The sequence below is a fragment of the Euleptes europaea genome, chromosome 8 (assembly GCF_029931775.1).
Source record: "Euleptes europaea isolate rEulEur1 chromosome 8, rEulEur1.hap1, whole genome shotgun sequence".
Lineage (NCBI taxonomy): Eukaryota > Metazoa > Chordata > Lepidosauria > Squamata > Sphaerodactylidae > Euleptes > Euleptes europaea.
In genome coordinates, this window is record NC_079319.1 from 25,568,142 (window position 1) to 25,812,386 (window position 244,245).

Genomic DNA, 244,245 nt, shown 5'->3' on the forward strand with positions numbered 1-244,245 from the left:
CAGCTTCTCCTTCTCCATTATCAACCAATAGCATGATAGGGAGGGCGGTCCCTGCACGGTAGCAGGTTAGTTCTTGTGTCTTAGCGTGGAAGTCCGGGAGAAGACAGAGGGGAAGTCATTCCCTGTTAAAGGGCCAGCAGAAGTGGAAGAAAGTTGTTCCGAGTTTCTTGCGGCGGGGGGTGGGGTGGGGTTTTTTGGCTAGGTCCTGTCAGGGTGATAAAACACACCTTGGCCTGCTGGGGGGCAAAATATCTCGGCAGTCGCCGGCCGCAGGATGGAGCAGGCAGCGCCTAAAAGGTAATGACTGAGCGCCTCGCGAGAGTGGGAGACGGGGGGGGGGCGAGGTTTATTTGGGGCATGGGGGGGGGAGGCTGGCCTAGGCCGCACCTCGCCGCCTCCTTCGAGGGTCCTGCTGCGTCCTCCTGGGGTCTGGGGAGGTTCCTTGGTACCAGCTGTCGCCCCTTTCTGTCCCTCTCGCTGACTTGGGGAAGGGGGGGAGCAGCCCTTCTTGTAACCCAGTTTCTTCCTCCCTCGCCTCATAGTGAAGTGAGATTGGTTTGTGTGTGTAAATATAGCCTTGTAACAGATTTCTGTCTGTCTGTCTGTCTATCTTTGTAAATATCTATCTATCTAGATTTGTAAATATCTATCTATATCTATATATATTTACAAATCTGTTATATATATAACAGATTTGTAAATATCTATCTATCTATATCTATATATATTTACAAATCTGTTAGATATTTACAAATCTGTTATATATCTATCTATCTATCTATATCTATATAACAGATTTGTTTGTATGTGTGTGTGTGTACACACACACACACACACACACACACACACACATTTGTAAATATAGCCTCAAAAGCACTTGAGAGAGAGACTTTATTTATTTAGGTCAGGGGTGGGGAACCTTTTTTCTGCCAAGGGGCATTTGGATATTTATGACATCATTCGCGGGCCACACAAAATTATCAACTTAAAAATTAGCCTGCTATATTTGGTCAAACATTTAGCCAAGAGGCACCACCGGAGATGGCTTGAAGTGTCTGCCGCGTAGAGCGACTTGCTTTTGAGCTCTGCCGGGCCCAAGAGATTCAGGCAGGGCAGCATCCTTCTGAGCTGGAGATAAGCCAGGACCCACGAAGGGCCAGACCAAATGATTTCGCGGGCCTTATACGGCCCCCGGGCCTGACGTTCCCCACCCCTGATTTAGGTATTCCTACTCCACTTTCCTTCCCAATGGGGCCCCAGAGTGGCATGCAACATTCTTGCTTCCTCTACTCACAGCCACCCTGAGAGGTAGGTTAGGCCGAGAGAGCGTCACTGTTCAAAGGTCCCTTACAACGCTTAAGGGCAAAATGGGGATTTGGACCTGCGTCTCCCAGATGCTAGTCTGACATTCTCACCTCCACGCCCTAATGGCAACTATCACCCCTCGTGTCAAGCGCGTTGCAAGGTGCACCTCCCATCTGTCAAATGGTGCATGCCTGAGACCATAGGGCCAATGCGATGCAGCCCTCTGGGAAGTCCTTGAGTTCCAGTCCATTCTCTGCTTGTCTATGAAGCTCCTTGTGTGAACTCTTCCTCGGCCTAATCTACCGCATAGGGTTGTTGTGAGAATAAAATGAAGCGGGGGAGATTTTGTACACTGCCTGAGCTTCTTGCAGAGATGGACTGGGAGGCCAAAATCGCCTTGGGAAAGGACACACTCTCACTATCACACTTCCTTCCCCTGAAGGACCGATACAGAACCAGCTGAAGAGAAAGGAGGTGCCGCCATGTTCCGCCTTGCTGGCTGCACGGCAACTGGGCTCAGAGTCTGAAGTCTGGGGATGTTGTGCCCATGTTTCTACTTGCAGGGCGAAGCAGGGAATTTGATACAGAGGCTGCAAAATCCTAGTCTGCCATTCTGACCACTGCCATGCCTGTGTTCCTCCTTGCTGGCGAGCCAGAACACCTCCATGCCTGTGGTCCTCTTTATGGGCCAAACCTGGCCCCTGGCGATGCTAGGTACTGCTGTGCTCATCTGTGGGGATGAGTGGGACTCAGGGCAGCAACCCACTGGAATTTTTCCTGGTAAAGTAAATGGTCGGTCTTCCTTGGCTCCTTGGATGAAGGAAGATTTAACAGGAAACTAGAGGTATCTTGTAGACTTCTATTCTACCATAAGCTTCCAGGAGTGAGGACTCCTTCAAGTGTTGCTAGAGTTTTGATGTAACATGGCTGTGCCTCTGGAATTATCTTGGAGGGGAGTGCGATGCATTGTAACAGCGATGAAAAATGATGTCCTTGTTCTCTGGGATCCATCCCCTGTTACTTGCATATATGTAGAGCAGAGGCTAAAATCCACCCACAATACTGTTTAACTGCGGTCACACATGTGGATGTTAAGAGAGAACAGATTTGTAGTGTAGGAACAGTAGCCTCCCCCCCCCATATTTGGTGATTTTGAGTACGTGTCCGTGGTGTATTTCTCCCCTTGTAATGCCCCACACATAGTCCCATCTGTGGTTCAATGATAGGGGTGAAGAAGAAACTCTCTCATGCATATCTATGCAGCCACCCACTTCAGACCTCCCTGCTGGTCCCTTCTGTGCGGCAGAGGGAATGTTTCATTTTCCTGACTCCCCTTCACCCCTGTTGATGCTCTTGAGGGAGATCGCCTGAAACATCTGACCTCTGCTTCCTTGAACTGGTGTGGGAATGGGGCTTGGGTAATTTGCCGTTGCTTGGCTTCCCTGAATTACCAAGTATGTAGATAAAAACGATCTGTGTCAGGGGATGATGCTGGAGTTTACTTAAGTAAGCACTGGATATACGAGAAGGGAGTTCACTTGTAGGATACTAATAATGCTATCCTAAGAATACTTTTGTTGGAGTAAGCCCCATTGAATAGACCTCGGTAGGGTTTGGAGTAGACCAGTTTAGGATTGCTCGCTGAAAGGGAATTTAGCAAAAATGAGAGAGAGAGAGAGTAAAGTTTACAACACATGGACAGCTGTCTACACATGTCCAAAAGATTGTAGGAAAGAGAGAGAAAACCAACTCTAATCATTAACTGTGTTACTATGAGAAGAACAGAATGTACATAAATATTCTGTCCCCTCGTCTTTGTGTTTATTCCTTAGGTTGAGTAGATAATGTGGCATATCTTGGGCTTCCGTATTCAGCAAGCATATTGGAAGCATGATTGAAACTTGTGCTGTTGCTGAACTTCCTTACCCTGTACTGCAAGAGTGTCTTGAACACTTTGATCAGGATAGTTACCCACTTTTGCTGTTCGTGGGTGACAGACTTTTGGTTTATATTTTAAGGGGCCACATAGCTGATTTAAAACTTGCTGGTTTTTAAGTCTTGAATGCTATTAGCCCTGGTTGTGTATGTTCCAGGGATCTGGCCTTGAAACTGATCTGTATTCAGACACATCATGTTCTTTTCACATTTTGTGATAGTGCCTAAAACTTGCTGGGAAATTAAGCCACCAAGTTCTTCAGAGTGGAGTTTGTTTTCTACAGATAGTGATCAGTCTTCCCCTCCCCCTAAAATTTTCTCATCTTGAGATGCTTTTAGGGGCCTGGTGTTGATTTCCCCCTTAAATATCCTACTTTTTTCTTCTCAGAATATTTGGGTGGGTTTAAAAAAATCCCGTTAGGTTGTAATGTAAGCTCCAGAACCGCTATTGCAGTTACTCTGTTTTTTTAAAATGCATGATACGTTAACTGTGTGTGTACATTATTTACTGCCCTGCACCCTTCATTCCATTGAAACAAGTAGAACTACGAGAATATTTGAGGTTTTATGACTGCAGTGGGATTACTTGAGGGAGTGAATAGAAGCTACATCATGCTATGAGATGGTCCCCCTCATCTGCATTGCAAAATGGGAGAATAGTAAGTACATATACAGAGGTAGCAAACCTCTGAATATTAGTGCTAGGAGGCAGCATCAGGGGAAGGCCTTGGCCTCTTTGCCATGTTCGTTGGGCCTCCAGCCCAACTGGTTGTCTGCTGTATGAAACAGTATCTTGGTTTAGATGGACCATTGGTTCTGCAGGACCCTTCTTATGTGAACTTTGAGGCTTCTTGGATGTCTCATACCTAACTTTTAAAGGTGCTGATGTGCAGAGCAAGAATTTGGAAGCTCTCATACAGGATGCCTGTAGCCTCTTGCCTTTAAAATTGACTTCATGGGAGCACAGCAGCAGTGTCTTGCCCAGGCATTGAAAACAGATTCTGAATGAAACACTAAGAATTCTTAGCTCAGATTAAATTCCACCTTCCTTCAACAGAGTGCTCAACTAACTCAGTTGTTTCTGCCCTTTCTTTTAATTTGATTGGCTTTGTGAAGGGTTGGATTGCATTTGATACCATCTTAAGGGATACATTATTGTAAAGGAAAGTACAGTTGAGGTTACATTACGACTTTTATTTTTTGATTTTAGGTTCAGTTTGCATTGCATAGAAACATAGTGAAACAGAAAACAAGTGACGACAAAACCCCCCATGTTGTAGTAATCAACCTGAAGATGCTGGATATGAGCCAGTTTAGTTTCAGTTTGAGCACATAACTTAGAGGGTCCAAATCAGTGTAAGTGAAGTGAGTCTGTACATGCTGTTTAATGTTTGCTTGCTTGTATCTGGTAACATTTGGAACTCCAATACAGAAATTTATCTAAGTGGAATTACACAATTCTAAGCTTGTTAACCTCAGTGGATTTTGAAGGGTGTAATTCTGCTGTAGAGAGCCCCATTGCGCAGAGTGGTAGGCTGCAGTACTGCAGTCAAAAGCTCTGCTCACGATCAGAGTTCGAAGTCGGTTTCAGGTAGCCGGCTCAAATTTGACTCAACCTTCCATCCTTCCGAGGTCGGTAAAATGAGTACCCAGTTTGCTGGGGATAAAGTGTAGATGTCTGGGGAAGGTACTGGCAAACCACCCCGTAAACATAGTCTGCCTAGTAAACATCAGGATGTGATGTCACCTCATAGGTCAGTAATGACCCGGTGCTTGCACAGGGGACTACCTTTAATTCCGCTGAAGATGGTGCCATAAGAATCATTGGGCAAGTTTATATTACCAAATTACAGAGAAATAGGCTTAGTTAACTGAGGCCTTGTGGGTGAACTCTGCAAATGGAAATTCACACAATAGAATACTAAGTACAAACAAAAAATCCTTCTATGTTAAAAAAAAAAGTACATGTTGAAGAATAGGATTTCAGCTTTTTCCTGTTCTCGTCATGCTGGTTTCTACCTATAGGATTTTTTAAACTGAGGAGGCGTTTCATCATGTGTGCAATCCAGATATAAATGTATTGTCTCAGCGCAAACTAGTAGGCCATCGCTTAAGTAAGAACACATGTCTGTGATCTCTGTACATTTTGCTCCTGAAGTGAAAGCCGGTGGGCTGGGATTGCCATATAGTTTTGGGATTGGATCCAGACTAAACTTCCCACGAAGAGAAATTTCCACTGATTTCCCCTTCATTCTGAAGACCTTCCTGAGAATTTTCTATCTTCCAGGAGTGGCATTTCATGGAGATCAGTGGGCGGGGGGTGGGGGTGGGGGTGGGAGGCAGCAAAGTTCCATTGCATTGATGGAAAATGTAGTCTGGATCCAGCCCTCTTACCTGCACTGAAGTAGCAGACCTGTGTCAGGCCTACAGTTGGTGTCTCACATGGTTGAGAGAACAATTCTCAGCAAGTATACGTGGAACTAAGCCAGCGTGGTGTAATGGTTAAGAGGGGTGGTTTGGAGCGGTGGGCTCTAATTTGGAGAACCGGGTTTGATTCCCCACTCCTCCATGTGAGCGGCAGAGGCTAATCTGGTGAACTGGGTTGGTTTCCCCACTCCTACACATGAAGCCAGCTGGGTGACCTTGGGCTAGTCACAGCTCTCTTAGAGCTCTCTCAGCCCCACCTACCTCACAGGATCTGTTGTGGGGAAGGGAAAGTGATTGTAAGCCAGTTTGATTCTTCCTTAAGTAGTAGAGAAAGTCGACATATAAAAACCAACTCTTCTTCTTCGTTCCATTGTATTCAGTGGGACTTACTCCCAAGAAAGTATTGTCAGGGTTGCAGCCTGACTATTCCCTCATTCTGCCCGCCCTAGTTCTAGTGTAGAAAACCAGATGCCAGGAAGGAGGCTTTGGGGGATCTCTGGTTGCAATAGAAAAAAAATTATGTGATTTGCAGGGAGGTAGAGTAACAGCTGCATGCTTAAAAGTAAGCCTTCCTGGTACGATGTACTGTGATGGCTGGTGCTGCTGTGGTTGTTCAGGCATCTCTCCGACATCTCCTTGGCTGTCTAATGTCAAGTTGGGCCTGCCATCGTTGGCACCAGTGTTGCAGGAGGGAAGAACCAGGGCAATAGGGTGAATCTCAGGTCATCTTCCAGAAGCAGAGGGGCTCCCTGGAAGCTGCATTTTGAGGAGCAGTGCAGGCTTCTTCAGGAAGGGGGAGGCGGGGACGATCCCTTCTGGGAGTGGGTTTCCTCTGGTGATCCTTGGGATCCAAACCTGTTTTTTTTTTAATGTAATTAGGGTAAGTATGCTAGCTTTTTTCAAAAGTACAGTTGTATATTCTGCTTATTTTATATAAGTTTATTCTTTAGATTTCTATACTCTCTTTCGAGGTGCAGGATTTCAACATTTCAGGATGGTGAGGTGCTCTAGGATTGGGGTGACAAAGTAATGGGGAGAGAGGAGGTTATGGAGGTGACTGTCAGGATAGGTGAATGTTGTTAATGCAGGAAGGACATGGAGAAGAGAGACCTTTACAATCCAATACATATTCTAGGCAATGAAGTCTTACTGTCCGTGTTACAGAAGAAAGTGCAAATGCTGCTTCAAAAGAACAGTATCCAGTGAAAATAGCCTTAGGAGAAAGAATTTGTTGTGCAGGCTTTTAAAGTCTTGTGGTCTGGTAGTGCAGTCTGGTGGTTTCAGTTTACTGTTCAGCAGTTGTTTATATGGATGGAAGCTTTTCTTTGTCCCTTTGAGGGCTGAAAACTTTATTTTTTCAAAAAAGAAAACGAAAGCAGAAATTCCTAATATGCCTTCACTCTGTACTAGAGATGAAGTTTATACTTGTTCAACAGCCTTGGGTAGAAGAATACAAATATGGAGTATGCGTTCTGAAATTTTTTGTTGTGCTGGTATTGCAGGAGAAGGCCCTGGTGCAGATGTTCCATATACAATTAAATAAAAGAAAAATAAATATATAAAAATAAAAAACCCTGATAATTTAAAATTAGATACTGGTTCTACTGTTACACTTTCTTTGTCCTCTAAATAAAGTTTTTAATAATGTCTTTTAATGGGAATTAAACTGTCAGTCCCTATGAAAAGCAATGCAATAGGGAGGGAAAGTGAATTTGGGAACTTTGTAAATGTTCCTCTTGCAGTACAGTGTTCATAAGAACAGTTGTGAACAAGAGGTGTTTTTTTTTTTTTTGTAATTCATATGTCCCCCTGCCCCAGCTGCCACAAACTTGGATTTTTTTTTGGGGTGGGGGAGGGAAGCTATAATTCCCCACTTCTGTAGACATGAGAACTGCCTACGATTTCCATATATAATCTTTCCCTATGTTTTTAAATTAAGGAAGCTGTTTGTTTTTACATGTGGCTATAAATATTCAAGTGTTCATAAGCAATTTGTTCTCTTACAGGCTAGTTTTCTTAACTCTGTTTTTAGGGTCAGATGCCACTTCTAATTTAGAATGAACTAGGCCTGATAAATCTCTGCAACAAATCATTGTAACAGGCAAAGAGACAACATGGCAATTAATGGAAATTCCCTGGCTTTGTTTAAAAACTAAATACAGTTGTATTCAATACTGACTTTGGCACATGGGACATGCTAAGAACTTGCGTCCCAGTTTACATACTTTCTGGCTAGTTATAATGCATAAGTGTGGCCAAAGCACATTCAAAGGATCAGATGTGCAAAAGGGGAAAAGAACACTGTGAATGGCGTGGGATCGAGTTGTAAGAAGTGGTATAACATGAAACTGATTTCTTGGCCGCCAGCCTTTGGGCAAGTCATACATTTTTGTACGATTGACAGAAAAATGGTGTTTCAGTACTGCAGTAGGCCCTTTCATACAACCCATGTCTGTACACTCTGTACCACAGACATGGCTATATAACAATCATAATATGGTGTTCAGCCAGCCAGCATGGTGTAGTGGTTAAGAACAGTGGTTTGGAGCGGTGGAGTCTGATCTGGAGAACCGGGTTTGATTCCCCACTCCTCCACATGAGCGGCGTAGGCTAATCTGGTGTACTGGGTTTGTTTCCCCACTCCTCCACATGACGCCAGCTGGGTGACCTTGGGCTAGTCACACTCTCTCAGCCCCACCCACCTCACAGGGTGGGGAGGGGGAGGGAAGGTGTTTGTAAGCTGGTTTGATTCCCCCTTAAGTGGCAGAGAAAGTCGGCATATATATATATATATATATATATATATATATATATATATATATATATATATATAAAAACCAACTCTTCTTCTTCTTCTGTTCTGAAGCTTTATTGCTGGTTTCCAGGAGTAATGAGCTTCAGAATTTCTGCTGCTATCCACACACTCGTGTAGGCATATAAACTGGCTATACATTTTTGTTGACTGTTACCCTTCTAGGCACGTGGTGACTCGGGTAACTATTTGCCATAAAACATGGAGACCTGTCAAGGACTTGCCCAGGTCAGCGAAATGAGTCTGTGGCAGATACAAGATTTCAGCCCAGGTGTCCTACATTGTTTGGGGGTGCTTTATATGTAACATTAAAAAAACCTTGTGAAATCTTTTATGTATTTATGTAGACTTCCTCAATCTGAAGGAACATTATACTTGGCTACTTTCAGGTATTCAGAAGAGTAGGGGTCCCCAACATAGTACCCATGGGTGCCATAGTCCTGACTGCTACCTTTCTTAGTACTCACCAAGTATTTTTAGAAAGTGGGTGGAACCACTTGGGGCTTTTCCTTATCAAGGCTTCTGATTGGCCAATGGAGATCTGATTGATTTTTGCAGATTAAAATGAAGTTGTTTTCAGTAGCAGCTACTGCCCACAGTATTGGTTTTATTTTCTCCCTTTGGTTTTTAAATTATTGTTCTTTCCCCTGCAGTTGGGCTCCCTCTGTGTGGTTGGCTCCTCCTCCTGTGGCAGCTGCTTTGTGGTTGTTCCCACCATCTTGTGCCAGAATTCCAAAGTTGCCACCAGGCTCAAAAAGGTTAGGGGCCCCTGTAGTAGAGCAATCCTAAACAGAGTTACATACTTGCTTGCAAACAAGAATTTATACAGGCTCCTTGGGATCCACTGCTGCAGCTCCCACGACAAATGTAAACTTGGTGGCAACCATGCTTTCCTGCTGTGATGTGGCCATCAGTATCTGTCCACTGGAACACAGTGTCAGAGTTTTCCATTTCCTTATAAAGCTTGGTGTACTGGTTAAGAGTGGTGGACTCTGATCTGGAGAACTGGGTTTGATTCCCCCCTCCTCCACATGAGCGGCGGAGTCTAATCTGGTGAACTGGATTTGTTTCCCCACTCCTACACATGAAACCAGCTGGATGACCTTGGGCTAGTCACACTCTCTCAGCCTCACCTACCTCACAGGGTCTCTGTTGTGGGGAGGGGAAGGGAAGGAGATTGTAAGCCGGTTTGATTCTTCCTTAAGTGGTAGAGAAAGTTGACTTATAAAAACCAACTCTTCTTCTTCTTGTTTATTGCACATGTAAGATGTGTTGAAATACAATAGTCATTTAAGAAAGCACAAATTAAACAAAAAGTACTAGTCTTTCTGTACCACTTCAACATTCTTGTGGAGGAGGAATGCCAGAGGGTAGAAGCACTTTCTCTGTTTTCTCCATCTGTTGTTGGGATTTTGCTAAGAGGACATGGAAGGAAAACCACACCCTGCATCTTATCTTACCCTTGGACAATATCAGTGTAGAGAAAAGGCTTGCCACACCTAAGGAAATGGTCCTGCATTTTTTGTGGCGGTGGTTTGCTTATGTTATTGGGGTGGGGGTTGGGGAGAAGCTGCTGTTTCCTCCCTCCCTTCAGCAAAATGCAATTTGCAGCTGCAGTTCAAATCTAAAAGAAAAAGCTTCTACTTGTAGAAGCAAGATAACATGGTTACTTACATTAAGCTATTCAGCAGAGCAATCCTAAACTGTTAGTTTTTCTAACTCCATTGAACTCTGCGGAACTCCTGCTTTGAATAGCTGCACTCATGGGGCAGAAGCTTAGGGTTGGATCCAGTGCGAAATTTCCTCCTGTGCTGGAGCACTTGAGAAAGCGGAAATGCAAGAAAACGGTAGCCACTAGGACTAAACATTCCATCCCCACTGGCGTTTTCACTTCTGCAAACTAGGCACTGTGAGAAAGATATATGGAGAAGAGAGCTAGATGGTGCACAAGATTTTCTGTAAGCGGAACTGCACTAAATCAATTTCTGTTCTTGCTTGTGCCTTTTTGGACCCAAGCCATAGTCCCCTCTCCCCAAGCAGTAAGAAATGGGGCAGAGTTGCCCATATTACTTACACCTTTATTGATTGTGCAAGGATGCAGTACAACATTTTAGCCTCATAACAACTCTGTGAAGGAGATTAGATTGAATGTTATTCATGGGGTAGATGTTAGTATCACAACTGTGTGAGAGTGCAACCTGGGTTTCCCGCATTCCAGTCTGATTCTGTAGCTATTGCAGAATCCACAATAAGCTGTTATTAAGAGGAGAATTGAAGTACAGCTTAAATTCAAAATGGAAGCAGGTGTAGACCTATATTTAGCCAACAAACACTTTTACTTTAGGGAGAGCTGCATATTTCAAGCAATTATTGAGAGGAGTAGTGCGCTTCTTCCAGCTTGTTGATTGCAGCCATGGGAAGCAAACAATACCGTGTAGTGTATGAGGAGAAATACTCGTACTGCAAGGGAAAATTGTAGCTTGCTTAGCCAGCAGTGACTTGGAGAGCTCTTCAGCTTGAAGTGATACCATGGTGGGCATAGCCTGCCTTCTCTCTCTTTTTGCCATATCTTCTACCACAACATGCTGTGATAATAGCACGTTCTTCTGTGGAAAGGTCTTCTTGTCAAAATTGGGTTCTGCTGCGTCAAACTCAGTCTTAGACCTGTGTAGTCCCTCCTCCCCCCAAATGTGCACAGTGTGTATGCCTTGCAAGGAGACCTCAGGACAGTTTTCCGGTGGTTGATTCTGAGAAACATTTCACTTCCTGATTCCATGAGAGAGCCTCCCACATAGCAAGCAAATATTTGGCCAGAGCCTTAGTGGTGTACATATATGGAAGGGAAGTGATATCAGTGGGACAGCTTGTTGTGCTCTGTTGGCTTCTACTTTGACAGACATTTCTCCTCATTTACTGAAATTTCTTTTAATGTGTGGGCAGTACTACTCTGCTTGAACATGCCAGTTTGTAAGGTTGACTGTGGATGCTCTATCAATAAAACACAAAGGCCCTGTTTTGTGTTTGTACTTTTAAAACCATCGTACAGTATGTATACACATGTATATTGACATTGAAACACCAGCTTGCAAGTTTCTGGAGACGAGTCCTTGTTTGAAAAAGTATGTGATGTACCGGAGCCTGGGCTGGCTTACTACACTGTTGAATGAATGGCATCTAACGGGGGCATTTGGCCCATTGGTCTGTTATACCAACAATGAACAGGTCAGGATTTAAACTTTCAGGCTTGGATCCTGTGAGTCCCTTCTGCTAAGTTCAATCATATGATGCTCCTCTGCTAAGTCTTCCTTCAATGGGGGACGATTTAGAGCGGTTCCTCAGTGGAACAGGCTTCCTTGGGAGGTGGTAAGCTCTCCTTCCCTGGAGGTTTTTAAGAGGAGGTTAGATGGCCATCTATCAGCAGTGCTGATTCCATGACCTTAAGTGGGTGATGAGAGGGAGGGCATCTTGGCCATCTTCTGAGCATGGAGTAGGGGTCACTGGGGGTGTGTGGGGGGGAGGTATGAATTTCCTGCATTGTGCAGGGGGTTGGACTGGATGACCCTGGTAGTCCCTTCCAACTCTATGATTCTATTATTCTATTTTATGATTCTATGATTATTCTGGATGGGTAAGTCATAGGGACCCTTTCTGTCTTGAAGGATGCCTTTTTCTGCTGGAGGGGAGTCATAGGGTTGGATCTAGCCTGCTTTTTCACTCAACCTAACCTCATTCTCCTCTTTATTCCACTCCCTGGTGCCTTTTGTCCTTGCGTAGGCTTTTGGGCGGGTCAGAGGGGGACCCGCTTCCCCCTTTAAGCACCAGCAGAAAATCTGGTAGAATCCAGCACTCTATGGGTGAAAACGCACGGTCACTTTATCCTCCTTTAATCCCTGTTTCAGCCAGGATTCAACCAGGATCGAACGCATGCGTTTCGCCGAACGGGCGTTCGATCCTGGCTAAAACAGGGATTAAAGGAGGATAAAGTGACCATGCGTTTTCGCCCAAATAGATTTAATCCCCTAATGGCAATTAAGCTCCACCTTCTAACATTCTGACCTGTTGGCCAGTCATTTTACACAATTGGTTGTGTTCTCTGTTTGATTGGAAGTAAGATGGCAAGGTACTCTTAGAGCAAGATCAGTCTTCCTTCCAGCCTTGAAAATTTTATAAGGTTTTAATGAGAATGTTAGAACCTTCAGGTATCGGGTTACTAAGCAGAGACCTCCAAATCAATAGAGGGCATTGTGGTTCTTCATATTAGTCTCTCTCTTTCTTAAAAAAAAAACACACACACACACACACACACACCTTCTTTGCCAAGACTAAGTCATAACTGTCCAGTTTGTCAGCAGGAGCACATGTTGTGCAAGAAGGCATCATACGATTGGCATGCACTGGCTTGCTGATGGGAATGCAGCATGAAGCCACAGGAATATAACTGCAAGCAAATCCAAAAATTTTATTGTTCATAGTGTTTTCAAGTCTGATGACTGTTTTGATTGGATCTTGTTTTAAAACTGGCCCCTCTCTGTACCATTTGTGTCCCCCTCCTCTTCCGGTTTGCAGCCCTTAATATAAATGTATCAGCCTGATGAATGTACCCTTCAAGCATCTGATGAAGGGGGGCCCTGCTTGGCAAAAGCTTATGGCAGAATAAATTTTATTAGTCTCTAAGGTGCTGCTGGACTCCTGTTTTATTTCACAAAAGCTACTAAGCCAGAAAATTGTTTATTACCCTACCTGTTTTTGTATACTGACTTTAGTCATTCATGGCACATGAATGCACACGGGGCACAACCCCCCCCCCCATTGTCCCAGTTTTCATACCATTCCATGCTTGATTGCTTGAGTGGCTATTTTCTTGGCAACTAGGCAACTTCTTCGTTAATAGGTCTGTTAAGGATTAGAAATGGAAATAGATTACAACAGTGTATGTGGGGGGCATTCATTTTTGTGCAACACTTTTGTTTACCTACCTGATGCCACCAGCACTTTGTGCCTTCCTCTGTTAACTTTTTCCTTAATCAAAGCATAGTTCTGTTTGTACCATTGGTGGTGGTGGTTTTTTTAAACTGTCTTGCAAGTTAGATAATCTCAGTTCTGTTCTTTCACCGCTTAAAATTCTGTAGTCTTACTGATGTCAGTGGAACTAAATGATCATCAGATGTTGCTCTGATGGTCCTTCCTACTTTATTTTACCCCTTATTGCCCAATAAAATCAAAGAGTGTACAGAAAAGTTAATTACAGTTTTTAACCTTGTTAACTCAAATTACTAATTGTCAAATGTTTCTATTAGCAAGCTGAAAAAGCTGAGTGAAGACAGCTTGACTAAACAGCCTGAAGAAGTCTTTGATGTCTTGGAGAAGCTTGGCGAAGGGTATGTCCAATCTGTGTATGGCAGGGCGGGTGGGGCAACTGGGAAGACTCCAAACAAATATCAGACCAATGCAGACTGATCTTGAACATAGGTAGAGTTCTTATTTGAGCAAGTGCCCACAGCCAAGTAAGGCAGAGAGATCTTGGGCTGAGAGATAAACTGGAAGTTAAACACAACTGTTGCAGAAGGCCTAACAATCTTTTAAAAAATACAGAAACAACTTTGGGAAGGTGCCCTTTTGGATGATGGTGACAGGAAAGCTTAATTCTTTCCCTGTCAGCTATTTTTTAAAACTCCAGGTTGCATTCCCCTGCTTTGTTCTGGATACATGTTTTCCCTCTGCGGTCATCTCTGCTGCATTCAGGGCCAAAGGTGTCCCACTGGCCCCGTCTCTCTTTCCTTTGGAGCTCCAGCAGTATAGGTTAACTAACATTTTCACAGCAAGTGATGCTGCCCCCTATGTGCTGCTGAGGCCCACTGAGCTGGCAACAATTTCCTGCGCGGCTGTTGCTTCCACACAAGAAAAACCACAGGTAGTACTTGATGTGTGGTGAGTGCATCTTTGCCTGTTGATCACCAGTGTTCATTGGAGGGAAGGCAAAACCATAAGTATTTTCTTCTTTAAGCATGTACTACTTGAATTGTTCTTGTAAATATGCTAGTGTGCCAGCATGGTGCAGTGATTAAGAGTGGTGGACTCTAATCTGGTGAACCGGGTTTGATTCCCCGCTCCTACACATGAAGCAAGCTGGGTGGCCTTGGTCTAGTCTACAGTTCTCTCTGAACTTTCTCAGCCCCACCTACCTCACAAGGTGTCTGTTGTGAGGAAGGGAAGGGAGGGTGGCTATAAGCAGCTTTGAGACCCCTTAAAGTTAGAGAAAAAGCAGGATATAAAAAGCAACTCATCTTACAAAGCAAAGTTGGAGCCTGATTTTGCTAGGTGTTATACAGTAAAAAAAAAAACCTTACGATTCAATTTGATTAATTTCTTAAGCATAGGAAATATTATTGAAAATCAGTGTGCTGCATGTAGATACATAAAGTCTTGGTTAACTGCTTCAATTAAGAGGTAAGAATGTGCAGAAATGGCACTTCAGCTGTGTAATAGGTGACTAGATTCCTGTTGCTATATTTTTAGGCATAAGCAAGATGAGCATAAGAGGTGGGCCTGCCCTTTGTCCCCGACTGCACAGTTAATCTTAAAATTGCCTGCTTCAGACGTCTCAGTCCTTCTTGATAAAGTGGGCTGCTTTGCTAAACCTAGTGACTGGTAGCAGTTTTCTTCGAACAAATAAGTCTGCATTGTATTACCCAGCCAGATGTCACATATGGCGGTGTAAGAAAAGAGTAGTAGTAGCTTTTGTGATATTTAGCAATTCAAGTGAAAGTCTTCAGAAGTCATGAAGTAAAAAACGAAGACATTTCTGAACAGCAAAGGAGAACATGATTCCTCCTGTTCTGGTAACTTGATTATTTTTGATTCATTTAAATAGTTATAACCCATTTACTCATTTGAAAGTAGTTCAGTCATTTGGAAGGAAATTACATTGAATGATGGCATGTACTTCTAAGTATCTTTAGGAAGGAGGTGTGGCATGACTTAAGTTGGGGAGAAAAGGCCCCAAAGCTGCAGCCTAACAGGAAGCAGAACAGTAAGTGCTGTATTCCTGTTCCATTCATTTACTCATGTGTCCTATGAGAAATCAAAGGAATTTTGCAAAACAAGAAACTGGTAAATATAGAATTACTAGGCAAATCCTGCAAAGTTAGAATTACTAGGCAAATCCTGCAAAGTTATAAAATATTATGCCGTGGGAGGTGTATGTAAATTAGACGTGTTCAACAAGAGAACTCAGGTTAGCCCCACGAAAATGGAAATCCAAATCCACGTCTGTAAATTAAATTGTACATGTGAGTAGACTCTCTGGTGACACCTATTGGTGTGTGGTCAGAAGTGTAATTATTAGGTCGTAAGAAAGTTTACACAAGTTAGGAATGAAAAAAATCTGCTTGTTTTGTTCCCACGCTGAAGATAGAGTGGTCTCTTGGTGAGATTTTTTTAGAATGGTATTTAAGCCCCTCTCATGGCAACAATTAGTCTTGGAAAAACCAAAGGTACAATAGGTTTGAGAAACAGATTTTCCTAATCTTGGGAGCTGTAGAGCAATGTCCCTTAAATAATTTCTTGGAGGAATATGGGTCTCCAAAGAAGTTTTCCATAAGGATGTATCTCCTGGGGAAAATCTTTCAAGAAGATATTTCTTATGATGTTGGTAAACGCACGGATGGAAGAACTACAATGAAATCAATACACTGAGAGCTAAATAGGTACTTATAATTCATAAAGCACATGAGGAAACTTTCTCTTAAATTATTGTTCCCAAACATTATAAACAATAACCAACTCTCAATAGTTTTATCTGAATGTTGAAAATTATTCTTCTGGGCCTTTCAATAATATGTTAATTTAATTAATACAGTGTATTCCACACAGGGTGTAACCCTCTGAGGGATACTTTTACTATGTTGGTTGCAGTAAGTGTAGCTGCTGCTTAGATATGAATTAACCTTTAGTGATACTGGTTTTAATGGACATGATACTGTTGTTATTCTTCTTCTTGCTGGCAGGAGCCTCAGACTGTATTCTCTTTCCTCCCCCTTCCCTAGGTCTTATGGCAGCGTTTTCAAAGCAATACACAAGGAATCTGGGCAGGTTGTGGCAATTAAGCAAGTCCCTGTTGAATCAGACCTGCAGGAAATAATTAAAGAAATTTCTATAATGCAACAATGTGACAGGTATGCACCACATTTATTTGGAGTATTGTGTCACTTTTTTGGAAATCTCTACAAGCCTTTCTTCAATAGTATACATATTTTTAATTATTGCAAGCTGAAATTGAAAGCGACTTTTCAAAGTCTTTGCAGTTTAAAGTGTGAAAATGTACATGTTGTTGAGTTACAGCCTCGCTCTTCTTTTATCCTCCCATACCCCCCTGCCTACTAGCTATGTCATCTATATATTGTGGTCTGCTGTGCCTTGTTTGTAGTATTTGTGATGTAAGGACTGGCATGGGGTTGCCATCCTGATTCTGAAGCTAGCCTATGTGAGATTGTCATGCATACAGAGAGGGGCGGGGTGGCTGTCAGTGCCTCGGGGCTGGAGACCGAATGTTCATTGCAGATGAATTTCTCTTTCCTGAGAAACTGGGAATATGGCTGTAGTAATTCTGAGCTGTGTGGAAACAGTGCTTCACATAAATGTTCTTTGTGTTTCTAATCCAATCTGTCTAATGGTTCTGGGCAAATAGCATATACTGGTGAAGCTTCCAGGGCCTCTCTCTTTTCATCCTTTTCTCCTTCTCCCAGATTTCTGTTAGTTAACGAGGGAGGGGAGGGGCTTGTTACATGTCAGCTGGGCAAACGATGGTTTCTACACAGCACAAGTTTACATGTGAACCAGGCAGTGTCAAATTCTGGTTTTCCTTACAGACAGGAAGGGCAGGAGGGGATTTGAGAACATGAGGGGAAGGGGAGGAGGGGTGCAATACGTGTTTCTGAGGTTTGTTCACATATCACCAAACTGTAGTTTAGCATTTACTTCAAAACTTAGCATGTGTAGGAGCCTTCTGTGTGGTTCTTTGTGGGTCTATTGATTGCCCACAGTATCCCCAATTGCAAGTGAAGTGCAAGTGCTTAAGAGGGGCTTCCTTCCATGGCCAAGATGGGCAGTGACAGATAGGTGCTGAAAAAAGACGAGGGTGTTCCCTTTGTAAAATGTTTGTGTGTGGGGTTTCCCCCCCACTTTTTAAGGTTTCTTCCGTATCAGTGAAGATCTTTATGGACACATTACAGATGTCTAGAAACACACACACAGTAGTAAAAGTAGGACTAACAGAAACTAAATTAGGTTTTGCAAGAATGTTGCTCGGCTCTAAAGGTGGGAATAGCACATAATGCTTTGGCAGGCATTTAATCATTCCTTTTTATGGTAGCTTGTTAATCTTTACCGTAAGTTCTTCAGGAGTTGTTGTGGCGATTGTCCCAAAATATTGTTTCCTTGGAATAGAAAGGTTTAAAGTTCATCATATATCTCGGATAAGGATGAAACAGAATTTATGATAGCCATCCCTTCAAGAAATTGGTATATGTACAGTGGGAGTTTAATGCTTGTTGAACAGTACTTGAGATGTGCTGTTGATTGATGCTAATAATCAATATAATATTGATGCTAAGATTTGTTCTTAACTCATTAGTGGAGGACAAAGTTAGCACTGAAACTTGGAAAAGGAGATAGTTGAAGTAGAGAGAAAGGAAGCCTTAAATTCTTGTGTGTGTGTTTTAAGACCCTGCTTATATATGTGGTGGTGGCACCAGGGGCTAAACATATCCCATCCTTGGAGATAAAGTTTACCATGAATGCTGCCTTGAGTAGTTAAATACCGCTCTTGTGAGGGCGTTTTGGACACTGCTGCCATGATTCATTGTGAGAGTAAACATAGTGAGGAAGCAGCTTTTTGGGGTGGATCCCCTCCTGATTAGGACCGTTGCATGTAAAAATGGGCTTGTCCACGAGTTTCCCCTGGGATTGCATGCTCCATGTTAAATAAATGGTTGACACTGTCAGTTTCGTCTTGTCCAAAAATGAGAATGTAATACCATTCACTGGAACCAACCATGTGTACACCAAAAATTGTGCAAGCTTGCGAGCTCACCAGAGCTTTTCTGGATGTTACAAAATGTAAAAATGACAGGAAGCACAATTTTTTAGGCTGTGCTCTTTAGGTCTGATCTTACAGGCATCTTCAGTGAGATGCAAGTGGGCAGTTGGCTTCACTTAATTGCTCAGGCACAGAGTTACATCACGGGCTCTGGGAAGCCACATTCAGTTGTGTAATTCTCTGTATTGGGGAGAAAAGAGGAGCAAGTTCTCAAAGCAAGCGGTACAGAACAAACCAAAACAGAGGACCATGAGGAACTAATTGTGTTGCCAGTGTCAAAACAAACAATGCAGCATGCATGACTGATACTAACGACACTCTGGCTAACTTCTCATTTTATCATCAGGTTCATGGGAAATTTTCAGGTGAGAAACACTCCAACATGTAATAAAAACAGGACAGGAAGCAGTTATATCTTAATATAAATCCATTGTCTAAAATGCTTACTACTGCTGCTTGGACACATGAAGCTGTCTTACACTAAATTAGCCTGCATAGTCAATCAAAGTCAGTATTGTCTACTCAGACTGGCAGTGGCTCTCCAGGGTCTCAGGTGGAGGTCTTCCATGTCAACTCCTAACTGATCTTTTAACTGGAGATGCCAGGGATTGAACCTGGGGCCTTCTGCATGCCAGGCAGATGTTCTACTATTGAGCCATGGCTTGTTCTTACCTCATTCCTAATGTCCTTACAAAGAAAAAATTGATCCCGGACTCTCATGAATCTGAACATACCAAAGGAGAATTTACTCAGAGTCTCGCTATTTGGCAATTGTAATTTTCCATTCATGCTGCACTGTTAATTCCTTGGGGGGGGTCCACTGTTCTATACCTTTCATTGGACCAACATAAACAATACAAAGCAGAGATCAAGCCAAAGTCCTTTTATTCAGGCTTGATATTCAGCGGGGGGGACGGGGGGAGGGAGGAAGAGTGATGAAAAAGAGCAGGATTTACCGGCTGTTCGTCAGATAAGTACAGGTTCTCGAGTGGAGCCAGTGATACTTTGACTTTTGAAATGCTTGTCCAACTCTTAAATGCTTGCTCTTCAGAGTCTTGTGCTATACCATTTCTAACTTGAAATGTACTGCAGATCAATGGTGCTGGGACAGATTTTGGGAACTTCTCTTGTTTGTCTTCATTCATTTGATTATGTAGTGTGAAAGGGAGGTTTTTAAAAATGAGTATACAGGATAGGGTGAATACCGGTAAGTGGATGAGGGCTTTTTATAATTGGATTATAGGTGAAGGTAAAGGTCCCCTGTGCAAGCACCAGGTCATTCCTGACCCATGGGGCGGCATCACAGCCCGACGTTTCCTAGGCAGACTTTGTTTACGGGGTGGTTTGCCAGTGCCTTCCCTGGTTGTCTTCCCTTTACCCCCAGCAAGCTTCACTGTTGAAGATACAGGGCAGATTCCTTCTCCTGAACAGAGATTTTGGAGAGGGGAAAATGAGGAACAGAGGCAAATAGTGGTAACAAGGCAGAAAGTCCTAGAACGTCTAGACAAACTGCAAACTAACAAGTCACAGGGACCAGACGGTATTCATCCTAGAGTTCTTCAAGAACTCAAATGGGAAATTGCTGAATGTCTAACAAAGATATGTAATCTGTCCCTTTGATCAGCCTCTGTACCAGAGGACTGGAGAATGGCCAATGTAACACCCATTTATAAAAAAGGTTCCAGGGGGGACCCAGGAAATTACAGGCCAGTTAGCTTAATGTCTGTTCCGAGTAAATTAGTGGAAAGCATTATTAAAGATAGAATTGTCAAGCATATAGAAGGGCAAGGTCTGCTGGGCAAAACCCAACATGGCTTCTGTAAGGGTAGGTCCTGTCTCACTAACCTATTTTTTGAAAGCGCCAATAAGCATGTGGACAGGAATGAGCCTGTGGATATTGTGTATTTGGATTTCCAAAAAGCTTTTGACAAAGTCTCCCACCAAAGACTGCTAAGCAAACTTCATAGTCACGGGATAAGAGGACAAGTCCTCTTATGGATTGAGAGCTGGCTGAAAAATAGGAAGCAGAGAGTAGGATTCAATGGTCAGTTCTCCCAATGGTGGGATGTGAGCAGTGGGGTGCCTCAGGGATCTGTGTTGGGACCGGTGCTTTACAACCTGTTCATCAGTGACCTGGAGTTGGGGTTAAACAGTAAAGTAGCCAAGTATGCAGATGACACCAAATTATTTAGGGTGGTTAAAACAAAATCGGATTTTGAAGAGCTCCAGAAGGATCTCTGCATACTGGAAGAATGGGCATTAAAATGGCAAATGAGATTCAATGTGAGTAAGTGTAAAGTGATGCATATTGGGACAAAAAATCCCAACTTCACATATACACATGGGATCTGTGCTGGCAGCAACAGACCAAGAAAGAGATCTTGGGGTGGTAGTGGATAGCTCAATGAAGATACCAACCCAGTGTGCAGCTTCTGTAAAAAAGGCAAATTCCATGCTGGCCATAATTAGATGAGGAATAGAGAATAAAACTGCTGATATCATACTGCCCTTGTACAAATCTATGGTGAGACCATACTTGGAATACTGTGTACAGTTCTGGTCACCACACCTCAGAAAGGATATTACAGAGCTTGAGAAGGTGCAGAAAAGAGCAACCAAAATGATTAGGGGACTAGAGCAACTGTCCTATGGGGAGCAGTTAAGACTCTTAGGGCTGTTTAGCTTGGAAAGACGGCGGCTGAGGGGAGACATGATAGAGGTCTATAAAATTATGCATGGTTTGGAGAGAGTGGACAGGGAGATGTTTTTCTCCCTCTCCCATAATACTAGAACGCGGGGTCATCTGCTGAAGCTGGAGGATGACAGATTCAAAACAGATAAAAGGAAGTATTTTTTTCACACAATGCATAGTTAAATTGTGGAACTCCCTGCCCCCGGATGTGGTGATGGCTGCCAGCTTGGAGGACTTTAAGAGGGGAGTGGACATATTCATGGAGGAGAGGGGTATTCATGGCTATTAGTTGGAATGGATACTAGTCATGCTGCATGCCTATTCTCTCTAGTATCAGAGGAGCATGCCTATTATTTTGGGTGCGGGGGAACACAGGCAGGATGGTGCTGCTGCACTCGTCTTGTTTGTGGCTTCCTAGAGGCACCTGGTTGGCCACTGTGTGAACAGACTGCTGGACTTGATGGGCCTTGGTCTGATCCAGCAGGGCCTTTCTTATGTTCTGATGACTCATTTTACCAACCTTGGAAGGATGGAAGGCTGAGTCAACCTTGAGCCAGCTACCTGAAACCAACTTCCGTTGGGGTCAAACTCAGGTTGTGAGCAGAGCTTGGACTGCAGTACTGCAGTTTACCACTCTGCGCCACGGATTATACCACAACTTTTTTTACTCTCCCCCCCCACCCCCATTCCAAGGTTCTGATTGGAACTGAGCATTTATCCAGCTGCTTGGAAAAACAGCTTCCTGCCTCTGGTTCTTGTAGAACGGCCTCTGGAGTCTTCTTCCTAATATTCTTGGTATTTTGTGTCTGGATGCTGACAGTCATCTTTCTTTGTTTTTAGCCCATATGTTGTCAAGTACTATGGCAGCTATTTTAAGAACACAGACCTGTGGATTGTTATGGAGTACTGTGGAGCTGGTTCTGTCTCGGACATAATTAGGTTGCGGAATAAAACGGTAAGTTGGCTACTTTTACACAGTGCTACTTTTTTACACATTGATAAACATGATGTTGGAATTTATCATGACATTTGAAATTGTTCTTATCAAGATGTGATATTTCAGTGGAAGACTTCTCTGCAAAGGCGTCACTTTTAAGTACTAAACACTCATAAAAAGCTGGAACGTGTCCAGAGGAGGGCAACAAAGATGGTGAGGGGTCTGGAGACCAAGTCCTATGAGGAAAGGTTGAAGGAACTGGGTATGTTTATCCTGAAGAGGAGAAGACTGAGAGGTGATATGGTAACCACCTTCAAATACTTGAAGGGCTGTCATATAGAGGAGGGTGCCGAGTTGTTTTCTGTTGCTTCAGAAGGTCGGACCAGAACCAGCGGGTTGAAATTAAATCAAAAGAGTTTCTGTCTAGACATTAGGAAGAATTTTCTAATAGTTAGAGCGGTTCCTCAGTGGAACAGGCTTCCTCAGGAGGTGGTGAGTTCTCCTTCCCTGGAAGTTTTTATGCAGAGGCTAGATGGCCATCTGTCAACACTGCTGATTCTGTGACCTTAGGCAGATCATGAGAGGGAGGGCACCTTGGCCATCTTCTGGGCATGGAGTAGGGGTCACTGTGTGTGTGTGTGTGGGAGGTAGTTTGGAATGTCCTGCATTGTGCAGGGGGTTGGACTAGATAACCCGTGGTCCCTTCCAACTCTATGATTCTATGCAATGAGATTCGTTGATATAAGTGTATTGTCTTGGATAATGGGTATTATCTTAATTAGCGCAAATGAGACTTAAATGTTTCCTTGTGCTCTAGTCTCTCATTGATATCAATGGGATTGGGCATCTCTTTGGATTTAATCCAAAAGGTTTGCTTGTAGTTTAAAATGAAGACCCTGTTCAGATGCATTGTAAGTTTGAGTATTTTGTCTTTTGTTGTATGCCCATTTTAAATAAAGGATTAAAGTTTCCTTCACAGCTACGGACACTTCTTTCTGGATTAAAAGGTTGACAGGAGAATCTTCCCTTATCTGATCTTGCACATACAGGTTAAGCCACTAAAAAAATATTTACCTGGAAGTGGTGGAATTAATCTTCTGTCCTAACCCCTCCAATGTCTCTCGCTGTATAAAATGAGGGGTTTTTGTGGTGGAATCTAATCTCTTCAGACCATGGATTGGCCAAGATGTAAAACCAGATCCAGATTTGATGTTGCATGAATGAACCTGGAAGGAACTTTGAGCTTATTCACGGCTTCTCCACAAGCGAATAAATTACTACCTAATTTTCAGTAAGCCTTACTTTGCTGTAACAAGTGACCTGGCAAACTATCGTTTGCTATCCAGGACTGCGAACTACAGTTTGTTCTGGGCTCACAGTCCTGGTTTGCAGCCGAGCACAAGCTGTACTTCTCTGGTTCTGATGTAACAGCAAGCCAAAACCTAGGAAGTAATAAATTAGTTTGGTGTCTGTGAGAAGAGGGGGGATCAAAGGTCAGAGATCACATGAATCAGCCCAAGGCTTTGATGACTGCAAAAGGGTAGCCATGCTAGTCTTCTACAGCAAAAGAAAACAAAAGTCCAGTGGGACCTTTAACAACATATATTTCACTGTGAGCTTTTGTGAGTCTCCGTTCACATATCTCACAAAAGCTCCTACTGAAATAAATGTTGTTAGTCTTTAAGGTGCCACTGGACTTTGTTTTTTCCCCCCCTAGTCTTTGGCTAGCCTTTTCCAAGCTACGTCTTCACCAAGCTGAAGTCTAAATATAAAAGCTTAAGAAATAGGGTTTGTCCACTGTTGTCTTTGAGAAGAATAATTGACCCTGATAAAATTTATTATTGGTATTTCTGACAAATTGCATTGGTAGATAATGATAATGCCACAGCCTCTTAGACTGGTTGAGTGCAAAACAAGGCCTCATAGAGTGCTTTTTTTGGGTATTCTTTGTTCAAGCTCTAAAGAGTTTTAAAGAAGACAGCCTTTTGTGAGTTAGATTAAGAACATAAGAAAGGCCCTGCTGGATCAGACCAAGGCCCATCAAGTCCCAGCAGTCTGTTCACACAGTGGCCAACCAGGTGCCTCTAGGAAGCCCCCAAACAAGACGACTGCAGCAGCACCACCCTGCCTGTGTCACACAGCACCCAAGATAGTAAGCATTCTCCTCTGATCCTGGAGAGAATAGGTACGCATCATGACCAGTATCCATTTTAACTAGTAGCCATGAATACCCCTTTCCTCCATGAACATGTCCACTCCCCTCTTAAAGCCTTCCAAGTTGGCAGCCATCACCACATCCTGGGGCAAGGAGTTCCACAATTTAACTATGCATTGTGTGAAAAAGTACTTCCTTTTATCTGTTTTGAATCTGTCACCCTCCAGCTTCAACAGATGACCTCGCGTTCTAGTATTGTGGGGGAGGGAGATTCTGGAGCAAGCTGGCAGGGAATGGATGTTTGTGTGTCCATTATATCTCCTGAGCAGTTTCCCTCGATTTAGAGCCAAGTAGCTACAGCATCATCAAGAGTAGCATGTTGCAGTAACTGGCTTGCGAAGTGGCAAAAGCATGAATGATGGCTGCTAGATGCTTACTCACAGCTGGAATATCAGTTATAGTGGATAAAATTCATTCCTGGCTACCGTCTCCCCCTATTTAATGGAAAGTGGGGCATGGTTTAGATTCCAAGGTTCTGTCCCTGATCTTTTAGAGTGAAAGAACTTCCAAGTTAGAGGCACCCATACAAGCCGGGAACATGAAGTAGAAGCTGGTAGGCTGTTTGTTAGGCCAAGGCCTGGGCCTGTCCCAGAGGGTCCCAGGGGACAATGCACACTTTTCCGATAAACACCTACATGATGTTGTCACTCAGTTGAGTAAGCAGGTTGATACAAGATGGAGGGTTCAGGGTCAGGCCCCTTGCCCTTCTCCATGCCGCTGAGTGTTGAACTATATTCTGTTACACTGGAAAGAAATGATCCTCGGAGATTACTGTGGTTAAATGAGTGCGCTTAAGGACTGAAAGCAGCAACAACTAAACATTGATCCTTTTTTTATGACTATGTGTGGAAATAGTTCTGAAGGAAATGAGCACGGCTTTTATATTCTGTTTAGGAGAATAAAATGTATATAAAATAGAACAGTCAAATATTTTAATACCTTAATGTTCTTAACTAGCATCAGTACACGTTTAAAGCTGTTTTCATTATTAATGCTTCCTGTTTGGTTGATGGGCATTAAAGCTCTTTTCTTTTTGTTGAACAGCTGTCACGGTGTATTTATAAACTAACTAGACCTTTAGGTTTTTGTTTTAAACCTGAAGAAACTTGGAAGAAAATTTGCATGCTTTCCATTAAGCTCTTATACCCAGTGATACCAAGTAAGCCTTTAAGGCATAGGAAGAGATTTGCATTAATACTGTGAACAAAAAAGTTGTTAATCATGGTGAATCAAAAATTATGTTAAATGTCACTGAATGGTTCTCTGCCAAGGACCAGTCAGATACAGACTGCTGTGGAGTTAGCAGCTTCATAGTTATATTATGTTGCTGTGGCCAGTCACACACTCTCAGCCCTGACCCGGGCTAGTATGTAGATGGGAGACCTCCAAGGAACACCGGGGTTGTGACATGGAGGCAGGCACTGGCAAATCACCGTTGAACATCTCTTACCTTGAAAACTCTACAGGATCACCATAAGTCAGCTGTGACTTGAGGGTAAAACATTAAAAAATAAAATTGGAATCATACAAACTGCATTTCACATACAAAACTGCATTCAGAGAGGAACAGATTCCTGATTCCCCCCCCCCCCCACATTTGGGTTCTGTAGGAAGTAAAGACAGCCTGGGGAGAAACAAGTCTTTATGATTTTTATTGCTGGGTTTTCAGTTAATATGCTCCGTGACAGTCAGTGTGATGTAGTGGTTAAAGTCTCGGACTAGGATCTGGGAGACCCAGGGACAGATCTGGGCGACCTTGGGCCAGTCGTTCTCTCAGCCTAACCTACCTCACAGGGTTGTTGCGAGGATAAAATGGAGGGCAGGAAAATGACGTGAGCCACTTTGGGTCCCTATAAGGTAGAAAGGTGAGGTAGAAATGAAATATATGATTTATAGTGATAAGGACGAGAGAGAGTAATTGTTTGAAACAAAACTCTAAATGTAAGCATTTCTCCTCTTATCTAGAGACTGAAACAGCAGTTTCTCTTTCAGGGCTAAGACTGTCATGTGTCTGGGATGATAACAATGTTCAGTACATTGGTGAAGTGCTTGGAATGTCTGTTGAGTAGGAAGAACTGTTCTAATATCACTTCTCTGGCATCATTGCTTGTTCAGGGCACTTATGAGCACGACATATATTCTTCCACCCAGCAGGCTTACACAGAAAATGTTTCTTATTGTTATGGTTTGTGTGGGAAGGCTGCCTCTTGGCACACATTTTCCCCATTCCAGTATACCAGAAGCTGTTCATTTCTTTGGCCCCACGACTGCTTAAAAAATTCTTTTTTTGTTTGTGTGTGCAAGGCATGGAATGTATTTTCTCCTGGATCCTACTGGATCTACTGTAAATTAGTGAACAACACAGTTGAAGGGGCCCACCTCTAGCGCCCCCTGCTGCCCTCTTGCCTCTTAGTGCCCCCCAGGTAATCCCACTGCCCCCCAAGGGGTGGTACTGCCCACTTTGGGAACCACTGGTCTGAAGAGTTCATCATCTGACCTTTTTGTGTGTGTCGGGGGGCGGGGTTAGGCATTCAGAAAAAGGTGGGATGTTAATATTTTAATAAATACAATTTTCTGTCTTAACTAATTAGTTTAGTTTATATTTATAACAAATTAATGCAAAATAAAAGGGAGCCAGCGTGGTGTAGTGGTTAAGAGCAGCGGTTTGGAGCGGTGGATTCTGACCTGGAGAACCGGGTTTGATTCCCCACTACTCCACATGAGCGGCAGAGGGCTAATCTGGTGAATTGGATTTGTTTCCCTGCTCCTACACACAAAGCCAGCTGGATGACCTTGGGCTAGTCACAGCTCTCTCAGCCCCAACTACCTCACAGGGTGTCTGCTATGGGGAGGGGAAGGAAAGATGATTGTAAGCTGGTTTGATTTTGCCTTAAGTGGTAGAGAAAATCGGCATATAAAAACCAACTCTTCTTCTTTTAAGCCTTTACTCTTCATATTGGTTTGTTTGGGCTCTTGGTGTAGTAGTTAAAGTGGTGGACCAGGATCTGGGAGACCCCTGTTTGAATTCCCGCTCATGCCATGGAAGCTTGCTGGGTGACCTCGGACCAGTCACACACTCTAAGCCTAACCGACCTCACAGTGTTATTGTGAGGATAAAATGGAAGATAAAATGGAGGAGAGGAGAATGATGAAAGCTGCTTTGGGTTCCCGTTGGGGAGTCAGGCGGGATATAAATAAATACATATTTTCTCTATTGGTGTGGCTTCCTTGTGCCTGTTTAGTGCTTTTTGACTTTTGTGGGATCTGTGTTGAGCTCCAGGAGGTCACGCCATATGGATTGGATTGCGGGATTGGATTGCCTTGATGGGGTTTCCTTTCTGTACTTACAAAGCATTTTGTATAACCTGTGCGTGCTGTATAAATAATAATTCTAAGGCAGTTCGCTTAATTTTGTGTTATACATTTTTAGGCTTTCAAATTGTTTATGCAAGTGTGCAATCAGTGTGTGTGTGTGTGTGCATACATAAGGGGGAAAATAGCTGGTTATTTATGTTTCCTTGTAGCTCACAGAAGATGAAATTGCAACCATTCTTAAATCCACGCTTAAAGGACTTGAATATTTGCACTTCATGAGAAAAATACACAGAGATATAAAGGCTGGAAACATCCTCTTAAACACAGAAGGGCATGCCAAGTTAGCTGACTTTGGAGTGGCTGGACAATTAACTGTAAGTGTAAAGTCTGTGGGTGAAGTTCTTATATTCTATAAGCAGTTAAAAGCGTTAACAATGTACTTGCCATAAAGCAGATTCCATACCACGTAATACTTATGAGATGGGATGAGAATCTGCTGTAATGAGAGAGAAAAGGAATTTATCTTTTTCAGCAATGAGATGCTTGCATACTGAAATACTCCCTAAACCTCACCATCTCCAGTGGATTTGTATGTCAATCAATCAATCAATCAATCTACCTTTATTGGCATATACTCAGAAATATGACATAAGCAGTACACAAAATTCACTGACCATACATTTTTGATTTAAATATGGATTAGACTTGAGTCCTAATATTGACAACTTCCAGATTTGTATGTGTGTTAGGCTTCTCAGTTGCAATGAGGTGGGTTTTCTGCCAAGCCTTTGAATTGGGAGGATTGAATTAAAACATGTCATGATCTGAATGTGTGTTTGCCACATACGCAAGTCTTCGGAAGTTAACTTGTGTACAACTTGTAAGTAATAAGGTGATGACTTTCACTTCAGAGCTAGAGCCTCTAAGTTTTGGGTGATTCACTTGAATAAAAGAACATGAAAGATACTGCAGACTGGGCCAACCTGAGAAATCAGCAGTGGCTGAACATGGACTGACCCAAACAGGACACAGGGTCTTATTCCAAGACACTGAAATACTGGGCAATTCTACCAACTATTTTGTCAGATTGCACAGAGAAGCCATTAAAATTCATAAATATCAGCACAACTTTAACAGAAAAGAAGAGAGTTTAAGAATGAATAAGGCTTCCTGTCCTGAAAAACTCCAGACTAACAAAGACTACAGTCCACAATAGTCATGCAGATTAGTTTTGGATTCCACATGTTAACAAGATCACTTCAGGATACAATGGTTTCACATTAACATACCACACCCTAATTAGCACATTATCTTGATACTTACAGGACAATGATTAGCACATTACCGTTGATACTTTTGCGGGACAATGACTCAGCTCAAACCCAGCCCCCTTCTGACTATATAAATTACTCTTCCAACACACTTTGAAAATGAGAGACACTGTCCTTCAGTGTTACTCCTCTGAAGATGCCTGCCACAGCTGCTGGCGAAACGTCAGGAAAGAAAATACCAAGACCACGGTCACACAGCCCGGATAACCTACAAGAATCTATGAACTCTGACCGTGAAAGCCTTCGACAATATTTCACTTGTATTCTGTTCATAAATGGACTGTGTGCTGAAAAAAAAACATGTATTGTCTGTTCACAGATGCAGCTGAATGCGGGAAGATGAACTCTGAGGTTTACTGCTGTTAGGATTGTTTTGCACTTTATATTACGATGCATTCTGTTCACTTGTGCATGTATGCCGGTTAGGGAGCTGTGGCCAACCCCAATTCTCTTGTACATGCTCTCACAAACATGCTCATCCCTAATGCTTACCCCCCCCCCCCCATTCCATGGACATGGGAAATCCTTCTTTTGGAGCCTGGTTCCTTGAACTGAAGGAACGCTTTACTATTAATGGAATAGAAACTTTGGATCCAACCCAATGTGCATACCTATAAGATTGTAATTTGTGGTGTGTTTTATGTAGGCAATGTTACAGCAGCTATTTCAGGGTTGTTTTTTCTCATTTTAAAGCAGTTTATTGCTGAGCTTTGTCAACACCTACTGCAGGGGTGACCAAACTTTTTTCAAAGAGAGCCAGATTTGATGAAGTGAACATGCGTGAGGGCCGACCATTTTGCCAGACATTTTTAATTAAATTAATTAAAGCAAATTAACTATTTTATGCAGTTTATTGCAAACGGCATACTTATTATGCCCATAACCACAGACTGCACCACAAAAACCATGGCAGCATTCCTTCCTTCCTTTCCCCAAAGCCCCTTTCAGCTCACCCCCCAGCTTCTAAATCTCCAATCTTTCTTCTGTAGGGAGGGAGCAGGAACTCTTCCTCCCCCCTCCCCCCACCACTCATGTGCTTCTCTGGGACTGTCGACTCTCTTCCTTCAACCATGCCGGGGGTATTCTGTCCTCCCCTCATCTGAGCCAGGAAATAAACTGGTTTTCATTCTCATGGAGTCCAAGATTCAAACACTCTGACATCTCCTGTGCAGGGAGGAATGTGGAGTTTTTCTCCCCATGAGAGCCAGCGTGGTGTAGTGGTTAAGAGCGGTGGGGTCTGATCTGGAGAACCGGGTCTGATTCCCCCACTCCTCCACATGAGCTGTGGAGGCTAATCTGGTGAGCTGGATTTGTTTCTCCCGCTTCTGCACACGAAGCCAGCTGGGTGACCTTGGGCTAGTCACAGCTCTCTTAGCCTTACCTACCTCACCGGGTATCTGTTGGGGGGAGGGGAAGGCGATTGTAAGCCACCCTTAAGTGGTAGAGAAAGTGGGCATATAAAAACCAACTCTTCTCTTCTTCTTTCCTTCTGACCTCTTTGCTCTCTGCTCGGGGCTTTGACCTCCAGAATGAACACGGGTGTCCTCTGCAGACTCTGCCCCGTCTGAACGCGCCTCATTTCCAAACACGATACATGCCAGGAGTCATTTATTTTCCCCATCCCTTCTTTTGAAGCAGCCACTTGCCTTGGAGAGAACCTGCTGGGGGGTCTGACTCCAAACACCCCCCGCCCCCAAATCCAGCCCCCTTTCCCCCCTGCCTTTCCTTGACTCACAATCCCCCCACTCAAGACCCATCCAGTGTCTCCTCTCCTCCCACCCACCCTCGCGAAGCCTCCGCAATGCAGGGAAGGGGCTGCATCTCCCCCCCCACCCCATACTTCTGCAGGGAGGAAAGAGGAGAGCCAGACGGAGCAGCCCCCCCACTCCCAGACTTTTCCGTCTTTGTGTGTGTGTGCTGGGGGGTGTCTTTCCTCTCCCGAATTGGGGCCAGCCTTTGACCTCCCTTGCATTTCCCTTCCCCGCCCCCCCGCCACCTTTCCCACCCTCGAGTCCCCCCCAACCCATCCTCAGGATCCCCCTTGACCCACTCGGGAGGAGCTACTGCTGCTTTTCCATGCATCAGAACAACAAAGGCCGCGTCCCCACACACGGGCTCTGGGTAAGAAGGAAGTGGCCTCTATAGGGTTTCAGACTCGCTGGCCTTCATTTCGGGGGGTGGGGCTGAGACAGCCAATCGAGGCGACCCTCTGCCCAAGCGCAGCCCCCTTGGTCGGGGATGCAAAGCACAGGTGCAGCCCCCACGCGCCCCCTTTTCTCTCTCTGCAAAACAGGCTGGGGGGCCATATTAAACCAGCCCAGGGGCCGCAATTGGCCCCTGGGCCGGACTTTGGACACGACTGACCTACTGGGTTAAATGGGGTTTGCATAATAGTACTAATTCAGCTGTAGAAACCAAAGGAAAGTCTCCTTGTGTGTTAAACTTGTTAATCATATAATTACAGGATACAATGGCAAAACGTAATACCGTCATAGGTACTCCTTTTTGGATGGCTCCAGAAGTAATACAAGAGATTGGCTATAATTGTGTGGCAGACATTTGGTCCCTGGGTATTACTTCAATAGAAATGGCTGAAGGAAAACCACCATACGCAGATATCCATCCAATGCGGGTAAGAATCCTGTATTTATAACTTCAGACTTGCTCTCTAACACTTGCTGTCTAACCTCTTTGCAGCTGATTTCTTTGGGAGAATGAAAGTAGATAGATCTTCATCCTAAGATGACTGTTGCTGGGTGTACAGCAGCTAATTAAATGTGCGACAACCCTAATGCACTATAGTGAAGCATGACATAGGGGACACTGCCATCATCTGGTTCAGCAAAAATAAAACTGTTTTAATCTGATGCATAGTATTTCATCCCGCATAAGATGATTTTTTCCCCTGGGCAATGAAAGAATTAAGGCATTCTAAGCTGTTATTTGAAGGCGGCAGTTAAAATGTTGCATCTAATGAAATGGTAGCCATTTTTCAAAATGATACTTAATGTCGCCAGAGATATTTTGATACTTGCTTATCTAATTGGCTTACTGTGTTTTTGGTCTTTAAGCAGTCCTCACTTCAGTAGAAGTACTGTATAGCAATCCACTTCTAGAGGGATAAAGGGGTTTATGTGTTCACATCAAGGTAATATTTGGGTCCGCTTTAGTGGATGTCTATTTTTAATAACAGAGCCGTTGTATGCCATCAGCTAGAACTTCTCTTAGAAGGACAGGCAATCTAATTCCTTAGTTAGTAATTAGAATAGGGACAGCTGAGTCTTTCTAGTGATTCTAACTTGCTGCCATCCTTTTCCAGCCAGGGATTTGGTGTATTTGGTTCTCTCCCAATGCCCTTTTGGACTCCTGCTATATTTCACTGTGGATTGTTGAAAGAAAGGTTAATGCATCAGGAGATGTGGCACCTGTCTAAAACCAGAGAGCTGATCCTTTCTGAACAAGATCACTGCAACATTGCATAGTTCAGACTTGTGTTCTGTAGAAAAATAACAACATTCGACCCAGACGGAGCCTCATTGGATGCCTTATTTCTTCTTCCCTGGGCTGCATGGAGAGATGAGCTTCCTTCAGGCTTTTAGAATGAAACATCTCCCTGATTTAGAGAGTGGACTTGGGCTGCTGGGTGTGTGTGTGCCTTAAGTTGTTTTGTGTTTCTGTGCCCCAATGGTAAGAGTGCCTGTGAGACCTCTCTTCTGTGTGTTGTCTTTGGTGGCCGTTGCTGCTGACTTGCTCTCTTCCAGTCTGTGGGCGTTGGCTCTGGTTCCTTGTGGGCCTTGGTGACTTTGCCACCTCTGCATGGCTTGGATATCGTTAAAATACATTGTCTGGCTTGCCTTCCTGGCAATTTGGTGATGTCTTCAAATTGTGCTGAATTGTTCAGAAACATGCAATGATTGCTGGTCATAACAGTTAGAGCACAACAATGGGGCACTCTCCATGGCTCATGTTAAATGGGTCTCTTTAATGCGTGGCATGGAGAAGGCACTGGCAAACCACCCCGTAAACGTCTGCCTAGTAAACATCGGGATGTGATGTCACCCCATGGGTCAGGAATGACCCAGTGCTTGCACAGGCATTACTTTTATCTTTTTTTAATGTGGCAATTAGTGCTAGCTTACTAAACTGATGTTTTAAAGTACTATTATATGTATGTGTACTGATAATATGCAAATATGTAAACTTTGTTTTTGATCTTCAGGTTAAAAAACAGATTATTGATTATTAAAAATTAGGTCTCGTTTGCGTATACGGCCATTCTTGGGAACTGTAATGATTAGAGATTACTCGTATTTAATGATGATGGCGTTGGCTTTTTAATTTGATGATATCATTCGCATTACATCTGGGATAACTTTGACATAATTGCCTGTAGTTGCACTAGGTAATGAAAGGTAAGAGCTAAATTAGCAGTGAAGGTTTTATAAGCATATAAACTGAGGGTCATTGTTTTAAGTTGAGGGGTTGTGAACTTTTTTAATTCCTGTAATCAAATGTATGATATCAAAGGGCAAAATCATTTATAAAATAACAATTCTGGCTTAAATGGAACATATGTCCTTGTTAATAATTTGTGTTCTGGTTTTCAGGGTTTGTATGCAGTTAATATTCTTTTGTATACTTGATACCCTGCTGTTCTTCTTAATTTTTATTAGTGAGTTGTTACAGTGGTTAAGAAGAAATACACAGATTTTGGTTGTGATAGTTTTCTCAGTGTTACATGATCTGACTTCACAAGACTCCTGGACATATGTAGATGCTTTTCTTTTTTGTTTTGGTTAAGACATTCAATTGGTATAGGCAAGCATGAAAGCTTGGGCAAATTTTCATTGCTTTTTCTGGATCTTGCTTAGATTCTGTGGTATTTACGTAAAACACTGTTTTGTTACTTGGGAATGCATGCTGAAGTTATTCTGTGTGCTATTTTGCTGCAGGCTGGTTGGCACTGCCACAAAGGTAATGCATCGCCAGTAGGCCATTTCCTTGTCAATTGCATTTACAGTCTAATAGAGATATTACATGACTTTTTAAACAAGTGTTTTGGCAGGGAGGAAATGGCAGATTCCATGCAAACAAGCATAGCTTCCTCTCTCTAACCACACACTAGCTACTCGGGGAGTTTTATTAAGGTTTGTGATGGTGAGGAGGTACGGAAAGGATTTCAGGTTGAAAGACTGCAATGAAAGTACTTTAGGGCTAAGTATTTGGGAATATATAATGTCTATCAGATTTTTGTCAAAAACCAACCCGTTCTTGTTGTGGTTGGAAAGGTGGTGACAATCAGTCAATGTAGCAGGCTCGTTTAGTGTATATTAAATCTGTGTAAGGTGCCTTGGGGGGTTCTTTCTGCACTCCTTCCAAATGCCACCTGCTGTGCTGGTGTACCTCAAACAAATGCTTTTTAGACATTAAAGCTTAACTTGACTGCCGATCTTTTGTGGCAGGAAGTTTCTAAGGGAAAAGGTTTGGTTGGCATTGTTGATGGATTGCCATCCCTTCAGGAATTGCCACAAAGTTCCTAGCTGCGTACCAGGGCTGCTCTAAAACCTGGTGAAGGAGTCTCTGGAAATAATAATAATAATAAGGTTTGTGGTGGGCTTAGTAGAACATACGTGATACCATCTCTAGGTGGGCTTGCATTTGTGAAACATTTCAAAGTTCTGCAGTTATCCATTTTTCACAGAATCCAGATTGCCTTGGATAAGAGCAAGCAAGGTTGTGTGTGTGTTAAGTGCCGTCAAGTCGCTTCCGACCCTATGAATGAAAGTCCTCCAAAATGTCCTATCTTTGACAGCCCTGCTCAGATCCTGCAAATTGAAGGCCGTGGCTTTTTCTATTGAGTCAATCCATCTCTTGTTGGGTCTTATGCGTCGAACAGCTTCGGACTTTCCTTTTGCATCTACTCATGTCAACCACTGAACGTCCTTTCGGCTTTAGTCCAATCACATCATTAAGAACAGCGCTACTTGTACTTGTCCTCTGCTCTACCCCAGTAGCAGATTGAGTGCCATCTGACCTGGGGTCCCATCTTCCAGCACTATATCTTTTTTCATTTTGGATTGTCTCATCATAGGGTTTTCAAGGTAAAGGTTGGTCAGAAGTGGTTTACCAGTGCCTTCCTCTGTGCAGTACTAACCAGGGTTAGCCGTAGTGGCACTGCCATTGTCTACAAAAGATCTTCTGCCAGTGTCACCTTCCACTACTGCTGCTGCCCAGTAGCTAACCTTCAGGGATTCCTCTGCCCCCATCCCCATTGGAACTGCCTGTTCTCTTCTGCGGATGTGGCCATTGATCCCTTAAGGGGGTGGATGCATTCCTGTGACCATTCCTTCTTTAGTGACTCTGCTAGGAGTTTAGTCTCTTGATAGAGTCTAGACCCCTTACGGTATTGCTCTCAGCTTCCCTGACACACACATAACCCCCCTCACCATGTTAAGGTGTGCATCCAGAAGGGGGAAGCAAGGTTAGTGAGACTTTTTGTTGTTGTTGAAAAAAAGAAGCTGCTAAGTACTGTATTTTTCGCTCCATAGGACGCACCGCTCCATAAGACGCACCTAGTTTTTAGAGGAGGAAAACAAGAAAAAATCTTGTTTTCCTCCTCTAAAACTTGTCTTATGGAGCGAATGCCGGCTGGGCGCGTGCGCGTGCCCCCCAGCTGGCTGTCGGGGCGGGGAAAGCCGGCTCGCGCTGGAACGACGCGAGCTGGCTCTGTGCGCCTTGCCCGCCTCCCAGCTGGGAGGCAGGCGGGGCTCACAGAGCCGGCTGGGTGCGCTGGAACTACGCGAGCTGGCTTTCCCCACCCCGACGGCCAGCTGGAAGGCAGGCGGGGTGCACAGAGCCGGCTGGGCGCGCTGGAACGGGGCACACAGAGCCGGCTCGCGTCATTCCAGCATGCCCAGCCGGCTCTGTGTGCACATTCACTCCATAAGACGCACAGACATTTCCCCTCACTTTTGAGGAGGAAAAAAGTTTGTCTTATGGAGCGAAAAATACGGTAAAAGGGGAGAAAAATTAATGGAGAAATGTCAGTAGAAATGTGTGGCTTCCCCCAAAAGAGTAGTCCCATGTCTGCTCCTTTCTCTTGTAGTAATATCTACTACTGTACTATGGAAATTTTGAAGGGCCCAGAAAACTTGCAGCAGGATGATACCATTTTTTAAGTACTAGACATTATTATATGTTATAAGACTACATGATACTACAGTGGGGCAGGGGAGGTAGTTTGGAATTTCCTGCATTGTGCAGGGAGTTGGACTAGATGACCCTGGTGGTCCCTTCCAACTCTATGATACAGCGCCATGATGTACATTGGCCTGCTACAACCAGTGACAATAAAACTTGCAGCAGAGCAGTGTAGCTGATTTGGGCAGCAATTGCATAGTATCCGTCACACCAAGCACCACACTCTGTACAGGGGGAGGGAAAGTTATTAAAATTTAAAAAGGCAATTTCACTGCCACCCTTAGACTGTTCTGCCAATTTAAAGACAGAATTGCTGCAGTCCTACAGAAAAAGGGGAAACGGGAGAGAGTTTTAGCAACCAAATAACAGAATGCGTGAGGATTGAACTCGGGACCTTCCGTATGTCATTCTGATGTGCTGGCACTAAGCCATGCCCCCCTCCCCCACTCTATGCCCTGTTTATTGGCCTTCCAGGGCAACTAGTAGGCCACTGTGTGAATCAGAATGCTGGTCTAGATGGACAATTGGTCTGATCCAGGAGGGATCTTTTCGTGTTCTCACGTTCTGTTTAGGTTTGGTTGTCCTGCACAGATAGATGGTCGCAAGGTAGTAACTCGTGGCTATCTCGAATGTTGTTTACATTTTGTCTGGGTAGGGAATCTTTACTTAAAGTTATCCAACAAGCCTTAAGAACAACGAATGCCTCTGAAGCCCAGCTGAACCCAACTGTGGACTAACTTCCCTTTTCCTTCCTTTATCCTTTAGATTACACCCATGTGTGCTTTCCAAGAAGGCTTCAGCCCTGGTGGCACTCCAAGAAAACATTGCCAACATTTTGAATAAGCAAGCTAGCTTTACATATACTTTATCCTCTTTCCCCACACCCCCTCTCTAATTTATGCTATTTTGTCTTGGGAGAGGCTAGTAATGCAAGATCTTGAAAACATATACAGCATTTGCCTTTATTGTTTTCTGCGCTCAAGTTGTTGGTAATGGACATGTGGACATCATATGTTCCACAAAATACCGTAGGAAGCCAATTTGAACTGTTTCCATTTGCCTTAAGTCCAATCATGATATTTATTTTTCCATGGCACTTACCCAGATTATCCATACCTCCTGCTTAGCTTGTGTCACTGCCACCATGGACTAATCTGCTTGTGATCACCAGTTTCTTTCCAGTGTTCTTGTAACCAGCTGCCTTTCTCCACAGAACTATTGATACTGTTTATGTTGTCATATAACCTTGGTCAAGATCTGGGTGTACTGCTGGGAATAAGTGTCCACGTGCGCTCAAGAGAGAGAGAGAACTTGGCTTTGAGCATTATTAGCTGTTGAATGTTGCCTTTTCCTTTCCTTTTCTCAACGGCCGAGGGGGCCGCAGTTGGCAGTTGTATATTCTCCAACGTTCTCAAGATAATAGACAATATAACTACCAACTGTGGCCCCCTCGGCCGTTGAGAAAAGGAAAGGAAAAGGCAACATTCAACAACTAATAATGCTCAAAGCCAAGAGAAAGATGAAAGATCCTACACAATCTTCCTTTTTCCTCAAGAGCATTGTAGATGAAATGTAGGCATCTGCAAAGTCCCCTTCATGTTACTTCTTTAATATCTGCACTGATTCTTCCGTCAGAATCTTGTTTCTTGGAGCGGGATGAATTGGGACTCATGGGAGAATGTATTTTAAATATTTGTTTACATTTCTGTGTTTAGCCTGTTTTTCTGCAAACAAACATCCTGAAAGGAGTTTGTTGTAACTGAACTCTCAGAGTTTTCTATTTGTGACTAACTTGTTCACAATATAAAAAATAGATACTAGGGGAGAAAAGTGCTTAAAATGATCTCTTTTTTTTGCCATCAAATCACAGCTGACTTATGGTGACCCCTTTAGAGATTTCAAGGCAAGAGATGTTCAGAGGTGATTTGCCATTGCCTGCCCCAGTATTCCTTGGAGGTCTCCCGTCCAAATACTTGCCTGGGTCAAGGCTGAGAGTATGTGACTGGCCCAAGGTCACCCGGCAAGTTTCCATGGCAGAGTGGGAATTCAACCTGGGTTTCCCAGATCCAAGTCTGACACCTTAACCACTACTCCACGCTGGCTCCCTCTAAAATAATCTATACACATGCAAATTTCCTCTAAACTCCAAGTGGCTGCCTATTTTTATACTCTGCATTTAGTGGTTACACTGCATGGACAGAAAACCCCACAGAGTTTTTTCCCTCTTTAATAAGCATTCTGTGTGGCGTTTGGGAATACTGCACTTCTGGAACGAGGCTGAAGCAGGGCACATAATCTTGTATCTAGTACTTTTGTTTCAAGATTTTCCCCCAGCAATAGGCTAAAAAGAAATGGGATTTAAGTATTAATGGGCTGCTGCTGTGAATGAGCAAACAACTGATTCAGTTGAGAGATCTTATCAAAACTTGAATAAATATCCGTCCCAATGTGTATTTTTTCCCATCTAGCAAATAATAAGTGAGGTATAAATACCTTCTCCTAGCAATATGTTATTTTGGAAAACAAAATACAGTGAATGCTTTCTCATTGAAAATGTATTTGCTCGCCAGCATACATAAACAGAAATTTCTTAACCTTGAATAGCAATAGGTATATTATATTGTGCACTTAACAGGCCACTCTGTGTAAACTGAGGACTGTTTAGTTACTGCTGACAGCTATATTACTTTGTATTAGGATACGTGATACAGGCGTGTATTAAACTTAACAGCTGTCAAACTAATTACATCACTGCTTTCCTGAAATCTGCCAAGTATTGAGACTAGAGTGAAGCGATTAGGGCAAAGGCTTTCCATGACAAGATGCACAGATATATACGTTACAATATATCATCTTTCCTTGCATGCCTAACTTTTTATAGTTTAATGCAGCTGACCACGTGACAGAGCCCTTGCTAGATGTATAGCTAAATTACTGGAACAAGCTCACAAACCTTTATGTTTGTCTCTGCAAATAGATTATTAATTCATTTGACGTGCTAGAAACTACCCTAGAATTGTCAAACCAATTCCTTTGCTGAATCCTGGCTCTTATTGAACCTTGCTTTTATTTATTATTCCTTTTTTTTTTTTTACATGTGTGTATGGTTAAAACCAAAGGTTGTTTTACACCAGTAGTAGAAGACGTTTTGCTGATTTTGGCTGATTCCTCCCTTCCATCCTGTTGTAGCCCCCCCCCCCCCCGCCCGCCCATCAGGCAGAAACTGAGGCTTCCCTGTGAGGGCACCATTTCTGGAAACTCAAGTGGGCTGCAGTGGGAGGTGAGAGAGTTCTCTTCTGCTGACAAGAGGCACCCTCTGTCAGCAGAAAGCTGCCCTTGGATCCAACCCATAATCCCTTCAGTGCATACGCCGCTTTATAGGAGAACATAAGCAAGAGATGGGTCCAAGCAGTGAAGAGTTCCTGCTCTCTAAACTTAACCGGGGCCTTGGAAAAATGGAGAAGTGACAAGAGAACATGATAAAAGCCATGCTGGATCAGACCAAGGCCCATCAAGTCCAGCAGTCTGTTCACACAGTGACCAGCTAGGAAGCCCACAAACAAGATAACTGCAGCAGCATCCTGCCTGTGTTCCACAACACCTAATATAATAGGCATGCTCCTCTGATCCTGGAGAGAATAGGTATACATAATGGCTAGTATTAATTTTGACTAGTAGCCATGGCAAGCCCTATCTTCCATGAACATGTCCACTCCTGTCTTCAAGCCTTCCAAGTTGGCAACCATTACCACACCCCGGGGCAGAGAAGGGAAAGTGAGGCAAGAATGCCCGTGAGTAAATGTAGTTATGTATTCTTAGGCTTCATTTAAATTTGGGATGATGTCTTGTCCTTTTCCATTGTAAATGACCGAGCAAGGCACCGTTCTGTGTTCAGTACAGCAGACAGAGTGAGAAGCTAAACTGTTAGCATTATGATTAGTGAACACAACCAGTCTGTTGTGTTCAGCAACAGTATACGCTCCTAAACCATGGTCTCCCATGCTGAAGGGATGGTATTAGAATGCTGGGAACATAAATATGTAAGGTCTGAATTTTCGTTTTTGGAGTACAAATGAGTGTAATGCCTCTTCCCCCGGTTCCTTGCAGGCTTCCAGCTTGTATGGTTTGGACGTTCTCCATCTCCTCCTCCAGAACGGAGTAAACGCTTAGGGGCTTGATCAGGCTGACTTTTCTCTCTCTCACCCCACTCCCCCTTTCCCCTCTTCAACTGACACTCAGCAATGCTCAACAATCTGTCCCTTTTGGGGGATTTTTAGTCTTCATCAGGATGCTTTTTGGGGGTTGCGTGCCTTAATTTACAAAGCCGCATTTTTTTCTGCATACCTGGGGGAGTCCCCTGAGGAGGCAGAGGCCCTGCCTTGTCTGTGGGTGGCCTGGTTTTGTGTCTTTTCATATCTTTGTGCTGGGGGGTGGGTGGGACTTACACAGATACAGCAATTCTGGGCTAGTTTTTGAAAAGAAACTTTTCTTTTTGCTCTTAATTTGTAGGAAATTAAATAAGACACCACTATTGCATGCTCATAGTGGCATTATTAGCATTTTGCCTCCCTGTGTGTTCCATTTGTACTTCTGGTGTAACATCTCCACTGAAGATTGTGTGTATTTGCATAGATTATAGTTAGTGTGCATTCTCATGACTTGGACATATTTTTTTACCCATAGCTGTTTCTCCAAACTTCAGGCAGAAGGGATTCTATTTTGGCTTCCTCCACAGATGTCATTGGTACATGAGGGAAAGGATCTCTCTATGGCTAATATGTGAAAGAAACTTTGAGTCTTGTCTCATGGGTCTTACTTACATTTTGTGCTGATCAGACAATGATCTTTTGCTTACAGCATTATACACTAGGTGGAAAGGAAAGGGAAGAAGAACGTATCGCTTTTCTTTTGTTGATGTTGGTTCTTCTGCTTGAGGTCCTGTTTGCCTGGAGCACAGGAAGAGGATTGTTCTGAACTAAACCAGGCGGTCTAATCCCAGATATGCCTACAGAAGTAATTTTTGTCCCCCTTGAGATAGTGTGGGGACTCTTTTCCTCCCCACCCTCTTTCCTGTCCTGGTGGGAAGGTGAAGATGGGTGCTCAAGACACTGACTAGGGATCCCCCTTTGAATTTCGGGGAAAACTCCTTATGGGGTTTACACAGGCTTCCAAAAATAGTGGGGGGAGTTGGTAAGACTCTGACATTGCAAACTGTATATATTGTTATGAAGTCAAGGGAAATATTTTAAAATCTGTTATGTAGTTGAGTATGTAGGGAACATTAATTGGGAGTGTGTAATAAAGTAGCAGAAGAAAGGAATATATGAAATTTGGACAACTCAAGAGTAATTGAAATTTAAATAGAAAACATTTATTTCAGACTTCTAAATGAGGATTTAATTAAAGTAAAATTAGCTCATCTTTTTAGTCTTATCCTTGAGTAGGAAATTTGAAACATACTTGACTTGATGGTTGGCTTTCTCTGACTTTGATTAATCACTTTCAAAGTAAGCAGAGGATCAGAACAATAATTTCATAATTACACGCCAGTGAGTTAACTTGAAACCTTAACTAAAATAACTGTAAAGGAAGTATGATGATGGTTAGTTTTATGTGATGCTGTATATTTTTGTTATAGAATTCAAATACTTACAAGTGCTAATCTGAAAAAAGAGCAGTTCTATGGTTCCATTCATTTATTTTCAGGATGTTTTAATAAGAAAATGTTTGAGCTGGGAATATTAGTTTCAAAGCAATCCTAGCAATAGTTAGGGGCCTTATACAACCTCCATTGATGTTGTTACAAGTCTCTCCTTAGTGTTTTGCACACATTGGATCAAGACCTACTACTTTTAAGCTTTGTTGAAGATAGATTTGATGGAACAGTCATTATGGTTAAATTATTCAACAAATGGAACTTGGCATGAATTATTATTGCGTGGTAATGTGCTGGCTTGATTTTCCCTGGAGAAAGGTTAAAAATAAAACTCTGAACTAGCCGAAAGAATTTTAAACTGCTACAGAACATGATTGCTTGTGATGTGAGAGTGTAAAATATCTCTGTGCGAGGTGAAGCTATCCGGCAACATAAAGAGCTGTAAAAGGCCCCAAACTGGTCAGAGCATTTGCTGATCAACATTTATTTCTACAGATGTGTACTCGGCTGTTTCTGAAGCATAGCTTGTGGCTGCTTTGCAGCTTGGCAAGGGTAGAACAGATGTTCTTCCTGCTCACTTGTACCTCCAAGCAGATACTGTGAAATCCTTGAGGGTGAAGATGTTGAAGAAAATCTGGCTGCACTAGAGTTGGGAGCCAGAGTGGTAAAGGAAGAAATGAAGCCATTCGCCCTACCTGTGGTCCTGATACAAAGATGTTCTGCCTGCATTTCAGTTTTCTCTTTCTCTTTGGTTCTGTATCAGCAGAAGACATTGAACAGATTTTGTTCATTGATCCTTGGAATGTAGAAGTACATTTCTCTTCCTCCCCTGCTCCCAAATGATGACTTGCATGTGTGAAATAACCTTCACAAATCAATCACCACCGCCAGAGTTCTCATATTGGCCCATGTTGGCTGAAGCCTGATATTTTTCAGTGGGGACTCCTTCATCTGTGAGTCATTAAATAATGATATACATGCATGTGTGAATCAGTCGCTCTTTCTGCCGTCACAGCTGTGGGCTCTGCTGGCTTCTCTCCTGGGGAAGGGTGCAGGGCCAGAATCTAAGCTAGTGCTTAAGTATATTTGGTATATGTAACCTTTTATCTGTGACCTCTTAATTAACTTTCATTAATTCCAAATTGCCCAGGTGCCGTTGCTGTAGGAGCTCTACTAAATGCTATCGTATTTGATGGTTAGCAGATACATGATAGTGATATATGTAATTAGCATCTTAAATGCACACAAAAAAGCTGAAAATTGAGGGAACTCTTCAGTGTTTAATCAGACGTTCCTGTCAATTATAAGCATATTTTCTCTAGCATATTTTCTGTCAGCACAACTGATTTACTTGGGAAAACGGTGAGGAGCGACTTGTCCGGCAAGCATCTATGTTTGTAATGCATCGTGCTGTAAAAACGCAGTAGTACATTGTCTTCTATTTTTCTTAGAAGACGATTATCAAATCCTCAGTCACAGGGGACAGAACTGCAGTCAGGAGGATATTAAGCTTCCATCCTGCTATATTCCCTTTACAGATCCAATATAATGATTGTGTGTGTATATGTATAATGATTGACTGTGCAGAAACCTAAGATTATTTAGACTAGAAGTTAGGTAAAATATGAGGTTGGCATAAAGTCTCTTAACAATCTGTACACAAGTACTCTGTATGTTTAGTGCTTGCTTAAAGGCAGCCTGATACCAAGATATGTTTCAATGGATAGGATACATCTTTAATGTAAGGGTTTGTCTTAAAAAAAAAGAAAAAAAAAGAAGAGGTGCCAATCAATCTAAATTTGTTTGCAGCTAAAATTTGATGGTCTAAGGATAACTTATAATTCCTTTCTTGTTATTAAAAAAAAGTCAGATTTTGTAGTAGTATCAGTTAAGGAGTTTATGGAAACTTGGTTGAGGATTGTTTAAAAGAGCACAAAATCTTTAATTTGAATTTGATGGCACCTGGTTTCATTTTTGTTCCCACAGCAACACCACTGGTACCAAACGTTACCAGTAGACCACCCTGGTTCAAGCAAAGAATGAAATCACTCTGGCCTTTTCTTTTTTGCCCTTTAGTTTGCTGACTAAATATTTAAACAGAGCTATAACACATCTGTTATAGTTTGTGACATAGCTGTAGAGCAAGACTTTGTGGTCCATAATTTGCAATTGTATTTTAAATTTAATCTAGATTTCCCCCCCAAAAAAGTCTGTTTGGTATTCTGGAAAAAAAAGTTGATATGTGATTTACATTTTACAAGGCAAGAAATAAAAATGTGTATTTTAAAGCAATAAGCTGCTCTCTTCCTGAGAAGTGGGCCTAAAAGTTCATATTTTTAGCTTGCATGGTCTATTTTTAACATTCTATGAATCCAAGGTTGTTTCCAGATGTGAGCTAGTTTTCATTATTGAGGTTCCCATGGGAAAGAAAGAGAGCCAACACAAATGTTACCTCCAGATTTTTGCTCTTGTGCCTTTTTGACAGTGTCAGTAAGTTTACATTGACTGTGAGCATTGGTTAAAATGTTTAAAGATGTGTATGGAATTTTAAGCATTAAGAGTCCTTAGTTTTGTTTTTTGGGTGGTATGTTTTCTAAGCCGGAAAGGACAATAAGACCTGGAAAGTATTGGATGCCATTCTGTGAACCAGAAAACTTATCCTTTAAAAAAATCCTTTTTTTGCCACTGTGATAATAGAGTTAGTGAAATTGTGAACACTCTGCTGTCTTGGAGGCTACAGAGATTTTATATCACAAACGCTTCTCCTCCTTATTGTCTGAGTAGACAATACTGACATTGATGGACCAAGAGTATGATTCAGTATAAGGCAGCTTCATGTGTTCATGAGACCCTCTGCCTGTGTTTCTCCTTCAGAGTCCCCACAAAACCTCCTGCATGTCTGCCCCCTTGCATTACTGCTAGCTCTCTTTCTTTCAAGGGAACCCCTCTCCTACCTATCAACCCTCAAAACCACTCCCACAGTATCTTCACCAGGAAGGGAAGAAAAGAGACTCCAACCATCTGGCCTCTTTGAGTCTGGAAGGTCCTTGTTGTATGCATGCACAAAGCCCATTTGTCCCGATTCTTGGGTTTCCTTCATTATCCCATTAATGGCTCCCCCCCCAAAAAACTTGACAGCTTGAAATTTAGAAAGAATTAACCAGACTACCTGAAAAGACATCTTGACATTAACCTCTGAGCATAAACAGAGTGTAAATCCAACCTTCACCGAGCAAAGTGGAAAAGTCTTACACGGATATTTGGGTGAAGTGCCATGACCCCTGTCCTCTTCTGTGGAGTGCATTCTGCTGGTTCTAGGTATTTTCTACCCATGGAAGGTGTAGAGACTGATGAAGGACTGCAATTCCTGCTGGCTATTCTACTACTTAGGAGCCCCATGGCGCAGAGTGGTAAGCTGCAGTACTGCAGTCCAAGCTCTGCTCACGACCTGAGTTCGATCCTGATGGAAGTCAGTTTCAGGTAGCCGGCTCAAGGTTGACTCAGCCTTCCAAGGTCGGTAAAATGAGTACCCAGCTTGCTGGGGGTAAAGGGAAGATGACTGGGGAAGGCACTGACAAACCATCCTGCAAACAGTCTGCCTCGGAAACATCGGGATGTGACATCACCCCATGGGTCAGGAATGACTCGGTGCTTGCACAGGGGACCTTTACCTTACCTTTTACTAGAGAACACATACATCTGTGTTCCCCACCAACAGTGACCCATTACTTTGGGTATCCCTGCCATTTGAAACAAGACGGGTGATGGGAAGGGACTTCTCAGTCTTGGCACCAAAACTTTGGAACTCCCTCCCCAGGGAGATTAATCTGTCTCCACCGATCATTGTCAGCCAGCAGATGGAGAGTTTGCTTTGTTTGGTGTTTCTTCTAATTCTTATTAGCCCTCATACCTTTGTATGTGTTTATCTGTTTTAATTGATTTAAATAATTTATATATATTTGTATTTTTAATTTTTTGAAATGCTTTTAATGTTCTGATTTTCACTGCCTTGGGGACCCTGTATTGGGTGGAAAGGTGGCATAGAAATGTTTGAAATAAAAAAAGACAGGAAAACAGAAAGGGGCTGTGAAGGCAAAATGGGGAGAGCAAAATCATACTAGCCTGTCTTGATCATGGGATGAGATGCAGCACTGAAGCAAATGGTTGCATAGCAGCCATTTACAAAATTCAGAGGGCTTGGGGAACCACTCGTACTGATCTTAGTTCCTCTTGGGGTACACGGGGAAGAATAAGATTTTTGGACCTATAAAATGGATGCTGATCTATAATACCAGGAGTACTAGAATATGCATGAAAAGTGCACCTGGGTAGGTGTTAGGTTGGGTATGGATATGTTGATAGTATCCGAGGAAGCGCTCAGTGGAGCTTTCTGAGTTAATTATAGTGTTTCCAGGGCGTACATCCCCTCTCTACTGGCTTTTGATATTGCAAAACCAGAGTCAGTTATTGCAGCCCAAAGATGTGAAGGGATGCTTAAGCTTCAAGGGAGCTTTTGATCCTGGCTGTATTGGCTATTGACAAGGTGAAGTGGATGTCCATCAGCCTTCCTGATGGTGGAAATGGAGGTGGTGTGCATTTCTCCTCACTCTGACTTCTTGGGGTCGAGAGTTCTCGGTGTGTGTTGTGCCATACTCTTGGTATCAAAATCTGAAGGCTGTACACAGACCGTTGCCCCATATCCCCAGTTCTAGTAAGGTAAAATATTCTAATTGGGATGCACCCATAACTAGTATAAGTGGGGGGGGGGGCTGGGTCCCATAACAGACTGAATCATGAAATGTGGGCAGAAAGGTACCTCTCAGTGTCCAGGGTCACCTTATCTAAACAATGAATAAGTTCACTTCTCTGTCTCCCCATATAGTTAGTATACAGGAGAGGTTTGTTTCTGAGCACAGGCTTAGGCAGGGGTTTCAAATATAATGGATGAGCCTAGAGTCCTTTCCCTCCACACAAAAAAAAGCTTTCACTCATTCCAGCAGCAAATATTCCTCCCCACACCCCCAGCCTGTAGAATCTGTCAGATGCTGCTGAGAACGTCACTATGCCAATAATTTTAATGGGTAGTATAAATAGTTTATAATAAGTGTTCAAATAACTACTTTACAATTTGTATAAACCTGAAGGTAGAGTGTTGCTAAAGGTTTCATTGGTGAATTGTGAAGAGCTGTGCTGGTCTACGACTGTTTTAATAAAGATTGATTGATTGAAACCACAACACCTAATACTGGCATCTTCACGGTTTCTTGTGATTGTATTAAAGGTATGACCAAAAAAGGAAGGTTGAATCAGAAGGCTGAAAGAAAGTGTGCTCTCCATGCTTTCTGCTTAAAGCCTCTTGCTGCTCCCCACCTGCTGATGGGGGGCACCGGGACAGGCTTTCCTCTACACCTCCCCCTAGTCAGCAAGCAGACGGTGGTAATGGGGGCAAGAGGCTTTAAGCAGGAAGTGTGGAGGACTACTTTCTGCTTCAACCTGCCCTCTTCTCCGAGGCCCAGGTGATTGGAGGCTTGACAGTTGCTGCTGCCTGTTCCTCTCCCCCCTCCTGTTTCCTCATCAGCCCCCTTTTCCCTCAGGGTGTTGTCTGAAAAACCCTTAGCAAGATTGTGGTGAGTGTTAGGTCTCTGTCACCATTTCTTCATTAGATTTATGAGGTCTGTCTTGCACGGATCTCACTTCTTTGAGTTATTGGGGGTGGGGAAGTATGCTAAGAAAAACTTTAAAAATTTTTTTCAGAGTTTTCTGCAAACCTTGGGGTTTTCCAGAATGCTGATGTTTTTAAATCCACATTCTGGGGCCATTGTTCAGGATTAGATGTATGATATAGGGGTAACACTGGTTGTCATTATCACAACAAAAGCTAACCTCTAACCCTGACCCAGATCTTTCACAATTTCTCATAATTCTGTTATTGTTTTTAAAAGCTCCATTTAATTAAATAGTGGCACTAGTACAGAAAGCAAATGGCTAAAACCATTGCTGGAAAAACTAGGTGGCACAATGACATTTTTAGGCCCCACAGTGACCTGGTGACTTGGATTTGCTGAGCTCTGACAGGTGTCAAATGACTTGGATTTCTTTGGTTTATTTGTAACCATTTTTGTATTGTAAAGCTCGTGGGATGTCTGTTAACGTAATAGGTAGATAGCCCCTGCCTTTGTTTATGAATCTTACTGAATCTTGCATTAGGTTTTCAGGATACTTTTAAGCTTTTAATGTTCAAATGACAGTCTATCGTTTACCACTGGGATTAACAAATAACGATGGTCAGCAATAAAAAGTAATTTGGTGCATGAAATAATACATTTGCTTCCTTTGCCTTTGAATTTTAGCCAGTGATGGTTTAGATTATGACACCCAGTGCTTTGCCTTAAGGCTTGTGATTCTGTAACTTTTTTCAGATGCATCAACTGTGCATTGCCTAATTTGTTATGAAAGTGAAAGAAAAGTTGTTCAATAATTCTACCTACATTGTGCTGCTAACATGTGTTTCTGATGAAATTTTGGTAATATGATAAGAATTTGAAAGAACTCTGTGATTGCTTAAGGTTTAAATAACCATTCCAATGACAGTCAACCAAAGATGGCTTTTCCTTCCTCTTTGAGGATCATTTATGAGATGTTATTAACTCCAAATGGTGGAGATCTGATTCTGTGAGACATATGGAAATTTAACCTGCAGGATTGTAAAATGAGTGCTTCTTGAATTTAGCATTAAAAATATAATTGTACTTCAATTTATAATTCTATCAATACAGTCCATTTAATCAGGAAGCCAGATCTTGGAAAGCATATTTCAAAATGTGCTTATTTTTAAAATGGTAGTTGTAGAGCAGTGGTTCCCAACCTTTTTTTGACCAGGGGCCACTAGGACTTTTTTGTTCGGTGCAGGGACCCCAAGGTTCAAAATAAAAATTCCGAGAATTTGAAAATAAACTTTAATTATAACTGTTAGTTAAACATTAAACTTAGAATAATATTTCAATATATTTTTTATAATAGAGAACTTTTAATTGTAAATCAATGTGATTTTTGAGCTTGCATCCTTTTTACAAGCTGGGCAATTCTGGGGCTAATACTGTTGCTCAGAGCTACACGAATATCATCACTTGCTTCCAAACGATTTCTGGTCTTGTTCTTAATTATAAGCAAAGCAGAAAACCCTTGTTCGCATAAATAAGTTGTGGAGAAGAGCATAAGGTATCGCAAGGCGAATCCCCGAACTGTAGGATATGAAATTGCTTTTTTACACCAGAACTCTTCAAGAGAAACTGATTCAAATGCATCCTTACAGTGCCTATCATTTTGGAATTCAATGAGCTCTTCCTGGATTTCTTCTGCAACCTCTTCAACAGCAATACCAAAAGGATTGCGAATCAACTTTTGGGTATTTTTTGATTCTGTCTGGTTATATTCCGGGAAGTAACGGTGGAATTCATCTACCAGCATTTGCAGATGACTTCTGATGTTGTCTTGTACATTTGCAGTGATCATGTCATCTTTACTATCATCGACCAGTGCTTTTAATGTCACAAACACAGAATAATTGTTTTCGCCTACCCATAATTGAAGTTTGCAAATAAAGGCACGCAGTTTGTCTTCAGTCATAAAAATGTTTCCCACACCTGCTAAATTTATGTTTCCAGAACCTTGCAACTGTAAGTTTAGTTTATTCAAATGTGAGAAAATATCCACAAGATAAGCCAAATGCATCTGACTTTTCGAATCAGAAAACAGCTCTAGTAAATCTTTAATTTTCTTCTCGGCTAGAAACAGCTCAACCTCTTTTCTTAGTTCAAATAACCTTCCCAGCATATTGCCTTTCGATAGCCAACGAACTTTGGTGTGGAAAAGAAGAGTCTCATGATCGGAGTCCATTTCAGTGCACAGTTTTTTTAAAAGGCGTGTATTTAAGGCGCTGCTTTTAATAACATTGACCACTTTTATGGCCATTTCCATGGTATTAACAAGGCTTTTAGGAAGAGTCTTGGAAGCTAACGCCTGACGATGTATGATACAATGAGTTGTTATTGCTGAAGGATTCTTCTGTTTTATTAATGTTGCTAGACTGGAGCGTGATCCTAACATAGCTGGAGCACCATCCGTACAGAAGCCGGCGAGCTTTTCTCACATAATGCTGTTTCTCAAAATACTCCGCTATTATATTCATGACGTCGATACCTTTTGACGTCGTTTCCAGTTTCCGCGAAATCAATAATTCCTCTTTAATAGTGTTGTCGTCGTCTAAAAAGCGGACAAATACGAGCAACTGACTGCAATTAGAAACGTCTGTCGATTCATCACACTGCAAAGCGAAACATGGCGAATTTTTTATTTTCGAAACAAGCTGCTCCTCAATGTCATTTGAAATAATTTCAATTCGAGCTTTTACTGTGTTGTTCGATAGAGGTATTTCTTGTATTTTCTTTTTGGCTTCCATCCCTAAAACCTCTTCGACAGCTATCATCAAACAAGGTTTGATGAATGTTTCTCCTATTGTGTGTGGTTGTGTGAGGCTCGCTTGCACCCTCCCCCGGCCTCCCCGCCCCAGATGTTCCTTACTTGTCACGCTCTGCTCCCGTGAGTCACCACCGCACGCCGCCGCGCTCTGCACCCGCGAGCCGCCGCCATGCCGCCCACGTAAATATTAATTTATTATGGGTTTATAACTTTGTTTCGAGGACCCCTGGTTTAGTTCTCGTGGACCCCTGGGGGTCCACGGACCCCTGGTTGGGAACCAGTGTTGTAGAGTATGGATTTGTGGCATATATTCTTTTTGTCATATATTATATTAAAAGGTCTGTCAACTCCTAGTTTGGATGGTCTCATTTTGACTCAAAAGTTGGTGCAAACTTAATCGGGCTACAAGATACTGAAACTTTTAGTGTTTTAATCATGCATATAAGACTCCTTTATATAATCAAAGTTTACTTGAGGTATGGATATTGTTTGCCAAAGAGTGATAATTTTAGATGTTCTTGCAGCAGCTATTGTTGGGGGGAAATAGAGACCAGTGTGGTGTAATGATATGAAGTTTTCTGGGTATCCTTGGGCCAGTCACATTCCCCTCAGCCCAACTGTCCTCACGTGGTTGTTGAGAGGATAAAGTGCAACAATTAAAGGAACACCTCTATACTAAACATACAACCAACAAAGTCAGTATAGGACGCCAAAAAAGGAACTGTGAATGTCTTATATTCAGACAATATTTTCATATATGACACTGTAACAATAGTACAGTAATAGCCAAGTAATCCTAAGTATACAACTAGCAGAGAGTGTCCAAAAATGATAATACAAACACAATCAACTACATCTGTCCCAAATTCTTTCTTGGGTGGAGCTTGTTGCTATGCGAGGCGGTGTCCAGCTTCAAGGCATACTGAAGAAGTTTGATTACAAAATGGTACATATTTCTGGAAAGACCGTCTGTGCTGAGAATTGTGCTAAGAATATTGTCTGAATATAAGACATTCACAGTTCCTTTTTTGGCGTCCTGTACTGACTTAGTTGGGAGAGGATAAAGTGGGCAGAGGAAGAGCTGTGTACATGGCTCTGAGCTCCGTGGAGGAAGGTCAAGATATAAAATACACTAGATAAGATAAAGCTAAAAGCTTTCCTTAGGCCACACATTGATCATGGATATATTTTGGGATAAACAGAGTGAAAATGGGTTATTCTTCCCCTAATAGCTTTCCACTAAAAGTTGAGGACTTCTCCCATACCCTTGATTTAATATGTAAAGGTGCTAGCCAGCATCAAATGCTGTTCAGATTTGTTGATCAAGAAAACACTTTGTATTTGTAGTTCATAATTTATTGTTTTTTCAATGGATTGTTTCTTGCAAGCTCATATATGTCATGTTATTATGCAGTTTAAAAGCTGAGTGACATTTCCACGCCCAGTTGTAAATTCATACCAAAACTATGGAAACTGTTGACTGCCTTCCTCCACATTCAAATGCTTAGGATAATGTTAGCCAATCTTCATTTCAATGGCATCACCTTTATTGCGTGTTTCTGTGTCTCCCTTTCCATAAGGAGGGGACCCTTTTGTTTTGACCTGGAGGGAACTCTGTGCCATGTGATTTGAATAGCTTGACTACTCTAGACTGTAAGAATCTCCCCACATCTTCCTTTCTGATATCTGTGAGGTCCATGTATCAAAGAGGCATAAAATTGAAACCAGAATAAAATCTTGTAAGTTAACCATAATGAGATTCGTGTACCAATTACTATGAACACAGTATTCAGTTTGAACTCTGGGAACTAATTTGGGATTACTTAAAAGCCTTTAATGAGTTTGTTCTTTACTTTATGACAGACCCCTCCTTTTTGGAAATTCAAGAAATTTTAAAGACAGTTGCTGGCTGTTAGCTATAAACATGATGCCGTTTCTGACAGCGGGTGGCTAGCAATTTCATGTGTTGACTTCTGATCATGAAGTTTCATAAAGAATTCACAATTTGGCAGTTTTTAAGATGAGATATGCTGAGGAAGATCATAATAACAATTACTCATGCCCCTTCCATCACTTCTAAATGCTGGTGGAAGCGAATGTATTTCTCTTTCTTTGGGACTCCAAAGCCAAAGGATAGATCCCATCCATACATTTCATCACTGTGTTACCTGAATGTTGATGGCTTTGACTGGGGAAATGGAAATGATTAGAACTCTTCCATATTTTAACTCTTGGGCTTAATACCTGAAGGCACAGGGTGTAACAGGAACTATACGAAATCTTGACTTTGCACTTCTGTTTCATTTATTGTCAAAGCAATGAACTACTTGAATTGTGTATTCCAGTTGTATGCTGCTACCTGTCTATTTTTAAAATCTGACTTTAATTTCAGAGATTATTATAATAATCAACTGTGGTGGTTACAAATTCATGGAGCACAAACAATGAATCCAAAACTACAGAAGAGAACCTAATTTTTGCTCTAGTCTAAACCATACATTACAGGAAAATTGGCGTTGATCTGTGTATGTAATGAGAAGGCATTATTTGGTCAATAGAGATACACTAATAAGTGTTGAAGTTTTTATTATAGCCATCACTTTTATCTGCTGAAGGAGCCCTGTGGCACAGAGTGGTAAGCTGCAGTACTGCAGTCCAAGCTGTATTCACAACCTGAATTCGATCCAAATGGAAGTCGGTTTCAGGTAGCCGGCTCAAGGTTGACTCAGCAAGGTCAGAAAAATGAGTACCCAGCTTGCTGGGGATAAAGGGAAGACGACTGGGGAAGGCACTGGCAAACCACCCCGTAAACAGTCTGCCTAGTAAACGTCGGGATGTGATGTCACCCCATGGGTTAGGAATGATCTGGTGCTTGCACAGGGGACTACCCTTACCTTTACCTTATCTGCTGAAGTGAACTACTGTAAGGTTTCTTGTACTGATTAATCTCTGTACATTCATAATATTCATAGTATGGGTCAATTTCAGTTGGTCAGCCTCTACAATGAGACTTAAATATACGTGGTAGAATATATGTGGTAGAATTGTGGTAGAATATATGTGGTAGAATTGAATCAGCCAGGTTGCTGTTGTATGAGTTCTGGACTGCTGGAATCCTGTTGCAGATTGAAGAGCAAATCCAGCTTCTGAGCATACCTGAACTTCTGCCTTATTTTTACAGAGGTTAAAGATACTTAGCAATTTCTTGGAAGTTTAAAGTTCTTTATTCATTTCTCTTTCTCATGTAAACTATAGCAAAATGGTTTTCTGGATAGAAGTCATGCCTCGGGCCCCCCAGCGCCATGACGGCCTCCTCCTCGCGTAGCCAGCCCTCCTCCACGTCCCAGGAAAGCCCCCTGCCTTGCCCGGCCACGAGGGTCCCGGCGCTTCTCGGCCTGGCCCTGAGCTCTGCCAACCCAGGCCCCGTGCTGGTGCTGCAGGGGAGGGGGAGGGCGCCCTCCCGGTGAGGGCGGGCAGGGGGGAGCAAATAGGACTGTGGCTCTCAAAAGAAATCTCAATCGTTCTACTCTTGATATTTCGCTCTTTTGACTAATGGGTTTGCCGACCACTGCTCTAACAGCTCATGTTGACTCCCTTCCCATAGTTGTAACTGGTGCAGCCTCAGGTGCAGGGCAGAACTTTCCAAAGCTAGTCGAGTACTTTTTCTTACAGCTTGGGAGGGGGAGTAAACAACAGTTGTTGCGTTTGTTGACATACTAGGTGCCATAATAAAACATCTAGGCACATGGCGATCTCATGCCTGGGATTTGTCAAGTCCTGGTATATGTTGCAAGGAAAGTAAACTGTTTTGCCTGATGATTACTGCAGTGCTCTCTACATGGGGCTGCCCTTGAAGAGTGTCCTGGAATTACAATCGGTACAGAGTGCTGTAGCTGGAATGCTGGCTGGGGTGGGTCAAGGGACCTCATCGCTCTAGTCTTGTTCCATTTGTGCTGGTTTCCAATTTACTTCTGGGCCCAATTCCGGGTGTTGGTATTGACATTTAAAGCCCTATGTGGCTTGGGAACCAGCCGGCTTTAAGGATAGCCTACTTCCTTATGAATCCTACCAGCCATTACAGTCATTTTCGGGGGTCCTTTTCTGGGTTTTGCAATCATCTGAGGCTAGATGGCCGGCAACCAGAGAATGAGCTTTCTCATTTGTGGTACCAAAATTGTGAAATTGCTTCCCCAGCGAGATTTGTCTGTTCCCTTCTGTGATTGTCTTGACCTTCCGGAGACTAGATGGCCATCTGTCAGCAATGCTGATTCTATGATTTTGGGCAGTTCATGGGAGGGAGGGCATCTTGGCCATCTTCTGGGCATGGAGTAGGGGTCACTGGGTGTGTGTGGGGGAGGTAGTTGTAAGTTTCCTGCATTGTGCAGGGGGCTGGACTAGATGACCCTGGTGGTCCCTTCCAACTCTATGATTCTATGATTCTATTCTATGATTCTGTGAAGACCTCTCTGTTCCGTTTGGTGTTCCTTTAGTGACTCTCCTTTCTGTTTGTGTTTAATTTGCTGTTCTACACATGTTTTAAAAGTAGATTTTACTGTCTTTTTAAACCACTGCATTGAGGGCTCAATCTGGATAGAAAAGCGGGAAGCAAATGTTCTAACTTAAATGTATATCCAGTATGTTGAAGATCAGTATCAAAGAGCTCAACTGCACGTTGTTAACTACAACACATGTGAATGTTTTCTAGTTTAGTAAGATAAAATATTAGATGTGATGAAAAATGACTGTAATATACTGGAATAGTGGCTCTGTTTCATTGGGGGTTCAAAACTTGAACCTCCCTTTATGCTTTGGAGTAAATTGGTCTAATTGCATTTCCAACTAATATAGTGGTTGAATGTTGTTACAGAAGCAGGACAGATTTAGATCATTCCTGTTTTAAATGGTCACTGAATCACCACTTCTGTGTGTTTTCCTTGTATTACAGTAGCTTCAAATCAACAGGCCAGTAAGTTGGGTAGAGTCACTTGACATTTAAAATAGAAGTGCAAATTGTATTGTTATTGTCCCAGAGGGACCAACAGTGCATTTTTAAAGCCAAGCTGTAGGAAAGAAAATATTTTATAAAGCTGCTGTTCTTGCCTGTTAGCTGACATCGAAACGTAAAAAACGAAACAAAACCCTCTGAGTGCAGAAATATTAGTTACTTTCAACTGTTTGGTTTGGTGTTAACGAAGACAATAGTATTATATAGCCTCTGTATGACCTACCCAACAGCAGTCAGAATCCTTACTTTTTCAAATTGTTTCATGTATAGTTTAGTAAATGTCATCTGGACTCAGTAAAAATGCAAACGACCTGCACTGAATTAGCGTAATTGTAACACAAACAAAATATCACATCTTTTGTATCTTGTACAGGAAAGGAGAAAGTTGTAATTTTTCTCCGTTTGATAAATCTGAAGGTACGAAACATGTTTAGGCATCTATTTTACCTGTTGGGTACCCTGTGAAACTATTTTTGAATGTGTATTGTTTCATCTTCTTCACCATCATAAAATAGCTCTTCTTCTCTCCTTAACTGTAAGATTAAGTTTGCCTTGAGGTATAAAACTCTGATGGCCGCTGGTTATCATAAGAACAGTTAATTTTGTGCGTCACATCAAGTCTTCTATGTTTGCATATTTGATGTATGATGAGAAGTGTATATTGGTGGACAGTAGTGGCTAAAATACTAAGTTATGAATTGGGCCTGGTTTGCTTTCACTTTTGCAAAGGGCTTCAGTAACCCAGCTCTCAGCTTCAATAACCCATCTTCACTGTCAGGGTACTTACCCTAGCCCACAGGGTTATTGAAAGGATTAGTGTATATGTAGCTCTCTGAACACTCTAAAGGCTATATAAATTTTAAGTAGTGGTTATATTAAGTACTTAGAGGCAGCTTTCCATCTTCAAGATTCCTTTTTCCACCAAAGTTTCCAACGTCTTGCAAAACAGATGCTTTGAGTATTTGGCCGCTGTAGATAATTTTAGGGCTTTATTTAATGATGCCTTTTAATTTTAGCAGGCTTACAATGCAGTTCTAAGTAGAGTTAAAAGTCTGTTGACTTCACTGGATTTAGAAGGGTGTATCTCTGCTTAGGATAGCATTGTTAATATTTCCTCTTTTTAAAAAAAAATTGTTCTTGTTATATTGTCGAAGGCTTTCACGGTCAGAGTTCATTGGTTCTTGTTGGTTATCCGGGCTGTGTGACCGTGGTCTTGGTATTTTCTTTCCTGACGTTTCGCCAGCAGCTGTGGCAGGCATCTTCAGAGGAGTAACACTGAAGGACAGTGTCAACAGTGTCGAGAGACACTGTCCTTCAGTGTTACTCCTCTGAAGATGCCTGCCACAGCTGCTGGCGAAACGTCAGGAAAGAAAATACCAAGACCACGGTCACACAGCCCGGATAACCTAAAGAACCAATGTTCTTGTTATGTTTGGTAGCCACAGTTCGTGGGAGTATTGAATAAATAGCGGATTCAACCCTAGACACAAATTATAAAGGAATAATGAGCATGTATTGGACCAATAGTCTGAGAAGAAAGCAGATTATCAAAGCCATGTAGGCAGGGTAGGTAAACCACAATCTTGGTAGAGAGATTTCACTGGTGTCTGAGAGTTGGGGGTGGGTGTAGGGGTGGGCTTTGCCAACATCCAGGTGGTGGCTGGAGATCTCTCGCTATTACAACTGATCTCCAGGTGACGGAGATCAGTTCACCTGGATAAATGGCTGCTTTGGAAGGTAGACTCTATGGCATTATACCCTCCCCAAACACCCTCCCCAGGCTCCACCCCCACCCCTCCCCATCTATCCAGATATTTCCCAACCCAGAGCTTGTAGCCCTAATGTAGGAAGAGATTCTGGAGTTTGGCAGTGGCTCCAGGTCAAGTAACCATAACTAGGTGCTTGAACTGGAGAGCTCAAGATATCCAGCATTGGCTATTTGAGCTGACTTGGAACAGAAGAGGCTGCTGAAGAAAAAATACCTGTCTGTTTCTGGATTCTGCTTCTATGAAGCCTTGCCTCTGCTGGTTTTAGTCAATCTATGTCTTGATTTGTAGCTGATCATCTGCTTGGTACAAGTTTAAGGAAATCCTGTGTAGTGTAAAATAAGACACCCTAAGAAAAGGAATCCACTTTAATTCACTTACCTAAAGTTAACAGTGTATCTGGTATAGTGGCATAACAGGAGGGTGTGGTTGGTGACATGGGTCATAACTCTCCAGCCTGAGGGAGTTTTTATTGGCAAAATGCTATAAAATAAGATAACAAGAGAAAGGCCTAGATCAGAAGTTGTGATAGCCCCATTTAAAGACACAGTTCTAACACCATCGTGTGAAAGCTTGACTCTAGAGAACCTGAGTGATGTGTAGGATAATCTTCATCAATTTGTGGTTCTTGATGATCCTGTTCTGAAAGCCGTGTTTGCTCATGGGACCTCTTGAATAATAAAAGCATGTACTGAACTTACTAGGAGTAATATCGTAGGTGAAGATAAAATGCTTATTGTGCGCTAACCTATCTTTGCTCTTAATCATGTGATTGTTGTCCTCTTATCTTTTCCATCTTCTGTGTCATTGCTATACTGTCTTAAGTACACCAGTGTTAAATAATATCCAAAGGTCATTATGTAAACGAATAAATATTACAGTTTGAGTATAAATTATGGAAAGCTATACTACTGGTGCACACTGTAACACTGTTCTTTAAAAAAGCTAGTTAGAATTTAATGAGAATCTTTTTTAAATTTGAGAACTGGTTTGAAGCATTACAAAGAAACATTGGGGCTTTTACTTCCATTCTTAAACTACCTCCCTTCAAAGATTAAATCTTAAGTAAGAATCTGTACCTAATTACATTGATAGAACTAGTTTTCAGATTTGAGGTATGAGCAGGTATTCACAGAAGTCACTGCAAAATTTTCATTTGTTTCAATGGTCTCTTGATCCACTCCCAAGCTAGCGTAGGTAATAGTTCTATTTATTAAGTGATAATTAAAAAACTAAGTGGCCTGAAAGGTTTATGATGCACTTTTGAGAGATTACAGCTCCCCAGTTCGGTTCTCAATACATAATTTAATTGTTAACATTAATGTATTAATTTAACAGTTGTATTATTTGTATTTAATTTTTCATGGTTATGTATCAATCCGCTGAAATTTAGCATGACTTCTTGTCAGTGATTTAATTAATTTCAAGAATGCTTTCTTCATTAATCCGTTAAACAGCTACAGTTCAATAAAAATATATAATTTAAATGCAGAAAATGTTTTGAAATGTTAAGTTTTTCAGATGACATCTTTAGTTTGGCTCCCAGTACGATTTGTTTTCTTCACCTCATTAGTTGAAATTGTTCAGGCAAACACTGCAGATGGTTAGACTAATCAAGACATTGAGCACATTCTTTCCTTAACCTTTTTCTTGACCAAGGTTTTCTAACTTGCGTGAGCGAGGACTGGACTTTAAATTTTGACTCTATTATTATTATAGGAAAAGTTGAGTTCAGCAGGAAAAGAGGAAGACCCAACAAGAGATGGACTGACTTAATAAAGGAAGCCACAGCCCTCAATTTGCAAGATCTGAGCAAGGCTGTCAAAGATAGGACATTTTGGAGGACTTTCATTCATAGGGTCGCCATGAGTCGGAAGCGACTTGACGGCACTTAACACACACACACACATACACACACACACACACATTATTATAAGAAAACCGTTAAGAGTGTTATGTTGATTTTCTAGCATAATACGTAGGGGTAGTAAGTAGATACACTGAGGTTTTGTAAATATATTTTTGATATTTTTGTTAAGTTTTCGGTTGGTCATTAGTGCTGTTTGTTTGACTAACCACCTGGAGGTTGGCAACCCTAGTGCAGCCACAAAGTGGTGAAGCCACATGCAATGGCTGCTGTGGCTTACCTTCAGTCACACTGTGAAGATCCTTGTATTGTGGCGGCAGCTGCTGCCAAAGCAACATTTTAAAAAATCTACACAGCCAATCAGAAGACTTGCTGGGCAAAAGCCCTACCTGGCCCAACCAATTCTCAAACGCTTGGCGGGTGCCTGGAAAGGTGTCAGCGGGTGCCATGGTGCTGGTGGGTGCCCCATTGGGGACCCCTGCACTGAGATTTCACTGGATGAAAGTAGAGATGTACAAATTTTGAAGCTGTGGAAGAAAACCTTTTTCCTGAAGAAAATCTCAAGCTTTGAGAGAAATTGAGATTGATGTGAAACTTTCTTATTCAGCTATACTTATTTTACTGCTTTAAAATTATAAAAAGTGTCAGTGTATCATATACAATGAGCTTACTTATGAAATCTAAAAGTGGAAATGCCTTAGTTTTCTACAAGCAAAATTTCAAATATATCCAGTAGTTGCAAACTGCTGCAGCCTTTGCAATATTAGCCCATGTATTTTAGTTTAGTAAACAGAAGGGAATGATAGTATTTGAACAGAAGCAAACTCATATAAGACAAGCTAAACTCTTCAACATTAAACTCAGTAACATTTTAGCAGGTTAATCATGTACAAAATTAGACAACATATCCTTGAAGAAATGGTGTGTGTGTGTTTATATATATATAAACACACACACACACACACCATATATATATATATTTGTGTTTATATATATATAAAACAATGAAATATAAATAATGGAACTGTAACATAGGGGTGTTGTAGGGTTGCCAGCTCCAGTTAGTTCCCAACATCCGCTACACACCTTCAAAACTAGCTATGCTCAACAATTGATTAATATCTGAGAAACTTCCATTTGCCATCCGTATTTATCCACTGGCTGACTCTGCACCAATCATCTGGATACAACCACCTGGGCCAACATATCTACTTCAGTGCAGACTTAGCAAATCAGCTACTCTTCTGTACAGTGTATATTGAGTATTTAACTGTAAGAAATGCTTTGTTGGTTCACATGGCCAATTGTTTGGCCATAAAAAGCAATTCAGAATTGTACTTGAAAAAATTGTTATGGGGTTGATGCCAAGCAACCTTGTAAAGTGAAATAAAAATCTTTGAAGGCTTTAGAACTTACTTTAATTATCCTGTGTATAGTGGCTTATGTAGTAAAGTTTATACTGAGTCATTGTGTCATAGGTCAGTGCTAATTACTATATAGAACTTCAGTTCATTCTATGATGAGGCTGATGATACAGTATAAACAGTAGTTAAACGAATCCCCCCCTTTTGGTTTTCTGATAGCTACTGCTATATTAAGCTGACTTATGCTATTATGTATCAAAAGTTCAAAAGTTGATAATTGTCAAGGTCAGGAGTAAATGTTTTTCCTGCAGTATGTGTTAAATTTTAGGTTTACAATTAATTTGGATTTATGGGCTTTTTGAGGCTATAAGAAGAATCTGTTGTTTATATATTTTAAATATTTTCGCGGCTGGGATACCGGTTTGGAGGCGGCACAGCAGCTCCTCATCCATGCCGTCCCCAGCCGCCAGGGGCTCAGGAATGAGCTGTTAGATTATTTTACGGTACTTAAGTACTCAGCCAGCTGATGACCCAAATCAGTGTCTTGTATAAAATTGGAATTTGATTTTCATCCGTTGCAACTTTGTTGTATAGGCATAACCAGAAAGCATGTTCACTTTTTAGCAAAGAGATGGAGAAATGTAAAATGTTTTTGTGAGATGTACAATTTAATGAGAGGGTATTGCTGTATTGGTGGCAGATGGATTTGCTTTCTTTATCCCAGTGGTACTGGAGTGAACTCCTTCTCCTTCCAGTTTTCAACCTGAAAAAAACATACTGTTATAATTTGCTGAAATACTGATAGTCTTACAGACTTCTTTTCCTTCCCCTTAAAACAATAGGCAATTTTTATGATTCCTACAAACCCCCCTCCAACATTCCGGAAGCCAGAATTGTGGTCTGATGAATTCACTGATTTTGTGAAAAAGTGTTTAGTGAAGAACCCTGAGCAGAGAGCTACTGCAACACAACTTCTGCAGGTTAGTATGTAGGTGGTTCAGTCTGGGAAGCAGTGAGCCTGCCTGAAATCCCAGGATGATAGTCCTTCTGCCCATATGTCCCTGTTACTCTGGGCTCTCTCTGCAGGGCACAGAGGAGCCTACTCTGGTTCCATAGGGCATGCTCCAGAAAGTGGAAACGATTCTTTCTCCCGGTTCTGTTGTTCAGCTGTTCCTTGGGGGTAGAAGAGAACTCTACTAGGCATACTAGAGAGGTCAGTCCAGTCAATCCTGTTCATTTCCCAGGTTCTTCTAAGAGCCTAAATCGCATGAGTTCTGCATGGAGACTTGCAGCTATACTGTAGTTGCTAGTGGCAACTCGTGAATACACGTGCAACAGGGCCCTGTTTGGCTTGGGACCACTGCATGGGAGGAGGAATTCCTGCCTTCTCTCTCGTTCTGTTTTTGGCACCTGAAACAACACGAGAGCTGTGGATGTGAGCATTATTTTCTCTGTGGGGAGCTAGCACATGCAAACATTCAGATCATGTGCTGGCTCCCAGCAGAGCAAATAGCTTTTCTTCCCGTGGCCTGCAAGCTGTTTCAGCCACCGAAAACAGCACAGGGGAGAAGGCAGGGATTCTTGCCTCTCCTGTACAGTGGTCCTGATCCAAATTGGGCCCTGCTGCCCATTTACTCATGAGTTGCCACCAGAAACTACAAGTCTCTGTGGAGAACTAATGCGGTTTGTAACATCTAGTTAGGCTCTAAACATGCTGCTGCTGGTCTTAGTCATTGTTGGATTTGGAATACCTCTATTTCTTTCATTCCTGTTACGAACAGGATCTTCCTAACCCATTTCTAGCTGCTGGCAGATCTTGATATGATTATTTTAATCCCCTCACTGCTGCTTGTCTTTCCCCCTCTCCTTCTTCTGCCAGATCTTTATCTTTCTTCAGTATTCAGCTGAATATTTCATAATAAGCTTATATGCTTACTCTTGGCGCTAAAGATTAGTCTTTACAAACCTCCAGTTACATTTTTCATGCAGCTTGCACTGTAGTTTCAGTTCTCCTATACTCTTTGATAAGTTGGGAGAAAAATGCAAACTATAATCCTTTTAAAATATTGTCGAAGGCTTTCACGGTCAGAGTTCATTGGTTCTTGTAGGTTATCCGGGCTGTGTAACCGTGGTCTTGGAAAGACCACGGTTACACAGCCCGGATAACCTACAAGAACCTATAATCCTTTTGTGCATAATCAAAAATGTGTGCTCTCATTGCATTTCATAGTTAGCGGTACACTTCTGTGGGTCCTGAGTTTCACTGTATCTAGGTAATGATACCACAAGCAATAACAAATAGATTTCCATGGTGTGCATACAATCACACCCTACATGGTGGTCACAACAGCAACAGATGTGCAGACTTAAGGGAAGGACTGCATTTTCCTAGGAAGAAAGTCAGATCCCGGAAGCACAACCTTGATGGAAGAGATCTTAGGTGTGAGCAACAAATGAGCAGGAGTACATCACCTACAGTGAAATCTGATGAAGTAGTAAGTTCCTGAGCTGAGGTTACACAAAGAGTTCTCTTAATGGCCTTCACAAGAAGAGAAAAAAGAAACTTTATTAGGACCCTTGGCAGCATAACAGGAAATACTTTGAAGATAGACACCATATTTGTTCCTTAATCCAAAGAGTGATAAAGGACCATTAAGGATACCAGAGGCAACTTTACCATTGAGGACCGCCCCCTCCAGGTTTCAAAAAGTGTAATGTTGATTGGCTATAAATGCCCATGCATCCAATCTGGAAATATGTGAAAAAAACTTAAGGGAAAGGGACAGAATTTCTGACAACAGGTGTTATAACTAGCACCAAATTCGCATGAAGGTTAGAACACACACACACTGGCTTTTGAACAGGAATGTAAATAATGGATTGTATTTTTAGTCTAAAGCAATTTGCCCATCCTGAGGGTTTTACTTTTGCTTCATATTTCATCATTTTCAGTGGCTGAATGATTCATTTCACGTTAAAATACAGGTTTGCTAAAGCCATAGTGGTTGCTAATTTGCATTGTCAGCTTGTTAAGACGAATTAAATGCTGTAACTGAATGCATTAAAAAGTTTGTTTTTGTATGTCAGGCTATCATCACTTTGTTTATTTACCACCTAATTCACATTTCCTTCGGACAATTATATCCTTAACTGTAAAGCAGTAGTGTTTTGTAGTAACATTCTTCTCATGGTTGCTATTTACCTAAACAAACAAAAAAGGAAAATCCTATTTAACTGCAAAGCAGTTAAACAGATCATATGTTCTCTTATTCCAGATTTTAATTGCTGTCCAAAGGGGAAACACTCTTTTATGTACTGCTTTGTGAAGTTGATTGGCATGTTGTTTTTAACATGTTGCTTTGTATTTATATTGTTTGTTCAGATCTTTCGTATGCTTCATTTTTATGCAACTTCTGGTTTTATTTTCTAGCATCCTTTTATTAAGAATGCCAAACCAGTTTCAATTCTAAGAGATCTGATTACCGAAGCAATGGAAATCAAGGCGAAGAGGCATGAAGAGCAGCAGAGGGAACTGGAAGAGGAGGATGAAAACTCGGTGTGTGAGAATTTAATTGTGTGTTCTATATTTATATGTCTTTTCCTTTGGCCGTTTACACAATCATCTGCATATATTGTTTTAGCCATGACTGAGAAGGTTGCGTGCACTTGGATTTCTCTGTCGGTTTCTTACTTGAAAACTGCCCACGCACAACTCCTAGGGATTTGTAGGGATTGTTGCAAGAGCCCTTTTAAAGTAGAAATCGTGTGTGTGTGTGTGTGTGTGTGTGTAAGGGGGTGGAGGAAGTATGAACTCCCTGACCTTCTGTTTCTTCTGAAAAGGTTTGTGTGTGTGTGTGTGTGTGTGTGTGTGTGTGTGTGTGTGTGTGTGTGCCAGATCTTTCAGATGCTGTTTGAACTTGAGGGAATTTAAAGAATGGGTTCTGTGGGAGCACCTTCTGTGAGGGGAGCTCTCCAAAAACAACTTGAACACATGCCAGGATGTTGCATATTCTCCCTCTGGATCACGGCCACTGTTGTTATAGAATAATGCAGGCCATGCATGACATGTCAAATAATACTTGTGCAATTAACATTCCGTTCCCAGAGTAAATTTGGAGGGGGGAAAAAAGTTCCTGAAACGCATGAACATTGAATTAGTTTGCATTTATTTTCCCCTTCCCTTTCCAGTTTGACTGAAGTCTATATATTTTCATATATGGCAACATGGATAGCCTGCTTCATAATATGACCCTGATAACTTTTAACTGTTTGAAAAGGCATTTTGTGGTGTCATGCGAAATAGGATTACCAGTGAGTGTTCGCTAAAGTTGAAGAGGGTGGTGAATTTAAAGGTCATCTGTAAGTAACAAGGTTTCCATCAGTGAACCTGTGGAAGGGTCTTTAACAGGATGAGAATACATCCAGCACAAGACAATAAATCTTTACTTGTTTGGGTCCAGCTCAGTATGCCATTGCTGTTTGTTAGATGAATATTAATTTCCATTCATCCACCAGATAAATATTAATTGCTGTTCTGATTCAGCATTTGTTTCCATAATTGGTGTCTTTGGGGGCTATATTGTTTTAGTTATAAGGAATGAAAGCTGTCTAACTCACCACTATGGAATTATGCACAATATTTTTGCTATGTATGGATAGGCAGTGAATTTTTTTTTTAAGTTGTGGATTGTCTAGCAATTCAGATTCCTGCCACCCATGCTTGGCTGAATGAAGGAAATAAAATTAAAAGGTTAACTTTTAATTAACTGATAAGGTTCCCATATCATAAGTGGCAAATTATAATTAATTGCTCTTATGGTAAAAGGCACGGTCTCACAGCTATAGCTCTGGAGTGGGAATGTGGTTTTGTGATGCAAAATTAAAGTCTGCTGTTGAGAAGGGCGAATCAAATGTTGGCATGATATGCACCACTGGTAAGAACAAAACTAGGGCTCTTCCCAAAAACCTGTCCTCCTGAAGAGAAGCAGAATTTTCTATAAACTTTAAAAAAGTCAGGAGTGCATTCCTTTTTAGCAACTGCTTCAGTGCATAGTCAATTAAAGGAATTATCTCCTTCTGATTAGAGTAGTTTATCAAGAGAGCAACTACATTTGCAGGGGTGGCTGTTTGGTTTCACATGGGTGAAACACAAAGGTGCTTGACATCTCCAGCGTAAGCTTATAGAAAAGCTAGACTTTGACATCCTTGATGCGCGTGATCAGTAATTTCAGTATGACCACATTTGTATGCTATCTCTTGGCCCTGGCCCAGGAGAATTGTTGAGCAACGTCTTTAAATTCCTTAACATATTATTAAAAGTTATGACTTGTCAAACACCCACACACACAGCACACCTTTGGCTGATTGACTGTCATTGTCTGTAAATGTTTTGTGTTGTGATTATTGGTCTGGTCAGAAGACAATCTGATGTGTCTCAAAGGATAGATCCAGCCAACCATTAGCATGACACATTGCTGGTTGTGGCTCTTCCCCTTTCCCCAGCAGTCTTTTCTGACCCGAAGAAAGTTTGTTCCTGGAGTTGTGGACTCCATGTGGACAAATGGATACAAGGGGCAGAAAGCTGCAATGGGGAGGGGGAAGGGAATGAAATTTCCCTTCCTGCTTCTTCTGTGAATGTAGCTCCTCTGGGGAAAAAGGGAGCAATTTAGCCTCATTCTCCCTTCCTCACTGTTGCTGACCATCCTTTCCTGGGATTGGAAGTGGCTGCTGGGGGAATGGAAAAGTAGGGAAGATTAACAGTCCTAGCTCTGGATCCATCCCATTATATTTACATATTTAAATTATCTTACTCTTGCCATTCATATATTGAGTGATTGTTCTTTCTAATGCCGACAGGAACTTCTGAATAATTTCAAAGGTTTGTGTACTTTTTCACTATCAGTGTTTGCAAAATAAAATGTGTAATTTTACCCTGGTGGGTGTTTACGTAGGAAAAGGCAAGTGTGTTGATTATGATTCATATTATTTTAAACAGTTATCCTTGTTTTAGTGAGACAGGAAGATAAACGCAAACAATATGTTTGGTGGCCTTTCTTCTTTCCTGAATGCTGTGTCGAAGTCGCCAGCGTTGAGAGAACATCCTACATTCTTGCTATTGTTAGAACATCCATGTAACACTGAACAGCATAAAATTAATGCTAATATATTAAGCCTTATGAATAGCTAGCCTTACAATGACGATCATGGATTCTTTGTTGGAATTGGGCCTGATTGTCATAAAGGAGTCAGGGAGTTCTTAGACCCAGTTCTTCTTTAAACCAAACAAATAAACAAGTGGTTGAAATTTAAAGTAAAGGTCCCTAACCTTGAGTTTCTTGATGTCGTTGCAGAGAGAGTGTCAGGTTTATATAATAAAACTGGCTTGCGTATTGTCTGTTACCAGTTTATTAGAGGAAAACGGCCCGTGGTAATCATTTCAATATAGTGGCTCTTCAAAAGCTTGAGCTAAACACCTGTAGCCTGGGCCACTCTCATAAACAAGTAGCTGAAAGCCTGCCTCGTTGGAAAGCTCTGCTGAATATGACCAGAAATAATACTCTTGAAATAGAGTTTGGGCGTGTTTAAAGACTAGCTTGTCTGATGAGAATGTATTCTGACAAACTGACATGTTTTGATAGGTGTTGAGGTAATTATACAGATTTTTTTAATTAAGTAAAAAGTGCAAGTGGAGTATTCTACAGAAGGTTAATCCCAATATCAAAGTTTAAATGTTAGTTTAAGCATTACTAAACATGACCAATCTCTTCTTTTATGCATTTTTGAAGTGTGATGCAAATTTGATTCTGAGGTCAGGCAGCTGTTTTATGGAAACGTAAGGCAACTGGTTGCCTGGCAGCCCCCAAGAAACATGTCTAAATATTTATTTCTATGGATCTGTCAAAAAATGAACTAATAATCAACCTCTTACTGTATGCTTTGCTTCACATTTAAGTACTTTCATTATCAGGAGAGTGGGTAAAAACACTTCCAGTGAATAAATTCAAATAAAAAATAATGATTATTTTTGTAATATTTCAAGAAGAAATAAGAAAGCACAATCTTCTTGCCAGCATAGTATGCTTCCTTCAATGCTACTATATGAAGAGAAGCAGAATTTCTCTAAACTAAAAAAAAAGTCAGGAGTGCATTCCTTTTTAGCAACTGCTTCAGTGCATAGTCAATTAAAGGAATTTCTTCCTTCTGATTAGTTTATCAAGAGAGCAACTACATTTGCATGGGTGGCTGTTTGATTTCACATGGGTGAAACACAAAGGTGCTTACCAGCACAGTATGCTTCCTTCAATGCTACTATATTTACAGTTCTGCTTTTTTCATGCTCCTTATCTGTTGATAACAACTCTAGAGTTCTTTTTAAAAATCAAAACAGAGTTAGAAATTAGTAAAGTTTAACATCGGGGAGTTTTTTAAAAAAGGGTTTATCCTTCTGTTGACCTGTCTTGTTCCTAGTGCTTTTCTATTTTTGCCATCACGTTTTACAAATGTATTTCTGAAAATACAAGGGCCGGAAACGTTTACTTCTTTTAAATATGGGATAGGATTCTCAGAACTGAGTGGTACATACACACACACACAAGCAACCTGTTGCCCAGCTACAGCTTTTATATTAATGTTAATTCTAGCAAAAATATATTCTATTTATGTCAGGCATTGAAAATTTATTTTTCATTAACTAATTTTCAGAAATTATTTGAATTTCTGAAAATTAGTTAATGAAGTACCAGATTCCCTGTGCCTTCTTGAAGGAGAAGGTGAGAAAAAAAAAAGATTTTAAATGGCACTGAAGTGTGTCTGTTTCTAAGGTAACTCAACATACAAGGTATATTATTTAAAATAGTCAATAGACATCAGAGCATTAAAAAACTCATGTGATATGTAGGTTGCCTTTCTTGGTATTTGTGTAAATAATCATTAATGTCTGCCATCTTTTGTTGGAAGAAGTGACAGAGATTGTTAATATGGATAAAAATGTAATGAAGTTGGTTCATAAACTTTTGAAGGATGTAGATTTACCAGAGTCAATGTGTGTGTTAAGTGCCATCAAGTCGCTTCCGACTCATGGCGACCCTATGAATCAAAGTCCTCCAAAATGTCCTATCTTTGACAGCATTGCTCAAATCTTGTAAATTGAGGGCTGTGGCTTCCTTTATTGAGTCAATCCGTCTCTTGTTGGGTCTTCCTCTTTTCCTGCTGCCCTCCACTTTTCCTAGAATGACTGTCTTTCCCAGTGACTCTTCTCATAATGTGACCAAAATACGATGGCTTCAGTTTAGTAATTTGAGCTTCTAGGGTCAGTTCAGGCTTGATTTGATCTAGTCAATACTTCTTTAATATTTGCTGAAAATATATGTTTGTGCTCAGATATATTGGTCACCGAATCCCTATGCTTTTTTTCTTCATTTCCTAATGCTCCACCCTTTTATCTTGTGTGTTGATAAAGCTACAGCAGTATTTTCTTAGAAATGCCTGTGACTGTTTCTACTTTTTTTCCTTCAAAGGTGATGATGACGAGGTGCTAATAGTACATGAAATCACTACATGAGACACTGAATTTTGTTAGTATGTAAATCTTCATGTGTTCTACTACTAAATTGTCTTTGCTGCCCTCTAGTGCTATAATCTGTACAGATCAAGATGAGTTAAAATTGCTCATCCATTCTAAAATGGATCTTGGATTTCCCCCCCTTGCTCGGTTTAAAAGAAAAGACCCATTTTGCTACTTGATGGTGATGTGGTGTTATACCATCTACTGTATTAAAAGCAAGTTGTATGTTTTAGAAAAGTATCTGGATATTTGCGAAGCAAGATTTCTTCCAGTAAGACTAATAAAATGCTTTGAGGTGGCACAAATGCATATTATAAACCAAATGCTGTGTGGAAGGGTAAAGACTGACTATGTTCAATAGTCTGTCTGACTTACAGGAAAAGATTTTCCTCTCCCCCCCCCCCCCCAGTGCATCAGTTGGACTCTAAATATGGATTCAATATACATCTGATACTTTTCCAAGGAGAAATGGGCTATTTTAGCACATAAGACATACAGGATCAGTTGATTTCCAGAATGAAACACATGATATGCTGCCATAACTGGAAACAACTGTGTTAAGTGTAGTGACTTTTGAATAATTGAATATTCCTTTTCAGGCCTCCGAAGAACTAATTTTACTTTCAATATGACTGTTGTTTGGTTCATAACTAGTATGTATTTAACACGTTTCCTGCTTCAGTTTGTCTTAAGCACTCTTTACATTGCTGTTCTTGCACAGTAGTCAGAAGTTAATGATGCCTTCAGTTCCTTGGTTGATTCCATCATGGAATTAGTTGAGATTTTTAAAATCAAAGATGAAGTGGAGCAAATTTATGCATCCAGGGACTTTCCCCAGCCCATACAATGTAGATTGACTTCAAGAAGAAAATATTGTTAACAAGTTAACAAAACTGGTATGTCCAAAATGGTATGATAGAGAGAAGTTAACAGATATGACTGTAAGTGTGATGTACAGTTTCCTTCTAAAACGCCAGGTAATTGTATAAACGAGAGAGCAGATAATTAGGTTTTTCTTTTTTCTCCACCAGGAGGAGCACCAATTCATTCCTTTTATTAGCAATAGAATGGCATTATTCAGTATAGTACTTAGGCACTGAATATGTTTTGAAGAAATGCCCCAACTAATTCAAACAAAGAAAATTTGAAGTATCCTCCTGCGGGACTGTGTTTAATAAAGATCCCAGACTAGATACCTAAGGAGCCGTATGTAAATATTGTACAGTTAAAGATAAGTCCTGGAAATCTTTATAGACAATAAAGAAATGTATTTCTTTATAGACAATAAATAAATGTAAACATGTTTACAATAGGCTAGAATATCAGGGGGTTTGTTGTGTTGGTACTGTAATAGGGATGTATATGGTTATAAATAAATGTATATGGGTATATAAATATCCCATATGGGATACTGGGGATATTGATGTCCTTGTAGTCAGAAGGCCACAGAGCAGTGTGGAAAGCAAATTGGACAAAAATTCCTCGTACCTCCCTCTTCTGCCAACAAAACCACTGCTGGCACAAGAGGAAGATGGTTGTGCCCCTTTCACCTTCCTTACCACATGGGCCTATTGAGGGAAGGAGAAGGCTGGAAAGATCCATTTCCAAAAGCACCATTGTGCTCATGGTTAATAAGATCCTATTTCTTGGCAGGTATTTTTTCTGTCACTTAAAGGGATTTTTTTTTTAAAGAAGAACTATGGGAAGTTTATAAAATAACAGGTTTCCTACTCTAACGATGTTTAAGAATAAGATGCTGGTTATCAGGAACGTAGCTGAAGCTACTTTAATCTGAAAAAGAAAAAAAGAGATTATGAGGGGGAAACCCAAGAGGGAAATGAAATGTTAGAAGGCATACATTAGCAATAAGTGGGAACAGGGGATAGAAAGAAGTTGTTAAACTAACAACCTCTGCATGGTGGTAGCAAGTTATTTCCAGACATTTCTTTTTGTGGCACTCTTTTTTTTATTGTTAACTTTCACAGTTGGTGTGTATGTAGCTTGCACAATAGCTTGTTCAAAAGAAGGATAAACCATGCTGTTTGTTCAGGAAACAAAGTGATGATTTCCTTGACTTGCACTGCCTGTTTAAACTTACTTCAGCATTTGCATGGCACACCCTGTTTGTTGTGTGCAAGGAATTTAATGATCTAAATACATTTTAGGGGGGGAAAACTCTTGAAAGATATCCATATAAAGAGCTAGATCCCTGACATTTAAAGCAGGAATTTGAATGACTATTGTAAAGTTAAAAAAGACAACAACAATAGTCATACATACACCTGATTTTATAGTTTTATTTGGTGTCATGAACATTGTTGGACACCCTGTCAATACTTTGTAAGATTACTTCTTTTGTAGCTGCAAGAACTGTTTCTTTCCCCTTATTTTTGCCTAGCACTCATTAGAGGCATTTGGCCTTCTTTTAAGGCACTCAACTCCATAAAGCTGTATTTGAATTTGGATGATGTTGGAGGGGGCTGTGAAGGCACACTTTTGGCTGGTTTTATTTGGCTCTCAAAAAAGGACTAAAATAAAAGATTTTGCTTTTTATGGAGTCATCTAAAATTAGACACTTTTAAATTGGAAGTTTTAAAGCAATCAACAAGCACCTCTTCTTGCATTCTGCTGTTCTTTGTGGGTTGTTAAATGTGCCCTTGTAAAAGGACTTGAGGCATAGAACAACATGTTAGCCCTTAAATAGTTGGGATATTGTGCACATACTCTAAATCTGACTTCAGAAAGAGAGTAGGATTTCCTAATAATGTTTTCAAATACTTCTATTCCATATGGATTTTATGATTCATGAACTGGATTATCATCAGTTCTCTGTTTTACATTCCTGGCACATTACTGCCACTGATTGGAAATGCTTTTGTATCCTTTGCTGGAATTAACTCTGTTCCACGGTCCCGAAGCATCTGCTCAGCAGATATTTTTCTACAAAGTATCAACAGGTTTTCTTCTTGCCTCTTTTATCATGGTTGGAAAAAATTCTTTAACTATATACAAAAGAAAGAAATTGGCCTTGCCAGTTGATATGGGTTTTCAGTGCCCTTTCACTTTGATGGACTCAAGCTATTGAAGCTTTTTATCTTTGTCCTTAGGGAGGGACTTAACTTAGCTCAGTGGAAAAAATTGTGCTTTTTATGTCGAAGGTCCCAGATCCATGGCAACTTAAAGAACACATGAAGCTGCCATATAGTGAATCAGGCCACTGGTTCTTCATGGTCAGTATTATCTTCTAAGACTGCAGCGGCTCTCCAAGGTCTCAGGAAGAGATATTTCTCAACACCTTCTGCTTGATTCTTTTAACTAGAGATGTTGGGGATTGAATCTGGGATCTTTTGTATGCTAAACAGATTCTCTGCCACTGAATCCCAGCCCCTGCCTTGAACTTTGGGTAGCAAAGTTGAGAAATGCTACTGACTGAGGCCTCAGAGACCAATTGCCAATCAAACTACTCAGTAGTAGACTAGAAGTACCAAAAGTCTGACTCGGTATGAGGCAAGCTTCATTTGTTTGTTTCTGTGCTGGGAATTCTTGCTTTGTTTTATTGGTTTCATCTATTTACTTGACCTGTGCTGCAGTTCTGTCTTGGTATTGATCAAGAAGTCTTACCCTGCTGGATTTATCCTCTCATATAATTATCAGTGTATCTTTCATCAGAAAGTTCCTGGAGTGACCATATGAAAAATCATTTATGTACACAGGGCAGTGAAAAAAGTTGGGGAAAATATGAAAGACCACTATCCTTTTGTTACAAGCTACATTGTAAACTAATGCTGGCAATACCAGGAAAAATCCAAAGTTTTCCTTCTATTGCTCATTTTTCCAGCTTCTATATCAGCTCTTTGTGTGTAAGATCCAACATATCCAGAAGCTGTGGACAAGTGTGAGAAAAGCTAAAAAGCCTGGCACATCATGCTACAAAAGTACGCTTTTGTCTGAGGATAGGGCCGAAAGGAGAAGAGTGGGAACAAGGAAAAACAATGAGTTCTAGTGTGCTCTTTAAGGTCCACTAAAAATACTAACGACTGTGGAAACCCATTGAAAATCTGAGGTCTCTTAAAAGTCAGTATGTCAGAAGTGTGTTTTAGATCATGTTTTGTGTTGTATTTTAAAGGAACAGAACTGTAAGAAGAGTTAACCTGTGGTTGCATGTTCTTGTGTTCTCAATATAGGTGTTCTCGGGAACTAACTCCTGGTTCGGGTTTGTTTGTCCTTGTTTTTTGGCAGGATGAAGATGAGCTGGACTCTCACACCATGGTGAAGAGTACTTCAGAAAGTGCAGGCACGATGAGGGCCACGAGCACTATGAGCGAAAGCGCTCAAACAATGATTGAACATAACAGCACCATGCTAGAGTCAGACCTGGGAACCATGGTGATAAACAGTGACGATGACGACGACGACGAAGATGGCACCATGAAAAGTATGTATCATTTCTCTCTATTAAGGAATTGTTTTTTAACTTGTATGCAGTTGCTAAATGGTGTTATGAACAAACGCCCCCTTAAAGAGCAATTACGTTGCGGATTTTTAAAGAAATGCTGGGATTAACAGCACCTTGCAAAAGAAGGGGTTTCCTATAGGTGGTGGCTTCAGATCTGTCATTTGTACAGGTCAAATTCAGATGAGCATCTTGACTTTGTTCTGGGTTTCCCCCTGGCATCAGCTAGCTGTTCTCGGTTGGGCTCGTGTGTGTAAGCTCCCAAAACAAATGACCAACCAGAAAAAAAAGGCACAAATGCTTTGCAGGAAGAATTCAAACTTCTGGATTTGTGTCTTTGGCACATTAGTTCTGTGGCTTTTGCATACCTCCTGCCAAAGAATGTAAATGTAAACATTTTCAAAATAATTAAATTTTTATTTAAATTATTCACACAACATTTTAATGTAGGTCAACTGGAAGAATTACATTGTATACTGAAATGACAGAATGTTTTCCATTAAGGGCATTTTACATGCTATGTAAGAGGGCTACACCATTCAAAAAAGGGGGGGCCATCTGGGGCCAGTTTTATGATAGGCATATAAATTTATAGCTAGGAGTTCTGGTTGAACAGCTTTAAATATTTTTTATGATATGCCTATCATAAAAAATAATCTCTTGGGTAGGTAAACCATCAATGTTGGGGTTGATCTACACTCTTGTTACAGTCCTTTTTCCGCCTTCTGGTATTCAATCTGCTTGTTTTTCGACAAGTTTAATCTCCAGTCCCTTTAAGGATTCATTGAAATTTCCTCAATACATTTTGTTGAAGAATCCAGAGGGCTTTGTGATAGCTGAAATGCTGGATCAAGCGAGAGCTGCTTGCAAATATCTTGGCTCTTCTGGTTAATTGGGAGGAACAATATAAACTCTGCAAAAGCCCTGTTTAGAAATCAGTTAACACTGGCAGATGAACTGGAGCATGTGTGTATACACATGTGTGCGCCCTTGCATGTATAAAAACTGTAGTAAAGGACTAATAAAAGAATAAAAAAGCCCTTCAACTGTAACTCCTGGCAGCATAAAATGTCTGATGTTTGCTTTCCAGAAACCCGAGTGACCTTCATTTGCCCATCTGATGGTTGTCTTGCTGCCTATCTAATGAACGCACATGTGCCAAAATTGGCCCTGTTATGATCCACTCTTAGGATGAACTGAGGCAGCTTTATGTGCTGTATTAAAGCACGATAACATTTAAAGCTGTTTTGTCTGTTACAAAACACGCTTGTTGTGACTTGTAGAAGTGAAGCTGGCAATTCAAGTCATGGTTTTATTTATTATGAACAGTAGACCAGAGATCTTTATCTCCGTCTGGGAAGATAATAAACAGTTCTGTCGATGAGTGATGACTTGGTCTAGAATGATTCAATCCATAAAACACTTAATCCTTTTTTTTATTTGCTTTTGATGCTGAAGAAGGTACTTGTGTTTTAGATGCTGTGAGTAGTAGGGCCATCTATTAACTGAAATCTTGAACTAATCAAATTTAACATGTGATGGAACAGTACTGTAAAGCATCCCTATGATAATAGTGTTTGAAAAGCAAATGAAATAGTTATGAGAAGAGGAATGGAAAAGCTATTGTGGGTGGAAATACACAAAATATGTGTAGATTTTTCAGTCTGTTGGCGTCAAAGCTTTCTAAGAAAAGAGGTGCAGGCATGGAATGCATGATGTGAATTGCAACATGAGGGTGCTCTCATCTTTGTGTGGGGTACGTGACCTTGTCTCGTCCCTTTACTGCTGGAAATGCAGAGCCACAGAGGACCATGGAACACTATGGTTTAACCTATTCTGCACTGTGTGTCTCCTCATTAGCCTTCCTCTAAATTATGCCTAACCTTTTTCTGAGCCTAAATTATGCCTAACCTTTTCCTAACCTCTTTCTTCAACCTTGCTTTGCCCACATCATTTAAATTGCAAGTTCTTAATTAAGGACCGTTGCCTCCAACTTTCAGTTTTGTATGAAACTGAACTCATTCTGATATAAGGGCTTAGATCCTATGAAGGCGATCCCTGCATGTTAGATAGTCTGTGCTGTGGGGCACATTTTCTCTAAACCTTCCATTTGTACAAGATTGATGGCTTTCAGTTGGTCCCTGTACAAATGGAAGTTTTAGGAGAACAGGAAGTGCATTGTGCAGCAGCGACTATCTTGCACACACAGAAGTAGTTCATAGAATCCTAGCCATTCTATTTGCAATACTTAATGGGACAGCATATGCAATACATTCCACCATGAAATTAGGTCTCACTATTATAATGTGGAGTTTCTTTTGCATTCCTGTTATTTACATACATTTGTGAGTGTACTATTAATCTTATGTATGCATTATCTCCCACTTCTTTTTTTAATACACATTTAATCTTGCAATAAAAGAAAAAGGAAAAAAACCCATAGATATAACATTACTAAAAAAATCAAATACTAATGATACAAATTATTTTTTAAAAAACCTAAAACAGTGCTGCTAATATAACTAAAATACCCGTAGCACTTAATCAAGTAATACTCTATCCATTATCTCCCACTTCTGTTGGTTCAGAGAATACTATGTAAAAAAGAGCTGTCATTATTGGTGACCTTTATTTCCCATATTTAGCAAATTGATCAGCTAGTCATTTTTCCTCTTGTGGCTAATCAATTTTTCTCCCATGTAATGCAATACATATTCTATTTGGGAGGCTAAATGGGATTTATATTTTTGTGGCCTTAGAATATCACTACCTACAATATGTAGCAAGCCAGCCACTAGTGACTTTTTGGGATGATCCTCAACATTTAGGTAATCCTCTGTATTCAGGTTTCTTTGTTAACCACCAAACCAATGATTTGGCCCTAATAACCATCAGTACCCAAATACTCTAAAGACCCTGTCTTTACAAACTTATTTATTTTACAGCATTTGTAAGTCCTCCTTTCTCAAGAAGACTTGAAGCGGATTGACACACCTCTGATGCTTGTTGAGACCTGATTCACATGTAGTCTAAATTGTGCAATTGCTCCAAGATCCCTGATCAGATGGGAGCAGAACCCCCATAAATAGTAGTAGTTTGTGTGAATCAGCTCTTAGTGGCTTATCAGTGGAACTACTCATTTTCAGATGGTTCTGTTGATGCGATTAAAATTACAGCCCCACCAAATATGCTGCTGCTCACTGGTTTGCCTGGGGTGGGGGGTCGATGACATCTCTTTTGGATTATATGTGACTCATTCTTGAAAGTGGTTCTTAATGTAAGAACTGTTAAGTAGTATGAACATTTCGAGAGAAGGAACTTCCCCCCATCTCTTTCTAGGGTACCCCTGTCCAGTGCAGGTAGATGGGCTGTTTCTCAAGAAAGCACTGCATGTACGATGAAAATAATCTGGAATTTGTTTATATGAATCCATTGAGAGAAATCCTTCCTTGTGCGAGCTCTGTTCCTTTTATATCCAGTTATGTGAATAGTACAGGTAAGGTAGTTGCGCTTAAGTAACTCCTAGCACATACTGCTTCCCTTTGTCAAAGTAAATATGCAAAGAGGCTATTTAAGTTTTTTATTATTATTATTTACAAAATTTGTATCCTGCCTTTCTTGTCTTACAAGGGCTGCCAAGTCGAGTAACAATTTAAAATCAGCCCCCCTCCCAAGCATACATTGTTAAAACCATTTTTAAAAGAGTTTAAAAACCGAGTTAAAATACACAGAAAACAAGTAACACACATAAAACATTCAATCATTGGTTAGGAAGGAAGGGTCATTGAGGAAAAGCCAAACAAAAAAGTTGTCACCCACTGGTGGAAGGCAGCAACAGAAGGGGACCAACGAATCTCCCTATTAACCCGCTTTCCGCCCTGGTGAGGACTGAAAGTGGCTTACGAAATACACAAATACAATTTGAATAAATGAACAGAAACAAACTAACTGCACAGTACACAGCCTTCTGGGCTAGTCCTGAACCCACTAGCCTGGTTCACTCAAAGCCACAGACTAAGGAGTTACTCCTCTAGCTGCACCCAGGTTAAATATTGGAAAGAGCTAAACTCTGAAGTGCCATCCCCAGCCCTCCTCCTGTGCTTGGAATGCCATTGGCCGCACCCAGGTTTCTGTTTAAGGGAGGCTGGTTAATCAGGGCTTCTTGCAAACAATTTCTCAAGGCTTCCTACGTATAATAAATATTGATGAGGAAAACCAAAATAATGTGTGTTGATCTTTGTTCTGTTATGAAATGTGAAAAACACAAAGAGCACCAGCTTTTCTGAAAGGACCGGCAGTTTCGTCTGTAAAAGGAAGAAACTATCAGTTAGTACGGTTGTGTGAACCAGAACTTTTTTTTGGCGTTGTTTTTTTTTGGGGGGGGGCTGCAATTTTTTTCTGACCTCCCAGTTGTCTGAGATATAGAAATGTAGTCATATATCTAGCCCAGGCCAATAACTAGCCCAGTCTCATCAGATCTTGGAAGCCAAGCAGGGTCAGCCCTGGTTAGTACTTGGATGGAAGACTTCCAAGGAAGTCCAGGTTCACTATGCTAAGGAAGGCATTGGCAAAACCACCTCTGTTCCTCTCTTGCCTTGAAAACCCTATAGGGTCACTATAAGTTGGCTGTGATTTGATGGCACTTCCCATTTGAAACAGGCCTACTAATTCTCTAGAGTGGCCAAAGCACAGTGAAAAGTCCTTGGAAAGACGACTGCACCGTGGAATTAAAAACAACACATTTATTACAGCTCCAGAAATCATCAACACACACAGCAGCCACAGCTGCCGGCAAAAGGAAGGAACAGGAACCGAGGAAAAAACGAGGAGCCTAATGCCCTTTATTTAAAGGGCTAGAGCTCCCATATAATTAAGTAGGGTGAGCCAAACAGGCCAATACATTACACACAGTCTGACTGTCCCAAGATGACTGGTGATAATGCAGTTGTAGTCCATCCCTTTACCCTTCTGGTCCTCTTTTCTGCCTCATCTGTTTGTTTGTTGGTATGTATTCCATGCTGCTCTCCCCAGTGAGAGGACCTAGAGTAGCTTGCAACACCATTTCCCCCTCCTCCATTGTTCTTCCCTATTCAGTGGTGGTAGTTAAGCTGAGAAAGTGAGTGACTGGCCCAGGGTCACCCATGTGAGTTTTAAGGCAAGAGGGGAGATTCAACCATGGGTCTCTCAGATTCTAGTCAGACAATATAACCCTTGCACCATGCTGGCTAGTGTAGAGCAAAACTGGCTTCCTATTTATTACAAAGGATGAGGGGGGGGAAGGAAGTTTATGGTATCAGGAGAGAAATGGGATAGAAGAGACAGTGAAAGTTGTGTCTCCTGTTGCCTCCTTAATTGCTCAAAAAGGGGGTAAACAACATCTTTAGATTAGACCGTTCTGCTGGACAAGTGTAGAAGAAGAAGAAGAGTTGGTTTTTAAATGCCAACTTTCTCTACCACTTAAGGAAGAATCACACTGGCTTACAATCACCTTCCCTTCCCCTCCTCCCCACAACAGACACCCTGTGAGGTAGGTGGGGCTGAGAGAGCGCTAAGAGAGCTGTGACTAGCCCAAGGTTGCCCAGCTGGCTTCATGTGGAGGAGTGGGGAAACCAGCCTGGTTCACCAGATTAGTGTCTGCCGCTCATGTGGAGGAGTGGGGAATTCAACCCGGTTCTCCAGATTAGAGTCCACCGCTCCAAACCACTGCTTTTAACCACTACACCACACTGGCTCTCCAGTATATTTGCAGCCTTGACCAGCCAGATCAATTGGCAAGCAGGACATGGAGGCAACAGCCCTCTTCTGCTGTTGTGGCTTAGTTCACAGGGCTATGTTGAATCTGAATATGAAGGGTTTCATGCAGGCTGCAACCTGGCGATTCTACAGTCCCTGCATTTTGTAGCCAATTCCCAAGGGATGTTTAAAACTCTGACATATACATCTGTAGAGCTACTTACAGTGGTAGATTCTTAGGACAGATTTTCCTCAACCCGGTAGTATATGTGTGGTGCAGTTGAATTTTAGTAGAGTAAAATACTGTGAAGGCAGCTCACAGAGGTGGTAGTTGGAAAAATAATCTGACGGTGGTTGTAATGTTCTTAAGACAGTAGGGTCCCACATGTTGGGACTTGGTTTTGGCATACACTCCTTGCAGATAGCTTTTGTTGCTGGGTGGCACATTTTAAATGACTTTATAGCAAGCCATGCAACCATAGAAATAAATTTATTTAGACAGATGAGGAATTTTCTTCTATTAGAAATGCAAACTACTTGACATCTTTTTAAAACTTTGTTAATGTTAGATTTTGTATATATGTACCCCTCATCGTTTTATTTCCCTGCTCAAGGACAAAAGTAACAGTAATAAGTTTTTATTTATAGGTGCCCATGCCTGGAGGCCCCTGGGCATTTTGACAAAAAATAAAGTAAAAACATATTCTAACCCCCTCCCCGCACAAACAGAGGATTTGTACCCAAATAAAGCTGAGGTCTGGAAGAAAACAAAGGCTGTCATTTTACCCTAAAATGTAATATACAGCCCAACAATAAATATCATCGTGCTCTTCATGAGTGAAAGCTTATATGGATAAGCAGGGATAGAATAACTCAGATGGTGAGAAAAATCTGTATTATATCAGTAGGAGGAAATAGAACATGGAAATCAGGTGGGAACTAGAATCCTTCTATAGTGGTAGAGTTTGCCCAGATTGCTCTTGCCATTCCACAATCTCATCTGGCTTTTGTTTACAGAACTATGTCTTTATTAAATATGCTCACACCATTTTCTGTTTCCAGTGTCGTCAGAATCTTTCCATAATGTTCACCCAGATGATCCTCCCCCACTCTCATACTTCTGTTCTTGTAAAAATGGCAGCTTCTGCATTTATCCTTCTTGCCCCTCCCTCTTGTTATTCTATCATATCACAATATACTTGTGGTGTTGGTGTATATGTTGATAAAAGAGGGGATCCCCCCCCCTGGAAAAGAAGACAATTCAATAGTGCACAACATATTTGTGTTACACTGTGCAGTCTGCTGTGATCCAAAATGGCTTTTGATGGTGGGGAAAATGGGTGATGGCTGGGGTGGGCATGGTGGGACCAAGCAGAGTTCTAGCTTAAAAAGATGGTTTTGGGGTGAGGGGCAGTGGATGGACAGTAGGTGGAATCGGAAGTGCTGGGAGGCTCGAGGGATTGGAGTAGGAACTGGTACCAAGACAGGAAAGCAGATCAGACTCATCAAGAAAGCAAACTAAAGGTAAAGTTGGTAGAAGTAGCAGGGTGTATAGGTTAGTCCATGTAGAGCTGTGTATGTATGGAAGAGGGCTGAAAACAGGGCTTCTTGTTACTCAGCAAGGAGTCCAGAAAGGTCTAGATTATTGCTGTTTCCAGATAAGATGGAGACTCAAGCCCACTGAGAGTTGTTCCAAGCCATTTGTGGGGCTCTTGGTTCGATGATTCTTTACATCTAGATAAACACTTGACTTGGAAAGTTTCTGGCAACTCCAGTGCTTCTCTTTATTTATGAGAACTGTCGTCTTCTTGGCTGGAGATAGTAGTATGCAACCCCAAGCAAACCATCGCTTTCTTTCTTTTAATTGGACATATGGGGCAGACTTATAATGAGTTGTACAGTTGACCTATCTAGTTTAGCATGTCCAATCTGGTGGGACTGAAAGGTCATTCTCAGTATTACTTCCCTAAAGTCCTTTTGGTCAGAGATGCCAGGATATGAACCAGTGATCTTTTGTGTGTACGGCATGTTCTATACAAATGACTTATGGCTCAGTCTATCCCTTTTGGCAAGATTTAAAACAGTTTTGCATTGCTTGATGCAAACTAGCTGCTCCATAATTTCCATTTAAAGGATAGGATTCTTAAATCATAACTATCCTGCAGCTGGTAATTGTAGCATGAGCACAATAAGAATTGATCAATCGGTCTGGGTATGACGTTCAAAAATTGCCTAGAAGCAGTTTTGAATTGCAAATGCTTTCCGTGAATATATGTTTCTCCTCTATGAGACTCAAGGTAGTAATGAGGCAACTCATCAAAAGATTGTGAAACTCAGCAAGTTAGAGATTATCCTTTAATGTGAATCTTCTGCATTTTCTGAGCATCTAATCAAGTGATGGCAATGGAATTCACTTGTATATTATTGTAATAATAAGTTAGTGAGGCATGACTTTCCCTTCCTGTTACAATGTTAGCTATTCTTAGTAGAGCTGTGTTTTTTCCAAATGATTGCTTAAATAGTTTGTAAGATTACCCAATAACATGTGTCAGACCAATTCATCTACAATTTCCTCATGAGTTCCCCCCCTTCCCCCTTAAAATTGTCCTTAGTGTGCTTCAGACTAAATTTTAAACTTAGTGTGAAGTTTAAAATGCTTGTTGTAAATACTTTAGTTGGTGTCTAGTTGTTTTGATAAGGCTGGCCTCCTTTTTGATCTGGAATCAGTTTAATTCTTGTAAAATCATAAACGTAACACCACAAATATAAAAGTCATCATTTGTGAAGGGAAGGTTTAACTGCAGTTACTCAGCAGAACCATGACGTGCTTTTAACCACATCCATAAACCGTTGGGAGTGTTCTCATGGGATTGTCCCATTTGTGAGGTATGGGCGGTTGGTTGTCAGGTGCTTTGAGGGGTTCAGCCCCAGGTTCCGTATGTTTATCAGGCAATGCCAAAGGTGGAAAATGACTGGCTGCTTCAAAACATGTTGTTGCTTAGGAATTCGAAATATTCCTTTTGCCTTGCAGAAGGCTGGTTTCCATGTTCCCTTCCTCATCTTTCACTGTTAGGACATTTTCCATAAGCAGTGGAAGAAGGCCAGCGTAGGAGTGTGGTTTAATGTGTCTTAAATATCATGGCTTTTTCCATACTAGTGGCTGAAAGACATTCAGTATTTGTGTGAAACATATTAACGTAGAAGATCATTAGGTTTGCCAACTGCCAGGTAGATCTCCTGCTAATTCAACTGATCTCCAGCCGATAGAGATCAGATCACCTGGAGAAAAATGGCCGCTTTGGCATTGAACTCTATGGCATTGAATTCCCTCCCCTCCCCAAACCCCTCCCTCCTCAGGCTCCGCCCCAAAAATCTCCCGCCGGTGGAGAAGAGGTACCTGGCAGCCCTAAAGATCACTGATACAGATGATGCTAAGAACATTTTATAATCTATCCATCAAATATTTGAATGCAGCAGAAAATAAACTGAAAGTATATCCTGCTCAATATGGTATTTTTATATGTAGTACAAAATGCATATAATTCAAACACTGTACTTAGTGCTGCTTGCAAAAATACATTGTGCCTTTGTAGACTTCTGTTCAGAGAAGTAATGAGAATTCATGCACATGCCTTTTTTAAAATGGGTATTCTTTAAATAAAAAACAAAACTTTAACTTTGAGAAGGTTTTTAGTTTTGTAGCAAGCAAACACTAATGTATGTATTGAATACCATAGTTCTTCAGTACTGTTTAATGTTCTGGGCTATGTATTTGAAGACATTTCCTTTCTCAAAAGACCATTAGACCTGCATTCACATGAGATTATCAGTGTGCCTAATGACTAGATTTATATCTAAAGCTATATCCATTCATCTTTTTTTTGTACTTTGCTATTCCCCCACCCCCACTGTCTTTTAATAAAAGACATTTAAAGTTCTCTTTAGAGAAGGGGTTCTCCTTTATCAGGGCTTTGCATGAGGATTCCTTGATGTTTAATATACTACCAGTAAGATGTCTTGAGTTTCTTTGAACTAAGTAAGTACGTTTTTAAACTGTTCTCCACCACTTAGCTGGGTGGAAAGGTTAGATGTAAATATTTTAAATAAATAAATATGCTTATGTTGTTGATGGATAAACGAGTTGGTGCTATTGCTAAGAGTTCATTCTTTCCATTACACCTTGGTCACAAGCTGGCCCTTCAAACCTATTCATACTGATCCATGCTATCATAAACTTCAGATTAGACTACTGTAACATGTTGAATGTGGGACTGCCTTTGAAGATGGCTAAGAAGTTGCTGCAAAATACTATGGAAAGAGTGCTGTCGGGTCAGCCATTGAAACCTGTCACTCCAGTGTTGTGTCAAACCCACTTGCTACCTATCTGCATATATGTGGGCAATTGCCAGTTTTACCCATTTGCTGGGGGCACTCTTAGAAGGCTTTAACTATTTATGTAAAGATAGTACTTGTGAGAAACCAGCCAAGTTTCCCAGTTACATAATATAACTGCTTCTCAGCTTTTCATTTGGGATGTGTTTTACACAATGTAAGTTTTAATTCTAAGAACATTTTCGTGGGAGTACAGCCTATTGAATAAAATGGGATTTGCTTCTGTGTAGGGTTGCTCCTATACTTGTGTAAACCCAGTAATCTAAAATGTGAAGCTTCTCTGAACCTCATTAGAATATTCTCTGCGAAATTAATTCTTTTCATAATATTGGATAGCTCTGTACTATAAACTTATGCACTGTTCTCTTCCACCTAACTGATGAAGGACCATAGCTATATTACATACTCAGCTGGTCGGTGGCTCACTTTTGCTATAGAACTCTGGGAACTGTAGTTCTGTGGCGGCGAATGAGAATTTCTGAGTACTTTTACCAAACTGCAGTTTCCAAAATACTTTGAAAAAAGCCATTCTGGCTGAAATGAAATCTACTCTGCAGGCTTTTTCAACGTTATATATACTTTAATACACAGTTCCTAGGTTTTCTTGAACAGTTTATTTGTGCAGATTTATCCCGAGTTATTTACATCTGCACTAAAAGCCAGTGATTTGTACTCACTCTTGCTTCACCAGAATTCTCAGTAGAGAATTCTTTGCACCGTATCCTGCAAATCTAATTGATAGGAAATAAACATTAGTAGTTTCTTATGTTTTAGTGATTAGTTAGTTCAGCAGAATGACAAGCATATTCTGAAGATATTGCTCTTCTTTAAAAAAAGCCCACAAACTTTTATAGCATTTTTTACTTTTGATATTAGGAAATGCTACATCACCACAAGCACAGCGACCTTCTTTTATGGACTATTTTGATAAGCAAGATTCCAAGAACAAAAGCCATGAAAACTGCAATCAAAACTTGCATGAATCTTACCATATATCAAAAAACGTTTTCCCAGATAACTGGAAGGTCCCTCAAGATGGCGACTTTGATTTTGTAAGTACTTCTATACATATGCATGGAATTCACAAAAAATTATTATTTATTGACTTAGAGAGTATTCTTAAACAGATCTACTCAAAATTCCACTCCGGTCTATTAAGTGGGGCTTACTCCCAAAAAAGTGCTTTATTAGTCTTCATTTTTCTACATGGGGCTACAAGTCTGAAGTTCTTCTGTGACTAATATTTGCACTGCCTCAGCAAAGGAAAGATTCAACCAGGGGCACTGATTATCTCTCTTTCAGCAAGAAAAGGTTTATGTATTTCAGTCTGTTGGCTAGAAATAGCACTAATTAATGAATATGCAACCTAGCACTTGTTGATTTACTTTTCTTACAGCTTCATTTGTGGCTTTGTTCCAACTATTGGTGCGATATAATTAAGAAAGAGACAAACGAACAGGGACATTATAGATAATTTCTAGGACTACAGATTTCCTAAAAGCATGAAATCTACATACTATAAAAGAGATATAATCCCAGTGTGCTAGAAATGAATAGCTAGAGTGAATACAAGAGACTATTGACTTTCTTGATGTAAACTAATAGGAAACAATCTGTGAAATGGCACCAATGCAAATAAGCAAACTTCTTAGCACCATTCAGTTAGGTTTCAGGCCAGTTTTGGCACAGAGACCGCCCTGATTACTCAGTAAGACCTATGTTGGGAGAGTGTCAGGGAGAGTGGTATCCAACACTGTGGACTATACTACATAGTTTATTAGAGAACATTTTAGGGGGGTAAAGAACAACAGTGGGTAAAGCAAGTTGGATCCAACCAGCTTTTTCTGCTGGTAAAAAGGAGAAAAGGGGATCCTCTGATTACTCAGAAGGGGTCTGCTGGAGGCTGTGAGACGTGCATGCACGATAGCTACATGGAACTTGGAATGTACCGTGAAGGAAAATCGGGTAAAATGGAGTGAAACAGCTGCCTGGATCCAACCCAGTATTTTAAAACCTTGCGTTAATGAGTATTTCACATATCATTCTAAAAAATGAAACAATTCATTATTATTAATTATTATTATTTATTTATATCCCACTTTTCTGTTCAAAAGGAACACCCAAGCCAGCTAAGAAATACAAAACAGGCCAATACAACAGAAACAACTAGCCAATCTATCACCAAGTATTACCATAAGAGATAAAATGTTTCCCACCCATCCCTTTCCAAATTTTCCACTCGAAATACTGGGAGGGGGGAGTTTTCTTCCCCAGCTTTGTTTTATTACTCAGTCATTCACATCTTTAGTTATATCACATTAAAACAGCACAGCCAGTGGCTTAGAACAAGTTGTGAGCTGGTAGATTATCAATAATGAATTTATATTGTATACTTTCTTAATTGGATGAAAGTATATATCAGGCCATTAATGAGAGGTAAAAGGAATTTTTAAAAGGAATGTCAGAAGTATAACTTTTTAGGGTAGTTACTATCATGCATGTGGTCCTTCCTGTGAAGTGTTACATGTTAACCGTTGTTGTGGGGCATCTGAATAAAATAATCCATGGAGAAGTTCTTTGCATTATATCAAAAAGTATTTCAATCCAGGCACATTTCACAGATTAAAAGGCTTTGGAAAAAGTTATTGGAACCTATTATCTATAGGGCTGACAGTTGCTAAAAAAATAATCATCATGGAGCATGCATTTCATACTTTTGTAAAACTGACATTAATTTTTCAGATGGCTGACATACAGTCTTTAAATAATGCATAAAAATGATGAATAATAGAGGACTTTTAGTACCGAAGAACTGTATTGTATCTCAATTGGATGTTGCTTAATAGGGTCTAGTTAAGGATTTTAGCAGGGAATGCAAGCATGAGTGATTTGGTATGTTCTGAAAGAAGGAGGCTAGCAATTAAACATTCTGAATTGCAGAAATGAATCAACACCCACTCTGAATCCAGGGTACTGCAACAATGCTCAGCAAGATACATTTAATTGAAGTTAGTCTGATTTGGAAGCTAGTTCTTTCAAAGAGTGAAGGGCTGAATTTACTATAAATCACCCGGGTGCAACTAGGAAGGTCAGCCAAGGCAAAGTTCCTGAATTCTAGCCCATTAGGAGAAGGTTGATGCTGGGGAAAAACAAGAAGGTAATATATCTGGATGCTGTTTTGAGTGTCTTGAGAGTCTTTTAGGATTATGGGTGGTGAGATCTCCCTGTCTGACCACTAATGTGAAATGGCAGAGAACTTTGGAGTAACATTACTTTTAACAGTATGTCTGTATCACAAGCCAGAGTTAGGTGCTTTCTTAATATACAGTCGAGATTCAGAGTTTCTCTGCTTATTCTGAGGTCTCCTTGTTTCAGTGAACAAGGAATTTCATGGTCTTTCACTTAAACTTTGCTGCAACATGTTTCCACATCAGATTTCTATTGTCCTGGAGTCCCTGTGATTGTTGTGGTGAGGCTAACAGTAAAAAGGAAGGAGAATTCCTTCATATGCTTAGAACATGAGAGAAATTGTACTTGTCTAATAGCATATGTGAAGCTCAATCTATAACTCTGCCAGGGATTGAGGGTGGGTTAAAAATCTAAATAAATAAATTCATTTATGTAGCACATTTTTATTCTGCTTTTCTTCTCCATAGGGATCCATTTTGTAACAAATTTACAAGACACAAAAAAAAAAAAAACAAAGATGCAAAAATAGACAAAACATCTTGGGTTTGTGTCTACCAGGTGACTCCATCAGGCCAGCTCCACGGATTAAGAGCCAAGGGCTCACCTGTAGGCTTTACATCCCTCAATTCTCTTGCTTTATTCTATAGCGTCTAGTATAATGAGTTGGATCCTACCATCTTTTCTGCTTGTTCTTGCCCTCTTTGACTTCTCATTGCAACACTGCTTTTGTCCATGGGTTTGTGGTTAAAAGGGTCCTCGTCCTCCCTCTGCTTGGTTTATTTTGATCTATAACAGGGCAGCTCTTGGTAGATTTCACCTGATAAGGCCATGGGCATTAAAGGTTTTACAATAGAAGACAATTAGGTGAAAAAAACGTGGCATGGACAGTGGAGAATAGAAAGAACTGTAAAATGCTGAGGTTAATAAAGTGCAGTAAGTACATTTTTGTTTATTTTTCCAAGTATTTGGAGAGGGTAGGGGGAATAATTTCCAGCTGACCTTGTGGCCTTCATCTCCCTCTGCAAAGTAGTGGGCATTACATGGTTACAGTGGCAGGGGAAGTGTGTAAGTATGTGTAAGATGTAAGAATGGTAGCCAGTGTGTAAGATGTAAGTATGGTAGCCAGCATCCACAGGACTTTCAAACGGTATTCTGCCTCCTCAGTGGGTTTTTTTTTCTTTGAACAGCACCGCCCCCCCCCCCCACACACACGTTCTATATTTTTGCTTTTGATAATCTCCTTAAAGTAGTTTGCCACATTGGGAGGGGAGAAGACTACTATTCAAGAAGCAGATTTTGGCACAAAGAACTAGCTGCCTGCTTTATTGGATCCCAGCATCTGTCCTTGTGGTATCGTATGAATAATAAATTTGGCTCCCAGTCGTGCCACCTTTGCTTATATTTTGTTGTGAGCAGGCTTATTAAAGTTGACGCAGATCAAGAAAGTGGGCTGGCAGTATGTACTTTATGCAGCGTTTCATCTGTTATGTGCTGTTGCTTAAGATAATTGTCAACCGTGCAGCTATGCCACTTAAATAGTTGCAGACCTTTCCTTGGCTGTTTTCACACTGGGAAAAAGAGTGGTGTATGTTTACTGTTTCATTGATCAGTATTTCTGGAAAAAAGATTGGTGTGCAATTCTGAGCAGGGTTAGACCGTTCTAAAACCTTTGAAGTCACTGAGCTTAGAAGGGTGTAAGTCTTCTTGGGATGGCACTGTGATTTTATTTCATGTTTTGGGAAGTTTAGATACATCTTGTAAACTTGGGTACAGAGAATTAAAGATCAGATGTTGGAACACTAAAAACCATTGGGTTAAAATTGTATTTATTTTTGTTTATTTTACTTTCTTTATACCCAGCCTTTCTCCCTAGCGGTGACCCAAAGCAGCTTTATTTTATTTTATTTATATCCCACCCTCCTCCTGTTGAGGCAGGGCTCAGGGCAGTGTACAACATGTGGATAAAAACAATTTCATCACAAATTACAATATGAATATTAATAAAAACATACATTAAAACATGTTGTATCTCTAAAATAATGGAGCCTTTAGATTGTTCTCCTTGCCTCTGTTTTATTTGCACAACATCCCTGTGAAGCGTCTTCAACTGAGAGAGAGTGACTGGCCCAAGGTCACCCAGCAAGCTTCAATGACAGAGTGGGGATTCGAATTGGGTCTCCCAGATCCTAGTCTAACCGTTATACTCTAATCACTACACCACACTGGCTCACAATTGAAAGGGATGCGGTATACTTGGAGCTCTTCTGGTGAATGTGTCGCTGGGACTCCTGTATTCATTTGTTTTCCTCCAGTATTTTTACTAATGTGTATTTGCCTGTTATTATTATTTGTAGCTTTAAAGAAAAGCAAGGGAAGTAAACTCCTTGTTAATAGTCTGTTTCATCTACCGTAGTAATTTGACACAACGGAGCGCATGTGGAACAGCCTTGATTGTGTGTACTTTTGTGAAAGACAAGATCCCACCAATCAGCAGACCTAGTCCCTGCTTTCCCTCCCAAACAGTTGACGTCTTGGACTTGAGCTTTTAAAAAGGAATTGGTGCTGTCAGTCCTTGCTGCCTCGTTGGAGTGGGGGACCACACATGCAGCATCTAGCTGCATGCATAGTTCACCATCTTGCTAGGAAAAAATATATATGGTGTCTCTATTGTCCCTCTCAGATCAGGATGTGGGAATTTCCACTTCAGTTCATAACCTACAATTTATCTACAAATTATTGGGTTTTCTCTTTCAGAACTGTGGAATTCTGTATATCATTCAAAAGTACATTTAACATGTTTCCCGAGTTAATGGCTTCTTCAGGAAAGCCACCCATCTTTGCTTTGTATCTTTAGCAAGCAATTCTGAGTCTATATTTAAAAATAAGATGAAGCTTCTCTAATAGCTAATAATGCAGATGTTAGTACTAGAAATTAAATTAAGTTTAGAAAGATAACCGTTAAAGCCTCATCAGTGCTGATTGAATCAATTATCGTAACAGCATCTACAGATTAAATGAAGTGCTCTTTTTCTGGATAGGATAACTAAGAAAAAAACCCAAAAAAGGCAAATCTATTTTACTTTAGTACCAAGGGAAAGATTTCTGCTGTTTGCTAAACGTACCTCTAAACAAGCCTAGTATCCAGATTGTTTAGCATTAAACACGGAACATGCACATCATTACACTGTCATTTAAATAGATACATTTTTGGTGGATTGGAATAAATTTTTAAAAAAGCCATCTGTTAACGGTTGCATAATTTGTAATGTGTTCCTAGAACAAACAAATACATTAAAATATAGCCATGATAAATTGATAACTTTATGCTCCCGAGGTATTTAATAAGCACAAGAAAAGATAAATATAACAGTTGATTAATAGAAGAGCATCACATGAACACATGAAGCTGCCTTATACTGAATCAGCCCAATGGTCCATCAAGGTCAGTATTGTCTACAAAGGCTGGCAGCTGCTTTCCATGGTCCCAGGCCGAGGTCTTTCATACCTCATGCAGCCAGATCTTTTAACTGGAGATGTTTTTATCTTGTTTTATCTGGCTAAGGGCCGTAAATAAATTATCTTTCTATCTAACTGGAGATGTTGGGGATTGAACCTGGGACCTTCTGAATGCCAAACATGCTGAGCCATGGCCTCTCCCCTGACCATAAAATAATTAAAAATAAAGTACATTTAGATAGGCTTAGGAAGTTTCTGTGTGAACTGCTGTTCTGGTTTAGCTTCTTTGGAGAACCTGTTAGTGTAGTAGGCCTTTCAGCTAAGATCATGTGAAACATTATCTAGAGGCAAATAATAATTGAGTTTTGTATATTGACCTCTGCATGCTTACTTAATGGCTGATGGAAAAATTTAGCTGTTATGTCTGGTCTAAGCGACACAACTTACAACATTCCCTGTTGGTTTTGCAATATTTGGCATGAGTATGTTCCAAATGTGTTGATCATTGTAAACAATAACATGCAGTGCATGATATAAAGGCTTAACCTGGTATAAAAGCTTTCACACTGCAAAGGGTCTCTCCCCTCCATCCCCTCTCTCTGAGCTTCAGTGTTACCATGATCCCATGAGACTTTGCTTACATTCTGAAGGGAGTTGTAGAAACAATATCTGATGTCAGGACTTTGAAAGTGAAGCATAGACAAGCAGATGGTTAGGTTCCTTAAAACAAGGTGGGAGTCAGAATTCAGTGGCCGACAGTTATTAGAAGCCTCATTTCCAAGAACACCGTAGACTAAAAAGGTCATGTGAAATCATGAAAGGCTTCAGGAGGTAAGCTAGCAACTCAGTAATACATGTGTACATGGTTACTGTTACAAATGAACAAATAGGTTATAAAACAACTCCCTGTAGTAAGTTGTATCATTTAGACCCAACCTCAGTTGAGACTTAATACAGAATAATTAGTAAAATGTGGAAAAAGTTTACATCTTTTTGGTAACCAATCTTCAGAATTGAGACTCTCTTTTCCTTTGATGCCAAATACAAGGAAATGATTCTATCTTTAATTACAATTCCTACTAATTTGCCTGGGACAGATGTTAGGCTAACTGCCCTGTAACTACCTGGTTCTGCTCTGGACCCCCTTTCGAAATTGTTGTAACATTTGCTACTCTCCAGTCGTCTAGTACAGTGGCTGAATGCAGTGATATGTAGTTACGTGTATGGCTTAGTAGATCAACAGTCTCACATTTAAGTTTTGTAAGAATTCTCTTTGCATGCCTAATTATTAACCTACATATCTTTTGCCAGAGCCTGTGGTCCCTTCTGTTCAATTCGTTGGGGCAGACCTTCCACTTTTTAAGAGAAGTCTTTTTATAGCTTCCTTGACTTGCATAGTTAACCATGCAGGAAGTCTTTTAGACTTGGCAGTACCTTTCCTAACAAAGCGAAGGCATTGCATCTGGGCTTCAATTAATGTGGTTTTAAATAGCTTCCAAGCATCCTCTAGGGATTTGACTCTCTTGTGTTTCCTTTCCAGCTTCATTCTATTCCCTTCATTTTTGTAAAGTTCCCTTTTTTAAAATTAAATACAGTTTTGGACACTAGGGGTAACTTTCCATGGGCATTAATAGCTTTGTGGTCACTGTTTTCAACTGCTGCAGCAACCTGTACATCTCTCACCATGTCTTGCGCCCCGCTCAGAACCAAGTGCAAGATCACTACCCCTCTCGTTAGCTTGGTGACCAACTATTCCAGTGCACAGTAATTTATGATGTCCAGGAAATTCATTTCTACAGCATGACTCAAGCACATGTTTACCCAGTCAGTATGACAGTAGTTGAAGTCTACCTTGCACTGTTTTGCTAGGATGGTCCTATGTTAGGATGACTGAAGCAAGAGGTTTTGAGGGAAACAGAACACAGTTGGTTCTGGAGGGCCCCTTATTGCTTGGGGTTAGTTACAGGTTTGTGTCTCAATTAGGGCTGTTGAATTAAAAAAAATTCGGTATAGTTCAGATTCGGCTGAATTCGGCCCGTTTAGATTCGGCATATGCCGAAGTCCGAACTCCCCCACTTCGGGTCCGGCAATTCGGCGGGAATTCAAAGTTCGGGGAAAAAATTCGGCCGAATAAAGCTATTAAAAACACAACCACACCTTTCCGCGGCTCTGGGGGGGCATTTTTGGGGGTAGAGGTCCCAAACTTTCAGCGGAGCTTCAAAGGACGTTTCTTGAAAGACCCCCCAAGTTTTGTAAAGATTGGGTCAGGGGGGGCTGAGATATGGGCCCCGAAAGGGGTCCCCCCACCCTTAATGTGCATGTCTGAGCAGAGCTTGCCACCCACGCACAAAGCTCCCAGCCCCGACAAACAGCTGAGAAGTTTGCAAAGCATTGCAACACGACTGCAAAACAACACAACCTTGTAAGCAACACCTTTGCAACTGTGCAAAGCAACACCTGACACCTGGGAGTTTGCAAACCATGGAAAGGGACAGAGGCAGCTAGCTATGCATAATGAGCAGGAGGGGTGGAATTTCCCCTTTTGCATGGGACTCCAAATGCATTCTTTAAGTCACCATTTGAAAACCAGTTTTGAGCAAGCATCCAAATAGACCTAACCGCTCTTATGAATGAGGGAAAACCTGAAGACACACAACTGAAACCCCTCCTCAAACCAGGGAGAGAGAGACTCGAGGGGGAACACCCCCCCCAGGCAGAACCGGCAAAAGCCCCCTTTGGCTTTCCCCCCCCCACAGAAACTGCTCCCTCCCCACACACACACAGACTCTGCTCCCCCCCCCACACACACACAGGAGAAAAATTATAGATTAAAGCCCCCAAAGGGGTCTTACTGTGGCTGTCTTCTGTTCCATCAGGAGGGGCTGGGGAGGACTTGTAATCCATGACGATTCCAATTAGGCACGGAACGTTTTGCTCTGGAGATGCATACAGGATCAGCTGATGCATTCATCCCAATAGGGGAAAGGGGAAAGCCCATATCTCGGGATCCCCTGACCCAATATTTACAAAACTTGGGTGGTCTCTTAAGAAGGTTTGTCTGAAGCTCTGCTCAAAGTTTGGGATCTGCACCCCCAAAAATGCGCCCCTGCAGCCACGGAAAGAGAAAGGGGGGAGCCAATATTTCTGCCCCCACTGAACCCATCTTTACAAAGCTTGGGTGGTATCTTAAGAAGGATTGTCTGAAGCTATGCTGAAAGTTTGGGGGCTGTATCCCCAAAAAAGCGCCCCCTGCAGCCACGTAAATGGAAAAGGGGGGAAGGGAAAAGGGGTGGAGCCCATATCTCGAGACCCCCTGACCCAATGTTTACAAAACTTGGGGGGTATCTTAAGAAGGCTCATCTGAAGCTCCACTGAAAGTTTGGGTCTGTACCCCCAAAAATGCACCCCCTGCAGCCATGGAAAGAAAAAAGGGGGGGAGCCCATATCTCGGGACCCCCTGACCCAATGTTTACAAGAATCTCTGCTGAAAGTTTGGGGTCTGTAACCCAAAAAATATGCCCCCTGCAGCCACAGAAAGGAGCAAATGTGCACAAGCACCCCCCCCACACACACACACACGAGGATTTCCCTCTCTCTCTCTCTCCCCAGCCGGGCCGCACATCAGCTGATTCCTCCAGTACTCAATCCTGACTGATTGGCCAGAAGAAGACCCAGCTTGGCCACCGATTGGCCAGGGAAGGAGAATGCTGCTTACTGACTGTTATGCTGCTTACTGACACCCCGAATTGGCCCGATTTATTCGTGAACTCCCGAACTCGCTGAATTCGGCTCCCCCGGTTGCCCTCCATTTTTTAGTTCGGTTCGTCCCGAACTAAAAACCACCGAATCAGGGGAAATTCGGCTGTTTTTCAGTTCGGGCTGAACCGAATCAACAGCCCTAGTCTCAATAACTGAGTATTTGAAGTTGTGCTATTCAAAAGGCACCAAAAGGTATATTCGGAGTGTCAGATCCAACTAGTTTTTTTCACTCAGATCTTACCTAATTGGCCTCCTAATTGCACTCTTTACAGCAGCCCCTGCCCCACATTGCTTTTGTCCATGCAGGTCCCAAGATCCCCCTGCATCCTTTTTGGTGGTCAGAGGGGATCCCTTCCTCCTCTTTTTACTAGCAGAAAATCTGGTTGTATCCAGCCCTGCGTTCTTGCATTACAAACATCGTCAAGAATTAAGCACGTGTATTTGAAACTCTAATATAATTTTAGAGAGCATTTTATTTAAGGTCACATGTTTCTGTAGTCATGCGCTACCGTACTTAATCCTTGACACCTCTTACAAAAATCCATCAAATTTGTGCTCGATTTTTTCCCTTGCCTTTTTAAAGGATGTCAATACACACAGCTCAGAAAAGCTCATCTTTCCTACAGCCACAAGATGAAATCAAAGCAATGCCTCTGGCATAAGAAAAATTCAGAATGATTTTTCACAGCCATTTACCTCATTGTCTACTAGAAGCATCGGTGGGATTTTGGAGGCTGGAGGCCAACTCTCTTGCATCCATTTAGTTGCATAACAGGTTTATAATTCATGAATAGTCTTGAGGACTAATGAATAAAAGAAAATGGTGAGAATAGTGAGATGAAACAGCACAGTTATATTTGTCCTTGTTGCCTTGGTAACTAATTGTTCATATTAATACCCCTCATGTGCATAGCTCAGTAGCCTTCAAAGTTCCAGGACAGCTTTGAAACGTTTGTAACCAGACTAAAGGTTTTAGACAGGTTTTCTAAGATCAGGTTAACAGAGTTTCAGCCTTCAAGAGTGCTTTTTACCTTGTATAAGCCTAGTACTGAGGTTTTCATTTTGCATGCATCCGTGTTTGCATCAATCTGGTCGTCTGTACTATTGTGCGTCCCCAGCTGAGCTTTTGATTGGTGATTTGTGTGGGTTGCACTGTAGTCTTCCAAGTTGCAGAATATTGTTTACTTATTTATTATATTTAGTTATTGGAATGTTATCCCGCCCTCTCCAGGCTTGGGCCCAGGGTTGCTGAACTAGCTTATCTTCTGTACTGTACTACCTTATACAGTGACTGGCTTTTAATATCGAAACTGGAAAGAGAAATGTAAGAGATTCTCATAAGAGAATGAAGAAGTTTACAGATGGAAAGTGTGTGTGGGAGAGCTGATAAGGGAGCGAGCCGCAGATCTTTAGGCAGCTGCCTCTCTCTCTGCAGTGCCTGAGAATTGAAATGGGACCTTTCTTGTTCCTGTGTTTCCAGCAGCTGCTATGGCAACAGTCCTCTGATGATCTTAAACAGGTTGGTTAATTTAAAACTAGTGGGGGAAACTGTGGATAGTTTAAAAAAAAAAAAACAAAACACCTGACCTGTTTTCTATGATTTAGAGAGCTGTTGCCATGGGAACAGCAGCCAGCAGAGAACAGAATTTTAGTTTAAGTTTCCACAGGCTTTGCGGAATCATGGGGGAGTTGCCACGTTAATTGGTGCTACAAGTAGGTATGTGTTTAGAATTTATGCATGTGTGCCCGTCCCAATCACACATACCAGGAAAAACACACCTCTGCTATAGATACACATCTGCTGCTCCTCATATTACAACAATCCACCATTTCTCGTGAACCCTTTAATTAGTCTCTGGGTAACACGTATGTGCTCAGCCACCTATCCTTATCAGGGTTGCCAAAGCCAGACTCAAAATAACACCTTTACTTGAACTTCCATGTGGCGGAGAAAGGTCTGGATGCTGTGGCTTGTTTCTGTTGGAGTGCTTTAACGCCAAGCATCTCTCTTAGGTGCGTGTTATTAGCCATTTTGTATTTGACCGTATCTCTCCTGGTGTCCGAATGTCAAATTGTTAAGAGGGCTGAGTGAAGCATTTCTTTGCAATGGAATCATGCAAGATTTATTTATTTATTTAAACATTTATATCCCACATTTCCTCTTGGTTTCTTATAAGGGGCAACACTTCGGAGGTCTTGCAATGGGAGAAGTTGCACCAACCAAACTTTTCTCATGCTGTGCCATTCTGGAAGCCATAGAAGCTCCCTTCCTTGATGGAAATTGACAAATCTATTTCCTGAAAGTCAACAAACCATCAGCACACCTCCTGTGACAAGTGTCTTGATATTCCCTCTCTGTCGTGTCTTAGTTTTCCTAGTTTAACTTTTTGAAAACCAATCTGTGAAGAACAAAGTAGTAGCAACAGTTCTGCATTGAGGGCATCTCCCATTGAACCTGATGCCAAAGGTTTCTGTGCTTCCTTATCTATAGGGTTGCCAACCTCCAGGTAACAGCAGAAGATCTCCTGCTATTACAACTGATCTCCAGCCGATAGAGCTCAGTTCACCTGGAGAAAATGGCTGCTTTGGCAATTGGACTCTATGGCATTGAAGCCCCTCCCCAAACCCTACCCTCCTCAGGCAGTTGGGAGTTGGCGGCTGGGAAGCTGAGAGGGGAAAGGAGGGAGTCTGACTGAGTGAAACTGTGCAGAAGAGCAGCTCAGAGTGGGCTGAAAATAGCCAATTTGTAGATAACCTGGAAGGTTGACAAAAAGCCTAATAACAGAATGAATGCTAATGGGTTGCATACAATTAATTAGCAAAACTTTAATACAGTACAAATAGTAAAAATATTTATGAAAACCAAAAATGTTTCAGCCAATAGGCCTTCCTCAGTGGTACAAATTGTAAAAATACATGCCATAAAGTAAAGTTATTCTAGAGCATTTCCGACCAAAACACATGCAAGAAGTAGGGACAGTTAATTAACTAGAATAACGCCCATTCTTTATTGGAATAGCTTAGGGCCATCAAGAATAATTTTTCAGATTGTTGTTATAACTCAGCAAGATCAGAGTGAATCTCGCTCTGTGGTGTGTATATCCACATTCAGGAAGCAAGATACAACCCCTAATGTGGATATACACTCCATAGGACCCCAGTTGAGGGAATAGGACCACAGTTCAAAAGTTTAGTGGCAGTGAAACTTTGTAACTTCAATCTTAATTTATTCAGAGTTACTACCATAAGTAAACTTCTTGTTTTGTTTAACTCTATGGGCTGTATATGTATGTGTGTTTACACACACACACACACACACACACATTTAGGCTGGAGTAATTCTGCATAGGATTGCATTGCTAATTGAGGTCCAGGTACCTTTTCAATAAGCTGTTGTCTAAAGTATGTGTTTCAACATTCATAATTAAAAGACAACTCTTAGGATTCTGAATCCTTTAATGGAAATGTAATTTCGAAAGCATGCTCCTTTTTTTTGGATGCCACTTCGTCTCAAGACCATCAGTTGCTAATAATCTGAAGTGAATTCAAATGCCTGCAGATACTTTCCCCCTGCACCGCAGTACTCTATTGCATGACAAGTCATTGGCTGCTGTTAGTGTTGTATAACCACTTGCCAGAAATACCACTTTCAAACCTGCCAGGCTGATTACTATTTGAAAAGGAAGCTAATCAAATGGTATTCACAACATTAATTAAAATATCAATGACCTTTCCTTTTTCTGTCACATTACATTTTATTATATAAGCATTCGATTGCATTTTATTAATTCCTTTAAATTTAAAGATACTTCGTAACAGCTGCAGAGGCCATAAGTGTTTCAAACTGAAGGCAGATTTTATAGCATGATCTTTAACATTCTAGTTGCATGTTGATTATTGAAACAAAATGCATTTAACAAAAAACCCTGTTTTGTATACATCTCTCTTGACTTTAGAATTGTTTGATGTAAAGATAACTATGCTTTTTAAAAACAACTTAGCGATTGTTCACATGCTGTGTTTATTTCTAGATAATATGCAAGGTAAATTGATAGTATTTCCAGAGATGACGAAAGATTGAAGCAAATCCATAGGTGATTATCCTGTTTTGTGCCTGTTAACGTCTTCCTGTCTTCATCACAGAGTTAATATATTCTGATACATTTGAGATCTTGCACCTGATGCAGATTTGTGAAATTGCAATAATTTAATTTTAAATTCAGTTATGTAGCTTGATTTTTTTTTTTTGCTTACTTCGGGCCACATTTTATATTAAAATATGAATAACATACTCCATAAATACATATGAAATACATATTGTTGACTACTTTAGGTCTGACCAAAGTGTCGCATGTTACCCAGTAGGACTATTTTTAATCATGTGCTACAGGTGTAATGCCATATAAAAATTGTACTTGAAATCCTGAATTATGGCCTGGGGTGAAGGAAGAGGGAACAAAATATTGTCGAAGGCTTTCACGGTCAGAGTTCATTGGTTCTTGTAGGTTATCATAAACATCAGCACAACTTTAACAGAAAAGAGGAGAGTTTAAGAATGAATATGGCTTGGCTTCCTGCCCTGAAAAACCTCCAGACAAAGACAACATTCAACAATAGCCATACAGATTAGTTTTGGATTACACACATTAACAGATCACTTCAGGATACAATGGTTCCATATTAACATACCATACCCTCATTAGCACATTATCTTGATACTTACAGGACAATACTTTTGCAGGACAATACTCAGCTCAAACCCAATCCCTTTCTGACTATATATTACTCTTCCTACACCCTTGACACTGAGAGACACTGTCCTTCAGTGTTACTACTCTGAAGATGCCTGCCACAGTTGCTGGCGAAACGTCAGGAAAGAAAATTCCAAGACCACGGTTACACAGCCCGGATAACCTACAAGAACCAATGAACTCTGACCGTGAAAGCCTTCGACAATATTTTGAACGCCTCTACGGGGAGGAAATATTTCAACAGACCCGGAGATTGGAAACACTTCGGAACAAGAAAGCACATCTACTTTGTTCTTTAACTTTTCTACTGCGATGCAGAGACACTGGAACCATTCCATCTTTTCTCACAAGTAAAAGAATCTTTAAAACTTCACGAGCTAACCGCATTTATGACCATCTAGAACGGGCTCTCTTACGAGAGAGAATTCACACTACCCGCAGAGAACTTGCTGCCACAGACAAGGAGTTGTTTTCCTTACATATCAATACTAGCCACAAAATGAGAAGCCATGATTGGGACAAGATTGATAATCTCACCTACAGAAAAATGGAACAGGGGTTAACCAGCCATACTTCCAGACAGAAGCAAAAGTTTAACAAATTACAGGAAAGAAGACAGAACAGTCCAAAACTTGACAACAAACGGATTATCTTCAATCTGACAGACCGACAACTCTCACCTGAAGAAACTTCCATCTTAGCTAAAGGAGGAAACTTTGCAGTCACTCCCACCCAAATTCCAGTGGAAGACATCATTGCAAATGTAGAATCTGCCATTCGTAATCTACCTGAAGAAGATGCTGAGGAAATAAGAGGAGAGACAGCAAGAATTCTACGAAAAGCAAAGCCCCCTGCTAGCAATATAACACGCAAGGAGAGAAACGCCATCAAGACCCTCAATGCAGATCCAGAAATCATTATTCTACCAGCTGACAAAGGCAATGCCACAGTGATCATGAAAACAGAAGAATACAAAAAGAAGATTGAGGAACTTCTGGACCCTGCCACATACAAAAAACTAAAACGAGATCCAACTTGCAAAATTACCAGGAAAACTAGCATTCTGATCAAGAATTCCACTCTTCATCCCGACACACACAGAAAACTATGCAAGACTGAAGCACAACCACCACGATTATATGGACTACCTAAAATTCATAAGGATTCCGTTCCACTCCGACCCATCGTGAGTGCCATTGGTTCCCCAACATATGAATTAGCTAAATATTTGACCACCCTCCTACAGGACCACATTGGAAAAACCACTTCTTACATCAAAGATTCAACTCACTTCATCAACAAAATCAGTCCGTTAAGACTCAATCCAAAGGATATATTAATCAGTTTTGATGTTGTATCCCTCTTTACCAAGGTTCCAGTTAAAGACACAATCTCATTGATTAACCAGATTTTTCCAGAAGATATAACAGCCTTATTTCACCATTGTTTGACAACAAGTTATTTCCTATGGGATCAAGAATTTTATGAACAGATTGATGGAGTAGCTATGGGAAGTCCACTCAGTCCAGTAATAGCAAACTTTTACATGGAATATTTTGAAAAGACAGCATTAGAATCAGCACCTTACAAACCTACAGTCTGGTTCAGGTTCGTAGATGATACATTTACCATTTGGAGCCATGGTGAAGAAAAATTAATGGACTTTCTAAACCATCTTAATAATATCCATCCAAACATTCAGTTTACCATGGAAAAGGAAATTGAGGGTAAACTCCCATTTCTTGATACCCTTGTCATCCGTAAATCAAACCTTCAGTTAGGTCACAAGGTCTACCGGAAACCAACTCACACAGATCGCTACTTACACAAAAACTCCAACCACCACCCCCGACAGAAAAGAGGAATAATCAAAACATTAATGGACCGTGCAAGACGGATCTGTGAACCACAGTTTCTCAAGGAAGAAACTAACCATCTAAATCACGCACTGCTAGCAAACGGCTACTCCAAGAATGAAATCAGAAGGGCCATTGAACCAAACAAAAATCAGAAAACTCAAGAAAAACAGTCTCCCATAGGAAAGGTATTCTTGCCATTTATTAAAGGAGTCACTGATAGGATGGAGAAACTTTTGAAAAAACATAACCTACAAACAGTGTTTAAACCCACCAAGAAAATACAACAAATGCTACGATCAGCAAAAGACAAAAGAGACCCCCTCACCTCTGCAGGAGTATATCGTATACCTTGCAGCTGTGGAGAAGTTTACATCGGGACCACAAAACGCAGCATACAAACAAGGATAAAAGAACATGAAAGATACTGCAGACTTGGCCAACCTGAGAAATCAGCAGTGGCTGAACATGGACTGACACAAACAGGACACAGGGTCTTATTCCAAGACACTGAAAGACTGGACAATTCTACCAACTATTTTGTCAGATTGCACAGAGAAGCCATTGAAATTCATAAACATCAGCACAACTTTAACAGAAAAGAGGAGAGTTTAAGAATGAATAAGGCTTGGCTTCCTGCCCTGAAAAACCTCCAGACAAAGACAACATTCAACAATAGCCATACAGATTAGTTTTGGATTACACACATTAACAGATCACTTCAGGATACAATGGTTCCATATTAACATACCATACCCTCATTAGCACATTATCGTGATACTTACAGGACAATACTTTTGCAGGACAATACTCAGCTCAAACCCAACCCCTTTCTGACTATATATTACTCTTCCTACACCCTTGACACTGAGAGACACTGTCCTTCAGTGTTACTACTCTGAAGATGCCTGCCACAGTTGCTGGCGAAACGTCAGGAAAGAAAATTCCAAGACCACGGTTACACAGCCCGGATAACCTACAAGAACCAATGAAGAGGGAACAGTTTGAAAGAGCCCCTGTTTGGCAGACAAAAATAGTTGTCTCATTTTTTAACTTGGAAGGGCGGCCATGAAGGAGCTAGAAAAGATTCTTAAAGTGTAAGAATGTGTTACTAGCAACCAAAATTACATAAATTCATGCCATAGTATTCCCCATTATTATGTATGGGTGTGAAAGTTGGACAATGAAGAAAGCAGACAGGAAGAAAGTTGATTCATTTGAAATGGGGTGTTGGAGGAGACTTTTACGGATACCGTGGACCGCCAAGAAAACAAATAAATGGGCTTTAGATCAAATCAAGCCTGAACTCTCCCTAGAAGCTAAAATGGTTAAACTGAGGCTATCGAACTTTGGTCACATTATGAGAAAACAAGAGTCACTGGAAAAGACAATAATGCTAGTAAAAGTTGAAGGCAGCAGGAAAAGAGGAAGTCCCAACATGAGATGGATTGACTCAATCAAGAAGCCATGGCCCTCAGTTTGCAAGACCTGAGCAAGGCTGTTAACGATACGACATTTTGGAGGTCATTAATTCATAGGGTTGCCATAAGTCAGAAGTGTCTTGATGGCACTTAACACATACATTCTTTAAGCTCTAGGTCAGTGATGGCGAACCTTTTAGAGACCGAGTGCCCAAACTGCAACCCAAAACCCACTTATTTATCGCCGAGTGCCAATGCGCCAATTTAACTTGAATACTGAGGTATTAGTTTAGAAAAAACAACTCATACGTTAACATCTTTTGCCTTAAAAGAAAAATACAATAGCAGAGCTTTCAATGATACAAACAACTTTTTATTGAAAGGCAAATCCAAGGCAAAACCTCCCATTCATAAATGGCCAATAACCCCCATGCAGAATTTTGAGAATCTGGATGGGGAAAATGTGCATCTGAGTGGCAAATCCAAGGCAAAACCTCCCATTCACAAATGGCCAATAACCCCCATGCAACTCCAAAAAAGAACAAGAATTTAGACAAGAAGCCCCCCCCCCCGGGCAACCAGTTTTGTTGGGGGAAGCGATGAGATGTTTAACCCTTTCCCTCCTGGGTCATTTTCCTGACCTAATCTGCCTCTTCTCCTGAAGCTCTTGGAAACCCCCCTCCTGCCCCGCATTCCCCAAGGTGAGCCCGCTTCCCCCCTGCGGGACCCCCAGGCCCCACCTGCAGGTGGGCACCCCTGCCTGGCAGGCCTGTGCCGTGGGTGAGGTTACTGAGGCCGGACCGGAGGTCTGCTCCCCAGCCCTGAAAGGGGCCGCTGCAAGCAGGCCACGCGGTGTCCCACTTCGCAGAGTTGTTGGGAGGGAGGGAGGAGCCCTGACCCGCGCCCCGGGGGGAGAGGGAGGAGTGGCAGGACCCTCTGGAGCTCGGCAGCCTCTTCATCGGCAGGCTCCCCTGGCCGGGTGGGAGGGGAGAAGAGGGGGGAAGCCCTGCCCGCCCCCCGCCCGAGCCAGACGCCCAAGCCCCGTGGGCTCCGCCCCTGCGACGGCGGGGAAGCCGTGCAAACCGAGACTGGCGCCGGGAGAGGCCTCCGTGCGCGCGCGCCCACCCCCTCCTCCCCTCCTCCCTCCGGGGGCCCTCCACACTCTGCATGCGCCCAGAGACGCACGCGCCATCCCCCGCCCACCGGACTCACCGCCTGCTGGAAGGAGTCCCTGCCTGCGGCAGCGGCGAATAGAGAAGAGGGGGGAAGCCCCGGCCGCCCCCCGCACGAGCCAGACGCCAAAGCCCCGTGGGCTCCGCCCCCGCGATGGCGGGGGAGCCGTGCAAACCGAGACCGGCGCCGGGAGAGGCCTCCGTGCGTGCGCGCCCACCCCTCCTCCCCTCCTCCCTCTGGGGGCCCTCCACACTCTGCATGCGCCCAGAGACGCACGCGCCATCCCCCGCCCACCGGACTCAACGCCTGCTGGAAAGAGCCCCTGCCTGTGGCAGCGGCGGCAGCAGCGGGGGTCCCTCCGTTCTCCTCCGGGCTGAGGCGGCGGGAGCTGCCAGCGGAAGCACGCGGTGGTGGGTGGGGGGATGGCCAGGGAGGAGCCGCGCCTGGGGAACGGGGCAGACTGCATGCCCCGCCCCTGCTGGCCCCGCCCCAGCCACGTCCCGCCCCCGCCCCCATCGGGGCCTCCTTGAAGGGGCGGGGGGGGGCTTCTGGGCCCGGGTTTTGTGAGTAGGCTGAAGACGCGTCTTCTCCTGCCCTCCTCACACCCCCAGCCAAGTCCTCTGACCGCGCCCAGCGCCGGCCCGCCCGACTCTCAGCTGGGTGGAGGGGCTACAGCTGGGGTGTGGCGGCGCGCCACCGCGTCTCTGCGCCCCGTCTTCTCCCGGCTGTCAGCTTGCCGGTTCCTCGCGCCGTCCCTCGTTCATGCCGGCAGAGAGGGCTACGTGTGCCGAGTTGGGCACGCGTGCCATAGGTTCGCCAACACGGCTCTAGGTACATATGCACATTAAAAATATTAATATTTGGTGCTGCAAGTACTAACATAATGGAAGACGGTGAACCCCTCCCCCTGGTAAACACTGATGGAGTAGCATGAGCTTGTTTAATTTTAGGGCACATCTGCATGGAAAGACATGCATTCCCAGGATGGCACTTAAGGATTAAACAGAAAGGGAAGGAAGAGTCTAGTTAAAAAACCCAGAGATAAGAAAGTATAGCATGTATATAACACTTTTCCAGTAGGCTGGATGTACTGAGGGCAGCAGTTCTGGGAGGATAACCTTGTGATTGAATTTTTAATGCTAGGGCATATGGACTGTCTGACCTAGTTGGCCAGGGTAGCCCAATCTCATCAGATCTTGGAAGGTTAGCAGGGTTGGCCCTGGCTAGTACTTGGATAGGAGACCACCAAGGAAGTCCAGGGTTGCTAAGCAGAGGCAGGAAATGGCAAACCACCTCTGAACATCTCTTGCCTTGAACACCCTACAGGGTCACCATAAATTGAAGTCACTTCTCACCGTTTTGGCTCTGCATTTACTTGTATTTGTAGCAGTGGTCAGGGAGAAGGCATAATGAGACTTTTGAAAGGGGCCTATCAGGTTCCTGTAAGCCACAAGCATCTGGAAAGGTTGCCTATGGAGACACCTGTCATTTAGTGATTCATTTATTATATTAATGTCTTAAACTGATATTTTATTTAACTAAAAAATCTGGGAGCACAGTCATAAGTGAACAATAATAGAATTTCTATTAGTAGGATGGGAATCCTGTTGACAGCTCCCCTCCCTCCAGTTGTTCCTGTGGATTGTTAGCCAGTGGTAATGCTGAAAATAGCAAGATTAATAAACTGCCTTGAAACTATTGATGATACTTAAGCTTGAGTTTTTGGATACTTGGATATATAGATGTATATGCAGGATAGATGGACCAGTGTTAATGAGTTCCAAACAGCAGTATTAAAAGATCACATAATTCAGGTGCTATGCAGCCTTTTGTCTTTGATTTTTAAAAATCCAGGGTAGGCTCTGTTCTAATTTCAGTGGCAGTTCTTACCTTCTAAGGTAGCTGTTTTATAGATTTTTTTTCTTTGTTTTTCAAGCTATTATGCAGTGGTACAAATGGTACACTCTGTTCTTTCCCTTGGGAAATCTGTCCCAGTTGAATGCTCTCTTAAAATTTTTACCTATATTTTCCTTTCTTCTTGGTTTTCCAATGTGTCTAGTTACAGTTCCTTACTAATGCTAGATAATCTCTGTTCCTCTTTAGGACTTGCAAGTATTTAATCCTTCTGCATCACTAAGAGAAATATGACATAGATTCAAGTGGTTGGCAGTTCTAAATTGGCAGTTAGAGAGGGTGTAACTCTGTTTAGGATTGCATTGTAAATATGGCAGTCCTCAAGAAACTACCAATGCAGTTCTTTTTTGTAAATGGTACAGTATGGAAGTTTGCCCAATAGCTTTTAAAAATCTTCTTGCAAACTCTGTTTGTGCATCCTTCTTCAGACAGGTATGGCAAAGCTGAACACTCACTGGCATTTTGCAACACCATTGCAAAAAGTTCTGAGTCATTCTGGTGGCATTTCAGATGAGTACAAGGGGGTGGCAGCTTTATTTTCTTTCTTGACATTTCTATGTTGCATGGTGGCTTCTGCCAACACTGGCTCAGCGATAATGATCACCATTACTACTGCTCTACCACAGCAGTGGGGCAAGTGATGATTTTCAAAGCAAGGAGTTCAGTTAGCCCCCCCCCCTCAAATGTACCCTAACAAATGTACTCCTCCACATGAAGCCTGCTGGGAGACCCTGGGCCAGTCACAGTTATCTCAGAGCTCTCTCTGCCCTTGCGGAGGCAGGCAATGGCAAAGCACCGCTGAACGTCTCTTGCCTTGAAAATCCTATGGGGTCGCCATAAATCAGCTGTGACTTGATGGCACTTTCCACCACCACTCTAACACATTGCTTGGGATGAAGCTGTAGTTTTTGGACAGGTCACGACATAAACTAGCCAAGAAGTGCAACAGTTAATAGTGCAAATGGTCAGTTGAATGGCTTGTAGTGTCCTTAAGTGTCATACATCCTTTCTTCCTTTGATAAGGATGGCTGAGATTTCTTTATCTTCTGCATTACCTAGTCCAGGGGTCGGCAAACTCATTAGTCAAAAGAGCCAAATATCAACAGTACAACGATTGAGATTTCTTTTGAGAGCCAAATTTCTTAAACTTAAACTATATAGGTAGGTACACTGTTTATTAACTTAATAAACTTTAATTAAAGTTTTAAGTCTTAATTAAACTATAAGTACACTGAATAAAACTTGATATCATACTTAATAGTGATCTTATTTATTGATAAAAATTAAATTGTAAGTCCCTGCCATTTCCCCCTCCCCGTCCGGAGTCCTCGTCTGGAGGCCTGGTGTACTGCCATAGAAGCCTATTGGTAGACCTGGCCTCCGGCTGAGTCCCATTGGGAGGCCAGGTGTACCCATTGGCTTTCTTGGCAGTAGACCTGGCCTCCGGAGGCCCATAGAAGCCAATTGGTAGACCTGGCCTCTGAAGGGGGACTTTTTCCCCTCCTCAAAGTCCAGGTCTACCGCCAAGAAAGCCAGTGGGTAGACATGGCCTCCCAATGGGACTCAGCCGGAGGCCAGGTCTACCAAAGGAAGCCCGCCCCACCCAACAGCTGATAGGCGGGCAGGGGGGCCAGGAACTGCCGAGCCGCCCGCCCAGCAATCGCGCGGCTAGAGGGGAGGGCAGGCTTTAGCCTCCCAACCATTGAGGGCAAGGGAAAGGGGGACCGGCCATTCTCCACGGCAGGGGGGGGGAGAGACAGCGCGCCCGCTCTCTCTCTCAGGCGCGCCGGCTCCGCAGCCCGGCTGCAGGCGCAAGCAGGTGCAAGAGCAGGGGCTCCGAACCAAGTTCGGAGAGCCGCACTCAACGGGCCAAAGAGCCGCATGCGGCTCTGGAGCCGCAGTTTTGAGACCCCTGACCTAGTCCAGTACAGTGATGCTGCACACAAAACACAGAGCCAAACATATGTTAAGAAAGTTTAAACAAATCAATAGCTATTTTTGAACCATTTCCATGGAGATACTTAAAAGTTTTGATCCTGAAGAAGCAGAACTATTTCACTTGACTGTCAGTATCTGGCTTTACCATCAGAAACAGAATACTTTATGTCAAAACTGATAGCTATGTATCCTGCAACTTCTGAATCCTAAATGCAGTGGTCGGAAAATCACTCAGCTTAATTCTGCCTATTTCTCCTCGCCCTTTTCTGTTTTCTGGCTTGGGTCACTGGGTTTATGTGCTTGGAAGGTATCTTCTCCCTCTTTCTTGTGGCCTGCTGTGGCTTGCCTTTGTGGTTTGATTGATCTCTGAGGAGTGGATATGTGGATGGATCTGAATTTGGATTTGGCAAGATGATTGACCAGTTTTCAAAATGAAATTTGTTTGGATAAGTTGTGTAAAAAAAAAAAAATGTTTTCAAGAAGGTGTGACATTTTGGATGTGGATCTAGAGATGTGGTTCCTCTTAGAGGTTGTTCAGCAGGGTTACTATGGCATATTGAATGAAATTCTAACGGAGAGACTTTGAGTTTATTTCATCTTTTCAATTTCCTTATGTTAATTCTCTGCCCCTCTCATTTTACACACACACAATTTTTAGTCCCACTTGTGGCCTTTTAATCAGGTTCTTGGTACTTTTATGTCTCCTATCATGCATATAATAAGATTGAAATTTTGATATAAGAACTATCCACATTTTATAAAAATTCCAATATATACTAGGAGTAGATAGCTTAGTTTAGGTAGATAGCTTTGTAGTCTACCATAAAAGCTATTTTAAAGAGTTACCGGACCATCATTTTACAATGAGCAATGTCTGCATGGAATTGTAGGTGATTAGGATTCAACTGTTAAGCCTTTTTGGGTGCCACAATAGTCAGTGTGGTGTAGTACTTCAGAGTGTTGGACCAGTATCTGGAAGACTCAGGTTCAAATCCCCACTCGTGCCATGGAAGCTCTCTGGGTGACCTTGAGCTAGTCACACTCTCTCAGCCTAACCTATCTCATAGGGTTGTGGTGAGGATAAAATGGAGGAGAGGAGAATGATGTAAGCTGCCTTGGGTCCCCATTGGGGAGAAAGGCAGGATATAAATTAAATAAATAAATGAATCAATGAATGCAAGGCTTGTTCCTATGAGAATATAGTGAGTAGTGGCTGTAGAAAGAGCCCGGCCCATATTGTTGTGTACTATGAAGGGTATCTGACAAAGGGAGCTTTAACTCTTGAAAATCTTGTTGGTGCCTTAAGGTGCTACTGGACTTGAATCAGGGGTGCCAATTCCAAGTTGGGAAATTCTTGGAGATTTGGGGGCAGAGCCTGGGGAGGTAGTTCAGCAGAGGCATGATGTCATTACAGTCCACCCTCCAAAGAGGTAGCCATTTTCTGGGACGGAGCTGATCTCCGTCGATCAGCTGTAATTCCAGGAGAACTCCAGACCCCGCTTGGAGGGTGGTAACCCTAGCTCAAATCTAGCTGTTGTTTATGCACAACTCTCAGCTGCTGCAGCCTGTTCTGCATTAGTCGGCACAGGCAAAATTAAACTTTTTGACACGCTATGAAAAATGTCATTTTTCAAGCTTGTGCTGTGGTTTACCAAAATCTAAATAGTGTGCATGCCGATAGAGGCACATGAATAATTCATGGTGGGTTACCAGTATAAAGCCATGGGGTATTGGAAAGTTTGAATGGTATTGTAGTGAAAGTAGCACAGATGTGCTCGCTACTGTACACCTTTGATCATGGAAGCACACCCATAAGTGGTACAACTGTATCGTTGTAACCCTTTGCTTCCAAACTTTAATTTGTGCACACACACCCCACAATGCCTTGGTTCCAGATACAAAACTATTTTTTTTCCATCAGAGCTCTTATTTTATTTGCTCTTGCAAATTGCTGTGCACATCGCTGACATTACTGTTTGTGTATTCGGCTGCATTTTCAGAATAATTTTAATGTGTCCTAGGAGAAGTAGTTTCAGAGAAGTAGGTTTCGCAGAAAAGGGGTACTCTGTGTGTGTGTGTGTGTGTGTGTGTGTGTGAGAGAGAGAGAGAGAGAGAGAGAGAGAGAGAGAATCATAATTATCAATTTTTTTTCCACCACTGAAGCTATTGTAAGGAGTTACCAAGCTTAGCATACTATCATTCTAGAAACAGTTTAATGTGAGCGTAATATTTTCACACAAGGTGAGTTTATAAGAAATATAAGGATCTGCATTAATAATGAAGAAAATCGCTTCGTTTCAAAAGCATATACAGATGTTTCTTAAGTGTAGTAAATTTGCTGCTTTTGAATGCATGATCGTATTTGGAAAATTGTTCTTGCATGTCTTGGCAGTTGGTTAAAACTGCGAACTTTAAAAACTAACTTGTGTTTTGATAGATTATGTTCAAGGTCACCTTTTGTTTAAATTATGTTTTGTTTGCTATAATTAAACCATTCCAGGTGTATTGGAAACAGAAGGTTTGGCTAACTCAGAGTAAATGAGAACAATATACAAGGTCATTATTCGTCTCTAGTGAGCTTCCAAATGAATGTTGCACATGGAACTATTTATAATACATTTTGCATGGTCAAGGATTGCTTGAAGTTGCTATCCATGGCTTTTAAATTAAACGACCAACAGATTTTTATAAATGTACCTGTGCTATATTTGTAAAACCTGTGTTCTTATATCTGTTGGCTGAACTTAAATCGCAGGGCATGAAATGTCCAGTCGTACAGCTGGATAAGTAATAATGGCAGCATCAGCTGAAAAAAGGGGCCCTCACAATGCATCTGAACATGCTTTCCTATATGGTCCTTACCATATGCTTTAAAGTGGTAACTTCTTAGAAATGCTAAACCAGTGCCTGGAGGGAGTTTGTTTTTTTGTTTATTGGATTTATATCCCGCTCTACCCCGGCCAAAGCCGGGCTCAGAGTGGGTTACATCATCATAATATTTAATCATCATAATATACATTTCATTTACATAGTAAATAATTTAACATATTAAAATCCTCAATTCTAAAATCAACTCTGAAATCTGCTCATTTTCATAAGCACAGTGGTCAGCAGCCAGCCCAGGGGAAAGGCAGTCAGATCCCCCAGTATAATCAGAGAACAATCTAACCAGATTGTGTGTGGGGTGGGCGGGAGGGCAGCTACGATGGAAACGGTTGTGGCTCTCGGCTGTCCCCTTCTGTTGCCATCCACCACCAGCAGTTAAAGACTTTTGTGTTTTATTTGGCGTTCCCTCGGCAATCCCTCCTTCTACCCAATGTTTTAATTGTTGCTTGTATATTTTTGGATGTGTCTTTTAGCTCTAGATTTAATTGCTTTAATGATGTGTGTTTTGTTTGGTTTAATGGTTTTTAAGATGTTTTAATTATGTATGTTTTTAATTTGCTAGCCGCCTTGGGCAGAAAGGCGGGATATAGGGTTTTTTTTTTTTTTTAATTCAGTGAGCAGTTTGGGGTTTGGTTTTAGTCCTTCCAATCATTATACAAATATGAATCTTAATGACTTGGAAATCACACACACCGAATGGGCGGGAGTGCAGCCTTCACGGTTTTGCACTTTCTTTTTTTTAAATCACCATTCTTGCCATGTGACTTCTTTTATTGTGTGCTGAGCTTAAAATTATTCAGCCCGAGCTTTTTCCCTTGACAGTAGGCACTTTTAGCCCACTTTGCCTTTAAACTGGTCAGAGTGCCACCTGGCATTCATTACACCTTTTCGCTGACTCTATTTTGGGGTTTTGTTTCCTGTAAAGGTGTTTGTATAGCCTAATAGGACTTTCAGCATTTCATGGTAATCGGTTAAGGCTGTGGGGAACGTAAGACTTGAAGTCTGCAGGTTTAAAATAATACAGCAAAATGTACTATTTTAAAAGTGTCTTGTAATTGTTGTTTTTCAGTGTGTAGCTTACTATTACAGTAGTGGCATGCAGATGTGGAATAGTGGCTTGAGCGGACTTGGACTGGGAAGCTTGGATTAAAAGTCTCTCTTATCTACTGGCAGCTAGTCAAGGGGTGTAACAAACTTTACAGGACTTCATGGCTCAGTGGAAAATGCTTGCTGTACAGAAACACCCCAGTTCAATCGCTGACATTTCCACTAGAAGGTTTACTGGCATCAGGGAGGCCTGAGAACCAGATATCTGCAAGCAGTTGGAGTAGACAGTGCTGAGCTAAATGGGCCGTTGGTGTAAGCAATTTCATGAGTAGTTGTCAGTGTCAGGTTTTTTTTAAAAAAACCTAGAAGGAAGACTCACAGTGTTAAGGAAAACAAGTCTTAAACAAGCAGAAGAGTTAAAAAAAAGTAGTAACAGTCCACATGGTATCTGAATGCTCAAATGAACTGAATTTTCATATCTTTATAATAAGTATCTATCTCTTTAATGAAGAGCTGTTCTAGGCTCATAATTGTGTAGGAAGATGAAGGTGCTGTAGCACCCCACCTTAAATTCCACCTGGCTTTTTTCTAAGGAAAATATTCAATAAGTTTTGAGCATATCTAAAGCCCCTCTAAACTCAATTTTCTTATACTGTGGGATTTATCTACCCATGGTTGTTACTGGTGGGATTTATCTACCCATGGTTTCATTCTATTTAGGATTACATTGGTTTTTTGTATAATTATTTGCATGGGTACTGCTTAGCGCATACAACATATTTCATTTGACATATAATAAAGGTTCTGAAAATATCAGCAAGGTGAACAAAATATTTTAGTTTTGTTATAATGAGTACAATACTTGCAATGGACATGAAGAAAATTGCACTTATATTGAATTTATGTTCAATCATTTGTGTTCTTTTACCTTTTGTAAGCTGCAGCACATTTCTACTCTCATCTAGGAATGTCTCATAAGTTTTAATATTTACTTGTAGATTTTTTCAAAACAACATTGACATGATTAAATGTTAGACTGCACTCTAGTCTATTTTTAGAAATTCTGTTTTAATTGTGCAATAGATTCTCCCCTATTCACTTTCTCTGCTTGCTGCTTGGCGGCCTGTAGTACTTTGTCTGGATAAACTCTTTGTGAAAGTATTGTCGAAGGCTTTCACGGTCAGGGTTCATTGGTTCTTGTAGGTTATCCGGGCTGTGTAACCGTGGTCTTGGTATTTTCTTTCCTGACGTTTCGCCAGCAGCTGTGGCAGGCATCTTCAGAGGAGTAACACTGAAGGACAGTGTCTCTCAGTGAAAGAACTTGTAATCTCTAGAGAACTTGTAATCTCTAGAGCAACTGAATGGAGTTCATACAAATTAAACACAGGGAATGTTTCCTCTATGTTATTGGTATGATCATTAATATCTTGAGGAGTTTGTCGCTCCCCCCCCCCTTTGTATAATATTTATTTGCCAAAAAACAGAGTTCATTAAATGCAAAGTAATTTTTAGAGGGTAGTGTTTCTGTAAGGGCACCCTTCTTTGGATGAGGGTAATTCAGCACACACACACCCCAAAAAAACCCCTCCCACCACCACACTTTTAAAATCTAGCAATTAATCCCTTTCTATTTTAGAATTGAATCCCTTTTCAACAGATCATATGGAGAAACAGAAATGTGCTTTATCCAGTAGTTTTATAGTAAAATATTGCATTGTGAATAGTTTTAATATTAGTGTTGCCTGTCATGGGAGTAGTAGAATTTACTGTGGTATGTTTCAATATTGAGGAAAAGATTCCTTTTTGCATTCCAAGTAGCTCAACAAGTTTTAGAGAATAGTGAGTCATGCCACATTATTCATGGGCTTTGTGAACAACTGAACCTGTGTGAACCTATTTAGGATCTTAGAAGTATCACTAAGTTTCACTTTAGAAGAAGAGGAGTTGATTTTTATATACTGACTTTCTCTACCACTTAAGGGAGAATCAAACTGGCTTACAATCACCTTCCCTTCCCCTCCCCACAACAGGCACCCTGTGAGGTAGGTGGGGCTGAGAGAATTCTGAGAGCTGTGACTAGCCCAAGGTCACCCTGCTGGCTTCTTGTGTAGGAGTGGGGACACAAATCCAGCTCACCTGGATTAGTGTCCACCACTCATGTGGAGGAGTGGGGAATCAAACCTGGTGCTCCAGATCAGACTTCACTGCTCCAAACCACCGCTCTTAACCACTTCACCACGCTCTTAACCACTACACCACGAATGGTCAGTGACACTTTCAATTCCTCCAAGCACAGGAGTGTCTCTGTTAATCCATCTGACCTACAGCACTGCCCTCATGTATCAGATACTGGAACAAGTCCCACCCCCTGTACCTGAGCTCAGCGGTGGCGTTCTGGGTTTATAAGATTGACATTGCATACTTCCAGATGAGTGTCTCAGAAAGGTTTTGCCAACCACCAGAAAACTACAGGCAGCTCTTTATTTTGGGGGCCTCTGGATTAGTTGCCCAACTCCTTCATGTACAAGCCCGAGTTTAGGAGCAAGAAAAGGCACCGTCATCATTCTCGTTAAGCCAATGTGCTTGAACCGGGTATTCCCCATTTGAAGAGCCAGATTGTTGAGCTGTCCCCGTGTGCTGTTTCTCTGCTGCTGCAAAGTGAATATTAATTCGGATCTTCATACTGCTTTTGTTACATCACTATCTTGATTGCTTGGCTGTAGAAACTGGCACGCTTAAAATGTGCCAGCCTGTGGGCTCGACATGGAAGACTAGTATTCCAATGCTAAATGGATTACTTTAAGTAAATTCTACTGATTGGAGTAAGACTTGGGGCCAAATTAAATGTTATATGTAAACATATGTTTTTAAACCCCAGTGGCCTCCAATGTTTATGGAAGACCAACTTCTTTACAATGGAGAAGCCGTGTGCATGTTTGCGTGTGTGTTTAATCCTTTCCTTGGCTTGTGACTGGAACCTTTGCAGTGAGAAAAGTGGAGGGGGGCACCATTAATCACAGAACTGCTGAAAGAGCAAAGGCTAAGCATCCCTACCACTTCTCCGTTCTAAATCACCTGCTTCTGAAGCTGCTTTCCGGAAGAAAGCTGTTGAGGATTGAAGACATATATTTGCATGCAACATCTGGTTTGCACCTCTGACTCATTTTGCACAGCCATTTACAAAATTCCTTTGTACAACCAGCTCTGGGTTGTGGTGACAACTTACCTAGTTCTTTGGCTTTGAAACTTTAGCCACCCAAGGTACTCCCATTTGGTTTCAGTTTTTATGCAGACCCCCCCCTCTTCCCAGCTCTCTCCTCCTTCCTTACAGGTCCAACAACAACGCTTTATTGTAGTGAAGAACAGAACTAAAGAATACAGTGCAACGGCCCTGCTTATATGCCCCCCTGGCCGCCCGCAGCCACTCCCCCCTGATCCGTGATGGGGGTGAACAACCCCGGGTCGCCAATGGCGCGTGCCGGCTTAGGGCCAATGGTGCGTCCTTCGTCCGGGACTCAAGCTCCTAAGTTTCCCCTTGCATATCGCCTAACTATGTACATACATAACAGGTTCCACCGGATGAAATGGCAGCTTCAGAAAGCAAACTCTGTGGTATGCCATACCTTGTATGTGAAATCCTTCCTCAGATTCTCTCCTCCCCAGGCACTGCCCTCCAGGAATTTTCCCAAATGGACTTGGCAACTCTCAGCCTAACCCAGGGCTCTTGAGAAGGGTTGTTGTGAGGATGAAATTAAGTAGCAGGAAACTTTGCAAACCTCCAGAGTTCCTTAGAGGAAAGTTGGGGCCAAAATAGAAAGTTACAAAAAGTAGAGATTAATAAATAATTATATAATGCCCCCCTCCATTTATGCCTTTCTCTCCCGTGGGGACCCAAAGCAATTGACTTCTGTCTCCTCTCCACCATTTCATCCTCACAACCACCCTGTGAGGTAGGTTAGGCTGAGAGTGTGTGACGGGCACAAGGTCACTCAGGAAGCTTCCATGGCAGAGAGGGGATTTGAACCAGGTTCATTAGCATGTTTAAATTATTTTAATAACGTATAGTATATTAGCGTTTCATTAATATTGACTCGTATTTAACTAATGTTAACCTTAAAGGTTAACACTAGATTCAGATGTTTAATACCTATAACTAGGCATGACTAATCTAGCAAAAATGTATACAGTCATTTAACTTTAGGCAGTGGGTCTTGGCGTAGTAGATCTGTCAAAAATCACAAGACAATTTCTCGTTTTTTTCTATAAGATTACCATAATTTTGTTTATTTTGAATAAGTTTGTTCCAGGTACAAATGTGTTCAAAAGCATTTACTGGTGACCTTCAAAAGCCAAGACTTCCTTATTTCTTATCATGACGGCTTTTCAAGTTTGTGATGTAACAATTTATGCAGCCATCGAATTGTCATTAAAAAATTGTTATCAAAGTAGAAGATTGGTTGCAAATCATTGCTTACTACCTCTCCAGATTTGGAAAGGTTTTCCAGCATACATTTTGTTGCTACAGCTGTGTGAACTGTGAATATATTTTAGTCCAGATGAAGCAACAATTATGAATTTTTGGCATTTTGGTAATGCTGGTTTAAACTGATTTTTTCTTCTGGCTTTTGTTCTGACAATGTATGCATTAGAGAAAAGTCCCCCCCCCCAAAAAAAAAAAACCCAGAGGGCATATGGCCTATGTGCGCATTTGATAATCTGTGACCACAGCAAATAATAAAAGAGAATAAAAAAGAAATGATGAGAAACATGTATCTATACTCTGGAGAATCTCATCCTGACTAGATTTTTTGCTGCTTTTCTATCCCCTGAGTCAAAAATGGTTCATTATAGAAGTCGATCTTATGTGTCCAGGGCGGGGGGGGGGGGATGTCTGTCTGATTAAGGGTCTCAAATCTTTATTAAGGCTGAAGAGTGTATATGCATGTTGTGTTTTAAAGTGATATGGATGCTAAAAACATGTATCCTTTGTTCATTTTTGCCTACAAATTTGTTGGGCTATGTTTATCAACTTCTGATTACTTGTTTATAGTTGGATTTGTATTTTAAATTTAGGGAGGAGAAATCCATGTCAATCTTTTTTTTGCCAGACTTTTGAGAAAATATTTGATATGATTAATGCTCTGATGATTATACCGCATGAAATCAATTTTGTTCATTTTTCATTGTGCAAGCGTGACCGCTTGTTATGGCCTGTTTTTGAAAAGGCTGTGCCAAGACAATATACTCAGTGCTGTGATAGATTTTCCTGGCAACGTTAATCATATTGATGTTTGTAATTTTGAAAACAAAAATTAGCATGTTTTGCTAAGAAAATTTCATGCTATTCAGAGGTCATAGCACTGTTTTTACAGGATCTGGGTAGGGAGTCAGCTTCCTTCTAGCTTGTTACTTGTGTCAAATTCACTCTAAAAAAAAAAAAAGCTTTAAACTGACTAGTGAATTTATATCACAATTACTTCCTGTGCTGAACTGTCACATTTTTTGTGTTTTTTTTTTTTTAATTGTCACATTTTCTGATCTTTCTTGGTTGTACCAAGGCTTGTTTGGGACCATATCAGATCTTCTCTGACCTATTGGGGGAGGGGCTGTGGCTCGGTGGTAGAGCATCTGCTTGGCATGCAGAAGGTCCCAGGTTCAATCCCCAGCATCTCCAGTTAAAGGGACCAAGCAAGTAGGTGATGTGAAAGACCTGTGCCTGAGACCCTGGAGAGCTGCTGCCGGTCTGAGTAAACAGTACTGACTTTGATGGACTGAGGGTCTGATTCAGTATAAGGCAGCTTCATGTATTGACTGCAGTTTAATGAGCCTCCATTTTTAACTTCTGAAGATTCAGTAAACGACTATGTTTGATCTTAATCTCTGTATATTTCTATTTGATATTAGTTTTTAATGTTGAAAAGTAGAAAACATCAAATATGACAAGGCCAAAAAGAGAAAGTTAAATAAAATAAATGTTTTTTTACCAAGTCAGTTTTACCACTTTTGTCTTCGATTGCCTCTGCCTCATAGATGTGGGATTGTATATATCATTTGTTGCAAAAAAATGGCAACCCTTTAAAAAAAAATCATTAAATTCAGTCTACCTTTACCAACAACCAACTTCTACAAATTAATACTGGTGCATTTTTAATTTCTTGAGGTTTAATTGGAGATAGGTAGAGATAGTAACAGCAAAAGTTGCTATACATACTAATACATAGTATTTCTGGATAGGAAGCTGTATCTTCACAACAACAATGATAATTATCAAATACAAATATATTAATTTCTATCATTATATTGATTTCTGTTACCTTGCAGGTGTAGAAGTAGAAAGTTGCTGTTTGCAATTAGATGTCATTGGTGTGGGACTTGGCTTGTGTGGTTCCTTGGAGTTCAGTTTTAGCTCCCATGCTATTTAATTTTTATTTGAGTGAAAGTTTTTTGTGTTTTGGAGTTGAGTGTCAATATGCTGATGACACCCAGCTCTATATTTCTTTGTCTAGAACACCTGATACAACTGTAGCTATCCTGAGCCATAGCCTGGCCACTGTGGTTAAGGGTAAACACATTGAAATTGAATGCTGGCAAGAATTGAAATGGAATCATCCAAAAAAGTTTGAATCATCTAATTTTTTTTGTCTTCCCACCCATAGGGATGAAATTCTTTGGAATTGCACAAAGAATTTTCTCCATCAAATGTAGAGGTACTGGAAAGTGCAACTCCTTTGCAGATGGGGTGACATTCTCAGCAGTGGTGAACCTCACTGAAGGGGATTCTACCTGCCAAATTGCAGATGGCTGGGAGAAAGGCTTACAATTTTTACAAGCCATTAAAATTCTCCTTTGCACATGGAGGCATGGATATATGGTTTTCTGTCCTTTCTCACTGCTAGGAGATGGTGAATATTTGGGGGAGGGAGCTATTTTAAAATAGGAGGAAGAAGAGACACCAGACCCTGCAAGGATACACATGAGCCTTGTGCCAGGTGAATTTATTTCGGCATTTTTCATCAAGTCTACACCTGTCTTATGTTCTTGGTATCCATCAAGGAACTGGTGGGCTTGTCTGGAAAAATTAAATGCTTCAAATAGTAGAATACAATGAAATAAGACATAGTAAAGCCCATGTATTCCTTCTCTTTATTTCTGTGATCTCTTCTTTGCAGCAGTCAAGGAAAAAAATCCCTCATCCATGCATTACAGGTTCACAGGCAGACCTCTGCTTAATATGGGGAACTTTCTCACACAGAGAAAGATAATCCTTTTCTTGCCTGTATGTGTGTATTCTTTCTTTAGAGAGGGTAGAAGCCTTAAACCCCCCTCACACACACACGCTGTGCAAAGCAGGTAAGTTGCTCATTGCATGGAGAGAGGGAGAGCAGAGCACAGATAAACCATCTTAGTCTTGGCACCCCCTGCCTCAGCATCATGGCAGCCCTTCTGGCTTACAGACGATGCAAACCTGTTGTCTGTGTCTGAACATGCCAGGCTTTATGAGGAGGGTACAGTTGGAGAAGGTGGTGGAAACCAGCATTTACTTGGGTTTGCAGTCAGCGTAATGTCCGATACCTGAAGAGGCCCAGTAAAGAATGCCCTAGACTATATAGAATGAGAACTTTCTCAAAGACAGTGAGTCAACAGTTTGTTCTAGACAAAGAAATATAGAGGGGAGCACCATGCACAGGAGTGACAATCAGTAGCGATTCTGTCTGCCATGAACATGGGCTGATTGCTCAGGATTGATAGCATGTCTATCAAGCACATATCTGCTGAATCTCTTACCTCATTGCCCTTAGAGATGAGAATCTCAAGATGGTATGGAACAGTGTAGACTGCAAAGCAGAGCACAGCTGCACACATTATGGCTCTACTAATAAAATGGCCAGATTTGGCAGAGTTGGATCAGATCCAAAAATTAGAGGAAATGTCATTAGGATTAGTTACCCTTCTGAGGTTAACAAACAGGCCATATTTTGATCTGATTTTGGTAAGGTACTTTCTGAATGCTTACCTCTGTCATAGACTCTGCTTTGAGTTGAGAATTTGGATACATATCCTTTTAACTGGGTCCAATTCTAGAGAAAGAAAAGTTGGATTGGTAGGATGCCTTCTGTTACCGATTTAATTCAACAACAGGAAGAAATAATTAACAATGCCTGTTGGTGAAATCTCAATTGGTGGTTGGGTGGGTGATCAATTATGAAATTAAAACCTCCATTTTGTGGAAGAACGGTCCTAATTAGTTCCAACTCCACTCTGAGGCTTATTTTTTATGACAAATGTATGGCAGGATGGAAAAGTCTCTAGAACAGTTTTGCATTATAAAAATTCTGAATTGTCTACTCTCATTCCTCAGTTATGATGATTGAAATAAGGGATATCTGGCAACTATAGTTATAAGTAACCTGTTAATCTATACCCATGTCACTGTTAGTGTTCTCACAAATCAGCCTTCATGTCATAAACCATATGGAACCATATGAAAGCACATAAATAATAGCAGTGTATTTTGGACAGAGTAGCAACCAGATTATTAGAAATCTATACTTCAGCTGTTATAGAGTGTGTTCTCACTTGGTTTTGTGCCAGATGGCTACATTCACTGAACCTAGCTTTAAATGGGAAAACTGAGCAACTGACTAAAATGAAAAGAAAGGCAGTCTTGGTAGTGTCTCATCATTTCCTTTTGACCCTATTAAATAGGATTCATGATGGAAAGCAGGAAAGAGCTCAGGATGGACATTGGATTAATTTTGGATGAATCTAACAAAATCTTTTTTAAATGCAGTTCATCTAATACAGTTGACCTCACTTGATATCTGTCAAGTATATTATCCTGTATTCTTTCTCTCCACAATCCTAAGTGAAGTTGCATCCTTCTGTTGAAATCAGTGGGCTTAGACGGGTATAGCTCTGTTTAGGGTGGTGGTGGTAGTGGCCACTTTTCTCTACCTTTAAGGAGTCTCAAAGCGGCTTACAATCACCTTCCCTTCTCCTCCTCACAACAACACTTTGTGAAGTAGGTGGGGCATAGAGAGATCTGAGAGAACTATGACTAGCCCAAGGTCACCCAGCAGGCTTCATGTGGAGGAATGGGGTAACAAACCCAGTTCACCAGATTAGAGTCCGCTGCTCAAGTGGAGGAGCGGGGAATCAAACCCGATTCTCCAGATTAGAGTCCTTCGCTCTTAACCATTACACCCCCGCTTTTCTTTTAAAATTACAGATCTTTAAGCACTTCTGTATGGGGGCTAAGATAAGAGTTTGTTAAAAAAAATGGCAGTAGGACATGATAATAAGAGTTTGGAATTTTTTTCATGTCCACATATTTGCCCTTTTCAGCAAGTTTGAGTACAGGGAAAATACCATCAAGATGCTACATCAATGACACCTTTCTCCAGCTGGATTGGCAACAATATATAAAAGCGTCACTCATCACTGCTGGTATTGTAATGAACCCCATGCGGACTTCATACATATGTGGTGTAAGTGTATTAGGGCAGTGAAATATTGGAAGCTAGTAGCCACAATGCTTTTAGAAGGAATCATGCGTAACACCAAAATCATACCTTTCCTTTATCCCTTAAAAGCTCTTTGATCCATTGACCTTGAGCAGCACAGTTTTAAATCTATTTGGGGGAAATAAGGACTGAGATAAATTTTGGCACTCCCAGTGTAGCCTTAGGATCCCTATTACTTAATAAAAATGGCATTATATCAGACACAGAAGCATTAGATTTATCTATTAAAAGAGGAGAGAGATATCGTAATCTAAGATCCTCATAGAAACGAGATTCCAAGAACACATAAGCTAGTGAATCGATGGAACCGGAACAGCCAAAAACATACCAGAATTATTTGTATTAAACTATGTAGCCCCTATTCCAAATAAATATAGGGGGTCACATTATATGTTGTCACAGCTGCCATGTTGTCACTGGCAAAATGTGGAAATTGAAGAAAATACCAACGAAGAGATGCTTTTTAGCCAAGACTAATGTGCTTGTAAGGCTTGCAACACATCAGAAAAAGAAGATGTATAGGACGTTTATCAAATATGGCAACAGACAATATAAAATATGTAAACTGTACCAGTTTGCAGATACCTTAAAGGGGTGAGAGATGATTTGTGGAAAGGGTGGAAAAGAAAGAGATTTATCTTCTATGGAAAAGAATTCTTGCTTATTTGTTCATTTCAATATACCGTATATACTCGAGTATAAGCTGAGTTTTTAGCCATGATTTTTGGCTTAAAAAACTCACCTCGGCTTATACTCGGGTCAATACGGTAATTTGCCTGCTGTGCCCTCTCCCAGCGCGCTCCCGCCAGCCAGCTGATGGCCGGGCTGTCCCGCCTTCTCCCCCCCACCCCTCCCGATCGCGCCTTCTGCGCGGCGACGGTTTCCTCCCCCACCCAACCCCACCCCACCCGATCGCGCCTTTTGCGTGGCGGCTTCTTCACACCCCACCCCTCCTTCTGCTGGGCGGCGGCGGTTTCTTACCCCCTACCCCCCCACCCCCCCGGGCCGGTCCTCCCGCTTGGCAGCTGACCCTGCGGGGCCTCCTGCGCGCAGGGAGGGGGCCGCTGCCACCGCCTGCCTGCGCTCCTGGAGCCCAGTCAGGTAAGCCTGCGGGGGGGGGGGGTGCATTTCCCCCTCTTATACGTGGGTGCCTACTTTTTCCCCATTTTGGGGGTGAAATTAGGCGGGTCGGCTTATACCCGAGTATATACGGTATGTACAATATATGGAAAAGTAAATAAGAAAAGAAAAGAAAATACATATCTTTGAATAATGTAGGTGGATGATACCCATTTTGTTTTTCTTATGCCATTCTATTTTTAAAAATTCTACTTTAAAAAAGAAGCAATCATTCAAAACAATTGTCCTCATATATTTGACTGTCCCAGTACTGATCCTTAAATAAACATAATTCAAAATGCTATCTGTTTTTATTGATATGGTTATAGTTAGATGTTAATTCTGTCTTATTACTGTCTGCCTTGCATTTATTTTATTTCAGGAGAGATTAATGCATTAAATGTGTTTTGCTCGTAGGTAGGGATGTAATATTAGCTAGCCTGCATGGCTTGCATCTCTCTGTGTGTATGGATATATATAAAAATATTTATTTTAAATCCGGCTGCGGGGTGTTTGCTTAAAGGTCAGTGGAAAGGTGAACAACGGAGATGAAATGATATCATTTCATGTTTACATTGATTATACAGTGCAGTAGTGGGGCAACCTGGAAAAATCACTTCATTCAGATTTCCTCATAACTTCCGAAGTCACTTGTTGTTTCATTCAGCTGGAGGGAATGGTAGAGAACCATGCAGAACTGGCAGAAGTTTAACAATTCCTTTACTGTGCTTCTGAGAGCCTTTATTTATATGTATCAGTGCTACAACAACAGCAGTATTACTGAGGGCAAAATAACACTGTTCAGTTCCATATGAAATTGTAAGCATTCATACAAAGAGTCTAATTCTTACATAGGTTCTTAGATGTTTTCTCTAGCGTAATTATGCTCTCTTCAGGAATGGTTGACCGGGTCCTGATCTATGCTGGTGCAAGCAAACTTCAGGATCCCACCAAATGATTTCCCGTTAGTGTCCTTTTGGTGGTGGTGGTGGAAAGTTCGGTCAGGTTGCAGCTGACTTATAGTGACCCCTTAGGGTTTTCAAGGTAAGAGATGTTCAGAAGTGGCTTGCCATTACATGCCTCTGTGTAGTGACCCTGGACTTCCTTGGTGGTCTCCCATCCGTATACTAACCAGGGCCAACCTGAGTTGCAATGAGATCCGGCTACCCTGGGCCATCCATGTCAGGGCAGTGTTCGTTAGAATGTCGTTTCCCCAGAAAACTGGCCCTTCTCACTACAGTTGAGTCCAATACCAATTAAGCTGTTGTGTGTTGCTGTTAAAAGCAAGGGCTGATGGATACTCTCTAGCTGTATTACTCTCTGACCAGTCTATACTTCTGATAATGACCCTGGAGAATAACACTTACAGAAGATAAGCAGAATTTAGTTTGTGGAGGTGAAGGTGGAATGACAAGAGTCTGAGATTTCATGGGGCAAATTAATTAAACATGAAACAATCTGAGTGGAGGCTGCTTGTAACTAAATCCTCAGTTTCTTTTCTGTTCAGACTCTGGTAATATCTTTCTTCACACTGACAACAATAAGCCACTTTTAGGAATCCTTTGTGTCCTCATGGGGACAGCATAAACACAAATGGTTTGCCATGCACTTGCCCGACAGATGTTATTTCAAGCCTCTGGTTCATGTGAATTGGGGCCTTATGCATCTAGCTTTGAGTCTTATTGTCCACGTGAAATGCCTGGGACTATATAGATGGTTGGAGAATTCATCTAGTAGAGAGTACTAACAGACACTGGGAATGTGGGGTTTGTGAGGAAAGATTATGTATGAGCTGGAAAGTCTTGGGCCTCATTTCTAGGCACCTCAGAGTTTAGGGGGAGATGTTCTACTTTGTACATGGATATTCCCTGTGAAATGCCCAAGCACATGCAATAAATGCCTTGCTTACTGGCTCCATACCTTCTGTGCCTGCCCAATTCCATGATTGTGATTCTAGTGCACATGTATAAAAACAGCATTCAAACATTAAAATACTTCTCCGGCGATAATCTCCCTACCACCTTCTCTACAAGCAGAGAGATTTGGGTTTGGATCCTGTGACTCCCTTCCACATTGACAGCTTTTCACCCTGTTTTCCTCCAACAGAGAATGACTTCCTTCAACAAAACTGACTTTTCTCCTTTGGAGAAAGGCTTAGCAGAAGGGGAGTCATAGGATCCTGCCCTTATTTATTTGATTTGATTCATTTCCCATACTTTTCCCAGCAGAAGTGGGTCTCAACTTCATCTGTCCTCCCCTCACTGTGCATAGAAATTAACACCCAAACTAAGGTCAGAAACAATTGCTGTTTCTCTTAGTATCAGAACATCAGTAATAGGATGTGCCGGGGATGAGCCTTTGAATCTCAAAGTTAGCAGTTCCCAAACTGTGCTCTGTGAAACATCTCCTAGTGCTCCGTGAAGAGATTGGAAAGAAAAATACTACTGTCATTCGGTTTAGTATATAGATACTAGGTGAAAATTAGTGCTCCGTGACGAATTTCTCTCCTGAAAAGTGCTCCATGACTCAAAAAGTTTGGAAACCGATGCTCTAAGCCAACCATAACAAGATCCTTTCATGTCTTAACTCAACTTGAATTCACAGTCTTAAAAAACAGCATTAATAAAGTAGGTTGAAGAAGAAATAGATGCTAGCGAACAAGCTCTCTTATGAGTTTATGGGAAATAAGAATTAACCAAGATAGACTGTGAACTGGGGTGAGTAAGCCGTTCTGTTTACAATGGCATTCAAGAAGAGCAGATAGTACATAGTATTCTGCCAAATACCCTGTTCTCATAGCAGTCTTTGTTTGTATTCTTCAATTTGTGCATTTCAGTTTTGATTTGTTTGCTTTTTTCCTCATCTCCAATGACACCAGTCACTTAATTTTGTTCTTCTGCCATCTCCTATACTGGAGATGACTGGTGAGGAAGGAATTTGCTTGTCTGTTGGTTTACATGGGATTTAATAGACCTAACTGTGCCAGTTACAGAAGTCTCACGGTGCAGTCATTCTGTGCCGTGCCATTCCATCTCTGACTGCTTGGGTAGTGCCAGTGTTTTACCCTTGGGATTGGACAAGGTCTAGAACTGAGAAACCAGTATGTGCATGTGGGAGCTATTCATTGCTGCACTCTGCCTCATGTTACAAGTGTAGGTATCCTCCAGCACACGTACATATATACAATGTACGTATCTGAAGAAGTGAGCTGTGGCTCACGAAAGCTCATACCCTACCAGAAAATATTTTTGTTAGTCTTTAAGGTGCTACTGGACTCTTGCCCTTTTTGACTACATATATACAATGTTATTGGTCTGATGAATGCATTTCAAAGAAACTCTCCAATCCATTAGTTGTTCCTATGCAAAGTTTTGTTGCAGAAGTAAAAAGCCCTCCCTCCATTCTTATTGTTGTGGATCACACTTTACGGCTTTATATCCAGGTACAGATGCCTTTTGTTTCTATAGCAACCATAAATATCAGGCTACATCAACGTTCAGGTCCTACTATTATTTTCAGACTAGTGAATGAGTAAGCTGTGCACACAATGGAATTTATCTATAAAGCCTGCACTCTTTATACCTATTTTTTTCCTTAAAACATGTCCCCTTTGCTCTGGATTGCTCTTGAGTGTCCCCGTCCCTCACTTTGTAAAAACAATTTGAACGTTTGGCACAAACACCTTTCAAAAGGGGGAAATGGTGCTGGTGTACAGCTGCTATTTTTGCCCTAGGGTAGTTTTTGTCAATGTCACATATTTAAAGCCTAAGGGCTCAGCTAGATGATGAAATCTTTCCAGCATTATAAACAGGCTAAGTGTTGAAGTGTGTGTGGAAGGGAGATGATTCAGATCAGGGTCATAGTATGGAGAGAAGGGATTTAATCCTTCCACTATTGCACAGTTTTGCCAGTCAAAATGGGCTTCCTTCCAATTATACTGTTAACCTTTTGGAGGAGGGTAGGCAAGGAATTTGTTTGCTCGATGGAAGAGATGCAGCGGTCCCTCTGGATGGGACTTGAGTTTTTTTGTGCATGGGTTTTGAGGATCTTCCATTACAGTTCTGTGGGAATGAAGGAGCTCTTCGGATTAGTCATATTTTTTTCAGGTGCTTGGAAACTAAATATAGCGGCAAAGGTAATTCTTAATTTAGAACTAGAACATTTTTTGCTTGCTGTTTTAAATCTAAATGCTATGGTTCTAGTGGCATAAAAGATAAAATAAGATTTGAGCTTCCACCACCACCACCATGGGAGAAGAAATATGAGCTGGCTACAGAGCGCCTGTCAGGGATAAAATGGAAACTGCAACATTGGGAGGAAAACAGGGATATTTTGTAATTTTTTTAATTCTAGGAAGGGGCAAATTGGAATTTTCTCAGGCATTAGCTAGTCATAGCAGAAGGAGTGTTGGACAAGGTTTAACTCCCTACTCTGACATAAGCACAGTTTCCCTCTTTCCCTTTCTATTTATGCACATCGATTTGGTAATATCCGTTTATTTTATGTTTGGGTTGGCATAGAATATACATGGTAATTTCCATCCCAGTTTCATAAAAATTAAACAGAAGTGAAGTGGCACTTTAAAAAAGGACTTCCATTTAAGCAGAATGATACCCCTTCTGTCCATTATAATGCATGGGCTTAGAGAGGTATAACTCTGCTTAGGATGGCTGTGTAGGAGACTCAGCCACAAACCAGGAGGTCCCCGATTCAAATTCTCTCTTTGCCTTGAACTCACACAGTCCCACTTGACATGTGACAGACACACACACACCATCTGTAGTATGAGGAATAATAATACTTACAGGATTAAAAGGCAGCACATATGAAGGGATTTGAACATTGCAAAATGCTATATAGACAGATATAGAGCCTTCTGTAAATCACTTAGATTCTAGAACGGAAACTGCATTGTAATTTATACATCAGTATGATCCAAACTGCATATTTTACTCTACTCAGTATTCATGCAGAATACAGGAAGGATGCGGAAAGAAGCAAATGTGCTACATTAAAATGTGATTCTGGGCATTTTTGGCCTCTGTAATAATGTCACCACAGAAACTTGCGTTGATTTAGTTTCTAGATTCATGTGTTCCATTTACTAGTAAAAATATTTTGATTGTACCTACTTGTTCTACTAATTCATCTTAGTCCTTGATGGCAAAGCCCCCCCCCCCTAGTTTACTCCAGGATTGCACTGCTACGATTATAGCACTGTAAAATCACGGGGCATATTTATCCCTGTTTGGTGAGGGTGAATTGGATGCAGAGGCAAGTTCCCATAAAAGTCTCCCATGTGCAGTCAAAAAGCACACGCATGTAAGGATGCTAGGTCCAGACTTCCCAGCACTAGACCTACATCCAGCCTTTGGGTCGGCATGCAGAATTTCTTGTTATTAGATTGAGGACCTTCATGCAATAAAATGAAGAGATAATCAGATCAGATTTGGAAGCCTCAACTGCCTGTTGAGAGGGGAAAAGATTAAATTTATTTGTCTGTTTCCCTATTCCATTTCTCTATTCCCAACTCTCAGTAGGCCTTTTAGAATGTCTTACTTCAAAAATGAGCCCTATGGCACAGAGTGGAAAGCTGCAGTCCGGCAGTCCAAGCTCTCCTCACGACCTGAGTTTGATCCTGACAGGAGTCAGTTTCAGGTAGACGGCTCAAGGTTGACTCAGCCTTCCATCCTTCCGAGGTCGGGAAAATGAGTACTCAGCTTGCTGGGGGTAAAGGGAAGATGACTGGGGAGGGCACTGGCAAACCACCCCATCAACATAGTCTGCCTAGTAAACGTCGGGATGTGACGTCACCCCATGGGTCAGGGATGACCCAATGCTTGCACAGGGGACCTTTTTTTACCTTTTACTTCAAAAAAGCTAATAGATCCAGATTTGGTTTTACATTGATGTTCCTGTCATCTCAAACCTAGATGACTGGTGTGGTAGAAAGTCCTTGGCTGGATGAGACTAATGGTGCTTTAAATGTGACCTCAGATAAGGACCCAGCTGGCTGTCATTTAACTTAGTTATTGTTTCAAACCCAGCAATGAATAAAGCAAGCTTCTTGATGGACTGAACTCCATAAAAGAAAACCAATATTCTTCTTACAAGCAGCAAAGGAATGTCCTAGAATTGAAAGGAGTGAAGGAAAAGGGTGTCTGTTACTTGAATCTATTAACAACTCAAAACAATCTGAGGCATGCACTAGTTAAATCTTAGAAAGTGCTACAGGCAACCCACCATTACAATTGCCATAGAAAATTATTGTTGGTCGTTATGTTGATAGTTCACATTGTAGGAATTACTAGCAGATGGGAAAATAGATGACTCAGAAATACTGTATTAGCAATCCATATTTTTTAAATCAAAGGGCTCTAATAAGGCCTGTAGCATCTGTGAGATTCATTTAAGCAGTTGCTAGGAAGAACATGTTTTTGAAGCAAACAAAACATTGGCTACACAGATTTGTTCCTGAGTTGATGTCTGCTTGGTTTAAAAACTAGTACATCACAATTCTGGAAATGTAACCAATGGCTTCCCTTTCCCCCAGTCAATAACACTATCCACTCTGGAATCAGAGTATGTATTGTTCATTAATATGAATATGGACTAGAGTGTCTGTTCATACCTACAGCTGGATTATGAGCATCAATGAGCAAATTGCTTGGAAGTCTTAAAATACCTCCATGTGGTAACCAACAGGGCTTGAGTAACATCTTAAATAATTGTAGCAATTTTGCTTTGCTGTTGATTTTTGAGATCAAAATGATGGGCACTCATAGCTTAGTGGTAGAGTACATGCTGCATACAGCCACAGGTTCAATCCCTGGCATCTCCTGTTAAAAGAGTTTAAACAGGAGAACGGGGGGTGACTTCCATGAGGCTTGGGGAACCACTCTAGCCACTCAAAACAGTTGCTTCTGGGATAAGTAAACCCAAGACCTGACTCCCCTTTCTCCCTAATTGTTGCTTCTGTTACTACAGACCACAAACTCTGCCAATAAGAGTGGGTTGCATTCTGGCAGACTTCCAAAGTTTGGCTTAGAATATTCCTAGATGTTTGTCTCTGTTTATAAACTGCTGAAGCTGTATTTTTGTTTGTTTCAGTTAAGAGGTCAAAATTGCCCAGGCAAATAGTCTCAATTCTCCTTTCGCTGACTATGTTAGCAGAATGAATCCTTAGTTTGGAGCTGCTGTGCTGATTTCCCCAATGTCTGTGTTGGAGGTGGGGGTTGTTCTTTGTATTTCTTGCTTTGATTGGTGCACACCTGTCTATATCAAAATTGCTTCAGCTTCCTATATGACAACTAGCCGCATCTAATCAAGTGGTCTGTTATTTCCTAGGCAATGGCTTTCTTCCTTTGCTTGAAGTAAATGTGTAACACAGCCAGATGTTTGGGGGGAAGAAGGGAGGGAGGAAGAGTTTCCTTGAGAAATTTCCATGAGTTTTGGCATAAAGGCTGCCACAAAGTGTCGAATTATAGCTGAGAGGTGGATCCCAGATGCCTCAAAACTTGGGTACTTTGGAGGACAGTCCTGAACAGATCTGCTCAGAAGAAAGTCCTATGATAGTCAGTGAGTCTTGCTTCCAGGAAATTGTTTTTAAGAGTTTGGTCTTTGTTAGCAACTACTGGTTTGTTTTTTTAAAATATAAAAACATTATCTATTTTTATTAACTTCCATTTCATTTCCGTAGGATATGGAGTACAGCTAAGAGATAGAACACATACCTAGTGGCGTAGTACACATTTTGCATTCAGGAAATCCCAAGTTGGATCCCTGGAATTTGAACCTCAAGCTGCAATTACACATAACAAATCTTGGTTTATTCATGACTAGTACAAACTTAGCTAATTGCCATCCTCACATGCTCCTTTTCTCCAGAATGTATAGACATTAAAAACAAAAGTCTTTAACAAACTCCAGTTAGTTATGACATGCAAATATGGGCGCTTCTACTAATTTGGGTACTACTGGGGGAACTTCTTCCTGTAGCATTTGTAACTGGAATTCAACTATCATTATGAATACTGTTTACAGGGACAAAACGTACACCCCGTTAGTCCAGCTATCCATGTTTTGATGTCACAAGTCATTAGAGTTGGTTTAAGCCTTCACTGTTCATGCTCTACAAGCTTCACAAGTGTGTGTGTGTGGGTGGGTGGGGACTCAAGTCTGACAATTAACCAGGTTCATGCCTGTCATGATCAAGCTGAGGTTTGTGGTGTGTGAATGCAGCCTCAAATAGATTTCTGAGACCTTGGAGAAATGCTGATTGGAGAGCCAGCGTGGTATAGTGATTAAGAGCGTCAGCCTCTAATCTGATGAACCTGGTTAGTTTCTCCACTCCTACACATGAAGTCTGCTGGTGACCTTCGGCCAGTAACAGTTCTCTCCAAACTCTCTCAGCCCCACCTACCTCACAAGGTGTCTGTTGTGAGGAGGGAAGGTAAGGTGGTTGTAAACAGTTTTGAGACTCCTTAAAGGTAGAGAAAACCGGGGTATAAAAACCAACTCTTCTTCTTTTAAATGTTGTGGGACTAATGGACCAATTTCTGATCAGGTACATGGCAGTTTCATATTGGCCACACCCATCAAACCTCTGTCAATAATATTTTAATTTCTTTATTTTAGATGTTGCTCTGTGGTGATGTATGATTTAAATAGGTTCATCACAGACCAACATTGACTTGGAGTACCTTGACTCTATGAAGTCAATTCAAAATATGGATTACAAGGATCTGTAGCTCAGCTTTTTTATTGCTTGAGCCAGAGAAATAAAGCCAGAGTTGGCATATGATGCTGATGTGAGTGCTCTGATTCCTAGGCAAACACATCTGACACATGCTCTTGCCAATATAGGTAAACATAATCTCCTGTGCAAGCACTGGGTCATTACTAACCCATGGGGTGATGTCACATCATTACGTTTACTAGGCAGACTATGTTTATGGGGTGGTTTTCAATTTCCTTCTCCAGACGTCTACACTTTACCCCCAGCAAGCCAGGTATTCATTTTACCTACCTCAGAAGAATGCAAGACTGAGTCGACCTTGAGCTGGCAACCTGAAGTCGACTTCGAACTCAGGTCATGAGCAGGAGGGGCTGTGGCTCAGTGGAATAGCATCTGCTTGGCATACAGAATGACCCAGGTTCAATCCCTGGCATCTCCAGTTAAAGGGACTAGGCAGGTATGTGATGTGAAAGACCCCTGCCTGAGACTTTGGAGAGCTGCTGCTGGTCTGAATAGACAATACTGACTTCGATGTACCGAGGGTCTGATTCAGTATAAAGCAGGTTCATGTGACTGACTGCAGTACTGTAGCTTCCAACTCTGCACCAAGGAGCCTATTTAGGGATAACAAAAAGTTCTGGATTGGATCCAGACTAAACTTGCCTCTCTCCTCCCATTGCAGTCCACTGATCTACATGAAATTCTGCTCCTGGTGGTCAGGGAACCCTGATGGATGACAATGGGTGGAAGGTGGGGGGTGGGGGGCGGAGAAGAGTCTGAAGCAGGAAGGGGGGGTATTGGAAATTGCCAGTGTAATCTGGATCCAACTCACTGTTTGTGTATACTGTTCTACACTCCTAATTGTTTTTGCAAATAGTGACAAAGTTCTATGTTGAAAACAACTCTGTTTTCACCTTTCATGGATAGGAAAGACCAGCCAAGGCCAGGCCCTCTAGTAATAGCCTGTGCTGCAGTATTAGGTCCCTGTTCTTACCTGGTGATATTTTCTTTGTCCAACTTTGTCCAACCTGCCTGATTCACTGTGAAGAAATGGCACTGAGAGTTCAAGAGTCACTGGCCTTTACAGGACTGTTCAAAATTGGTTCTAAAGAATATAAGTAAAACTAGCAACAATAATGAATATTTTGCTTGATTTGATTGATGAAATCTAATAAGAAGCAGTCTCAAAGAGGCAATAAAAATTGAAGTTTCCCAAGTGCTGCTAGGTAGATGTTATCTAATCTTTAGCAGTTTTTGTAATACCTTTGAAGCCTTCATTTTTCAGTTTTTAAAAATGTGTTTAATGTAAGTGGATAAAGGCAAACCATAAAATCCAGCCGCATTCTACCATGTCAGCATGCCAGTGGTATCCAGCCTTTTCCTTTATGTATGCAAGTATACTGTCACTTTAATATGCAAGTTCAGAGCCTAAACTTAGTTGAATTTCAGATCCCTTCAGTTTTGTCTGGCTAAAGTTATGAGGGTAATCAAAGTAAAATGCTGCTGAGATTAGCTAAGATTATCTGTAACTATCAGGTTTCTTCAAAGACCTAGCAAGCCGTGCCTCAGCTCTTTGCATGCTGAAAATCCCAGGTTCAGTCCCTAGCATCTCTAGTTAAAAGGATCAGGTAATAGGTGATGTGAAAGACCCTTTCCCATGAAAAGCTGCTTTCGTCAGTGCAGACAATACCAAGGGTCTTCATGTTAATATAAGCTAGCTTCAAGTGTCAGTTAATTCAAGTTTTAAATGTTTTTCAGACCTGAAAGACTTGTCATCCAGTATGTGTTGGATCCAAACCAAGGAGCCCTGGGTTCAAAGTTGGGGCTGTGGAGCTCACCGAGTGGTTTTGGGCAATTGATGTGTCTTAAGCTAATGTACCTTGCATGTAATGTACCTTCTTCTTCTTCTTCCTCTTCCTCTTGGTTGGGAATTGAACCTGGGGCCTTTTGCACGAAAAGCAGGTGCTCTACCACTGAGCTGCAGCCCCTCCTTGCCTAAAAATAAAAACATTCCAATACTGCCATCCTAAAGCCATTTAAGTCAATAGACTTAGAAGGGTGTAACTCTGCTTATGATGGCAGGAGTGATACTGTCAGGTGGAAAAAGAGCTCTAGCTGCTGTTTCCCCAATAACACAGATATTCATCCAAGACTATTTCAACTGCTGATCATTCTGTTTCAGCATGTTTTCTATGAACTGTAAAAAATGTACACTCATTAAAACAAGTAGGAAAAAGGGATTGTTGTGGGGAAGTAAACTGTTCCTGCACAGTAATTTGGGAAATCTTTGACTATCTGAGGACGAGTTTCTTCATAGTGCTGCTCTTTGAAGTGTAGCATTTTAACTGGCATTTTAACAATCTGCTCTTGGCTCTGGAACGCCATGTTTAATTTCAAAATCGAGTGCTGCTGTTAAGAAAACAGACTCCCTGTGTACACCACATTGTGCCACTTTGCACCCAAACGTCGGCTTCTGTTGTGTTGTGGTTCTGCCCACCTATCTGGCAACTTGCTTGTTGCAAGTGATGTTTCAAAGGGTTTTGAAAATACTCCCCCCCCCACTTTCACCGGTTGCTCCAAACAGGAAAATGAGTCATTTTCACAATCCTATGCTTTCCCAGCTAGCAGTTCCATTGAAAATGTGCGCTGTTCACATTACAAGTTGTAATAGTAACCTTCCAAAAACAACTGACAAGTAAAGTGTGCATGATTCTGTAGAGTTAAATGCTGGAGGGAATGTTTTACCATATACAGAAGAGTTGACAGTTGTGGTGACCCTTGTAGTGTGTGATTCTAATGCCCCTGCTGTCACCGGCTGTGAATAGCAAAGGGGAGCAGTGGAAGAAAGACCATGAGCGATATGATACCGTCAAGTTATTGAGTTAAACTATAGGAACAGTTTGTAGGTATAGTTCACAGAATGGATTTTTTTCCAGAGAAATAGTAATATCTTGGAGATTTCAAAAGAGGGAACTAGATAAGCATGTGTTTAGAGCTATTTACTTATTTATTATTTTAAATTAATTAGAGTGGTCTTCCAGGAATTGCCTTGAAAGGTAGGACTATGTTTCAGTGGGGTAGCCATGTTACTCTATGGCACCGTAAAGAACAAACAGCAAATTATTCCAGTATTAACTTTCATGGTCTAGAGCACAGTTCTTCAGAAGAAACTTCAGATGGGTTGACTCTGTCGCTGTGATGCAGAGATGTTGATTTTATGGGGAAACCGTTGCTGCATGCTCAACAGCCTAGGAAAGTGGGCTGAAAGGGAAACAGCCTGCTTTTGCAAGCTCACAGAATATTGCCTGGGAGAATATTGCTGAACATAGCCCTGTAACATCCTTTCAGGTTTTAATATATTGGCCAGTTCTTAATAGCAAAAGAATCTGGACACTTGCTGTATAAAAATAAGACAGAAGTCCAGCGGCACCTTAAAGGCTGACAACATTTATTCCAGCAGGAGTTTTTGTGAGTCAGAGTTCACTTCTTGAGCTGCTATGAAGAGGAAATTATATTCTGCATTTCATAGGAAAAATTACAGGAGAGGCTTGGTGAGAATCCCATCATAAATTTTTCAGGTTTGAATCTCTGTGTTAGGAACCAGAATAGATTAGGTTGTTACACATAATGGATTATGAGAGAGGTTAGAGGGTCCGGCCTCTCTCTCTCAGAGGGTACAGATAAAAGCGTAAATAAGTAGGAAAAACAAATGCTAGTCAAAGAAGAAACATTCTGAAGTATAAGCATATTGACATCAGGAAAGGGCTATAGTATGTTACAAGGTAAAGAGAGCCACTAAAGTGTTAAAAAAGTAGGTCTTGTTGAGCTATTAGAAATTCTAGTAAAGTAATCCAAGTCTCTGTTTAAGCCAGAGAAGTAGCATTTAGTTTCTTGATAGTTCTAATTCAGCACTTTCAAATTGTATATATTTCCTTTGAAGAATTTCCCCCCTTTCTTTTCTTTTTGTGGAGCAGTAACTTCCAGATCTGCAACAGTATGTCCAGGAACATTAAAATATTTGTGCACTGATTTCTAAATTTTACAGTTTCTTATGTTCGTTGATTTTTCTCATGCAGGGACCAACTCATTTGTCCAGTGTAAGTAGAAGGGCTCTGCGGGCGCATATTAAATTGGATGATGTGCAGGTGGATGAGCCCAAGGTGGAACAGCTGATGTTGTTAGTTCCTGAACTTGTTGTATAGTCATGGGAAATGTTACAAGAGAAGGTGTCTCCTTAGCTGAGATTGGTAGGAATGACACCAAGTACTTATTTCAGATTCAGGACTATATCATTGTAAATAGCTGTATTGTCAGTGTGTTTGTTTTTTAAATGTCATTTAAAGTTTTTTTTTGTTTTGTTTCCCACAGCCTTCACACCAGAAGGCTTTAGTTCTTTTCCCTATTACAACAGAGCTTGGTTGCCCTAGGAGATTCTCAACAACAAATTCCATTGTTTCAATTGATACTTTATAAAAACATAATACTTTTTTTCCATTCCAGAATTGTTTTCTGGTATAACCGCATAATTAAAAGTGCGATATATGTTTTCAGTTTTGTAGACAAAGGATATTTTTGGACTACAGGGTAGTTTCACCAGGAAATTGTTTTTATCTGATGAAGCAACAGAATATTCAGTGCCAGCGAGTTTTCTTCAACAGGAAACCGGGTTTCTTTCTATTTAATCCTTCCTGATTAATGATGATGATAGAAATAATCAAATCAATAGCCTTTGCCTGCCCTTTCCTACTTGAACTGTGGGATTGATGGATGTGTAGCTTTTAACTGAATTAATAGCAAAAGGGAACTGGAACGAAGGTGCCAAACATATTTCAGCGAAATGCTGGTATTTTTTTTCTATGTGAAAGTCTTGTTTGTAGAGATGGTTTACACATTCCATTTGCTCATAGATTATGTAGATTCCTGGGTGGTTTATAGTTTATGGAGTGTTTGTTCTAGCCCATGCTTTCAGGGGGCTGCATTTGAGTGCGCAGCATTCTAGCCTGTCCCATTGAAGCAAACATGTATTTTCAGCAACCTTTTGTGCTGCTGTTGCTGCTGTGCCAAGCGGCTAATGTGCCAACAGGGGCTGTGTTTGGGGAGGGCAATGAACATTTTAAAATTGCAAAAGTGAGAGAATACTTTGAAATGCAGGTAAGGAATACAACTTAACATGTCCTTGAGCCTTTTCCTAGTCTTTAAAAGCGTGCTTTTGAAGGTAGTTTGGTATTTTGCTGGTGGAAGATGCCTGGCCTTAGACTTTGGGAGGCCCCCAGAGGGGGAGGGAGTTCTGTACTGAGATCTCCCACTATTACAACTAATCTCCAGGCGACAGAGATCAGTTCCTTTCATTTTAGTGTTCTGCCATATTCTCTCTCTGTGTGTGTCTCTGTCTCTGTCTCTCTCTGTCTCTCTATCTCTGTCTCTCTCTGGGCAAAAACACATGGTCGCTTTATCCTCCTTTAATTCCTGTTTTAGCCAGGATCGAACGCATATTAGGCGAAGCGCATGCGTTCGATCCAGGCTGAATCCTGGCTGAAACAGGGATTAAAGGAGGATAAAGCGACCATGCGTTTTCACCCTCTGTCTCTGTCTCTCTCTGTCTCCCCTCCCCCTACATTTCCTGCTGGCATATTTAAAGGCGTCAGCATGCTGTAGTGGTTAAAGTGTCAGTCTACGATCTGGGAGACCCAGGTTCAAATCCACACTCTGTTATGATAGCTTATTGGGTGACCGTGGGCCAGTCACACACTTAGCCTTAACCTCCCTTGCAGGATTGCTGTGAGGATAAAGTGTGAAGATAAAGGGATGAGAACAGCGTGAGCTGTTTTGGGTTCTTGTTGGGGAAGAAGTTGAGGTATAAATGGAATATGTCAAGTCTCTTCTGTACCCAAAGAGGGGAAGTTGACTTCTGAGACAACAAGATCATTATAAAGCTTCTGTAAGAGCATAGGGGGGGAATACCTAAACCACTTTGTCCAATCCTGGATTCACACAACGAATTATAACTGGATCCCAGAGAATAGGTCAATACCCATAAACTCCTGAAAACTACTCACTTTTACTTGTGTTGAAGGTAAAAAACTAAGGAGAAGTAACATCTGGTATCCATAGTTGCCCTGTGGTCTGAAGAATCAGTGCCTCCTCGTATGAGAGCACACTCATTGTGGCCATTGGAGAAATCTGTCTTTGTTTTTTTGTAGCCAATATACTGTGCTGTTGCCCTGTAGATCTGTGTATTGAAATATTTTTGTCTATGTGCTCCGATCTTGAGGTGCACAAGGAATAGGACAGTGTATATAAGGAGCAGCATGGCCAAAAATGCACTCTTGCCACCTGAATATAACAGGAACCATGGTAAGGAGAGATATGGCCTCCTGGAATTCCATTAGGGAAAGTGAATGGATCACCTCTCAGATTTGTGTCATTCATTCATTTTTCCAGTGTGAAATCTAATATTTGAAAGCTAATATTTGATATCCTTCCATTTCATTTTTAAGTGAGATCTGAAGGTATGGAACTGGACTGTAACCATAATGTGGAAAGCGACCTTTGGTTTATAAATTGAAATGGAAGAGGCGCTGCACTTCTTGAGTGGTTCCTGCCTTACCTATTAGTCATCAGACTACAGCCCGACCTCTGCTATTACGCGTGTTTAATTTTTTTTTAAATGGGGAGCATTTAAATTTTTTGTCAAGACCTTCTCCTTCCTGTTTTTACATCTGATATTGATGTTAACTACTAGTTAACACCATGAGGAGTCCCAAGTTACATGCACAGTGTTCCGTTTTCTTGCTAGTTTGTGTGATCCGGATGACAATAGAAATAAAGGTCAGAAATAATACTTCAGTTCCAAAGGTCAGATTCTGTTCATGGAAAAACATACCGCCCTCACAAACTCAGCACTGACTCACAAGCAAATCGATTTGGATGTCATGGGGTTTTGTGTGTGTGTGTGTTCTGCCATATTAGAACGTCTGGGAATTTTACTGCAAAGTCAAACATGCTGTGTGTTTTCCTCTTAAGGGTATGATTTTGTATTCAGTTCCTTGAACTACTTTGTTTTGTCTGAAATAGGCTAATTTTTACCACTAGTGGAACCCAACTGGCATGCATACACACACGCGCGCACACACACACAATAGCTGCTCTGACAAGGCTGTGAAGGCATATTGCCTCGGGACAGTGTAATAAATATGAACCTCACTGTTTTGTTTTCAGTTCTGAAACAGGATTATTTCCTGCGAGTACAGGTGGAGGAGCCGTCGCCTGCAGCACCCCCACTTGCTGGCAGGAATCCAACCTGAGTCCTTCCCAGCATGCAAATAAGTGATTTTTGTAAATAGCCTTCATTGTTATTAATGTTTGGATAGCTTCTGATCAATTACTCAAGTTCTTTCTTTTTTCTTTCTCTTTTTTTCTTCCAAAACATGCTAATGTATTGCTTAGAGCAGAAGAAACTTGGCTTTCTTTCCTTTTCCTGAATTCAGGCCGTTGTTTCAGGTGGTGTTGAGCATCCAAGATGACTTGTCTTGAGTAGATGTGGGAGTCAGCTGGTGAATGACCTCGAGTTTCTGTCTAAGGGAGCCCTTCCGAGGCCTTGTTGGCAGATTTCAAAACTTTTTTTTACCATCTGTGTGACATGGCCAGTGAGTGGGCTTAGACATTGGCGAGGAGGGTAAGAGGAAGCCAGTTAGAAACTGGTGGCATCAGCTGCACATGGCATTTCACAGGAAGGCGGGCAGTTCTTGTCTTCGTACACATGGGCCTATGAAGCTGCTTTATACCTATTCTAGTTGGACTATTAGCCCACATGGCCCCAGAGATGCCTGCTCTGATTGGGAATAGGTCTCTAAGCCCTGCTTTCCTTTTTACTGGAAAGCCTGGGCTTTCTAGTATATATCCTGCCACTGAGTTATGGACCTTTTTTCTCAGATATGTTTTGCCTTGTAGCATGGTCAACTTGGATGATGTTAGATGCTGCTGTGTGATATGAAATCCCTTTTTCTGACACTGGATAATGCCCCTTCTTGCTGAGTTGGTGTCATCCTAAGCGGCTGAGAGTCATAAAAGTCCAAAAACGAGCAGGCGTAGCCTGGTGCCTGTTCCCTATGAAAATCCCCTTCGGCACCACCCCATTCGGTGCTGACCCACTACTGACATTCATTGCAGTCTAACCCAAAGTAGGCCTACTAGACCCCAGTGATACATTCCAGGTCATGAGTGGACACAAAAATCTCAGTCACTCAGGTAGCTCAGTAGTCCAGGCTAGCCTCTGTATGTTTAACGAAATAAGGTTCATTACTCAAATTCATCTCATAGAGATTGTGTCTTGCTCCATTTTTAATTGGGTACAAGTGTAAAGTGTTACTTCTTTTTGTGATTTCCTGAGTTCAGCAAAAGGAGTCTCAGTATGTGATGCAGTAAGCCTTTCAAGTTCACTTTTCTATTTTGTGTACCGTTGAAGATGGTGAATATTCAGTTAACTGTGCTGTACTTCTGGTGAAATTACTGTTCTGTTTATCTCTGTCCGGACAGCTGAAAAATCTAAGTTTGGAAGAGCTGCAGATGAGGTTAAAAGCTTTGGATCCTATGATGGAACGAGAAATCGAAGAACTCCGTCAAAGATACACGGCTAAGAGACAGCCAATTCTAGATGCTATGGATGCAAAAAAACGAAGACAGCAGAACTTCTGATCTTATCATTTCCAAAGTAAGGGTTATCAGTTGATAAGGACACTGGTAAAACTGTACATAGGTCTCAAGTTTTGAAAAGCAGCAGCCTTGAGCTTGACAGCAGCTAAAAGCACTAAAAGAGAGCACATTGTATATTCTGCAGTCTGAATGGAAAACCTGTCCAGTTGTTCATGTTTTACTACTCTAGAAGCTTCACATTCCACTTCCGCATCCATTGATTGAGGAGGAGTATTTGGTTCACGGTAATAACTATATCCAAATTGCTCAATACTCCAGGGCCTTAAGTTGCAATATATGTTTGCTCCCATTTAAAAACCTATTTATTATATATGCTTAGGTGATCTTATTTATTTTTTTGTGCTCCTTTCAACTATAAATAGGGCCTGAAAATACTAGTGGTGGGTGGAATCAGCAATGGAGTAAGTAAAAATGTTGGTGCATCGTCATACTCTATGCACAAAAAAATGCTAATTTATTAAGTTTTGACTTTGGAAAGATTTTGGACTCTATTGGCTTGTAAACACAATGAGACACAGGCTTGTGTCTTACTGGAGTTTTAGTAGGAGCTGTTCTTTATTGAGAACTTAGTAATGCATTAGCTGCAATGCAAAAATGCCCATGGACAGAGAGGGCACAAGGCACTGGAAAATTCTGCTGAGCCTATCCATGGAAATCGGTGGAAGCAGACTGTATTCTTAAACACCTTGCATTTGTAGCTGGGGGCCGGCACTGGAGAGGTTTCAGTGGGGCTTTTATACAGCTGCTTCCACTTCTGCCGAGCGTTACCTTAACAAAATAAGAGACAAGTGCCTCTACAACTCCTATTTCTGCCCTCCACCCCACATCATGCAGGAGAAACAGACCCCCACGGTCCTTTTTGGTTCCCATTTTTTTATCTGCTGCTGCCTTTCATTTATACTTAGTTTCAGCGTCCCATTTGGCCCCACAATGAAAGTGCTGTTAACATTTCTGGGTCAATTGACTAGGTTTGCTGCTTATTCTCTCCCACCCCCCACCCCCCACCTTGCTGATTGATTCTGCCCCGTGTTAGGTATTCTTATAAAACCACTTTGAGAAACTCTAATTTAAAAGCCAAAGAAGATGGTTCTGATCTGTTGGCACAGGCAGACGCAGTGTTTTCCCTTTTTCCCTGGCAGATTCCTCATTAGCCGCTCTTCTTGCCACATGCCAAACTCCCTTGAGTTTAATAAATAATTTTACAGGTTTGTGCTGCTGAAAATGAAAGCAGCTGGGGAAATACTCCCGTAGGAGCATCTTAATTACCTTCCAGTATTGTGACCAGTAAAGAGAAATCCTTGACAGATAATATCCTAAAAATACAAAGCACATTAAATTACTCTTAAAGTCAAATCAGGCATATCCTCCAAAATAGTTATTTTGGTAGCAAAATACAGCTGCAGAAGAAATCTAAAAGGTGTGTCCTAGCAAGGTGGCCTCATCCACAGCAGAGATGACACTGGAGGGTACAGCAGGTTACCTGCGATCATTCAGCATGTTCTTTCCATGGTATCAGGTTTGCTACTCCCACAGGTCCCACTGCTGTTGTTCAAGGCTCTCTTGCAAGCCGCATGGCCGCAGGGGATTTTTTCTAGTCTGTTGCCATACCTTCCCAGCATTTGGTAGGTGAAAAGTATTGTATTCCTGTCAATGTATCAAGCTGTGTGTGTTTGGTAGTGTGATCTTTCTTCTGAAAATGTTGCTAACATTCAAAGGCGACTGCTGAGCTTAGCTCCTCTCGCCTCTTCTACTGACCACCTGTTAATATGGTAGTTGTATACTTCTCCTTGAGATCAGTGACAAATGACTTGTAAAGAGTAAGGATTTTAATGGTTAGATATTTTTGCATTGGATTCTTCTACATTAAACATTCCATCCTTCTTAATACCTGCTGCAGCTGTTCTATTCTGAGCACTCCAGCCTGGGAAACCATGCAGCAATTTCTGAAAAGCCTTAAAAAATCAAGAGAAATTGTCAGCACCAAAGGACCATTCCTTTGTGTTTTGCTTGAATAGGAGCTTGCCTGTGTAGCTGCCATGCACTCTAGATGTGTTATACAATGGCGAGCTAAGCATTATCTATTTTTTTAATAACTTGGTAAAAGCTGTTACAGACCCTTGCATTGCTTTTCTGAAAGGGGTGGAGAAAGTAGCTGTGTGTCGTCGTCGTCCCCAAATCCAGTACTGTTTATTCCAGGTATGCCACTATCTTTCTTCACGTCAGAGTTGGAGTAATGTGCTGTGAAACTATAGTTGGTCATTAGTTATAAATCAACCTTTTAAGATTTTGCGTTACATAAAGAACAGATATATTGTTAGTTATGACATGACTTACGGGGACCTTCCTACAGATGAGCATGTAACAATCTACAGTGGGAAAAGAATCATGCAGGTAGTATCATTGGTGGTTCCCCCCCCCCCCCACGTTCACCTCATTCTGTTGAAACACAGGCAGAGATGACCGCCACAATAAGCCACTACAGGCAGAGTTGTCTGTTTACCTCTACAGCAAGAGAACTCCTTGTTACACCTCCAAGCTTTGTGCGAAGGCTGTGCCGTACTATACTGTGTAGAGCCTTAATTACGCCACGACACTTTACTATCACGAGTGGCTCCCTCAGTTTTTCAGAACACCAAAGTCTTAATAATAAGATTTTTAAAAAACACATGCTGATTTGTAAGCCACACCTTTTCCTGTTCTGTAAAAAAAACTAAACAAAACCAAAAACAATCTAGTGTGGAGATCGGCCTTGCTATCCCCTGGTGTGCCTTATGTACGATTGACTTTGGTCAATCACACGTTCTCTGACTTTCTTTCTTGGTGTTGCTTTGTGACACATTACAAGCCAGAAGGAGTCATATCAAAGGGCCAGTCGCCAGACTGAAACATTTATGTCGTATCTGGAAGCGTTGTCCTTGCTTAGATACGTAGTGTCACAAGGACCTTTTTATCCAAAAAAGGTTCAACTCCCAACTGAGTTTCTGACTTGGATTTTAAAAGTTTCTTGTGTACAGTAACACAGAGAAAAATTAACTACAGAAATGGTGTGCAAAACTATAATAATGTGATAGTCATCACTACATACTATTTAAAATGTTATATATCCGACTCTTTCCCCAGCCAATACACAATGAGATATTTTGGGAACCGAATGCAGTAATCTTAAAATACTCATGAAGGTGATTAAATCAGGCAACAAGTTGTATACTAGTAGTGAAATTTAGGGACAAAATTTACAGGCAATTAGTCTTTTTATTATTCTTTGACATTTATTTATATTTACTGAAACATATACTATTTGTGTCCATAACCACTTTTTATCTCCACTGAAAGATGTGCATCTTTTGTAAAGTATTTATTTTACTAAAAACTTGCAATAAAGCCAGTGGAGCTGATTATTAATTAACTGTTGTGAAATGTTAACGCGATTTGTTTCCTGTCCTGTATATAAATGTTTTAAGTATAATTTCCCCAAACTCTGAAAATAATTGTTTGTTACCAAACATTTTGAATAAAAGTTATTTTCCATCTTTGTTCATGGTTTGCCTCTTAATGAACACACCAATTTCCTATTAGTTAATAGTATTAAACTCATGCTTGTGGAAGAAAATGTCTAATGAAATTAATAAGATTTATTCCACAAATATGTACTAGTTAGGATGGACACAATAACCTGTTTTCCTTGCCTTTATTTCCAAAGGTTGTTTGCTTTGAAATTAGGACTTGTGTTAGAGTATTGTCCAATAGACTTCAATGTAATACACGTTTAACCTCCTGTTATGCAGATTTCCAAAGGATAGCCATGTTGGTGGTAGAAGTGCTGTCAAGTCGCAGAAAACTTATAGTTTTCAAGGCAAGAGACATTCAGAGGTGGTTTGCCATTGCCTGTCTCTGCATAGCAAACCTGGACTTCCTTGGTAGTCTCCCTCCAAATACTAACCAGGGCAACCCTGCTTAGCTTCTGACGTGATCAGGCTAGCCTGGGCTATCTAGGTCAGGGATAGCCATGTTAGACAGTAAAGACATTTTAAGCAAACTCTTGTTTGTTCATGCTACGGACAAATCTGGTATAAAAAGGTAAAGGTCCCCTGTGCAAGCACCAGGTCATTCCTGACCCATGGGGTGACGTCACATCCCGACGTTTCCTAGGCAGACTTTGTTTACGGGGTGGTTTGCCAGTGCCTTCCCCAGTAATCTTCCCTTTACCCCCAGCAAGCTGGGTACTCATTTTACCGACCTCGGAAGGATGGAAGGATGAGTCAACCTTGAGGCGGCTACCTGAAACCAACTTCTGTCGGGATTGAACTCAGGTCGTGAGCAGAGCTTGGACGGCAGTACTGCAGCTTACCACTCTGCACCATGGGACTCATGACAAATGTGGCATACTCTCGGATTTATTCTCAAAAACATGCCTGGGCTCACACAGTCCTAGTCTGTTTCTGTTATATACGTGCCTGGAGTGGAGATTAAATAATTTCTTGTTAGGAAGTCCTCAGTTTAAACAAAATTTCTTAGGACACCTGAGTCTTATATTTTGGCTACAAACCAGGATTGCAAACCTCTGTTTAATTCTGCTTTAAACTGCTAATTTGTGGACAAGAAACAAATATTAATTTATTAAATATCTTGGAAGATGGAGGAACACAAGGTCTCTTCTCCTCATGCAAGTGACTAAAAACAACCCTAACAGGTTGCAGAAAAAATAAGGATCTTTAAGCAGTTAAATACTAATAATTATTAGATTTCACAAAGTATTCTTCATTTGCCAGATATGTATCTTGGTGCCTGTACATCTTATGCAATAATGTATATTTACTAAACAAACGAAAACATATCCCCACAACAAGGCTGATGTGATTAACAGAAAGAAATATAATTATATGCTACTAATGCAATGTGGTATGACTGATCATCTAACAAAATTTGTTCTAGCTTTTAAATTACTCTGGAAGGAGTTTTTAATCTAACCATTCATTAGGGAAAGATATGTTAAACAAAAGGATTCGACATGATAATCAGAAGTATGCTCTCTCTGAACATGGAGGTTCAATTTTTAGTTACCATGTTCAGTAGCCATTGGCAGAGTATCACAGTAGGTTAAAAATACCTTTCTTGATCCCCAGTTTACCTTACCTTCACATGAACACACAAAGCTACCTTGGTCAGGCTCTTGGTCTGTCAGGGTCAGTATTGTCTGCTCTGATTGGCAGTGGCCGTCCTGAGTCTTAGGTCTTTCATATCACCTGGTCCTTTTAACTGGAGTTCTCGGTGTTGAATCTGGAAACTTCTGTATGTAAAGCTGATGTTCTACCACTGAGCCACAACCAAGGTCAGGTAAGTAATGTTTTCAAGAGAATTGTACATGGATTTCCTAAAGCTTTAAAAATAAGCGGCAGTTGTATTAGGAGGTCCAGTTTGGCTTGGGGCCATGTCATATTGGGGGGGGGGGGGGAAATAACACCTGCACTGTTTTCCTGAACTCATCTCCCCAACCAAGCTACTGTTTTCACTCTGAAAAGAAATACACAGTTAATGATATGGTGCTTATGTTTTCATGGTATAAATAACAGTTTGGGGAGGTGATGTTAAGGTGAAATTATGTAAAGAGAAAAGGGTTATTTCTACACCCTTTGTCAGTGGGTCTCAATTTTTGATGCAAATGTGATCATGGCTTCCATCATGCAAGTACACATATGCGCACATGAGCACACATGAAGGTGCTGCCTTATCTTTGGAACACTATTGATGTACCATTTGAGGTAACGCTACAGCTAATGTTGGATTTCATGCAGAGAACTTGTGCTAGTGACTTTTTAAATAGAACTCTTGAAGCTTATTAGAATATGTAATAAATTCTGAATTTGAAACAGAATTCGCTAGGGAAACTGTTCCAAAAACGTTACTGGGCAAATCACCCAGAACAGATTCTCAAGACAGTTGCAGGAAAATATATTTATGATGACTAGTATAATTATAGCACAAAAGGGCGTTAACAGGCATTTAAAATTTTATTTTGGCTGTCTGTTTCCTTCAAATAAGTGATACACAGTGTAGGAATCTCTAGTAAAAATTCAACATACCATTGAGGAAAACATAACATCTTGGTGTATTTGCTTGGGAGACCTGAAAGCCTACATTTTATTTACAGTACATTTTATTTACAGTGTTTTTCCTGGTTAAAAAAAACTGTCAATATTTAGCTACATGTTGATTTTTAAAGCAGGTGTATTTTTTTATTTAAAAAACCCCAGAAAGTATATTCCATAGCCTTGTATGTTGCTAAAACCATGGGCCATTTTCATTATGGTCACATATGGAGGGCCACCATAAGGAATCACAGGTGGGGTACCCGAAATGTTCCCCATCAGTCTTGAGCTCCATCGTTAACCATTTATTTATTTATTTATTTATTTAACTGTTCTCAACATTCGGTTCTTTCTGGAGCATTTTCCATCCTGATTTTTAAGTTTGAGCCCCCTCCCCTTTGGTTGATTTACAAAAGTCTTACTTTTGTGAATATTTGTGTATGTAGGATAGACCAGGGGTGTCAACTCAATTGTTATGAGGGATGGATATGACATAAATGTCACTTGGTTGGGCCAGGCCATACCTCGCCAGCCCAGACTGAGAATGGGGAAGGTGGCTGGCTCGCGGGCTGGGTAAGAGCTCTCAAGGGGCCTTATGCGTGATACCCCTGGGATAGACCATTACTTCATCAATAGGTGGCACTATTGTGTGCCTTTCATTATCTAGATGAGACAGATACTATCAGACATTCCTGGCAATGGAGAAAAGTAAGCAGTAGGATCCCGCAAGGATCACTACTATTTAGTTTGTCTTCAGTGATCTAGAATTGGAGTGAGCAGCAGGTACCAAATCATCCAGGGTGCTGAATACCAAGTTGGATTGTGAAGTGCTCCAAGAGGATCTCTGAATTGGATACATTTGCAGCAACATGGCAAATGAAGTTTAGTGCAGGTAAATGTAAGGTGAGGTATTGTGGAACAAAAAGTCCTGACTTTGTCAGTTCAAACCCCATCAGCATTTATTCAAAGACCCAGGGGGAAGGATCTCGGTGTTGTAGAGGATAGCTCAATTAAAGTGTCAACTCTGGCAGCAGTGAAAAAAGAAAACTCTCATGTGACGGGATTATTAGGGAAGGGGTTTTTTTTGGGGGGGGGAAATGGCCAGTATTGTAATACCCTTGAATAACTTGAGAGTATGGCTGCATTAGGAACACTGTACAGTTCTACTCACCGTTCCACATAAAAGATATTGCAGAGCTAGCAAAAGGGCAGTAGACGGCAGATGACTAAGGGCTTGGAAATTGATGAAATTATGCAAGTCCTTTCTCGTAATACTAGAACTCGAGGCACCCAATGAAGTAGATGGGCAAATATATTTAGCATAGGCAAACAAAAGTACTTCTTCACCCAACAAGCAATTAAATTGTGGGATTCATTGCCAGTTGATGTAGTGATGGCCACCAACACAGATAGACTTGAAAGGGTTCATGGAGGATAGATTCAGTTGCTACTAGCCAAAGTGAAACTCCGTATATAGAGGCAGTAAACCTCAGAATACCAGCACAAGGAGGCAAGATCAGGGACTTGACGGCTGCTGTGTAAGGGCAGAATGCTGGACTAGATGGACCACTAATCTGAGCCAGCAGGGAGCCTCTCATGTTATCAGAGGCAAACTATATATTACAGCATATATATACAGCAAAACTATATATTACTGGGTTTGAATCCCCGCTCCTCCACATGAGTGGCAGAGGCTAATCTGGTGAACTGGATTAGTTTCCCTGCTCCTACACATGAAGCCAGCTGGGTGACCTTGGGCTGATCACACTCAGCCCCACCCACCTCACAGGGTGTCTGTTGGGAGAGGAAGGGAAGGTGACTGTAAGCTGGTTTGAGTCTCCCTTAAGTGGTAGAGAAAGTCAGCATATAAAAACCAACTCTTCTTCTCCCCACGGCTGTATCAGCGCTTGCAAACAAGATCTCCTGGGGCTGCTGCAACATGGGCCCGATCAAATCCTAGCAGAAATTTTTAAACGGCTAAATTTTTAAACTGCCCCTCCTCTCCTTCCTTCTTGTTTTGGCTCTCAAAATCCTAAGTGAGGCGGGGGCAATGTTCTAGAGTTTTTAGGCAGCTCATATTAGTGGCCAAGATCTTGCAAGGTAGCCTCTGTTTTCAGTGTTGCCTAGGCAACCCAGTGCAATCTTATGAGACCTCTGCATTTTTAAACTTTCCCTATTTTATTTAATTCCTCTTTTTTAGCTTTTTAAAGATGTTTCTGCTAATTTAGGAGTACTCCAGATTTTCAGAAAAATCTGTCCTGGGCCTAGGGTTGCCAACCTCTAGGTACTAAGGAAACAAGAAACCTATGCTGAAATAGTATAGACTAATGAAAAAAGCAGCACGAGGCTCATACATACAAATGAAAAAGCAAGATTAACCATTGGAGTAATGATTCTATTTTTTTAGGCAATTAGCAAATGTGACTCCATAGGGAAACAAAAATATATATGCTGGCGTGTAGCAGAACACACTCGCCAGAAAACAAGGCTGCCATGCAAGGCTTAAGGCAATAAATACTAACTTAAAACAGTTACCTGATAATAGCGTCAACCGGGCTTATAATTTATGAACTGCCCCGCAGGGTTTAAAGCAATAAATTGTATGACTTGTGTCAGTTAACTAAAAAATAGCTTCACCGGGCTGACAATTAGTAATAGAACGAAAGCATTAACAAAAGAGGCAACCCTGCAGGGAAACAATGTACAAAAGGAAATCTGCCACGTAGGGCTTAAGACGAAAGACTATATGGGTATGTAAATATATCAGCCACACAGGGCTTTCAGTAGGCTGAAAAGCCTCTTCAACATATACAGCACAGATCTCCTTCTATTACACTTGATCTCCTGCCGATAGAGTTGAAGTCCCTCCCCTCCCTAAACCCCACTCTCCTCAGGCTCCGCCCCCAAACTTCCCACCAGTGGCGAAGAGGGACCTGGCAACCCTTCCTAGGCCTAAGTGGTCTTCACTTATGGATATTTTGGACCACCCTTAGGGGCATACCCAGCCTTTAGCTATACTATGACTGGTCTAGCTTCACATCTGTTCAGAAGCCTGCTGATAAAACAGCAAGCTTCCTCCCCTTCCCTGTAGATTTTCCTTGAGATGGAGGGAAAAGCTGGTCTTATTTGGGTATTTTACTGCTACTCACAGTGAAAGCAGAGCATATTGGCGCTCATAACAGAAAGAGCAACGTTAAAGGAGAGAGCCTACACCTGGGAAACATGGGAGACTACAAGCAACAAGCAAATTGGTGTGTTTAGAGACAAAGAGGTTCAGAGTATGATAAATTGAAATTAGGGTTGCCAGGTCCCTCTTTGCAACTAGTGAGAGGTTTTTGGGGCAGAGCCTGAGGAGGGCGGGGTTTGGGGAGGGGAGGGACTTTAATGCCATTGAGTCCAATTGCCAAAGCGGCCATTTTCTTCAGGGGAACTGATCTCTATCGGCTGGAGGTCAGTTGTAATAGCAGGAGATCTCCAGCTAGTATCTGGAGGTTGGTAACCCTAGTTGAAATAGATGCAGAAGCTGATCTTATGATAGGAACCATGTTTGTATAAATCAGTATGAGAACATCTACTTGATTTTTTTTTAACCTTCCATCGTTTGTTAGAATGAAGCTGGTACTTACGCTGCAATCCTAAACAGAGTTCCATCTACCAATTGAGCTCTGTTGGTTTGGAAGGATGTAACTTCATAAGATTGCACTGTGAGAGGGAAGTATTCCAGTGGAATGTCTGATGGCAGGTCCCACCAAAGAAATGTTTTCAAAGTATTAACTTAGAAGACGTTGGAACAGAATCTGAGAGACCTGGGTTTGAATTCCCACTCTGCTATGGAAGCTCACTGGGTGACCTTGGGCTAGTCACACACATTCAGCCTAACCCACTTCACAGGGCTATTGTGAGGAGAAAATGGAAGAGAGGAGAACAACGTAAGCCACGTTGGGTCCCTACTGGGGAGAAAGGGTATAAATTAAGTAAATAAATAAAACAGAAGCTTGATTTCACCTTTTCCCTATTTGTTGGATATATAGGTTTATATGTGTACCCAGGCTAGCCTGATCTCATCAGATCTCAGAAGCTAAGCAGGGTCAGCCCTGGTTAGTATTTGGATGGGAGACCACCAAGGAAGTCCAGGGTTGCTGTGCAGAGGAAGGCAGCGGCAAACCACCTCTGTTAGTCTCTTGCCTTGAAAACCCCATAAGGGGTCGCCATACGTTGGCTGCGACTTGACGGCACTTTACACACACACACACACACACACACACACACACACACACACACACACACACACACGTGTACCGTGGCTATCTAAATCCCAAATAAAATCTCAACAATTTCTGTGCACATTTGCACTGTTTTTTTTTATAATTTTTATTAAATTTTCAACAAAACATACAGTATAAAAACAAAAAACAAAAAAACGAACAAAAAAATACAATACATTTGCACTGTTAACAAATTTCTGCTCCTGTGGATGAAATGCAGGAGAGAGCCAGGAAATGGATACAAGTCATGATGCATACTTATTCTCTCCAGGATCTGATGAGCACGCCTATTATATTTAGATTAGGTGCTTTGGAACACAGGCAGGACAATGCTGCTGCCGTCGTCTTGTTTGTGGGCTTCCTAGAGGCACCTGGTTGGCCACTATGCGAACGGACTGCTGGACATGATGGCCCTTGGCCATCCAGTATGGCCTTTCTTATGTTCTTAACTCCAGTGTTAGGTTTTGATTCCATATATTCTGTATACCCATCTGTATACAACCTTTACTCTAACATAGCATTTTACTCCCACGTAATGATTAATTGGCCATATTTTTTACCATCATTATTGCATCGTCATAGTTAAAAGTTAAAATGCTGCAGGCATGATCCTCACAGCTATGTCTGTGGTGATCCGTCAAACATCAGCTGGCAGATGGGAGAAGACAGCAGCGGCATCTCAGCTGGTTTCAGGCCCTTAGCCAGGACTCAACAGCACTAGGAAAGAGAGACAGGCAAAATGGGAGGTGTCAAAAATGCCAGTGTGGCTGTCTGAAAAGCTTAGTGACGAGCCGCAAATCAAAAGGGACATGTGTAGGAAATGGAAAGAGGGAAAGGTCATGGGAAAGTCTACTGATGAACAGCCCAGACTTGTAGGGACTGTGTCAGGAAAGCTCAAGTGGAGGCTAGCAATAGATGCTGAGACCAACAAAAAAGGCTTTCTGAGGTATGTTTGATAGGGTTGCCAACCTCCAGGTACTAGCTGGAGATCTCCTGCTGTTACAACTGATCTCCAGCCGATAAGAGATCAGTTCCCCTGGAGAAAATGGCCGCCATGGCAATTGGACTCTATGGCATTGAAGTCCCTCCCCTCTCCAAACCCCGCCCTTCTCTGGCTCCACCCCAAAAATCTCCAGGTATTTCCCAACCCGGAGCTGGCAACTCTAACTACCCCTGTCTGGGGATTGGCAACCCTGGACGATGCAAGTGTTTTTGAGCTGTGATAGGCCACCACATCATATGTGACTATGTATGATGCACAATTACAGTTCCTATTTTGTATACAGCAAATCATTCGGTGGGGTCTCTGTCACATCATTCATGTAGTGATCATGCCAGTTGGAGGGATGGAGACAGGTGCGCCTTGAACCAGGGGGCTGCTGCAGACCCTGTTCCTGTTCCCAGAGCCAGGCTTGTCTGTGAACATTGGAGGAAAGGAGATAGGGTTGGCAACCAGCTGGAGAGAAAAAAGTCCTGCCTCTTTAACCCTACTGTACAGGTGACAATGTCATGAAAGGGAAAGGTTCCACTGCCACTTTTCACTGCATTCTGCCAAAGAAGGATAGCCAGGGTGTGACAATGTGTCAACATTAAGGGTTTTAATGGAGGTTTAATGGGATGTTACTTACCATGTGATGTTATTTAGCTCCTTCCCATGAAAAATGTCAACTTTTACATACACACATTAAACTGCTATTAAAGGGACAGGACATTTTTTTCCAGGTCAGTTGGTAAGCCTAAAAAAATGCTAAAGCAACAGTTTGATGAACAATGAAATACCTATTAGAATATCCTTCCCCAGTTAGTTTGGTAAAGCTGTAGCACTGTGGGCCAAAATCAGCCAAGGAAGGGGGGGAATGGTCAGGTTGCACATGCACAGTTGAATCGGAGGATGAGCAACAGTAGATGAGGAGTGAATAGAAGATGGGGATACACTTTCACTCCACTCAGTCTCAATATATGAAACCAAACACTGGGAGTATGATCCAAAGAGTTCACAGACTTAAAAAAAAATCAAAAGAGAACCAAAAATACATCGCGTAGAGGTTCATATTTCTGAACATGTGCAAAGGTGCAAATTAAGTGATTGTATTGGTAATAAGGGAAATAAAAAGGCATGCACAGAATGGAAAACACTGGCAGGGCAGATTGGGCAAATATTGGAAGACTGGGGAAGTTACCATGGGTTGGCAGGTGTGTTAATTTAAAGAAAAATGATTCTAAACATTCACAGCTCAGTAGGCATTGTGAGAGGGGATGGTGATAGATGGAACCTGAGACTAATTTCTGTGGCTGATGGACAATTCAGTTGTCATGAACAAATTTCAGTCTGTGTTGGGTACTGTTACATATTGCCCTTGCGAAGAGCTGTTGTTGCTGGACGCAACCGCCTGAGAAGGGGCCACTTATTAAATGTAACTTTCTCATTTAGGATTGATGGGCAGGGGAGGTTTGGAAAACTTAGAACCATCTGTGCATCGGTGGTTCCCATGTCAACTATTGCACGGACACGAAGCCTTAGAGGAGATATAAGAAATGGTGCATTGTATTGCCTTTCTCAAGTGATGCTGACCCAGGGCATAGAGGAAGGGGGAAACAATAGCGGGCTTTGGCTAAAACTTTCCTTTCTGTCTTTGGGCACAGGAAACCTCCGCCATGTTGGTAAAAAAAGGCTTCAAAACAGCAGAAACCTTTTAAGTGTGACCATTGTTGCTGTGTACATATGATACAAATTGTTGATTGAATGTAACTATCGCTTGTTTTCTTAGTGGCCCCTTATATTAGTCAAGGATATTGAAGACTGATTGCTCTACTTAAAGAGAAATCCAATGGCATCCAGGTTTGTTTATCTTCCATAATGCAATATTCCTTAAGTTACTGGTAGCTACCCAATAGCTGTAAGTAGGATTTGGTAAACCTAAACCTTGCACACTGGTAACTAAATGTTCTGTTTATACACCCAAAGTTGTCAGGTGTTCCTAGGTCGAAAGAAAATCAGGAATGTAGCAGGCAGAATGTGCCCTGGAATGGAAGTGTAATAGATATATAGTATGTTAGGCTCCTCTTAAAATTCATAACCAAACTGATCAGGAATTCATGCATATCTGGTTTATTTCGTACATAAAATGTAATAGCGCTGCATCCTAGATTAGAAGGGTTTAAATACTAGACAATCTCCAAGCAATTCTCCCTCTCTCTCTCTCTCTCTCTCTCTCTCTCTCTCTCTCTCTCTCTCTCTCTCTCCTTCTTGTTCTTCTTCTTCTTCTTCTTCTTCTTCTTGTGTGTAAATATGGTAATGAAACTTTTTCTTAAAAATCTTGTAGAGGGGAGAGCTTCATCAGTCCCCACTACGAAAACAGTGAAGAAACGAATGGGCAATGCATCGGGGTGGGGTGGGGGGAATCATCACAAAAATTAAAACCTTCTTCTATGTCGGCACCATTGGGCCCTATGGATCATGCTCAGTGCTGATCCGCGGCCGCAGCTCCTCGACGTCGATCTCCACCACACGACGTCGCTTGGGTAGATGCCGGGCGCTCGCCCCATGGTTCCACTGTCCAGGAAAGGCATACTCTGTCACCTATAGCTGGGGTTGCTAGCTGAGTCTCACCTCCTTCCCTAAGGAGTTGTATATCTTTGGCACGCAGCTCTAGTGTCAATATCACCTCTGCACGTTGCAGCTGATCGCCTCGACGTCATGTCACCCCACCTCACGGGGATCCTTCCCCCCGCCCCCGTCGAAGTCGATCCCCAAGGCATGGCTCTTCACCTCGACCCTCCCCCCGTCACGTGACTGTTTGGGTGGGAAACTTACAGCACTGGTCTAGGGGGAGGGGAGCGCTCTATAGAGCTGATGCTTCTAGAAGCTAGAAAGACCTTCTCCATAACTGTCCTGCGCGCCTGCTCCAGTCCCATGTGTGCCTGCACTGAAGGCACTCAATGAACAACAGTTACAGGTAAGTGCAACTCTGTTTTTATTAGTTGTCAAGGTGCCATGGGATTTCCGTTTAATTTCACTTCTATCACAAAGAACCATAGAGAAGAAAACGCTTCATGTGCTGTATCAAAGCACATAAAAGCATTAACGTTTAAACCTGCGTGATTTGGGTTGTTTCAGGTCTATGCTGTCCTTGGAATCCGTAGTGGTGTTTACAGATGATAATGATGATAATCAGAGAGGATGCTTGTAGACCTCCTCCTGCCCTGCTGGAGATTATTTGATACCAGAGATATTTGAATGAGCCTCCCCCTCCCCCCAGGAGTCCAGCAGTTATTAGCTACTGCTAATACCTGCTTTAGTGTTTGGTCGTTTACAAGAGTTATTAACACCACTAATGGTAAAGCACATGCATTAACAAGTACAGTAAAAGTGGTGGTGTATATATGGTGTTGCTTTTATATATATTTGTAACAGGAATTGACAATTGCAGCTGTATTGTTTTAAAAGGTGGTTGTGTATAAGAGGCTTTTAACCACGGGGACTTGTCTTTTCCCCTAATGACAGCTAAGGGGATCCATTTGCTGTTTATTTGCCACAATAGCCTGCTAGTCTTTCTCCAGTCAGTTCAGAACCATGTATGTGAGTATTTTCCAATTCCACAATAACCCTACGATGTTAAACTGAAATACAGTTGTTTGCCTCAAATGAACCAGTGAACTTTGCAACTGGCAATTGATCCCAGTATCTGCATCATCATTACTCTTCAGAGTGTCTGACCTGGGACACACCTTCAACCCTATGTGCCATGTAAGATTAAATAGTTAAATTTTGGTACTCCCTGCCCCAGCATGTGGTGATGGCTGCCAACTTGGAAGGCTTTAAGAGGGGAATGGACATGTTCATGGAGGAGAAGGCTATTTATGGCTACTAGTAAAAATGAATACTAGTGATGAATGCATACTTATTCTCTCCAGGATCAGATGCCTATTATATTAGGTGCTTTGGAACACAGGCAGGATGCTGCTGCAATTGTCTTGTTTTTTGGGCTTCCTAGAGGCACCTGGTTGAGCCACTGTGTGAACAGACTGCTGGACTTGATGGGCCTTGGTCTGATCCAGCATGGCCTTTCTTATGTTCTTATGTTATTGTTACCATACATGTTTGCCTTTCCCTAACTCTTTACTCTTAAACCTCTCTCCCTCTGTCTGCCTTTCCGCCCTCCTGTCTTTTACTCTTCCCCCACCTCCATTGTTGTCCTTGTCTTTAAATTGTTGGGAGGAGGAAAGGAAAAGAAAATGGTGGTGGTAACTACTACTGCAGTCCACCTTAGTTTGGGGGTATATCCCAGTTGTGAGTCATATCCCATCAGTTGATGATCAGTACTGTACACGCACACTGGCGCTCCAATCTGTTGATTAGTGGATCTCTTTCCACTGTTTGCATAATATTTCCCAGACTATTAAAAGAAAAGCCCAGACGGTAGGTATGAACTCTTAAGCAGCTAAGAAGCTAGCAATTTGTTCTATATAATTCTTTATGTGCTCCCTCTGCTATTAATACACTACATTATTATTCTCCAATGGAAAGTACTTGTTCTCTCCTTGGAATATGTTTAGTTTAAGATATTTCTCAAAGCCCAGGGAGAATGTCATTATATCCCTGCCTCTTTGCGCACAGCTGGAAAATAGAAACACTGGACCAAATTTACCCCAGGGGAAAGCTGGGCAGCCTAAAAGGAAAGAGGCCAAAAGGGCTCGCTGTCGGTGTAGCGGCTTTCCAAGAAACTAAAAGGGTGACAGCAAGATGAATGTTATTCAAGAGGGCCACTAGAGATAGTTGGGAAGCTTAAAAAAAAACACCCCACACACAAAGCAACTAAAAACCCACTGTTGCAAATGGAAGTAAATAACTGATACAGTAAAGGAGAGTAAGTTTGAGAAGCACTTCCCTTTGAGCAATTGTACAGCTGGGGCCTCAGGGGGAAGGGCTCATTGTAGAAGAGCTGAAAGGTCATGTCATATTGATTTAGCACCTTGGAGTATTACTGATGCTTTGCCGAGTCCCCGTTCTCCAAAAAAGAAAACAGGAATTTTGTGCCGTCTGTCGAGAAGAAAGGGGAGGGAATGCCAGGGAGGTGGCTTTTCGTTTATACACATGTTTGTCGAATGTTAATAAAATGAAATGCAGTATCCCCCCCCCCCCCACACACACACGTTTTAAGTTCAGTTAAAATAAGCTGGAGTGAGGTGGGTTTTTTTCGTTTTCATTTTGATCCTAGCTGTCATGTGCCTCCTCTCCAGTTAGGGTTGCCAGGTCCCTCTTCTCTACCGGCGGGAGGTTTTTGGGGTGGAGCCTGAGGAGGGCAGGGTTTAAGGAGGGGAGGGACTTCAATGCCATAGAGTCCAATTGCCAAGTCAGCCATTTTCTCCAAGTGAACTGAACTCTATCAGCAGGAGATCACTTGTAATAGCAGGAGATCTCCAGCTACTACCTGAAGGTTGACAACCCTATCTCCAGTGTTGCATGAGGATGTTTATCTTGAAGGAGGCGCAAGCCTGAGCATTTTTGAAGATTTAAAAATCTGTTTGTGTTTGGACTATTATATGTTTTTGTTTTAATTACTCCTATGCTTTTATACTATGGAATGATTTTGTTGTGAGCCGTTGTGAGCCTGGCTTGCATGCTATAAAAATGATAAATAAATAAAGTATGTTGCTTTCACTGGTCAATTGAGTGGTAAACTGTGTTATGTAGTCTGAGTCACAGGGAACTGTTGCTTGTTTTTCTGTAGTTTCTGTTTTCATATATCAGCATGTATCTGGAACACTTGATTGTTACCTTTGCAGTGCAATTCAGATTCATACGCTTCTAAACTCATCGATTTCAGTGGATGTAGAAAGCTGTACCTCTGTTTAGGACTGCATTGGTAATCTTTTTATTATTACCACTTGACATTATTATGTGCTGTTTTCTTTTTACTTTCTTGGCTGAGGAAACAGTCCAGTGGTTATTGACTTCCTCCACCACCATCATCCAATTAATGCATGTGTTGTTACACTGCAGATCTGAGGTGTGGCATTTGCTGGATGGGGAAGAGAGACCACTAGGGTTGCCAACTGCCAGGTAGTAGCAGGAGATCTATTGCTAATTCAACTGCTCTCCAGCCGATAGAGATCAGATCACCTGGAGAAAAATGGCCGCTTTGACAATTGAACTCTATGGCATTGAAGTCCCTCCCCTCTTCAAACCCCGCCTTCCTCAGGCTCCACCCCAAAAATCTCCCGCCGGTGGCAAAGAGGGACCTGGCAACCCTTGAGACCACTGATCTGACAGCCCCTTGTGATTGACTCTTTGTTCTAGTTTTGAGTTCCAGGAGAAGACCATGTGTGGTATATGACCATGGAACTCATTTCTGCCACGCATTTCCCCCACATTTTTGCTCTCCCCTCGAGTTTCTCCGCATTTTGTACACATTTTCCGGATTTGTGTTTAGCCAGCATCCAGAAAACGTGATCAAAAAGTGTAGAAATGAACAGCGAGAGCGAGGCGACCTCTGACAGTTGGAAAATGCATGCATAATCAAGGCAAAGCCCCGAAATAGTTGGCGGGGTGACCTCGAGGAAACAGCCATGCATAAATGGCCTCAACTACTTTTACGCCATCTTAATGCCCCATTGAATCTGGGCTAATCGCACAATTGAAACAGGGGGCCTCAGGTCAGTTTCTTAATATGCAAAAGTAATAAGAAATCCCTCAAGTTGTATCACAGCTATACAGAATCAAATGTTTGAATTGCTGGATCAATTAATCAGTGAAAGCTACATAAACTTTTTAATTTAAAAACACACCTTCTGATAGCCTAAATTCACTGCTCTTTAATTAAAGCTCTCTCTAATGGAACTTTAGAAAATATTCATTACCATAAAATCATTCAGAGGTTGTCAACGGGGCTGTGTGACATGCCATTTGGCTGTGGCCTGAGCCAATGGTGTATTACATACTTCAGCTCCAGAACAGTAATTCTTTTAACAAAGTAGGTTCAGTCGTAAATAATACCCAAATCCTCACTGAAGTACAAAAAATCCTTTTAACACACAAAAGTAAAAGCCACAGGTCCTCAGTGTTTCCTCCAAAAACATGACCTTTCAAAAGCACTGTGCATGAATCCTTCCCTTTTCCTTTTTCCTTCCAAGCTCCCATGACCCATAGGTCTTGAGCAGTTAATAGGGAAGGTGTTTTTTTCCTATTTCTTTAAGGAAAATATGGTGGAGAGATACTTGGCCACTGCCAATGTCAATACTTGGATTTCTATTCACCAGCAAAAAGGGGACTATTTTATCATCTGTTACGGTGACAGGTAATTTCATTAAAATAGGAATGATCCATTGATCACGTAGGAGTTTGAAGTGGGGAGACTTCAGCATCATGTGAGAAAGCATATCAATTTTCTTCATATTACATGAGCAAAGTCTTTCAGGAATGAATAGGGTTGCCAACCTCCAGGTGGTGGCTGGAGATCTCCGGCTATTACAACTGATGTCCAGGCAACAGACATCACTTCACCTGGAGAAAATGGCCACTTTGGAAGGTGAACTCTATGGCATTATACCCCATTGAAGTCCCTCCCTTTCCAAACCCCCCCTCCTCTGGGTCCACCTGCCAAATCTCCAGGTATTTCTCAACTCAGAGCTGGCAATCCTAACCCTAGTAAGCAGATCAGTGATATTGGCAGTACAAAATCCAGCAATTTCCAAATGCTGAGACCAAGAGAAGGCATCCTGGTTGCCCACCTCTTGGTCTGACCCTGTGAGCTGCTATGTTGTGACTCACTGGATTGGCCAGGAGGACCATTGTAATCAAGGAGTTGCTTGTCTCCTAAAGGACCACTGTTGTCTGCAGCTGCTTCCTGTAACTCCTGCTTTGCATTAGAGCAGGAATTGGGAGCCTATGGCTCTAGAGCAAAATATATAAATATGGGGGGGGGGGGAGAAAGAAAAATAAATGTTTCCATTCAGGCATATAGGAGGGGTGAGGGAGGGCAGCATGGTATAGCCCAATCTCATCAGCGTGGTGTAGTGGTTAAGAGTGGTGGTTTGGAGTGGTGGACTCTAAACTGGAGAACCGAGTTTGATTCCCCACTCCTCCACATGAGTGGTGGAGGCTAATCTGATGAACTGGGTTCACACTCCTACACATGAAGCCAGCTGTGTGACCTTGGGCTAGTCACAGCTCTTAGAGCTTTCTCATCCCCACCTACCTCACAAGGTGTCTGTTGTGGGGAAGGGAACGTGATTGTAAACTGCTTTGATTCTGCCTTAAGTGGTAGAGAAAGTCATCATATAAAAACCTCTTCTTCTTCTTCTTCTTATTCTTATTCTTATTATTATTTATTATTATTATCTTGGAAGCTAAGCAGGGTCAGTACTTGGAAGAAAGACCTCCAAGGAAGACTCTACAGAAGAAGACAAGAAGAAGAAGCAGAGTTGGTTTTTATATGCCGACTTTCTCTACCATTTAAGGAAGAATCAAACCGGCATACAATCACCTTCCCTTCCCCTCCCCATAACAATCACCCTGTGAGGTAGGTGAGGCTGAGAGAGCTGTGACTAGCCCAAGGTCACCCAGCTGGCTTCATGCGTAGGAGTGGGGAAACAAATCCAGTTCACCAGATTAGTGTCTGCCGCTCTTGTGGGGGAGTGGGGAATCAAACTCGGTTGTCCAGATCAATGGCAAACCTCCTCAGCTTCTCGATTGCCTTGAAAAGCCCCTTGCTGGGTTTGCCATAAGTTGGCTGCAACTTGACGACACTCTACTCTCACACATATAGGAGGGGTAAGTGGGGTGCTAGACTAACCAGTATGTGAGGGAACTGGCAGGTAAGATTTGGATGGGACTAAAGAGCTTCTGCTCTGGCCTGATGGCCCAGACCAGCCTGATCTTGTCAGAAGCTAAGCAGAGTCAGCCCTGGTTCGTACTTGGATGGGAGACCGCCAAAGAAGTCCAGGGTTGCAATGCTGAATCAGGCACTGACAAGCTATCTCTGTCCGTCTCTTGCCTTGAAAATCATAGGAGGTTGCCATACACCAGCTGCAGCTTGATGGCACTTTCCACCACTAATGTGGTAGAACCATCTTGGAGATGCTTTGCAGAAAAGAATGATAGAGGTGAACGGTTGCTGGTAATCCTAGTGTGAGCCATGCATAGATTTATGCTGGCACATTAAAGCAATTCTGCAGGTTCCTCCTGTGTATATTCGTGACTTATTTTGTGTGTGCCACTTCTTAATAAAGGACTCAAAACAACCCCAGTTTGGGCCACAGAAACTTTATGGACTTTTAGTGAAAATATCAGTTAACGGTGATGCCAAGTTGTATATTTTTAGTTAGGGAAATGGCCTTTCTGACACAGGCTGTTTGTTGATCTCTTGCTCTGAATTTTGACACAGTCTGGCTCTTTAATTAGAAAAGGCTGATGGCCCCTGCCTTCGAGAATTATCCTGCACAAGGCTTAAATAGCCTTGGAATTTGTGAAGCTTCCATTGTTGCCCTTCCACTATTTCTGTGATAGTTTTAATGAGGAGGAGAGGCAGTTGCACGACAAATGACCGTTCTGGGCCATTGTCAGCTCTACATTCACATTCAAAGCAAACCGTAGCCAGAACTACTTTTAGTCTTGCACATGAAAACACCCGATCTTTGCTGTGGAGCTGGCAGGGCTCTGTTGCAGCAAGCAGCACCGTGTCTCAGGTGAGGCGTGGTGGAGAGGATGTGCACAGCTCGGCAGGTAGATACAGGCTGTTTTCATGAAAAAAATGGTTTATGGCACTGGTTCCCAACCTGGGGTCCGTGGACCCCCAGGGGTCCGTGCGAACGAAATTGAGGTCCGTGAGTTATAAACCCATAATAAATTATTATTTTCAATTAAAAGTTCTCTATTATAAAAATATATATTCAAATATTATTCTAAGTTTAATGTTTAACTAACAGTTATGATTAAAGTTTATTTTCAAATTCTCTGAATTTTTATTTTGAACCTTGGGGTCCCTGCACCGAACAAAAAAGTCCTAGTGGTCCCTGGTCAAAAAAAGGTTGGGAACCAGTGGTTTAGGGTATGGTGCTGAAAATGTAGTTCCAGGATTCAGCTGCAGATTTGTCATTTAGATATTTTCAAATGCCATCTTTGCTGCTTCTTGATGCTGCCTGGGAAACCCAGGTTCAAAGTTCTGCTCACCTCTGCATGGCTTTGGCCATCAGCCTCTCTCATAAGTGAACGTATCAAGCTGTTGTTGGGCCGTCTGGTTCAGTTCTGTTTTCTCTGACAGGTGACAGCTCTCTAAGGATTCAGTTAGGGATGATTTCCAGCCCTGCCACCAATCTATGCCTCTCCTCAGTTTGCGATTGTCAGGATGAAATGCCACTGAGATCCTGAGAGAGGCAGCGAAGGACACTATCGTGCTCAACAGTATTTACACACAATGTCACTAGGTGGCCAAAAGAGCACTAGATATTGTGGGTAATTTGTAAGCAGAATGCTAGACCAGTTGGGGTTTGATCCGCTCCAGCAATGAAATCCTTACATTCTGTTTGAAAGCTGGTGAAATGTTCTGCCAAGTCTCTAGACTACCCTGGTTCTTCTTCCATTTTTCAGTATTCCTGAAGAATGTCATTGTTCCACAGAAGACTCTTTTAATGCTGCGGAACTTGCTCAGGCATCGGCTGGTTGATCATCTCTGATCATTCTCTTGGGGTTAGGAATTTGGCGTGCAGAGTGTCTGCTGTGCTCTGTCTTTGATAATATTTCTAAATCTTTACAATATTCTCGAATTGTTTTTCTTCGGGTAATGGAAAACTTTCATTGGTACAAACCCCATGATTTAAAAAAGGCTTTTGGGGAAACCGTGGAGTGACCTTAGTGTCGTCACCTTCTTGAATCAGGACAGGCAGGGCATTCTAAATTGCAATCATTTTTATTTTTCAAGCATGTACCAACCAAAGCAAGGTATATTATTTTTTAAAAAGCTTTCATGAAAATTTCTTCCAAACAATGCACTAAGAATAGTGTCTCCTTGGAGCGATTTATTTTCGGAAGTGAAATGCAATTTTGGGAATATTCCAATTCCTTTCTGCAGAACTGGCTAAGTTGCCTTCAATGAATAATCAATCATCAACATGAGATCATCTACCAATTATTTATTTAACCCAAATGCAGCAGCACTAGACAAAATAAAGCTGGTGGTGGAATTTGTAAGTTTGAGGAAATTTTGCAACTCCTTTGGGCTAGAAATTAACCATCTTTGGCATTAAATTCAAACCCTTCTGCATTGATTGATTAGTTAACCAAAGCAATTTAGCTCTTCCTGAAACTCAGTATTACCAGAGGCCACAATGAAGGATCAAATGGGAGAGGTTATCAAGGGGTTTCTCACCCATTTAGAATCCAGGGCCAGTGTGCTATTGTTCTAAGATTGTTGGACTAAGACTGGGTTCAAATCCTTCCTCACCATGAAACTTACTGGTTGATCTTGGGGCAGTTATTCTCTCTCAAGCTAACCTACCTCACATGGCTGTTCTGAGGATAAAATGGATGAGTTTAGGAACAATGTGTGCTGCAGCACTGAGCCCCTCGAAGGAAGAGTAGAGTAAAAATCTACTCAAATGAATTCAACTCTTCTCCCTCTCTCTGTCTCTGACTGAAGAGCTAGTCCACAAACCAACATTCTGCACCACTTATAGTTCCATCTTAAGCACCCTTCTAAATCCACTGAAGTCCATGGTCCTGGTGTTGGAAAGTGCCATCAGGTCACAGCTGACTTAGGATGATCACACAGGGTTTTCAAGGTGAGAGTGGAACAGAGGTGGTTTGCCATTGCCTGCCTCTGCGTAGCAACCCTAGACTTCCTTGGTGGTCTCCCATCCAAATACTCAACAGGGCTGACCCAGCTTAGCATTTGTGATCTGACGAGATCGGGCTAGCCTGAGCCATCCAGGTCAGGGCATGGGCTTAGAAGGATGTACATCAATTTAGATGGCAATTTAGATTGTTGCAAACACTGCCAGAAACATTTTCATGTCCTTACAACTACTAAAGCAGCGGTTCCCAAAGTTTTTGAGTCATGGAGCACTTTTCAGGAGAAAAATTCGTCACAGAGCACTAAATTTCACCTAGCACCTATATACTAAACTGAATGACAGTAGTATTTTTCTTTCCAATCTCTTCACGGAGCACTAGGAGATGTTTCACAGTGCACCAAGTGCTCCGTGGAGCACAGTTTGGGAATCGCTGTATTAAAGTATAGTGTTTGCTGTATATGTAGCACCATAGATGACATAGTTTGAATTCAGTGGTAAAAGGAAAGCTAATTTTCATATCTGCATAAACATAAACAACACAAGTCATTTTCAGAGTCCTAAATATAATTCCCGGAGAGTTGCATCCTCAGATCTCTCATCGGCATTTTATCTCTGATGACATATAATAAGAAAGATTTAACCCCCTCCCCCCCCATGCAATGTGAGTGTCTTGCTGCATATTGACTTCTAAATCATAAATGGGGAGCAGTTGAATGCTGAATCACAAGTGGGCTGATCCTTTCTGGGTGAATACAGAGACACACATTGAACAGCTGTAGCTTACCAAAGTGTGTATATAACGTTCTGGTAAAGCCCTGTATTTCCCTGACAACAGGTGAGGAGAATCGTGCCACATTTCCATGCCAGAGCAGAAATCTAGGGACATCATGGTAAAATTGCTCCTCATGCTTAAGGGAATGGTACAGAAATCCAGTCATTTTGTGCCTATTGAGGCTGGTTACCAGTGGTAAATGGTTGGCTGTATGTGCCTTTGTTTGCTGTGTGGTATGTGTCGTTAGAATAACTAGAAGAAGTGAACGGATACAACTCCTTTCCCTATGGAAAGGAGTTCTTATCTATTAAAGGTGTCTAATTTTGTTCCATGAGCTAAAGCTCTGCAGGGGTCTGACATGCGCTCAGAGCATCATGCCAAGAGATGCTGATGCCTCTTCAAAGTTGGAGGATGCTCTGTATGAGCACTGAGCAACTTGCGCTCACTGGCAGCCACTGCAGGCACACTGAGCCCACGAGACTGGGGCTATTATGACTGGGGCTGTATCTTACTAGCTTTTCCAGTGGAGGAGTGGAGGGAGACTGATGACCACCAATAAGGCTATGCAGGGGAATCATGGGACCCACATGGACAAAAAGCCACATGAGACAATGTCTGCTGTGAGGAGGGGAATAAAACATGATTGAATGGGAAAGCAGGTAGGATCCAAACTAATAAGTCTCGTTGAAATACACAGGCCTTACTTCCAAAAAATAAATGTGGTGCTGCAGGACTGTTAATGTATTTTCCTAGCCCATGTAGTGAAGGCAATGTCAACAACTTGAATCGATCTGGCTGCCCAGGTGGCATGATTTGAACTGTAGAGCTTTGTGTGGTGTAGTGGTTTAGAGTGCTGGACTGCAGTCCGGGAGACCCCAGTTTTAAAACTCTGCTTGTCATGAAACACCCTGGGAGAGCTTGGACCTCTCTCCCTCAGGCTAACCTATCTCAAAGGGCTGTGTGAGACAATAAAATGGAATTGGGGAAAGCTCTGAGCAGTGCTCTGAGTTTCATTCTAGGGGTGGGGGAGAAATCCTGTCACTTTAATGGAGATTTAATGTGTGGAAATAGGCGGCTGAAGCTTTTCATGGCATGGAGATAAATAACATCACTTGGTAAATAACATCCTCTTAATGAAGAGACAGGAATCTCTATCATGAAGAGAGAAGAACTGTTTTCTGAATGATTCCTAAGCTTTCAGCCTCAATTCTATACACACTTTTTTGAAAGAAAGGACACAATCCAATTAAAGTTAAGCACTTTTTAAAATTTCATCTTGCTGCCCTTGCAAGCTTATAAGTGTTTTGTTTTTTGGCTGGATCATCCCTACATGTACAGTAAAATCAATGATGCTAAGGATGGACTTCCCTTCAGGGTTATGGCTTTCGGGTACAGTATTCTTTTATAACCCTTTGCTTCCATGTTTGCAAACTCAGAGTCACCCACCCACCTCTCTCACTGATTTTCTCCCCAAGGAACAAAATACATCTCTGTCTCTTACACCTCTGGGTAGAACCTGAGGACCATTTTTGAGAAGGCAGATGTTTGGGAATGGGATACGGTTGTGGCTCAGTGGTAGAGCATCTGCTTTGCGTACAGAAGGTCCCAGGCACAATTCCTGGCATCTCCAGTTAAAAACACCAGATAGTAGCTGTTGTGAGTCCTTGAAGAGCTGCTGTCAATCAGAGCAGACAAGAACTGACCTTGATACACAAATGGTTTCATTCAGTAACAAGGCAGCTGCACTTGTATATGAAAGGGTTAAATATCCCTCCCTTTCTCCAGACATATACCTCCCCCAACAATCTATGGCTGTTTTACATGGCAAAAGAAGGGGGAGAGAAGAAGGAAGAATCTTCCCTTATTTCCAAGGATCAGAATGTGTCTCATTAAGATTTGGGCCAACTAAAAACTATCCACAGGGCCACCCATTCTCATCCATGTGCAAACCTGAAAACTAGCCCCGACAACATTCTGGACAACATATGACATTATTCAAACATTTTTTTGGCCATCGGGCAATTGTCATTTTCTGTATCATGGTCTTACTATCATCTTTGGAATTCTGCTCTTCAATAACCAGCCAATGTGCACATATAGCTCATTTTCCTCTAAAAACAACAACAACTGAAGCTCATAGTAGAGAACAGTTTCTGGCACTCAGGGGGAGATTATCCCTTAACAACAACAAAAAAAGTCTTGCCCAAAATGCGAAGGCACTGTAGAGGCTGACTGGTTGGTTGTATCTCACTGTCTGGAACTGATAGACATACATTTCAGAATCGATTCCTATATATCTTGTTCTGTTCTGTATAGTTAAATTGTGGAACTCCCTGCCCCAGGATATGGTGATGGCTGCCAACTTGGAAGGCTTTAAGAGGGGAGTGGACATGTTCATGGAGGAAAGGGGTATTCATGGCTACTAGTTAAAATGGCTACTAGTCATGATGCATACCTATTCTCTCCAGGATCAGAGGAGGATACCGAATATATTAGGTGCTGTGGAACACAGGCAGGATGGTGCTGCTGCAGTTGTCTTGTTTGTGGGCTTTGTAGAGACACCTGGTTGGCCACTGTGTGAACAGACTGCTGGACTTGATGGGCCTTGGTCTGATCCAGCATGGCCTTTTCTCATGTTCTTATGTTCCTGTGCCTCAAAGGAATTTTACTGATGATCCCAGCAGAGAGATAAAATGATAATAGTAAGTGCTCTAGAAGATATCCCCTTAACTCTTTTGTTCTCAAGCTGGTAACATTCTCTTATACTTTGGCATGATCATGAAACTGATTTTGCATTTTAGAGCTGCCTTGATCACCAGATCTTGGATGCAATGTTTGCAGTGTTCAGTTGGGTTGGGGCATGGAGGTAGGTTTTAATAACCTGGCCCTGCACCTGGGAAGCCAGTGTGGGGCAGTGGATAAAGGATCAAGTTAGGATCCAGGAGACCAGGGTTCAAACCCGCCCCCTGCCAAGAAGCCCACTGGCTGGCCTTGGGTCAGAGATTTTCATTTGGCCTAATCAACCTCACAAGGTTGCTGTGAGAATCAAATGGCGAAGCCGAGAATAACACACACTGCCCTGAGCTCCTGGGAGAAATAAACAAACACGTGGTTCCATCTTTCTCTCCCACCAGGTTTGATGAGACATTTCACTAATTTATAATATTACACACTCCTGAATCAATATTAATTTCTTTCAAATAAATTCAATCATAGTTACACAAACATGGTTATGACAGTGTTACTTATCATAAAGAGGGCCGTGGACTCCCCCAAGTAACTTTTCAATCAGCTGCTAATGTATGATCATGGCAAGTGGGTTTTGAAATGCAGGTTGGTTGTTAGACTTGCGTTATGATGATGGTGTTAAATGAAGTAATATTCGTGCAGCCTTTGTCCATGTATGTTAAACTGGGATAGTGGAATTTCCAATTTTGCAAGGGGTTTGTTTGTTTGTCTCCCTGGAAATATTCTTTTCTTTCCTCTCACAGGGACTTCCAAATCAAAATGCATATGTGATAAAGAAGCAAGACACCAATAGCACGAATGTCATGGAGTCAGCAGCTATATGTGTGAAACCAAGAGGCTGTTTCTATGCATTGGAGCCAAAAATGCACTGTGTTGGTTCTAACCTGAAACTAAGAGAGAATCCTAAGCAGATTGAACCACAAGTCTAATGTGATTCAATAGACCCTATTCCCAGAATAGTACCCTTAGGATTGCAGCCTAAATTTCAGCAGTTCAGAAGTGCCAAAGTAAGTAGATTTGAACAACTTTTTTTGCCATCAGCTGACTTTTTTATTTGGTGGTAGTTCATGTGCATCATGGTTTTTACTAAAGTTTCAACATATATTTTGATTCCAAATGAATACCGTTTGAGCAGGCTACGGGTTAAGTTGTCCTTCAGTCTGGATGTATATTGAACCTTTAGAAACCTTGATGTACATGTGAAATTGCTACTGAAAGACTGCATCAAAAAAGAATACCTCGTGGTGGAAAAGGCAGTCATTGGACCCTGTCCTCAGGGCAGCATCGACAAGAGCAGAGAGAAACAACAAAATATGAAACGCAGCTCGGTTTTCCATCATGCAAACTGGTTTTGGAACCAGAGACTAGTGCAGTGAATCGTTTAGACTTAGTTCACTGGGTGTGCTCCGGCTCATGTTTGTGAGACTGGCCATCAGAGATTTCACTTTGTAGGCATAGTAATCCCTTAAATTGACAGAAGGGACCACTTTCATCCCGTCACCAAAATCGCAGCTCCGCATTGCACTCTCTAGCTGCTTCTGGCGCCTATAGAAATGAGAGAATTTGTTGAAGATGAGTGTGATTGGGAGGACTACGACCAGGATGCCAGCTAGGATGCAGGCAGAAGCTGTCAGCCGGCCGGCCATGGTCACGGGGACCACGTCTCCGTAGCCGACTGTGGTCATGCTGACCGTAGCCCACCACCAGCAAGCAGGGATCGTTTCTAGGCTTCTGTTTTCTTCCTTTTCGATTGTGTACGCCACTACAGAGAATATAGAGATCCCTACTGAGAGGTATAGCAAGAGAAGCCCCACCTCCCTGTAGCTATATTTGAGAGTGGCTCCCAGGGATCTAAGGCCCGTCGAATGTCTAGCAAGTTTTAAGATGCGGAATATCCTCATGAGTCTCAGGACTTGGGCTACTCTGCCTAAATTAGCTAAAGCAGGGCTACTTTCCACCACCAAGTTGACAATTAGAGTGATGTAAAATGGAAGGATGGACATGAGATCAATCAGATTCAGTGCATGCTTAAAAAACTTCAAGAAGTCTGGTGCGACTGCGAATCTTGCCACCAGCTCGAAGGTGAACCACGCGATACCAAAATGTTCCACAATTTCAAATCGGGGGTCTTCTTCAGAGTTCCCATTGCGGCGAACAATCTGAAAGTCTGCGAGGCTGTTCAAGCACATGGTGACGATGGACCCCAGAACAACCATGATGGAAAGGACACTAAATATTCGGCTCAAGACGGAGTAGCCGGGGTTGTCTAAAGCTAGCCACAGCTGCCGCCTGACTTTCCCGAAAGGTTGATTGTCAAACTTAGCAGCGTCGTTATAGAAGGCCAAGATCTCATCAAAGGAGGAGTTGGTGCTTTCCTGGTCACTGTGGTCTTCCCATTTCTCTTGATCGGGTTCCATTTTCCTCCCATGGTAGCTGTAACTGCAGCAGGAGTCAATGAAGAATTCGTTGATTCCCCAATATTCAATCTCCTGGCTGAAGGAAAACACGCAGAGCTCACCCATGACGTGAAGCTTTCCAGTGTTATAAAAATGCAGCACGTATGGGAAAAGTTCAGGGTTCCTGTCAAAGTAGAACTCGTTCTTGGTATCATCGTAATCATCGCAAAGCTCTAAGATCGACTCCTTGGAATGGCAGCTCAGGAGCTTGCCCAGTCTGGTTTCTGGGAATCTCAACAATGTGTTGGACCTCATCTTTTTCTTAAAGCCCCCAACATTGATGCTGATCTCATTGTCTTCAAAATCAACATCTGGTAAATCCCTCAGACTCAGGCCCGTCATGGTGAGTTTCTGCCAAAGCTATGTGGGATGGGGGAAGAAGACCTATGGAATAATTAAAGAAGGAAATTTGAGTTAATCAGTGTTTAAGAGAACTATACATACATACACACACACACACACACACACACACACACACATACATACATACATACATACATACATACATACATACATACGTGTGTTAAGTGCCTTCAAGTCACTTCCAACTCATGGCAACCCTATGAATCAATGTCCTCCAAAATGTCCTATCTTTGACAGCCTTGCTCAGATCTTGCAAATTGAGGGCTGTGGCTTCCTTTATTGAGTCAGTCCATCTCTTGTTGGGTCTTCCTCTTTTCCTGCTGCCCTCAACTTTTCCTAGCATGATTGCCTTTTCCAGTGACTCTTGTCTTCTCATACATCGTTATACATATTTAATGTGTGGCTTATCTGGCGCTAAGGCTCTTCCAACAGGCACACCGCAACCCACACCCCTTGAGAGTGTCACGCACCATCTCCTCCCTTGGAGATGGAGCTTTCGTTATGAGCCGGAGGTGCCAGCCTCATTAATTCACGCTGAATCACAAATTAATAACTTGCCCTTTCTTACCGTTTCTTATCCACCCCCCTCCTTTGACAATGCCCTGTGATAGCAACGCCAGGCAGAGCCTCCCATGGCCACCGCCCCCTCCTTGAGCACGAGTGGAAATAGGGCAGCGCCGGATTGTAACGGTAGGGGTGGGCAGTGAAACCTCCCCCCCCCCCCGGTGACAGGTGCGATCCTCGCAATGCCCCCCTCCCTGGCTGACTCCTGGCAACCCTTCCCCTCCGAGTGCAAAGTAGACGCCTCTCCGTCATCACAAAGAACCGCACACGCCTGTTGTTCCCGACGACCAGTCTCCCCCCCACGCCCAGACTGGACCAAAAGAGCCCCCCCATGTCAAGGCTCCCCCCCCTTCCCCCCTTCACCTTCAAGAGCTGCCCTCGGAAGCCCGTCGAGGAGCGTGGAAGTTGCCCGCGATCGTGGCCAGCATCGCCCGGGCGGGGTGGCGAGGGATGCCCGGGCGGCGAGCGCAGGCTGGTCCTCTCACCTGGGCGCGATGGAGGCGGGCGGGCGGGCGGGGTGGGGGGGGGTAGGACCAGCCCCCTGGAGCCGGCCGGCCGAGAGGCTCCCTGGTGCTGAACGGACAGCTCCTCGGCTGCCGCCGCGCCGCCCAGCCTCAGCTCCAGGCAGGCGCCGCCGCTGCAGCAGCAGTCATGGCGACCCCCGGCAGCCCCCCGCCCTCGCCAGCCCAGCCCAGCCCAGCCCAGCCCTGCCCACGGAGGGAGACCCGGCTGCTGGGCGCCGCCCCCCTCCAGCCCCCTGCCGCCGGGAGGGACCTGAGCTGGGATCAGCAGCCGGGCTGCGCTCCGCCCAGCCGGGGTCTCTGGGCCCAGCGGGTCCCTCCGCCTCCGCCGGCCTGGGGCGGAATGGCTCCACGGGGAAGGTCCTCCACGCCCCCCTCGCCCCCCTCCCCTCGCAGGCCAGTGCAGCACGCAGCCCACCCACCCCACCCACCCACCCCCCGCCCGGGTCTTCACGATCTCCCCGCGCCTCGTCGAAGTCCGGTTGCCGATGGAGCAGGGGCGGCCGTCGCGCCCCCTGGGAGGGGGCAGCCGCCGCTCACTTCTCCATTAAATCACTATTGGGCGGCCAGTGGGGGTGGGCTCCGAGGCTGTCAGGCAGCGAGGCGCGGGAGGAATGGGGCGCTCTGCCAGGCGCGGAGTGCCGCTGCCTGGGGCGGGCACCGCCCTTCCCGGCCCCGGGTCACTTCTTCCAACAGACGAGCCTTTGCTCGGGTGTAGATCATGGCGGAACTGTGGTTTTGCCTTGGATTTGCTGCTCTCTAGATGCCCATTTCCCCCCTCTAAATTCTCAAAACTCTGCATGAGTGGGCTTATTTTTGAGTTTTTAGAATTTGGGGGGGGGGGAATGGGCATCTCTAGAGAGTGGCAAATCCAAGGCGAAACCTCCCAGGCATCAATGGCCTTAGAAGACCAGCTGACGCTTGATTCGGAGTCAATCCTGCCTCCGGCAAAGCAGGCTCCCAAGGCCAAGTAGCGACCTGGATCCCTAGCGAATGCCTTCCTGCTACAGCAGAAACCAGCCATGGTGGGTCTTGCCCATCTCTAGAAATGTCAAGTGGCTTTCTTTCGCAGTGCTAGAATGTAAAGGGTGGGGTCACCCCATGAAAGTGATTCTGATTACCTTCAGGTCGGACAAAGGGAAGCTCTTTTCATAGAAGGCGTGGATAGTTAAGCTGCTCTCTGCCCCAGGGTACTGTGGTGGCCGTTGGCTTGGTTGGAATATCCAAATGGATAGATACATTCAGAGTGATGAAGTCTATCAGCAGCTATTAGTCATGACAGCTAAATGGAACACTCATATACAGAGGCAGTATGCTTTTAAAAAGCAGGTACGGAAGCAATATCAGAGAAGGCTACTGCGTTTTGCCTGCTTGTACATTTCCGGGTGGTGGTGGCGGCAGAATTTATCTGACCACTGCTGGAGACAGAATGCTGGGCTAGATGGGCCCTTTTAAAATTTGAGCTACTGTCACACTCTCTTGTGTCTCTTTCCTGGTTTTACTCCTCTTTGTTTCTTTAGAGAGGCTGGCAGGCAGACAGATCTCTTCAGATGGTAATCATGAGAACCGCTTAGGGAAAGCTGCTTTCTACAGAGAAAGAATAACTGTACATGGACAGAATAACACATGGACAGTACATAGATTCATGGGAGGAAATGAAAGCCTGCATGGCACAGGTTGCGGATTTGCTTTCTCCTCTCTGGTCTCTCTCATAGTAACAATATTCACTCGGAGCATGAAGAACATGTCAGTTCAGATGGGTTCAGATGGTCTTTCCACTGGCTTGTCGGTGCATGAAGTTCAGATGGTCTTTCCACAGTGCTTGTCGGTTCACACAAACACACTTCTCTTCACATGAACAGCACAACAGTTAGTGTTGCCAGAAGATACAGGCACTTGGTTTTTTCCTAGCTTTGATGTGGCCCATGGTTAAATGGGTTTAACAAAACTTGTTTGGCTGGAGACCATAGTGGGGCGGGGGGGGGGAACAGAAATAAATATAGCACCACTGGAAACAATGGCTCCAACATATTGCCCTCCAGTCTCTGTAAAAGTAGGTTGGATCCAATGGATCCCTTTTGCTGGTGGGTGTGCTCTCTTCCAGTAGAAGGAACCTTCCCCTGATGCTAGATGTTCTTCCAGGAATCTTGCATCGAAGGAAGGTTCCTTTCACAGGAAGAAAACATTCCTACTAGGAGAATGGATCCACAGGATCCACCCTGCAGAATCTAGCCTTAGTGCTCTTTAGTGGAGAGTACACTTCCTTTCCTGAGAAATTCATGAGTGTTTTTCAGAGTGGATTTGTATGTGTGTGAGAGTGTGAGAGAGTTAGGGATGGAGAAAACAAGGGCTCATATTCTGTCCAATTATACCTGTCTGAAGAAATATATGCAGTTGATGATGGGAAACAAGTAGAGAATAGTAGGCCCCACATGCTCCTGACTTTCCAGAGTCGTCCTAGGTTCACCAGAATGTATCTGATAGAAAAAGGCTCAATGAGGACAGAAATCCTTTCATTTCCTTTGTTCCTCCCAGTCCTTCTGCACTCAGCTTTCAATCACTCAAGATGAGGATGAATTTAACAGTGGAGCTACCATTTGTAGATCAGCTAGATTCGAGTCCAGTAGCACCTTAGAGACCAAAAGAATTTGGGGGTATACACTTTTGGAAGTCAGAGCTCCCTTCATTAGATATCCCTTCATCGGGTATCTGATGAAGAGAGCTTTGACTCTTGTAAACTCATGCCTGGAAAATCTTGTTGGTCTCCATGGTACTGAACTTGAATTTAGCTCTTCAGTGCAGACCAACACCGCTATCCTCTGAAACTATCTTCATATGTAGATCCTATGTGATGACAATCTGGAACGACACAAGTTTGATACACACTTGCAAAGGGTACTTTTTATGTTGGAGGGGCAGGCGTGTGACCCTTCTCTACTATAGTATGCAATAAAGAAGAAGAGTTGGTTTTTTATATGCCAACTTTCTCTACCACTTAAGGGAGACTTAAACCAGCTTACAATCACCTTCCCTTCCCCTTCCCACAACAGACACCCTGTGAGGTAGGTGGGGCTGAGAGAGCTCTTAATGGAACTGTAACTTGCCCAAGGTCACCCAGCTGGCTTCGTGTGTAGGAGTGGGGAAACAAATCCAGTTCACCAGATTAGCCTCTGCCACTCATGTGGAGGAGTGGGGAATCAAACCCGGTTCTCCAGATCAGACTCCACCGCTCCAAACTACAGCACTTAACCACCACACCGTGCTGGCTCTTTATGGAGGAGTCTGCTTGATTCTTCCCTGTCAAGAGGAAAGTCTCCTATGGATCTGGTCTCTGCATGGAGTATCCTCATTACATGTTATGCTATGTGTGTACCCCAGAGGGCGCATGCATCTGCTCCTCCACCTTGGGCTGGGGGTTGTGGGCTAGGTAAGCATGTGAGCTGGCCATATGATTTTGGTCACGAGAATTCATTTCTGTATTGGTACAGAGTACATGAACGAGTTTGCATATACCAGACCAGACGTGTTCTTCTTTGTAAATTATCCAGACGCGCTGTGACCTTTCTCCGTACATCTCATGCCATGACTCATATCTCTTTTGTATCCTTCACTAGCAGAGTGCACAGTAAAAATATGATACTGACAGAACAGTGGTGTGATGGGGGGTGGCAAAAGGGACCCAGTGAAGCACTACAGAAATTCCACAACCAGAAACTGCCTTCTTGTTTGTCTTCTTTTTTCTCGCACCTTGCCCTCCTTAGATTTCTTAATCCTGCTGTGGACCTGTGTGGTAATCCTTGCTTTTAATAATTGTGCCATTCCTGAGGATCCTTAAGGCATTCTAACCACCCATATGGTGGGCGTACTGTAAAACCCCGGCCTGTACAGTAAGCAGGATCTGTTGTGCATTAGATCCGTTCAGGCAACACAGTTCAAAAAGATTCCACCTGAATGGCAACTGAGAGTCAACCCACATTCACCCACACACACAGAGGATCATTAAACCAATTTTCCTGTTCTTTGAACAATATTTTGCATCCCACAGGTGTCAAACCTTATAAAATCTGCAGCCCTGAAAAGCATTAAATTATTTGGAAAGGTTCTGTGGAAATCAGTAGTGTGAAGGGAGCTTTGACTTTCCAAAGCTTATACCCCAGAAATCTTGTTGGTTTTTAAGGGGCTACTGGACTCAGTAGAATTTTTTCCCAAGTAAATATTTATTTAGTACATGTTGAACTGATCTTATTCCAAGGAATGCATATAGGCATACATTGTTCACCCCCCATTTTATTTTCACAACCCTGTGTGATTGGTTAGTCTAAAAGAGGCTGTGCCCGGGTCACACAGCAAGATTCATGGCAGAATGGGGATTTGAAACAGAGTCTCCCAGGTCTTAGTCTAGAAGAATAACCATTAGAAACATAGAAAGATAGAGCTGGAAGGGACCCCTAGGGTCATCTAGTTCAACCCCCTGCACAATGCAGGAAATTCACAGCTACCTCCCCCCATTTCCCAGTGACTCTTGCTCTATGCCCAGAGGAAGACAAAACACCTCCAGGATCCTTGGGCCAATGTGGCCTGGAGGAAAAAAAAATTCCTGACCCCAAATTGGCAATCAGCATTACCCTGGGCATATAGAAAGAGCCACAAAAGCTGAGTATTGGCTTCCTGCTCTCCCTCTCACTATCTGCTTAAATTCATAGTGAATCATAGCATCAGTCTTGCTGTCAGATGGCCATCTAGCCTCTGCTTAAAAACCGCCAGAGAAGGAGAGCCCACCACCTCCTGAGGAAGCCTGTTCCTCTGAGGAACCGCTCCATCAGAAAGGTCTTCCTAATATTTAACCAAAAACTCTTTTGAATTAATGTCAACCCACTGGTTCTGTCCAACCTTCTGGGTTAATAAAAAAAACCCTGCTCATTCCTCTATATGATAGACCTTCAAATACTTGAAGATGGCTATCATATCACCACTCAGTCATCTCCTCTCCAGGCTAATCATACTCAGCTCCTTCAACCTTTCCTCGTAGGATTTGATCTCCAGACCCCTCAACATCATCGTTGCCCTCCTCTGGACATGTTCCAGTTTATCAATACCCTTCTTAAACTGTGGTGCCCAAAATTGAACACAGTATTCTCGGTGTGGTCTAACTAGAGCAAAGTGATACCATCACTTCGCATGACCTGGACACTACAGCCCAAAATTGCATTTGCCTTTTTAGCTACAGCATACACACTGTGTATGATCTACTAAGTTCCCTGGATCCTTTTTGTATCTGCTAATACCAAAGGTAGTAGCATGATTATGTTTTTTTAATAGTTTACACATGGTTTTTATGGTTTTGAAACACTTGAATTAATTTTTTTATAAGCTTGAAATGTTATTGTTTCAAGGGCTCTGAAAGTTCCCAGTAGGTGTACCTATTAATCCTATCATGTATACAACCTTGGCCCTGACCTTGATAGCCAAAGCTAAGCAGGGTCGGCCTTTCAGTATTTGGATGGGAGACCACCAGGGAAGTCCAGGGTTACTACACAGAGGCAGGCAGTGGCAAACCACATCTGAATGTCTCTTGCCTTGAAAACCCTATGGGGTCACCATAAGTCAGCTGGGACTTGATGGCAAAAAACAAAAACAATCCTGAGGGTTTCCCTTCTACTACCTTTCTTATTCTGATCAGCTGTAGCAAGTGGAGTTTCACTAGATCAGATCTTGCACTCAACTTGCTTTGAAAGGCTGTGGCGAAGAGGCACACTTGAACCTCATCTTTGGCATTCAGGAGTTGCTACAACAAAGTTGCACGGTTTGGATCTGCACTGCTAACATCTATTGAAGCTTCCACATATCAGCATATGAGATAGTAGATCAGGCAGGTCAGTCCAAGGACAATCCAGTCTGCAATCAGGTGGAAGCTTGTCGTTATGGCAGATCAACAAATGATATCCCTGAACTGCTTCAAGAGAGAAGAAAATAACAAAACAAGTTACAGAGACCTTTAATGTAGCAGAGTGGGAAGGTTTTTGCTTATGGTGTGAGTGGCTAAGGAAATAAACTCAGAAGCAAATGATATTACACAGAAAGGTTGATTTGAATGGATTTAAACACAGCTCCTTCGGTGTGGGATTACAGCCAATAGGCAGTCTAATCATACAACCCTCCATTGGTCATCATGCTGAGCTAGAGTTCATTTTAAATTTGACAAGAATTATTCTGCTTTCAACAGAGATCTGGCTTGATTAAGTCATCACAAAGAGTGCTTCATTGGAGCCAGCATGGTGGTGTGGTTAAGAGCAGTAGTTTGGAGTGGCAGACTCTAATCTGGACAACCAGGTTTGATTTCCCACTCCTACACATGAGTGGCAGATGCTAATCTGGTGAACCTGGTTGGTTTCCCCCTCTTACACATGAAGCCAGCTGGGTGACCTTGGGCTAGTCACAGGTCTTGGAGCTCTCTCAGCCCCACCTACCTCACAGGGTGTCTGTTGTGGGGAGGGGAAGGGAAGGTGATTGTAAGCCAGTTTGATTCTTCCTTAAGTGGTAGAGAAAATTGGCATATAAAAACCAACTCTTCTTCTTTTTCTGATGGAATATCAGTCTGGGACTATATTCTTCTTCTCTGGGCTTGTTGGTCTCCACTGTGATTGAATTATGTTTACTTTGATTGGTTCATGTTCAGTTATTGAGACCTCACAATGAGAGTGGAATGATGCTGTAAGTATCATTATCATTGCCATTAGTAGTAGTAGTAGTATTGCAACATCATTCTTCCCTCCTGTTTTTTATCCTTACAGTGATCCTGTGAGGTAGGTTAGGCCAAATGAGAGAGCAAGTAACTATTGTTGCCAACCTCCAGATGGGGCCTGGAATTGCAATTGATCACCAGACTACAAAGATCAGTTCCCCTAGATGAAATGGCAACTTTGGAGGGCAGGCTCTCTGACATTATGTCCCCACTGAGCTCCCTCTCCTCTGCAAACTCTACTCTCCCTGGGCCCTGCCCCCCAAATCTCCAGGAATTTCCCAATCTGGAGTTTGCAAATGGCCCAACATCACCCTGAAAGCTTCTATGGTAGAGGGGGGATCTGCCATGGAGCCGTGTCTCCCAGATTCTAGTCCAGCACTTTAACCACTGGCTCTTTACACAGTGCTAGCTCTTTGTATATGGTGCTAATTTCATAAGCAAAGAATGTTTACTTAAGAATCAGTGTGCTACAGTGGTTAGAGTGTTAGACCAGGACTGAGGAATCCTGGGTTCAAATGCATACCTGGCAATGAATTTTACTGGCAGTGGAATCCTGCCATTTGATCTTACCGTTTTGGTGTCCTTGAGGTACTTTTTCTCAGGCTGAACTACCCCATAAGGATGTTGTGAGGAAAAAGTATAGGTGGGAAGAGCCATGTTTTCTGCCCCAAAGCTTTCAGAGGGAGGGAGGGAGAAAAATGTAGAAGACTGGTAAATTCCTGCCGCAAGAAGTTACAAGCTAAATGGGTGATTGGGCAAAGTAGCTGCTGAGCTGACTGCTGCCGAAGCCTCAGAAGGATTGTGTGCATGTGTGTGTGGCCACTGCTAGTTCTTTCTCTTCTTTCCTCCTCCTTCAGGAAGGGGCAGGGCCATGGGCAGTCTTCGACCCTGCCCAACCCAGAGCAGCTGCCCGGGATGCCCTGTGGGTAACACCATCCCTGAGGGGAAGAGTTCAGATCTTTCCCTCCTGCCCACTTAAATTACCCTAACCAACCCCCCTCCCCCGTTGTGTAGGGAATCAGCATGACTCTGCTGATTGGGTCATGTTTAATTGCAGTCTCATTATACACACTAAGTCATCATCATTATATGCAATTAAGGCTGTAATCCTATGCAGTTTTACCTCAGAGTAAAGTCTATTGACATAGTAAGGTTTAGGCAGGCAGTGTATAGTCTTATCTAATATGCACCTAAGGCACAAATCCCTTTGCTTGGGGGGGGGGGGGGAAACAGGGAGCTGAGAGAAATAGTGTTGTCATGATTATAACCAACTCTTTCACAAAGTTCCTTTTTACTCATGTTGTATTGCCACGTACATTGATGGTACCACATACATTAACATTAGTTTTTGTGAAATACAGATTTAAAAAGATAGTAATGTTAACATGCTCTTAAAATATGTTGTGCGTTTTGGCCTGCATGTGGGTAAGAATGGACCTTAGAACATTGCTGAATATTTACCTTCATTACTCCTTCCCTCCCCTGATACATTGTATCGAGTGCAGGGGGCTGTACTAACAGGAAGTAGGACCGCCAGGTTGGTTGTGCAATCAGCTATGATAGATAAGCACATCAGAGGAGCCCTTCTGGATCAAACCAAAGGTCCAGCATTTTGTTTCCAGCAGCCAGGTGCCTTCAGGAAGCCCACAAGCAGAATATTAAGGTGGACGTCCTCTGAACTTGGAAGTTTTTGTTTTCACCAAACGTTTCTAATGCCTTTGCTTTTATTGATTGTCACATCAGAGAATCCACTGCATCCATTGCATTGATGGATCACAGTTTCCAATCGGCCCATGCAACAAGCCATTTCGTGGAGTCAGACATCAGCACAATTGTGTTGACTTGAACGTGTTCTTAAGATAAACGATTGTCCTTGCTGCTGAATCACCTGATGCTTTCTTGGGGGAGGGGAAGAGACAGAATCAGGCAGATGCAAGCCTGCAGTTGCTATAGAAATGCAACTTAGTGGGAACACAATAAAGACAACTTTAAACAGCTATTCTTTATGGAAGTCTCAGGCAAAATAACCCCTGAGGTTATGTTGTGGGATTCTTTGCAAACATAAAGGCACAGTGACAGCAAGTGAGGGCATCTGATTACAACATTCCTGAAGGCTATCAATTTGAGACATGCTTGGTCTTACACTGTACGTCTCTCTTTCCCCCAATTAGCTGGCACTAAGAATGATAATATCTGCATTACTGTACTCTGCAACTGTGAGTTCTGCGGGTCAGTTATTTATATATTTACATGAAACACCCTCATGCATTTCCCCAAGGCTTGTGCCTGAGTATCTTTCAGCAGCGTATGATGATTTAAGAACATAAGAACAATAGAAAAGACATGCTGGATCAGACCAAGGCCCATCAAGTCCAGCAGTCTGTTCATACAGTGGCCAACCAGATGCCTCTAGGAAGCCCAGAAACAAGACGACTGCAGCAGCATTGTCCTGCCTGTGTTTCACAGCACCTACTATATTGGGCATACTCCTCTGATACTGTAGAGAATAGGTATGCATCATGACTAGTATTCATTTTGACTACTAGCCATGGATAGCCCTCTCCTCTATGAACATGCCCACTCCCCTCTTAAAGCCTTCAGAGTTGGCAGCCATCACCACATCCTTGGGCAGGAAGTTCCACAATTTAACTGCGTTGTGTGAAGAAATACTTCCTTTTATTTGTTTTGAATCTCTCACCCTCCAGCTTCAGCAGATGTAGTCATCTGTGGTCCATACTTGTTGCTTGGTGGTACCATCTGTGGCCTGATTGTGGACTTTCTTGGTCATCGGAATGGGTTCTTTGGGATGGGTTACTAGTGGAGGAAAGGAGAGCCTCTTTCCTGCCCATTTTTAGAAGAGGCTTCAAGACAGCTTTAGTTGGAGGACTTTTTCTTAGCCTGCAGTATGTGGGTGGGGGGTGGCATGAAAGGCTATTTTTGGTTGGGGGTAGTTTGATGTTTCCCTTCTTGTGTAGTTAGTTGTTAGTTTCTACCTGTTGTTTTATATATCTGTATATTTTTGCCTACATTTTGTAAGCCACACTGGGCCCTGTTTCTAGAAGGCAAGTCAGAATCTAAATATTCCAAGTAAATAAATATATTTATATTTTAAAAACTGTATCTTAAATAATAGTTTGTTATCGGAGCCACTGGGGTGCAACAGGCAATAATCAAGCAAATGGGTTTGCGGCTACTGAAAGAATGATTGTTGCGGACATCGTTGACATTTTTATAAAGTCTGAAGATACTCTCTGCAATGATGAAGTCTAGATAATTCCAGGTGCATTGCCATGGCAGTCTGAACAGCAAAATAAAGCAAGAGTCCAGTGGCATCTTAAATGCTAACAGAATGTGAGTCAGAGACCTATTATGTAGGGATGTTTCCCTGTGGTCACTCCCGCCGACTACTTCGGGGCTTCCTTTTGATTATGCGTGCCTTTTCCGCCGGTCAGAGGTCGCCTTGCTCTCCTCTCACATTTTGCCTGCAGTTTCTAGATTCTGGCTAAAACAGTATCTGGAAAACACAGGCAGAACGTGTGGGGAGAGCAAGTCAACTTCTGACTGTCAGAAAAGGCATGCATAATCAAAAAGGCAGCAGGAAAAGAGGAAGACCCAACAAGAGATGGATGGACTCTATAAAGGAAGCCACAGCTCTCAATTTGCAAGATCTGAGCAAGGCTGTCAAAGATAGGACATTTTGGAGGACTTTGATTCATAGAATCACCATGTGTCGGAAGCGACTTGATGGCACTTAACACACACACACACAATCAAAAGGAAGCTCCGAAGCAGTCAGCAGGGGTGACTGTGGGGAAACATCCCTGCTTAAAAGGCCGGAGTCCACTTGAGCAGAGGTAAGCTCTGATTTTTGAAAGCCTATGCAGGAATGGATTTTGTTAGTCTGAGGTGCCACTGGACGCCTCTCTTAATGAGGTTTGGAAGCTTCCTTGTTTTTACAAAATGAACGGCTGAGTGTACACGGTGCTCCATTCAGTGACAGATGTCTGAGACATGTTGAACAGGCCCACACTTGAATGTACATAATGGTAAGACATACGGAAACCTTGTCTGTCCATGAATGTGACCTGAAGATTAGGAAGGAGGAATGCCTTACTTGGCTGCTTTCTACCTAACATATGGAGGGCTTGGTAAGAACGGATCTGAATGCTGTCACAAATCAATGCACTTTGAACATTCTTTTGTTTGAAAATGAGAAAATGGTTATATTGGTTAATTTTTATAGAACAAGTATTTTGAAGAAGTGCTATAACCCCATTGTGTGTGTGTGGGTGGGTGGGTGTAAGGCAAGGAAAATGGTGCGGTTGTGTATGTGGCTCTCCAGAGAACCTGTACTTTCCCCAGCTACATAATGCTGTTGTTCAATTCACCTTCTAAAACCAAATTTAAACCTGATGCTGATGAGGCAAAAAACGTATCTCCAGGGACTTCTCACCCTCCTGGCATTTCTCCTAAACGGGGCTGCTTCCTGTCCAAAGCAGCTATGCAAGCCACAGGGTTACTTTGCACAGGTTAAATGAGATGCTGGGTGAGAGAGAAGTCCCACGGGAGTCCTTAAGCAGATGATGAGAAGGAGGGCATCTTGGCCATCTTCTGGGCATGGAGTAGGAGGTCACTGGGTGTGTGTGGGGGAGGTAGTTGTGAATTCCGTGCATTGTGCAGGGGGTTGGACTAGATGACCCTGGTGGTATCTTCCAACTCTATGATTCTATGAGAGTGCCTTTGTCTCACCAGCATCAGGTTTAAATCAAGCCAAGGGAGGAGGAGGAGGGGTGGAGGCTGAATCCAGGCCTGTCTTTTTCAGGAGGAGGAATTAGTCACCAGAGCAGATCTGTCTTGATTCTGATATCTTCACAAGCTTCAGGAGTAAAACAACGGGCTTTCCTTTACCTCTCCCTTTTACAGCACTATGTTGGCGTTGTTTTTTTGCTCTGTCTCAAGCAGTTCCTTGTCCTCTGCGTTTTTCGAGAATTAGAAATTGAATGTGACAGCCACATCTGTTCTGTGGATTTCTCGGAGAGATATCAGATTGGCGGTTGCATGAGGGCAGGCAGTATTCAAATGAATGCATCCTCTCTCTATGCAGGTGGTCCTGGAGCTGTGGCTCGCCTCCGTAGACCTCAAAAGAGCTCGATCCATTTCAGTTAGATTGGCCTCAGTGCATGCCTTCGAGGAAATGCTTAATCCTTCATAATATAAATAATGTCCACGAGAAGGCTGGCAGGATGGGCTGGCTGCTACCTGCAGATCTGTGACTCTCAGCAACTGGCCAGGTCCAGAAGTTGCCTCCTATTCTAAAATGTTTTTCTGTGCAATTTCTGCCTAACTTCCCTCCCCTGCCAAAGCCCAAGATGATCTTTGGAACTCCTAGATGATTTGGGCACTTGGTAGGCTCCTAAGCACCCTCCCCCTCTTACTACACAAGGCATGTCTGCTGGGAAGATGAGGGTCACTAAACAGCAGGGAGGATGGCTAGGTGAAAGCAAAACTTGAAACAAATATCCCCAAATGAGGAATGCTCAGACACCCGCCCGTTTGGCTCACAACCTGTCTATTTAAACAGTTGCCTGCCAAGTGGAGCAGTGGGGCAGCAAGGATGGGGTGGAGTGCTGATCAAGTAGAACTTGATCAGGCTGTGTAAAAATGAGCATGCACGAAAAGCCGATTTCTCTGCACTGCAATGTTAGGAAGAAATGCGCCTGGTAGCCAAGAACAGTTGAACAGTCTGTTAGAAAATCAGCTTACTCTTCAGAACCAACGAATGGGATGTCTCAGGTTGACGTCTTTCACATCACCCATTACTTGATCTTTTTAACTGGAGATGATGGGGCTTGAACCTGGAACTCTCTGCATGCCAGGCTGATACACAACCACTGAATCATGACCTTCTCTTGGTTTTCTCCCACCAGAATAATGCAGTAATGGGAGAAACTGTGTAAGCTGAATCTCTCAGTTCTATGCAAATCTAAGGGTAACTGTATATGAATGACCTTTATTTGGAAGTGGATTCCATTGACATTCACACTTTAAAACTGGGAGGAGGAAACATGTTTAACAAGATTTATTGTTGTTGAACCTTTTGTTCAAGCTGCCTACAGTGTTTAAAGAGTGAGATCATGTATGTGAAAATGAGTGTATAAGGACAGTCCTTATGTGGAGCTGTCTTGCCTAAACAAATTGCAGCAGGCTGTCCAAATCAACACATTTTAGAAGCTGACTGAGTTTTTAAAATAATTTAGGGCTACATAGAGCCTGTGGAGGATAGAATGCCAGGTGTGGACCAGAAGAATAGGATTCAAATCTTTGACAGCCAGCTAGTTCACTGACTGATACTGTTCACCTTCTGCTAGCCTACCTCATAAGGTTGTTGTAAAAATAAAACGGGACAATCCAACATACACTGCTCTGAGACTCCTGAACAAAGGCAACACGCAAATATGATGAACAGATCTGGTTCCAGAATGATGCAGAGATTTATTGTAAATCATCTGGTGAATTTCTGAATGACAAATGGATACACAAAGTTGCCTTCTACAGAATCAGACCACTGTCAAGGTCAGTATTTTCTACTTGAACTGGTTGTGGGCAACTGGAACTGGAAACACGGATTCCCTGCCTCACTGGGACTCAGCAGCCCTAGGCTGAGGTCTTGTTTGATGTGGTCCATTAAGCCTCTACTAAAGGAAGAAGATGTATTTCCCCCAGGCAGCTGGCAACCTTAAGACAAGTAGTAAGATTATATTTAGAAAGACAGTTTCTATCACATTTTAATCCAACTCTTCCTCTAAGGAGTTCAGGGTGGCCTAGCTGTTTCCCCCTGACTCTTTAGCCTCCCAGCCACCTTGGGAGGAAGGTCGGGCTAAGAGAAAGTGATTGTCTCAAGGTCATCCAGTGAACTTAGTGGAACCGTGATGATTTAAGCCTATTTCTCCCCAATCCTAGGTAAACATGCTAACCTCCAGCTCACAGTGTTTCTCACCACATCACACTCTTTTTAGTTGGGGTGACCAGGCCAACAAACAGTATTCTGAAGAAGGCTAATATGGGTATCCCCTAGATTAGCATAATAATATAATAGGTAATCTGCTTCTTACTAATGTCTAACATCAACTTTTTTTGTTTTTGAGCATTCTGCTGTGATCCCAAGATGTCATTCCTGGCTGTGTGTGTGTGTTAAGTGCCGGCAAGTCGCTTCCGACTCATGGCGACCCTATGAATGAAAGTCCTCCAAAATGTCCTATCTTTGACAGCCTTGCTCAGATCTTGCAAATTGAAGGCTGGGGCTTCCTTTATTGAGTCAATCCATCTCTTGTTGGGTCTTCCTCTTTTCCTGCTGCCCTCAACTTTTCCTAGCATGACGGTCTTTTCCAGTGACTCTTGTAGTCTCATGACGTGACCAAAATACGACAGCCTCAGTTTAGTCATTTTAGCTTCTAGAGTCAGTTCAGGCTTGATTTGATCTATAACCCACTGATTTGTTTTTTTGGCAGTCCACGGAATCCGTAACACTCTCCTCCAACACCACATTTCAAAGGAATCTATTTTCTTCCTATCAGCTTTCTTCACTGTCCAGCTTTCACACCCATACACAGTAATAGGGAATATGATGGCATGAATTAATCTAGTCTTGGTGGCCAGAGTCACATCCTTACACTTCAAAATCTTTTCTAGCTCCTTCATGGCTGCCCTTCCCAGTCTCAATCTCCTTCTAATTCCTGGCTAGCTACAGTAAATTTACACAGTGCCAAAACTTAAGTGAAATGGGGATATTTTTTGTTCCATGTGCATCATTTTGCATTTTCATTGAATCTCATCTGCCATTCTGTTTCCTGTTTGCCCCATTTAGAAACATCCTTTAGGAGCTCTTTAAAACAAACAGTTCCTGGTCTAGTTGACTTCACTGTTAAGAAAAAAATCTGCACTTTTTTTTTAAAAAAAGAAAAGGATTACAGCAATGTATCTATGGATATGCTTTTAAATCAATTAAACAATAAAACATTAATAAATAAGAAAGTTTGCATCAGCATCTCTTATTTTAAAATTCAGTAAAGAAAATAAAATTAGCAATTGAGTTAACACTTAACGTTGATAATTAAGTTAAAAGAATAATTAGTTTAAATTAATTTGAAAATTAGTGACAGAGCTGAATGTGCTTGGATCTTGGAAAGGGACTGTATTAACTTGTCTAGGGTGTTATTCAAAAGGCATTCATGACATTCATACCAAAACTTATTTATTTAGATGTTTTCTCCTCAATGAGGACTGAAAGTAGCTTACAACCTCATTCTCCCCTCCTCTGTTTTATCCTCTCAACAACTACACTATGAGCTTTTAGGCTGAGAGCAAGTGACTAGCCTAAGGTCACCCAGTATGCTGCTGTGGCAGAGTAGGGATTCAAACGTGGCTCTCCCAGACCCTAATCAAATGCTCTAACCTCTGTACAACACTGGCTCGTATATCTGTTGCAGCAGTGCTGGCTTTGTTTCTGGAATATTGTTCCTACTTCTCCATATGGGAGCCTGGAGTGTTTGTGAACTCCAACTGTGTTGCTGCCCATGCGTACAATGGGGAACGTCTGCTCTGCAAGTCTCCGAATCTAGCAATCACCCCAAAGAACAGAGATGACTAGAGGCTTCAGGTGCTCAGAGGACTACTGTAGTTGTGTGTTTTCACTGCTACACAATCTGTTTACAAGATCTTGTGGCCTAAAGGCCAGGGATAGAAACCGAGAAAGACTGCAAATTGAGAACAAGGAAGTAATCAAGCATAATGGTGAAAGTTAGGGTTTACTTTTCTCCTTCAGAGAACCTGTGAACTTCAGCAAAGTACACACGCTTTCAAAAGCTTGAAGTATGTAACAACTGAGCAACCTTTGTAAACTCCGCGCATCTCATTCTTAACACAGCAAACAGTAACCTAGAAACATGCGGAGAGCAATAACAGTCATAAATCTTATGAGATTATGTGTTCCTAATGTGAGATTTCAGTCTGATCCATTCTGTTAACAGTGCCAGACTTCAACAGGGTTCAATCAAGTTTGTCTTAATCTGAATTTATTTACTCTGGGCGAAGACGATGATTCATTGAATATGTCTGTAGTCCAGACGGTTGAACTAATTTATCAGGCATTTTGATGGACCGGTGATTTGTTTTCTTTGACTATCCCTTTGTTTATTTATATCATCATCATCAGAGGAAGAGGAGATCTGGGCTGCAGAGAGCAAGAGCTGCAAATTCTGCTATGAATTAAACATTTGGAGCAATGAGCCCATCCGCCAGGAACAGTAAACACCTTGCAGATCGACATTCATCTGTAGCTGGACTGTACATAAATAAGCTCAAGGAAAAAGCATGGCTTTGCTGTAGATTACAATCAGCATTCCCCCCCCCCCCGACCAATGTTATAGCAGTATAGAATGAGGAGACGGTTCCCCCCCTCTAGGCTTTTGTACCGCTGATGACTGAAGATGGTTCATATGGAGCACTGGTGGTTGGGAGATGCTTGCTTTAAGGAGCATTGATGGCCTGTGATGTCAGGTGGATACTAGCTGCAGACCGCTCCCTACTTATGCTTGTAGAGCAGATTCTTACAAGCTGTTCTCTTTTGGAGTGAAATGTACCATAATAACATAAGAAAAGCCATGCTGGATCAGACCAAGGTCCATCAAGTCCAGCAGTCTGTTCACACAGTGGCCAACCAGGTGCTTCTAGGAGGCCCACAAGCAGGACAACTGCAGCAGTATTGTCCTGCCTGTATTCCAAAGCTCCTAAGTGGAGTGGTGGAGTCTGATCTGGTGAACTGGATTTGTTTTCTCACTCCTACACATAAAGCCAGCTTTATGGTCATTCTCTCTCAGCCTCACCTGCCTCACAGGGTGTCTGTTGTGGGGAGGGGAAGGGAAGGTTATTGTAAGCCGGTTTGATTCTCCCTTAAGTGGCTGAGAAAGTCGGCATATAAAAACCAACTCTTCTTCTCCTTCTCCTTCTTCTTCTCCTTCTCCTTCTTCTCCTCCTCCTCCCCTCCCCCTCCCCCTCCTCCCCCTCCTCCTCCCCTCCCCCTCCTCCTCCTTCTCCTCTTCTCCTCTGATCCTGGAGAGAATAGGTATGCAGCATGACTAGTATCCATTTTTACTAGTAGCCATGAATACCCCTCTCCTCCATGAACATGTCCACTCCCCTCTTAAAGCCTTCCAAGTTGGCAGCCATCACCACATTCTGGGGCAGGGAGTTCCACAGTTTAACTATGCGTTGTGTTTTCTACAGCCCCAGCTGAAAGCAGCAGCAGGTGTTATCAAAAATGATCATGTTTTTTCTCTCCCACTGTACACCTGTAGCCATACAAAGGGAAAATAAGTCCAAATGGCATGTGTGGGGCTGCCTTCAGTCACACAAAGTTCAGTAAGTGCATAGAATATGCCTACGAGGAGGACGATAACACATGATGCCTGCCGGAGTTATGCATCCAGCCAGAGTTATGAATCCAATCGTCTTCATGGCATGCGCAGCTGCCAGGACCATACATTGCACAGCTGGCCACGAAACTGGCAATCACTCCCATCATCAGTTTGGCAAGGATGGGCTCCCTCATTGACTTTCTAAATGGGGTTGCATACACATGAACAGCTGGATCAGAGGGGAAGAAATGTCCCCCCCAGCCCCTTGTTTGTACATACTGTTTCTGATCCAGCTACAAGATATGTCTGTGGGAGTCTGTTCCACGTGCATATGCCCTCTAGCTGGATTGGAGGGTAACCTGAGGATAATTTTAATCACTGTTTTAGTTTGGAGCTCAACCTTATCTTGGCAAATGGTCTCAACCACCACCACCACCACCCTTTAGGAAAAAAAATAAAAGATTAAATGATAGGACCAAGGATCTGGGTGGGAGGGGTACTTTGTTTCTCTCATGATGGCTTTTGGTTGTTGTTGTTCCTTAACACTCCTACTCAAAGTAGGGCTGTTTACCTTCAACTGTGTCATGGTAGTGGAAAGTGCTGTCAAGGCATAGCCAATTTATGGGGATCCCGTAGGGTTTTCTGCCTGGACTTTCTTGGTGGTCTCCCATCCAGGTACTAACCAGGGTCAACCTTGCTTAGCTTCTGAGATCTGATGAGATCCAGCTTGCCTGAGCCAACCAGGACAGGGAATCTGCATCATACCCATTACATTATTATTAGTGTGGTGGCTACTGTTATCAGCATCAGTATCTGATGTCTTTGCAGATCTTTATTTGATTCTGAAATAAATTCTACTGACCTGTTCTTGCTCATCAATATTGCTTCTAGCTCTCTCATCTGAATCCCTTCCCTATTCATCTTGCCTTCGCTTTCCCCTGTTTATTTCCCCCCATAAATGCTGTTTGGTTTAATCGGTTGTCCTCTGAGGTAACCTTGGATACCTGAAAAGATCAGAACACATTTTGTACCAACAACTGTCATGACACGTTTTTTGCTGGAATTTGTTCCTGGATGTTTCTTTTGTCTCTGAATATGGAGGATCCACTTTGTGCTATAATGACTAAAATACATGTTTAATCCTTTTTAAAAAGTCTATGCTAGTGATAGCCCTGATCTGGATAGCTCAGGCTGGCTTGATCTTATCAAATCTTGGGAGTTAAGCAGAGTCATTAGTACTTGGACTGGAGATCATCAAGCAAGTCCAGGGGTTGGAAGTCCAGGGCTGCTATTCAGAGGCAGGCAATGGCAAACCACCTCTGAATTAGGGCTGTCAATTCGGTTCGGCCCGAACTGAAAATCAGCCGAATTTCCCTTGATTCGGCGGTTTTTAGTTCGGACGGATCCGAACTCAAAACTGGCGGGCAACCGGGGGGGCCGAATTCAGCGAGTTCGGGAGTTCGGCGAATAAATTCAGCCAATTCGGCCGTCAGTAAGCAGCATAACCGTCAGTAAGCAGCATTCTCCTTCCCCGGCCAATTGGTGGCCAAGCTGGGTCTTCTTCTGGCCAATCAGTCAGGATTGAGTGCTGGAGGAATCAGCTGATGTGCAGCCGGCCGGGGAAAGAGAGAGAGAGAGGGAAATCCTCATGTGTGTGTGAGGGGGTGCTTGTGCACATTCGCTCCTTTCCGTGGCTGCAGGGGGCGCATTTTTTGGGGTACCAACCCCAAACTTTCAGGGGATATTCAGACAGGTTTTTTTAAGAGACCACCCAAGTTTTGTAAACATTGGGTCAGGGGGTCCCGAGATATGGGCTCCCCCCTTTTTTCTTTCCATGGCTGCAGAGGGCGCATTTTTGGGTGTGCCGACCCCAAACTTTCAGCGGAGCATCAGACTAGGCTTCTTAAGATACCCCCCAAGTTTTGTAAACATTGGGTCAGGGCCCCCCGAGATTTGGGCTCCACCCCTTTTTCCTCTCCCCCCTTTTCCATTTTCGTGGCTGCAGGGGGTGCTTTTTTTGGGGTTCAGCCCCCAAACTTTTGTCATAGCTTCAGAGAATCCCTCTTAAGAGACCACCCAAGTTTTGTAAAGATGGGTTCAGTGGGGGCTGAAATATTGGCTCCCCCCCTTTTCTCTTTCCATGGCTGCAGGGGGCGCATTTTTGGGTGTGCCGATCCCAGACTTTCGGCGGAGCTTCAGTCAAGGCTTTTTAAGAGACCACCCAAGTTTTGTAAACATTGGGTCAGGGCCCCCCGAGATATGGGCTTTCCCCTTTCCCCTATTGGGATGAATGGATCACCCTCGAGAGATGCATACATATGGATCTTATATTGGATACAAATGGAATCATATTGGATTACCCAGCCTCCCAGCCCCTCCTGCTGGAACAGAAGACAGCCACAGTAAGACCCCTTTGGGGGCTTTAATCTATATTTTTTCTTTTCTGTGTGTGTGTGTGGGGGAAAGCAGAGTCTGTGTGTGTGTGTGGGGAGGGAGCAGTTTCTGTGGGTGGGGGGGGGAAGCCAAAGGGGGCTTTTGCCGGTTCTGCCTGGGGTGTGTGTTCCCCCTCCAGTCTCTCTCTCCCTGGTTTGGGGGGGGGGCTTCATTTTTATTCTTCAGGTTTTTCCTCATTCATAAGATCAGTTAGGTTATTGATGCTTGCTCAAAACTGGTTTTCAAATGGTGACTTAAAGAATGCATCTGCCTGGTCCCAAGTCCAATGCAAAAGGAGACATTCCACCCCCTCCTGCTCATTATGCATAGCTAGCTGCCTCTGTCCCTTTCCATGGTATGCAAACTCCCAGGTGTCAGGTGTTGCTATGCACTGTTGCAAAGGTTTTGCATTGCGTGCTTGTGTTGCTTTGCAGTTGTATTGTTTTGCAAAATTCTTCACACCTGCCCCGCCCTTTGCATATTTGCAAAGGGGTTGCTCTGCAGTTGTGTTGCTTTGCAAAGTTCTTAGCACCTGCCCCGCCCTTGCTCTCATCAGCTGTTTGTCGGCCGGGAGCTTTGTGCGTGGGCGGCAAGCTCTGCGGAGAGATCCACATTAAGGGTGGGGGGGACCCCTTTCAGGGCCCATATCTCAGCCCCCCCTGACCCAATCTTTACAAAACTTGGGGAGTCTTTCAATATACGTCCTTTGAAGCTCTGCTGAAAGTTTGGGACCTCTAAGCCCAAAAATGCCCCCCCCAGAGCCGCGGAAAGGCGCGGTTGTGTTTTTAATGGCTTTATTCGGCCGAATTTTTTTCCCGAACTTTGAATTCCCGCCGAATTGAACGGATCCGAAGTGGGGGAGTTCGGACTTCGGCACGTACCGAACCCACAAGGGCCAAATTCGGCCGAATCCGAACTGTACCGAATTTTTTTTTTTTTGACAGCCCTACTCTGAATGCCTCTTGCCTGTCTTGCCAAGACAGTGGGTGTTCAAGCATTAGATGTGCTGTCCTCTGCACAGGGTGAGTCTGCTTGGGTGGAAACAGAGCTGTAGAGCATCTGGTTCCATGAGTGCCCAGTTTAATCCAGGACAGGGTACCTGTTCCTTCATGTTTTTTCTCCCCCCCCCCATCAGCCATCCCTCTCTTGATGTTGTTGCAATTGTGAGAGACACAGCAGCTGCTGAATACAAGGGGACATAAGTAGGTGCCAATTTGAATCTGATCTCCTTTTATAATGTGCTTTTGTCCAACTGTTTATATGAAGGTGCAATACGAGGCACGGCTCCTGAATGAGAGGCTTCTTCCAAAGTGAATATGGCAACCTCAGCTTGGGCAGAAGGGGGGGTGGGGAAGGCTGCGTTCTGGTGACCATATTTTATGTGGTGTTCTCTGAGCACCCAAATACTTTGCAAGATAATCAGTCCTGTCTGCGAAATCATCTGCCTGCGTCTGTCTGAGGACAGGAGAGCACAAGATGTTGCAAACATACCTGACATGTTTAAACACATCCTTTCAGCTTCTCTGCCTCCTTCCAAATCACTTATGAGTGATACTAATAATAATATCATTTATCTCGGATGATCGGTTTTTGTTTCTCATCATTAAGGAATGAAATGATTGCTTTCATCTCTGCTGCAGATTTCATCTGAAGGCTCTAGTGAGGTCTGTGTTGGTAAACAATCTCTCTCCTTTATCCATATTGCACCATCTCAGATTTGCATTCATATAGGCATCAGCATCAGGTGCCTGCTAAGACCATGAGGACATTTTCATGTCCTTGCTGAATGGGATCAAAGGCCATGGAGATTAGCAGTCTTCATTGAGTACAGGTCAAAAGTTGTACATAGGACATGACGGAGAAAAGCATCTTCCATCAATTAGACTCAAATGTCTATTACTCAGAGGTATACTTTCTCTTAATACAGAGGTCCCATGTTTAGCTATCATGGCTAATCACCACTGATATTGTCCACTAATTTTTAAATCTTCTTTAAAGGTGTTGGCAAGAAAAGTGGAGTAAAAATATCTAAATAAATAAACAAATAGGTGTTTAAAATAAGATAGAAAATAAAACCAATGAAGCCAGTGGCCATCACTGTACATCGGGAGTAGCAAATTGTATGTAAATTATGTGCTATGCAGAAATAATTGATTTTCCTGGCCCTGTTGCCCACAATTTTCAGTGAATGATCTCAGCTTCTACACAGACAGAATCACTGCCCTTGGCTCACTCGTGCCACACACATTCGTAATTCTGAAAACTATTATCATGACTTCCCCTCATGCCAGTATTCATCTTTTTCGAAGGGAGGACCACATGTAACCTGCCAGCAGGTGTAATTAAAGCACAACAGCCATTTTAAGGTAAAAATGCATGGGAGGGGGGAATGGGATACTTGACCCTTCCCCACCACTTCCCCTTTGCAACTTCTCTGAAGCTGCTTTTCCCCTTCATGGAATTCCAAACACAAGTTTACAGTTACTGGGGGGTGGCCCAGGCTAGCCTGATATCATCTGATCTCAGAAGCTAAGCATGAGAGCACCCTGATACTTCAGAGTTGCTATGCAGAGGCAGGCAACAGCAAAACACCTCTGTTCATCTCCTGCCTTGAAAACTCTACTTGGCTGTGATTTGATGGTGATTTCCACCACCCTAGCTCAAGTGAATCCCATTAATTCCATTAGGGTTCCACAGGAGTGGATGGTATCCAATAATATCCTATCCACAACTAGGACATGAAGAAGAAGAGTTGGTTTTTATGTGTTGATTTTCTCTACCTTTTAAGGAGACTCAAACTGGCTTACATTCTCCTTCCCTTCCTCTCCCCACAACAGACGCCTTGTGAGGCAGGTGAGGCTGAGAGAGCTCTAAGAGAACTGTGACTAGGCGAAGGTCACTCATCTGGCTTCATGAGTAGGAGCGGGAAACCAACCCAGTTCACCAGATTAGTGTCCGTCACTCATATGGAGGAGTGGGGAATCAAGCTCGGTTCTCCAGATTAGAGTCCACCGCTCTTAACCACTACACCACGCTGGCTCTCAAGTCATTGAAGCACCTGTAGGGCCAGTTCATACAATCTGAAACCATTTGTGCATGCCAAACATCTTAATGGATGCTGCCACAGGAAGGAAATAAGTTAACAGCAGACATAATTGAACAATGTTGGCAGGCAGGCATTCCTTTCCAGTGGTGAGACATCCAAGTATGGTGTGCAAAAACAGGGCATGGTGTGAGGTGGTAGGGATCTGAGAGACTTGCTTTAAAATACCTGCCCAGTTGTGAAGCTCACTGAGTAACCTCAGTCTGTCTCTCCCCTCTCAGCCTAACCTATCTTAGAGGTTTGGTGTGAAGACATCACTTCACTTCCTTGAGCTTGGAGGGACGGCATACTAAAAAGGTACTAGATATATAAAAAATGGGCCATGCCTCTAGGAAAGAGCAACTACTCATGTGGTTGTACTAGGTCATGTGTTATTTCCTCCATGGATGGGCTCATATCACCTGAACACAACTTGCAGAGGGCTTGAAATCTCCTGGACTGGCCCACAAAAGCAGCTACTGTCCCCATGGGGGGAGAGTGCCACTTAGAATACAAAAGAACTGCAGCTACTGAGAAGATAATGGAAACCCGTCCAATTTTTGTGCCCCACGGGGCTTGCCAAACATCTGTTGTTTTATTGTTTTACCCACACTGGCATGTGGCAGCAGAGTATGTTAATTAACATTGTTTCTTTAAACCGTTAAGAGTTCTTTCCATCTTGTTTCAATTAGCTGACTGTTGCCACTTTAAGGAGAAGATCAACCGTTACCGAAATACAGCATTTCCATAAAAAGGAACAAGATTACAATGATCCTCTCTCATCCCATGCTTCCTTATCTCCCTCCATGCAGCTGTGAAGTCAGTCCCAGGGCTCCATCTCTGGAAACGTGGATCCGAACTAAATCTCGTCTTACACTTTCCTTTCGGCCCAATACACACAACTCCATTTTGCTTAAAATCTCTCTGCCGGAGCCACTTGCTTTAGGTGGGAAGTTATATAATCGGTTTAAAATAGTACGTTTGTGAGTAATGGAATAGGCCTGGGTGAATTTAGATGCTTTCTGTGAAAATAGAACCAAAAAGACTAGAGGGCAGGGTGTGCATTCGAAAAACAACTCACCGAAATCTGACCCAAACCAAAGCGCATTGCTAATACAAATGTTATTATTTCCAATGAAAATTTACTACACATTCAGAAATAATGAGGAAAAGTCATGACTTCTCTGGAAATGTTTTCTGGCACAGCCTTGCTGATGTTTCCTTCAATTTTGTGAAGTGGGTGGGGGGTGGGGGAGGTTCCATTTCCAGCAGGGACAGTCAGGCATCTTCACCAAGCAGCACTAATCTCGATAGCAAAGAAAACAGCATTTATTTCCACCCATCATTGCTTTGTTGGAGAGCGGTTTCTGGAGCCCATAGAACCACAAAGTGGCAAAAAAACAACAACCCCTCAGTGTGGCATAGTGGTTAAGAGCGGCCGACTCTAATCTGGAGAACTGGGTTTGATTCCTCCCTCCTCCACATGAAGCCTGTTGGGTGGCTTCGGGCTAGTCAGAGTTCTCTCCAGACTCTCCCAGCCCCACCTACCTCACAAGGTGTCTGTTGGGAGGGGAAGGCAATTGTAAACCACTTTGAGACTCCTTAAAGGTAGAGAAAAGCGGGGTATAAAAACCAACTCTTCTTCTTCTTCATGTTGAACGTTTTCCTTACTGAGAGAACAGGATTTCCTCTTGTGCTTTTCATTGCATGTAATTGCTTTGCCATTGCTAAGTGTCTGGTTTGGTTTTCTGTACGGCATGCGTATAAAAGGGTTGGTGTTCCATTCCTAGTATTGTTTTTTTTTTTATGGAGATGGACTGTGAGATGCTTAGTTTCCTTTCTCAATACCTTTAGTGTACATATTAACTTCATCACCACTAACAATGGGCATTAGCTCCTCCCACAAACTGATGGCAGTGTGGGAAAAGGCAATTAATGAAGCGCCTTTGATTAATTGGTGTTATTGAAAAGATGTAAGCCAAGCGGCCCTTGAAGCACTGGCAGAGTTGCTGGGGATGGATTGGCTCTGCTTGCTCTTGGTCACCAGTAGCCCTCCAGGGCAGCGGCCCAGCGGGAAATGTCCCTGCCAGTTAAATGGCCAGTCCGCTCCTGAAACTAAAGCATCGAGGCATCAGGAACGAACCCCTGCACCCTCCCGTGCCCTAACTGGCATTTCTCCTGCTCAGGCTCCTGTACTAGACGTCAGCTAGACTGGAGAAAAATGCTAACATCAACTAAGTGCAGTGAGGTAGGAATGTGTGTGTGTGTGTGTGTGTGTGTGTGTGTGTGGATGGTTTAACTCACCCGCTCTGTTGTTGTTTAAAAATAGACCCCCATCCCAGGAAAGATACAGTAAAATTACATGCTAGTTTTCACATTTCCTGTGGGAAGTGAGAATTTTATTGTCCTCTAAACCAGGGGTCCCAAACTTTTTTAATTCTGCAGGCACATTTAGAAATCTGACATATCATGGCAGGCGCAACAACAAAATGGCAGCCACAGAAAGATTGCCACAACTTAGCTTCAGTAACACTGTGTAGCTCCTTGGGTTGTGCTTAGGGTTGCCAGGTCCCTTTTTGCCACTGGCGGGAGGTTTTGGGGGTGGAGCCTGAGGAGGGCAGGGTTTGGGGAGGGGAGGGACTTCAATGCCATAGAGTCCAATTGGCAAAGCGGCCATTCTCTCCAGGGGAACTGATCTCTATTGGCTGGAGATCAGTGGTAATAGCGGGAGATCTCCATCTAATACCTGGAGGTTGGCAACCTTAGTTGTGGTGGAAGCTGCTGCCAAAGCAATGTTTTGAAAAATATGCACAGCCAGTCAACTATCCAATGGTCAATCAGACGCCTTGCTGGGCAAAAGCCCTACCTGGCCCACCCACTTCCTAAAAACACTTGGTGGGCACCAGAAAAGGTGTTGGCGGGCACCATGGCACCCACAAGGACCACCTTGGCGACCCCTGCTCTAAACTAACATGGAGACACTTTCTCCTATCTGTTTTAAATGTAATAGGGAGCATCCCTTCTGTGCCAGGTGCAATCCTTGAGAATTTTGTAGAAAACGTAATAATTGTGGGCAGAAATGTATTTCCCACAGAAGTAAATGAAAACAAATTCAGAATAACCATGTCACAAGTTGAGCAGCTCTCTGTAGAGGCAGCATATACATTCCTTGAATAAACAAAGGCATAGAAATTAAATATTAAAGAATGAAATTTTCCCCAAACAACTGAATAACATTCTTGTGCACATAAGGCAGTAATGCTTGGATTGGCTTTCCATGGGGTTGCCGGGATTGTGTGGCAAATTGTGTTTCAGCTCACAAAGAGACACAGTGTTAGTTCCAGCTGATCTGCCTTTATGCTTAAAGTCTGTTGCTTTTTGGTGGGTATTCATGAGTAGTATTGTGCTTGGAGCTTTGTACATATTCCTTCACATTTGCCTTTGCCTTGTTGGATTATTCATCATTTGCTAACTGAATGTGTGATCAAACAGTTTTTGGGGGGGATGAGCTAGGGGACGGATTTCTGCTGGCCCTAGTGGACCATGGATCCAAATTAGTCATGGGATTCTTTCATGTGACGTTTGGGTTGGATCTGAGTGGGGTCTTGAGTGTGAATCTTTGTTATTTGGCGTCCATGATGGCTCTTGGCCACTTTGGTAGGAGATGACACAAAAGTTCTATCTGTGGTGTCTGATCTGGGATAGCTCTTTTACATAGACATGCCATCCAGTGATGAACACAAATACATGAATTTCTATGAAGGAAATGGTTTGAGCCTCTCGGCTGTACGGACAAGACAAACGCCCGGTTCATGCCGATGATAGTTCTTGATATGGAGCAGGCCATTGGTTGTACGTGCGTGGAAGGATAATATATGAGCCAACAGGACTGTACAGCATGGGTTTTTTTTTGGTACACATTACCGCTTGGAAGCTGCATGGTCCCATTGGTTAACACGTTATTTCCTCCATGTGGCTACAGCCAAGGGACAGATCATTTGGGGGGATTTTAGCATGAATCAGCTGGGCCAAGGACCGTTCTCTTGGCAGCGGTCTTCACCAGGAGAGGAAAAGGAGGACAGTGACCACATGGGCTGCCTCTGCTGTTGCTGTAGCCAAGCACGTCGTTCCCCATCGCGCAATTCACTTCATTCCTCATCAGTCAATTCATCTGGCTTATCGCTCTGAGATGTGTCTCGCTCTGAAAATCCCAGAACAAGATTGCTGCCCATCACAGTGGGAGCGGGATTCATTGCTTTGCTTCATTCCAACTCTTTCTGTATCTCTTTCCCAATGGGTGTCTCCCTTCTAGACCCCTCTATTTTTAACCTATTAGCTTGAATTAGTCGACGTCGTATCGTTATCATTTCAAATATGTGAACCTCACCAGTTCTTTGATTTTATCTGTCCGCACTGGGTCTTTTATTTTGGCTGCTGGTGGTTTTTTTTTTTTTTTTTTTTTTGCAACACCTCCAATTTGTTATAATCTGCTACAATGAGTATAAACTGACTTAACATGTTGTTTATTCATCTCTTCCAGATCATTAATATAGATGCTAAATAAAACCAGATCTAAGCCAGATCCCTCTGTTATCCCACTGGATACTTCCTGACAAACTCTATGCATGGCTGTTTATCATTCATTCATTACTCTTTGTTTATGGGGCTCAGCCTGTTTTCAATCTATATGACAGTGCTTGTACTTAAGCCAATTTACATTAATTTTTTCCTAGTAATATTTCTGTACCAGAAGCTTCATTCATTCAGGCCTGCCTGCATTAGATTTATTTAACTACTATTTCCCACCAGGTCTGTTCATGGGTCCTTGAAGTTTGGGGATCCTAGAGGTTTTAACAGATAATTCTTGTTCATCTCTGACCTCCAGGTACCTTTTTCTATCTTTATTTAACTAACTGATAACTCAATGGTCTTGGACTAAACAAATCTTACAAATACCACCTCCTGTTTTCATCCTCATGTAGAAACGACTGCTGCCAGAAATTTAGCCACAGCCAAAGTAATACCAAGGTCAGTGTCAGCTAACAGGGAAGACATGGAAACAAGGGAAAGCTTGGAACGTATCACTGGCTGTATCCACAGATGTCTCAAGGAAGCTGTAAGCTCACAATCAAAGAAAACATGGGATAAGGTTTTAATCACCCCAGACCTACATGCACATAATCTATCTGAGTAAGTTACTCCTTGGAATCTAGCAGAGGGGAAAGCATTTAGCCTGGCCAAAAGAAAAGTCCTCCACTATTTGGGGTCAGTTGATGAAAATAAGATGAAAGGGAAAGAGGGGGGCACAATACCAAAAACCAGCATTGAGTATACTCTACGAGCCCTGCCAAGAACCAACTGATGGTTTAATGCCTCCAGCGCTCTGTCTAAGGATAGTCTAGCAACCTGTGGGCCAATAGACAGGAGGGATGAAGGGGACAGCCGTAAAAAAAAAAGTTTGGATTTTAGATAGGACTCCCAATATGAAACATAAGGATCTGATGATAAAACAGAAAGAAAAATACTAATACGTTCAGAAAACAAGACCTTCAAATATAAGTGAAAGGCCAGCTCCCAAGTTGGGCATTCTGCTGATCCCAAGCCTAGTTCCAATAGAAGAACCACAGAGTCAAGACAATGAAGAACTCCGCTGATTTTCCAAGAAAACCTTCCAAAGGTTGGTCAATAGTACCATCGACTCCAGGAATCCAAATGGCCACACCATATAAAAGTGGAGACAACACTTTAGCCCTAAAAGCTTGAATTGCTTCAGGGACATACTGACCCCCAGCAAAGGAAAAAAGCGACGAACATTTGCCAAGGAACTGGCCACTGAAAGTAGAGCATACTCTTTGTGAGCTTTCCAAGAGTGAGAAGCTTGAAAAAGAATATGTAGGTAACGAAATATGCTCAACTAGCTGATCATTCAATTTCCAAGAGAGTTGCTTGGGCCAAGAGGAGTCCATGTAGCCCCCCTTTTTTTACAAAGCAAAGGCAAAACTAGATGTGCAGGGGGGCAACAATCAATCACTCCAAGCTCTTTCCCCCTAGGCTCATTATTGAAGCTGGGCTGTGGAAACCAAAGACTTGGAACCAGTGATGCACAAGCAGAAACATAAACTTAGCGCACTTCTACATGCAACTGGCTGTACAACCTCTTATGCAAGAGGAAATGCAAGTGGGAGACAATAATGCCTTTTGTGCATGGCTGTTTCACTTGCCGTCACCCCTCCGACGACTTTGGGTCATTGTGTTGATTATGCATGCTGTTTCTGAATGTCAGAGGTCGCCTCGCTCCCCCCCCCCCCACGCTTCCCTGCATTTTGCTCACGTTTTCAGAGACCTGTTTTATCTCAAATTTCAAAACATGGACAAAACGTGGGAAATGCAGGGGGAGAGCAAGGTGACATCTGACGGTCAGAAATGGCATGCATAATCAACACAAAGACCTGATGTCATCAGAGGGGTGACCACGAGTGAAACAGCCATGCATAAAAGACCTAAGCTTGACTCAGCACAAATGGTCTTTCTCTTGCATTTCTGGTTGTGCAAGAGCTCTAGCAGAAGTGGAAATTTTGCACAGGATCCAGCCCAATGAGTTATTTGTGTTGATCTCCGAGTCATCACTGAAGAAATTCAGATTTGATGATAATTTCAGTAGATGTGCTTAGGCTGCCTCAGGCCTTTGTGGACATCATGGGAATTATTCCCCAACATCTCCCACATAATAACATAACCGCCATAGTCCTGCAGACACTTGATATGTCTAACACTGGAAAAGGTGTATCAGTCAGCAGGTTGAGGATAGTTGGGGATCTGAGAATTCATGATTACCTTTGGACTAACTCAGATTCCTGTACTATTTTACATATGGCAGATGGTTTACATTGGCCTATTCCTGGAGACAAACACATTTTAGAAAATTCTGAGTGATATACCCACTTAGTTTGAGAGGCGTTCTCTTAAAGACAAACAAGAAGGATGATCTTAGCTATTGCTACAACAATATACAAGTCGATACAAGCAGCCTCTCCTACCACTGAGGGCCAATTCTCACTTTTCTTTTTTCTTTAGTTGTGCATACTTGAGGGCAAAGAACACATCTGCCCTGACATATGAGAAAGGTATAGGTATGTAAAGTTAGAAGACTGCCTATCTTTAAAAAACAACAACTCAGAAGCACTGATCTAATCCACAAGATTCCATGTGGCTGTGGTAATGTCTGGACCAACTTTTCACATAGTAAGTTCTGGAACTAACACTGCAGCTCTTTGTGAGCTGGAACGCTATTTGCCACACAATCCAGGCAACCCCATGGAAAGCCAATCCAAGCATTACTGCAGCCTTATGGAGCCCAAATACATGGAAGTGATTTTCTCTGGCGAACACAATAGTATTGTTTGAAGGAAGGAAGGATAGCTTAGGATCTCCACAAGAAGTTAAAGAATGTTGGGTTTGGGTTACTATGCATTTAAATGGAGATGTTATCTAGCCCAACATATAACCTGAATAAGCATGAGACAAATTCTCCAACTATGAATCAAAAAAGGAGTATGGAACATCATTAGGGTTTTTTAACCCCCAGTCCTCCTGGAGCAAGGGGATAATAAAAAAAAACTGTTCATGATAGGTTCAGACCCTGAAAAACTACTGGGGCTAGGATTTAGGAAGGCAAAACCTCTAGTTTATCAATGCCTTACTGACATTTTGTTGCAGAACGAGACAGCTCTCCTTCCGAACTTTTACAGGCCTCTGAAGTCATGGGTGGGATTTTCTGCTGCACCATATTTAACAGCTGTCACCTTCTCTAAATACTGATGGGCTTTCTCTGGAGCTCGGTGTAATGCCTTTCCATCAGCCCTGCTTAGTGGAAGATTCCAACGCTGGCCTATGGAGGTACAGTTATGCCCCTGCAGTGCCAACGCGATTGAGTCAATTGCTCATATTTTACTAAACTGTGAATTTTATAGGGGTGTCAGAAATCGCCTAATCTCGCCTCTACTGTGCAGGTTCCCTGGATACACCAGCCACTCTAGCCATGTTAGTGTCTTCATGGTGAATTTTTTACTTGAAGATAAGAATCCCACCATCTCACATACAGTGGCAAAGTTTTGTTATATTGCTACCAGAATAATGGAGATCGTTGTTGCTATGTGAAACAGCTCGTTAATTGTACTATTGTATGACTGTGTACTACTGTAATTATTCCTTTTAAAATTTTTATTGTTATGCTGGTCAATGACTGTATTGAATAAATCTGATCATTAGGATTTGGGGGATGGAAGATGTGGTTTAACTTTGATTATGAGATAAACCGAAGCCCAGTTGCAGACAGGCAGATACAGGGTCCATGAGATACTCAGCCTACAGAGACGTTACACAGTGGTCAGATGCTATAGAGAGTTAAGGCTGAGTAGTCTGAGATGTGTAAATAAATCAGTTTTAAGAGCAGTGCTGTGTGATTTCTCACACAAACCAAAATATCAATCCATGATGCAAAGCAAAATGCAAAGATCAAAATAAGAAACCAGGATGAGGACCCCAAAAATGATGAGGAAGACTGGAAAGAGAGCAAATATATATATATATTATGTACAATAAAGGGTTCATCACCTGTCTTGTCAGTCAGAATAAATCTTTCAGGAAGATGGGATAGTTTATACAGGCCTTTGAACCAATCAACATACAGCATGGCTAATGACTAATTGTGCCGCTCCTTGGTGAACCTATCAGCTGTCTCCAGGGTTCAGGCTATATTCCTGTGGCTTGGATCTCGGAAAGACTATGCAGTTAAACTTTTTACCCACAAGCAGCAGGGCAATTCTGAGTCAAGCTTTGCAGTTTCTGGACGTCCATCAACGTAAGCCAGGAGTGTTCTGTGTCAGTTGCTTCAGCTTCCAACAGGGGCTGATTTGACCCACAGCTGCCTTCAGGACAAGGTAAGGAATGGTGACTCTCGTGGGAACAGCTTTTGGCCTGGAGTGCATATCTAAATTCCAGCCGAGCATATTACGTTTTATCCCATTGTGACAGTAAACCTAGCTAATAACAGGTACGCCTGTGCCAGATTTCCAGTTGGAAAGCAGCAGTAAAGAAAAAGGCCGTCGCTCCCATCCCATTGCACTTCTGTTCTTGACTATGTTTACATTACATTGTTATTCCAGGAGTTCAGCCGTATCTCTGGTGGGAATTGATTCCGCATATCAGGTTTAATGCCATTTCTTCTCTGGCCATGTGGAGGAAGACAGACATGAATATAACTAGCTGACAGATCTTCTTTCAAACTGCTGCTTGACTTGGGAGAATGTTAATTGTGGAATGTTAGTTCATGTCAGCAAGGCTTCATTGTACGGTGGAGTGGTTCTTCTATGCTGCAGCGGTGAAATGGTAGAAGGACACTCGGATGCCTTCCTTGCCTTTCCATCGTGTTTGCTGGGTGAATGCCTTTGTGTGTTGTTTTGCACCACCTCTGCTGGGTAGCACATATGAACAGGAAGTCTCGCACCATTATGTTAACAGCTACAGGAGTACAGACCCACCCTGGTGAGGGACAGGGAAGAAATGGGGGACACAGGTCTACCGCCCAAAATGGCGTCCTTGTGTCAAGCTTTCCACCTTCCATCCCTGCTCCAAATAATCGGCTGTTACACTGCTGTTACAGGGAAAGCGATATCATTGAATGACATGAAGGCATAGTGCTGTTCAGTATATGTTATTGTGGAGAAGAGGAAGAGAGCCAGACAGAGAGATGCCATGTTAGATGGCAGTCCTGTGTCTTCTGTAGCTAGACTACTCTCATTCAGGAGAAATATGCTGGAATCTGGAAAATTAAAATATCAAAGATCATTTTACACATTACGGTTTAATACATTTGGGTTTGCGTCGGAATCTGTGCTCAACAGGAAACTGCAGTCAATCTCAGCTCTCTGATGCAAGTACCTGAACGATAAACTTTTCAAATAAATGTATGCTACATTGACACTTAATATTTTTAGGTGGTACAAATTTTGTGTGTGTATGTGTGTGTGTGAATCTATTAGAAGGAATGTGGGACTTTATCATACAATCATCTCTGGAGTAGGATGGAGGATAGATGCTTTATGGGGCAGGAAATACATAACTGGCCCACCATGGGGTTCTATTCACGTACAAACCACGTACATGTGAAATTGAACTATAGGGATGTGTGTGTGTGTAAGGGGCCCTTGAATTGAGCCTAAGTGAAGCCAGGAAGAGTAGCAGCTCTCCTCAGAGTACTTCTCTGCCTATATCCCTGTGGGGCAAGCCAGAGCTCCACATTGGCACCTGTGTGGCTATAGGTGGAGGCAGACTGGTCTGGGTGGCTTGTCAGGTGGCTGTTGATTGGTCGGCTGTTTTAAACATTGAGGCTTGCTTGCTCTGTGAGTCCAGCTTCTTTCAGCTGCAGGATGGGAAAGCAGAAGATCGGACGAAACTGAAGGAAATCTCTGGGCAGGTATGTAAGAGGAAAAATTGGGATCGTTTGGTTTTTTGTTTGTTTATTTTTGCTTTGGAGGGGCAGAGGAAAAAAATAGTGTTTGGAAATGGGTACACTAATAAAAGGGGCATGACTTTGGGGAGGGGGATTTTTCAGGGCAAATTTGTTGAAGGAATGCTTTGAAGAGAAATTTATTGGGTGTGAGACCTGGATGCGAAACGAGTGGCTGTAGTAAATTAGTTGAATAGGGAATCTGTTTGTGAGGTTTCATGTTTGAGGCTCTGATCACCTTCTGTTCTCTTTGAGTCACCTGCCCTTCAGCCTAGTTTGTGTCCTCCTTAGCCAGTTCGCTTGTCTCCACTTAGTCCAGCTGCCGGCTTCCAACAGTAGCCAGCAAAACATGTTGAGGGTGCTTACAAGAAGTGTGTAGAGTTGAGGGATGTGGCAACAGCCCTCCCCAAGTCATTCATCCCCCTAGCATCCGGTATTCACATTTACTATGATAACAGATAGCAGGAGCTTGCAGGAGCTGAGCTGGGGTAGTGCAGGTAGGGTTGCCAGGTCCCTCTTTGCCACTGGTGGGAGGTTTTTGGGGCAGAGCCTGAGGAGGGAGGGGTTTGGGGAGGGGAGGGACTTCAATGCCATAGAGTCCATAGAGTCCAATGGCCAAAGTGGCCATTTTTTCCAGATGAACTGATCTCTATCGGCAAGGGATTAGCTGTAATAGCAGGAGATCTCCAGCTAGTACCTGGAGGCTGGCAACCCTAAGTGCAGGTAAGAGGAGTTTGGGGTGGGTGCAGCTAAAGGGAGACATGGTGGGAATGACTTGGCAGAATGGGTGGGACCTGTAGCATGCTCACATTTTGGAGGCCCTGGTTTCCCTGGTAAAGCCTGGCTTTCCCCCACGGGCCTGTGTATTTTTAGACAGCATGAGGTCAGGCTCTGGGGGATAGGATTCTTGTTCTTCCCATTAAAAATGGGGTCAGAAAGAACTTTATCTTAATAATATAAGCTGAGCCGGGTAGATGGCTGAAATGCTCTATTGTTGTTCGAGATAATGGATTCTCAGGGCTGGCAGATGGTCCCTGGAGCTCTGCTGCCCCTCTGGTCAACGCTTTTATTGACACCAGGGCTAAACCTGGCCAAACAATCAGGGAGCTGTAGCCAGATCACTGACAGACTCCGGCTCTGCCTCGCTGAATGGGAAGTCAGCTGCAGGGGAGAAGCCGTCCGCTTATGCTTATAAATGAGAATATTCCCTCCAACCAAATTTATGAAGGGTCCAAGGGTCAGCTCACAGAGGATCGAATTGTTGACGTTTTCATCTTAAAAAATGTAAAATTACCCAACTGTTAAAAAGCTGTTTGAACAAGCCTGACCTGCAAATGCTATTAAAAGACTCCTTCTCCGACCAGCTTCGGTGACTCTATCCTCTAAGGGGCTTCTTACGTCGCTCCCAGAAACCTCTGGTTGTGTTGTAACCACAGCTGCGGTAATGACAGCCGGGCTGGAAAGTGCTCCCCCCCTGCTCCCCGGCCACCAGGGAGAGAGAAAGGGAGGCTTTAGAGCATCTTTGCACCTGTGAAATGATCCTTTGATAGAACAATACCCAGGATTGGCAGGGCTCTGTGGAGTTTTAAGAAACCTTTCTGCAGCAATGCGGGGTCACCATAAACACAAACAGAGGAGGCATCTATTAAAAGATTTGAACAGGCTCTCTGTAGGTTTCTGTGTGCTTTGGCAGCCTTTACAAAGGTTAAGGATGTAGCAAATGCCAAATGATAAGCATTACACTCCCGAGACTGGGAAGAAATCTGCGAGTAATTGTTTTAAGCTAATTATTCCCCGCAGGTTGATTGATGCTTATGTGCCTTGGGGTTAGAGGCTGTTCGTTAAAGAGGTTAGGAAAACAAATCACCTCCTTGGTAAGGAATGCCAAGTTGCCTGTTCAGTTTTAACTTCCTTCCATAGGCTTTGTTCAGGGTTTGTTTGCGAACTGCATATTTGTTCGGAGGAGGTAATGCCTCTTCCCTGGTTCAAGAAGGGTATTAAGAAGCGTTTAGCAAAGATAAAGCGGGGGTGAACGCAGAAGGGCGGACTGACGCAAGAGAATCCTCCTGGCGTTTAAGGCAAAGGAGCATAAATGGGTGAGCGGGACCCAGTTGCATGGCACTCATCACCACACAATCAATTCCAGAAGACCTTAACGGCCTGTTTCACACATAACCCAGCAGTATGCACTCAACGGCCAAGCCCAACTCTCTGACAAGGGTTCCTAAACGCTGCACATATTTGCAACCACAAGTTAGTTCCATTCACATTTTACACGTATGCCTAAAAAAAGAGGTGATGTGAAATGGTCCCCTGGCATAGCTCTGTTAGGTAAAGGTAGTCCCTTGTGCAAGCACCGGGTCATTACTGACCCATGGGGTGACGTCACATCCCGACGTTTACTATGCAGACTATGTCGAAGGGGTGGTTTGCCAATGCCTTCCCCCGTTATCTATACTTTACCCCCAGCAAGCTGGGGACTCATTTTACTGACCTCGGAAGGATGGAAGGCTGAGTCAACCTTGAGCCGGCTACCTGAAACCGACTTCTGTTGGATCGAACTCAGGTCGGGAGCAGAGCTTTTGACTGCAGTACTGCAGCTTACCACTCTGCGCCACAGGGCTCTTCTATAGCTCTGTTACTTCTAATGTGTTGCTTACAGTGCGATCCTAAGTATAGTTACAGGCCTTCTGAGCCCATTGAAGTAAAGGGGCTTTTAAAAAGTGTAACTCTGGTTAGAATTGCATTGTTAGTGAAGTAAAGCAGGTGCTGCTAGCCCTTAATCTAAGTTCAAGATTAGAGTGGCCAAGGCTGATACAGTTGTACTGCAACCTGTATGCTTACAGGTATTATCAGCAGCATTTATCCACAGGTTTCAATGCATAATATGGAATAATGTGCAGCTTGCATGTAGAAGCCTTACATTTGCCCTGCAGATCTGATCCCTAGCATCTCCATTTGTCTCAGGCTTATCTGCTTGGTTTATTTTAGCAATAGGGTTGCCAGCCTCCAGGTGCTAGCTGGAGATCTCCTGTTCTTACAAATGATCTCCAGCTGATAGAGATCAGTTCACCTGGAGAAAATGGCCACTTTGGCAACTGGACTCTATGGCATTGAAGTCCCTCCCCTCCCCAAACCCCTTCCTCCACAGGCTCCGCCCCAAAAACCTCCCACCGGTGTGGCCTGCAGCCAGCTCAGCCCATCCCTTGCCCTCTCTTCCACGTGGGTGGCAATCGAAAGGGCGCAGCTGGAGACCCACTACAAGTGGCGGGATGCTTTCTCCAGGGGTCACTGTGCATGGAAGGGCCACCAGCAGCTGTGACGATGGCTACCAGGCTCCTGGAAGGGCTGCTTGCTGCTGTGAGGAACGTTGGGGATGGACACACGCCCATTGAGAGGCTTCTAGGGGACCAGGTGGTGGTGCTTCGGGCCCCCTCACAATGACCCACCCTGGTGGCCCCCCTCCTCCTCCACCATCAGCAGGGTTGGCCCAGGGGTTAGCTCAGGGATGCCTCAGCAGCATGGGTGGGCTGCTGGGAGGTGCAGCCACCATTAAGTGGAGGACACCCATGATTACACAAACTCTCCTATAACATCTTTATAAATGATTTGGATGAAGGACTAGAGGGGATGCTTATTAAATTTGCAAATGATACTAAATTGGGAGGGGTAGCAAATACGGTAGAAGACAGAGCCGGGATACAGGATGATCTTGACCAGTTGGAGAATTGGGCTAAAACTAATAAAAGGCACTTCAACAAAGATAAATGTAAAGTTCTGCATTTAGGCAGGAAAAATCAAATGCATAATTATAGGATGGGGGAGACTTGTCTTAGCAGTAGTGTGTGTAAAAAGGATCTTTGGGTCTTAGCAGACCAAACACTGAACATGAGTCAGCAGTGTAATGCAGTAGCTAAAAAGGCAAATGCGATTTTGGGCTGTAACAACAGAAGTATAGTGTCCAGGTCACATGAAGTGATGGTATCACTTCACTCTGCTCTGGTTAGACCTCACCTAGAGTATTGTGTTCAGTTTTGGACACCACAATTTAATAAGGATGTAGACAAGCTGGAACGTGTCCAGAGGAGGGTAACAAAGAAGGTGAGGGGTCTGGAGACCAAGTCCTATGAGGAAAGGTTGAAGGAGTTGGGTATGTTTAGCCTGGAGAGGAGAAGACTAAGAGGTGATATGATAACCGTCTTCAAGTTCTTGAAGGGCTGTCATATAGAGAATGGTGCTGAGTTGTTTTCTGTTGCCCAAGAAGGTCGTACCTGAACCAACGGGTTGAAATTAAACATTAGGAAGAACTTTCTAACAGTTAGAGCAGTTTCTTAGTGGAACAGGCTTCCTTGGGAGGTGGTGAGCTCTCCTTCCCTGAAGGTTTTTAAGCAGAGGCTAGATGGCCATCTGTCAGCAATGCTGATTCTGTGACCTTAGGCAGTTCATGAGAGGGAGGGTATCTTGGCCATCTTCTGGGCATGAAGCAGGGGTCACTGGGTGTGTGTGTGGGGAGAGGTAGTTGTGAATTTCCTGTATTGTGCAGGGGATTGGACTGGATGACCTTGGCGGTCTCTTCCAACTCTATGATTCTATCTCCCCGTGCCCCTTTCAAGGTGATGGCACCATGTAAGCTGTGGACCTGCTTGGGGTCTCTGATGGAGGGGGATTGCTGGGGCTCTTGACAACTCTGCCTGTTGCTCAGGGACTTGTGACAGGACTCAGTCCCTTTAAGGGGGTGGTGTGTGTGTGCGTGCTGCAGACATGGAGCTAGCATTCCAGGCCATGCCCCTTCCCACCCCTGGACTAAGCCCCCAGACCTACCAGCCCTTGGCTGGTTCTGCCTGCCCTGTCCATCACAGCCCAGCCATTGTAACCCAGCACCTGGATGGGATGCTACAGCACAGTTGCTGGGGATGCTGATGTGGTTGTGGTCGCGAAAATCCATCTACAAACTCTTCTTCCTTCCAGCCACCCACTAACCAAACCCTCCAGGGAGCAGACCACAGCTACACTGATGGATGGCCGTCACTACACAGGCAGCCCTTACGACTGCACTGTTAGAAATATGTTTCATTTGTGGCTATTACATTATTTAGTCACATTGTCACCTTTCCAGAACAACCAAAGCCCTTCCAGAGAAAGCAGAATAATTAGGCGTCTTGCCCTATAGAATTCAGCTCTGCAAATGATGTGATGAATAAGGAAAGAGAGAGAGAGCTATTATGTTTCCAGAGATACATACAAGGACACATGGTGTATTAATAAATGTGGCCTTTGTTCTTTTTATACATTTAATGCCAAATACTTCTTACCTTACATCTGGTAGTGAATGCTGCATCAATATCTAAAATCTAGTATTTATAATAGATGCTAGGCAATACACACATGAACACATGAAGCTCCCTTACACGGAATCAGATCTTTAGTCCATCAAGGTCGGTATTGTCTACTCAGACTGGCAGGGGCTTTCCAAGGTCTTGGTTACAAGTTTTTCACATCACCTATTATTTGATACTTTTATCTGGAGATGCCAGGGATTGAATCTGGGACCTTCTGCATGCCAAGCAGATGTTCTGCCACTGAGCCATAGCCCCTCCCCATGATCCAAATCTATTTTTCTGAAAATGCAGATTAAATGAAATGGCATGTGGCACTGTAAAAAAAACATGATGCTCCCTGTTCCAAAAAGCTAAGAGATTAGCTACATTAGAATTTCCATTATCCAACCCTTGAATGACTGAGAATCAATTCATAAGGTCATGATGAGCCACAAAACCTGCCTGGATTTAAGCGTTGTGATCTTGTTGAATTCTCTGACATATGTCAAGATTGTGGCTCATCATAACTTGGAAATTTTAGTGGGTTGTTGCAAGATGTGGTGAGCCATAACTATGACTTGGGTCAAAGCATCTACCATGGCTGGTGGGGGGGGGCATCCTGTTCAGTGGGTCGCAAAGTAGCAGTCCTGACATACGACAGTTCATGCAGTATGTTTTTTACTTTTAAAACCTTTTAAATATTTCACATTTCACTCTTCCCCCTAGTTAAAATCACTCTAGTACAGACTCTAGCTGATATGTGGCAGTACTTATAATGTTTCCCAAACACAATGTTCATGTGTGTAATTAAAATCTGCAGAGCTCTGTGATTCAAGACAAATGTAACCCATTGTTATGGCCTGCCAGTGCTTGACAGCTCCTTGTTTTGCAATCCTAGGCAAGCAGTCCCTTGTAGACTATCATGCACTGCTTGTTGTGCAAGCTACATTTGACTTGGTAGGTTACACATTATGGTGGCCTTCCGTATTATATTTAATGGGCCCTGACCATTTCCTGAAAATGAAATACAAGCTCCTTCAACATGTCATTCTTCCTCTGGACCAAACAATTGTAGTGAAGAAAAATGTGCATGAATACAACATTTCAACCAATAGCCAGTCCCTTGTCACAGCTCTCCTACTTCCTTCCTCTACTTGATGCATGAGTAATTTTATGAAGAACCCCATTGGCTTGTTTGTAGAGACTTGTTGGATGGGTGAGCCAATCCCACATCATGAATTTAGCTTAGATGTTCTTCAGTCTTCTTTTAGTTCTGTGATTCAGCACATGGATTGGTTTTGGAGCATGTGTAACAATGTTCATTAGTTTATTTAGAACATTTCTGTAATAACTTTCAGGCTCCAATGACTCATCCAGATTAGCCTCCGCCGCTCATGTGGAGGAGTGGGGAATCAAACCCAGTTCTCCATCAATAACACATAAAGCTGCCGAATACTAAGTCAGATCCTTGGTCTATCAAGGTCAGTATTGTCTGCTGTGACTGGCAGCTGCTCTCCAGGGTTTCAAGTGGAGGTGTTTCACATCACCTACTATTCGATCTTCTTTTAGTTGGAGGTGCTGAGAACTGAACCTGCAATCTTCTGCATGCCAAGTAGATGCTCTGCCAGTGAGCCATGGCTTCTCCTCCAATCCAGGCACTCGAGGAGGCTAAAAATGGGTAAGATACAATAATAAAAACAGGTCGGACATAAGCATAAGACCAACCACATATACAAATTACCAAAGAGCAACAGCATTTAGACCACTTCATAGTCATTCTGGAATGAAAGCTGCACTCTGGAAGGTATGAAGAGATGGAACCAATTCTCTCTCCTGTGGGAGAGAGGTGTGGTGGCAGAAAAGGCCCTTCTACAAGTCCCTGTTATACTAATTTTAAACAGTGCATGAAAGCCTCCCCTCTGATATTAATGCTCAGGCAGATAGATGACTGGGTTAGCTGTAAAGACCTCTATCCTTGATATAAGACGGAAGAGTAGTAGTTACTGTGCTGATCACTACAGGCAGGAATGTTTCATTTTTTTGTATTTCCTTGTTTCGGATGTTCCAGTTTTCCATCTGCACTTTATGGGGACATATGTATATTTTTGCCATTTAATATTTTAGACACATTGTGCAACCCCTCGGTTTACATTGCTAGCAGGCTTTGAAGCATTTCTAGCATCCATGGTTATTGTTTCTACAACTCTATCCATTATGGGCAGCAAGGGAAAGTATGCATTGGCATGGTCAATGAAAAACACAAATACAAAACCCGATCTACAATATCAGACTACTGCTATTCATAGAGAAACGTGTCATACATAAAGACAGTGGGGAGCCAATCTAGCTGCCATGGGTTACTCTAAATAAGTATGAACTAATGCAGAAAAGAAAACAGGCCAGTGGGTTTCCTATTATTGACCCTGTTTTACACGAAACCTACTGCCCTTTTCGAATCAACAGGCCCCCGTAGAAAGTCTTGTAAGGGATGGTTATTGCTTATAGCGACGTAATGTGGAACAGCGAGGCCGTTGAAGGCAAGTACAATAAATTGCCTATTCATGCATGTTTCTCTTTAAATATTTTAAATTGATTGCACTCTTTGAGCAGCTTTTCTTCTACCAATTATAACGCTCAGGGCAGCCATACCTAACCGTGAGCTTCCAAGTCAAATAAGCCAGTAAGTGCATACACATTTATGTTTCTCCGGGTAATCATGGCTCTCCATACCATTGCACAGTAAATGCTGTAGCTGTCAGTGATATAATACAGACACCAGTCCCTCCAATCAAAGAAAGCTGTGCCGTGAATATGCAATCACACCGGTCTTGGAAATAAAGTCAACACAGAAATATTATATATATAATTTTACAGTAACTTAAAAATAACATGAAAATGGCAACTGACCATAATCTCCGAGCAAGGAAATGGTATGCATTTTGGAATCAAAGTTACCTTCTACCATCAATATGGTTTCCATCAGCTGCACAAAGAAAAGAGAGAGAGAGACTTTTTCTTCTCCTTCCCCCATGGAATGAGGCACACAATTGTTGTCAAAGAATATTCTGGCCTGTAAGTCGTTACTCCAAAGATTCGTAATAAATTTAGCACTGTCTCATCATCTATCTGTAGATGCTTTCTGACAACATTTTCTGAACTGCTCGTTTAAAAAAAATAATAATAAGATAAATGTGCAACTGTAATGCTTAGCTATTGCTGAGGAGGTAAATCTCTGCTTTGGCTGTAGCCCTTCAGAAGGTAGGTGGGGCTCCTATGGTGGAATGCTCCTCCCTGCAAACAGTTCCCTGCACATAAAAAATTCATGTCAGCAGGAGAGCTGTGAAGTTAAAACAGGCCTGCAGCAAGCAGAGCCAAGTGGCCCCTGTGGTGTGGGGTCCACTCGGCTCGGAACCAGGCTGCAGCAGTAGGGTTGCCAACCTCCAGGTATTACCTGGAGATCTCCTGCTATTACAACTGATCTCCAGCCGATTGAGATCAGTTCACCTGGAGAAAATGGCCGCTTTGGCAATTGGAGTCTATGGCATTGAAGTCCTTCCCCTTCCCAAACCCCGTCTTCCTTAGGCTCCGTCCCAAAAACCTCCCACCGGTGGCAGAAAGAGACCTGGCAACCCTATGCAGCAGCAATGCCACTCGAATCAGCTTGCTCCTGGCCACCAGCAGACCTCCAATACAGGGGCCCCTTGGAAACTTCCCCAGAAAATTAAAGGGCCAGTCCATCCCTGCATGTTAGAGTTAAGGTTGCCAGCTCTGGGTTGGAAAATACCTGGTGATTTTGGGGGTGGAGCCTGAAGAACGTGGGGTTTGGGAAGGGGGAGGGGCTTAAATGGGGTATAATGTCATACAGGCCCATCTTCCAAACCATCCATGTTCTCCAGGGGAACTTATCTCTTTCCCCTGGAGATCCGTTGTTATCCCAGGAGATCTCCAGTCACCACCTGGAGGTTGGCAACCCTAGTCAGGGAGAAGGGTGCCAGAGTAGCCATCTTCCTGATTTGCTAATGTTCTGGGTATGGTTTTTTTTTTCCTATGGAGGAGCCAGGGTTAGGCTTCTCATTTATCCACTTGGGGTGGGAAATTACCTGCCCCCAGCCCCAATTTCCCACCCTCGAGAAATTAAGGAGGAGGGAAAAAATGGCCTCCACTTAGTGACACTCTAGGAATTTTCCCGTGTGTCTATGATAAAGACTAGAGAGACTAGGAGAGGCAGCCTAGAGTTTCACTTGGAAGTAGGGTTGCCAACATCCAGGTGGGGCCTGGATTTTTCCTGGAATTATAACTGTACTTCATGTTATACCACAGATTCTAAGTGAAACCCCTCCTCAGATTTCTCCCTCCACAGGCTCCGCCCTCAAAACTCGAGGAGTTTCCTAAGTCACAGTTGGTAAATCTACCTGGAAGTGATAGAAGAAGAAGAAGAAGAAGAAGAAGAAGAAGAGTTGGTTTTTATATGCCGACTTTCTCTGCCACTTAAGGGAGAATCAAACCGGCTTACAATCACCTTCCGTTCCCCTCCCCACAACAGACACCCTGTGAGGTAGGTGAGGCTGAGAGAGTGTGACTTGCCCAAGGTCACCCAGCTGGCTTCGTGTGTAGGAGTGGGGAAACCAACCCGGTTCACCAGATTAGCCTCCACCGCTCGTGTGGAGGAGTGGGGAATCAAACCCGGTTCTCCAGATCAGACTCCATCGCTCCAAACTACCGTTCTTAACCACTACACCACGCTGGCCAACATCCTAACCAAACTCAACCATCCCCACGCACTGTCCCTCTCCCCCAAGCTTCTAGCGTTAGCTTAGGCAGTGTTGGAATCAGCAGCAGATCCATTTTTAATACACTGGTCTGAAGTGAGTAGTGAGAGAAGTGAGTACATGAAAGGTGCTGCTAAGTTACAGTTTTATCTGAATTTGCAAATAGCCAGTCATCTTCAGTGAGTAAGGACTGCCACCAAATGATCAGCAAGGGAATCTTCAGAAACACTGGTTCAATTGCTAGCACAGACATATGTGAGAAGCTGGTGTATGGATTTTTTTGAGGACTAGCAGCTTTTATTTGCAAGCTTGATGTCATCACTCCCTTAAGGCTGTTTTTACCATTGGAAGTCCTCCTACCAACATGGGGAGTCACACTTCCTTATGAATAATTATGTCTTCAATGAAATTACTACTTAGTGGCTTCCTGAGCAGTGTGAATAGAAGCAGAAAAAGATTCAATTGCCTCTGGCTGCCTGGGCATAATAGAATGTTATTTTGTTTTAGTTTCCCCCTGGGCTAGCTTAAATGCTCTAAGACCTCTCATCTCTGTGTTTCCATAGATGCAATTATGTGAAGGAAGTATTGCCTAGCCCAGTGCAACCAATCCATCCGGTTCTTTGTGGCAATTCCCATGGGACGTGGTGGTAAAAATGGCCACTGGGCTCAGGTGAATTGTCTTAGAAAGCAGGAAGTCCATAAGGATGGTAAACCAAATCTCTCTCTTTCTCTCTTATCCAAGCAGAAAAGTCTGTGCTAATCTTTAATTTGTTTAACAGAAGAAAGATAGAAGGGGAAAATAATCAGGAATTATTGTGGTCCAGAGACCATTTTACCAGTGTCCCCCGGGCCTCTGGAATGCTTGGATTTTTCTTCTTCTGGGCTACCTCATTTCACTTCATTTTATTCTAGCTCGAGCAGTGTTGTCATCTCTAGCAATATTCCCTCTCATTCCTCCCATGGACCTCTGCTGGAGTGGAGATTCACACAGGTGTCCTTGACATCTGGGTTATTCTCTTAGGACAGGAAACCTTTTTGTATTTTCCCAAAATAAATTAACGGATAGCATGATTCCCATTATTTGAGATTTGGTGAATGATCTTGCTTTTAGTTTTAAAAATTTCTGCCACAAACTCACTGGTGCAAATATTTTTGCAAATTACTTGTAAGATCCATGCCATTTTTTATTTTTTTTTTGGGTGGAGAACAAGACTAGTAAGTTTGAAAGAAATTTCACTCTTTTATTGTTTGCGTGCTACAATTATATTAAAGGAAAACCAGCCTTTTGTTGCACTGAAGGAAAATGTATATAAATGAAAAGCAGACAAGTGAACAATAACTCAAAGAATCCACATCATGAAAAGCTTAAAGAGACACTGTCAAGTTGATTTCGGTCAAAACTTCTAGGTTTTGTAAAACAGGAACAATACAAAAAGCTCTGTTAAGTCGTTTCTCCCATTTAACATTTCAATGAAATAGACTTCTTGTTTCCATGTATTCATTCAGTTTCCAGACTTGCAAATTTACCTCTGGATATGCATCTTTATACCCGACCATCAAAAAGTAAAGTTGGGGGCAAAACATCTCATTAACTTATGTCTGCATGGCAAATGCAACATGTAAACTGCTATGGACCTGGAGTCAGAGGAGCAGGAGCTGTGGTGGATGGACCTGTTGGTAGGGTTGCCAACCTCCAGGTACTAGCTGGAGATCTGCTGTTACAACTGATCTCCAGCCGACAGAGATCAGTTCAACTGGAGAAAATGGCCACTTTGGCAATTGGACTCTTTGGCAGTGAAGCCCCTCCCCTCCTCAAACCCCACCCTCCTCAGGTCCACCCCCAAAACCTCCTGCCGGTGGCAAAGAGGGACCTGGCAACCCTACTTCCTAAGGTCATAGAATCAGCATTGCTGACAGATGGCTATCTTGCCTCTGCTTAAAAACCTCCAGGGAAGGAGAGCTTACCACCTCCTGAGGAAGTCTGTTCCACTGATGAACCGCTCTGTTAGAAAATTCTTCCTAAGAGAGTTCTTCCTAAGAGAGTTCCTTTATGTAATGATGGTAGGACTATGGTTTGTGTGTAGGGGGGGGGAGGGAGATTCTAATTACTTGTGGCATTTTAAGAAATTAAAACCAGGCCCGTGATATTATGCAAGTGTTGCTGGGCAAAACCCAGTTGCATCTGGAAGAAATGTAGCACCAATGTGAAAGAAGCCTAAAGGGCTTCCAGAGAGAGGTCTGTGAGGCTGCACATCCCACCTAGGTTGTCAGCAAATATCTCATTGGTAAGGAACTTGGGATGCCTGTAAAAGCATTCTAAATCATGCATCCCTGCAGGCCCATAACATGTACACCCCATAACTGGATTGCTCACAGGCATAAGACCCGGAAAAGAACATCGAACAACAGAAGCCTGTCTCCTCTGTGTGTCTCCTGTCCTTTGAAATAGTAGTCTTTATATTCTTTCCGGAGAAGAGACTAAAAGGGAGCCACAGCTTAGAGACTGGAAGACAACACTTTCCACTAGCTTGCACTAATACAGAATAGGTTTTCGTTTTCATAAACCTCCAGGTATTAGCTGGAGATCTCCTGCTATTACAACAGATCCCCAGCTGACAGAGATCAGTTCCCCTGGAGAAAATGGCCACTTGGGCAATTAGACTCTATGGCATTGAAGTCCCTCCCCTCCCCAAACCCCTCCCTCCTCAGGCTCCGCCCCCAAAACCTCCCGCCGGTGGTGAAGAGGGACCTAGCAACCCTAGAAGTGTTCCTAACAGATTTATTATGGAGCATTCTAAAGAAAGGCCCAGCTGGCTTGGAGCAAAAGCCCTTCTTGTCCAGCACTGTTTTTCATAGTGTCCAATCAGATGCCCCCAGAAGCCCATAAAGAGGATTTACAGGCATTAACCCTCCCCCATTGTTGCCCTCCAGCACAAACAGCATGCATTTGCCTATTACATTGGTAGACCTATCCCCCAATAAATGTGTCTAGTAGTACCCACCAGACCTGGATAGCCTAGGCTAGCCTGATCTTGTCAGATCTTGGAAGCTAAGCAGGATCAGCCTTGTTTAGTATTTGGATGGGGGTTCACCAAGGAACACCAGGGTCATTGTGCAGAGGCAGGCAATGGCAAACCACCTCTGAACGTTTCCTTGCCTTGAAAAACCCATGACAGGGTCGCTATAAATCAGCTGTGACTTGATGGCAAAAAAGGTCACCTTTTAAAGTCTTGTAAGCAAGATAAGAGCCCCGTGGCACAGAGTGGTAGGCTGCAGTACTGCAGTCCAAAGCTCTGCTCGTGACCAGAGTTCAGTCCCGACGGAAGTCAGGTTCAGGTAGCTGGCTCAAGGTTGACTCAGCCTTCCATCCTTCCGAGGTCAGTAAAATGAATACCTGGCTTGCTGGGGGTAAAGGGAAGATGACTGGTGAAGGCACTGGCAAACTACCCCATAAACACAGTCTGCCTAGTAAACATTGTGATGTGATGTCACCCCCATGGGTCAGTAATGACCCGGTGCTTGCACAGGGGACTACCTTTACCTTTTTTTTTTTTAAAGCAGGTGTCCCTTACCATATCTTATGGCATTGAATCCTGTAGGTAAATTATATATTGTTTAAAAAAGGACTTACTTTATCTGTCTTGAATCTCCTGCTGCCAAGTTTCTCTGGGTGACCTGGAAGTCCAATTAGATAGACGAAGGAGCAGAAGCCCTCTCTATCCACTTTTCCTATGCTGACCATGCTCAGGTTCATGATTATGCATTAGAAATTTAAGACACAGTACACTGATTTCTAAGATCATCCTCATGCACACTGTATAGTTTAGATACATCAGCATGAGCCTTGAGCTCCTGTGATCTCACCCACCACAGCCTTTCCTGTGAACCTGGCCCTCTCCATGGGAAGGCTCTGTCTACATTTTTTTTTGTGGGAGTGGGACCCACATGCATAGGCCCAGGTGAAGATTCACAGTGATTCTGTGATCTGATTTGAGTCTTCTATGAGAAAGGCAGGCTACAAACGAAGCAAGTCAATAAATAAACCCAGTTATACATGCAGTGAGAAAAAGCATGCACCTAAGCCCTGAGTGAGCAGCTCTTTATCTTTCTGTTGCTCTGCTGTCCGATAAGGAGCAACATCTGTGTCACTTTGACACTGAGAGACACTGTCCTTCAGTGTTACTCCTCTGAAGATGCCTGCCACAGCTGCTGGCGAAACGTCAGGAAAGACAATACCAAGACTACGGTCACTTAGCCTGGATAACCTACAAGAACTGATGAACTCTGACCATGAAAGCCTTCAACAATATTTTTAACATCTGTGATGTTTCACTACATAGAGATGTTCTGTAAGACAAGACAAACATTAAGCATAAAGGATTGCTGCAAATATATATCAGCACAGGCATTTTGGATAACTGTGCTTGGATTTTTTTTTAATATTTATTCAAAAGCAGAGTTCCTTTAGTTGGAGGCATAGGTCACTGTGGCATGTATCTTTCCCAAATGTATTGAAGTACAATGCACATGTAAAGTGGATCCAATTTTGGATTGCACGACTCAAAGTGAAATGTCCTAGTCTAAAACAGATCTAGAATAAAATTTGTATCCCTATATATGATTTATAACAATAAAAATATGATTAAAAAAATAATCAGAAAAAAATTATTGTTTGCTTGTCACGAATGTTAATTTAAGATTTGATTAAGATGCGGGGGGGCTGGTAAACCCCAAAAATGGATCCACAAACCCGCACATGATATGGCTAAGGAATATACCACAAATATGGCCTTCTGATTCTTAGTGCTATGGCAGTTTCAGGTGGGTAACTGTTGGTCTGCAGTAGAAAAGCAAGATTCCAGCCCAGTAGCACTTTAACGACTAACAAGATTTCCAGGTTGGGATGCCAGCCTCCAGGTGGGATCTGGGAAACCCCTGGAATTACAGCTCATCTCCAGACTGCAGAGATCAGTTCCCCTGGAGAAAAAGGATGCTTTGGAGGGTGGACTCCATGGCATTGTACCCCACTGAGGTCCCTGTCCTCCCCAGGCTCCATGCCCAAATCTCCAGGAGTTTCCTGATCTTGCACCCCTATTCCCATTTCCTGCTGGTGGCTAGGGGGGACCCAGCAACCCTATTTCCAGGGTATAAGCTTTTGAGACTTAAAGCTCTCTTCATTCGTTCTAGAACAGAAATATTTATAATAAAAGCCTTCTTAAAAAATCCTTGTTTAAAATGTGAGTAATGAAATTACATACCTCCCACACCAGGAGATGCTGATGCACAGGGCATGAAGACTCCCCAACAATCATATTTTGCTATGGTTAGATGGGAGATCCCATGTTCTCAATTCAAGGGTGTGTCATCATGTTGCAGTTTCTTTCTACACTTAAGAATGGCACAAGCATATACCTGGGCAGATTGGGATCCCTTTGAATTCCCTTTTGATTTTGCCTGAATTAGCATTCAGTCCAAACTCCTTTGAAATCAATTCACTCTTATGAAAAATGACCATAGCCCAGTTGTGCAAGAAATTAAAAATTGTAGGGTTTTATCTGTAAGTTCACTGTATGACTTGGATTCAGCTCACACCATGTTGTTTTCAATTTTTAAAAAAATAACTAAAAGAAAATGAAAGATATAAAATAGAAAATAAAAATCTCCCTCCTTTCCGTAAAAGAAGGAAAGGAAGATTTTACATAAAGGACACTATACAATTACTTGATAAACACAGTAATAATGTTAAACAATATTATATAATAAATTGTGATATATATAATAAAAGACTTGCAGTAGTGATTGTTATTATGAATCTAAATATAAATATCCAGGAATATTTCCTGGATATTGAAAATTAAGTTAACACCATGTTATTTATGAGGTAATACAATTATTTTGAAACCACTTCTGAGTTGAGTCATTATAGGGTTAGTGTTTTCAGCTCAGTGTTTCTTTTTTCATATCAGGTCATAGTGACACCCCCCTCAATGAATATGGAGAAAGAAGGCAATTAGTGGCCATTATATCTATTTAATATCTATATGAAGCCACTGAGACATGTCATCAGGAGATAGGGGCTGTGATGTCACCAATATGTGGATGATACTCCACTCTAGTTTTCTTTCCCACCTCATTCCACCTAATTCCAAGGATGTTCTGAACCAGTGCTTGGAGTCAGTAATGGGCTGAATGAGGGTGAACAAGCTGAAACTTAATCCTGACAAGACGGAAGTTCTGTGGGTCAGCAGAAAGGCAGACTAGGGACTTGAGATCCATCTTGAAGGTCCGCCTTCTCCCGTATGTTCCTGCTTGGGAATAAGAACACGAGGAGATCCCCTTTTGACTGTCCCACCAATTAAAGAGCTCATTTGGTAGGTACATGAGAGAGGGCCTTTTCCGTGGAAGCCCCACAATTATGGAACAACCTCCCTAGGGAGGTGTGCCTGGCCCCATCATTGTTGATCTTCAGGAGACAATTGAAGACAGTTTTATTTAAGACTGCAGTTTGATTGATTTAGTTTTTACTATTGGCAGTCCTAGTTAGAGTTTTTAAACTGCGACTTTTATGGGTTTTATCATTGTTGTTTTATTGTGTTTTTGTAATGTTTTATCTATATTGTCAGCTGCCTTGGCCCCAACCAGGATAGCCACATGAACACATGAAGCTGCCGTATACTGAAACTGACCCTTGGTCCATCAAAGTCAGTATTGTCTACTCAGACTGGCAGCAGCTCTCCAGGGTCTCAGATAGAGGTCTTTCACATCACCTACTTGCCTAGTCCCTTTAACTGGAGCTGTCAGGGACTGAACCTGGGACCTTCTGCATGCCAAGCAGCTGCTCTATGACTGAGCCATGGCCCCTCCCCAGGCAAGCTTGAGCTTGTCAGATCTTAGAAGCTAAGCAGGGTTGGCCCTGGTCAGAATTTGGATGGAGGATCACCAAGGAATACCAGTGTTGCCATGCGGTGGCAGGCACTGGCAAACCAGCTCTGAATGGCTCTTGCCTTGAAAACCCTGTGGGGTCACCATAAATCAGTTGTGACTTGAAGGCAAAAACACAGCAATAAAAAAGCTGCAAAGGCAGCGAACAAATGTTTTAAATAAATAAATAAATACACGCGTACATACATACATACATACATACATACATACATACATGATCCAGGGAGATCTACCACGTGATATCTGAAATAGTTTAACTGAACATATAAACTTATTGGTTCTTGTAGGTTATCTGGGCTGTGTGACTGTGGTCTTGGTATTATTATCCTCTGAAGATGCCTGCCACAGCTGCTGGCGAAACGTCAGGAAAGAAAATACCAAGACCACGGTCACACAGCCCGGATAACCTACAAGAACCGATGAACTCTGACCGTGAAAGCCTTCGACAATATAAACTTATCCTTCGGGCCACTTCACATGCTATACCCAGACAGCTTGTTATCCACAAAGCCAAATGTAGTCCATTACTAGTCATTTGCTGTACCCTGTCATTTGCTTGATAGTCTCAGGATTTTTTTTAAAATGTTGATTGAAGTGAGCCCCTTTACATTACTGATCAGCATTCTCAAGTTGCAAAGACGTGTGCAGTGCAAATCCTACACTGGAAGTATTGCTATGAGTCACAACAATGAGCGACAACTAACTGGGCACAGTGGGAACTGGCTCTTCTATACTTTGCGTTGTAGACCTGTTCATTTACTATAGCACCATGTTCCTTGGCACAAACCTAAGCCTCTTGTCCAATGTATTGCAGTGGTCTGTTACAATGTGATTGTAAGTGGCAGACAGCAGGATAGATCTGTCCCATGCTCTTCTTGTGGGGCTTTCATAATTCCCTCAGAGCTAAACATATCTTGAAGTTCTGGCTTAGTCATGGTTGAAAGGAGTAAACACTGGAAAGTCTGGGGGAGAGCTGAAAGGTTTGCAAAGGAAGTGGGGTTTTAAGAAGGGATTAGAAATATGAAAGGGACGTAACAAGATATAAGTATTCTGGGAGGGAGTCCCAGGTACAAGAGTGTTTAGCACAGAATGGACAAGGTCTTCATTGCTTTCCCTAAACTTATTCTAACAAACATTCCCACTAATAGTTTCCTGCTGGAGTTACTGCTTTAGCATTTGCCATTTGAAGGCCCACAAGAAATTTTTGGATTCCAGGAAAACTGGGGTAAAGATGCAATGTAAACAGCTGAATACTTTAGAGTAACTCCTTGTTTCTTCTTGGTTGGAATGAGTTGAGTAGAATATTCTTTATTCAATTTAAGAGCATATTACTGGAGAACAACGAGAAAACCAAGAGACAGTTCTGGCAACATTTGTTTTCAGATAATATGATAGTAATGGATTCCCAAAAACCCAGAACATGAATTTATTATTTATTCATTATTTATTTGCAAAATCTATACTCTGCCTTTCTGCCCTCATCAGGGCCATCAAGGCAGCTAACAGATTGGAAACATCATGTACAAACCAGCATGTCAGATTTAAATCAATCCAGGCAAGTAGAAAATACAAATTTGGTCATGCTGTCCATCCAAGAACATAATCTATCCATTTAAAATTTGCTTATTAATTAAGGAGTGTCATTTAGAGGGCAAAATTTATGTAATAACAATTCCAGAATTGACATCAGTATGTTTGATGTCAGCAAAAAAAAAGGAAGATGCAAGACCAGGTCCAAAACAGCTGACTCATATATGAACTGTAGCATGTTCTGCAAGTTGTATGTGGCCAGAAAAACATAAGGCAATTTCGGGAACTATTTTAAACAAGAGAATTAACTGTGCCCACCATCTGTTTTAGAGGGTTTTTAGCTACAAAAAAATAAACCTCCTTTCATGTAAACTGATTGTACTCTGAAAGTTAGATTACGATCAGATTAACTGAAGCTTTGGTTATTATTATTTAAATACATAATTGATATTTCTTTGCATATGGACTATACATGTAAGTGTATGTAGAAGACAGTTACATGCATTTTGTACCCTGATTTGTACCTTTCATTAACAGGCAAAGCGAAAATGGTCTTAGAAGGACCAACAGTGCAATCCTTAATAGAGTTACACCCTTCTAAACTCATTGATTTCTATGTATTTAGAAGGGTGTGATACTTTGTAGGATCACATTGCAAAGTTTCATCTTTCAGTTGCAGGACTGATGTATGACTTTCAAGCTGGCTTCCCAGTGAAGCAACCCTCTATTCCTACTGAACGTTTGGACCGAAAACTTCCTTGGTGTAAATTGAATGTACTTTGAAAATTAGGTTAAGAGTGGGATTAGCTGACCTTGATTTGTAAGTATGCAAACACATCATTTTAACCTATGATAGATTTGACATGGTCTGTGCGGCCCCCTTCGGCAGAGGTTGAGCAGATGTGTGTCCTGGGTTTTTGGGACTCTACTGCGTATGTTACATGCCGTCAAGTCACTTCTGATTTATGGCGACCCTATGAATTAATGACCTCCAAAATGCCATATCATTGATAGCTTTGCTCAGGTCTAGCAAACTGAAGGCTGTGGCTTTTTAATTGAGTCAATCCATCTCATGTTGAATCTTCTTTTCCTACTTCCTCCAAATTTTCCTAGTATTTTCCTAGTCTTCCCAGTGTCTTGTATTCTCATGATGTGACTCTATTACTGTCACCTTATTTGAAAACAAAAGGACACCTTGGATGCCAGAAATAACACATATTTCTCTTCCCTTACCCCACTATATGAGATAACTGCTATTTGCTTCTCACCATGGGAACTAAGGCCTGAGTCGAACAGGATGCTTTCAGGACAAAACCGTTTTCCTTGAGTGACTTCCACACTCCTCCAGCGTCTTGTTTAAACTGGGTGGCCACCCCTGCAGTAAAGCAGCTACGTGTGCTAGTGAACATGTCTGAAACTGGAAGCATGGATTGGATGGGTGGTGTTGCTAGTATGTTAACTAACCATGGGCAGCTGCTTTGCAGAGACAGCAGCCCAACTGAAACGAATGTCCATTTGAATGCAACACTCCCAGGACGGTCCTTTTGCTTGCCAGCATCACATTTTAAAACTTGGCCCCAGGCAACGAAGCGTGCAAGTGGTTTGATCCTCTAGGAACTTTGCCATGCAAAGTAGATCACATGGGAGAACACAAGTCTACAAAGGTAGTAGTAGAAGAAGAAGAGTTGGTTTTTATATGCCGACTTTCTCTATCACTTAAGGAAGAATCAAATTGGCTTACAACCACCTTCCCTTCCCCTCCCCACAACAGACACCCTGTGAGGTAGGTGGGGCTGAGAGAGCTCTAACAGAGCTGTGACTAGCCCAAGTTCACCCAGCTGGCTTCATGTGTAGGAGTTGGGAAACCAATCCGGTTCTCCAGATTAGATTCCCCCTCTCCAAACCGGCGTTCTTAACCACCACACCACTCTGGTGTAGTAGCATGTATGAATGGGGTCTTTGGGTTTTGGTGGACTGTAAACTGAATTTAAGTAGCCATCGTGATGCTGCAGCAAAGATGGCAAATGGGATCTTAAGGTGCATCAATCGATGCATAATGTCTTAAGTAGCACGATGCGATAATACCACTGTATACTGTACTGATCAGGTCCTGCCTGCATTATTATGTCCGGTTTTGGAGGCTTGACTTTAAGAAGGACATAGATTCTTGGGAGCAGATGCAGAGGATAGTGATAAGGATGATTAGGGGTCTAGAAACTAAGCCCTATGAGGACAGGCTGAGGGAATTGGGGATGTTCAGCCTGGAGAAGAGGAGGTTGAGAGGGGATATAATTACTCTTTGTGAAGGTATATCATTTTGAGGAAGGTAGGCAGCTATTCCAGTTGGTGAGAGAAGAGAGGACACACACTCATGTGTTTAAATTAGGGTTGGGAAGATATTGGTGGGATATTAGGAAAACTTTTTAAACAATGAGTGTGATTCAGTGGTGGAATTGGTTGCCCAGGTTTGTGGTGGGTTCTCTGTCCTTGGTGGTTTTTAAATGGAGGCTGGATGACCAGGGATGTTTTTGTTTATCCTGCAGGAGGTTGGACTGGATGGTCTATAGGCCCCTTCCAACTTTTTAAGTCTGTGATTCTCTGCCTTGCTGAACCAGATCAATGTTCTAATCTAATATTTTTGTTTTCATCAGTAGCCAGCTAGGCACTACCTAAAACTTGCAAGTGCATGTCAAGTTTATAGTCAGTCTACAGCAGACCTGAAGGACCCCCTACTTCATTGTGAAACTGCTCAACCATTACAGTTATCTTCAGAGACTCTGCTTTGGGTGCCCCCATCTTCTGAGATTAAGTGGGTAGCAATCTGGGAGAGGGCCTTCTTGGTCATGGTACCAGAGCTCTGGAACTCTCTTCCCAGGGAGATTCGTCTGTTTCCTTCTGTTGCTGCCTTCCACCAGTGGATGAAGCCTTTTTTGTTTCATTTGGCATTCCCTCAATGATCCCTTCTTCCTAACCAATGATTTAGTTGCTGTTTTTATGGTTTGTACGTACTTTAACAGTTTTTTAAATTGTTTTAATGATGCATGTTGGGGTGGATTTTAATGGTTTTAAAACGTAATTTTATCATGTATGTTTTAAATGGTTTGTCGACTTAGTGGCCCTTGTAAGGGCAGAAAGGTGGGATACAAGTTTTGTAAATAAATAAACAAACAAACAAATAAATAAATAAATAAAATAAAGACGTTTCTTGTGCCCACCATCTAGGACTTCCTGAATAATGTACTTCTTCTTCCTCTTTTTAAAAATTCCTACATATGGTGTATGTTAAAGAAGAGAGCCGTGTTGGTAAACACACCCATGGCAGCCTTCAGGGGAACTGGTGCCAATCACCGGCAGAACAATAGAACTCTGGGTCTGAAATTGGCCATGAAGTGTGATATGCCATGCAAAGGAGCATGCCTTTATTTTTCCAAATGTGTTCATGTTTCCATATGCAGTTTACTAAAACACAGAGCGTCTCTGTGGAGCTGGAAGCGGCTGTCATTTGGCATGAGCCTTCTACCAAGCAGAGCAACAGTCTGGGAAAAGAGTGGGAAAAGCCCAAGCATGAGTGTAATGCTTTGTATTCCTTCACATGGTATCATCTCCATGACAATAATAACTAACACTCGATTGCCTCCCATCTGGGGGACTCTCAAGGCTCTTTGTGAATGCTAGAATCTCTCAAAGCATGTTTGTTGGCTACGTATTGTTCTTATTTAAAAGGCTTAAAGAAACTTAAGGTAATATCCAAAGCTGAGGGTTTGAGAAGCAAGGTGCAACATGCAAGCTTTCTTTACATGCAAGGGGAGATAAGTTCTAATATTTACTGGATGAGATAGTACACATTTACTCAGGAGAGGCTGAAAGGCCTTCTTTCCTAGTTGGTGTGTTTTGATCGTGGGACCATGGCTCAGTGATGCTTTGCATTTAAAAGGTCCCAGGTTTAATCTCTGGTATCTCCAGTTGAAAGGAGGTAATGTGAAAGACTTTCATTTGAGACCCTGTAGAGCTGCTGCCAGTCAGAATAGACAATACTGACTTTGATCGACCTAGGAGCTGACTCAATGTGAGGCAGGTTCTTGTGTGTTCATGTGATGCGAGATGAAATTTTTTCATGGGGTAACTTCAAATAAAGAGCTCACCATGTAAAAATTGAGATTCCATCTCAGAGACTGAACACTGGAATTGGATCTGAGAAAATCAAGTCGTGATACAAGTAGAAAGCGGCTGCATGACTTCACCTCACATACTATGTCTATAAATACTCATCATATGTCTTGGAGGAACCACATTGAGAGTCTCCACATGCCTTCTTGCAGCTGTAGAAGTGGGCTTGTGGTTGTACCAATCCATGATACAATATTGATGCATGCAATGGCCAAGACAGGGGTGGTGATGATGAGGGTTTCTAGTCCACAGCTTATACCATAGTTTATGGGATCAACACAAAATATAAGGCCGGTGATAGTGCAGATACATTTATACTACTGTATTTAAGGCATGAAACTGCTGGACCATAAAGTTGTAAGGCTATGCCTGGCAGCCAGCGGGAGCTTTGGGGGTGGGGACATGGGGTGCTGGCTTTGCATGTGCTGTGACATCACTTCTGGGAAAACTGGACATGACATCATGTTGCTCTAAGAATCGATGGAAACTCTATGGTAAATCAATAGATTTTTCTGGAGATTCCTAGAGCGACACAATGCTGGTGTTTTTTAGATTTTTCTTCCAACACTACTCTAAGCAGTACTGGGCAATGAAGGTTGCCAGCAGGAGGCCTGGCAATCCTAACCGTGGGTCTGATACTCTAGTAGGCAACAATACAGCTAATTTAATTCCCATGGGGGCCACTGGGGTTCTAGAAGAGGTATAAACAGACAAAACTGCTACTGGCCTGATCAAACAAGAGAAAATCCCATAGATATCTAGGAAACAAAATCAATTCAATGCTGAAGGAAGACAGCACAGTTTCCCATGACTAGTAATCATATAGATAATCTTTAGGACTCATGGGACCTGGGTTCAAATCCCCATTCAGCTACAAAGCTCACTGAGCGACCTGGGGCCAGTCATTGTCTTTCAGCCTTACCTTGCCTCATTTGATTGTTGTGAGGATAAATGCAGGAGAACCCAGTATAGAGTACTCAGCTCCTTGAAGAAAAAGCAAGATGAAAAGCACCATCGACAGAGAGAGAGATAGTACCTCAGAGGGCATGTTGGGGATTGTTTCTGTTGTGAACAAACTTTCAAATCTCCATCTTGCTGTTGGGTCTTAGATAGCGAGATTCGTTACATGTCAGACAGTCAAGGGTTAATTAGCCAAATGGTCAGGAAGAGCAGATCACCATTGCATTCATGTCATATGGTCACGTAGGCAAAGTAATCTACATTTTACTGCCGTGGTATATCCTTTGTTTGAAAGAGAAACCGCTGCCATGTTACCTTTTAGTTACCAACCTGCAAGCATGGAAGAGTACATTCTTCCTGTGAGAATGGCTACTCGTGAGTAAGCGTAGTAACTGCTAGAGGAATCTAGCAAGCCTAGGAAACTTAGCTATGTAGGAAGTTTATTGTTTAACCCATGTACCTTACCCTTGAGATTAGTTAGTAAAGAATTGATTTGATTAAGAAAACGACTCTGTGGTGTTTTTGTGTGTGACTGACCCTTATTTTCAATAAGCCAAAATCCAAGATCCATCACTCTGAATGGTAGCAGATTAATTAAGTGAGTTACAGAATCTAACACTTGCTGAAAATGGAATGCTTTTGCAACACAGTAAAGGCAACCCCCCCCCCCACACACACACACATGTATTTGGCGGTGATACAGTCCCTTGAACCGGACTCATTAAAGTGGCTTGGCATCAGAAAGAGCAGAAAGACACATGACGCAAATGGTGAATGATGTCTAGCGAACCCATCATCCCCCGTTCTCAGACCACTCTTGAACTTTTGAAAGAGCTGCTGGCAATAAATCACCAAACACTGACTCTCTTTTATTTGGGGGGCAATGCATCCCTTGAAGTCAGATCCATTTGTTGGTGGGACTGTTAATACTGTTTGGCTCTCATGGCTAAGCGAATAAATATGATGGTCATTGGAGAGGTGCCTCATTGTCCGCCGCTGTAGCGATTGCTCTGACTGTGCATGATTCAAGATTGATGTAAATGAACCCTGCCACCTCTCTCTCTCTCTCTCTCTCTCTTTTTTAAAAAACATTCAGCTTCTTTGGCAGGCACTGCTGACTTTTTAAAACACAATATATTGTACCACACCTAGTATGTTTAGAGCATTTCTCTCCCCAGTGACCAGACACTAGAAAAGAAAGAATGAAGTCGTTTGTACTTTATCAGGGAAGGGGGTGTAATGACGAGGAATAATCTTGACCCTTGAAGTGGTTGTGGATTCCAGATCCATTTAGGAGGTCCTTGTGTATAATCTGTCCAGTCCCCAGTTTATGCTTCCAGTTGCCCCCTCCTCCAGAGAAATATATTCAGGGTTCAGTTCTAAACAGTAATGTTTGGGAAAAGCACAATCTAAAACAGACAAATCTGTATGTGTTTAGGTTTTGCTTTCTTTCCACTTTTAAATATTAAAAATTGACTCCAGCTGTGGGGTAAAGTAACGCCCAGCCTATAAAGACATTGACAAATAAATCACAGTGCAATTTGCTGCGCATTTTTGTGAGGTCTAAACACCAGTTCTTGAAGGGAATTTTCCATTATTACATCTTGGGAAGAGGTCTTTGCCACCAACAACTCATCTGACTTTCATACTTTATATATATAAAAAAAAGGTCGGTGCATTCCTGTGGGGGCAGCTCCTGCCATGACTTCCCTGGCAGATGGGCCACTTTAAAAAATCTGAGTTGTAAACCAAAGAGATAGCTGGATTGGGTTGTTGTTGTTTTTTTTGTCATGCAGGCAATGAGCTGTGTCTGAAGCACTCCGGCCATTTCAAACCATGACACTTCTTTCCCCCAGATTTTCACAGTGTGTTCTTTTCTCTCTCCCCGCCGCAACTTTTGCACTATAGCACTAGTAGACAATACTGACTTCGATGGACCAAGGGTCTGATTCAGTATAAAGCAGCTTCATGTGTTCAAAAATCCTGTGAGATTCCTTATCTGTCCAAATGTAATTATCACAATTTCTGTGAAAGAGCTCGCTGTTTCTTGGTCTTTGATTCTGAAGAAGACGTTTGATGTAGCTAATTTCAGTTGGGCAGGATGTGTCACTCTATTGTAGCAAAATCCAACTGGAGACTTGTGGCATCTTAATAACACTGTCTCCACTTGTGACCTCCTCCTGTTGATCAGTCCTGCCACAGAACCTATGCAACCTGAAATTCAACACCAGCTGTCCACTAGCATGGTCAGCCAGCATCAGTTCCCATAGGATATGGGCAGGTATCTACAGAACCTTTTAGTCTCATCTGCCCTGGACCTCTGGGTAACCTAAGAAGGGGTGAGTGAGGTTGAATGGAGCATGACCCTGCCTTCCTGCTTGACAAGCCACAAGTAAAACAGCCCCATTCTGTGCTAGGTGAAGCTTCTAAAGTACCTTCAAAGACACTTCAAAGCAGAGGACATTACATCAGTTAAGTGAACTGAGTTATGAACTCATTGAGGACCCTTCTAGTTGTTGCTTTGTTCTTCTAGCTTTGGTTCTCGTAGGTTATCCGGGCTGTGTAACCGTGGTCTTGGTATTTTCTTTCCTGACGTTTCGCCAGCAGCTGTGGCCGGCATCTTCAGAGGAGTAACACTGAAGGACAGTGTCTCTCAGTGTCAAGTGTGTAGGAAGAGTAATATATAGTCAGAAAGGGGTTGGGTTTGAGCTGAATCATTGTCCTGCAAAAAGTAACAAAGGTAATGTGCTAACCATTGTCCTGTAAGTATACTTACAGGACAATGGTTAGCACATTACCTTTGTTACTTTTTGCAGGACAATGATTCAGCTCAAACCCAACCCCTTTCTGACTATATATTACTCTTCCTACACACTTGACACTGAGAGACACTGTCCTTCAGTGTTACTCCTCTGAAGATGCCGGCCACAGCTGCTGGCGAAACGTCAGGAAAGAAAATACCAAGACCACAGTTACACAGCCCGGATAACCTACGAGAACCAATGAACTCTGACCGTGAAAGCTTCGACAATATCTTCTAGCTTTGTTGCATATCTTTTGGCAAGGACCATCATACTTGTGTTTGCAACAGCATTTAGTACACGGGTGCACCTAAAGAAATGTTAGTAGCAGTAGATACTGAAGATATTGTTTTAATCAACAAAACATTTAGGAAATGGAACCAGTTACTGAAGAAGATGTTGAGCTTCCTCCTTTCAAGGTGGGGTTTATAGTCTTTAATTTGGGCCAGCTTAGCAATTATGCTAGGCATGAGATAACATGATTTTTTTTAACATTAGTTAAACTCTTGCAAGGTCTGCAAAAATATGGCTCTTTCTGCTAGTCATTAGGATAGGCCTCCTCTTTTCATTATGGAAAGCAATTGTAGTTTTGGAATTCATTCTCAATAACAAATGAAGGCAGCAGCATCTGTCAACACCAGTATTAAACCATTTGAGTTAGTAGCCTTTTTGTCCGCAGTGTTTCCGTATGACCCTAATTACTGGGGGGAAATTGAATTGCTAGAGATGCTTGCCTTTGCTCTCTAGGCATACTGGAAATTGTTGGCTGCACCATTGTTAACCTGCAATAACTATGTCTATTATAATAGAAAATATTTATGAGATTCTTTAAAAAATATAAATGGCAGAACACTCCCAACAAGTTTTAGTGAGAAGCATCTAAATACCAGCACTGTCTGGGCTGTAGAACCTCTCTCTTTGCAATGCTCAAACATTAATTCTGTTTTAAGACTTTTAAAATACGATTCTCTGATGACAGATTTATGTTCTATGGATGAGCTTTAAACCTACACAGGAGATATGTAAATGGGTATTATATATTTCCTTCCCATCCAAGCCACCTGTACTGAGATGAAGGGCTGCGGGACTTGATTCCAAAACACCCCATGAGATTTTGAATCCTCTTTCTATTTTGAAATTCTGAAAATGGGAGCCAATGATCTTCTACCAGCCACAAGATGCAGAGAGGGCTGGAGAGGGTGCAGAACTGTAGTATTCCAAAACTTTACTGCTGGAGGAGGAACCGCCAACTATCTGGAATCAATATCTCTCCCTTTATTACTAAGCAAAGGCAGCTGCCCTGTCTAGGATGCTACCTAGCATGAAGGCAGTGTTGGTCTACCAGCTTAGTATTGTCGATTCTGGCTGCCTACGCTTCTCTGGAAAAGACAGATCTTTCTCTGAACGTGAGATCCTTTAACTAGAGGGATTGAAACTTTGACCTTTTTCAACCAAGTCATCTACTCTACTGCTCTTGTAAGCCAATGCAGGAAAGGAGCCAACATGAGGCAGGATTCTTAACATCAGGTTTTATTCTTCTGTCCCTCTCATAGCCCCTGCTCTACTATCTCCTCCATCTTTCTTTCTCCTTTGCACTCTGCTTTTCCTTTCAGTATGGAGGGGCTGCGTCTGCCTAGCAATAGACTATGGCCTCTCCAATGGGACACACTTCCAACTTACAAAACAGCTATTAAACACACAAAAATCATCAAGCCACAACTTTTCCCTGTTGGAAGTGCCTTGTCTAAAGCCACCTGGTGAGCTTGTCATAGAGGCATGGTCCTCTCTATTCTGCCTGTTGTGGCCAACTGTGGTCAGCAGTGAACCCCCTTCTTTGAGGATTCCATTCTGGGCAGAGACGAGGCCAAAGTACAGCATTTGCTCATGATGACTGCAATGTGAATAAGCCCTAAGGAAGCTTTCTGTTCAAAAACGAATGTTTTGTTCGCACTGGGAAGTTGTTGGTATTGGCACAGGTGATCACCACAGTTTTGTTATGACGAGATTTGAAGAAGAAGAAGAAGAGGAGGAGGAGGAGGAGGAGGAGGAGGAGGAGTTGGTTTTTATACCCCGATTTTCTCTGCCTTTAAGGAGTCCCAAACCGGCTTACGATCACCTTCCCCTCCCCACAACAGACATCTTGTGAGGTAGGTGGGGCTGAGAGAGTTCTGAGAGAACTGGCCCAAGGTCACCCAGATAGTTCTTACAACAGAGTGAGGATTTGAACCTGGGTCTCCCAGATCCTAGTCTCACACTCTAACCACTTGTCAGGAGCAGGCCATGAGGATGGTATGTGGTAATGTTGTTGTGCTGCTTCCAGATGCTGTTGTGCTATTCTGTCCAAGGCCAGTCTAAGCCCCGTGTTTAGTCTTCATAGATTCCCATACTGTGGGAATCACCGAATGCTCCTTCCTGCCTGTTGGAGGGGGGGGGGGGTTTCCTGGGTAACCGGTTATCTCCTTTTACTCTTCCATATATGCTATGTGCCTTGCCTTTGACCCTTGTGTCCTTTTGAATATGGCTTCTGAAACCTGTCGATTCTAACCAATAAAACTGCTTTCGTGGATTTGCCGTCTGCTGAAATCTGTTTATGGGTTTGCCGCAGGGCTAGAGCTTACACCACTACACCACTCTGGCTTTCGACTGAGAAATTGAACCTGTGATCTCCTGTATCCAAGGGTGAAGATAGAATTTATTTAGGAAGAAGAATCCAGCAGTATCCATTGACCTATGACTCAGAAGGATAATGTCCTATGATTTCAGACTGCTGTGGAGCCATGTAATTCAGTCTCAATTTATTTCTGGACTGGTATAACCATTTGGTGTCAGCTTCTCTCTAGAACTGTTTCTTGAAACACAAGGAAAGAAAATGAGAGGAGACAAGCCCTTTCCTTTGGTACCAGCACTGGCAACCTTGAGCAAAAACAAGAAAGGATTGGTCTCCAGGTTTTCTTTGCACAGCCGTGGGATCAAATGGGCAGCCGGGATTTCTCACTGAGGATAAAAGAGAGAAAATGCAGTGCAGACTCCTCAAGTCTCAACTATTTAAAATTCAGGCCTTATTATGCAGCAAGGGATCATCTGGTCCACACCATCTGGCAGCTGTGAAGAAAAATAAAATAAAATCGCATATACGAGTCCTGTCGATTTACAATCTTAATAGGGCTCTTAAGTATGGTAAAAAGGTTAAGGAACAAGGGATCTTTTTTAGAAGTGTTCTACATGAGGTTAATTATATCCCATATATATCAAGGGAGGCCATGGTTTCTCTTTTGCCCCAATTAATGTCCCCTGTGAGGAACAGCTAAAGCAACTGAAGCTTTCGCAGTTAGAAAGAGGCAGATAACAGATAACAGGTTGTTTCCACACACCAAAACTTGAAGCTGTCCTTTAGCTGCATTGATCTGAGGAGGCCCTGCCTGCTTGCTGCTTCTCAGCAAATGCTATATGGTACTGTGCACCTTCTATGGTTTTAATAATTAGAAGATTGCTGTGGTATGTTTTATTGTTTTAAGTGCTTTATTGATGTATTTATACTGGAAGACAGGTTGATTTTATGGTTGTTACCCACCCTGAGCCTGGCTTCGGCCGAGATGAGCGGGCTATAAATTGAAATAATTAATAAATAAATAAAGCTGGGTTTGTAAAGCAGCTGTAAAACTTGTATATGCAGGGTTGCCAAACTCCAGGTGGTGGCTGGAGATCTCCTGCTATTACAACTGATCTCCAGGTGACTGAGATCAATTCACTTGGAGAAAATGGCCACTTTGGAAGGTGGACTGTATGGCATTATACCCCACTGAAGTCCCTTCCCTCCCCAAACCCGCCCCTCCTCATGCTTAGGTTTGCCAACCTCCAGGTGGTGACCGGCGATCTCCCGCTATTACAACTGATCTCCAGTCAAAAGAAAGCAGTTCCCCTGGAGAAAATGGCCACTTTGGCAATTGGACTCTATGACATTGAAGTCCCTCCCCTCCCCAAACCCCGCCCTCCTCAGGCTCCACCCCCATAATCTCTAGGTATTTCTCAACCTGGATCTGGCAATCTTATGTATAGGCCACACCCTGGATTGGCACTGCAAATGCCTCTCTTCTGCAGGAATGAACAATCGGATTAACATACGCTTATAAGACGGCACTTCACACAGCACCCAGTTAACCTGTGGAATTTACTGCCATGGTGTGCAAGTGATCGCTGCTTTTTTGAAAGGAGGAGGATTAGAACAGGGATAGGCACCCCCTGGCATATGGGTTGACAGCGGTACGCCAGACCTTTTTTCCTGGGCACCCAGGAAGCAGCTGAGACACTAGTGACACTGTTGGGGCCAGGAGTGCAGGAGAAGGCAAAAGGTATCCCTTTGCCCATCGTAACCTTCCAGCCGAGTCCAAGGAGAACCCCTGAGATGCTAGTGAGAGCCAGAGTGGTGTAGTGGTTAAGAGTGTCAGACTCTAATCTGGAGAACCAGGTTTGATTCCTCACTCGTCCACATGAGCGATGGATAGGGTTGCCAGGTCCCCCCTCTCCTGCGGCGGGAGATTTTGGATACAGGGATCGCACATGCGTGGCCGCGAGCAATGTGATCCCGTCATTTCTGGTTTTCATCTGGAAGCGCCGCTGCACAAGGGGACAATTTACCACTGAAACTCCCATTTGAGTGGTAAATTGTCCCGTCGTGCTGCAGCACTTCCGGAAGCAAACCAGAAGTGACAGGACTGCGTTGCTCGTGCCTGCACGTGATCCTTGCTGTCAGCCTGCAGATGGATTGGCGGGCCTTTCCAAGCCATCTGGCAACCCTAGCAGCAGACTCTAATCTGGTGAACTGGGTTGGTTTACCTACTCCTACACATGAAGCCTGCTGGGTGATCTTGGGCTAGTCCCAGTTCTCTCTGAACTCTCTCAGCCCCGCCTACCTCACAAGGTGTCTGTAGTGGGGAGAGGAAGGGAAGGCGATTGTAAGCCGGTTTGAGACTTCTTAAAATTGGGGTATAAAAACCAACTCTTCTTCTTCTGGGGCTTGGCTAGCTCCAAGTGTATTTGCCCAAGACGATCCTTGTTTCCCTGCCCATTTTATTTGTTGACACACTCATATCTTCACCGGTAGATACTGCTTTCTTCCTTTTGGCTTTTGGGCCTACCCTGGATTAGAAAGATTCATGGAAGACAGGTCCAACAATGGTATTTAAATTATTGAGTAGAATGCATACGGCACAATGGAATTTGCTGTGGAAATGAAGTTCTCACAGAGCCTGCTTTTATCTGTAGTAAAGAAATACTAGTCCTTTATTTAGAGGAACTCCATTTAGGATAGGAAAGGATAGAGTAGAGGTAGCATTCCAATCTAACTAGCTGTACTAGGATAGACAGAGATGCACAAGGTGTGTCCTGCCTTCATGGCTGCAGGATGGAGAGCGAGAGAGAAAGTGTTAGCTAGAAGGAAGGAAGATTCCCTGAGAGTAGCAATCTACACATCAACGGGACAGCACCAGAACATTAGAAAAGAGGGATACATGAGTCCTGACCTATCACTCTGGTTCTCTGTATTCCCTCTCTGAAGTCTGAGGCTAAGTCATAGAAGGCTAAGTCATGAGTGCAAAGTCATAGAATCATAGAGTGGGAAGGGGCCATATTGGTAATCTAGTCCAACTCCCTGATTAGTAGGGTTGCCAGCTGATAGAGATCTGTTCACCTGGAGAAAATGGCTGCTTTGGCAATTAGACTCTATGGCATTGAAGTCTCTCCCCTCCCCAAACCCCTCCCTCTTCAGGCTCCGCCCCAAAAATCTCCCAGCGGTGGCGAAGAGGCAGTATATCTCTGAATGCTATTTGCTAGGAAGGGGCAAGAGAAACTTTGGCCTCTTTGCTGCTAATGGGGTATCCAGTTGGCCACTGTGAGAAACAGGAGTATGGACTGGATGGACCTTTGGTATTCTTGTATTCTTAAATAGTATAAAAGAAGCTCAAAGACCTTTAGTGTGAAACCCATCTGAGGAAGGGGAGTGGGTAACATGATAGAGGTTTTTGTTTTTTAAATATGAACGGGTGGAGACAAAGGACAGAAAGGAAATTTTTCTCCTGGTCTCTTCCTAAAATGAACCATGGCCCTCTGGTCGGTGAACTTGATTTGTTTCATAATGGGATGCTTAGGCGGCTTTTTCAAAAGGATCAGGTAAATTCATAAGACATGGGCTAAACAGCTAATTAGAACACCCATGTGCAGAGGTACCTCCAAGTATCAGTTAGGGGGGCACAAACTGCAGGGGATTATCTTCATGCCCTGCTTGTAAGCTTCTGGAAACATCTGTGCTGCATACTCTTGGAGGTAAAGAGATGCACTTGATGGATTTGGGTCTGATTCAGCAATGCAGGTTTTTTTTTTAACATTCTTATCACAGCAACCATATACAAAACTGGCTGAGCAATGTGCTTGTGTGTGCACATTTTTTCACGCCGACGTAATGCAGGATCACCTTTGCTTCTCATATCCCCCCCTTGACACGCACATATTTTATAAGGTGAGCAAACAAAGGATTTAAGAAGAAGATAAAAGTAACTGTGAACTTGGAAAGCGGCTAAAAAACGTGGCTCTGGAACAGCAAAGCACATGTGCAGTTCCATTCAAATCCAAAGTTCCATCAGATGCCATGAAGCAGATTAAAAATGACGAGAGAGAGAGAGAGAGAGAGAGAGAGAGAGAGAGAGAGAGAGAGAGAGAGGAATGTGCTCAGCTTACTAGGTGAGGTCAAGACTAGCACAGAGTCCTGCTTTAAATGGAAAGACAGATAAAAAGACACAGAATCAAATATGGTACAGTCTCATTAATCCAGATAGCCAGAAGTTTCAGATAAGCAGATATTTGGATAAATGGCACTGTCCCCCTTGCATGCTGAAGGTCCCAGGTTCTGTAAAAAGGATCAGATTGTATGTGACAGAAAAGACTTCTATTTAGGGTTGCCAACCTCCAGGTAGTAGATGGAGATCTCCTGCTATTACAACTGATCTCCAGCCAATAGAGATCAGTTCACCTGGAGAAAATGGCTGCTTTGGCAATTGGACTCTATGGCATTGAAGTCCCTCCCCTACCCAAACCATGCCCTCCTTAGGCTCTGCCCCAAAAACCTCCCGCTGGTGGCGAAGAGGGACCTGGCAACCCTACTTTTATTGGAGACCCTGGAGAGCTGCTGCCAGTCAGAGTAGACAACACAGACCTTGTCAGACCAAAGGTCTTACTCAGTATAAGGCATCTTCATGCGTTCATGTGCATTCCCAGTAGGGAAGACAGCCTCTCTATACAGCCTCTCTATCTGATGAAGCAGCTGCAAGGAGATAGTAGTGCTGCTCAACAAATTGTGGTTTGTGAATTTAGACGCTACATCAATTTATTACAAGCTGTGGTTAACAAATTGGCTACATCTGCTCGTTTGAAATCACATTACAATTAACTGGGATTTGACATAAACCATGATTTATCATGACCTCTGAATGTAGTCTGAGAACGTATTCATGACGCTACCAAGCACCATTTCTCTGGGTTTGGTGCACACTAGCAACGTGGTTTCTCCATACACCCATTCCCATTTGATGCATGCAATTGCTTGTCATGTATGATATGTAGACCATATCATGGAAATGGCATTCTGCCTGGGCCCCAGTAAATACTCATCCACCTGACAATGTGCAGGCCCTGAGTGTATTATAAGGTGAAGGGATAAGACTAGTAAGGTGTACGATGTGATCAAGGTTTGGAGAGTGGCTGTTTTGGGTTTCAGTAAGAGGGACCAAGATATTTTTATGTGTGTGGCTCCAGCAAGTCTAAAGGCCTGCTCTTGGATATATTTGAGATTAAATTGCAAATTAACAAAAAAAAAAAAAAAATGCAGTGTAGTTTAACAGCCTTTGTTCTCAGGGTTTTATAATTCTGGTCTTAGGGCCAAATTAGATAAGATGCTAAATGTACGGTGGAATCTCCCCTATCTTTACAGGTAACAGCATCCACAAGGGCATGACATGGGCTGGATCTATGGCACAGTGGACAGGGAAGTTCAACCTTTCTCCCATGACATTTCCCAACCTTAAAGAGCTTCCTGTAGTTTTTTTTAATCCCCTTGGGGAAAGCATAGAGGTTGGCACTATGTTTCCTCCAGTGAGTCAAACAGTAACCACTGGGAGCTGTTTGGGGTTGGGGAAAAAATGTTATGGGGGAGTCAGGGCCCCCTCCCACGTCACTGCAGAACAATCTGAATGGAGGCTTCTGTTGCTGCGGTTCATCAGCTAAAGCTAGGGTTGCCAATCTCTAAGTGGTGGCTGGAGATCTCGTGCTATTACAACTGATCTCCTGCTGATAGAGATCAGTTCACCTGGAGGAAATGGCCGCTTTGCCAATTGGACTCTATGGCATTGAAGTCCCTCCCTTCCTCAAACCCCGCCCTCCTCAAGCTCCGCCCCAAAAACCTCCTGCTGGTGGCGAAGAGGGACCTGGCAACCCTAGCTAAAGCCTCTTGGAAGATCCAGTCGGTGGTCTCCCAGCATCTTGTCTAGTTTGCCTCCGTCTGTAGATCCGCTAAACTGGCTGGTGAGAGAGGTGCTCCAGGTGGAATAATAACCTGGTGTTTAAAACTTAGTGGGGTTTTTCCCTCCCCATCATCCCTAACTAACCCTTATGCCACCCACAGCATTAAGCGTTCATCCTCCTCACATAAAGAAATTGGAGATAGTACTGACAACTCTAAGGGATTTCAGGAGAAATAACGAAAAATATGGGGGTGTGGTGGGGGGGTAGGGTTGCTAGGTTCCTCTTCGCCACCGGCGGGAGGTTTTTGGGGCAGAGCCTGAAGAGGGTGGGGTTTGGGAAGGGACTTCAATGCCATAGAGTTCAGTTGCCAAAGCGGCCATTTTCTCCAGGTGATCTGATCTCTACTGGCTGGAGATCAGTTGTAACAGCAGGAGATCTCCAGCTACTACCTGGCGGTTGGCAACCCTATGGGGTGGGAAGAGTATAGAGGGAAAAGGAAACAAGAGAAAAGACCTTTCAGAAAGAAGGAAAGCATTCCTTCCTCCACTGGAGATATTTTTACATGTAACTGACTTCCAAGGTTACATGTACCTTATGTCAAATGCAGTTCTTTATTTACTGTACTGTGTGTACTCATCATAGGAAGCCACAGCCAATTGAGGGCTGATTTCTGTTGTGATATGAAATTGCTTCTCCTCATTTGGTTTTGGGGCATTCACTCCAAAGGAAAAAAGGGGGAGAGGGCGAATTCCCAATTCCCAAGTCGTCTGGAGTGGTCCCTCCCTACACATTTTAGCAAATGTATTCATGGATGATAAAATCAGCCTCTGCTGGGTTCTACGTTATCTCTAAACATCCATAAAGTGCCTTAAAGTGCAAGAGAATGAAATAAAATTTCCAAATAGTTATAGAAGAAAAGCTTTTAAAAACACAAAAGCTACGTGCATGTGTGTGTGTGTGTGTTGTTTTGAAAAGGGTGGATTCATGGAAGCTAGCTCCAATTTTCATTAAAATATAAAGGTAGTGCATCCAAGAATAATATACCATAACTGAAAACATGGAGCAAAATCCTTCCTGCCTTTGCATGGCTATGATTAAGCCACGCTGTAGGTTTTCAATGACGCTTTTCTGTCCCTGTGTTCGCATTGGTGCTTCTGACTTAAACCACTCTCTCTTTTCAATTTGCTGTTTAGCGTTTTCTTTGCGGTTAGAGTCATGCACAATCTCATCAAGCAGAATCTCATCAAAAGCCACTTCAAAGACTATTTCCCTTTTTTACAATTGTAACATCATCTCTCATGCTTCGGCAGCATGAGCATGCACTGGAAAACATCTACATATGGGGGGTGGAGGAAAACAAAGCCGCGCGGAGGGAGTCCTTAAAAGGCATTGAAACCAAACCAAACATCCATGATTGCAAATACTTTCAAGGCCCCGGGAGTGGTGCAGAAGATTCCAGGGGAGCAAGCAGCTATAGCTGCAATGTTCAGCACTACATAGCAGACCCCATTGTTTTAAACACCAACATTTGCTCCGTCCTCTGACACAAAATCAGAGACTTGTGGCACCTTAAAGACTAACATATTGATTGTAGCCTGAGTTTCCATGGGCTACAGACTCAGAACATCTGAGCACTTGCTATAGGAATATCAATTGTATAATATTTTTGCTAAAATCATGATTTTAGCCACAAGAACCATGAGCTTGGCCCAGCAACATTTAAACATTTTAATCCCATGCAGTCCACTGGAGAGAGAGCGTGGTGTAGAGGTTAAGAGCAATGGTTTGGAGCGGTGGACTCTGATCTGGAGAACTGGGTTTGATTCCCCACTCCTCCACATGACTTGCTGACGCTAATCTGGTAAACTGGATTTGTTTCCCTATTCCTACACATGAAGCCAGCTAGGTGACCTTGGGCTAGTCACAGTTCTATTAGAGCTCTCTCAGCCCCACCTACCTCACAGGGTGTCTGTTGTGGGGAAGGGAAGGTGATTGTAAGCCACTTTGATTCTTCCTTAAGTGGTAGAGAAAGTTGGCATATAAAAACCAACTCTTCTTCTTAAGTCCATGACTAACTCTTACACTGAAATCAATGGGGCAGACATCATGACCATATGCATATTTACCTAGAAGTCCCACTGAGTTCAATGGAACTTACTCCTAAATATGTTGCCAACTCTGCACTGGCAAATGCCTGGAGATTTTGGGGGTGCCTGTGGAGGGTGGAGTTTCAGATGTGGCATCAAATCCTCCATGATGTTCTAAGAATTTCCCCAATGTGAGAGAGCGTGACTAGCCCAAGGTCACCCAGCTGGCTTCATTTGGAGGAGTGGGGAAACCAACTCGGTTCACCAGATTAGCGTCTGCTGCTCATGTGGAGAAGTGGAGAATCAAACCCGGTTCTCCAGATCAGAGTCCACCACTCCAAACCATCGCTCTTAACCACTGCACCACGCTGGCAAGACATGTACACCACCACTGAAGTCTACCATTGAGCCACTAATCAATCTTTATTTGTTATTATCATTGATCAGCTAATCCCATTGAACCTGAAGATCCCCCCCAGCTGAATACAAACACTGGCCACTATGAATAAGGGCATGTCCAATACCCCCGTTAAGATTCTAAAGTCAGCAAGAGTTGATTGTTTAGGAGGATTCTCATATGGTTACTTAGCTTTGTGTGTTCCCTGCCAAGAGTAGGGTCTCCAGCTGATAGCTGTCCCCTTTCCAGAGGGCAGCGCTCACCACTGTGATTGAAACAATACTGAACTTTAATAACTATATATTTAGTTTAATAGTGACTTTATAACCTATGATAATCAAACCAGGAATTCTTGAACTCACCAAGCTGTGCCTGTTTTATAGAGCAGAAACTGTTGCACTGGATTTATATAGATTCATCGTGCATTTCTCCATGTGTCTCTCTTTTTTTTTTTTTTAAGAAAAGCCCAACCCTTCCCAATCAACTAGAAAATGGAGTTGCTGGCCCCCACCCCTGCATATGTGGTGGGATTACAGGCCTTCAAAAATAAAATAAAAAAATCATTCTTCTTATAAGAGTAAATTACAAAGCTAAAGAAAGCCTTTGGGGCTTGGAATTTGGGTGGGTTCCATTTATTCCATATGTGTGAAAACTGGACAAGGAACAAGATGATCCACAAGAACATCTCAAGCTTTCTCATCTGTTACGCCCATAAGCCTCTCTGATTGAAATCCCCGTAAATCTTTTCCATCTATAATCAACTTCCTTGTCTGGTTCCACTTGATTTCAATTTAGGACACTCTTTTTTAAAAAAAAAAAATTCCCTGATGTTTATACCCATCATAAAAATGAATCTCTAAATACTGTATATCAAATGACCTTTAATACACACACACACACACACACACACAATTTTCAAAAGAAAGATCAGTTCTTCATGCCTAAACAAGTTGAAAAAAGGACACAACCACAAAGCATGGAATAAAACATTGACCTTTTCACTTTCAAATTGTTATAATATGGTGAAAATAAATAGGATAAAGAATGTTCTGCAGATTCTAAACACAATCTGATTCATGACAAGGAAAGATTTACCTTCCTTAAAGGAAGGAAGGTAAATCTCACAAGGCATCTCTGGAATAAATAGTTGATATACTGATTGCTTTCAAAAGGATTCAGTAATATCTTAAACAGAAGTGTGTGTGTGTGTGTGTGTGTGTGTGTGTGTGGTGTGAGAGAGAGAATATGCTTCAAGGTAAGCAAACATTGCACTCTTCCATGCGTGCGTGCATGCATGTGTGTAGCTTCACGTGAGCTGTCCATAAAGCACTCTGTGGTTGGATGGCTACTGTGGTGGAGAGAAACAATCTGAAGAATTTGTCTACCACTCATATTCTAATGCATAGAGGGATTTTTGTGGTGATGATAACATAACATGTGTGGCATTGATATACTGAGGACACCTTATTTCCTAGAGTGGTGGGGCAATCACAAGGGCCTAGCAGAGATAGGGTTGCCAGGTCCTCCTCGCCACCAGTGGGAGGTTTTTGGGGCAGAGCCTGAGGAGGGTGGGGTTTGGAGAGGGGAGGGACTTCAATGCTATAGAGTCCAGTTGCCAAAGTGGCCAGGCGAACTGATCTCTATCAGCTGGAGATCAGTTGTAATAGCAGGAGATCTCCAGCTAGTACCTGGAGATAGCAACTAGGGTTGCCAGCTCTGTGTTGAGAAATACCTGGAGATATTTGGGGCTGAGCCTGAGAAGGGCGGGGTTTGGGGAGGGGAGGGACCTCAATGCCGTAGAGTCCATTTGCCAAAGTGGCCATTTTCTCCAGGTGCGCTGACCTCTATGGTAGGGTTGCCAACTGCCAGGTAGTAGCAGGAGATCTCCTTCTAATTCAACTGATCTCCAGCCGATAGAGATCAGATCAGATCACCTGGAGAAAAATGGTCCCCTTGGCAATTGAACTCTATGGCATTGAAGTCCCTCCCCTCCCCAAACCCTGCCCTCTTCAGCCTCCGCCCCCAAAACCTTCCGCCAGTTTTCTGCCATCTTGAAGGGACCTTCTGTATTTGTTGGCTAATTAAAGACCCATCATTTCTATGGGCAGAGAAGGAAGTATGTATTGGGAAGAAGGATGGTTCTCTCTCCTCTCCCATCCTGGAAGAGCTCTTTCTTCTGTCCCGTTCCTTTTCAGTCTTCACAGCACTTTCTCTGTGCTATGCAATCCCTTGCCTTCCCACCTGTACTCCAGCTCCTTTCCTTTCCCTCTCTTTCATGTTACCTGGCAACTAGTTTCATTATCTAATCCTTCCTCCCACAGTCTGGAACTTTCCAAGCATTCCAGCTCCTTTCCTTCCACAAATTCAGGACGCTCTAAGCCAGGGGTGGGGAACCTTTTTTCTGCCGAGGGCCATTTGGATATTTTTAGCATCATTCACGGGCCATACAAAATTATCAATTTAAAAATTAGCCTGCTATATTTGGTCAAACATTTAGCCAAGAGGCCCGACCGGAGACGGCTTCGAGTGTCTGCCACATAGAGCGACTCGCTTTTGAGCTCTGTTTTTCCCAGCTGGGCCCAAGAGATTCAGGCAGGGCAGCATCCTTCCATGCTAGAGATCTGCCAGGAACCATGAAGGGCCAGACCAAACGATATCGCGGGCCTTATATGGCCCCCGGGCCTGACGTTCCCCACCCCTGCTCTAAGCCATAGGTCTTGAATTTTCCTGAAAGGATGACCCTAGGCAATAAGAGATGTGTAACAGAGAGGGTTCCCAGATACCATCTTGGTGCTTTCACCTCCGTGAGGAGGTGGCTTCTTTTTTCCTAGCCTGCTTGCCCTGCAGCCATCTGGCAGAACTGGTGGCAGCACATGAACACATGAAGCTGCCTTATACTGAATCAGACCCCACTCAGTCCATCAAAGTCAGCACTGTCTACTCAGACCGGCAGCAGCTCTCCAGGGTGTCGGGCAGAGGTCTTTCACATCACCTACTTGCCTAGTCCCTTTAACTGGAGATGCTGGGGATTGAACGTGGGACCTTCTGCATGCCAAGCAGATGCTCTACCACTGAGCCATGGCCCCTCCCCACTGATTACTATATCATGAATGGAGGTCAATGGTGCCCCCTGGCTCCACGTTCAAGAACCCAAAGTGCCTGGCATCACTTAGCGTGGCTTTCTGAGGAGCAACATTGCTCTTTGCTGCATGAGGCAAGCAGCTGCAAAAGAAGAAGCTCCTCCCGTGCCCTTGAATTTCGCCAGCAGAAGCAACAGCAGCATTCTTTCTCTTTGTTTTCCTAGAGGCAAAACAGTTCAGAGATACATTCGGCTTCCATCCCCTGGTCGTGCAACCGCCCAGCCTAGGGTTGCCAGGTCCCTCTCCTCAACCGGCGGGAGATTTTGGGGGCGGAGCCTGAGGAGGGCAGGATTTGGGGAGGGGAGGGACTTCAATGCCATAGAGTTCAATTGCCAAAGAGGCTATTTTTCTCCAGGTGATCTGATCTCTATCGGCTGGAGATCAGTTGAATTAGCAGGAGATCTCCTGCTACTACCTGGCAGTTGGAGAAAATAGAGGCTCAGTGCTGTATGGATAATGGGAAAAATCTAGACAGCACTCACAAATTATTATATAAAGGTATAGCTTTATCAAAGTGTGGTGCAAAAGTGCAAAATATATACAACGATAACGAAGATACACATACAAAATAAATAATAGAAGTCCAATATGATGTCAAGTTCAAATATAAATGTCCAAAGGCACAAGGTAAGTAAATATCCTGAAGATCAGGTAAGTCAATGTTTATAATCCAGTATGGACTTCTGTTGTACTTATAGACAGCTGAAGGAGCAGATGTCCCAGGCGAGAGCCGCGAAGGGAAGGTGACCAGACGTATTGTCTAGATTCAAATCACGTTTCGCACATGGCTTCATCAGCAACATGTATCAAAATGATGCACAGCAAAATTTCATTAAAGTCTCTAACAGGACCAGAACAAATC

At 42.6% G+C, this 244,245-nt stretch overlaps 2 protein-coding genes across 2 annotated transcripts; one reads left to right on the plus strand and one right to left on the minus strand.

Moving 5' to 3' along the window:
* The first annotated feature begins 253 nt into the window (after nucleotides 1-253).
* STK3 (serine/threonine kinase 3) lies at nucleotides 254-139,012 on the plus strand. Its single transcript, XM_056854248.1, has 11 exons — nucleotides 254-297; nucleotides 13,777-13,857; nucleotides 16,525-16,653; nucleotides 22,108-22,222; nucleotides 27,944-28,108; nucleotides 31,530-31,697; nucleotides 61,244-61,381; nucleotides 63,832-63,957; nucleotides 73,204-73,399; nucleotides 84,419-84,594; nucleotides 138,848-139,012. Exons 1-11 carry the CDS (start codon nucleotides 275-277, stop codon nucleotides 139,004-139,006), a joined length of 1,476 nt encoding a protein of 491 aa, XP_056710226.1. The 5' UTR covers nucleotides 254-274; the 3' UTR covers nucleotides 139,007-139,012.
* A 27,905-nt stretch (nucleotides 139,013-166,917) lies between these two features.
* KCNS2 (potassium voltage-gated channel modifier subfamily S member 2) lies at nucleotides 166,918-168,503 on the minus strand. The gene has a single exon (XM_056854421.1). The coding sequence runs from the start codon at nucleotides 168,480-168,482 to the stop codon at nucleotides 167,049-167,051; it is 1,434 nt and encodes a 477-aa protein (XP_056710399.1). The 5' UTR covers nucleotides 168,483-168,503; the 3' UTR covers nucleotides 166,918-167,048.
* Between the last annotated feature and the right edge of the window lie 75,742 nt (nucleotides 168,504-244,245).

Bases quoted from the DNA above. Each gene is read 5' to 3' on its own strand.
- STK3 (XM_056854248.1), top strand. From the start codon at position 275: ATGGAGCAGGCAGCGCCTAAAAG. The intron at 298-13,776 runs GTAATGACTGAG...TGTTTCTATTAG, and splicing joins GAGCAGGCAGCGCCTAAAAG to CAAGCTGAAAAAGCTGAGTG. The intron at 13,858-16,524 runs GTATGTCCAATC...CCCCTTCCCTAG, and splicing joins TTGGAGAAGCTTGGCGAAGG to GTCTTATGGCAGCGTTTTCA.
- KCNS2 (XM_056854421.1), bottom strand. From the start codon at position 168,482: ATGACGGGCCTGAGTCTGAGGGATTTACCAGATGTTGATTTTGAAGAC.